Genomic DNA, 245555 nt, shown 5'->3' with positions numbered 1-245555 from the left:
GTCTAACTGTAGAAGGCAGCTTCTTGTGGTTATATTTAATTACACAGGAGGCTCTTGAACATGACTGCTGCTGACACTGATCTGAAAGGGTTGTTTCCAGCCAGCCTTTGATTAATTTCCTCCCATTACTCCTGGTTATTACACTCCTTTTACATCACCTTTCCAAACAATCCCTCCCCATCCTTGATGTTTACTCTCCTCAAGTCCTTCTGCATGAATATCACATCCCTCCTTCCCTGTTTCGCCAAGCGATACATATTAAGTTATTTTAATCTTCCTTCATAAATCACTGTCACCCAGTCCCTTTCTTTGTTTCACACAAGTCTTATGCTCCCTATGAAATTCTCAGTCCGATCAAGTTTTAAGGCTTTCTCTGCTGCTTCAGACTGTGTGTGCGGACAAGCACACTATGAACACTAAATGTTTTTTGATCTGTTGAAGATCTTGGAAAGCATGAGAAGCAGATGTTTTATGGCAGCCCTTGCCAACCTGATGCCCTCCAGATGTTTTGGACATGGTGGCTACAGACCATTTAGGAAAATGTGCTGGAAAGGGGGGCGGTGACACGGGCTTTGATGCAACATCATCTAGCCTCCCCGCAAACAAATCTGAGTGAATCCTCATTAAATAGCCATTGTTGTCTAATCTCTCTGCAAACAAATTAGGATGAATGCTCAACAACAGGTCTCCCTCGTAGGTCTTTGCATTTGCCATCTTTGTTTTGTTCATCCCAAATACTGAGAAGCGCTAGTGTAGGTACAGGGATGAGATTATGTGCCGTTATTCAGTTAATCTCATTAAACTCTTTCTCCCAGAAGGTTAGTGGAAAAGGGGTCCTTCACTGCTCCTGCAATGCCAAAATGCTGAGGACATTGATTTAGAAATAGAGGACAGTTTTATTGGCGCAAAATGCCATTGGAAAACAGTTCTGAGCATGGGTTATTGGGCTTGAGCAAAAATTTCATGCAAAGGTAGGCTTAAGTCTATTTCAAGAGACTTCATCCATGGCCCCTTGACCATCCTTTCCCAAAAACTCTTTTAAGCTCTAGAGAGTATCAGTATTCAAGGCTATCAGCTGTTCGTGTAAATTGAGACACCAGCCCCCTTGTGTTTACCAAGAGACAATTGTTCAAATTCTCTAGTAGCCGGAACCTTAGCAGTTGCCCTAAAAGTAAAAGAAGTGACTTGTTTGAGAGGCAGCCAATTTCTCTCCAAGTCTCCTAACTGCTTCTGCAGGGCCCTTCCTTCCCCAATGGGACCAAAAGTCAAGGACAAGATTACCTCAATGCAGCTGCTTTTTCCTCATATAAAGCGGTCTGATCTCATTAAGGTCAGACTCAGAGGCTCTGTTCAATGATCAGCTAAAGCGGAAATTCAGATGGGCAAGTACAAAAACATAAGGGCCCAGCAGCCCAGAACTTTTAGAAGACACCTGAAGGCAGCCCTGTACCAGGCAGCTTTTATTGTTTGATGTTTTGCTATGTTTTTATATGTGCTGTAAACCACCCAGAGTTGGTGGGGAAACCCAGCCAGATGGGTGGGGTATAAATAATAAAATCATCATCGTCATCATTATCATCATCATCATCATTATTCTCACAGTGGCTGACCAGATATCCCAATGGGAAGCCCACATGCAGGACCTGAGTGCAAGAACCCTCGCCCCACTTGCAATTCTCAGCTACTGCACCATGCACATGGATGTTACAAAATCATCCATGGAAGCACAGGGTGTTGAAATGGTAGGAGGTTAAATGCTTCCTAAAAGATCCTAAGAACATAAGATAGTAACGCAAGGTTAGCTTGGGTCCTGAAAAGACAGGAGTAAGAATGAACCTCCCCAACTTCTCCAAAATTAAAACACTGCTTATTTCTGTTCCTTCGCACCAGCAGTAATACCTGCAGGAATATGCTTTGCTGGAACCAGCACGATGAATCTTTCCCACCTGCCCTGCCCGGGACCCTTATAAGGAGGTGCTGCCCTTTATGAATTAACTCCGGCTTTATCTGACATCTTTCTGGGGGCTGCTCTTTTGCTTTCTGTCCAGAACATGAATGAATTTTAGTATTTTTTAAAGTGTTAGGATTTTGTAAATTTTACACCCACAAACCCACCCCTCATCCTTTGTGAGATGCCTTTGGGGCCTTTCTTGGCCAAAAGGTGGCATGGAAATAATATTAAAGAATAACCATCAGACCTCTGAGCCTTTGTAAGTTACTACTATCCTTGAAAAGTAAACTGATCTTTGTGTGTTGGTTTTCATTTATTGTCAGCCGTCTCAAAGGCCCGTTGCAAGGCAGAAAGCCAGGATATAAATATTGCACATAAATAAACAAAATATCTCATTTCTCTCTCCGTAATGATTAGGGAATTGTGTGCACTTTGGATTACAGGATAAGAGGTGGGGGCAATTCTCTTTATTTTTCTACAGATTACCTTGTCATAGCACACTTCAAAAATCAATCAAAATCAGAAATGAAGAAAACCCTCACAGCTGGAATGACTGTGCAATTCGTGTCAAAAGGAAGCTTTTGATTCCACAAGGAGGATATTTTAATCCACTGTAAAATTACTTTGGGCTAAGCTTATTTCCTTGCTATCAAAACCTCTCAACAGGATGACTCACATTCTCAAAGCTTTACTTACTAACAACTATCCTTCTAGGAAGAAGATTATTTGTCCACCTCCTTATACCCAAGATGAAATTTAAGTCTCTATCTGACAAGTCTTCCTTCCCTCTGAGACTTCAAGAGGTGTAAATTCAAAATGAAAGCTTTGTCTTGCTGCCTGCGTGAAATGCTTTTCTTTTCCCCCTTTTTCATTGGTGACAAAGAAGAAGGAACCCAGAATCTGATGAGAGAACAGAGAAAAATACTTCTAGCGGTAGAGGAATTGAATGATCCACTCTTACAGAGGAGAAAAACTAGCTTTCAGCAACATAGTAAATTGGAAGTGCTAGCACTTAACACACAGGACCAGGCAGGATCTAGGTGTGGAAGGATCTGTCGGTTTTGATCCTGTTTTGATTTTTCCAATCTTAAATTCAGTTCTCCATATTTCCACTGCAATTTGCTTTTTTTAAAAAAAATCCTCATGAAAGTTCTTCAGCATTTTAGAATTTCTTCTAATTCTCTGTATGCATTTTCAACACACATCTTTGCGAGCAATTTCTCCTAACAGATAGCATTTTGTAGGTTATTTTCACTCGCATGGTCACTTTTGTGCATATTTCCCTATAATGCATGCATTTTTATAAACATTTGTTTAGTTAAGAGAACTGCATCATGAAATTCAAATAAGTGTGGGTTTTGAAGGATGGTTGTGTTTTGGTTCTCATGTTGCTTGAATGCGAATTTCTCCCCCATCCTTAGCAGAATCTAACCTCATGTGTAACCTAAAATGAACCATCATGAACTACTATGAAGCATATCAACCATTCCTTGTTTCAAAGGGGACTGCTTTTCCTCAACACTCGTCGGCTGCTTGAAGAAGAGTGTTTCTGAGCTCTGGCAGCGTGTGCTTCCTTTATCACAGAGCTGCCATACCAGCACTTCCTCCTTGGCAGAGTCATAGTGAATTTTTTGAAATACAGTACATATCAAAACAGCATCAATTCATGTCCCCCCGACAGTTAAAAATCATGATTCATTTTACACACACACCTCACACACAAAGAGTGCATGCAGCATATATACTGAGGATCGTGGAAGTAAAAATGTTTATTTTAACCAGAGGTAGAGAATCTGTGGCCCTCCAGATTGCTGTAGGACTCCAATTCCTTGACATCCTCTATGCTAAACTGTCACAAACAACAGTGACACTTGAAAGCTTCATTATCCCAACATTCACTTGCCAGACATTCACTTGCTTGTCCAATATCATCATGCAGATGAAAGAAGTCACAGAACTGCACTCTCCTTCGTTTCCATTCCATTATATCACCGATCCTGGAGTTGAAAGCCAAGGCTTACAGACTGGGCAGTTTACAGTTTCGTTAGGAAACAAGGTTCTCATCATAGAACATGGTTCAGAATGTGGCTAAGAACTGTTTACATTTGCATCCTGCCTGCCTAAAGGATTTGTTGTGATGTGAATGTTTGCATGCTTTTATATGGTTTATTAACATAAATTTATATCCCACAGCTTCAACTTAAATTTATGTTCTCCAGGTGGCAAGCGAAGTTATAAGAAGCAATAAGAGTATGCTTTCTCACTTCATTGTATTTCAATAGTTTGCTGCCGCATTGTTTTTCAAGGTTCTAAAAAGAGCTGGGGACATACATGGCAGGGACTATTTCCATGGTGCTAAAAAGCCGGTGATCGATTTGCATGCCCTGGGTGGTTTTTCTTTGGGTGGGGTGTGTGTTTCCCAGCTGCTCCATGGCCCTTTTCGAAAGCCCTAAGGGTGGGATAGAGGAGCAATAGGACAGCTCCCCCTGTCACTTCGCGGTAGCAGGCCTTTGCAAGGCACTTGAGCAGAGGAGGCAGGGGAAGAGGATGTGTGGTGGGGGGGAGAAAACAAGGAGCTGGGTCCTAATCCTAGTAGGGGTTTAAAGCAGGGCAGAGCCCTATTTGTCCTAGTGGATCACTCTCCACTGAATGTTCCATTTACCTATCCAGGCTAACAAACAGTGACAAACCTCTCCTGATGAACTCCTTGTCCTTTGGCCTAGCAGAAGCCACTTATCAGTTCTTCCCAATCTTGTGGGCATTCAAATGCATGCTAAGATATTCTGCACTCACAGCAGGCAGTTCAATCTGGGTTAATAGACTTGTTCAGAAAGAAAAGAAGAAAAAGTGTCGCCTCTAGTGCTTTGCATTGCAACCAATTTGTTTTTCCCTTTTGCTGGTTTGTCAGCTGTTTATTATTATTATTTAAACACAATGATTTTATGCTGGTCTGTTTTTATGCTGGGTTCCGAATCTTGATGTACTTTGCATTGAGATTGCTTTTTTACTATAATACATTTCTGTATTTTGCAAACTGCACAGGCTCAATGGGTGGTCCAGAAGTTGATACACAAGTAAATTAACAGTCTGCCATCTCTGTCCACACTTACTCAATGGAATGTGCCCAATCTCCTCCCGCCACTCTTACTGCACCAAGTGCCTTCGCAACCTGCTGTTCCAGAGCAGGAGAGGGACATTCTCCTTCCAGCTGCTCAAGTAGAAAATACATTGAGGCTCCTCCAGAGACCTGTTTATTGAGCATATATCCTGATTTGCTTGCACAAAGCTTACACAGTGATTAGAACATGTCCAGGATTTGTTACTGAGGATTTGTTCTGATTTGTTTGCAGGGCAGTTATATGGCAATGAGCAGTAACCTTGATTTGTTTGCATCTCTACATCTTCCTGCTAATCATTTGTTCATCTCACGCTTTTTCAGTGCATTCCCATCACTTTCCCAACTGCAAGAAGTCCGTTTTTAAAGTTGTAAGTAGGACAACATAGCACTTTCACTGTGAGCTTGAATTCCTCCTGTGAAATAAAGAATTTGGAGGCTTCCTTAGAGGATCTACTGAGATCTTCACATGGTTGTCAGTCCCTTCCCTCTTCCTCTTAACCTTCTGTGCCAATACACGAGCAATCCAGTCACACTCCTTATCGGACAGGAATTTTTATTCTATTCCACATCTCTGAGTATTACAGAAATGAAATCCTTACAAGTGCCTTGTAATATTTAAGCTCCAGATGAAAACGAAAACAAAGTGGGGGGGAAACAGAACAAATTTCAAACTTTAGAAAGCAAAAAAAGAATTACACATGATGCAATATTCAGTAAACATTTTAAAGAGCACAGAAAAGAGAGAGGGAGGGAGAGAGAAATGATGCCTGGGATTCAGACTTTTGCAGACATCTTCTGATCATTGATGGCATTGATTCCACTTAGGATGCAAGTCTTTTTAGGGGGGGGCAGGAAGGTGAAAATTAGAAAGATGATAAAAATCAACGGTATCTAAAAAGGAGCATGTGGAAGGGGATGGGAGGGAGACAAGAAGAGTGGCACAAACCAGCGTCTGTTTTATGGCAAACTCCTTTGGCCATGTGAAAACAAAGTCAGTGGATTCCGTAGAAATTCTCCGTAGAAAGGAACGTCCATGGTTTTGTGTGCATTATGGCCCATATTCAACATCCTCATTATCAGGTTTAGTGTAAGTTCCCTCATAGAGGAAAAAAAACCCCACAAAGGTGCTTGTTTCACAGTTTTTTATGCTCCCCGATATAACACTGTCCTGAATTGGACGAATGCCCCCAAAATACCTTTCTGGGAACACGCACATTCCTTTACTGGAAAGGAGAAAGAGGGGTGGGGAAGCAAGTAACCCTCCACATCCCACTGCAGAAGCCGCGAGGGAGCAAGCGCCCCTATTGCACGCTTGTCTTCAGGATAAGGTCTGTGCGGTTCACGGGCAATGGGTGGGCTTCGGTGTTGAACACCCAGTCCTCAAGAGACAGCACATCATCTTCACAGAACAGAAGATAGAGGTACCTGGAGGAAGGAGACAAGTCAAAGGAATGCGTGTGCAGATGGGGTGCTCCTATCAATGGAGAATCAGTGGTTAGTGAGGAAAGCAGATGCCTTCCGGATATTGCTGGACTCCCACTCCCATCAGCCCCAGCTAGGGATGATGGAATTGTAGTCTAGCAACAACTGGAAGGTCCCAGGCCCCTCAAGCCTGCATTAGAGTGCCAGGGAAGCTAAGGGTTTCGTGGAAGCTTATCCAAAGTTGCCCAGCAAAAAGTGCAGTTGACAGCAGACAAGTTTGCTTACACCCCTGACCCAGAGAGCATGTCCAATGCCCTCTGCAGAACGCAGCAATAATGTGGTAACACTGGGGAGCATTGTAGAACCAACTAAAACAGAAGAAATCCATTGCTAATGCACTATTACTGTGTCAAAAACGTGCTGCAGAATACACCTGTAATAAAACACAAGCCTGCAGGGACCCTAAGACGGGTGGTGATTGTGTCACTTCCATCACAGGCATTCAGCTGGGAGGTGTTTCCTTTTCAACAGGCAGTCATGGTAGCAGCAGTAGTGGGAGATGGGACAGGCTGTGAGTAAGCAGGGAAAGAAATCACCCTGCAGCTAGCAGCCTGAGATGGAAAAGGGGCAGCCTCCTCCATTCTCAGGCAACCAGCTATGGGATGCTTCCTCTCCCGAAAGGGGAAAGAGGGGCAACCAACAATGAGGCAGGTGACTAATGGGCATGGGGAGAACATCTACCAGGGCTCAGTTTGCAGGCATGCCACCAAATCAAGTCATCAAGCACAGTGGGGGCGGGGGGTGCACTTTGAACTCTCTTCTTATATTTTGTCCATACTGATTCCAAGTAATGAATATGTACATATGAACCAGGCCTCTGGTGAGTTTCCAAAGACACGCATGGCACTTACAGGTGTCAAGTCCACACACAAAGCTAGTTCCATTCAACAGGGAGAATAGGGAAAACAAGTCAGCAAAGCCTCATCTTAAATATTCCAAAGTACATTCCAAGTCACTCCAACGGATCAGAGGGGAAATGGCCAAGGGCAATTGGCAGATTCCTGCTTTATTTAACATGCAGCCACTGTTGATGACCCCCTCCCCCATGAAAGACATTCTCCACCCTACACAGCTTTCTGTGGAAGAGGCGCTGAAAATGTTCAGGACTTACTTTAACGTCTCTGCTAGGAAAAAGCTCTGCTGCATGTTGTCGTGACTCGGGTTGGTGGTATAAACATCGCGGATCCCGGAGAAACCAGCTTCTACTCTGCAATATTTCTCAAGTGCCTGGTTGCGGGGTGGGAGTGGGAGTGGGGAGAGAGAGAGAGAAACAGTCAATCTCTTCCAGTAATAGCAGCACAGCAAACAAGTAGCTCATTAATCATAATCAGTTGTGTTTTACCCATGCAGGTTTATCAGTTGGATTTGTGTTTTTATAGAGGCTGAGCTCCCATTGAAGAGTTTTTAATGATTCCCCAAGGGTCCAAGAAAATAGGCTTGCCACTGATGGTTAGCACTTTCTGTTACACTCAGTCTCCTGTAAGAGCCCTCAAGTACCGGCTCCTGAAGAAGTCTTTCCTTGAAATATTGTACAATTGACAGAAGGCCACCCGACAAACACAACTGCCAGCACATTAGGAGGGGGTCTTCAAATGTCCCATCCTGTCAGAGGTGGTTCCATGAAAAGGCAAAGGGAAGCGATTGACACAGGCTGCAGACTCTAGGGGGGGCATTAGGGATGGTGGAGTGGGGGACAGCCAGCCCTAAGACTGGAGCAGAGGAGTCACAGGGGTTCCTTGTGCTCCTGCTTGGTTGGAACGAAGAGGCACGCCAAGAAAAAAAGATTGTTGGAAACGTAAAGAAAAAGAGGGGAATTTCTACCACATACAGTAAGGTTAAGGTTCATTGGGATATGATATACAATGAGTTGAAGAAAATGTACAAAAATACCTTTGTTAAAAAACCAGAAGCTTTTTTGTTAGGTATAGCAGGAGAAGAGATTCATAAGATAGATCAAAAATTGTTTATGTACTCGACAATGGCTGAAAGAATTATATTAGCCCCAAAATGGAAGCAACAAGAAATACCAACAACTGAGGAATGGCAGATGAAGATGATGGGAATATGTGGAATTGGCAAGGCTGACCAGGAAAATCCGAAACCAGCGAGATCAAGCTTTCCAAAAAGACTGGAGTAAATTTGTACAATATTTGAAGGACAATTGTAAACATTTACCAACACTAGCAGGGTTGCAGTAAGAAGGCTTGTAATGTTAATTCTTATTACCATCTTACATTTACTTAAAAATATGAGATAAAATATAGGAGGGAAAAGTAAATTGGAAAAGGTACAAATGCGAGGATGTAAATTGGAATTAGGAAAACCATGAGGTGGGGTGGAAGGAAGTCGATAGCTCGTATGAGCAAAAATCTAAGAATTTTATAAGGATGTATTTAATATTACAAAATGGAAAACTTAATAAATATATTATTATTTTTTTAAAAAAGAACCAAGAAATGTGGAGTCCCTGCCAAGCCCTGACACTCCAGCACAGATTAGTGAGTTAGCTGGAGCAACAAGAATACCCAGCAATAAGGAACAAAGGCAAAACTTAATAACTGAAATATGCACCTTAATCTGATTCGCTTCACATTTGGCTCCAAGTATGGAATTTGGAATTCCATCACCTGACCATCCACCCCCCACATAATGCCAAATTAATAATTGTAATCTGGTGAGCCAGAAATGCTCCATTGCTAAAGTGATGTGGAGATCAGACGTGCCAGGCACTTTGTGCTCCTTGGGCTACAGATGCCCCCTCCCTCCCAATTCTAGATGTGTGTAACTGGGGTTGCCCAATGGTGGTGGCAGGGGGACGGGACACTACAGATTCTCAGAGGCAGCTCCTTCTTGAGCCCGGCCTTGGCTGGGTATAAATAAAATGTATTATTATTATTATTATTACATGTCATGCGTGTGGTGGTCAGCCTTGGCACAGATTATAATTTTTTAAGCATCCTGGACTTTAGCCACTTCAAGTTCTCCCCACACTACACCCAAAACAGATGTGTTGAGGAAATAGAACTCATAGCCCAATACTCCACCTCACATGTGCTAGGCATGCTCTGTGCTCAGATATGTGCACCAAATTTGTTTTCAGAAGCACCATAACCCTTTGTGGCAAGAAAATGTGCAGAGTGACTTAAAGGCTACTCAGGTTTAGAATGTCCACACTATAATCAGTGTCTATGAACTGTGAGTTCGCTAAAATTTCAGTTTCCAGAAAGGCCTGGAAGTATCCTAACCATCTGCTGGTGTGGTGAGTCTTCCATGTTTGCAGGAGGGATTGACAAATGCTCCCCACTCCCTTCAGACTTTACTGGTACTATCAGGGCGGCTTGGATTCTGTGTGTAACCAAATGTCAGCTCCCTAGCTACCAATTTAATCAGGTGTACACCTGGAGATCCCTGTTTTAGGAGAGAAATGTAAGAAGAGCCCAGGTTTCAGACTTTTCCAGCAACTAGAATACCAGGGGCCATGCATGTGCTGAACAACGTGGCTCTAAATGAACTGAGGAATTTTTAAAAATACCCCTGTAAAAGAGTGAATCCTCATGTACCTTTATCTCAAAATGCCTGATACTGGGATCACAAAGTTTACCTCCATGTGAGAGGGATGGTTGGTCAAGATGCATCTTTTTCAACAGGCATTTGGACGAGGAGAAACCTGCTTGCTGATGCTCTTAGAAATTGGTTTTGGTGATTGTTTAGCTTTTAATGGCTTGTGTTAGTTTTCTGGATTTTATCAGCTGCTATCTATTTGTTTTTGCTGTAAACTGCCCAGTGGTCTGTGCAAAGGTTGGTACATAAATAATCCAAATAAGTTCAGTGGGAAGCAGAAGCCCACACCTGTGTTTGCAGAATGCAAGCTTACTAGCTGGTTAGAGCAGGCTTTTCCCTCCTGGCAGCTGACCAGGTACAATGAAGCTCCCAGTGTCTCACCTGGATGAGCTGCTCCTGCCAATTCTGCTGCTGGCTATCCCCTATTCCTCTGCTGTCTTGCTTGGGCTGTGTCTTGGAACTGACCTCAGATTGGCTTCACAGAGTAACACACTAGCTCTGGAACTGACGTGATTTGTTCACTCAGTTGTTAGAGGGAGCCAAGACAGTGCTGCTGCCATAAACCTTCTTGTCCTCACATCTTTCTTAAGAGATCTGGCTATGTACTGTTTCCCCCCTCCCCCGCCCTCACAATGGCCAGCGTGGAGTGGCAAAGCACAGCTTGATTCACTTGGTGGAGGACAAGTGGTCAGCAAGAGAGGCTGGCAACACAGACAGTGAAGACCCATCTTCACTAACTGCCAGATTGTCCCTTTATATGCCATGCAGTGTAGTCTCTCGTTTTCTTTCAACAGCACAGGTTGGCATCATTCCCTTATTTTTCTTTTATTTAGCATGCAAGTGCAGTAACATTTTTAAAAACTATTTAAAATGTTTCATTTGCCTTTTGCACTAACTTGATAAGTGAGCACACAAACAAACAAAAAATAAATAAATAGAGCTGTTTGGATCTCTGCCATTATATATCCTGCAGCCTGGCCCCTTCTGCCACTACTGTTAAAAAGCCTACGTGAAATCTGTCAATTTCAGTTTCTCTCTGTTTCTCAATTTTTCAATCTTAAGCTCAGTTCTCCACATTTACACAGCAGTTTCCCTTTTAAGGAAAAAAGTTCCAATGAAAATTAATCAGCACTTTAGTATGAATTTCTGCTAATTTACCCATTTTTGTATGCAATTTTGCAGAGCAATTTTCCTAGTAACAATTATAATTTTATTTATTACCTGCCCTCCCAGGGGTCTCAACATTAAAAGAAAACATTAAAAACAGTTTAAAACAACTTACAATCCCAAAAGTAAGGCGAGTCCTAAGGATGCGTTTTTAAATATCTCTGTTACTAATATATACATCTTTAGGCACACCATACACCAATATAAGCATATATATTTTTGCCCATTACTTGGCTGGGGCACTGCATTGCAAAACTCAGAGAAGCATGAATTCCAAAGAGTAGCCAGAGTTGCAGTTTGCATATTGCTTCGGAAAGTGAGAATTAGGTAACTTCACCTTTAAATGAGAACTGAATTGAATTTCTCCCCATCCCAACACATGTATTTTTACTGCTATGCTAAATAATATTGTGGAAGCATGGTGGCTGAGCTGAGCTGCTTCCAGCATTGAAGGGCCAAGGTACAGAAAGGATCTTCGCACCTGACTCAGCTGTGAAAGAGAGGCCTGCACTTGGCTCTCTCTCTCACCTGGGAAGACAGTGAGAAACTGAACCACAATTTCCACTTCAGATGTATTCTTAAGCCACGGGTGGCTCACCAATTTTCACTAGAGGTCCGCATTTGCCCTTGGCCAAGTTTCCAGGAGGAGAGCACCCAACATCTAACAGACAAACTTGCACACAGATAGTCACCCCTTAACTGATTCGTGCAGAGCAGCAGAAGTAGTAGATCACCTCCTCACTGCTCATCATATAATTAATCTAACGACCAGAGAGGGAGGAATTTGCATGTGCACCAGGCTGCTGGGCTCTACCCACCCCAAGGGTGTCTCTTCTTAAAACACACAAACAAACACACACACACACACACACACACACACACCTCTAACTTTTTGCAGTTGCCAAAACTGGCTGGTCTTTAGGAGCCAGAAACGAAAGCCCTTTTTTCCTTTTTTCAAGCAACCCCTGTCCTAAGGCAAGGGAATGGTGGTTAGCAATGACGGTTTGGGAGGAAATACCTGTACAGCTTCCCAGCCCCACTGCCTGTACTTGGGATTGTGCGTCAGCCTCCACATGTACATGTAACTTTCAACAACTTCAGGGCGCAGAATGTAATAGCGATCGCTGAGTCGGGTGGCCATTGCTTCGGTGCCAAAATCAAAGCGGAATGCTTCTGGGCCCAGCTTGGTTTCTGGCAAAGGATACATTAGACATTCAGAGACGATTAGAACTTTTATGTTTATCACACCCAGGAAGCTGAAGTTGGGAGAAGCTCCTAAAATATACACCTGCAGCGACTAAGAATCAGAAATGTGTTTTTTTTTCAGAGCTGTGAGAAGCCCTGATAGTTAAAAGCTGAACAGGATGGGTGTGCTCTCAGATTCTACGGGATATGGGGTTGATCCCGATCCATAGCCCCAGTGGAACTACAGTATGCAGCTTTTCTTAGCAGATTCTGGACAGTTATAATGGAGAGGTCCCAAATGCACACAGCCCTGCGCCTCCCTGCTGTGTCAGGACCACAAAAAGCTGCCTCATACCGAGTCAGACCATTGCTCCATCTAGCTCACTATTGTCTACTCTGGCTGGCAGCAGCTCTCCAGGGTTTCAGGCAAGAGCTCTTCCCAGCCCTAACTGGAGAGGCTGGGACTGAACCTGGGACGTTCTGCTTGCAAAACAGATGCTCTCTCACTGAGTTATTATTCTTCCACCTTTAACTAGGGGATGGGAGTGGTTGGGGCAGGCTTTGCAGTGAACTTTAGCGCAGGCTCAGCTTCTACCTGAGCGGACGTAAGACTCGTGACAGGTGTTCGTAATTTCTGCAGCTAGGTCCATGTAGTGCTGTTTCTGTTCTTCCCCAGCATGCTCTGCTCCAAGCGCTATCATCCCTCCAGAGAAGCAAGCCAAATGGCCCATTTTGTGGTCCAAGGCGCCACCTCGCCACTCTGCAATGTATGTCAGCCCACCGGCTGATTTCTTCACCAGGTGTTTTTCTATGGCCTAAATTTAACAGCATTAAGAAGAGAAGAAAATAAATGGGTGTTATTCCCAAGGAAACAAAGGGCTGACAAACATGCATCCTCCTGAACAGCCACTATGCTATTTATATACTAAATATATGCGGTTGTATCCAGTGTTAGTCAGAGTAGACACATTTAAATCAATGCACGTGGCTAACTTAGGTCTGCTAATTTTAATGGGTCTGCTCATTAAAGTAGGACTTAGTTGGATACAATCCTATATACAACCCTATTAAACATCAATAATCCTATTAATAAATGTATTAATCACCTTTCAACAACAACCAATATCCAAAGAAACTTGTGGTACAAAATCAGACTACTGGGGTGGGGGGAATCACACTTATTATGTTTACAGCACTTTTGTTTTCTTTTCAGTCCATATATTTCCTCATTATCATTAACCACCTTGTGGGGCAAGTCATATAAAAATTCCATTTGGTAGAGAGGATGAAAACTGTGAATGGAGACAGAGATAAGAATTTAAGGCCAAACACAACCGGTTATTCACCCTACAGTGGAAGTCCAGCATCGCAGCTTGCACTGCAAACGCACATTTCAACAGCCCTTGCACTGAATCAGCTGTACCTTGCTTTAACCTAAGTGTGCTAGTTTTTCTTTTTAAACTGCATGTATTTGTTTCTTTATACATTCATCTTCATATTGTCGAAACAGAACAAAAACAAAAAACAATTTTAAAATAGTTGCAGACCTGCTCCAGGAATGCACTGAGATATGTTGGTGATGTCACTGGTGCTAGCCAAAAGGCAACTTCTGCAGGTGGATTTTCCCTGGTTCAATCTGAACCATTCAGAAAAGATGCAAGATTTTTCTTTTTTAAAATCAGAGCCCACCCTGGGACAGAAGAAGTGATGTCTGAAAGTGCCCTCCACACCCCAAAGTTCCCAAAACATGCCTTGGCTTCATCCAGAGGATGAAAGACAAAATGGCCGGCTGGCCTGAGGCTGCCCGGTGACTCCACAGCAGAGGTGAGATTTGACTCTAAGCATCGCAGTGTTTAAAGTTCTTTGAGGCAGCTTGTGACCTACACATTGCTGCCTTCCAATTTGCTGTGACATTTTCTCAGCTGCAAAAGGAATTGAGCTTACCTCTAGTGCATTGTCATACATGGTTTTGGCTTCGGCATCCTTCTTGTCCGACATCAGCCAAGATTTGATCAGATACTCATAAAAACTGTCCCCAAGGCCGCCGATGGAAACATGATCTGCAGCAGCAAGAAGAATAAAGCATTGCCTTGTGATTAGGGCTGTCATCCAATGGAAGAAAACTTGATTGGTTAATAGATTAACATGAATATGATTGTTTGATTAAATCTGCACAGGGGTGTAAACAGTCACTCTGAAGACAGCATGCTTCCTTGCAGCATATGCTCTTTGGAGACATGCCCTCTATGTGTGTGTAGAATGCCTCTTCCAATGTAAGAATATCAGAGTCCCAATGGATCAGGCCAAAGGCCCACCTCATCCAACATCCTGTTCTCACAGTGGCCAACCAGATGCCTGTGCGAGAAGAAGTAGAACCCGAGCACAACAGCCCTCTGCCCACTTGTGATTCCCAGCAAGTGATATCCAGAGGCATACTGCACCTCCAGCTGCTTTGAGGTTTTTTTTCCTTTAGTATGAAATAAATATACAAACAGTGGAGGTAATACAAAGCTATCATGGCTAGTAGCCACTGGTAGCATTATTCTCCATGAATTTGCCTAATACTCTTTTCAAGACTTCCAAGTTGATGGCCATTGCTGCTTTTGATGGGAGCGAATTCCATAGTGTTCATTTTAAAACAGTGTTTTCCTTTTGCTGGTCCCAGAGGATGATCCGAGCTACAGGAGAGCACCCTTCTTCTCCCATCCTCAACATATGTAGCTCCTGACACCTCCTGAACCTACCCCAGTCACCCACCCTATCAGAGTTCCTTCCTTCTTGCTTCTTTCCTCCTTATTTTCCCAGGCTGTAGTTTCAAAACAACTGGAAGGGGAAGCATTTCATTCAAGAAAAATGCACTGATTTTTATTTTCAAACAGTGGAATTTGCTGCCAAGGAGTGTGGTGGAGTCTCCTTCTTTGGAGGTCTTTAAGCAGAGGCTTGACAACCATATGTCAGGAGTGCTCTGATGGTGTTTCCTGCTTGGCAGGGGGTTGGACTCGATGGCCCTTGTGGTCTCTTCCAACTCTATGATTCTATGATTCCCTGGTTGTATTGGCTTGGGTTATTCTTTAGTTATTGGATTTTCCACATTAGAAGGGAAAACCAGGTTAATAAAAACACAGGGTGGCATTTTGATGCCGACGTGAACATGTTCATGCTGCGAAAAACATGGCTGCATAAGCAGCACCAATTACACACACACACACACCAAATCTCATTTGGAAATACCCAAAGTATTAACTGTCTCATAGCAGGGGAATTACACATGGCGCAAACACCTCCCTCACAATGACCTCTGGAAAATTCTGCAACTTCTCCGGCTCCTTAGAATTTCACTTTCAAACATAAGCCTACAAACCTAAGGACTAGAATCTTGCTTTAAAAATTAAAATCAATAAAAAAAAACCAGATACCCAGGAAGCTGAATTTTGCACCCCATACCACTCTCTCCAAAAGACAGCATATACTCAGCCCTGCCTGTTGCTATGTACTTCCACCAGACATTCTGTTCTCCTTACAGGAGGGGCACAAACCGCAGGGGATGAAGAACATGCCATGGCTGCAAGCATCACAGCAGAAAAGCCCATCAATTGACAGAACAGCAAGTTCAGAACCTCCTGGCAGCTGGCGAGGCCGTCTAGATTTTGTAGTTGTGATTCTCTGCCTGGAGTGACATATTAGAGTCCTGTGGAGGTTTCTATAGCCGTAGCAGATTGACAAAGAGGGGAGGTGGACTGAGCAGAGAACCACGATGCCAGGTGTGGAAATGTGTGCAGAATACTGAATCGCAGAGCTTTTCCAAGGCTACCTGCTCAGACTAAGCAGCTCTGCAACCTGCTAGCCTGAGGGAAATCTGCCTGGAAAACCGTTGGACAGATTTATAACTTTAAAGTACACTAGGGGGGATTTTATTTTTACATCTCAGCGCATAGATTCTTCAGGGCAGCCAAGGGTGTGCAAATCACCCTTTTTTTCAAAGAAAAGAACAGAATTTATTCCCACTGCTATATATATATTCCTAGATGTGAATACATGTATGGCGAGCCTCTCCATCAATGAGTATTCATGGTTTCCACTTGAAATGCAGGTTACTATGTGGTGGCTTCTTGCATGTTTTCAAGCTTACTGGAAATACCAAAATCCAATTCTGAAGATTCTCTACAGTTTTTCATTGGTTTCAAGCACAGTCAAGCCTGGCAACATACTCTGCTCCCTAACCTGGCACCCTCCAGAGGTTTTTGATCACAGCTCCCTTAAGCCCTAGCCTGCACAGCTGACTGCCAGGAACATGGGGGAGGGGACGCAGTGGATGGAGGAATGTTGTTGTAGCAGTAGATGAGGGGGGATGGAGGGCATGGTTAAGGCTGGCCATGGGTGGGATTGAGTGGGCCATTTGCACTGTTATCAGTGTCCTTTCCTTTCTTAAAATAGGTGGGGGGTTTTCTGGTAGCTCAGACAGCAACAGAAGGACTAGTGACACATGTGCTGCTTGTGACCTTCCCTGTTTGACCACAGTGTAAAACACAATGCTGGCCTAGATGAGCCTTTGGTCTGATCCATCAGGGACCTCCTCATACTTTATCCTAAATCTACTGCTTATCAATTTTATTTGATGCCCCAGAGTTATTTTATTATAAGAAAGGGGCAAGGAATTATCCACAGCATATATACTTTATAAACCTCTAACTTGTCCCTCATATTAGTACCCCACTCCCCCGGTCTGGTCCTCCCTGCCCCTTGCAATGTTTTAGCTTAGGAAAGTGCTTTTGGCCTCTGACAATCACAGGGGAGAACAGAGTCCTAGAATCCTGAATCCCTTCAACTCTCTTTATAGCAGGCCTGGGAGAACTGTGGTCCTTGAGGTACTGGTGACCTACAACTCCCATAATCCCCTGACTTCTGGCCATGCCAATAGGATTTGGAGTCCACCATCATGTGGACGGCCAGAGATTTCCCATCCCTGTTTGATAGGAGTCTTTCAGCCTATGCTTGCAACTGCAAGAGAAGAAAGAGAAGAGGAACATCCCAAGGGTTAATACGGTTGGTGCGTTGTGGAGGTCACTTGTCCAAGGCTGCCCACCCCGCCTCTTAGTCTAGTTCGCCTTGTGTGGTCCTGGATGTTAAGAGATACTTGGCAGGGATCAGGGCTCTGGGCGTGAGTGATGACTCTCTTGCATCTGTTCAGGAGAATTGCTTTGACTGAAGCACCCTGCATAATGAGCTCCTTGATTAGCATCAGTGAGGATTTTAATTTGGCGGCTAATGTTTCCTTGGCTTGATGCTCTTGCCCTAGTGAGAGGCCCTAGAAAGTCTGCCACACATCAGCAAGCATTTCCCTGGCTCAGCCGAGGGACTCTTGAAATACTCACGCTGCACCCAGTTCCCGGTTACTGGACTGAGGAAATTAGGGTAAAGTCCCTGTGGTTTCTCAATTCTGTTCAGGACTTTGCGGATGTTCATCACCTATAAGCAAAAAAGAAAGCAGAAGAGATAAGCTCCTTTCTTTTTTCCAATTCACAGGTGGGGTTTTTTAAAACAACAACCCATAAACAAACTACCTAACCAACCAAACTGCCAAGCAGCACCAGTTTCAATCAGTTCTGTGCACACCTTGTTGTCCTTTGGGAAAGCAAACACTGTCCTTCATTTCCAAATCTGTGGTCTTCAAGAGAAGACCTTCCTATAGGAACACGAGGTAAGGAATCAGGGCCTGCTCTGAAAAGTCTGAAGGCATGTCGTGAAGCTTCCTATGTGGGCTGGGGCCTAATCAGTCCTTTGATGGGAGACTGGCCTAGAACTCCACAGGAGTTTCAAGCAGGTGCAGGATATGAATACACTGGGTAGAATTCTAATTTTCAGACATGCATTAACTCTTCCCAGCTGTGACTCACACACTCAACACTAATTAGGCTTGTGGGGAAGCAATGGAAGCTTTCCCTCACCTTTAATTACTGCTGAGGAGGGGAGTCAGTGGGCCAGGCATTGTTCTGTGGGTCTGCTGTTCCACATAGGAAGCTACGTTATATTCAGTCAGACCACTAGTACAGATTGGTACATTTACTAAGGAAGTGATGTGATTTGGTGAGTGTTACGTCAACCTCCCTCCACAAGGGCACTCATGCTTGGGAAAGGGCTCCTCTTCTTGTGTCTCAGGCCTTGAAGTGGGTTACTCCTAAAGAATATAAACCTAGTGTTGCCAGATAAGGTCAAAGTCATCTCCCTAGCTTGCTGCTTCTAACAGTAATCAGCCAAATGCCTCTGGCAGATTCAAGAGTACAAGAACATTCCCTCTTGTCTGTCCCCAGTATCAGGCACTCTGAGGAATACTGCCCGGAAGTACATGTCCTGGGACATGTGGCTACAATTGACACTGCTTGCCAGAAAATCTCACCCATTCACTTTCCTACCATTGCTTCGGATTCACCAGGGGCCAAAGGCACCAGGCTGACAACTGAAGGCCTGTCCCAAGCAAGAAAGAATGAAGAAATAGATGCAGCTTCCTATAAGTTCCTGATAAGGAAAAATCAAATCTGTTGCTGAGCAACTGCAGCCTGTGGCCTAGCAACTACCCATGCATTCCTCCCTGTTTTCCCTTTGCCAACAGACCTTTGGCTGGCTGGGACATCTCTTGTCTCAGGTAGTTGGAAAAGCCAAGCCAATGGCGTCTGGCGGGCCAAACAGCAGCCGGATCTGGCTTGAAGGCTGCCAATAACTGGTTCTATGGTACACAAAGGGCAATGGCCAAGGGTGTTGGCATTTCACCTCAATAAATATTCCTGATAATTCAAAATTTAATAGCTGTTTGGCAGTGAGAAATTCAGGCAGGTGTGTGAGTCCCACTACTTTCAATGTGGATGGTTTTTACAGGAGGCATTTCTGGCCGCCTATGTCTCACATATTTTATAAAATCTAGCTAAAGTGGTCCTATGCAGACACAATACTTAATCATAGTTTCTTTTAATCTTCCATAGTTGTGATAAATCCTATCACTTAACTGTGATGGAAGTTTGGTTTACAAACTAGAAAGTGAAACCAGAGTTTAAAACTGAGTTTGCCAACCATGGGTTGCACTGTCCTCTGTTTTAAAAATTATACCTACACTGAACAAACCATGGTTAAGGCAGCTTCCCCTGCATTCCAGCCCAGGGTTAAGCAACAAACAGGGGTTAGCAATAACTAGGATTGAGTATGAAGTCTGCCCCAGGTGCTTTTAACTAGCCAAAAAAGTTGGTTCTAGCCACATAATCATAACTGTTATCCTGTTAACCACCCTGAGACCTGAGGGTATAGGGCAGAATATACATTTAATAAACAACAACAACATCATCATACTGGTGCAGCCGAAGAACCTGGCACGTTAATGATGTGTCCATAACAAACAAGGACAGGCAGTGCCCTATTAAAGGGCCCAGGCGGCCTTGGCTGTGCGCTAATGAGCTGATCAGCTTTTCAGAAGCCCATTTCCCTCTAGATGGCTGTCTGCAACTGGTTCCTCCTGTGCGCTTTTGTTTTCTCACGCAGCTTTAGCTTTAATCTACTGCATGTTCAGAGCAGGCGAATCCATTAAACAAGCCGGTTCTCACACTTATTGATTGGCTGGGCTTAATAGCACAATGGAGATTCAGTCGGCCTCTTGGAAAAGCATTAAGAACCTCACCCCCTCCCCCAAACCCAGAGCTCTCCCCATACACCATGGGATGTCTTATGAACAAGACATATCTCTAGGTTAATCATAGAATCATAGAATCGGAAGGGACACTGACGATACTCTAGTCCACCCCCTGCAATGCAGGAATATGCAGCTGTACCATACAGGAATCGAACCTGCAACCTCGGCGTTATCAGCACCATACTCTAACCAACTGAGCTACCTAGGTTTAAAGCTGAGTTTGCAAACCATGGGTTGCACTGTCCTGTTTTAAATATTACACCTACACTGAACAAACCATGGCTAAGGCAGTGGCCCTTACTCTCTCACCAGGGTGTTTCTACTCTTCCTTTCCAATTTTGCCTTTCCCACCCTACTAGGTTTCCTTTCTCTGATCTTCTTTTCGGCTTGTGCCCTTTCTCATTCACTCCATCCTTCAGTAAACTTCATCGTTCTTATGCAATGGGCCTTTCTGCTGCCCTGCTCTGTTCAGGCCTTATCTTCTCCATTCCGATGCCGTGGCTTCCCTGTTTCACATTCATCTCCTGCTACTCTTGTGTCTCTTGCTTCTCTGCTGCCCCTGCCCTTTTGCATCTTGCCTTCCTATTATCCATTCTGGGAACGGGCTGATTGTTCACAAGGTGTCTTGCTGAAACAGCAGGGAGAACTTATCAGAGCGGTTTCTCCCAGGGTGGAACTCTGGGCTGATCTATTCCTGCTGGACTCGAGGGGTGGGTTCTGATTCTAATTGGAGCAGTTTGTCTCCTTCAGAGTGAGCTATTCCAAGGATGCTGAGCTGGAAGGAAGCAAGGGAGGAAAGGAAGGTTCCCAGCAGCACATCTAGTTCTTCGTTCTCTCACACACAATGAACAAGAGCACGGAATAAAACCTTGAGGTAAAAAACCAACGCTAATACAATTATTGTCTGAAAGCAGCTCCAGAGGAGCTCCTTGAGCTGCTGAAGGAGGAAATTGCAAAATCACAAAATATAGTGTGCACCTAGAGGGGGGCATAAACCTGTCTTAGTATTAACACATCTCTCTCATCAACAGATACTTTGGCAGGCCTAAGAAGTTGGGGCGGGGGCAGTACTTGGGCTTAAAACACACAACCCTCCTTTGGACATGGCCAACAGCAACACAGCTGCTTTTAGAAAGAACCATAAAAGAATCAGGATTTTTCTTTAAAAAACTCTGCTTTCCCAAACTGGGTCTTCTAAGGGCTTCTCAGACTTTCCATCCACAGTGTCCTCATTACATCGGTCAGGACAGCACATTCAGGAGTGCCTTATTTTACTGACAGACAGTCAAAAAGGTGCCCCAGTACAATTGCTAGAGATAGCCAAGGCGCTTAACCCTGATGACTCCCTGCGTCTTGGCTCTGGGGCTGGAGGGAGAGTGCTGACAGTAACTGCTCCCGGAGTTCCATCCAGCTCATCAGAGACTGACTGACACAGCCTGGTGGGTAGAGCCAGGCAGCTGCAGGCTTGAGCCTGAGTCACCAAAGAGGCAATGGGCAGGTTTGTGTAGCAGCAAGAGGTTCCTGCTCCTCAGGAGCTCCTCAGCCAGATGGGTGGAGTATAAATAAATTATGATCATCACCACCACCACCACCACCATCATCATAAGCTACAATTACATCTAGGGAGGAGGAAGGTACCCGTGAATGTGTAAGGATTGTACTTGCCTTTTCAGTATAAACAGGATTTCCGGACAGCTCCGAGAGGTGCACAAATTCTAAGTGGAGGCTGCCAAATTCTGCTAAAATGCTGCTTCCTGCGGATGCCCATCCCCAGCTCCAGCTCATCCCACTGCAGGGGGCAGAAAAGAAAGCATTAAATTGCTAAGCACAGAAAGCAGACTCCCAGAGCCAGCCCCGCTGCAAAGCTGGTACAGTCTATTCACTGCAAGGTCTAACTGTAGGTCAGTGGCTTTCGAACGGTGTTACTGGTAATGTTGGGATTCCTCAGAGGTTTAACGGGGTCCCTCAAAGAAAAGGGTCAGTGGCCCCCACCACTACCAACCCTCCACTCCTACAGTGCCCCCAGAGTGTGTTCAATGTGTTCTGAAGTGCACTACCCAGAGAACAGCCTTGCCGCACAGCAGAGACGGGGAATCTGCTGCTCTGCTACAATTCCCATCAACCTCAGCTAGCACAGCCCATGCCCAGATATGATGGGAGTTGTAGTCTAGCAACGTCTGGAGGGCCACAGCCCTCCCTTACAGCCTTCACCAGGCCTGAGTCACTGACTGACTGTCCCAGAAGCATCTGCAAGGACTGACAAGTGTGCAGGAGTTTCTCAGCAGACAAATTCACCGAGAAAGGGCCGCAGCTCAACTTAACAGAACATGCTTTGCATGCTAAAGACCCCAAGCTCATCTCCAGTTAAAAAGACCCCCCTGGTAGCAGGTGATGGGGAAACGCCTCTGTCTAAGCTCCTAAGGAACCACTGCCAGAGTAAACAACAAAGGTCTACACGGTCACTGCCAGAAGGAAGCTTCCAATGTACGTGGAACAGATGTGGAAATGACTCCTTGCAGCTGTTCGAAAACCATGGACCTAGACGTAGGGGTGGAATACCTCAGGTCCAGGCACCAAAGGCAGCCCTCCAGGCCCCTCTCTCTGGGCCTCTGCAGTCTCCCAGGCTACACATCCTCTCCAATCACACCTCCCATTGGCCTTGCTTTTCGCCCTCCTCAAAGTGTTTTTGCCTGGCTGGAATGTGTCTTTGTGAACTCAGAAATTGACTCTTGCCTGCCTGGAGGGCAGATAGAGAGGAGTGGGAGAATGTGAAGAAACTAGGCTGCTGTACAGAATGCAATTTGCACATTAGTTACACTTCCCACTTTGCCTTGAATGGCACCCACCAATGGCAAGTGGCCCTCGGCAGGTTGCACAGAAGGGAATGCGGCCCCCAAGACACACCCTGGACATAGACCATGACTTATCAGATGTGGCTGGTAAGATCCATTTTCTTGTTCCATACGAGTAAACTGAAAGCACTGGAGCGTGCCATTCACTGTTTGAGATGGAGCAAATGCAACGATTATTATTTTTTTAAATCAAGTCTTTTCACCTTATCCCAGCAGTTCTGCTTTTCTTAAACAGGCTTTTAAAGACTTTGATCATTTTCCACCTTCAAACAACTATACTATGGCTATCTTTCCCTGATCTTTTTGCTGCTCAATTAAAATTTTTATGTTTGTGGCTTCTTGGTTATTGCCATTAATTTGTATTGTGGATTTTAGTGCTGCCTTTCATCAGATCAAAATGTGGGATATTAAGCCATAACCATAGTATATAAAAATAAAACGCACTCAGCCCACTGGAGAGAAATAATATTGTTGGGCTACAGCCTGCGTTTTTGCAGAAAGCAAAAACAGGAAGTTCTCATAAGAAAACAAGAGCCTGCTGATCTAGTCTAGCATGCTGCTGGGCAATGGCTGGTTTAGATCAGCATACTGCTCTCACAGTGGCCAACCAGATGCCAGGACCTGTGCATAACAGCACTCTCCCTACTTGTGATTCCCAGGAACTGGCATGCAGAAGATCCAGCGGTGGAGGCAAAACATAGCCATCATGGCTACTAGCCATTTTAATCAGTCTAATGCTCTTTTAAAGCCATTCAAGTTGGTGGCCATCACTACTTCGTCTGAGAGCTAATTCCAGAGTTTAACTACAGGCTGCTTGAAGAAGTACTTTCTTTTGGGTTTATCCAGACTTATCCTCTGCGCTTTGCAGAAATGGTCTGAGCACCCTGAATCAGAGCAAATGGCAATCAATCAACAATACAAATAGCCCAAATAGATTCAGTTTTAAAGAGTGGGTTTTTGCAGGAAAATTTATGGAGCAAAAAAGAAGAAGAAGAAGAAGAAGAAGAAGAAGAAGAAGAAGAAGAAGAAGAAGAAGAAGAAGAAGAAAAAGAAGGGTGCTCTGACATGGCATTTTAAAGCACAGACCTTTGCCTGGAAAAAGCAGGGGAAAAGCTAAGTGTGGATAAGCCCTATGTCTGCTCTGAATCTCCCAATCATTAGATGTCCCTAAATTCCACTCTTAAGAGAGAGGGAGAAAACTTGTTCTCCATCCATTTTCCCCACATCATGCTTAATTTTACACACCTCTATCACATGTTCCTCTTACTTGCACATTCTCTAAACTAAAAAGCCCCAAATGTTATAGCCTTTCTTCATAAAGGAGTTTCTCCATTCCTTTGATTATTTTGGCTTTCAAGGCTCAAAGGCAGTCTTTCACAAACTGCTCCCCGCCCCCAATATTTTAGAATACAACCCAGCATTTTGGGAGTTTTGTCCTAAAGATCTGGAAGGCACCAAGTTAGATAAGACTGTACTAGTGAGCGAGTTCTCGGACAAGGTTAGCAAGCTGTATTTGGCCTGAATGTCACAGGCTGTGCAAGCCTGAGAACAGTGTACATTTCCCCACATTCACGCAGAGTGCAAACAACACCATTGGCAGCACCGGTCATAGGTGACTGGGATAATCCAGAGCACAAAACCCAAAGCCTGAAGCAACAAAAGTGCTGCTTCTGGTCTTAAACCAAAAATGACACATGCAGCCCCAGTCCTTGAGAACACTGCAGAGAGCCACTACAGTGTTAAGAACTTGCTCACCAAAGGCAGAAACTTTCTCACTTATCTGCTTCAATCTCATAGCACAACATTCTTGATTACAGTCTTTCTTTTTCTTTTTAATCATCTCTGCCTCTTGCACTGCGACCCATATCTTTCAGGGTTTGATCTGAAAATAGCCTCTGCAGCTGCTGGCTTGGGAGAGTTTCAGTAGTTTTCATTTCAGGAGAGATGCAGACCTGATTTTGCAATCTCTTGAATAGCATGATCATGGGTGGCAGATTGCTGCGCAATGCTCCCTTCTCTTGGTTTTGTTTGTTTTTTTAATTAAAAAAAGGAGGAGTTAATATTGCTCCAACTGGGGGGAGACAGCAGATGGCGCTGAAAGGCTTGTGCAGCAGGCACTAGGATCACTGGTTCAAGGTTTATAGACAAACGCTCTCTTGGCGAGATGTCAACTGCGGACAGATCCACACCATACAATAAAAGCATACGCAACTCACATTTAAAGCACGTAACCTGCCCCCCAATCCTGGGAACTGCAGTTTCACCCTCACCCAGCTACAATCACCAGCACTCTTAACCAACTACAGTTCCCAGGATTCTCTGGGAAAAGTCATGTGCTTTAAATGTGCATTGAGTGTGCTTTAAATGTACAGTGTGGATCTGCCTTGTGTTTAGATAATAGGATGGGTGTGTGGCAGGATATTTTCCACGGGCAGTTACACCGCCAACAGAAGTTGAACCCAAACTACAATCAAAAGGCATTATGAAATTAGACAGATTCACAAAGGATGGGTCTTTCAACAGCTATTAGCTGAAGGAGACGTCTATGTTCAGAGGCAGCTACCTCTGAATACCAGTTGCTGGGAAGATCTGTTGCTTTCATCCTCTGCGCATGGGCTTCTCACTGGCCTGCTTGTGGGCTTCCCATGGAGTCACCTGGTTGGCCACTGTGAGAACAGGATGCTGGACTTAGACAGGCCTTTGGCCTGATCCAGCAGGCTCTTCTTATGTCCTTATGTGTGTGTGTGTAGTCTCATGACTGCAAGCTTGAGGGCAAGGCCTGCATCTTTTAATTTTGCTTTATATACGCTGCCTAGTTACTGTACATACTTGAGAAAAATAAAAATTCATTAAACACACTAACGTTGGGTTCAACATTTTTGTTATTTTTTTAAGCATTTCGGATGGTGGTTGCCTAGCAATTCATCCTCTGTACCGCTGTCACTAAAACAAGATTAATAGGGTCAAGTTATAAGAAATTTGTTGGGTCATAAATCCAGGTCTGTTTGCCTCTAGCAACAGGCATAAGATATGTGCCAGGGGCTGCAATAATGCTAAACTCACTTACCTGGAAATAAGCCCCGCTGAACTCAGTGGGACTTTACTTCTCCACAGACACAAGTTACAGAAAATTGCTTCAAGTTGCAAAAAACTGAAAGGAGGTTTGGAGAGAGGACAGAAAACCTGTATGGCCTTTTACTTCTTCTTGGTTAACGGGGGAGGGTCTGTGCAGATATCTTCCATCCGTCCCAGTCAGAGTCTTTGATAATCGTCACCACCATGCCCTTTTCTCTCACCCCTTTGGGATTATGTTCTCACATATGGTCATTCAGCTCCCCTGCCTCCTCCATACCGTCCCATCGCAGCACACTGCTCTTTCAGAGTTTGTAAAGCCTCAAGAAACCTCCAAACATTTTCATTTGTTCAGTGTTAGCCAAGGTTGCCGGTGAGACGTCTGGAGGATTCTAGACCAGCAGTATCATTTTCTCAAGTGCCACACATGTGGCATTTGGGGCAAAAAGCCTAGCTGGTGGTATTGAGTTTAGTGGAAAGAGACAGAGGGGAAGCGCAGCTCTAGGACTTTCTTCAGAGCAGAAGCATCAATGCCATGTACTGGAGTGACAGGGCAATTGACAGGCCCTCCTTGCTCTAGCAAGGCTTACAAATGTGTTTTTTGACAAATTAGCATGGAGAAAGTTAGAAAATGGGGGAAATAACCAAGCAAAGGCGAGGTAATTCTTTTTCTTTGATGTGGGTTCCTCTTTCACACTAGCAATTTAAATCATAACACTTCATTGCAGGATTGTTTACGTTTCTAATCAAAAGCTAAAGGTTACATTACAGCTGCCTGAATAACTTTTGTGAAAGCCTAGTGTTGAACCTGTGCAGTCGTAAGTAAGCAGCACTGAGTTCAACAAAGTTTACTTCCTGGAATTTATGCATAGGATTGCTGTCATCGCTAATCCTAATATACTGGGCATTCTGTTATGTAGTGCTGTTGTATGTGCTGTATTTGTGCTGGTATACACAGACAAAGAGCAGCACCACATAGCATAAGATCCTATTTATTTATTTGTATTTGTGTGTGTGTGTGTGTGTATGTGTGTGTGATTAGCTATGGGGGCTATCGAGATGAACTTCTGCACTTCAAAATTCACCTCAATGCTGATTCAGCCAGATTAAAAAGAAATAGAAAAAAACAGACAGGACTTTATGAGAACAGCATCCTGAACCAGACTGTAACCCATTGCAGTACAGGCACAATGTGAGGGGAAAAACACAACCACATCCTGTACAGAGTTAGGCCACTGGGTTCATCTGCAACTCCCTCTTGGCTACAACTCTCCAAAGCCTCTGAACCCATCCCAGACCTGACACCTGAGAGCTTTTCAATAGGTTAGACTAGTTTCACAAGGTGAAGAAAATCTTGGCATGCCTAGAGGTGTCTGTGTAGCTGGAGAATTATAGAAAGATCTTACAACTTGAAAGACTGAAGTAAAATTATGATAAAAGTGTGCAAAGGCCTTGATGTAAGATGATGCCTTCTGCCACACAAAAAATAGAGGGGCTGTGGCTAAACACCCCCCCCCGCAAGCAATCCAGGAATATGAGATGGTTTGTACCACTGAATCAGTTATTTCTTCTGATCTGCCTCCCTTCTTATTCCCCTTCTCCTCCCAATCATTAGATCACATTTTCAAAAAGTTGTTTCTGTCTGCCACCATGAGAGACAGAAACTGACTTTGAAAGCGGAGACTCTCAGATTGGGTTGTCCTTAAGCCTCAAGGCACCTTTCACATATACTGTACATATATTTACCGTTAATATTTACGATGTTGCACTTTTTACATATAAAAAATAAAGAGGCAGGGTAACAAACAAAGAAAAATCCAGCTTTTCTTGAAATGTTCCATCAGCAGTCCCAAAATAGCCAATGCCCTTTGGCAGCTGTGCTCAGAGCAGCTGGCCATTGTGATGCAGTTCTTGTGGGGAAGGAGGAGCGGGGCACATGATCCCAGCAGCTGTTGGTCTTTTGACCAGAGGCTGTGCCCTGGCTGTACCCTTGTCCGTGGGGTTCAGGCTCCATTCTTCCAAAAGCCTATGCATCACTATGCATAGGATGTTGCCCACTCTTCGTTTTAGAAGATGCCATCCCCCACACTCAGGCATAGTTCCTCTCCCTGTCTTAGGGTGAAACTCCCAGTCAGCTGCTGTATGTGGGTGCAAGGGAATGAGGAAGCCTCTTTAAGCAAGCCAGACTCTATCTGAGGGTGGGCATGCTGGCCAGGGCAGGGTGGGGGTGGGGAGTGAGCTCTACCTGAAAGCTATTTCATTGGATCATAAGAATCGTGGAGTTGGAAGGGACCCTGAGGGTCATCTAGTCCAACCCCTTGAAATGCAGGAATCTTTCACCCAACATGGGGTTTGAACCCACAACCCTGGGATTAAGAGTCTCGTGCTCTACCAACTGAGCTATCCACCGTGAGGGAGCTGCAGGGATGGCAGCAATGCTTTAAAAGCGAGATCTGGTATTGAGAAAGTGGAGAGGGAGGGTTTTCTTTCCTCTACCCAGCCCCTAACTCTAGGACATTAAAAGATGGAGCTGAGAGGAGGTATGTCTCATGCGTATACAATCAAAGATTTGAAGTAGCAAACGCTTCAGTTTCGGCCAGTTCCAGTTTGCCTAGGGCACGGGTATAGAACTTTTTTCCAGTCTGAGGGTCACATTCCTTTCTGGGCAAACCTTCCAGGGGCCACATGTCAATGGTAGGTGGGGCTAGAGGCAGCAGTGGGCACAGCAAATAATGTAAATATTGCCTTTGTACAGCAGGCTAGTTTCTGCAAACACATTCCTTTCTCTATCCTCCACATAGAAGAGCAAAGACATATTCCAGCCAGACAAAAACACTTGGGGTGCAAAGCAGAGCCAGTGAGGGGTGTGGCCTGGGGAGCAGAGGCATGGCCCAGTTACCATGCCCAGTGATCAAGGACAATGGGAGAAGTAGTCCAAAACATCTGGACAGCAACATGTTGGCACTAGGGGAAGCCTACCACCATCATGCTCTGCTTGTGAGCTTCCCAGAGGTACCTGGCCGCTGGAAACGGGATGCTAGACTTTTAGCCTACCCTCTAGCTGGGCTTGCCTGCTCTCATACCAGATGCAACATCTGCATTTATTGAAGACAACAGATGAACAATATGTGCCTTGCCTGCCCAGGTTTATGACTCCCCGTGGGATGCCCGTAGGTGTGTTAAAGGCTGGCAGAAGTTTCTCTCCAAGTTCTAGGGCTTTGCTTTTGAAGACCTGTTTGAAAGAGAGAGAAAGAGAAGAAAGACATCATGAGAAAGCAGATAAGGAAAATAAGAACTGTGCAGGAATGCAAATTGTGTTGTGTTTCCAAATAGAAATCTCCGTATGTTTAGTTTTTAAGAGGCACTTCACAGAGAGGCAGGCTGGGGTTTCAATCCACACAGACTTTATTTTTTCTGCCAGGATCAAATGCAATGTCTTTGTGTGCATTGGCCACAGGGGCTATCTCTCCCCGCCCCCCCCCCCATGCAAATGTAATGAACTATTTGAACCATCAGCTGGTGCATCAGGTTGGGATGGCAGCTTCACACCAACCCCAAATCCCGCCAAAGCAAACCAGGACGCAAATGAATTCATGATTCGAAACAGCAGCCGCAATGCAAAGGGAGATGAAGTGACTGCACCTGAACCAGTCACCTGTGAATGACTTGAGGAGGTGAGGAAAGATTCACCCTGGAAATTGATCTTCTACAGCTGGAGACAGGCATCATTTTTGGAGAGCATTTAGGATGATAGGAAAGAGGCACTGTTGTCTATAAGGTGCACACTCAGCCCACTACAAACCCCGGTAAGCCTGCAAAGCTCTCTTTGACCAGATGCAATAGAATACAAAAGAAACTGGTATAAACACCACCAGTAAGGATGCCTCTTTCATACCACCTTCAGCAGCCTTTAAACCTGTTGCCGGTCTGCAGCCTAAGCAAGTCAGGAGTTGCCAATTTAGGATACTAAGCAATAACCTATGAAATGATCCACTTTGGACATTTTTAGAAAGAAGGGCTTTGGCCAAGAATGTGTGGTGTACATTCAAATAAACAAGAAGGGGTTGGGAGAGCTGAGAGGACCTCAGCTCGTCTGCAGTCTTGGGACTCAGCACAAGTAATTCATTTGCAATAAGATACCTACTATCAGACTCCGCATTTGCATTCTCCCCATTTCTCCCCCCGCCCACCATCCATGTAATTTACAGGCGAGCCCTGTGTTATCTGAGGAAATGGAAAATGAAGAGGATTACGTGAATGCATCCTTACATCTGGCATGAAAAACGTGGCATCTCCTCGTGTGGCACAGCTCATCTCTCCGCCCCTCCCCACAAGCCACTGCTCCTTTAACCAGCTGAGTAAAGACTAACCAGTAAGTCAAAGGTTTCAGCTTCAAATCCTGCCACCTGATCTACTGCCAACTCACTCGGAGAAGCTGGCTTATGGCTTCTCTCCAGATATTCTTATGCTAATGCCTTGGCAGGCGTGCCTTCACTCTACTTTGAGAAGTGTAATCTTTGGTTTTGTTTTTGTTTTTTTGGCTGGAAGGGTGGGTGGAGCAGGATGGGCATTGCATGTCTGAGATGTTCACGCCAAGGGACAAAAATGATTTCAGGAAACAGAAACCACAAGGGGTCTGAAACTTGAAGCACAACCACAACAGCTCCTAATGTAGTGTAAATATACCCACATCACACAGCCTTTTTGCTCACAGTTCATTACTACACAATGAACATCAGGATCTAGAACTTCAAGTCCACAGTTAATGTCTTCCTCGTTCCTTTTTTTAACAGTTTACTGTCTGTTCTAGTTCATTTCCAGGGTTCTTTTTTTTTTTTAACTTGGCAAATTAAGTTTCCCCCATCTGGGCCTGCCAATTCTTTCGAGGAACAATTACTACCAGTGCTCAATAGATTAGTCATGACAACAGGAAACCTATTAAGTTGCTTAGGGGATCGTGCACAAGCTTTTTCCTTCAAGCCCCCCTAAGTGAGTCCAAGCTGCAGTTGATGGTTCTAAGACAGCAGGAAATCCTCTGGAGGCCATAGCCCACACTGTTTCCTATATATTTGGGGGCCTGGCAAAGATCAGGTCCAGAAAGAGAGAAGAGGTGGAAAGAAAAATGACCTGGATGTACCTAAGCCAGGCATGTCACAGAATTTCAGCAGAAGTGGAAGAGAGAGTGGAAACTGCCACAAATTACATACTTGCAAGAGCTAGGGCAGCCTTTGTCAACCAGGTGTCTAGGGGGGTTGCAGTTGAAAACATTAAGGAGACATCAGGTTGGCAAAGGCTGAGCTACTAAAATAAACAGCTCCACAGCTCAAAACACACTAGGGTTTATTTTTTTTTAAGTAGCAAAATGCTAGAACATTTGCACACAACTCCTTCCATTTTTGGCCCTGGATTTTTTTAAGTAGCAAAATGCTAGAACATTTGCACACAACTCCTTCCATTTTTGGCCCTGGATTGGTTTAACTCTCTTGCTCAGATATGCAAAGCCCCCAGCCAGATCTGTGGACAGGGAGCTTGCCGAATGCTCCAGCCTCTGCCTTGGGCATTTTGCGCAATCCCTCCATGCCCACCGTCAGAAATAGATGATGCGAACAGCCTCTGCTTGTACTTGGGAGCAGCGGGAAAACAAGGAGAAAGCGTACTGCAGTGGAATTTTATCGCTCAGCAAAATTCATTTTGGCAAGGGAGATTAATCTTTGTTGAGACTGGAGGCTGCATCACCTTTGGAAAGCAGATGGCATTCACTCAAAAGGGAAGAAACATCTTTGGAGGGACACACCATCAGCTGCAGGGGTATCACTAAGGCCTTCTCTTCCCCCTGCCCTAGGTTCATACCTTGCCCATTCAAAGCCTGTCAGTTAAAAGCAAACTTCCTCTCCAAACCAGATCTGGGACTTTGGGTCATCAGGGATGGCCCAGTTCCTCAGGGCTTGAATAGGCAGCATGACTCCCTCCAGATCTGTATGCAAATACATACCTTCAAGGTGTGAAGATTAAGCTTTGGGGCAGGGAACCAGGAATGGAGAGGTAGCATCATTCGCTCTGTTTCTGTAGAATAGGGTGAGCTGTAGCTTAGTGGTAGAGCACCAGCCTTGCATGCAGAAGTCCCGGGTTCAATCCCCAGCATCTCCAGGTAGGGATGGGGGAGGACACTGTCTGGAATCCTGGAGAGGTGCTGCCAGTCAGTGTAGACACTGCTGAGCCATATGGACCAGTGGCCCGACTCAGTATAAGGCACCTTCCTATATTCCTGTGCTAGAAATATGGAGGGACACCAAAGCCCTACCTCCTGATCCTTGGAAATCTCACAGACAGAGGAGTCCCCCTCTGGCTTATGCCGCATCACCAGATGTTGCTCACACACTTGCAAGACTACATTTCCAGTCGTACGGGCCAGAACCCCTCTCAAATGAAAGCTGGAATTTTCAAGGTACCAAATCCTGTCCTCAGCAGTGAATTATTGTGCCTTTCCCGTCCTTGCATAGCATCAGTCCAGGGGCGGGGGCGGGGTCTGTGTGCTTTTTGCAAGTACAAGGACTGAAATCCACAAGCAAGCTAGGATTTCTAACCAGCCCTCTCAAATCCAAGGCCACAGCTCCATGTGCTAAGATGCTGGTTTTCAAAAGGGAGAATGAGAAAATCAGTCATGAGGATAAATTGCCTCAAAGACAGCTTATTTATTTTTATGTAGTTTAGCAAATTTATAGCCTGCCTTTCCTGCCAAAGATACCCTGGGCAGCTTCTTTGCCATTGCCACCCTCTCCCTCTTCAGTGCACAGAGGACTAGCATATGGATGGTAGCATCCCTGCATAGGATTCTGTGATGTACGCTAACGCATGACACCGGTTGCATGGAGCAACAAGCTCAAACACACACAGCATGCTGTACGAAGGGAGGTTTCCATCCCCCCCCAAAAAAAATTCTGTTTTTTAAATAGCTTGCTAAGACAGCGAGTGGCTGGCGTTTCCATGCCGGCTGTAGAAGAGGGTGGGTTCTCTTCCACTGCAGCTGGCATAGGAATGCACCCTCTTAGCAGACTAGTCTTTTGTTTTTCTGTAAGTTGGTAACTTTCGTTGGCTTATTATTTACAAGACTGCTCTATCTTCTGACTAAAAGTTCTGAAGGTAAGTATTTACTCATCTGATAAATGAAAACCCTAATGGGACTTTCTGTCTTTGGACTGAGTTTTGGTGGTGGTTACAAAACGTGGGGGTGGGGGCCTTGCAGTTGGCGGGGCTTCCGCAGAATGGTGCAGGATGCCTTGGAAGGCAGAAAACAGAGCTGAAGGCCTTGTCAAGCTGCCTTGACACTCATGGCTGCTTTTGCGGCGATATAGCGGAAAACAGCCGCCACTAAAAATGACACTTACCCCACTGCAGCATTTAACGTGACCCCGAGGGACCTATGAAAGTTCTTCTCTCGAACATCAGGAAATTAACAAGTTCTGAACGCAAGGCCAAGATCACGGCAAACAGCATTTCAGCAGGGACCAATGTACCAAACCAAAGAGCTATTTAGGAAAAATTGTCCACGGGAGAAAATATCTATACAGATGAGCCAGGCAAAGTAATTATGCAAGACTTAATTAACAGCCATCATCAGCATTCCAATATTTATAAAGGAGTCAGATTTTTAGCTTGCTGAGACACAGGGGACTGCTTCGAAGGGTTTGGTGGTTAGGGTTCTCTGGGGCAATTGTGTGTGTTGTGTGGATGTTGGTGGGTGGGTGTACGAATGCAGCTCTCTCAGACGCTCCATGTATGAAACGATGTGGAACAAACCTCTTCTCCAGTTAGGTAATATGCAGCCAGAAGCCCTCCGACGTAGCGGATGTTCACTTCAAACAAGGAAGCTTCGCCATTCTGTGGAAAACAATGTGGGAAGGTTTCAGGTTATATGCTAACCAGATGGTAAGACTGTAAGACTGACCAGTGACACAAAGTAAGCAAAAACACATTCCTCAGGATGGAACTTGAAGCTGATACAGAGCGTGAGGCTGCTGGCCAAAACAGAAGCCCTGAGTTTCCTTGCAACTTCTCCTCCAGTAAATCTCACTGCATGACATCATAGCACTGAGCGTGTCGCTGCCCACTTCCATTAGCTGCTTAAAGGGGTGGGGGGAACATAATGGTGCCTAGCAGTGAGATGCTAGCATGGGGGAAGGGGAGATGGAAATGCAGGGCCTTTGCCAGCAGTGCTATATCTAGCAGTGCTCTTAGAGAAGAAATCACACATGGCTGCAGCACACACTGAAGGGGTGCAGAAGTGAGCCTTGGACTTGCTCACCCTCATCCACATTATGCTTCGAATGAAAACTGGGGCCTGGGCAGGTCGGTTCCCAAGCAGGATCCCACTTACACAATCCATAGGTTGGCAAAATGGGGGTGGAGGGGCTTTCCACGTGAGGGTTTTTTGCAGACAGACCTCTGATCACATTTAAGAGGCTATGTGAAGTGGGAGAGAATATGCACATCCACAGTCTGCCCCTATGCCATAAACCGCTCCTGTGTGTGAAACTGACATGCCAGGGCCATGTGTGAACTGCCACATATCATGTAGCACAGTGGTGGGGAACCTTTGTCCCTCCAGGTGCTGCTGAACTAAAACTCCCATCAACCCAGGCCACTAGCCATGCTTGCTGGGGCTGATGAGAGTTGTAGTTCATCAATATCTGGAGGGCACCATGTTGGCTATCCCCGAGGGGTTCTTAAAAAGATTAAAAATGATGAAGTCACATGAGGAAAGTACAGGTGACTCTCAGTTTACAGTGGGGTTACATTCTGGGGATTGCCAAAGTCTTTTTTCCCAGATGCCCACTCCCTTTTTAATTTATTTTTTTTGCCAAGTGTGTAAAGCTGAATATGTGCATGTTAAAGAACTGCAAGTTATGAACTACCTATATACTAACCCTAGAGTTACCTGCTTACTAGCCCTGCTGTGAACTTTACTCAGCAGAGGAGGCCTTCCCACATGCAAAGGAAAGGGTGGGGCTTCCAAAATGGTGCTCTCCAGATGTTGCCGATGGGCCAATGGCCAGGGATGATGGGAGCTGTTGTTCAGCAACCTCCAGGGGTCAAAGGTTCCCTACATCCAATACAGCCATTTTAAAAAATGAAAGAGCTTTACATGACTTCCCTAACGTATGTAAATTCATAGGTGGGGGACTGGGCCAGCAGTGCCAGCAACCGAGTGTTTGAACGTTACAAGGAGGGTGTTGGCAGGAGAAGGCAGGAAACATGATTGCTGAACACTTCCTGTTCCCTCTGCTTTGTGTCTCGTTTGAAGAACTCGCATATCCATTTCGTTCAAATAATGGAGGGATACGTTATGGATAGGCAGGAGACAATGGGGTATTTCTAAGCAAATACATTTGGGACAGTATGGTGTAGAAGGCAGGCCTGCGTAGCTTTCTTTCTTTCCTGGACATCTGCTGATTTGTAAATGGGAGTCTTTCAGATAACCCTTTACCTGCAGCTAGTTGTGATCTATAATAATCCAGCTTTGGATCAGTGAAATGTCAAAGCAATTGCAGTCAAATTGTTCCTTTCAAAGATTTGCTCCTCAAGCCTGATCCTGCATGACAATTCAGTTTTGCTTTCTGAATAAATATCAGCTTCTTGCAACACACACGCACGCACGCATACACAGCTTCCAGATAGAACATCTACTTCAGGGATAAGTAAAAAGCACCATTAGAAAAAGAGAAATGGAAAGGAAGTGCAAGAAAGCAGCATACATCAGCCTTGAGAAAGGGTCGCAGGTTTCTCTCCTCACATCATATACAGGGAATAACTCTCTCCCCCTCCCTCTCTTTCACACACACTTTACTCCCCACAAGGAGCTCTCAGTGGTACACATGGTTTTCCTCTTATTGCCTTCTCAACAACCTAAGAGGAAGGTTATATGAGGAGTGTGCAACTGGGTCAACAAGTGAGTTTTACAGTGCAACAGGGATCTGAGTCCAGGGCTCTGTACACACTATACATTTAAAGCACACAAGCACACAAGCACACACACACACACACACACACACACACACACACCGCCACCTGACAAAGAATGGTGGGACCTGTAGTTTACCCCCAGAGCTACAATTCCCAGAACCCTTAACAAACTACAATTTCCAGGGTTATTTGAGAGAAGCCATGTATGGTGCATATACAACCACTGTGGCATATTTCAAGTTCTGAACATTTTCAGGTTGGTGTGACTTTAGAGTAATGTGTGGAATGCCACAAGCCTGACATTTCATAGCTAAGTACACACATTAGTAAAACTGGGTCTCAGATGTGCAGGCAGGGCAGGGTGGCTGAATCCAGCTGTTAGATAGGTCAAGCCTACCTGCCCCATGCTAGGCTACCAGTGCCTGGCTGTGTGTGGCCAGGTGGGAGCATCAGATGAACACACATGGGAAATGAGATGGTAAGAGGAAACAGTGGCTGGGGTGCCCTGAAGTGTAGCCCACACACCATCCAGCGGAGGGACAGACAGCCATGAGGTGTGGCATTTTTATTTAAGGATAAGACACTTGCCCAGGACCATCCAGTTCTGACTGGACCAGTTTTGAACCTAGGACTTCCAATTTTAAGTCCAATCCTTTTAGGAAATAGTTAATTCATCTCTGCTCAAAAACAGACAGAGTTACCAGCCTTTGGGAACAATGCACTGTATATTTTATTTTCCAAGTGCATCACCTTCATGTTGGTTGATTCTTGACTGCTGACAGTATCAAATATGTGTGCACGCGCATGCACACACACACACACGGTTTTTAATGCAGACCTGGTCTCACCCACATTTAAATCCTGCGATCCAGCTATTTAAAAGGTTCATTCTTGAATTTGCAGATTGATCTGTGAGGGTGGATGGGGTGGGAGGAAGAGCTTTTGTGAAAACACAGATCAATTATCCCTGTCTATTCCATCTCTTGGCCTATCGATCTGATGCCAAACACAAACCATTCAACCAGAATTTATCAGATACGACTGTCCGTTTGCAAGTTCGTGCTGGTCACCTCTTTCAAAATGACGCTTTTCTAGGAAGGTGAGGCAGCTAAACTAGCTGCTCTTGCTTTAAAGAAAATGTTAGTTATGCTGCAACAACTGCAGCACAGCTCTGAAATTAGAATCTGAACACCATCTTGGTAAACACAGGATCTGAAACCTCAGTAGTTCTTGAACCAGAGACCGAAGGGATGCATGCCAGCCTGTGCATATCACGACCAAGCTCTAACCTTAGGTGAGAGTGGCACAGGGACCGGCAAAGAAGCTGTATCTCAGTGGCTGAGCATCTGCTTTGCATGCAGAAGATCCCAGATTCAATCTGTGCAAACTCTCCAGCTAGGGCTGCTAAGTTCCCTTCCCTGAAGAGTAATGGCCAGTCAGTGTAGGCAATGTTGTTTTAGGTGGGGAACCCCTTTTCAGGCCAAGGACCACATTCCCTTCTAGTGACCATTTACCAGCTGTGGGAGGGGCCAAAGACAAAAGTGGGCGGAGCAACTAATAAAAATGCCATCTCTACACAGTAGGCGAGTTTCTACACACACTCACACAGCCCTCTCTACCCTTCTGCAGGGCAAGTAAGAGGCATTATAAGAGTCCAAGAACACATTCCAGCCAGGCAAAAACAATAAAAGAGGGTGCAAAGTTTATCCAGTGAGGAGTGTGGCTTGGAAGAGGAGGCGTGGCCTGGAGGGTGCAGACCTGAGGGCCAAAGAGAGGCCTGGGGGCAGCATTTGGCCCTAGGCCTGAGGTTCCCAGGCTTCCTATGCTCCTCTGTCTCTTAACAGAAATAGGCCAGAGAAGATCCTGATCCCTATTCCAGCTTCTAGGTCAGCTACTCTCATTGGTCTGAAGAACAGTGGCGATTCTCTCCCAGTATTTAGCCTCTAGGCTTATTACACAGAAGGCTGCACTAGCTCATGCAAAGTTATGTTTAGCTTCATTTTCAAATGGTGATTAACTGAAGCGGAAGATTCAGAAACCCATTTATGATGGCCAAATACCAATATCAGACTTAAATGTTCATAAGAGAGCCCCTGCGACCCAGTGATTTCGGTTCAGGTCTGGGAGGTTTGGGTTCAAGTCCCTCCTCCACCAAGTTGCCCCATTCTGCACCTCCAATAAAAATGTGGTGTTAGACTTAACAAATTGAAAGTGCTAGGCCTTTAACACTTGAGCTTCAAATGCCTGCAGCCATGTTTGACTTCTGAAATGACCAACCTTGCTCAGTGGACAAGGAGGAGGAGGAGGAGGAGGAGGAGGAGGAGGAATTGGAGATAGAAATAAATGTCACTTAAGGGGAAAGCAACAGAGAAATTGACATGATTGGATTTTATCTTCTCTGGTGCTCTTATCCAGTGAGCAAGGGAAATTCCTAAATAATAAGAAGCATCAAGGACACTTTGGGCTCATTCACACTTCCTTTTGTGCTGTGTTTCTAGGCACAGGTCTGGGAATTCCAGGTCTGTATCCCAGTGGGTTTTTTTGCTTTTGTACCAGAGCTTTCACTGGCTAAACCCACATTTTACCACTGAACCGGAGTAAATGGCAATCAGGTTTTCAATGGATTGCTCCATTATTTTGCTTGTTTGTTTGTCCTGGCACTTTCCCTGGGAAAATAGACATGTTACCACTGAATCAAACAAACAAAATAAATAAATAAATAGACAGGCAGATTGGACACGGACTTGGAAAGCCACTGGACCTTTGCCTAGAAAAGTGCGCAGCAAAGGTTAAGTGTGGATGAGCCCTTTCTTGGTACTTGACAGAACTGCACTAATTCCCAATTCTCAGCTTGCTTCTGCTGGGTCTGCATCCCTTTGTTTGTGAGGAGCCCAAAGTCAAAACTCCAGGGTCCCAAACATGCCAGGCGTTTTCTGCAGCTCAGAGAAACATATTCAAAGACTGACTCACCACATTCAAGTCAAAGTTCTTCTCCACCCAATCTTTGGCTTCTTGGAATTCTTCTTGCAGCTCCATGATATACAGAGTATCTAAGGCATCCACCACAGTTGCTCCCCGGAGACCTCCTGCATCAGCAGAAAACAGAACAGTTTGAAATGGATCTTTATTCTACCTCCCATGTGTTTGTGCATGGATGGTTGTAAAAAACAACAACCCCAGAAACACTAATGGTTAAATGGCATTTAGCACTCACGTTATCATTTAGAATTTATACAAGATTCCGGCTGGCATCTGTGCTGCTGTTGTTTTTAGCTACGTAATTGTTTTAACTGCTTTTATATATGTATTGGTTCTTAATTGTTTCTATATATGCTTTTATATGCACATTTATTGCATTGTGAAATTGCGTCAAGATGTTTCATGGGAAGCAATTCATAAATGAAATAATATGGTACTTTTAAAGGGGGCAAATTCCTTCCCCAAGGAGTTTATGCCTGAAATTGTGATTGGGATGTGTATGTGTGCCAAACAGAGAAGCTAGGCAACAGAGAAATGGCTGAGGTGTAAATGGGAGTTACAACACACACACACACACACACACACACACACACACTGCTTGCTTGTCAAATTGGCTTCTAAGTGGTTTCCAAGTATAAAACCAATTACAAAAATATATCCACTCAGAATTAAAATATACAGTTCAACAATTTCATCAAAACATTAAATACATGCTTAAAATGTAGAATAAAACAAGCCCATTAAAGTAACATAACAATGAAAACAGTCAAAACAGCAATTGCATCCGGAGGTTCAGGTGAGGAGTTGAGGGAAATGCTTGTCTAAATAACTGTGTTTTCAAGAGCCAGTGGGATGTCAATACTGATAGGGCCTCTCATATTTCAGCACAGAAAGCATTCCATAACGCTGGTGCTACCAGTTAAAAAACTTGCCTTTGTGCCACAGCTCCATAGCTACATTTGCAGCTAAAAATTCAGCTGTTGCTGAGTGTCAAGGGGTTATTGCTGAAGGCTTTCCAGACACGGCAAGTTCTGGTGAAGGGTGCTGGAGGACTTTGTCATTGAAATTTCAACAAGAGCCCCAGTTTTCAACCCATCTTTAAAAACACAGCTTTAATTTTTATATCCCATGTTGAAACAGTGTGTTCAGCCTGGGTTCACGCCAATTAATCAGTGCAAGCAGCATGATCAAGTCCATCAGCTGGGTGACTGGAGAACGGAAATGGAGCATAGACCAAGAGTTCTCAAAAACAGAGAACAGGCTTTCACAGCAAAGCAAAGGCAATTAGCACCTCTTATTTGCTCCTCTTAACCTCCAGTTTAATGAGCTTCACATGGAATCCCTGCCTTTTTCACAGATGCCACACACTGAGATGACCTCCTCGCAAGTTATCCAGTGCAACCCCGCTAACTCTTTCCTGGTTAGTCACCAACAGTTCAGACTCAGTTGGAGTTCTTCATGGTCTGCCTTGGATTTCATCATCCCAAATAATGTAGCATGATCCCTACACTCACATACCCATTTGCTTCCTCCCCCTTAACCAGTTACCATTTCATCAAAGCCGGGATAGCCAATGCGGGGCCCTCAAGATGTTGTTATTATTTCATAAAATGTATATATCACTTGATTGTATGAAACCTCAAAGCAGTTTACGTGTTGTTGGACTTCAGTTCCCATCAGCCCCAGCCAGGAGGGGCGACGTTCAGGGATACTGGGAGTTGTAGGTCAGAAATATCTGAAGGGTGCCCTGTTGGCTACCCTATCTTGTGACTGCTATGTGTACTTAATAGCCTTTGGGGAAGGATTTTGTCAGAAGGTTTTTACAAGATCCATGTGTACAGTGCCTATCAGTCCAACCGTATCTATCTACCTGTTGACAATCTGAGAGAATTCTGAACGACCGATGAAGTCAGGTCTCCTAAAGCAGAAACCGTAACAATTTGTCCTTTCTCTTTTGTCTCTCTAACAATTTTAATAAAGCCTCTGCTCCTAATCTGTCAATTCATATGAACAAGAGGGAGGTTCACCTATCCTAAGTCCTCCACAGAACAGTCTGCTTCCTCTCCAGAAAAGCAGAATTCTGGAATAACCTCATATGACTTCACGCTCTCACAGGATCTTCGTTCAGGTGTAAAAGAAGGGAGTGTATGCAGTGGTATAACATGGGTTGCCAGTGCCCGGGGTCACACAGAGGGGGTGGGTGGGAAGGAGGGAAGTGGATGGAGTACGCATGCATATTCAACTGCCTAACGGTGTCAGAGATGTCACTTCCTGGTTTGCATGGGAAAGTTGCTTTCAACGGAGCCCAGAGATGGAAGCATGAAGCTGTATTTAGGCAGCACTGGGTGTTGATATTTTGCATCTGAGGCAACTGCCCCTGTGCTACACCACTGGGTATATGGCCTGAAGCATGTTGAGCAGGTTCCACTTCTGCATGTTTTCCCATTCAGCCTTCCCAGATCATGGACTGGAACAAGACCCGGAGCATGTACACAGTGGCTCAATTTGAAGAAGGAAGAAAAGAGGGCAAAGACATCAGTAAAACAATCTCTCCCTCCATTGAGTTTCTGGTGCCTGGATGCAGAGCAGAGAGGAGACAGACCCTGAACTGTCTGGTGTTTAAGGGCAGAAAATCCCTAGGGGTATATTAAGATCCTATAGTATTGAGTTTTTAAAATCTATGAATGACTCAGTGAAAGCAATACTGTCAGGAGACTTAAAACAGAAAAACCCTTTAATTGGTTCACAACTCTTCTGATAACTCGTGGCACTCATCAGCCATGAATTCGAAGCCAAAATGTGTTAAAGCCTGATAAAAAGCGAACGGTGTGCTCCTGGGGAAATCAGCTGCAACAGATGTCTGCGTGAAAATAGTTTGTCAGACCACATTTCCAGATCATTCTGAAGAACTGCTGCTTGGGTCACACCAATATGGTTACGCATGGGATTCCTACCAGAGAAGCAGAGCCCCATTAAAGACCAAACACACTGGCAGGTATCTCCAGAATGGTCTCTGAAGGGATGCTTAATGCAAAAGACAAGTTGCCTTACCACTATGACAGCAATGAAGAAAGTGTTTTTGTTCTGTGTTTCTGGTTGTGGCCTAGGCAGATAAATGCCAGGAATTAAGAGTGAGGCTTATATATGCCGTGAGAGATAACAGAGAGCCCAATCTGAGGTAGATCAGAGCCTGAACAAATGAGACCCAAGACATTTTAGTGCTTGGAGAGTCCAGATTATACACCCGCCATACACCAAGCAACACAGGGTATTCAGAAGAATGCTGCCTTCCGCAGTAGAAGCTGAACATAGCCATTATGGCTCCCTGCCACTGATAGCCTTGTCCTCCATGAAATGTCTCATCCTTTTGGAAAGCCATCCAAGTTGATGGCGACCACTATCTCCTGTTGGATCAAATTCAGTAGTCTATGTGCTGTGTGAAGAAGTCCTTCCTTTTGCCTTCCAATGTTGCCTCCGTTCTAGTGTTATGAGATCCTGACTGACTGCATAGCTCCAGCGAGGCTGGTGTAACATGTACCCTTCGGACCAAGCTCTCAAGCTCTGAGACCAAAAAGTCTCTCCAGGCTCTTTCTGGTTAAAGCACAGTTTTCTCCACAGCTGCCTGGCAAAGGCAGGGAGCCATTCTCTAGCTGCAAGAAATGACATGCAAGATCAGATAGCTCTCTTAACGAAGAACCCTTTGTTCTGTCAGACAATGAATGCACATTTCCAGTGAAAAGTGACTCATGGCTTTCTAGCACCGTTATGAATGCTAAGAGATGACAGCAACTGGCAACAGCAGGTTTCTAAACAAACACTCTGGGTGTCCAAAACAAGCCTTGTCAAAGGAACGGTGCTGCTGGATTAACTAGCAGAGTATAAATTCCCTACTGAGCAGGGATCTAGTGGTTACTGCCATTGTCCTCCAGCAGGGGGCAACAGTGCAAATGCAGACCAAGCACAACTGACTCCAGCCCCACTGTATAAACCACCAGGGGCTTCACAACCTTGTCACACTACCAAGCAGAATGCCTCCAACCCCCTGTTTCTGCTGCCTTGGACTGCAACAGCAGAGGGGTTGTTGAGCACCCACCATGCCAGATTAGGAGGGCCAGAGGGCTGAGTATGGCTTTTATTGCAGGTTTTCAGTTGCAGGCAACCTTCAAACTGAGTTGCTACCCAGCTCTGAAGCTATTAGGTGAGATTCAGCAAATTTAAGCTGCATTAATAAAACTGCAGTTTCCAAGTCACAAAAAATAATGTACATCCGCAGTCACCCCTGAGTGCAATTCGTTAGATGACTTTTCCATGATGACAGCCCTACGCAATGCTTAATTCCCTTCCCTTATAGCTAGTCTTTATGTTGATGCACACCAACCACCCTGATATATTAAGAGAGGGTGGTACTTTCTAGAAATAAAACTAAATGAACAAACTTATTTATGAAATATTTATATACTTCTTGATTATAGCAAGACCTCAAAGCGGTTTACTAAAATAATAAAACAATAAAATCATGAGTAAAAAACAGTTTAAAACAACTATGTAAAACATGAAAAATGACAACCCAACAATAAGCTAAAAACCAGATTGGAACACATGCCAGCAATTCTACATGACTTGATAGGCTTGCCTAAAGAAAATGCTTTAGGCAGACACCGAAAAGAGTCCAGTGAAGGTGCCTGCCTAATGCCAACAGGCAGGCAGTTGCCAAGTATGAGTGCTGCCACACTGAAAGATAATTCCCTGCAAATGCAGAATGAGTGTCATGTGGCACCTGTAAGAGGGCCAGTTGGCTCCCCCACTCGAGGTCATTGAGCAGAAGCTGGGCAGCCAAAAGGTTGTCCTGGGCAGCCAAAAGGTTGCCTACACAAACCCCCTCCAACTCTGTGGATTCTATTACTGTAAACTCCTGATGGGACTAACCATGGAGGCTTGGCTAAGCCATTTTTCTCAGCTCCATCCTCTGTACAAGCCAAGTGATAGTGGCCCACATCACATGCTTAACATGGGCAGTATTGGAAATAGGACAATGGAGGGCTCACAGACCACTTGAAGATTGCTGAGGCTCTTGGAAGACCACTTAATGGTTGTTGTTTTTCTGCCTGTTGTAGCAGATGTAATGTGCTATACTAAATGCTGTATGATTCTTATTGTGTATTTATTGTTTTTATTTCTTATAGATCACATTTTGTTGTGTTGCAATTTGAATTCCATGCGAATAAAATAAAATGCTATGTAAGAAATAAAGGAAGGCATAAGACACCATTGAAAATCAATATGAATATTCAATGTGATGGAGGTGCTGCTTCCCATCTTCAACCACAAATCCACACACGGACCACCTGAATGAAATTTGGGGCCAAACTCCTGCTCTGTGCCAAACTGTACCTGAGGCCTCCATATCTCCCCACTGCTCAGGACTTGGGACATTCAAACACAGACACAAATGTCTTTCACCTGGCCCTATGAATACCTATTTAGTATTTTTATTATTATTATATGATGTTTTTAAGCCTGTGTGCATATGTATAATAATAATATTTTATATGGTTTCTGATTCTGCACATGGCCCTGTGATTCTTGGATGAAGGGAGAGTTAGAATTAAAATACTAATGATAGATAATAATATAATATGGCACAGTACAGAGGCTGGGAAGCAGCCTTACAGTCTCAATAACACAATCATCATTCTCCTGCTGCGTGATAGAAGAGAATATCTATTCATGAGACCAAAGAGATGTGGACCCATCTGGAGGGGAAATCTAGCAGGGAGCATCAAGTAAGCTGCACTGAACTTTTAAAAGCAAATATTAGGTAAGAGCATCATAAATAAGGTTTGGAAAATATTTTAAAATAAATGCAAATAATTATTGGTAAACCATATTTTGAAGAAAAGCTGGCATTTCCTGCAAGGCTTTCATATGGTTGGACCAACCTCACTTTAATGACTTTTTGTTTTAAAGGCTTGCTGGTTCATTCAGTTACTAGATTAACGCTTTTGACAATTTTGAACCAGTCAGCAGATTGCTGACCACAACCAAACACACACACACACACACACACACACACACACACACACACACAGTGTGTATGTTTTTCTGGCAGTTATGAACAATGCATCGAAAACTAGGGGCACCTTTGACCACTGCAGTAGCAGAGAAGAGAATTTGATCATTTATTTTATTTAACACATTAATATATTGCTTAATGATAAAAACAATCCACAGAAAATGAGACTATAAAACAACAACAATTTATCAAAATCACAAGCACAAGACCTGCTTGCTCAAGGTTGTTTCACACATTATGTTTTTAAGGTGCACCTGCAAAGTTTAAGTGTGTGTCAGAGAGAGAACACACACACATTTTCAATGCTTTGTAAAAAGTACCGTATTTTTCGCCCTATAGGACGCACTTTTTCCCCTCCAAAAATGAAGGGGAAATGTGTGTGCGTCCTTTGGGGCGAATGCAGGCTTTCGCTGAAGCCTGGAGAGTGAGAGGGGAGAGCCCCAGCGCCAGCCCCACACGGTCAGGGGGACAGTCTCCCCGCTGTCCCCGGACCTGGTCTGAAGGCGTGCGGTGGGGAGAAGAGCGCTTCTCCCCGCTGCCTGCCCTGCAAGCTCCGGGGACAGCTGGGAGGCGCAGCGCGTCTTCCCGCTGTCCCCGGACCTGGTCTGAAGGCGGGCTGCGGGGAGAAGAGCGCTTCTCCCCGCTGCCGGGACCACAAGCGCCTGGGGGGAAATAAAAAAAAATTCCTTTATTTCCCCTCAAAAAAACTTGATATGTCCTATGGGCTGGTGCGTCCTATGGGGCGAAAAATACGGTATGTGCATGAGGGACCTGGGATTGCTTATGACTCCTTGTGACACATACACTAATGTGTCTGCAACTGCACAATGTGCAAAGGAGGTTTTTAAGCCGTGTTTGGATGGCCCTCTATCACGGATTCTTTAGCTGTGATTCTTGCATTGTGGGGGTTGGACTGGATGACCTTGGGGTCTCTTCCAACTCTATGAAAGCTGCCTGTAAGCAACTGCTTCCATGGGAACCCTCCTGCCCATGTACCACAGCTCCAGTCCTGGTCCCAATCCTGCACTGGTTGCTGTGTACATAGTTGCACAGGACCCAGCGCTCACCCTCCGCATCACAATGCTGAAGATTACTACTGGATCTTCCCTCTTCAATTTAACTCCAAATGTTTGCTGGTAAAATACAAGCCCTGCTCCTGAAGGATCCAGTGGGCCACCCAGCAGTTGAGGAAAAACAAAACAGTGGCATTTTACCACACACACAGCTCTGCAGTCAAACTGAAAGAAAAACACAGAAGACAACAAATTGTGCAGCCCCATGCATGTGCCCACTAGCCCCACGGTTATGTGCAAGGCTTCACTTCATAAACTTTTCACCTAGTTTGGTCCTCAAGGCAAACAATGGAATTGTTTTTAAAAAGATGCAGTGTTTAACTTTCTCTCATCTTGTTGTTGTTGTTGTTTAGTCGTTTAGTCGTGTCCGACTCTTCGTGACCCCATGGACCAGAGCACGCCAGGCACTTCTGTCTTCCACTGCCTACCGCAGTTTAGTCAGACTCAGGTTTGTAGCTTCGAAGACACTATCCAACCATCTCGTCCTCTGTCGTCCCCTTCTCTCTCATCTTGTACTACTGCCATTATTATACAACCTAGCCAGGTTATCTCAGAGAACAAGCATTAGCACCTCATTTGTAGCTCAGGTTTCACATCCACCTGAGTAATAATGGAGGTATCAGGGAAGGCAGCTGAAACCCAGGTTGAGGGGCTGATTCAGTCTCTGTTCCCCTCATCCTTGGTCTGTGTGAACTATCAATTTGTCAACCTCAGGTCTGCTCATGGGCAGAAAGAACTTGGCAAGATAAGCCTGGGCTTCTGCCAGCTAGTGGCAAAATAGCACCAAAGGACGATGACCTAACTAGCAAAATCTGAAAAGAGCACAAGGGAAGAGAAGTCACCCTCCCTACAAAAACAACCCTGTCCCAAGCTCCAAGGCTGTTTCAAAAAAAAGCTGATTCTGTAACATGTTTACAAAATGCAGTGACCATGAAAAATAACATTGCCCGAGCCAGTGCTTTCCTGTCTTTTTATCAGCTCTAATGATTTTGCAATATTAATGATTATATGCTTTTTATGCTGTTTTCTATTAATGGAAGAAATGTACCAGCTCTGAGCAACATGGGACACTGGTGAGAAGACAGGCAAATATGGGGGGAGGGAGGGAGAGAGAAACAAACACCCCCAAAGAGCGCCCGAGGCACAGACTATTACTGTGATATTGCAAAAGTAGCACATTAATGGGCTTGATTTAATTTGACGATATAATCCACAAAAGCCTTTCATAAAAGAGGAGAGAGAGAGAAGAGAGAACTAGATTCCTCCCCCCCCCAACTAAACAGGAACTGCGAGACGAATAATAAAAGCCATGCTTAATTGAAATGAAGAAAAAAGAAGTTTGGATTGGCAAAGGGGCTGCTGTGTAAAATAAATGTCTTTAAATACATGAAATGCACTGAGGGATTAATAACAAGTGCTGCTCTTTTATCCAGCACCATGAATGGTTTCGCTTTCTCTGTTGCAGCGTGTACACAACAGAGGACGGGCTTCAGTGATGCATTGGCCTTTTGTAACAAGACACAAAGCTATTATTTCATCCTGTTCCTAGAATGCTTGATGTCCAAGGAAGCAAGATGTGGAAGGCTTGCATTTGTCTTACAAAGGGACTTAAGAATCGGCTCCTTTCTTCTGCAGCACCTTTGATTAGATCTGCAAATAAAGGGACAGGAGCAAGTAAATGTGTGTGTGTGTGTGTGTGTGTGTGTGTACACACTAAACTTTACAGGGTGAGCAAAGCAAAATATTTCTCCTGGAATAGTGTTCAAACCAATAAAGCTTTGCTGTAAGACAGGGTTGTGGAACCCGTGGTCCTCCAGATGTTGCTCACATCTCCAACCACTGATTGACTGTGCTGGGGGGGGGGCAAACCGGAGTGCAAGAACATCTGGTCTCAAGTTCCCTATCTCTCTTATAGGAAATAAAAATCTATCCAGGTTTTTGCCAATGGCCCCACAATATGTCCTGCTGGATCACGCCGAAGGCCCATTGAGTCTGACACTCTGTTCTCACCACAGCCAACCAGATGCCCCAAAATGAAGCTCACAAGCAGGAGCTTAAGTGCAACAGCACTCTCCCCACTTGCAACTAGAACTGGTCTTTGTGGGCATACTGCCTCCGACAGTGGTGGCAGAACACAGCCATCACTCCTGGCAGTCACTGATAGTCTTGCTGCCCATGAATTTGTCCGTGTCTCTTCCAAAGCCATTCAAGTTGGCTGCCGTCACTAAGCTCTTGTGGAAGCTGAATGTTGGGAAGATTCAGGACAGACCAAAGGAAGCATTTCTTTTAGCACAGAGCTAAAACAAAGGACAGATAGCTTTCTGAAAGTTCAGATCAGTGTAATGTCTCTCTCTTTCTCAGGGATGTGCTTCACATGGAGATGGTTAGCCCATGTCTGGGCTGTACACTTCAGGTGGTTGGTTCCAGCAACTGAACTCTAAGCAAAAAAAAGGGGGGGTGCAGAGGGGAGGGGATCTATGCATTAACTAAACAAAAAAGAGATCTCAGGGAGAAGAGTTCTAGCCCCACCTGCATGTAAGTTTCCTGTGTGCTGAATTGCACTGGCTATTCAGTAGGAGAGCATGCCATCATTTGAGCCTTCCAGTCTAACAGACCAGCCTATTTTTTGTCAAAGAGATGAAATGATGTCAGGCACCACCCAACAGGGTGTTTTTGTGTAAAGTTCCATTGCAGTGAACGGGATCAGCTCTTCCCCTTAGTTTCAGAGGGGACATCCCCCTTTGGACTGTGCCCTTTAATGTTAAAAAAATCCCCTATCTTTTCAGCCTAATGCAGAGGCTACCAGACACGCTCTGAAGTGGCTTCCCCATGGCATTTTTATTTTTTTATCTATCTATGATGAGCTGCTCTCTCACTTAGAACAGGAGTATCTATTTTCATCTGAGCAGCACTGAGGAGAGAGAGCATGTAGAGACAATGAGAATGGAAGTCAAAGGTTCGCTGTTTTACGCTGTCACTAGACCAGAGCGGACAGACGTCTCTGAATGAGCTCTTGCAAGCCTTGTATTATGACTGCCTATTTGAAGAGCAGGAAGAGCAGTGGTTCTGAAAACAGACCTTCCCAGAAATGTGCCTGCATTCAGAATAAAGCCTCTATAATTCAGGACAAAACAAATTCAAACCCAAGCCTATCAGTATTTTACTATATCCATGTCTTCTCCTGAAAAATCACTGTTTCCAACTGCTTTCTACAGTTAGGACTGGAAACCAGAAAACCCCTCTCTCCCACAAGGAACTGTTTAGGTAAAGAAGAAAACTACCTGTTTTCACATCTGAAAGGGGCTAAAACCCTAAACCATCCAAAAGTTCAACCTCATCTACAACCTAAGTTTCAAAACCAACAATCCACATTACTTTCACTTAAACCAGTAGTTTCCAGTTGCTTTAGTCTAGGGAATTCACTTCTTAACTCTTGCCTGCAGTTTGGAACTCTGTTTTAAATAATGGAGATGTCCCTTTTTCTCCTTCTCTTACTCTCTCTGTTTTTCACAGGCTGATCTATACTGCAGGCACACTGGATCAGCAGGCATTCTTTCCCCTCAAGTGACCCCAGCGAAGGACCACAGCTCAGTGGTATAGCACATGCGCTGAACGCAGGCTCAGTCCCCGAAGGCTCCAGCTGCAAGGACAATGTAGCAGCAGGTGATGGAAAGACATTTCCCCCAAATAACTGAGAGCTGCTGCTAGAAAAAGCAGACAATCCTGGGCTAGATGGACAAATAGCCTGAGGTTTCCTATGTTTCCATAAATTTTAGTTCAGGGGAGGGTGGTAAGAGATTGATGGGAAATTCGGGGAATGGTTGTAGCTCAGCAGTACGGCATCATCTGCCTTGCATGCAAAAGATCCCAAGTTCAATCCCCAGCATCTCCAGGTGGGGCTGGGAGTACCCCCTGTCTGAAACCCTGAAAGGCTGCTGCCGGTCAGTGTAGACTATACTAAGCTATATGGAGCAACGATTTGACTCACTGGAAGATGAGCCTGGTTAGAGTGTGGTGCTGATAACACGAGGTTGTAAGTTTGATCCCCCGTATGAGCCAGCTGCCTACTCCTGCATTGCAGGAGGTTGGACTAGATGATCCTCAGGGTCCCTATGCAGTACAAAGCTCCATCCTTAGCCTCTCAGAAGATGGCTATACCCGACATGGGAAGCTGCCATAATACAGTCAGCCCACTGGTGCATCTAGCTCAGTACTGTCAACAATGACTAGCAGTGGCACTCCAGGGTTTGGGGCAAGGCATCTTTCCCAGTCCTACCTGGAGGTGCTGGGGATTGAACCTGGGACCTTCTGCATGCAAGGCAGATGATATACCTTCCCCTATCTTTCTCCCATAAAATGTCATCCACCTGGGCAACCAAGGAAGTTTTAGTGCCATGGCCTGTATACCTGAAGGAGTGGCTCCACCCCCATCGTTCAGTCCAGACACTGAGATCCAGCGCCAAGGGCCTTCTGGCGGTTCCCTCATTGCAAGAAGTGAGGTTACAGGGAACCAGACAGAGGGCCTTCTCGGTAGTGGCACCCACCCTGTGGAACACCCTCCCATCAGATGTGAAGGAAATAAGCAGCTATCCTATCTTTAAAAGACATCTGAAGGCAGCCTTGTTCAGGGAAGTTTTTAATGTTTAATGCTGTACTGTTTTTAACATTTGATTGGGAGCCGCCCAGAGTGGCTGGGGAGACTCAGCCAGACGGGCGGGGTATAAATATTTTTTTTTTAAATGGCCAGGACTGATGCCAGACTAGAAGGAATCCAAGTAATCAGTTTCCTCCGAGCATGTCTGAAACTGGACTGCTGCCACCTTCTCAAGCCCCTTGCCCCAAAAGAATGATAGCATTTTTTAAACATCTCAGGGGGCAGAGAGGTTGCCTTAAGGAGGGGACACACTACTGCAACCCCAAGAACTCCCTCTTTGGTAGTCACAACCAGCAGTCTCAACCTCAATGACTTTAGGAAGCTAGAATATTTTTGTACATAAGTTGAAAAGCTTGTACAACATTATTTATAATTCAGACTAGAGACAGTCCATTAAAAGACCAGCAATTCTGTGTGTACCTCAACATCGGAAGGAGCTGCATTTAGTTGCAAGCAGAAGGCTAGAGGCTGCAACAAGCTATCTTGCCTTGGAAAAAAAAGACTTTGAACTATTCCTCAACTTGGATGATGCTGGAGGATGTTGAATTACCAAAGATATCGTGGCAATTTCATACAAAGGCAAGCAGAGAGCTGGAACAATGCTTCACTTTGTTCAGCATGCTGGCAGGGTGAGATCCCTAGTGGAACAGGGCTGCCCCGGAAAAAGATTAAATGCGTAAAATTCAGTCAGGTGGAAGCAGTGAAGCAACTAGGAAAAGAACCTTTAAAAGCTTTGGTCAGATGCACACCAGAGAAGACACCAGGGAGGTGTAAAGGAGGAAGGCAATTTTGAGATGGCAGGAATGCTGTCTAAGGCCAGCCCAGAATGGCATCCTAGAACTAGTTTATTCCAGTTTCTCAGAATCACTTGTAAGGATTATGATCACCAGCCCAGATCTTAAAGGCTTTGAAGGGGGGGGGGTTGACCGCACACACCCCTTAAGCAACATCAGGAATCCCATTTTTGGGATTAAAGTGTGAAAATGATCACTGGGAGTTTGCTGCTTTCCCTTCCCATGAGTTGGTAATCTTGAGCCAGGAGACTGGCAGAATCACTGCCCATGGCCTATAAAGCAAGGAATTAATCTGAGGTATTAATGTTGGATTGGGGCTATTGCAGAATTTATCCTGATGGAAAATGCATCATTCATTACGGACCGATATGGCCACCTGTTCCAAAATGCTGCGTGTCAGAATGATGGCAACAAAGAGGAAAATGTTGAGTTCCTTAAGCACCAGTTACCTACTCTGCCATAAGAACCAATGAGAGAGGAAGCTGCACCCTCGGAGGACACTGCCCTTCTCCTGACTGCCCTGTATGCTTGGAACTGCCTCCCCAAACACTTGTGTAATGCCTCCTCTTTACTTACTTTAAAATCCCTCCTCAAAATCCACCTTTTCTATGAAGCTGCTGGCACAACCCCTAATTCCCACGCCCCACTGTAATTGAGCCGAAACACGTGCAACCCAACCAATTGCAAATTGCATCTCTGTTTTACCACCCTGTTTTCTCTGCATCAGAATTTAGATTGTAAACTCCTTGTAGTAGGGGCCTATCCTCTTCTACTCTGTATTACATTATGCACCCTGGCGGCACTATAGCAACATCATACCTGTTCTCTCTCTCCCCCCACCCCCGCAAAACCAGGCTAATACCCATGCCATCCTTGTTGCCTTTTCAGAGAAACTGGACAGGGCAGAAAGAGAAATGGGAAAAGCAGAAAACTATTAAAATACAGAAGTTTGACTGGAACTTTAGAACAATCCTGCTGCCTACCTAGAAGAAAGGGCTGGTTTGAGGGCAGAGGGGACTTTCCATTGATCTGTTAGCCATGGTGAAGTCAGAGAATGACCCTGCCTTACCCTGGGAGAAGGTGTTATCTTGGAAGTGAAAGACTGTCACCTATAGAAGAAGCTAAATCCAAAGGAAGCTTTTGCAAAAGGCATGCAAGACAAGCTAACTTTATACAGCAACGTCAGAAAGAGAGAGAAAGTTAAAATACTCTGCCTGCAGAAACGGTCACAAAACTGTGGAAGCCTTGAGGGTGACACAAGGCTTCCATTTGTTCTCTTCGGCCGCAAGAGGAACTGCCCACCATAGAAGCAATTTCAGATAACAGCAGAAGCAATCTTTGCCCACTCCTCATGTCCGAGAACTGGTACCATGCAGTTCTAAGGCCAGTGTTGATTTATTCCATTCGTTCACAGAGAAGAATAGGCACATGGAATGAGTGCAACAAGGCAGCTTTGTTCAGTTTTCAACTCACCCATAAACCTTATCACCCCTCTCTGCTCTATCTCTTCAGCGTGTTGCCTGTGAGAGGTGCTGAATGGACAGCTCTTGAGGCAGAACAATGGCAAAAAAAGCAAAAGCAAAAAGCACAGGAAGACTTAGAATCACAGAATTTGCATAGCTGGAAGGGACCACAAGGGTCATCTAGTCCAACCCCCTGCAACGCAGAAATATTCTCTCCGACATGGGTCTTGAACCCAGGATCTTGAGATTGAGATTCTCATGCTCTACTGACTGAGCTAGCTTGAAGAAAACCAAGTCCATGGGTTGAAAACGACATGGAGCCTGGAAGGCAATTCAACCGCAGGCAGACCTTCAAAAGAACCAGTACCGGTACTTTAACAATGGATTATGTGACCAACGGAGAAATGTCACCCAATGAAACTGATGGGCAAGTAATCCAGGTCAAACAAAATGGAGGCACTTCCTTCACACACAAGCATAATCAGCTTATGGAATTCAGTTGATTATGCTTTTGTGTGAAGGAAGCAGAGATGCTGGTTCTCTTGAAGGAGGTGTCTTTTCTCTGTTAAGAGAGATGCAGAGATGCAGTTGTGGCCACTAGCTGAGAAGTCATGGAGGTGGTTGGATCTATCAATGGTTTGGAGGCATGAGATGAAATGGAATATCCATGCCACAGAGTACCAGCTGCTGAGTAACAAGAATGGGAGAAGTCTATTGCCTACAGCCCTTTGGTTGGGTTTTTGGGAGACATCTGATGGCCACTATGGGAAACAAGATGCTGCACTAGTTGGACCCAGCTTGGTCTGATCCAAGGGCTTTTGGGGTTGTGCCCAATGTAGTGCTAAATTAAAGTCACTTTGTGGCTGGCAAAATGTTCTGTGTCAGTGGGAAATTGTTGGATAAGCAAATGCATAAGGAGGTTGCTGGTACTTTGCTACACAACAGATTGCAAAATATGTTGTGCAATGACTTTCTGTTAGTGCAACTGTTGTGTTGGATTCCTCTGTTATGCAACATTAAATCTCTCCTACCCACTAGCTCAAAAATCATTGCACTAGCAGACAGAGAACGTTGGATACTGATTCTTAACAGCCAGGTAGAGAGTATAACCCTGAAAAGTTTCCTAAAAATAAAATGGTCCCAAGTTAAATGTCCAAACGTCTTCTTCCTTAGTGTCTAATCACACTCTCTAACCATTAACACATCCTGCTTCTCTTTCCCCAATGAAATTCTTCCTGCCATAATACTGGCTCTTGCAAAAATATTCTAAATTCTGCTACACCTTGCATAGGCTAGCCGCATGAATGCATTAAAATTGAGCAAGTTTATTATGAACTGGAAATCCTGCACTGAGTTTTAACCACACATAGAATTTTTAGGCATGCGATTCACAAGCCTTGGATTGCATTCAAATACCTGTCTTGACTGCCCTGCAGGAAACAAATCCTGGACTGGAGCAGCTAATAAGCCGCTTTCACTTCTCATTTGTTTCCTGTGAGCCCGGGCCTCTCTCCTGAGATTGACCTAGAAAGGTATCCGTTAGGGCCAATTGTGGTGATGGTTCAGCGACAAGGAACACATCACCTAAGGCTCATTAGGAAGTACAATGTGTGTTCAGTTGCCTGTTTGGGGAATACTTTGGAAGGCACACGTCAACCCACACAGCCATGGACACTAACAAGTTTAAGTAAGGCTGTCATGTAATCAAGCCACAAAAGCACTAAGTAATCACAGGCGCGGGGAGGGGAGGGGCTCCAAGATCCCACCCTTCAATTCACGTTTGCACTGATTGGTACAGACAATATAATTTGAACATGACAAAGAAAGCACAGGAGGAAGAGGAAAGCTCACAACAGAGTTGGAGATCTGCCTGCGTTCTGGGTGCAAAGGCTGACATGCTAGCAAGGGCAAGTGCTAACCAAGCCCAGACACGCATCCTGCACACCAGGTGAACAGCTGTAACTACCTGTGAGCCACCTGTCCTTCGGAAATGAGTTCAGGATTGTTCCACCCTTACTCAACAATTTTCAGATACCTCCCTTCCAGCATGCAATCCCTTTGCTCCTGGTGCTCAGGAATGCACGATCAAAAAGGCAGGAGGTGTCAAATGAAGACTTGGGAACATTGTAGGCAGTCTTATTCCGGGTCAGACTGTTTACCCATCTAGTGGAGGTGTTTTCTACCCTGATTGGCAGCAGGTTCCCAGGGTCAAAGGCAGCGAGACTTTCCTGTCACCTGCTGCCTGCCCTTTTAACTGGGGATACCGGGGAATGAACCCGGGACCTTATGCACACAAAGCAAGCCTCTGCCACTAAGCTACAGTCCCTCACCTACAAGCTTTTCTCTTCCACCCTCTTTGCAGGTGATCTGAATGGGTGCCTAACAACACTCCCTTCAGTGGCTCCTCGCTAAACAAAATCACAACCAAGAAGAGAGAAGGAGGGGGCAGCCTTCGAGCAAAGTATACACTAATCCATTCTGTCTACGTTCAAAAGTGAACAGCACAAGTCATTAAAAAGCTATCATACTTAATCTTGCATATAACAGGGCGCTTAAACGCTACAGAGTTGAATTTGCAAATAGCTTTTCTTGCTAACTTTAATAATGGAGTTTACAACTGAAAAGAAAGGAGGAGGGGGCAAGAAAGAGAGAGAAGACAAGAATTTAGATGAGAACAATATAAATCCAGATCAAAAATGAAAGGCCTCGACTCCCACTACTCTTATGTCAAATCATATTTGTCAAAACAAAATTAGTGCCAAGATCTTGTTTGGAATAGAAATTAGTATGCTGTTTCTATGAGACCTGGTTTACTTAATACTTTGTGCTTAGTCACAGAAGAATTCAGTCATTCATTCAACTCAGTCATACCTCTTGCAGGTCCTAAGGAGCTGCCAAAAGACAGGTCACAGGACATTAGGCAAAAGCAGTCGCTTCTGCTGTTGTTGGTGCCTGGATAGGGATTCAAATGTGCTCAGCAGCTTTGATTTACACTGCTTCCTCATTAAACTAGAAGTCCAGAAAGGCAGGACCTCACTGTTAAGAGTTTAACAACAGCTATGAAGCTCAGGTGTCAAATTTTGGTACTAGGGTTGTGTTCTTGGGCCTCAGCCAGCATAGCCAATGGTTGGGGATGATGGGACTTGTAATTCAGCAACATCTGGAGGCACCATGCTGGCTACTCCTGGTTCAGACTATTTAGTTAGCAAGAGCCAGTGGTCCAAATTCTGTAACTCCTCAAGGTCCAACAAATATTTATAGGGCAGCATCTTGGGAAATGCTTTTAGAAGGCAGGGAAAAGGCAACTGTTTCAGCAGAGTTGTTTACAAGTGCTCAGGTGCAGGGCCAGGAGCCAGGAAATGCTGAATTCTAATATTGACATATGCTTCACTTTAATTTTAGATTTACTTCAACGCCTGCATTGATTTACTTACAGACTCTAGGCCAGTTGTTCAGTATTTAGGGGAAGGGCTACAGCACATGTGCTTTGCATGCAGAAAACTACAGCTCCAGTCCTTTACCTCCTCATTTATTTATGTCATACTAGGATATTTATATATCATCACCTTTCCATTCCGCAACACGGCTTCCAGAGTTCCAGTGTGGTGTGATTAGAGTGTTTCGACGGCAAACTCTCCACCCAAGCATGAAACTCACTGGGTGACTATGGGCCAGTCTCTCTCTCTCAGTCTAGCCTACGTACAGAATTGCAAAGTTGGAAGAGACCCCCCCCAAGGGTCATCTGGTCCAGCCCCCTACAATGCAGGAATCACTGACAAATGACCATTCAACCTCTAATCAAGAACCTCAAATGAAGGAAAGCCCACCACCATTCCACTGTTGGACAGCTCTTACCACCTGAAAGTTCTTCCTAATATTTAGTCAGAATCTCATTTCTTGCTATTTGAATCCACTGGTTTGGGGCCCACCCTGTGGAGCAGCAGAGAACAAACTTGCTCCATCATCCTTTGCTCAGCCCTTCAGATAACTTCAAATATCAGATGGTTATTTTATCTCTTCTCAGTTTTCGCTTCTTCAGGCTAAATATACCAAAGTTCCTCAACTTTTCCTCATAAGGCTTAGTTTCCAGACCCTTTATCACATTGGTCACCCTTCTCTGCACTTGTTCCAGCTTGTCAATATCCTTCTTAAATTGTGGTGTCCAGAACTGGACACCATCCTCCAGGTGTGGTCTGATCAAGGCAGAATAGAGTGGTATCATTACTTCCCTTGATCTGGACACCAATGTTCCACTGATGGAACCTAGAATTGTATTAGCTTTCTTTGCTGCTGCATCACACTTTTGACTCATAAGCAGCATGATAAGCTTGTGTTCCCCATCTTATATTTTTGTATCTGATTATTCCTGGCTCAAGTGTAGAACCTTACACTTTATCTCTACTGAAATTCATTGTGTAAGTTTTGGCCTAGTTCTCCAAACTGTTAAGGTCATCTTGAAACCTTATTCTATCTTCTGAAGTATTAAGCTCCCCCTCCAAGTATGGTGTCATTCGCAATTTGGATGAGCATCCCCTCTATTCCTTCATCGAAGGCATGTATAAAGATGTTGAACAACACCAGGCCCAAAACAGAACCCTGTAGAACCTCAATTGTCACTTTTCCCCAGGATGGAAAAGAACCATTAATGAGAACTCTTTGGGTTTGGTCAGTCAACCAGCTACAAATCCATGTAACAATAACATCATATAGCTTCTCTGCAAGACTATCCTGAGGGATTTGGTCAAAGGCCTTACTGAAATCAAGATATATCCACAGCATTCCCCTGATCCACCAAGCTTATAACTCTATCAAAGAAGAAGAAGAAGAAGAAGAAGAAGAAGAAGAAGAAGAAGAAGAAGAAGAAGAAAGATTAGTCTGGCATGAACTTGCTTTTGAGAAACCCATGAAGGCTCTTAGTAATCACATCATCCTTTTCTAAGTGCTCACAGACCAACTTTTCAATTATCTGTTCTAGGACCTTTCCTGGTATTGGCATTAAGCTGGCTGGTTGGCAGTTGTCTGCGTCCTCCCACCCACCCCTTTGAAGATTGGGACATTTGCTTGCCTCCAGTCCACAGGTCCATCACCAAGATTTCTCAACGAGACAGAGACTTTGAAACTAGGCCTGAAAGACCCTTTAGTACTGTTGGATGCAGTTCATCAGACCCTGGAGATCTGAATTCATTTAAAGTAGCTAGGTAATGTAGCAGGGATGTTGTGAGGATAAAGTAGGGGAACCATATATGCCACCCTGGGCTCCTGTAGGAGCGGGTGGATAAAAATGCAATAAATAAGGAAAGAACGGTGCCAAAAAACGAGGAAGAACAATGTTTAATCTGCTTTTTCTGGTTTTGGCCAGTTTGGGATGAAAGAAACTTCTTTGTGAGAATGCCAGGGGAATCCAAAGAATTTGCTCCTTACGAAAAGGGTTGTGGCTGACTTGTTCTCCAATCCTCTATCCAGAAAACATCCAGAAATAGTGAACAATTCTACAGGAACTTTTCTTTTCTTTTTTGGTAGACAGGACCAAGCTTGCTTTTCATCTCTTTTAGACCACAGACCAGAAGTTACTAGCCAAAGTATGTCTGGGCATATGGTGAAGTAGCTTATACCGACTTTTTTACAAAGTTGCAATATTGCCAATTAAATTCAGTGACCTGGTGGAGAAGCAGCAAAGGCATGCCTGGAGTACTTAGCCCCTGACACACTGCAAACTTTCAAAGTCATAGCTTGTCCTTTTTCAACCCTTTTTCTTTTATAAAGAAAGCCAGATATTTGCTTTTCTTGAAAGCTGAGGTTCTGCTGGTTTTAGCACCAAAGGGTGGGGGGAAAGGCAAGGGGAGGAAATGCAGAATTGTTGAAAAGAAAAATACTGTACCCTGGAAATGGGCAGTGATTTTCCTCTCACCAGAGCTATTCAATGAGTTTGAATCCCCATCTCCCAAAAGCTAAGCAATTCTGATGTAAATGCAGGTTCTCTCCCCATTCCCAAACACATGTACAAAAAAAGAAAAAGGAAAGGAAAAAAAGAAATTGTTTAGGACAGAAACTCCGTAATTGTCCCCTTGCATCTTACAATTGCAGCATTACATGAACCGACTTCTACCAAACGTTAGTGGTAAATGACAAATGTTCTGGATACCAAAAGGAATTTGCAATCCCCGCCACAGTAGGAGATATTTCATTTTAGCTCTGTTTCTTTTCTATGGCGGTATTGTCTGTGAAATAAAAAAGAAAAAGAAAGAAAGAGAAAATAGAACAAGAATGTAGCTTTTGTTAGCTAGCAAGAATGCAAAGTGAACCAAATGGCCAATGCAGTAGCATCATAAAGGGAAAGAGAAAAGAAAAAACAATTTCTAGGTATAATGATTTCATTTATGATCCTCTTACACACACACACACACACACACACACACAGTTCAGATACAACACCAAACCATTGTTGGGTTCTAAATTAAGAAATCCTGTGCTTGTACTCTCCCTCCTTTGATGCCCTGCAATTCATTACACATTTCCTCTTCAATGCAGACTATAGTCTGTTGTGTTAGCCAAACCAATAAAGTATGGTTTGCACTTGTCCTCCAAACCAGACATCAACACACAACTACATTGTGTACACACAAACTACACTGACATACAAGCAAAAAATAGATTCACATAACACTGCAGCGTAGTTTGGCATTAAATGTGAACTGGCTGACAGTTCCCATATGCTGAGGACTGGTAAAAGACATTTAGGGGGTGATTTCTCCCATATGAGTTTCCTAAATCAGAGCCCTATGGGGCTGCATGAGTGCCTTCCATATTTGTAGAGAGGTTCTCATTTGCAAGCAGCAGGCCCCTTTTTGTAGCGACACAATTATAGTCCTACCAACTCCAGAATTCAGCAACCTCCACAGTCCTCACAGCATAAAATATTCCACAGATAAAGCCTATGGAGTTATTCAGCGGTGGTTGTTCATTTCTGGGACTGGCAGGGCCACCATGTATGGAAGAAGAAGAAGAAGAAGAAGAAGAAGAAGAAGAAGAAGAAGAAGAAGAAGAAGAAGAAGAAGAGCTAGTAGACTCAGTCAGAAAGAAAATTCACAGTTTCAATGAAATGCCAATTTCTGGGAAAGGCAGGGCACTTAATCTACCGTGAAGCCAGTTTTAAGAGGACAACTAGAGAACTTAAGAGTAATTAAGAACTGTGCATTATTTGTACACAGCTTTAGTCAGGCAATATTTCCAGAGCTGCTTCCAGAAACTATCATCAATGAGCATAATGAAATTATATAATAGTACATTTTGTACTAAATGTCTCAAATGATTAGTACACTGAGGTATGCTGCACCAGAGAATGAAATGATTGCCTGATAATCTTATGCATATCAATTCAAATAGTAAGACTCATTAATTTCAACAGAGCTAACTCTCAGGAATGTTATTTTATTATTGCAGGATGCATTGTGGGTCTTTGGGGAATCAACTCCAGATATATGTGCACCCATCTATAAATACAGTAACTAAATTTGACCTGTAAAGCAATCAGTAATTTGTTAAAGAACAGAAAGCAGTGAGTAGTAATAAACAGACAGTTCTCCCACTGGAGGAATGTAACAAGTGGTGTCCCCCAGGGATCTGTGTTGGGACTGTTTTTTGTTTTTAACTAGTTCATAAATAATCTCGAGTTAGGGGTGAGAAGTGAGGTAGCCAAGTTTGCTGATGACACCAAATTGTTCAGGGTGGCGAAACGAATAGGGGCTGTGAGGGGTTTCAAAAGGAGCCTCTGCAAACTGGGTGAGTTAAAAGGCAAGTGTAGTTCAATGTAAGCAACTGTAAAGTAATGCACACTGCAATACCATAGCTACGTGGGCGCCAGCTGGGCTTTTTGCCCCAGGTGAAGCTTCCAGAGGGGCACCATTGAGGCTCCCAACCTGTATGGGAGTACACAAATGTGTGTGGTGTGTGTGCGTGCCAAACAGGGGCTTTGACCTGGGTGAAATAAAGCCTAGTTTCACCCCTGCACACTGAGGCCAAAAAAATTTCCTAACTTCACATATACATGAGTCTGAGCAAACACTGACTCACCAGAAAAGAAATATTTGGGATCATGGTGGAAAGGACAATGAAAAGGCCAACTCAGTGTGCAGGAGCTATGAAAATGGCAAATTCTGCGTTAGAGATCATTAGCACAGTGATTTCAAAAACAAAACTGCCAAAATTATACACATCAGTGGCGCAACCAGACATGGCAAACTGTTGACCCAGCACCTCAAAAAAGAGTATCGAGAAGCTGGAAAAGATGCAGAAAATAGTGGCCAAAATAATCAAGGAATCTGAAATTTTGTGAATGAACGTGCTCAGAAAAAGGGGTTTTTCGGTTCAGGGAAAAGGTATGCAATGTGGGGGAAATGGCTAGTGAGATTTTTTTCTTCCTCTCAAATAATACATAATATAAGAACCTGAGGTCATCCAATGAACCTAAATATCGATAAATTCAGGGCAGACAAAAGGAAGTAGCTTCTTCACACAACTGTGGAATCTGGAGAATAAGGCAATGGCAACTAGCCCCAATGGCTGTATACTACAAGCAATATGTCCCTTAACGTCACAATCGCTAAAGATCGGGGGGGGGGGGGAGAGCTGCTGCACTCATGTGCTGTTTGTGGGCTTCCTACAGGCCTCTGTGAGAGCAGGATGCTGAACTAGCTGGGCCTTTGGCCTGATCCAGAACCGGAGGCTTAATGTCCTAATCTTAAATTCTGGCTTTAGCAGTTGCCATGCAAAGCATTGCCCTATTAAAATCATGGAAGCATACTTATATGAGTTGCTAAATTTATGAGTTCTGGCTGCACACTCAGCAAAAACTGAAGCCATTCACAATAGCTTTAACATATTTTAAAACTGCCTTTAAGGGGGTGAGGTCAGCTTTCAACTTTCAAAAATATCATTTGAAAATTACCTCTTGGGAAAGCCCTCTCTTTCATTACTTGCACTAGATGTGGAGCCATATGCCACAGCCATAAGGAAGGAAGTTTCTTAAAGTGAAGGTAAGAGCAATTTTGAAATTATTAGAGTCTTTGCTTTTATACTTTATGAGCCATGAGATTAAAAACAGATATCACGCCCAAACAGTTCTCTCTCTCTCTGGTTATAAACGAAATTGCAAGGAATATGAAATTTTGCAAATGAATATATGTTCAGAAAAAGAAAACCCTTATGTCTATAGTTGATCGGATCCGCAGAAAGGAGTAGCCATTAAACATACTACTGCTTTTCATCTCATGTCTTAAACTTTTTCAACAGTGTTTGCAACTGTACAGCGCTGAACTCACACCAACCCTCAGTACATAAAAACTGGGTATCAGATTGATGGTGTTTACCCATCCAATTTGGTTGACTGAAGTTTTGTAACATGATATGATTATTATGCATATAATCCTGATTTGCTACAAGGCAGACACCTGATTGGGTGTACAGAACCATCTGATTTGCAGAAGTCATGCCAAAAGCAAGGGTGAGAGACGGGGGGGGGGGGGAGGGCATTTGAGGAAAAACTGTATAATTAGACTACCAGTGTTATAAATAATTCAGCTACCAGAAAAATGCTAAAGGACATTGGAAAGGGAAGAAATATATGACAGAGCTTCATAAAATTATGAATGATGTGCAGATAGAGATTTTTTCCCTAGGTTATAACTCAGGGCTGTCCAACAGAACCGATCGGCAGTATGGTCAGTATAGACAAAACATACTACTTTACACAACCAGCACATTCACATGTGACAGCAAGCCATAAACCATGCCTTACCATGAAAAAGATTTGCTCTCATTTTCTTCCCCCCTTCATTGTTGGAAGCAATGAACCACAAGCGTTGGCTTAGCCTAACATGTGAACCAGCCCTTGGTGTTTGGTTCTTTCCAGATAAACCATGATCAGTAAGCCAAGAACAAAGCTTGGCTTGACCATCATGGTTTGTTTTGAGAAGAAACAAACAACAAGCTATATGTGTATGTTCATTTTGATCACCTGCTGCTGCCTCAACCTTTCTTCTGCTCTAGGACATATATTCTGAATCATAATGAAAGAGTCACTTCCCTCCTACTTCTTGGATAAAGTCACCGTATTGGATTTGGGATTGAAAAAAGCCAACATTGCACGACAGGGTTCGATAGTTTACTGCCAGATTTACTATAGCTGTTAAGATGCTGCAGTGACTCACACTGAGCAATGCAGACAAAATTGTGATTCACAAAGGCTTCAGATGTCAAGCACACACAAGCGTGCCTTTGACGCATACAGTTACCTATGTTTGCATGTACACCTTGTACTTCCCTCTAGCAGTATCAGGACTCAGAGAGAGCTACGGCCAAAGGATGATGAGTCATCCTACCTGGTCACATGAAATCTGGTGCAAAATTCAATATTTTGAAAATCTCAGGTGTCTAGTCTAGCTGCAGATGCTGGTGACTGAACCTACAAAACAGATGTGCTATGTGCAAAGCAGATGCTCTGTCACTGAACAGCAACCACTTCCTGATAGGGCTGGGCAATGTCAGTTTTTCAACATCACAATGAATCACCAGCCCAACATTGCAATATAGTGATATATTGCGATGTTGAAAAGTGGAGGGAGGAACAAGCCACGTTGGCCCCAAATCTTGTTCCTCCCTCCGCGCAGAGAGAGTCACGCACAGGCAAGCGCCCCCCCACCACAATATATCACCAGATGAAGGCCCCACCGCACTCTGGTTCCCAAACCAGTCCTGGGCAATGTACAGATACATCGCCCAGGCCTAGTTCCTGAAATGCAAGATGCCCTCTTCCAGATGCAGAGAAGGAGTCTTACAGCACATTTAAAACTAATACTTATTATAACAAAATTCTGTCATTCCCAGTAGCCCCAAATGCTTGTCTCAAGCTCCTCTTCCCCCTTATTCCGTTCTCCCCCCCCATGCTTCCCTGTACAGTGGTACCTCGGTTTACGAACTTAATCCGTTCTGGAAATCCGTTCTTAAACCAAAACCATTCTTAAACCGAGGAGCGCTTTCCCTAATAAGGCCTCCTGCTGCCGGTGCCCTTCCACTGTTCGGATTCCGTTCTTAGACCAAGGTAAAGTTCTCAAACCAAGACACTATTTCCAGTTTTGCGGAGTTTGTAAACCGAATCGTTCTTAAACCAAGGTACCACTGTACTTCAAACTCCAAGAACAGCCAAACAACAGAGCCAGACCATCACATGAAAATTATCCAGGTAAGACGTCTCAAGTCCTATCACGATAAAAGAAGACCTCTTGGATAAACCCCCTATACTAATACTAATACTTACGGCAGCAGGAGAAGCATTCCTGGTATTGCGCACAGCTATGGAATTCTCATCCCTGCAGAAATGTGGACTAGTAGGACATGTTCCATATTTTAGTCACATTTTAATTAACTCTTTATATATGGGATATTGTAGAATACAGTTAAATAACTGATGAAGAGAGAAAAAAGTATATCCCCCAATTTAATTTCTTTTTTTAAAAAGTTATCAAAGATTTTAAAGATAAAGCTATACACAAGTAGTCAGTATAGACTCCATAAATAATCTGGGGGTCTCAGAAATCTCTGCTGTCTTAGGGAACAATCCAAACTCAATATCCAATTGGATGAGCAGAGTTTGGAATAGGCTACAGATCAGCTAGGGCCAACTGAAGTCCCTCATCCCAGCTCAGCTGGAGATATGCTAGCGTAGATCCCCCATCAAGGCCCAGTTGGACAAGCTGAGGCCAAAGAAACTCTCAGAAAAGTGGTGTGCTGAGATAGACATACTTCGATTCCAAAACTAGTTCAGTCTAGCAACCTAGCAGAAGTTACACTAGCAAAAAGGGTTGTATAAGTCAAACTCTAATTTAAAGGCTTTTCTATCCTCCACCAGTCTCAGGACAGCTCTGCTCTTGAATGGAGTTTGGAACGGGGGTAAATTACAACAGCATAATTTACCCTGGTGCAAATTACGCTGACTTCCAATAGTTTGGGTTGTTCTATCGGTCATTCATATTTCCCCTCTCCCCCCAAAAAAATCTGATGGGTGAGAACAATAACATCAGTCCTGAGAGGGTTAAACCCTCCTGATCTTAAATGCTGCATCAATACAAAGCAGCCATTGTATGATAAGTGAGAAATTTCAATATATTTAAACGCCTCAGCATCACTCTCCTGCCTGATATATTGGGCTATGCAGTTGTGCATTTATATATTTTTTTACAATTCTACTGGCATCTGACCTCAATATCCTTTTAATTTAATCCTGATATTTTGAAAACGTGTTCTGTTGTGGCTGGGGGGCTTAAGAAAACAGGGCAACTGACCCCCCTACTGTAGGAAAATATGCTAGTTAAGAGAAATTTTTATATAAGGAAGAAACACGGGGTGTCTCACATTTTCTTTTACATAATATTCTTGCATGAAGTGTTTTGAAATAGGGAGAAATTCAATTTCTACCTTTGATAAATACATTTCTTATTGTCAATTGAAGGTATTGTGCATGGATAACTGAAAGCTATTTTTGAGTTGGCACATATATTTAAGATCCGTGTGATTTAATAAAGATTTAACAGGATGAAGTCTGTTTTCCAGGTAGAGTGTTTTACATATTTATGTGGTATTTGGAGATAGCTATGAACTTCAGTAGTTGGAGAACTAAAGTACTAAACAGCCGGTCATGCCTTTTTACAGGATACGCCATTTCCCCATCTCAGTTTTCCATTTTTAAATTTATTTCTTTTTATGCTTGCCAACAGACAACATTAAGTGTCTGAGTCAGCAGAACTTTGAAGAAGCTGGTCTGAGACTTTGCTTTTTTTAAAAAAAGAAAAGAAATGCTCCATTTCTCATTTCGCCAGGAGAAAAACATCCTTAAAGAACAGCATTAACAAGATCTGTCCAACAGCTGATTATAAGCCATCTCAATCTGTTTCATCTTGTCAACAACAGCTCATCCCTCTGAATTCACAGGCAGAACTAATTAATCACTGTTCCACCTGTACTGTACAATGAGACCCAGCCTACACACTGCACAACTGCTGTCAGATTTACGACAAATTGTAGACAAGTGCCATGATCAATGCTGGTTTTTGGATTTGCACAGGCATCAATGTTACTCAAAGCCGTCTCCTGGAGACTGACACATCTTTACTGTGTGTACTGTACTATTTCTTTTCGCCAGCAGGCGAAACAATTCAGTTCAAAGAAAACCAAGCCAGGCTCCTATCTCAGTGGTACTGTGTATGCTTCATACTCAGAAGGTCAGAAGTTTGATCTGCAGCATCTCCAGGAAGGACTCGTCTGAAACTCTGAGATCAGGGTATGTTGGCAGTACTGAGCATTTGTCTCACTTAGCATAAGGTGGGCTTTATTCTGGAAGGTTTTAGGGTCTGCTGAAAATATGATGCCTGTGTTTCAGTTTTACAAATTGTGTTTTTATTGTTGTATCTTTAATATATTGTATTTTAACACTGTGATTTTCAGTGACTGAAGGCTGCCCCGAGTATCGTTTTAAGCACTAGAAGAGTGGGACAGAAAAAAATAAAAATAAAGACAGCTTCCTATGCTCCTAAGCCAAGAAAAGAAGAAGAAAGTAGCTGGCGTCACTGGCATGAGACACCTCAAGTCAGGATGCAGCCCACCCGCTGACCAGTGCCTCTAAGTACACATTTCTTCTCCTTCTCCTTCTCCTTCCCCTTCCCCTTCTCCTACAAAGGTGTTTCATTTTCTGGTTTTTTTTAAGTGAATGGTTTCTACTCATTTTAAGGTCATATTCACATCATGGTCTCTCTCCCCCTGCCCCAAATTCTATGAACTGTAGTTTGTTAAGCTTCTCCTGACAAACTACAGTTCCCAGAATTCTTTGAGGGAAGTCACGACTGTTAAAGCGGCACAGGAGTGCATTAAATGTATAGTGTGGATGGGACCTAATAGCAGGGACAGTCAAGGGTGTCTTTGTGGGTTGTAGCCAATGCTAGCCCTACTCAGAGGAGACTTAGTTGAATACAACCCTGAGAGTGCTATTGTGTTGAAGAAAGAACCACAGCAAAAACAGCTCTGGGGAATTGTGACGAGGCAGATTTTGTGCAGATCCAAATGTGCCAATTGAAAGAGAACACCACAAATATGTTATTGGCCAGAGGCCCTCTAGGCTGCTTTATTTTAACGCCTGAAATTAATTGCAAGCTGGTTAAAGGTAACACGATTTGCCTTCTTTGTCATGCGCCTCCCCAAGGAACTGCATAATTCCACACGAGGCCCGTCAAAACGAGCACCCGCATCCCATCTAAAACAATTATCCACAGACTTCAAGCGCCTTAGCTAGTTGCTAATGAGCAGAAGCAGATAATTCCTCTTGGATCCAAGAAGAGAGGAGAGTACTATCTGCATCAGAAAGAAAGAAAGAAAGAAAGAAAGAAAGAAAGAAAGAAAGAAAGAAAGAAAGAAAGGTGCATCCTTCAACTCTGCATGCATTTAAAAGAGCAGCAAGAAATGTGTTGTGATAAGGGAAATGAAACAGCTGCAGCTCCCAACAATATTTCCCCGCAGTGAAAAGTATTCAGAAGGTTTTGGCCAGAGCAATAGCTTGGTGGCACAACCTGCAACTTTCCCCACGAGGCTTCAAAGACTGGGAACAGAACAGAAGGCAATCCAGCTGAGCTGGTAAGAGGTTAAACTCAAATATGGCACCATCAATGATGCCGTGTCCTATACAGGATTGGCGGACCACTTTACACTGACATTAAAAAGGTGAGGATTAATTGTGTTGAAACAAAAGCTACATGGATGGTTGCCTCATTTGCCCCAGGATCTTCTGGGCATTGGAAAGCTGCCAATGTTCCTAGTATGTGAATGAGAACTGGGGTAAAAACAGGTGCTGCTGCTGATACCTTGCAAGATAATACACTTTTTCTAAGTCAGACATTTATATTCATGGTATGAAACTTGTTTGAAGCAATAAGTTTTTGGGAACATAAGTATTATCCTGGAATCCAAGGTCTAAAGGGACCAGCAAATGGGCTGGTGCCCAAAAACGCCTTAATTGTCACAGTGAATGAGGCACACAGCAAAATCTTATGTTTACTCAAGTCCCACACTTAAGTCAACACTGGTACTTGCTTCTAGGTAAGTCTTCAAAGGACTGCAACCTTAGAGAAGGAAAGACTCCCAGTAGATCTCAGATTAAATTTTCTGACTGAACACAAGATTCCTTAACCCAATTTTCTTGAAAAATATCCCAGGAAGAAGACTGAAATGTTTGAGGGCATCTTGTTCCACCACTTTCAGAAGTAACAAGTTGCTTTTAGAATTTACATTTGCTCTACCTTCTCAAAAGTCAAGCAGACTGCTCCCATCCTGGAAAACAAGGTGGACAGCCGTATCTTCTTTCTGATAGCAGACACACAGTTAAAAACATAACACATTGTCCTTTAGTTTTATTTTTTAAGGCTAAACACTGTCATTTCTTTCAGCTTTTCTGACTTTTTTGGAGAGTGAGATAATATGCAAGTGGGCGTGCTCTCCAATGCAACGAAAAACCCCCACACCAAACACCAAAAATCCAAGTATGACACTTGTTGGACTCATTTTGCTACAGTGGTGCCTCGCAAGACGAAATTAATTTGTTCCACGAGTCTTTTCGTCTTGCGATGTTTTTCGTCTTGCGAAGCACGGTCCGTCGCAACTGCGCCTCTTCAAGTGGCTTTAGGAAAAAAGCAAACAAACTCGCAAGACGAAAACGTCTTGCGAAGCAAGCCCATAGGGAAAATCATCTTGCAAAGCGACGCAAAAACCAAAAAACCCTTTCGTCTTGCGCGTTTTTCGTTTTGCGAGGCATTCGTCTTGCGGGGCACCACTGTACTTCCTTATGCTCAGATACACTAATGAGATAGAAACATGCCACAGTAACACTATTTAAACTTATAACCTCTCCATTTGCTAATCTAGTCCTACCTCAAATTAAATTCAACTCCCTTCCCAGTAGATATAGCACATACTATGTAAGGTAAAGGTAAAGGGACCGCTGATCATTAGGTCCAGTCGTGACCGACTCTGGGGTTGCGGCGCTCATCTCGCTTTATTGGCCAAGGGAGCCGGCGTACAGCTTCCGGGTCATGTGGCCAGCATGACTAAGCCACTCCTGGCGAACCAGAGCAGCTCACAGAAATGCCGTTTACCTTCCCGCCGGAGCAGTACCTATTTATCTACTTGCACTTTGACATGCTTTCGAACTGCTAGGTTGGCAGTTAATAATATTAATATTATGTATATTAATACATAATACTATGTACTAAACCTATTAATGAATTACTGAAAAAAGTTTAAACATACACTTTCTTTTTTGCTTTTCTTTTTCTACTAGCAACTCACGACACAGCTGAAAATGGTTTTGTCAAGCCTTTTCGGCTTTGAGGTTGAACAGAAAAGATTTCCTAACTCAAAAGACAGCACTCTGAAAGAGTTGCAAGGCTCTTCGATGCACCTACTATAACTCTACAATACATGAAACTACCCTTGAAATTGGCAACCAACCAGATATGAAAGCTAACGTGCCGTGGGATGGGGGGATGGGGTGAGGAAGAAACTGTATTCAAGGTAATGATCAGGAACTAAAGCTATTACCTGGGGAAAGTACAGGAAAGATGCGTAAGAAACGAGATGTCAATCGGAGATCACAGAGAGGTTAGCAGAGAACTGGCATATTAATACAAATCCTGTTGGGTTTTTTTTAGTGAGTGGGGAGTTGAATTAAGCTGAAGGAAACATTTAGTTGCTTGGTGCCTCACCAACTACGAGGAAAAGAAAAGCTAAGCCCTCACATTGGAAGCTAACATAACATGATTAAGTCTGATGCCTCCTAATCAGGGCTGTATAGCAGAGAATTAAAAGTCAAAGGAAATGGGCTACTCTGGCAGGTAGATATAAATTACGCAAGAAGAAACTCATTGCGGCTTACCTTTAATTTTGCTGCTATACATAGCCCCTTAAAATGATTTAAAACTCACTGTCTTTCCTAAGTAGACAAGGGAAGGAACATTATATGCAGAATTTAAAATTAAAAAGGGAACAGAGCTGCAGGCAGAGAGATGTCTTGCACAGAGGAAGTTCTAACAATCAGAAACAAGGACTCAGTGCGCTTTGCTGTGCTTGCACAGGTGCCCACATTCATTACCAGATGGATGGTGAGGGAAGAATACTCCCGTAAAAGAATACGGACTTGTTGTAATGCAGCCTCCTACAATGAGAAACGTTTTCAAACAGCTTCAACAAAACAGGGTGTTTTGACAGAATAATAATGTAATCTAGGGAAAGTTGCTAACACTCTTTCTTTCAGCCTCCATTCTAACATAACACAGGAACAATAGTGTGCTATCCTGCAGGGTTGCAAGGACAAATGAGACGCTAAAGCAGTCTGCTCTGGGGAATAGTAAGAATAATAATAAAAACAAAACACTGCGGAATCCTACTGATATCTACAAATAAGTCTGAATGGCTTTTGCTCGCATCATCTCCAAGCAGAGGAAAACAAGCCCCTCCCTCACATCAAGGTACAGGGCTTACTCAAAATTTATTCTGCGATCAACACACTTTTGTGCTTGCCATGTTCTATCATGTTCCCAGCTAAGGACTTTAGGGCTCAAAAGCTGGAACCACAGGACCAAGAAGCTGGGAACAAGTATAAGTAAGCTGTAACAGTAAAATACCAGAAGTCCCCTCCATAGTAACTTGGAGCAGGGCTTTCAGAGTGGCTACCTTTGGTTTGTAGAACAGCATCCCTGTTGAGATATGGCAGATGCTCTCTAACTCTACTTTCTGGAAACAGCAGAATACATTTTTTTGCTTCAACAAGCTTTTTCCAGCTGGATGATACTTTCATTAGTTGTGGGGTTATGGGTACCGTTTTTAAAACAGTTTTAATTGCTTTGTGGTATGTTTGTGAATCACCCTGAGATGCACATAAAAGGATATTAATAAATACTAGTACTAATAATCCTGGACTGTGCACTGAGGCCTCATAGCAACCTTTTCAGGCACCAACTGATATAGTGGCATTTATTACCAACCCCGAAAATTGGCAGGCAATATTAAGCCTCTGTTTTGGATGTCCTAAGATAAAAACTAGAAGTCTGGTCTTCTTCCTTATGACCAGGGTATTCCATTGTGCTTGCTGTACTGCAGGCTGCGGGCCCCAACTCAAGCCACTGCCGGCACATAACAAGCCAGAGTTTCTGGTTTGTGGTGGTTTACTGTGCACAAGTGCCTTTCACTCCTGAATCACTCTTAAAATGCTTGGCAAAAATATGTTGGGGTTCAAAACTCCACTCAGCCATGAAACGCTCTAGATGGCCTTGGGCTGGCCACTCTCAGTCCACTCTCCCTCCCAGGGTGGTTGTGAAGATGAAATGGAAAAGGGGAGAACCATGCACACATTTTGATCTCCTTGGAGCAAATGTAGGATATAAATGTAACAAGGTTTTTTTTAATAAAAAAATGAATAGAACTGGGGAGGGGAGAGGGTCCCAAGTTCAGAGGAGTGCCAACATTCATCAATAGAATGTGCACAGAAAGACACAGTACAGGATTCTTGTTAAAGGCTACTGAATTATATAACACAGAACATCTAAGTTCAGCATTCAGCATGACCTTCCATTCCCTGAATTAGATGGGTACAGATGCTTTATAAATGCACAGGCTCTTAGGAGAAGTGAGGAAAAGACTGTGGTCTGCTAATGATCAGATTCAAAGAAACAGAGAAGCAACTTGCGTCCTCACTCTAGTCTAGAACGCGAAAGTGATGCCTGTAGATAACTTTTGGCCAGTTAATGATGTGTCCTGTTTGTCCTTGGCCGAGGCGCGGGGAATGAAAAACGATAGAGGATAAATGTCAGCTCAGATGGGAATCAACTGAGAAATATCCAGCTACTTTGGTGCCTCGATAGAGGAAAACAGGTTTGCTGTGACTGATCACAGAGCAATAACAACAACCCACAAAAAGGCCACAACAAAAAAGTGTGCTGGTTAAAACTAATATTCAGCCAGGCAGCTGTCACTTCAAAAGAAAAAGAATAGTAGGTCATTGCATTCTAGGATATGGTAATAAAAAACACACAACTTTGCTAGAACTGCAGAAGGCAGGGTGGGAGAAGAGATAAACTACATTTTCTCCTGCAAAATGTGCAAAGCAATTCCGAGTAATGCGGCACATGACAGCTAGCTGGGATGGATTTGGAATGCAAATTTAGAGCAACTCTGAAATCGATCATAGAAAAGGACCCCTTTGAGGTTTTGAAATTGTATGAGCCTAAGAAATGAGGCATGGACTCAGAGTCCCCCAACCGTCCTTTCACTCATACAGGGACTTCTTTCATCTGCAATGGTGCCCGTTAATACTTTCATCCAATTACCTTGTCCTGCATTCAACACAAACATACCAGCTCCCATTGCTTTAAATTAATTTGAGCTTGTTTTCCTATAGTCTTTAACCAATGACTTGAAAACAAAAAATTACCCACAGCAGTATGAGATGGCATGGGAAAATGGGTGGTTCAGTGGTAGGCTGGTTGGCTCAAGGGACTGCTAATGAGACGCGCGGCCTCCTATCTAGGTCACCCTTGCATTCGTCTCTCCAATGGCATGGCAGAACTACGCTTGGACAAGCACTGCGTAATGGAACAACAGCACAAGAGGCTTTCGTTCTGATTCATAAAACCAGCCTTTTGTCAAGGTTTGGAGCATGTAAACAAGGTTTTACTCTCCCAGTCATCTACAGAACCACAAGGAAGATGCTAAAAATGAGCGTGAAGATTAGAAAGAAGTCAACCGGCAAGAGGCATAAAATGGAATTTCACGAACTGAAAGGAAACCCAATACATTTTGAGCTCTAACAGACCTGCACAACTTGAGATTCATCAAGTCAAATGCAGCCCCAAAAGCCATAGACTGAGTCCTTCCAGATGTCTTTGAAACTCTGTGTTTTTGTAGTCTCAGGAAGGCAGCCCAACTAGTTTAACTGAGGCCCAAGCAAAGTGCAAGTTGGCCCTGCTGACCTTAAGTTGAACAGCCTTGTGCCTGGGTAGCCCTTCATCAGGAGGCTATTTGAAAAGGAAATATTCTTTAAAATGCAGTGATTTTTTTAAAATGCCCTTTTTTATTCTAGTGATTCCCTCCCCCCCCCCCCGATGCTAGCTGCACCCTAGCAAAATACATTACTAAGAATAATTATGAAGCAGCCAGCAGATTTTGTTTTTTTAAATGATATTTTATCAAATTTCAAAAAAAATTACAAAGATAATAAGAAAATAAAGGAAAAAACAAAAAACAAATACAAAGTAGAAAAAAAAGAAAAAAGAAAAAACAGTAAAAAATAAGTCCATCTTTCAATGTCTTGCCTTTCATTCACTTGTTTCCCTGACCTCCTCACACCTCCCTTTTTTGTATTCCATTTCGAGTAGTTGGTTCAGCAAATCCTTTCCCTCTTTGTTTTTATCTTAGTTCTTTATCTTAACATATTATAACCTTATATTTTCATCTATTAACCAATCATTTTTACATACTCCTTTTTAACATTGTTGCTAAAACCGCTTCATTTCATTCTGACATCATTTTAACATTCATTAATTTTGCAGTGTTTCTGTAAACAGTCCTTAAATTTCTTCCAATCTTCTTCCACCGACTCTTCTCCCTGGTCTCGGATTCTGCCAGTCATTTCCGCCAATTCCATATAGTCCATCACTTTCATCTGCCATTCTTCCAGAGTGGGTAAATCTTGTGTCTTCCAATACTTTGCAATGAGTATTCTTGCTGCTGTTGTAGCGTACATAAAAAGAGTTCTATCCTTCTTTAACACCAATTGGCCGACCATGCCCAGGAGAAAGGCCTCCGGTTTCTTCAAGAAGGTATATTTAAATACCTTTTTCATTTCATTATATATCATCTCCCAGAAAGCCTTAATCCTTGGGCACGTCCACCAAAGATGAAAGAATGTACCCTCATTGTCTTTACATTTCCAACATTTATTATCGGGCAAATGATAGATTTTTGCAAGCTTGACTGGTGTCATGTACCACCTGTATATCATTTTCATAATATTCTCTCTTAAGGCATTACATGCCGTGAATTTCATACCTGTGGTCCACAACTGTTCCCAGTCAGCAAACATAATGTTATGTTCAACATCTTGTGCCCATTTAATCATAGCAGATTTAACCGTTTCATCCTGAGTGTTCCATTTCAACAGCAAGTTATACATTCTTGAAAGTATCTTAGTTTTGGGATCTAGCAGTTCTGTTCCCAATTTTGATTTTTCCACCTGGAAGCCAATTTTTTTATCCAAATTGTAAGCCTCCCTTATTTGATAATAATGAAGCCAATCTCGCACTTTATCTTTTAGTTTCTCAAAACTCTGCAATTTCAGTTTGTCTCCTTCTTGTTCCAGAATTTCCCAATATTTCGGCCATTTGGCCTCCATATTGAGCTTTTTCTGGGCCTTTGCTTCCATCGGTGACAACCACCTTGGGGTTTTATTTTCAAGTAGGTCCTTATATCTTATCCAGACATTAAACAATGCTTTCCTGACAATATGGTTTTTAAATGCTTTGTGTGCTTTAACCTTGTCATACCACAAATATGCATGCCACCCAAAAACGTTATTAAAACCTTCTAAATCCAAAATGTCTGTGTTCTCAAGAAGCAGCCATTCTTTCAACCAGAAGAATGCTGCTGATTCATAATAGAGTTTAAGGTCTGGCAGGGCGAATCCACCTCTTTCCTTTACATCAGTTAATATTTTAAATTTTATTCTGGGCTTCTTGCCCTGCCAGACAAATCTAGAAATGTCTCTCTGCCACTTCTTGAAACAGTCCATTTTGTCCAAAATTTACAGTGATTGAAACAAAAATAACATTCTTGGCAATACATTCATCTTTATAGCTGCAATTCGACCTAACAAGGAAAGCTTCAAATTTGACCATATTTCTAGATCCTTTTTCACTTCTGACCAACATTTCTCATAATTGTCTTTAAATAAATTCAAGTTCTTAGCGGTCATGTTAACCCCCAGGTATTTTACTTTCTTAACCAATGTTAAACCTGTCTCCTTCTGAAACCTCTCTTTCTCAATCGGTGTTAAGTTTTTCTCAAGAACCTTAGTTTTTAACTTGTTCAACTTAAATCCTGCCACATGACCAAATTCTTGAATCAATTCTAATACTCTTTTAGTACTAGATTCTGGCTCCTGTAACGTCAGTACTACGTCATCTGCAAAAGCTTTCAATTTGTACTGTTTAGCTCCGACCTGTATACCTTTAATCAAGCGGTCCCTTCTGATCATATTTAGCAAAACCTCCAGGACCGAAATAAAGAGCAATGGGGAAATTGGGCAGCCTTGTCGTGTCCCTTTCTCTATCTTAAATTCCTCTGTCACCACATTGTTAACAATTAGTTTGGCCTTTTGTTCTGAGTAAATTGCACCTATACCGTTTTCAAAACCTTGACCAACCCCCATCCCCTGAAGATTTTTCTTCATAAAACTCCAAGAAATATTGTCGAAGGCTTTCTCTGCATCTACAAATATTAAGACTGCTTTAGTATTAATATTCACTTGCAATTTTTCCAAAATATTAATTATATTTCTCGTGTTGTCAGACAAGTGTCTACCCGGGAGAAAGCCAGCTTGGTCTTTATGTATCTCCTCCACTAATACTTTTTTTTAGTCTTTTAGCCAAAATGTCTGCAAAAATTTTGTAATCCAAGTTAAGCAGGGATATGGGATGGTAGTTCTTAAGTTGTGTCTTTTCAGACTCAGTTTTCGGTATAAGTGTAATATAAGCTTCCTTCCACGACTCTGGCGCTTTTTTCCCCTCCAAAATTTCATTACAAACCTCCTTTAGTGGTTGAATTATCCAATCTTTCAGAGATCTATAGTATTTTGAGGTTAAGCCATCCGGCCCTGGAGATTTGCCCAACTGCATATTCTGGATGGCACCTTCCACCTCCTGTTCTGTGATTTTATAGTTCAACATTAACTTGTTTTCTTGAGAGATTTTTTGTAGTCCATTTGTTTTTAAGAATTGGTCTATGTCGAACTCTTTCTGTGGCCCTTGTGTATATAACTGTTTAAAGTACCTCTGGAAACATTTTCTAATTTCCACTGGATTCTGAATATTCTTTCCTTCCACTTCCAAGTTAGTAATGGTGTTAAGTTTTTGTCTTTTTTTCATTTGCCAAGCTAACAGTTTTCCACATTTATTGGCCGATTCAAATGTCCTTTGTCTCATCTGTTTAGCAGCCAGCAGATTTTGAACGAAGGGGCATCCTGCTTGGTAGCCCCTTGCCAACTCTGTGTAAAACAGATAGCACACTGATAGGGTGAATGTGGAACACTAACTGAAGCAGTCACTGGGAAGTGCTGCAAGAAATGGGATTTAATATTCCGGAACACAGGAACCAAGGAGGTTGGAGCTTCTCCACTATCCCACAAAAAAGAGCTGTGGTGCCCAACTAGGACATCATAGAGCAATTAATGACATTCTTCAAACTGCACACTGAGCTGTGGAATTCACACCCCAAAGATATAGCAATAGCCACCAACTTAGGCAATTTAAATAAGGAATAGAAGACAAGGCTCTCAACAGCTACTAGTCATGATGGCTATATGCTACCTTTAGGATCAGAACCACCATGCCTCAGAATACAAGTTGTTGGGGAAACACCAGTGGGAGAGGGCTGTTGTTCTTTTGTCCTGCTTGTGAACTTCCCATAGGCATCTGGCTGGCTATTGTGGAAAAGAGGGTGCTGGACAAACTAGGCCTCTGGGTCTGACCTTCTCCTTTCATTTTATACCACTGTTTCTCCAGGGATGTGTCAGGGTGACACACATTGTTCTCTCCTCCTATTGTATCCTCAAAAACAATTCAATGAGGCAGGTTAAGCTACTCCAAAACAATTGTTTTCACTCCCGTGCAAAATTATGCAGACGTGGTTGATTAAAACTCCCATAATTAACTAGCTAAGCCTTCTTTGTATCAGGAAATAATAGTTCTAATGACATTCCCTAATAAAAAGATAGAAAGAAACCGAGGACATTTTGGGAAGCACTTTCACCTTCTTGACAAGGACACAAGCTGGGCCTAAGAAGTCTGTGACTTTCCAAGAACGTTTTATCTTACTATCTTTAGGTCAGCGCAGCACATGGTCCACTGCACACAGTGGAACATTGCTGGAGGGGGGAGAGGGGGAGAAAACAGGCAGCAGATCTCCACACAGAATTCAAGAAACCTCACATCATTAGGCTTCACATGTCAACATTCATGCTGCTGAAGCCCTTCCAATGTGCCAGTTGTCACAGATTCAGTGCAAGAGGAACTTGCCAGGACTGGCAAAGATGTGCAGGTTTGGGAGGCAGCAACAAGCCACAACAGCATTGGCCCAATTTAAGAATGAAACTTAGCCATGAAGACGGCAAACCATGTGTTGTGTATATTTGTGTATTCTGGTTTTTGCATGTGCAGCATTAACACACTGACACAGAGGGCATCTGGATTTTGGATTCCTGCTATGCCAACAATACACACACAGGGGTCAGCAACCCGATTAAAGTGTGATGCCAGAAACATGCCAGTTATCTTTTTCATAATCAGTATCACTTTTAGCTCCTGCTTCTGACAAGCCAATTTTAGATGCTCAATGCAAATTGTAATGAAGTTGGAGCTAGGAAGAGAATTGATCTAGTAAAGAATACAATCTAGCATAAGAAGCAGCTTATTAGACTCTAATATGGAGTTATAAATAGGACTGTAGATTCCATATTATAAAACATTCAAACAATGGGCCAAATTCTGTACCAAGGACAGCAGAGCCCTACCTTATGGCAAATAAAGCAAATGCACACATAGTTCTGTGTCATGTGTTAGAAACATAGGCAGCTGCCTTTTAACAAGTCTGACCATGGGCCCATCTGGCTCAGTATCGTAAACACTGACTGGCAGCAGCCCTCCAGGGTTTCAGGCAGGAGCTTTCCCAGCCCTACCTTGAGACACCAGAGATTGAACCTGGGACCTTCTGTATGCAAGACAATTGCTCTACCACTTAGCTATTGTCCCTCTTCAAATTATTAGGCTGAAACTGCCTGTTAGTATTCCTCAAGCCCTGCCACTTTCAAGAGTATCACTGCAGCCTTAAGGGCTAGCAGATTGCTGTTTCAAAAATAAGCACACATTCCATTTCAAGAGAAATCTCAGGAGGTTGAATTCCTCATCAGACACTCGGTTTTTACACCTGTGTCCTACTGCAGTCTTTGAAACCAGCCAAGGGTTCCTCCTCTTCATGTCAGCTTCCAAGAGGAAACCATATTTGCCATTGGCAACATCTTTGCCCATCATGGAACTCACTCTCAGGAGAGTTAACAAACCCCAAGCCTGAACACATCTTTCTGGATGCACTGTATGAACTACTTATTTAGTTCATTTTGGCTTCCAGTGTGGGAATTAACCTCCGGTTTCAACAGCATCTCAACTAGAAGCGAACTCTATTAATGGAGGGACCACCCACTGAAATTCTTATCCATCTCAAGCTTTCAGTAACATTAAAGCACCAAAGCCAAATTTGTAAGTAAGTAAGCAAGCAAATGGGGGAGGAGGACTGCTGCACCATCTTGGCCAGAAGAGATCCGGCTGTTGCAACCCCACGCCACTCTTAGACATGCCATAGGAGACCTGCTTGATTGGACTGGAGAAGGAAGGTTGGTGCTTTCAGGTTCTGAAGAGAGCTTGTATGGTAAACCTGATGGATTCCTACCCTGGGGGCATTAGGAGAGGTACCCTCCCTCCTGGCATCTAGAAAGAAAGGGATAAAAGCCCACGTGAGAGCTGAGGATTGGATTGTTCAACAAAATGGACCTGCCCATCTTCTTGATAGAATCAGCTCCTTGATAGGTCCACTAGAAATAAAATAGCATGTTTTAGAAAGGTACTACGCCTCTAGGTTTTTATAGCATTTACATCTTGTATTTTTACAACTGTTGCTAGAATTATTATTTTTTTATAGTTATAATATATTATTAATAGATTCTGAGATCTTACCAAAATGAACTATTAGAGTTATTGGAAATTGGGCTTTTTAACTGAGTTGTTAAGAAACTGTGTGACATATTGATACTGATTAGTCTTTTTGGCTGTGTATTCTTGCTTTTATTACCAAAATTTTTATTGCTCTGTTTTGATTTGTTCTGAGCTGCCTTGGGCACAATTCCGGGGAAAGGAGGCATACAAGCAAATTGATTAGTAATCAGCTACACAAAGGTATAGAACAAAAACTGTGCCCTGGGCCTAACACTGTTATGAGAATCTGTTTTTATTTACCATCTGAATTCAAGCACGAATTAAGACAGGGAAACAAGTCACAAGATGGATCCTTTCGGCTACCAACATGGTGCACACAAAGTAATACCAGGACAAGGGGGGAGGGGAGAAAGAAGAGGAAAATCTCTAGCATCTAAAAACAGCACTGGAGTTCAGATTGTGACATATCAGACCTTAACTGATAAATTTTGTTGATGCACCCTTAGAACAGAATTCAGCTCCTTTCCCCATAACTATATAAAATGCTGCCAGGCTAAAGGGATTTAAAACGTTTTGTCAGAATAATAAGTAGATATGACAGACACAGGGAGCAGGCAGAATAATAAGTCTGTTGTATAATGGCAGTCATTGTGGTGACAGGTGCGCTTGAAATGCCTAGCCAGATAATAAATGTCCTTCTCTCTAGCACCTTTGAAGGGAAAAAGGATCACGGTGCACTTTCCAATGTTAATTTGCTCAGGTTACTGCAGAACCAGCAGCAGGATGAAAGAAAGGAGGGGGGCAGTGAACAGGCATTAAGCTGGGCTTACCTTGGCAAGGGGTTGTGTTAAAATGGTACAATGAGGAGAGGTAAGGAAGAGTGCAAAGGTATGCAGATGAGAGAGAGAGGCTATCTGGATTTGTTCTAGGCAACTGCACCTTCAACCTAACCTAACCTGATTCACACCACCACCTGCCAACTCAGAATGAAGCAAGGGTTGGGGCAATGAGAGGCCAATGCTAAAAAAATCAATAGTAGAAGAGCTCCCCTTGTCACTCAGGCTTCAGGGCCAAGCTACAGTTCTGTAGATGGCTAGGTCCAACAAACAACATCATAGGTACATAGGAAGCTAAAAAGTAAAAGTAAAGGACCCCTGACAGTTAAGTCCAGTCGCAGACGACTCTGGGGTTGCGGCGCTCATCTTGCTTTACTGGCCGAGGGAGCCGATGTTTGTCCGTGGACAGTTTTTCCAGGTCATGTGTCCAGCATGACTAAGCCGCTTCTGGCGAAACCAGAGCAGCGCACGGAAACCTTACACCAAAGTCAGACGATCGGTCCATCTGGCTGAGTATTGCCTACTGTGATTGGCAGCAGCTCTCCAATGCTTCAGACAAGGTGCCTTTTCCCAGCCCTGTGTTGAGACACTGGGGATTGAACCTGGGACCATCTGCATGCAGAGCATGTGCTCTACTGCTTTCAGGAGTTTTTGTGTGTGATCTGACTGGCAACTCTAAGAACAAAAGAACAGCCTGCTGGATCAGGTTGATGGCTCATCTAGTCCAGCACCCTGTACTCACAATGGCCAACCAGATGCCCGTGGGAAACCAGCAAGCAGAACATAAGCACAAGAGCACTCTCCCCCTCCTGTGGTTTCCAGCAACTGGTATTTGGAAGCTGCCTCTAACTGTGGAGGTAGGGCATAGCCATCACGGCTAGTAGCCATTGATAGCCACTTTATTTTATCTGTTCTAAATCTTCCAACAATCAGTTATTGGGTGTCTACAGTTCCCTCCTAGAGAAGGCATGTCCAGATTCAACCATTCTTCAGTATCACTGGCAGTGTGGAGATATGCTTGAGGGAGGGGCTGCTCATTCACCCCCTAGTTCCCCCTCAAGTTCACAATCTGGCCAGTGCTGAATAAGGAAAGTATTGCCGTAAGTGAGCATCCTATGCACAACTGAAAAGCACATGTTACACCCTCAAGGAACTTGAAGATTTCGCAGCTGCACACACAGTTGAAAATAGCCTTGGTGTGGTATCCTCCCTCCCACGCAGAAGCAGCTGCAAATAAGGCTTTTGCTCAATTTTGACACCTCCAGGAAGGAAAGTACCGGGGCTGCCTACGCTTCCCATCTGTGACTCAAAATTTTTAAGCCTCTGTATCAAAGGGGAGATTGGGGAGCAGAATCTCCTGAATTCTTAAATGCATTGAGTATTGTTGAGAGTAAAGTTACTCGGCAAGGGGATCCGCTGACTTTGCTCTATGGGGAGCGGAGGATGAGAAGAGCACTAACTAGCACAAGCCCTTCTGCTCCAGGACATTTTCTCAGGAGCTCTCATAAATGCAGTACAAGCCTCTCCTAAGTAGCACCAATAGCTTGAGCATGATAAGCACATTAAAATATTCTCCGACTCTTGTTCCCTTTTTGGTGTCATGTTCCTTTAGGAGTTTGGGTAAAGCTTAGCAGATTGGAAAATAGTTGCAAGATGCAGAAAGGCAAGGCGCACAGATAAAGGAAGCCAGACTCAATCACGGAGCACTTCCAGATGGTGGTTTCCCAAGTATACAACTGTGTACAAGTGCAGCACCCCAGGGGAAAGGAAGGGGCTGCTCCTGCCCCAGTGCTCCCAAGCTGCATGAAGGAAGCCACTGGGGTGGGGCTATCTCACCCCTTATACACCCAACTGATCACTGCAATCTGCAGGTGAGGGCCTCCTGCGAACATTTTATTGGGAGATCCATTCCATGCAATAATTGGAATTTGGCCTTTAGTGTGATGGCAACTACTTCTTGGAACCCCCTTCCAAGCTAAATATTATACAGGTACTTCCTCTCTTATCTTTTCAGTGCCTACAAAACACCTTCCTCTTTCAACAAGCCTTTCATGTAGAGTTCTTTCCCAGTCTGCACCTCTATTCGAATTGCTTTTAGATGCTTTTCAGATTGTTTGTGTGTTTGCTGCTCTCAGATCCTTTGGAAGGATGCAAGGATTCGTCCATTAACTCACAAACTCTGGCAACAGGGAAGAACCCACAGTTAAAAGAGTGGGATTATTAACAGGAGCCTCCCAGCTGAAATAACCAATTCCACACGAAGAGTAACATAGGAGCAGAGACCAAGGCTTTAGATTCTGCGGTGACTTCAGCAAAAGTCCAGAGGCAACTAAGCCATTTTTAGAAGCAGAGTGGTGGGAGGGCAGAGGTTCGTTCCGCTTCTTCTCCCAGAGGCAGCCTTGAGCAGGTGGGTCAATAAAGAGAAATTATCAAGTGCATTGTATATAGCTGCTCTAGTGCAAAGCTCCCCATTTGCATGAAGCTGTAAAAGGGCCAGTCTTCACATGAGTCTTGAGGAGATGTACCAGCAGGACAAGTGTAATGAGGGAGAGGAATGGCAAGTGGCTGTAGAACTGGATCCTGGGGGAGGGCCCAGAAGTTCAGGAGGCACTGCTCTAGATGTTGAGGAGGAGCCATGTGGGCTGTCAAAGAAAAGTCTTGCCTCAAGTCCTGTCAGCAGAGAAGCCACCTGATGCAACTCTGCTGCCCCCTCCCATCATCAAAGCGCTTCCTGTCCCCAGGAAGGCACCTGAGGCTAGATCAGACAGTGAGCTGACCACTCCAACTCTGCCTCTGTCTCCAAGGATGTGGCTGACCTAGCCCACTCACAGGAGTGCCTTTTTGCTTTCTCAGTCCCTAAGCTTGGATCGCCAAAGCAAAGCAAATGATTGTGCCCGCACTGCTATTCAGAAGGAGAGCTCAGGACACGTGTCAAGTGTTGGAATGTCTTAGCTTATGCTTCACCATGTAACTTAGTGCTCAGATATAACAGCTGGTTTGCATCTATGTTTTGGTCATGCAGTGAATTCTGGATTAAAGCCTTTGGCAACTATTGATCAGAGAGTCCAAGTACTGCGCCCTCAAATAGGAGCCAGGACAGGTCTATGTGTTAGTGGTGATGGTGGAGAGGCAACAGCCAGATGTCCTTATCTGATCCTTTACACAAGTGATGGAAAAGGAATGAGAGAGACTAAATGCCAAGAGTGCCCAGACCTGATGGGCTGAAATCCAGGTTACAGATGGTGGCCGTCACAATTCCTAACAACCCTCCTGGCAGCCTCAAGGGTCCTCCATGCTAAAGCAGTCCAAGCAAATGCAGCAAATGTCAGCCGCCCAAACCAGCAGCCTACAGTGTGCCTCAACAATTTTGTTTAAATCAGAACAGCTATAATGCTTTTCCAGCTTTACGTAGAGCTGGCTAGAGATTATTATACTGTATAGAAATTAACATTTTTTAAAAAAAAAAATCAATTTGTCAAATCAAAAGGTGATGGCATTGGGGAGTTGAGTGACAAAGGAGGCAGCTTAGCTTCAGAAAAGCACGAGGGGAGAGGGAAAGAGAAGAAAGAGGCCGACGAAGAGAACACCAGCTGCCTAAGCAGCATAAGCATTTGAGTTACCCAAAACACTATAATCGGCTAAAGAGAAAATTATACAAACCAGTAAGCACACAAAGCAAAGCCTTTAATATTGATTCATGTTTTCAATATTTCATGAGAGGCATCTTTCTCTGAATAGAACTGACGTGAGAGGAAATGCATGGCCAGTTCAGAGAGCCACAGATTCAGACTGAGAGTAAGGCCACAGAAGCTCCACCTCTCCTTCACAGAAGCTTGGAAGCAGGACCCAAGACAGGAAAGGGGCAACCTTTCCGGTTCCACAGGGCAAATCCTTATAAGGATCAGCTTTACAGGTCAAAGTTGACCAGTGGCTTGTCTTGCCCATCAGTCAGAGTGCTTTATGTGGGGTTCCTGCTTGGGACGTTGTTGGCCGCATGTTCCAAGCACAGGTCATTGTTTCTTCCCTCCCTACCACTGATGGCTGCAGTTTGCTGATGTTGTTCGAGAAAGGTATTTGATTCTCCCCTCTCTGCCAGTTGACGGGGATAGAAGAATCAAGGCTGCTTAGTACTGGGTTCAGGTGCATGAAAGAGCTCTCTGGCACACCCAGCCCCAGTGCTAAGCAGAATTGCTGCCTCTTATTGGCTGATGTGAGGGGACAGCAATCCTGCTTGGTCCTGGAGCATCAGAGAGCTCCTTGGTGCACCCGGACAAAGCAGGGTCATTCTCCTTTCGAATCAGCCGAATGATTGAAAGCTGTACAGTTTTTGTCCTAATGTTCTGCTGCTTGTTCTCTGCTCTCAGAAGGAAATCCAGAGGGGCTTTCAGCTCATCCAGGGCCCATGATCTTGACTGTAAAGTAATCTCCCCATTGCTTGGCTCAGTAGGGATCTGCCTGTGTGGCGAGGTCATTAAATGACCATTTTGCAATCACTGCACATTGTGTAATCTTCATTCCACTATGTAAAAAGGGCAGTTAACTTGGTCATAACTCTGGACTGCATCTAAAAGAGTGAATTTACAGGGGGAAACCTGTTCTGACAATTCATGTTGCAGGGGAATGGTTTCATGCAAGCTTTTTCAGAACAGAACTAATTCCAACTGCTTTTACATACCTACCTTTTGCAATTTTAAAAAGCTATGATACTAGCATGTAAGGCCCTAAGGCACATCTCCTTTCAGGAACTTGGTCTGTTTCCCCCCACCCCCACCCCCTTCCAATCTCCCTCTACTCTTCTTCCTCTTCAGACATATATACCTGTTCAGCCTCCAGCACAGATTTATGTCCCTCCACCCTTCCCAAATTCCTTAGGATTCTTAAAACCTTCTCTCCCCAGTTGTCAGGGAGAAGCTTCATGGCTGTTGTATGGGCCAAATAATCAGTATTCTACACAGCCCAGATTCTGCTGGAAACAGAAAGGACTGTTGCTCCCGGCCTTGATTCAGTTTCGAAATGTGTACATCTGTCCTACAAGGGGAAAGTGTGGCTCCACCGTGGGCTCAGTCAGTCCTTAATGTATGTATGTCTGCCTCTAATCTAATTTTCTATTTCCTAAACACTGAACAGTTGAAATTGTTCCAGCAAATTGTTCAGCTCACCAAACATGTTCCCGATGTGCCCATTCTTAGTGAGAGGTCTCAGTTCATTTTTCCCCATTGCATATTGCTTGTAGTTGTCCCAAGCAAACTTCATCATCTGCAAGAAAAAGAGAAAGACATTTAATGGGTATTTGGATATTAGACTGCTGCATCCATAGCCCTTATGAATCGCCACACTGAAAAACAGATTAGAAGGCAGACAGAAAAGGCAAGGTGACTGGTATTGATGTAAGAAGGCAGGAATTTCTGTTCTAATCTATATTGTCATAATCAGTGCCATTTCCATTCAGCTGCAGTTCGGTTTCTGCCACATACTATGTTATACATCTCACTGCCCAGTATTTAATGTAATTTGCGTAACATTAATTTCAAAGTGCTGGCATGCTCTGGTCCATGGGGTCACAAAGAGTCGCACACGACTAAACAACAACAACAATTTCAAAGATAGGGAATCATCTTTTTTTAAAAAAGAAAGTCATTAATTGCATATAGTTTTTAAATCTGCAAACAACACTGTGAATGAATCCTATTCACTTGACTGATTTCTGTTCCTGACCATAGGATTTCTCTAGTATCCCTAATCACATTTGTACAAGGTTGAGGCATAGCCTAAGGAGAGCCCTGCTGAACTGGATCAAAGCTGCATCTTATCAAGCATCATATCTCCCACAGTGGCCAACTAGATGCCTCTGGAAATCTTATAAGCTGGACATGAAGGCTGAGGAACTAGGGCAAATAGTGCTGACATGAGACACAGTTCCAGGCCTTACTGATAAATTTAAAATGAACACGTCCAGATGGCTGGGCTGGCACAAAAGACTTTGCCACCTGAGTTGCTGCTGCCTCTGCCACCCACTTCTTCTGTGTCACTTGCTGCTCTAACCCCTTAATTTTTATAATTTTGCCAGTTGATTAGTAATGGCTATGCTAACTCTCTGCTTCCCTTTCCACACCATCCTTGCCTTGTTCTGAGAAAAGGCCAAAGGGGTACAGTGGTACCTCAGGTTACAAACACCTCGGGTTACAGACTCCACTAACCTGGAAGTAGTACCTCGGGTTAAGAACTTTACCTCAGGATCAGAACAGAAATCACACGGCCGCGGCAGCGGCAGTGGGAGACCCCATTAACTAAAGTGGTACCTCAGGTTAAGAACGGTTTCAGGTTAAGAACGGACCTCTGGAACGACTTAAGTTCGTAACCAGAGGTACCACTGTAATTTCTCAAAGTGAGGCATTGTAGTCAAACTTTGCTATATTGATTGATTTCGCCTTATGCCCAACCCTGAGGGAAATGTGCCATATGCACAGAGGTTTTTCCAAATTTACAAGTCCATAATTTTTTTAAAAAAATGAACTGGGTGATACACAGGGTGAGGCACAGCTCAAACATGTGTTAGTTTGCAATGTCATCATTCTGGAGGTAACTCTGGGGTCACGAAAGGTGTGGGAGCATTGGTTATAGCATGTTCTGAAGCTGTGGTTGGAGATAAGATAGAAATATAGAAAGCTGCTTTACACCAATTCAGACCCTTGGGTCTACCGAGCTCAGTTATTAACTACACTGACTGGTAGCAGCTCTTCAGGGGTTCAGACTGTTGTTCAAAATACCGTATTTTTTGCTCTATAAGACTCACTTTTTCCCTTCTAAAAAGTAAGGGGAAGTGTGTGTGTGCGTCTTATGGAGAGAATGCAGGCTGCGCAGCTATCACAGAAGCCAGAAGAGCAAGAGGGATTGCTGCTTTCACTGCGCAGCGATCCCTCTTGCTGTTCTGGCTTCTGAGATTCAGAATATTTTTTTTCTTGTTTTCCTCCTCCAAAAACTAGGTGCGTCTTGTAGTCTGGTGCGTCTTATAGAGCGAAACATACGGTATATGTACAGGAAGGAGAATTCCCTTGTTGCCAAAATCCAGGTTTGGGGCAAGTTCTTTTTGTTGACAAAGCGTCAGCATTGATGTAAAATCACAAAAATATGCATCAAAGTAAAGTAGAAATATAGACTTGTCGACCTTTAAAATATGCCCTCCAAGTTCCTTCCAAAATTTTCCACTTGCTCTGGCACAGAAAAAGATCACACATTTGTTAAGTTACAAATGGTTTACTTACAAACTCTCCAAAGGTCAGATTCACAAGCTTCAGAAAGTTGCACAGGGAGTAAAACTTGACTTAGTTACAAAGTGGTGAAAGTTCCTAAATTATTGGTATAGGAACTCAAAGAGTGGCTTGGGAGAGCCATGCAGTCTGAGCTAGAGCAACCAGCTCAAGCCTCTTGAGCTTCTCAGAAAGGCTAAGAACAAATGCCCATTTCTTCCCAAGGTGAGGGGAAGTGGACATAAGTAAACCTGGTTGGACAGCTTACTCTATGGTATTAACCCCTTAATGCATTAATTAGACTTAATCATGTTGTTTATATGAGGCTGGCTATGCAACACAGACAAGGGTGTCTCCCAGCCCTACCAGGAGATGCCAGGGATTGAACCTGGGACCATCTGCTTGCAAAGCAGATGCTCTTCCACTGAACTATGGCCCTTCTCCAACAGATGGTTAGAGATGACAACAGATGGTTGGAGTGGAAGATGGTTTGGAAGAACAATGGCTGCCCAGGCTACGTCTACCCAACCTAATTTCTCTTCTGTTGAACAAGATTTTGTATTGTTTCAAAACCCTGTATAACTAGAGGAGACAATAGGGTGGTGTGAAGCAAAACCTCACTCAAAGTCCCTTTCTTAAAAGCTATCGTTTGTCTCTTGCTTATATGTTATGGACCTGATCTATGCTTGGCTAGGAGACCAGAAGAAGCCTTTCACAGAAGCCAGGAGGAGCTGCTAAAGAGGAGTGGAGTGTAGGAATAATTATATATATATATATATATATATATATATATATATATATATATAGTGTAGGAATATATATATATATATATATATATATATATATATATGGAGTGTAGGAATATATATATATATATATATATATATATATATATATATATATATATCCACATCTCAGAAAAAGCTGTGTTTGTCATGCCTTTCTAAAAGATTCCTTATGGCAAAATAAATTCTCCAACTCCAAAGAGCATGGTTTGGGAGAGACTTCCAAGAAATCATCAAACTGGCCTTCCGGGAAAGACTCTGAGGCATGGGGTCATTGACACGTATGTACAAACATAACTTTTTGCTTTCCCTTCGCACGCTTAACTCCAGCTGGCAGGGGAAGTGAAAATGACAAATATCCACCCTTAAGAGACTAGAACTGGTCAGTTGCCAGGCTTTTCCCTAAACAAGGCCTCTCGCTTTTGAAAAATGCAATCCAAGGCTACCTATTTCTCAGAGCTTTCTAAGGTCACAATCCTCAAGCAAGCTTAGTCTGCAGCCAGGGGTACAATTAAAAAATGCATTCACTAGCCCAATTAAAAATTCCATTTTTGCCACAGTTGCCATCAAAAACTCACAACAGCATGTACGGGGTTCTATGCATCTGCAAGAATGTTTGAATGCCCTTCTCATACAAACTTAAGAAAATGCTGCTGCATCTGGCCAATGGCTCATCTAGTCCTGAACCACATTCTCACAGTGGCCAACCAGATGCCTCCTCTGGGAAGCTCTCAAGAAGGACCTCAACACAACAGCACTCTCGCTACTTGTGATTCTCAGCAATTAGTATTCAGAGGCATACTCCAGCAGTGGAGGCAGAACCCAGCCATCCCCCTGACAGCCTTATCCCCCGTGAGTTTGTCTAATCCTCTTTTAAAACCATCCAAATTGGTGGCCATCAAAAAACCTGAAGGACCAATGATTACCTAACCCTGGTGTAACAAGTATCTGTCAAGCAAGTTTACTTCATGCTGAGACAACATAGTGAAACTCATTCAGCCTAGGGAAGCTCTATCAGACCTTGGTGCCTGCTCATGAACCCTAGAGCAGGAGACTAGAGAATCTTCTTTCTTGTGAGAGACTTTGGGGTGACCTGTGAATTTGTTTGTGCCCTGGGTGAGAACCAGGGTGGATGGTTGGGTTCACAACTATTTTTCAAGTCAATGGGGAAAAAAGGGATGGGGAGCCCTGTTCAGGGAAGTTTTTAACGTGTGATATTTTATTGTATTTTTGGTTTTTATGGAAGCCGCCCAGAGTGGCTGGGGAGGCCCAGCCAGATGGGCGGGGTATAAATAATAAATTATTATTATTATTATTATTATTATTATTATTTCTGCCATGAATATACCATTTCAGTCTAAGCCCAAACCGATTTAGCAGCCTTGTAATTTCAGCTGGGTGCCCATTCAGCCAGGACTTAAAATATGAACTGTGGGCCTCCCTAACATGGCATTAAGAGGTTATTCATCATCTTTACACAACCTTGTGAATGAACTCATTGATAAGGATCCTTCCTGTTTTCCTATGCACATTTCCCAGGGCATGGTCAGTCTGAGGAGGAGCCAGGCTTCTCACATCCAAGATTTCTAGAGTTCCCAATTTCTGTGTGTGGGTTGTGCTTCTCTCTCCAGCTGTATAGTTTCCAAAACCCAGCGTTACTAGCATCTGGCAGCACTCACTTTAATTAGCACAGGCATCCAAACACCCAAACACACACACGTGTTACTACGTATAGTGCTTGGTTTAGTGGGGAGGAGAAAAGAAACCCCACACTGAGCTAGCTGATAATATTAAGATGCCACCATCAGAAGGAAGAAATTCTGGATGAATCAAAAAAGAAAGAAAAAAGCTAGTCAGTTTTTGAGATTCAGTGTGGGATGAATCAGTTTTCAGAATTCATTAACTCTCACAGCCTAAATGTGCTCTCTAACAAGAACACAACCTCCTGTAGAAGGCTTTTGAGTATGCATCACTCATATGATGCAGGTATCTCATACCACTTTTTCCTGAGTTGAAATATAATGTTATCCACCAATGGCATTCATCCCAGCTAAGAGGAGGATGGCAAAATTAATGGATTAATTAAGACTTGTGAATATGTACACAGATGTTGTTGGCCCTGGCCTTCTGTCCAAATGAAAGCTATCATAGCATAAAAGAAAATACAGTGGTACCTCGGGTTACATACACTTCAGGTTACATACGCTTCAGGTTACAGACTCCGCTAACCCAGAAATAGTGCTTCAGGTTAAGAACTTTGCTTCAGGATGAGAACAGAAATCGTGCTCCAGCGGTGTGGCGACAGCAGGAGGCCCCATTAGCTAAGGTGGTGCTTCAGGTTAAGAACAGTTTCATGTTAACTACGGACCTCTGGAATGAATTAAGTACTTAACCTGAGGTACCACTGTTAACAGAAACTGATTTTTTTTTACAAAAGTTATGCCTGGTCCCCTCAATGCCATTTTGTATCTGCCACAGGTGACTAATCAATAAGCTATTTTCAAGGCTGGATTAACTGAGAGATCAGACAAAGGTTTAATTTTAAATATTTGCTCCTCAATTAATGGCAGAGCACACATTGAAAAGTGCCTTGCTATCTGACTTTTAGAAGACATCTGAAGGCAGCCCTAAATAGAGATGGTTTTAATGCCTGATGTCTTACTGCGTTTTAATTTGTTGGAAGCCACCCAGAGTGGCTGGGATAACCCAGTCAGATGGGTGACATATAAATAAATAAACCTCCCCTCCTTCTTCTTCTTCTTCTTCTTCTTCTTCTTCTTCTTCTTCTTCTTCTTCTTCTTCTTCTTCTTGTCACTGTCTTCCCCACCTGCTGTACCAAAATTAATGGCAAACACATTGCGCAGTACACAGCTAAATAGCTGCAGAAGCAGAATAACTCCCACTTGCACAGCAGGACTTCCCTCCCTCTCCTCTCCCCTCCCCCCCATTTGCTCCAGGGGGTTGTGGGGACCCCTAAGGCAAATTTGGGGGGGCAGAGGAAGACTGGGGAAGAATTTTCCATTGCGCTAACAGAACCAATGACTTAGTATTATGCTGAATTCTACTAAGAAACACATTTTCCTTCCAGTTCCTATTGAAAGCTGGCAGATATACAGTTAAACTAATATGGCCTCTTTTCTATCACTAAGAACCACTGGTGACAGACGCTATCAAAATTCAGCTGAAAACAGTGCCAAGAAATCTTTTGAATCTTATGGATGTTCTTTTTTTAAAATGAAAGTAATAAAAAATAAATATTTTGAATCAGAGTCTGTCACAAAACTAACCACATTTGTTGTTTTTAGGCCATTTGGCTTCTTGTGTGTTACTCTCATAGGGACTACTCTGTATTCCAGATTCCTCTATACCTAAAAAAAGTAAGTGTGAGCATTCGTTTATTAAAATTGTAAATTAACTCAACAGAAGCGACACCACAACCTTCCTTCAGTAACCTCTAAAAAGGTGCCAGTGTTGAGACTTAGGTAGCAGATTCATACATTTAGTCCAGTCAACTGATTAGACTGAGCCAGCTGATCAACCAACTGGAAGTATTTGATTGGATGGCAGGTTTTATTTCATCTTTTGCTTATTTATACACCACACCTATTAAATGTAAACAAGAAACATCATCAGGCAAGTCATACAGCAGTGGGGGAGGGAGTTACCTTTGCTGCAGACCACCACCCCCCCAACCCTTGAAAAATCCCAAATTCTGGAGGACTGGAATCAATGAGAAAGGTAAGTAATACAGTTTTGTGATTTTCACCTCCATTCATCGAAAATGAAGAAGGCGGGGTCCCCCAAATCTGAGAATAACTACTTCAGAGTAGTACAATCAGTGCAACAGTGCTACTTAATCATGAAAATGAGGTTAATCAGACATTTTGCAATTTTGCATACTGTGAACTTCTGCAGCTGTAACACCCATTTGCTGCCAACGGGTTGGAGAAGCAAATCAGCAAAGTATACTCCCTGCCTTCTCTGGGGTGCGGTTAAGCATTTGGCCAGCACAGAGAGACCTTATCCGTGGTTAATGTTAACCAAGAACTGGAATCACAGTTTTAAGTGGCTAGATCTCAGGGCAAATATTGTTTGTTTGTATGAGAAGCACACCCTCCTACAAATTAAAACCGCCCATCAAAAGGGTGCTTGTGCCCAGTAAGGCAACAGTATGTATTCAGCAGCAATATTTCAGACCAGCAACCTAAAACAGTTTTTGTTCATGTTTGATCTTTTGCCAACCAAATGGGAAATGAGGCCAAATTTCTCATGTTGTTATGAAAAGGCTTAGCATTAAAATAAAATAAAAAGAGAGGAGAGGAGCGACTCACTGGTCGGATGCTCTGACCACAGTGCCTGAAACTCTTACACTTATTCTCCCTTTCTGTGCTTAGATTCACAGGGAGGATGGATTGCTTTCAGCATGTTGCCTAGTGACACCAGAGAGCCAAATGTGTTCTCTGGTGAGCAACAACCATTACATCTACACTTCTTATACTCTTATGATTGCGTGCAGTCTGCATATTTCAACATCTTTTCTTTTCTTTCTTTGTCCCGTGCTCCCCTTTCATCCCTGCTACAAGAATATTGACTGCAAGTGTTTATTAGTGGCAAAAATTATTCAGGCTGTTCCAGATAACCCAGTTTTCATTGATTTATTACAGAGCTTTAGGGGCTGGAAGAGGATGGCTCTTTTAAAAACCACAACTCAGAAGGCCCCTGATCAAATCTTAACATACTCTACTTTGGTAGCTAGTGATTAGAATCCAAGTTGCTGGATACAGTCCAAAGGCAGAATAAGCTTTGTATGGATTCAGTGCTTGGTCAAGAGGCATGACCATGAACACCAAGCAGCCAAATACCACCCTCTCTGCTGCTGTTAATACAGCCCTCTATCCCTTTCACTATTCTTCCAGTAAGGGTAAGCAGGAACTAGGTGGTGGTTTCAAAGATACTGCCTGATATATTTGCACCCAAATAATCCTGGAAATAGTCAGATATCTTGTGGCTGCCTCGGGAAAGGAGTTGCTTGCTTACTCTTCCTGAACCCAAGAGAATGGACTGGGAATGAAGCACAGGGGAAATATGGTAGCGAAGGGGGTAGGATAGGTCCCAGAAAGTAAAGATGAAAGAGATCAGCTGCAAGGAGAGAAGGAGCTCATTTAGTTGGAGCCCAAGAAGGGAGGTGGAGAAGACAAGGAAGAGGCAGAGCAAACAGGTTTCTGGCAGCTCCAAGGAAAGAGGCAAGGAAGGTAGAATAGCCCTAGCAACAGATGGTTTTTTTGGAGGGGGGGGCATCATGGAGGTGGGTCCTGGGATGCTACAAAGGGCCAAATGGGAGGCAAGAAACCTTGACACTGCATGCAGACTACTCATTTCCCACAATACACTTAACTTCACAGGCTGCGTACTATTTTAAATCACTTGACTAGTGCATCAGTTACAATTCCCATTCCTCCAAAATTATAAAGCCTAATGTTTCAAAGCAAGAGCTTTGTGCCGTTCCCACTGTTTTCGAGGGAAATCATGGTTACTTATGATGAGACAACTGAAATGGCTTAAAGTTAACCAGAATTCAAAGCAATTAAATTACCCTGCCCCTGGTGTGAGGAAGGCAAGCCGCTAATGCATAGAAGGGAGGCCCTTGGGGCATGCGATAAAGAAACCGGGTCGGCGCTAAATTCTTTATCAAAGAAACGGCTTACTGTGGAGATGCATCTAAAAGCATATTGTATAAGTCTAATCTGATACATGGAGGAGTTAAACACTGGAATCCTTTGGTTAGACTTATTTGCAACGGCCTAAGCTATCAGCAGGGGTAAAATGTGAGCTTTACCACAAAATCAAAGTGACTAAAGGAGCTTATTCTGGACTGTACTACTTTTGGTTGCTGCATTTTTAGTTGCTTCCACAGTAAGATCTCAGGATGCATTGTATTTTTTAAAACACCACACTATTCAACTGGCTCCAATACTTTGGCCACCTCATGAGAAGAGAAGACTCCCTGGAAAAGACCCTGATGTTGGGAAAGATTGAGGGCACAAGGAGAAGGGGACGACAGAGGACGAGATGGTTGGACAGTGTTCTTGAAGCTATAAACGTGAGTCTGACCAAACTGCGGGAGGCAGTGGAAGACAGGAGTGCCTGGCGTGCTCTGGTCCATGGGTCACGAAGAGTCGGACACGACTAAACGACTAAACAACAACATTCAACTGGCTCCATGACAAAACAAACCAAAACAAAAAATGCTTGGACACAGAGTTTTTAAATGGGACAAGGGGTAAGTGTGGATAAAGCCCTGAGACTTCTCCATGGGTGTGACTCTGTACTCAGCTGTGGAGGCAGCACAAACTTATTGGCAATGGGGTGGGGGTCAGACCCTGGGCTCATCCTCCAGCTGCAGGACAAGAGCCAGTGGGACTGCCTCCCCTTCCCTGGCCTCCTTCTCATTCTGCTCCCTGTTGAGTGTCCTTGTCATCTGACAGCAACTGCAACCCCAGCCCCGAGCTCACAGCACAGTGTTGGAGGCAGCCCACCTCTGAATACAAGTTGCGGGTATCAAAAGGGAGGAGAGTGCTGTTGTGCTCAGGTTCTGAATGTGAGCTTTCCATGCACTTCTGGATGGCCACTGTGAGCACTAGACTAGGTGGGCCTTTGGCCTGAACCATCTGGGCTCTTCTTCTTGCTCTTACTGAATGCAGCTACTGCTTCAGAGGAGAGTCCATGGCTTGGTAATAAAGCACAAACTTTGCATGTACATGACTCCAAGGATCTATCATTGACATTGCCACTGAAAGTGTCTTGGATAGCAGAGCTGTGACCCAAGAAACCTCTGTTACAAAAGAACTTGCATAGCAAAAGCCCTTGATAAAAGCAATCATGTCAAAACACATCAGGCAACTCTGCAATAAAACCTTTCTCAGTTTTGGCATCGCCGAGGTATATTTCTCTCTTGTTCTGTATAATTACGATCTGCCATTTAAAAGAAGAATGCAGTCCCGCCCAAGAGCACAGAGGTTGGTCCTTGCTACTCTAGAGCTCTCTTCTGAATCTTCCCTTGACTAGAGACCCCAAGAAGCCCAGGAGAAAACATGTCCAGAGAGGTGTCTCATGGACAGGCCATGTACTGGTGGACGCATGCAAGCCTTGAAGGCTATTTGGGTTTGCGACACAACTTCCAAGGCTGCCTGTGATCATTATATTAAAAGAAAAAAGAAAAGTGACATTTGACTAAAAGGTTTTGCTCAGCCAGGCAAGCATTAAACCACTGCAGACTTTTACTCCCTCTAATTTAAAAGCTGGAAGCGGGTGGAACAGACCCAACACACCAAAAGAGGTTACTAGGCAACACTACGAAACGGACAGCAACACAGATAATCCATCCTAAAGTAATTACACTTTTTCTAATTAAAGATTACTGTAAATCCAATAGATCCCAACAGGAACTCCAGCAATTTAGACACACATTGGCTAAGTTATCTGTTTTCAAGCAGTCACATTAGCATCTAACCCTTCACAATAAAACACTAGGAAAACAGAGGAGATTTTAATTTAATAGGACTTCAAACAGGCAGCTACTAGCCTTTGCATTACTTAACAGTCCTTAATGCAGATCTTTCACTAATTTGTATAAATTACTCCTGGGATTAGATTCTACAAAAAGGTGCCAGAGTTGAAAACCGATTCGGCTTCCAGTGTCAGGTCTCAGCCTTACAGAGTGTGGAACGACAAGAGGAGAGTGTCCAAATAGGCACAGAATGCCTTCCCTACACACTGCGTAATCGTAGCCAACTCCCATTTATCAGGAATCGGGAGGGCAGAGTTCCTGGGAAGTCTTGATGCCAAATGCATCCTGTTAAAATGAACTCTGCTCACATGGAAGATAGAGCAAGCTTGTTTTCTCTGACTCCAGAGGGTAGGACTCAAACCAATGGCTTCAAGTTACAAGAAGGGAGATTCCTACTAAACATCAGGAAGAACTTTCTGACGGTAAGAGTTGTTCAACAGTGGAACCGACTCCCTCAGGAAGTTGTGGACTCTCCTTCACTGGAGGTTTTTAAACAGAGGTTGGGTGGCCTTCTATCACGGATGCTTTAGTTAAGATTCTTGCATTGCAAGGGGTTGGACTAGATGACCCTTGTGGTCTGTTCCAACTCTACAATTCTATGATTTTAAGACTCCCTGGAAGTCCTTTATTCTGTATTAAATGGGAACTAGATAGGATGATATTATTATAAGTATTTTTAAAATTAAAAAATCAAGCACCTAAAATTGGTTGTTGCACAGTGATATTAAAGAGAGATTTGTGTTTCGCATAATGCTGGAGAACTTGAAAGCTAGTCTGTGACTTTTTGCTGGTTCAACTGTGCATTTTGGAATTTTTATTCTCTTCCTTTGCTTTTGTGGGTGTATTGTAGAATACACCAAATGAAGCAATCCAGGAATAGGACCCTAAAACCATACGAATATTATTTTCTACCACCTGAAGATGGGAATTTACTAACCTTGAGATATAATTTTGCCATTCTAACAACTCTGTGAGGTTAGGCTGGCCCAGGGCCACCCAGTGACCATAATGGCCGAGTGGGGATTTGAATCCTGGTTTCCCAGCCCAGCACAACACTTTAGCTGTTACATAATTTGAGGCACACAGAACAATTCCACTGCCAAAGTGGAAAGGAAAAAATCAGCCAGTGCGCTCTTATCAAAGTAACCTGAACAGCTGCCTGGGGCTGGTTGGGAGTGACAACTGTCTTTCTCAGTAATGAGGACTAAGACCTTGCTAGGGTGTTTGTTTGTTTTAACTGAATGCAGGGTTTGTCACATCCCAAATTCTGTTCCAGACATCAGATCCTGTGCGAATGAAATCATAGAACAGTAATGGCATCCACTTACAGCTACACACACCCAAACACACACACATCAAAAGTTGTGCTGAAATGAGATTTGAAAGCCTACCAAAGCTGGTGCAGAAGTATAAATACATTTATGCTATTTATTTATTCCTAAATAGTAGACAGATACTGACATTTTCTGTTTACTATAAATACTGTTGCTATCAACAAAGCAAATACATTCTTATAATGTTCAAACAACTAGATTGTGGGGGAGGTTTACCTTTTCCAATACAATTTCTAATTATTAATAAATAAATAGGGCTAGTGAGTAAAAAAAGTCAGCTCTGTCTACGACTGTAAGCCTTCAGTGAGGAAAGCATTCAAGTGTTAGAATTAAGAGCACAGCTAACAGTGAATCTCAAAGTGCTAATTTTCTAAATACAAGGTGACTGGTTCTTTTGGGTGTAATTTGAAACAAAAAACAAATTAATGGGAAGCATTTAAACAAGTAACACCCACCCAATGTAAAGTGGTATGGTCCCATTCCCATAGGGATGTACCATTATTCTGAATGGATTCTACCTGAAAAGGCTTGACCAAATTGCATCAATCAGCTAAGGTCCACTATGATCAAAAACAAAAACAAAAAACCCCCAAAACTGTAGACGACCTGCACTGAATTTTAGCAGACAACAGACTTTCCTGCATACAGTGCTTGAATCAGAGCCCCAGAAAGACTCCAGTGGTAATTCACCAATTTTTGTACTGGAGGAATATGCACACTCCTCCACTGAGCTCTGGGAAGGTTGAGATAGTCCAAGAGAAAAAAGAAGTTGTGGTAAAATTGACTGTGATTTCACCACATAGCCAGCTATTCAAACTAGCAAGGTAGGGGGTGGGGAACAGCTTTATAAAAGCCACAGAGAACCAATAGCTATGCAAGAGAATTTTTAGTTGCACCAGTGTTTTGCACAATTCTAAAGATAATTTAGGTCTTCCTCCCAGAGCCTGATTCCCATGCAACGATCTGATTGAACAGCCAGATTCTGAACACAAAGGCTCTACGTTCAGAGCTTCCTCTTTCATTAAGTAAAGATAAAAAGGAATTGTAGCCTTAGATAAGATAAGGGTATCTTCAAGGAAAGTAATAATAGTAGGCTCAGCTGAAATTTAGGGGACGCCCACACTTCTACTTGTCCCTTTTCCTGTGTCTAGAAAACACAGATCCCAGCAGTTTTCCCCTTGCCCCACTCCTTCCCCAGGGAAAAACCTGCTCTTCAGCTCTAAATTGGAACAAAAGTCAATCTGGAAAGAAACCCAAATTGCTGTTTGCTCCAACTGAGCAGCAAAGAGTGGTTTTCCCTGGGGCAATTAGCAGGACAAGAGGAAGTGTGGTTACACTCTGACTGGCAGCAGCTCTCCAAACTTATAGACAAGGATCTCTCCCAGCCCTACCAGCAGATGCCTTGGACTGAACTTGGGAACCTTTTGCCTGCAAGGCAGATGTTCTACCACTGAGCTATGGCCCTTCTCCAATTTGGGTGCCATTTATGCAGTTCTTACTTAACTGCAAGCAAGAAACTCCCACACATACAGTGGTACCTCAGGTTAATTTAATTTGTTCTGGAGGTCCGTTCTTAACCTGAAACTGTTCTTAACCTGAAGCACCACTTTAGCTAATGGGGCCTCCTGCTGCTGCTGAGCATGATTTATGTTCGCATCCTGAAGCAAAGTTCTTAACCCGACGTAATATTTCTGGGTTAATGGAGTCTGTAACCTGAAGTGTATGTAACCCGAGGTACCACTGTACATCATTTTTCATATTTTGTGGGGGGGGGGAGATGCATTGCCCCCATCACTACAATGCTACACAATGGCTTTAGAGAGGCTGTTTCCAAACTAATCCATCTCAATGCTTCCAAGAGTTGCTGGGTTGCCACCTTAAAGGTTGTGAGAATAATATGGCTGAGAGATAAGCAGCAAGCATAGGAACAGGGAAGCCCCTTACTCTTCAAATGTAGTTCTAAAGACTATGGTTTTAAAAAGGAGATGTGCGGTCATTTGTCATTCCACAGGAAACTGCAGATAATATAATTTGTTTTATGAAACTAGGCAATTTAGACAAGTTATTTAATTTATTTAATTAAACAACACAAAAGAGGTAACATTCATTTTAACTGTATCAGGGAGAAGGGAGAGGAAAGGGAGAGGAAGCTCTAATGCCTGCTGATATTTCAAATCTAAGGTGGTCTTTGATAACCGCACATCCATGATAAATTGAGAATGTGCCAGTTGTTAGGGGATTAAAATTCTTAATGTTCTCTTTGGCCTACCTTAGCAGGCCTTCGGCAGAAATTCCCCATCAAGAAATTCTGATTTATCCCAATCATTCAAGAAGGAATAAATGATGTGTTGAGTCAGAGCACTGCAGCTATAGACGATACAGGGTTAGAGTCAGCGTGACATCATCTGCTTGGACCATCACCTTATATTCATTATCTTCTGTCTTAATACTTTACATCACCTCATTAGCCCTGGTTGGAACCATTAGTGTGTGCAAATGCAAGGTCAATGAGAAGGTGAGGCAAAGGGCAGCCCTCATGCATACTTCACTGCAAAGCAAAAGTCTTTAAGACAAATCCAATGGCCATTACACTTAAGCTTGCAAGAAGTATAAAATTTCTTTGAATGCACTTAACCTCTCAGGCAGAAGCAAAATATGATTATTAAAGTATTAAAATGTTTCTCTCTCTGGAGTAAAGGTTAACACCGTTAAAGGAATACTAATGTCTCCTCAGCATCAAGCACCAAGACTTCTACAGCAGGCACGTCCAACAGGTAGATTGTGATCTACCGGTAGATCACTGGATGTCTGTGGTAGATCACTGGCTCCCCCCAAAGAAGCTCAACAAGTTTGGCTCCCCTAAAAAAAAGCTCAACTTGTTTGCCCTGCATGCCAAAAAAGCATGGCTTTCCCCCTCCCTAAAAAAAGGTAGGTAGATCACAGCCAGCTTTTAACTCTGTGAGTAGATCGCGGACTCTTGGGAGTTGGCCACCCCTGTTCTACAGGATCTTCCTTGGTAGGTTTGTGATATCAGCATAGGATCCGTTTAAACTTCAAAGCATATCCAATGGATGTCCAATGCATGACTTCCCCAAAGAATCCTGGGAACTGTAAGTTGGTAAAGGTGCTGAGAATTGTAACTATGTGAGGGGGAAACTAGAGTTCCCAGTCATGTGCATTGCTTTAAATGTATGCTGTGGATCTGCCCAAACCTATCTGCTCAGGATGAAAGGGATCAGGTGGCACATTTTGCAAACTGGAAACTGAAGCAGAATTCAAGATGAACACGTTTCATTTCATTTAGAGTTGGTGCTATCCCAAGATTTTAAGCACTGGCTGATTCTTAGGAAGCTTGATTCCAAGCATGAAGCACTTTGTGCCAAAATCTGGTGCTACAAGATAGGAATGCCAAGAATCTGCCGCATATGCGATCCTGGGTGGTGGAAACAGTATGTCTGGCTTCAAAAGAGCAGATTTCTTCCAAAAGATAGCCTTATAAATATTTGAAAATAATTTGGAATCCTTGTGTTTTTTGACTTCACATTTGTCTGCTGGGATACCTGACATCAGGACTCATATGCCTTTGCAGTTTCTATGAATTCACGTGCAGAATTCCTCGCTTTTAAAAGACATGCTTCCGTAATGTTAATTCTGCTGTTAGAAGAAGAGGCAGAAGGAAACAAATTGCCTGGACATGTGGAAACTGTGAATTAACTTTGGAAATGGTACCTGCAGAGGTCTGGGCCTTGCCCAAACCATGGTTTGTTGTTACAAGAACTACCGCTAGTAAGCCTTGGGCTCATATTGTTCCTTTGCTCTTTATGTAAACCATATTTTTCAATCAAAAAGGATCAAATTATGTCTTGAGATCCTAGTTTGATCACAAAGTACTTTTTTGCCATCTTTGGATAAAAGAAGAAATTATGGTTTTCTGCAAACTGGAACCCAGAGACTTCCAATGTTTGCTACTCACATAGAGAAGGCAAAACATCAACGCCTGAGGATCACTGCAGCTAGTTCACAACCCAGTTTAGATTGCATAATAGTAGAATTAAGCCAATGTGCCTCTTCCTTGGCTCATGGACTAAACACGTCTGTACTTTTATTCTGTCCATTTTAGACTTCTTTTCTTTCTTTTTTTGAGTACAAATCAAGTTTCTAGACCTTGTGGATCTGGAGAAAAGTATCACTGAAGATGAAGAATGAGACTTTGAGAAAAACCCAACCTGCAACTTCCCATCCAAATCATGATGGCAGCTATCACAGCTGATAGCCTCATTGGGGTGAACAATACCAAAGTGTTTCATCAGCCGAGACACTCTTCTACTTGAAAAAGCTTCCACTGAAGAAAGAGGACATTTCTCGCCCTGCCAGGAGGTGTTTCCTGACAGCAAAAGTTCAAAAAGGGACAAAATCACAGATACATGGGTTATGTGAGCAAGTACAATGTGGACATGAAATTCTCATACTATGAAAATGAAAAATATTGGAGGCTGTTTTACTTCTCTTCCTCTTTCCTTTTTTTTTTTTTTGGCTGCAATATTCCCCAAGGATGCTGAATTGCCACATCGATTTTCAGGCCCAACTGCACAAAAGGCATTAGAGGAGAAATGATACCATGCCCAGTTAGCTTTGGTCTGGTTTTCATCAGGCTCAAGCAAATATTAGGCAATGTACAAAATGTGCTAAATACGTTTGGGGGGGAATTCAGGGCAGCCTGCTCAAATCCATTCCAATAACAATTTCCAAGTGTGATGTCCTCTTTCAAGTGAGAAGAAGAAAAATGCCATTCATCAAAAAGGAGATGATCAGGCCAGTCATACTTAGCCAGCCGCTTGCAATATATTTCAAAATTATTATTAGATTAAACCCCAAAACAATTGTGACAAACGCAAATTCTTACTCCCAATTTGCAAACGATGAAAACACTAGCGAGCAAGAGAGCTGAGTTACCCAAGGTCAGATATGCTAACCGAAGCACAAGTAGGAACAGTGCCCTGGAGACCTCCTGACTCACCAAATCCCCCCCCATGAAAACTGAAAAGGAAGAAAAAATCTTTCAAAACACAGTTTAGCTTAACTCCTAATTAAATGCCGAACCCAGCTGTACAGAGCCATGAGAAATATTTTTAAAGCCTTAAAAACAGGGGCTATATTAAGCAATAATCCCAGAGGTACCTAATTTGGGAAACATCACAACAGAACTGGTTGACTTTGCAAGTTGTTGCTTTCTAATGAGGCAGCAGAATGCAAGTGAGTGGAAATGGCTTTGGAGGGTGAAACAGCACAAGGCTAGGGGGCTAACTGTGGAATGGGGGCTGCAATAGGCAGGGAGGAAATGCTATTTTGGGTCCCTTCACCTCTCTTAATTAGATCTTACAGGCAATTCTATTAGTGGCTGAAGGTTTTTGACATCCCTGGGGCTGGAGAAGGAAAAAGAGGCCCCTTGTTTGCCCCAATCCCCTTTATCTAATCCTGCAAATCATATTCTAGAGTGCAAAGCAGAGCGGGGTAAGGTATTTCTGAACAACACAACTCAAGGAACAAAGCAAATAAACTAGCACTTTTTACTTATTTATTCCACTCTGGGTGGTAGTCAGGACATTGGTTTTCGATGAATAGTGCTCCTCAAGGAACAATTTCTGTGTTGACTTGCAAACACCATCCCATCTACCAATGAACTTTGAGAATTAGGGGGCAAGTTGCAGGGCAAAGTCGCTGTGCCCCCTGTAATGTGTAGGTAACCACAGGGAACACTGACACCAAGATTTTGGGAACCTCCATCACCATGGAACTCCAGATAACCTTCTCAAGAACCTCAGGATTCCCCGGAACACTGTGTGGAGGTTCAGATGTAACAACAAACCATAGTCTGAGTGAGCCCTGTATTTTATATACTCCCAAATTCCAGCTTCCAGTCTCACTTGAAATTTGGCTACAAAACCAAAGTTTGTCATTCCATCTAATTTGGCCCCTAGATTAACATTAACATGCAATTTTTTTCCGTGTAAGTAGCAGCTGTTGGGAAGCTCAAGTGGCACTGAGAACTTGGGAGAGGACCTTGGGAGACGGAGTTTGTCTTTCTAGTGGCCATGGTCTCAAACTTCTTCACTTCACCCACAAGGCTATTCAGGCTTCTCTGTGGCTTGATGATGACGATGATGTTGATAAAAAAATATATATTTATATCCCACCCTTCTTCCCATTTACATAACATTTGTTATGTGAATGCGATGCACATTTGTTAACTGCATTCACACTTTCAATAGCCTTACTTATCTGACCCTATGTTTTGCCTGCTAATCAGGATTGCAAACTTTAGTTTTAAGTGTAATTGCAGTCATGCTTCGTGGGCAAAATGGTTTGCCACTAAATCAGAAGGGAGAATGGAAATTATCATGATTGTGAAGATTTTGTCTGCCATTGGTCCAGCAATATCTGAGAGGGCTGGCCACAGGTTCCCCATCTCAGCTAAAGCTAAGTGCACAATAGCAGGACTCCATAAAACTGAAACAAAAACAATATATTCATTATATTGAAAGGAAAATCCAGAAAATAATGAAAACCTGCTAATAAAAAGACTGAGGTGCCACAAAAAGATCCCAACGGAAGCATTTAATTTTAAACTTGAATCAGCTATAACAAAACCAAGGAAAAGAGCAAACAAAACTGTGAGACAATGTCAAAGCTCCAAAACTGTCAGGCAAGATCCAAAAAAAGATCTTTACTTCCCCCTGAAAAGAATTGTGTGTACCAGCCTGACCTCAAAAGCCATCATCCTGATGCTCACACTAAAATATTAAATAGCTTCCTCTAAACAACAGGCAAACAACAACTTGTCACTTATCTTTTTTAAAATAATTTGCTTTGGATTTTTAATCTTGTCCAGCCTGGTGAGACACCTTTGAAGTGAGGTGCGCCCAAGGGACGAAAGGGCGTGTGAGCACAGAGCTTGCTGACATAACACTACATCATAGTTCGCTATTACATCTGAACCAGCCAGGTTTGAAAACCACCCTAGGTCTGGTGCAGACACAAATGGGTTCCAGTCTTTCAACAGTAATCATGGTGTCTACTCCGAAGGTGTGTCAATGCTAACAAGTACTTGGGCACATTCCTTTCAAATTCTGCCATCTCAAACCACTGGTGCAAATGTAATACAGCCCTATGGCTAACGCTGACAAAGGAGGAGAGGGGTAAGGTGGGCACGACCCTGTGGCTCACCTTCAGTCAAGGTTCAGGGATCAGTACTGTTGCGTCTGTACCTCCCAGTCTAGAGGAAGCAATTGTTTTCAACCTGCTAATGTTACACCCTGCCACTCAAGAAGCAATCAGCTCTGCGTCAAAAATTGCAGCTATTTTCCAGGATTAAACGTACCTATACCTTCTGCCATACTTTTCTGACCCCCTCCCCAAAAAGAGAGAAACCAAAAGATTTCCTTGCAGCGAGTACTGAATTGGTGAAAGAATACAGCTTGTGTAATAAATGAGCGTAAGAACTAAATATTATTATAATCAAGGATAAAGTAATCATTAAAGCGATGAGTAGGCAGCTCTCTGGTCAACAATTTTTGTTCTATGGGCTACAGAAGAACCACAATTTAAGTTTTCATGCTATCAAAATCCAGCTATCCATCATGATACTTGTAACTCAGCTGTTTAAAAACTTTAAAAATTATTTCTTATTGCAGAAAATGACCAGAAGGTGGACAGGACATTTGAGGAATGCGATGGTTTCTATCAGATCATTCTTTAGGCTAAATGTGTTTTCAGGACTAAGTTGTAATGTATTTGTTCTTCTCTTTATTAAAAGGCTCAACTGTTTCATTTCAATCTCCTGACCACAGACTGGGAATCTTCCATGTTCCTCCCTCAACTATTGTGTGCACATTTCCCTTCCATGGTTATTTGAAGTAATGATATAGCGTTACAGGTGTATATATCAGCACTAATCATGGACTGCTCTTGCAACCAGAATCTGTAATCTAGATTTGACATGGTTCTGCAAATCTGGTTAAAGAAAATCATAGAAAGAGGGGAGAACCTTGCAATTCAGTACAAATGAAAACAGTTTTAGATTAAGAACCTGTTCTGTACTTCCGTAAAGCACATGAGGTTTAGTAGTGGGACAGAAAGGGAAAAACTGAAATGGAATCCTGGTATATACAAGAACACATACACACACCACACACCTCCTAAAAGGAAGAGAAGGTACTTGTCTCTTTCAGTGTTCTGTTCTAGATCAGCTAATGGGCCTATCCAGTCACTGAGCACTATCGTAGACTGTTTTATCCGCTACTCATCCATTTAGCACTTAATATCTCTTCTCATTTTCTTCCCTTTGACAGCCTCTGAGATGGACTACTATTCTTGTGTTGTTATTCACAGAAGCTGAGGTAGCAACTGCTTAAGGCTGTTAGTAAATACATAACCAAGCTAGGGTTTGAACCCAGGCCAAGCCTGTCACTATCTACCAAACCACCCTGGTTCTCAATGCTTGCATAATTTAAGATAAATAATCCCTTAGGGGAGGGGAATGTATACAGCAGGCGTGCACAGGAAGGGTAATCCAAAGTTAAAGCTCTGCTTAATGTAAACCAAATACACACTGGGAGTTATGAAAATATGGTGCTAAGGTAGCTCAGATTGTGATGAATAACAGCACTGAGATGGATACAGCTTCCTGGAGATCAATGAACGCTGAATTAAGTCCTGTTTTTATTTTTTGAGTCAGTGAAGCCACAAAATGATTAACATTATGATCAGCAGGATAGACGGGGGGACCAAATAGAGAAAGACCATACAGCAGAGGTAGCTAGCATGGTGCCCTCCAGATGTTTTCTGGACTGCTACACCCATCAACCCTAGTCAGCAAGCCCAAAGGCCTGGGATTATAGGAGTTGTAGTTCAGGAACATGGAAAAGTTTCAGAAAAGGACAACCAAAATTGTCAAGGGGATGGAGCAGCTCCCTACTGAGGAAAGGCTACAGCATTTGGAACTGTTTGCTTCTGAGAAATGATCAGTAAGAGGTTACATGATATAAGTTTATAATATAATGCATCGCATACAGAATGTGCCCTGCCTCTTAACACTAGAACTCGTAGACATCCAATGAATCTGAATGTTGGAAGATTCGGGACAGAAGGAAGTACTTCTTCGTGTAGTACATAGTTAAACTATGGAACTCACTCCCACCACAGCCAGTGATGGTCACCAATTTCAATGGCTTTAAAAGAGAATTAGAAAAACTCTTATTTCCTGAACATAAATTCAGTTCTCCACATCATAGTTGCAATTATTATTTAAAGTCCTCAAGAAAATTCATAAACATTTTAGTGCACATTTCTGCAGATAATTTTTCCTGAGAAAAAGCATTTCCTCTAAGACAATGAACTGGAGTATGTATTCACCAGTATATGCATTTATTATAATGTATCCTAGTATATGCATTTTTGTACACAGTACTTGGCTGAAAAGCTACATCAAAATTCAGAAAAGTACAAATTCCATAGGATGGCTGTGTTTTGATTTGTGTATTGTTTCAAAAACTGCAGATTAGGTTCAGTTCTCATTTAATCTAATTTCTCTTTCTTCCCTACTCCTGAATCTCATCCTTTGTCCGTTAGTCATGTTGGAAAAACTGAGTGGGGGAGTAAAACTATTCTCTCCCTTTCTTTTAGTTTCCTGTGTCCTTTTTTAATCCTCTATTCTTGGCATTAATACAAAAATAATCTCCCAATACAGTTCTCTCCTGAGTTTTATGTCTCCAGCAGAAGCTGAACCGGAAATTCCTTTTACCTCTAGATGTCTCGTCCCAAGAAATACCTGGAGGCTGCCTTGAGGGCTCTGACATGGCAGGTCACTCTTTTCAGAGTTTCTGTGAAGCTCCTAATTAGAAAAAAACAGGCAAGTTCTCTCTTGCTGAGAATCTCAGCGTGCCTAGCACAAAATACCGCAGAGACCCTTGTTCCCAACTTGGTGCCAGAGAACAAGAAGTTAGAGAAAGACAGTATATTTTTCCAGCAAGACTTGGTGTCAGAACACACAAGTCACACACAGATCTTCAGACATGCCAAGGGCTAAGAAAAATGCTCTGCAGAAAAATATCCAAAGCACAGGTTTCAAAGCACCGGTACAGCCACGCTAACGGATCAACTCCTCACATATGTGATAATTGGTGAAGGTAAGTAATGGGTGGCTGCAGGTGGGAAGTTTTCTTCCTCTGTTCACCACTCCTCTCTCACGTACTTCCTGTTCCTCTGCATGTTTCCAACATGTGAGGAGGGGACTGAAAAATAGTGGCAGGAGGAAGGTTTAGCCACTCTTCTCCACCTCTGCTTATTGGATGGGCAGAAGTGACTTAGGACATCCAAAAGCAGGCTCTCCCCGTTTGGTTCTCAGAAATGAGCAACGACACAGAAGCTGTTACGATGGATGTCAAGCTGGTATTATTTAACCTCCTCTCCACCCACCTATGCCCATCACACACCAGTACAGCACAGTCAGCAAGAGCCCAACAATCGCCACTGACCACCTTAGAAGGAACATCAAAAATGCACCCAAATCTAGGAGCAGGACTAGGATTGAGAAGGAACACAGCTTTGGTCTTTGCCAAATGTGGGTCATTGCCAAAGACATGTAAAGCACTTCCTACTTTTTGGGTGTTCAGGAGCTAAGCTGCATTTGAAGACTGGAGTCTGCTGTTCTCATGTGCTGCCCTGTGGGAAAGGATGCTTTGCTTAGGGGTGGAAGCAGAGGAGGACTTTCAACTCCTTACAACACCTGCTGCAACGAAAAAGGTCTTTTTCACATGCCTTAAGTTCAGCAAGGAGGGTCCTGTCTAATCTCAGTTGGGAGGGAGTTCCACAGGTTTGGGCCCACAACACAAAATGCAGGCATACAGCTCATGGATTGAAACACACACGTGTCACTTCTGGCAGCCTGTCCAATTTATTATGGTTTCTTTCCAAGCACCTGGCTTCTTCATCTGCACCATTTGTTCAGCACTTTATTTTCTTTAACCACCCACTTTTCCTGGTTCATTTAAGAGTGAAGCCTGCTCCAGTGAGCAGGGGAGGTGCCCTCAAGATTGACACATGATTGCACAAATTCATTTTATCCTGTAAGCTAGAAAAACAGGATGCTCCCACCCCAGGTCTGTTGATCTTTTAGGCACTTTCTTTCACCACATCACAAATCTCCCTATTTGTAAAACTGGCAAAGGTGCTGCTCTTAATTACTCTTCTTTATTATTTCCAAGGGAAACCAAACAGAGAATAAACAGATGCCTGCCCTGCAACAGACTGAAAATGGCATTAACGGCTAATAAATTATTGGACACTTGCACCACCACAAAGATTGTTACATTTTGATGTCCATTTCAGTAAAGTGTAATTGTTCTACTCAGAACTAAGGCCAGGTCTTTAAAGAGAGAAATGACAGAGGACTGTTACAGATCCAGATTGAGAGTACAGTGGTGAACCCTTTTCCCTTACACGCTTAGATACATACACATACACACTTGTATTTGTATCAAATAATGGGGGTTTGGGAGGGTGTAATGGTGTGCTAATCTTAATTTTTGCTATGGTTTGTTTGTTTGTTTGTTTGTTTGTTTGTTTGCATTTATATCGACATAATTCCTGCATAATTCCTGGGACTACAACAAATAAGGGGCTGGCAAACATCTGGTTGGTTGTTTCCTCTCTACATAAGCTGTTTTAAACTATTTTTAATATTGTGTTTTAATGATGTAACCTGCCTTATGGTCTTATGGTGAAGGGCAGGCAATTAATTAATAAATAAAACATTCTCTATTCTTCGTTTATGTTCTGAGCTAGGTAAAATATAAATAAATTAATAAATTCTGCCAAGGACAGTTCTTAACCTTTAGGGGGTCATGCACCCCTTTGAGAATCTGATGAAAGCTCTGGAGACCCTCCCTAGAAAAACGCACATCAACATGTACACCCAACATTTTGCATACAATTTGCACCTGGTTCACAGATCCCTAATACCCAGCCATGGATCCCTTCGTAGACCAGGAGGGATTATGAACCCCTCCTCTAGAAGATCTCTGCCTGGCAAGGAAGGCCTCTAGCTACACCAAATATCCTATATACTAACAGTAAACTCATTATCCAAGTGTGGATCCTCATGTAGCCAAAATGGCACCATCCACATGCAAGAGGGAGGCACCAACAAGCTTGTGAAAATCCAAAGATCTGCAAAAGTATGTTTTTGAAAGAGATTGGGATGGTGGTAAAAAAAAGCAAACAAGCACAGCTCAATAAGGCCTGAGCATGCTCAGTGGACACAGAATGACAGATGAGAGAAAGTGTGGTGGCAGGATGGAGTGGGATGGAGTAGCCTTGAAAAGGGCATGCTGGAACCCTGAACAGAAATATTCCGCATTGCAGCATTTTACTCAAGGACCCTCTTATGGAATCCTTATAAGCTCTCAGTAAATTAGCTTACATTAGCCTAACAGTATGAACCGTAATTGTTTAATTTCCACAGTCCTTCACACATATGCAGTATAGACCACTGTGTAAAACTGGTGAGCTGCATTTAACTTGCTGGGTCATGAGTTGCAAGCACCTTTTCTGAAACTCCAAGACCTTTGGGGACAAGGATCCATCTTTCTTTCAGTTGTACAACTGAATATTCATGAAACTTCCCTCAGGGTAGAGGAGTTGTAAATCTGCATTAATAAATGCTGGCAATTCAAATGGCATTCTCTGCTCTGACGCCAGAAGTTTAATCTATTAGCTGGACTTGCTTAGACAGATGCCACCAGGATGAAGTATGAAGTCTTATAACAACAGTGCTTAGTTACTTTTAACCAGGAAGCTCATCTCATCATTGCAAGCAAAAGCCTTTTAATACAGGCATAATAAAACCACTTTGTTTTTACAGATACTAACACTGAGAAAGAGAGCACCGGGCTCGCAGCCTTCAGAAGAATGAGCATGTTATCAGTAAAACCAGAAAACGTCAACAGGAAATATGATCTAGAAGTGTTAAAAAGCTGAGACCCTCTGCAAAAACATCAAACTCCAGGTGTTTCCATCTGAGGTTAAAGCTATGTTCCAATTCCTAACTTCAGTTTCTCTTCATCACTCCTCCCATTTCTTTCTTCACCTCTTGACTACATGAATACCTAAGAGAGTTACTGTACTACCTACGCCTAATTATCGCCTCTTCCTAGTGAAACTAAGGGCTAATAGTAATACCTCCACTCACTTCAATCCTGTTTGTTGACTTGGAGGAAGTTAAGCACACATACACACACATGCACAGCAGCTCTGGATAATTAGAGGCTGAGGTAATTATTTAATATAAACATACAGTGATCTGAAAGAAAACCAAGATGCTCATGCATGAAGTTGGGGCCAGCATACCCTGGTATTTCTCTGGCCCTAGTTTCACAGACTCAGGTAATCACATTATGGATTGCCTTTTAGGTAGAAAGGTGCTGTAACCAACCATGTACTCTTGATGGTTCACTAGAACAGAGAAGCCAGTGGTTATAGCACTCAACTTCTTCCCTTACTTGGAAGCAAGTGTAAATGTTTCCTCAAACTCTTCTGACTTATTTGTGACCAAAGGAGAACTGGTAACACAAATGCATGTATGCTTCCCCAGTATTTCTGACTGATTGGCAAAAATAAGCAATCAACAGGGATACAAGGCTATGGTGTTTATTCCAGTTGCACAGCCCATCTGTCCTTAATTCTTCAGCATTAGCATAATAAATATGTGTACTTTGCTTTCATATCTCTGTTATTACAGGTGGATTCAATCATGCACAACACAATCATCTAAATATAGTTCTAATGTTCCATTGAGCTCACATGACCAAGAAACAGAAGCCAAAAGGTGGAGCTTTGAAACTGAAAGGACAAGCTAAGCAGGTAGAAGCAGGCTTGGTTCTCAGTGGCTCAGGTTAAGTTCTCTAGCACAAACAAAAAAAAATGGAAGCAATATGGAACACTGCTGAGAACAAATAAACCCAATAAGACACAGTTGTGATGTGCATCATTTTACTTTCTCCCATATAAGCATATGACTGCCATCAGTTCATATGCAGAAAAAATAACCTTAAACATGGGTACAGTAAGGTAACAGCAGTGGTGAAAAAAGAGAAAGTCTCCAAGATGTACACAATGTATTTTGTCCCATATTTCAGATGTGGGAAAACTTTTTTTTACCTAGTCAGCCATATCCTTATCTCTCCAAGATTCCCATGTGCCAACTTTTTATTATTTTTAAATTTATTATTTTTATTCACTCTCAAAACACTTTTACATAACGAAAAGGAGAGCCACTGCATTGCAACAAAAATAAATTAATACATAGCATAAATCCATCCATATGCACATGCCTGCCTCCCAACAAGAAGGGCAAAAGTTAAAGGTTACTGCTGTAGCCCCCAAATTCTGTCTTGATCAGACCACACCTGGAGTGTTGTGCCAGTTCTAGGCACCACAGTTTAAGAAGGATATTGACAAGCTGGAATGTGTGCAGGGGAGGGAAACCAAGATGAAAAAGGGTCTGCAACCAAGTCTTATGAAGAACGGTTGAGGGAATTGGGTACATTTAGCCTGATAAAGAGGAGACTGAGAGGAGGTATGTTAGCCCTCTTAAAATATGTGAACAGTTGTCACATGGAGAATGGAACAAGCTTGTTTTCTCCTGCTCTGGAGCCTAGGACCTGACCCAGTGGATTCAAGTTACAAGAAGGAGACTCTGACTAAACATCAGGAAGAAGTTTCTGGCAGTACGAGCTGCTTGAGGGTGGAACAGACTCCCACAAAAGGCGGTGGACTCTCCTTCCTTGGAGGTTTTAAGCAGAGGTTGAGTGGCCATCCATCGTATATGATCATTGATATTCCTGCATTGCAGGGGCTTGTACTAGATGACTTCTTGGGTCCCTTCCAACCCTACAATTCTATGATTCAACAAACTATGCTAAGTGGTAAAGCTCAGGCACATTGCTCAACTCCAATTCATGCAAATAAATCAGTGTACACAGACTGAATATCAGAGAACTCCTTGTCCTGCTGCCGTGTGTGAAAAGCTACCCACTCATATGCTGCCAAAGTTAACAGATCCTCCAACCACTGTACAGTGTGGAGTAAGAGATACTCTTTCCAGTATTACAGCACCAGTCACTTTGCCACCATCAGCGACCACAACATCCAATTTTGTTGTTCTTCAAGTGAGGTCCCATTACACTGGAATGTAGTTCAACTGTACATTAGCATCCACTAACATCAAAGATTTTGATCTTGTTGGAAGCGCCCAACAAGTAGCCAGACTAACCATATATGATGTCTCTGGTAAAACAGGTATGCATGGCTTGCCCGAATTGGTCTCACAGGTAGAATGGGAAGGCCTGGTGGGTTGAATTAGTCCTGCAGGCTGAAAGTTTCCCAACCCTAGCTTATGTGCTCTGACATGAAGTGCTGACAAAGCCTATTGCACACAGACAAAAAAACATGTAAGCATAGGCCAAACTAGATGTTTACCTGGTAAATGTGTGGTCCCAAACCCGTGTTTGCAAAAATAATGTGGGTGATTATGGAAGGCAACTTACATGAGAGAGACAGCAGAGAGGAGTGATGGCAGGAGTCCTAATCCCTCCCATACCTTCCAATCCTTTCCTGCAAATGCCTCCACCAATACCCTTATTCATACAACAGAGAAACAACAGGCTGGGAATGAAAATTCTCTCTTAAGTGCTAGTTTTGGCCCACACACTGGACTAGGAATTTTTGCTTATCTTGCATATTTGCTTAGTGACATTACACAGGCAACTGCCTGCAGAGCTTCCAAACCATAGACCAACCTTCAACAATCTGATGCCCTCCAGATGGTACCCAGGATGGCCATGCTAGCTAGGGCTGATGGGAGATGTAGTGCAAAACACCTGGGTACCAGGTTAGGGAAAGGCTGCTGCAGATTACAACAGCAACAAGCTTTGTGGACTGGCAACCACCAATGCATCTTAATGTTATACATCAAAGGGACTTTTTCAAGTCTGAAAAGTAAATCTTTCCTAAGCATGCATAATACTAAGAACCAATTTGATTTGAAAAGATAACTATCAGCCTCAACCATGAACGATGTAAGAAGAGCTGAAAAGTCTGATGCAACAGGACAGCTGCTTCCCAGTGCAGTCAAACAGGAAATCCCCATGTAGATGTGGCCTGTACTGTTTTGCAATCCTCCTTCATTCTCCAAAAAATAAAATAAAAAGTTACGGTAAGTCTATGACACATAGCCCTACTGATGGATTAAATAATTTTTGGCTGACAAGTCATCCACCTTTAAAAGTCACTGATCAATCAATCAAGTTGAAATTAAATGTTTATATTAACAAAACCTCAGTGTAAATGCATTTTTGAGACACGGAAGGAAAAGGACAGATAACATTTCAAATTTAATAAATGAAAACTACCACCCAGTTAGTAGGAAAGGCCAACTTTAATATTTGCTTTTTCATTGCATATTCCAGCAATTCACCAGAATCAAAACAGCCTTGAAAAAATGAAAAGGGGTAACCTTAGCTCAGAGCTTGAGAGGAAAGAGACCACCTACTGGTGGCTGATAGCTATGCGTAACATCCATGCTAAGAAGCAAGGCTACCTCTGATTATTAGCTACTAGGGGCAAGCAGGAGAGCAGTAGTACCTTTGTAAGCTCGTGGACTGACTGGCCACTGTTAGGAACAGTACGTTGGACTAGACAGACCTTTGGTCAGATCCAGTAAACAACAATTAAAATTGGTCACCCATGAATAACACCTCGCCTGCACTATGACTTCAAACAATCATGGGCTCCCCCAAAGAATCCTGGGAACTGCAGTCTGTTAAGGATGCTTAAAGTTGTTAGGAGACCCCCATTTCCCTCACAGAGCTACAATTCCCAGAGTGTCTTAACAATCAATCCCTCTTCCCAGAGAACCCTAAGAGCTGTAGCTCTGTGAGGGGTCTCCTTTAACAAGACCCCAGGATTCTTTGGGGGGAAGTCATGACTGTTTATAGAGTGGTATGGCCGTGCCTTAAATGCATAGTGCAGATGGAGCCTAAGTTAACTAAAGATTTATGTACTAGATGAAACACACACGTGTTTATTTTCTTCAAAATATTATTACCTCACCTCTGACCTTTCCATAACTCGAGGGAACTTAGAACAGTTATTTAATAAAACCCCTGAGAGAAGTGGTGAAAGGGCTAGGTTCAGCGGGCTGCTACTACCTAAGTTATTCCACCTTCCCTTCTCTACTTATTTGGGGAAATGCTTTAAGTTCCCAAGTGTTCTTTTTTTAACTAATTAAACAGTTGTGCAGTTCCTCTCTGTTTGGAACAGGCCAAGGGCTCCCCCAGAATCCCACTTAATCATGTCTCTACTTATGGCTGGAAAGAGCCATACCCCCAGTTGCTTGACATTTGAATGGCTTACTACACTGTCCTGCAGAAGCAGTTGATTACAAATCATTTTTAAAAGCTTTAAAAAAGGAAGCATCCTCCACACCCAGTTTTATAGCTGAGAACAAATATTAAAATGAGAAGCAGAATTCCCCGAAAGACTAAAATATCCTTAAACAGGCAATGCTGGTACAGTGGCAGTATCTCATGTGCCTAAGGGGGTTAAAAGGACTTCCTCTGTTTGTGCTCTTTCATCAATAAAGCAAATATGCATACATTTTAGGCAACCAACCATGTCGATGAACAGTAAATACAGTTTTAAACTCCATTACTCATATGCGCCAACTACGTCCCCCCCCAAAAAAAAGAGAATTTGCAATGTTAGACAGGTTAGTGGTAAAACTGTGTTGGCACGAATGCACCGAGATAGACGAAATGCAAAAATCTATCGCAAGCTGGGGGAGTAGAAAGAAAAGAACCAGAGACTTATCTGCAATACAACCTTTTTTCACTCAGCTTGCAGAGAACAGCAGAAGACAGCATGTATTAGATTTCTATAAAATGTATCTGACTTCCAAATATATTAAATACCTTTTCCGACTCTAGAAATGAAAGGTGACATGATCACAGTAGAGCAGGGAGAAATTGTACCTATGGTCTATCATTTCAGTAGTTCACTTCGGCAAAGTTCATTCAAGCAGGTTATAGTCCTAATTTACACTTCTACCAGAGAACTGTCAGCTTGAGCTAGGAACCTCACACCCTGAAGCAGCCTGGGCCCAACTCTAGGGGACCACCTAGGCCAGAATACCCATTGTCCTCAGAGGCTTCCTCACATACCTAACAGGACAGGGCATGCACAAGATCAGTTTCCAAAACTAGCTGGCAATATTTATTTATTTATTTATTTTACTTAAGGCTTCTTAAACACCTTTCACCATAAGATCCCAGGAAAGTTGTTTGTTCACTGTGTGTTTTGAACCTCTCTCTACGTATCATAACCAAAGTTTATATGATGGCTCCTGAGATCAAGGAGGATGCTTTCACCTATGTCTAGATACAAGTGGATGCCATTGTGAATCGATGGTGGACTAAACCTTTCAAAACTGCATTGTGGTTTTTTTCCCCCTCAGCAATTCTGGATATGAGGCTGCTATAACAATTATAAAAACAGATAAAAGTGTTACAGTTAGGAAACATGGGGAAACGTGCCAAATGGAGCAGAACACTATAAATTTAGCAAAAGACATGGCTCCCACAAAACAAAAGACATTAACTGTAAAAGGCTGGGTTAAAAAGTTCATCTTCGGCATATGGCCAAAACCTGTACAATGAATATGTTAAACATACTTCTGTGGAAAGAGAGTTTCACAGTTTATGTATTAAGTATCCCGACTGGCCAGGCCAGGAATAAATAGCCTAGCTTTCTGACTCTGCCTTGGTTAACAGAGAAGTACCTTCTGGTTGCTTTGGCCCCCAGGCCCAGGCCTCTGATTTGCATACAACCTGGCCTCAACAACTTGATCTTCTTACAAGGGCACCAGACCAAAAAAACCTCAGCCATCATAAAAGCCTGATGGTTTAACATTGGCATCCAGCTCCAGTTGCTGCTAACACTATTCACTTGTTGAAAACAAGGGTCAACTCACGCTGCCCATCTTCTATGGGAGAACCACATCTAAAGAGCACTCAGTGTGGATTTCCATGTCTGTAGTTTCCAAGGTATAGTATAACAGCAGCAGCCTACAGTTTTTCAACAATTTAGAGAAGCACCATGGATGCAATCTGGGCAATGTCCCTCTTACACCTCTGATTTAAAGATGAAGTAAACACACATTACTTTAAGGGATAGATCAATTCCCTCCAGGAAACTGTTACTGTTGTGTGGTTCACTTGCACAATGTCACTGAAAGTCTGAACTCTTATATAGACAAATTAAAAGATTATGTGAAGCGTTGGTGACAGTAAGCAGCAGTCTCTACTAGTTGTATGCAATAAGTAGTCGCTGAACACCTAAGGATGGAGAGGGGAGGAAGCTAACAAGCTCTGCACCCTGTTCTACAAGGCAAAGAAAAAGAAACTCAAAGATCTGTTTTAAATTCCAGTCAGCAGGTTAGTACTACAAATCTTCTTCGCAAGAAGATCAAACCTATCCATTCTGAAGGAAATCAGCCCTGAGTGCTCACTGGAAGGACAGATCCTGAAGCTGAGGCTCCAATACTTTGGCCACCTCATGAGAAGACTCCCTGGAAAAGACCCTGATGTTGGGAAAGATTGAGGGCACAAGGAGAAGGGGACGGAAGAGGACGAGATGGTTGGACAGTGTTCTTGAAGCTACCAGCATGAGTTTGACCAAACTGCAGGAGACAGTGGAAGACAGGAGTGGCTGGGGTCACGAAGAGTCGGACACGACTAAACGACTAAACAACAACAATTACAAATCTTACTAGAAGCCAAGTTTAGAGTCCAATCAATGCTGCTCCTTCTACCATGAGGTGCTCAAATATCATATACAGCAGCCACCTTTGACTTCTTTAACATAGTTGGTGAGAAACCACTTAAGGCATCTTATTAAAGTTGTAGGATTAAAGATACGTTTTCCAACCATTTGGCTACTGCATTCCAGTGGAATGCAAAACATATAATCCCAAATCCCACTGGATAGAATGCCTCTCTCCCAATACCAAACTGAGGAGCTGAAGACCATGGAATACATTAATTGTACACCCAGAAAGTGTAAACTGTTTTAGCTGCAACACATTGTTGGGTATACAATCAGTGGAAAACCTGGATTTGACTCTGTGTAATCCGTGAAATCACTCCCTGAAAGATAGCTGAGCTTTCTACTTTTTCTTGGAATAGATAGCAGCTTGGCTTCAAAATTACAGCTTCCCATGTTCAAGGTTAAATGAAAACCTCTAATACAAAAGAGATTTACAATGAGTACAGTAGAGAAAAAGGATTAAAACAAAAAAGAAGAGAAGGCCAAGAGGGCATCAATATACTCCAAGTCGATTTCTTAGAACCAATACTAAGCAACAAACAGTTGATATGTACCAATTCTGTGCAATCTTAAAATGAATGATGTGTAATAGCCCTGAGAAAATGTGGTACTCAAAATATATTTACCATCGCTTCAAAGTTCTACTCAAGCTAGAATGCCATTTAGGTTGAAAATATGACTTACCTTGTCAATTGTCAGCTCTCCAAGTTTCATATATTTGAAGTACATCCAGCTTATAGAGGAAAACATTACTTCAGAGGAAAATGATTTAAGTACATTCACATCTACTGGCTATGCAGGCAGAAAACCAAAGTGCCTGTAGGCCTCTGGCCCTAGCAAAGACTCACGAAACCCTCAACAGGCGAGCCACAATGCAGCTATGTATCCCTATAAGTACCATCTCCATTAAGCTCCTCAGGTCAAAACACAGTCCATTACAATTCGACAAGAATTCACATGTTAAGTGCCACAACCATATTGTCCGAGCCATACAACTGTTACTTTTCTCCCTCAATTTACAGTAAGGAAGTGTTCTTTATCATGGATTTTTCAGCCTCGAGAGAAGTAGTGGAAGCTGCACAGGTAGAATCCCTATGTAAAAAAAAAACCCAGGATAGATGAAGAGCTACATAGGTAGGAGAACAAATAAATGTCTTAAGTAGAAAAGAATGCTCTAAAAGCCTGGATACAGAGATGTCCTAGTAAGAGGAAAGGCCTCTTCAGGTCCAAAAGTGAGTTATGAGGAAACTTTTCTTACAAGGAGTGGATAATATAGACATGGAATTTATTAAGTGTTTTGAGTGTTCAAGCATCCCAAATGTATTACTTCAGAAATCTTTACAATTATCCTGTAAGGTAGGTCAGAATCATTACTCCCATATTGCAAGTGGTTATAGGTTCTTCTACAATTCATTTACAAGCTTAGCACAGCTTCTAACAACTATGTATGCTCTTACCTAGTATTCAGTTGTTATTAGTTCTCGAAACATGTAGTGTAGCCAATTTTAGAAGCTACTACACCTCACCCCATCTGCCAGTCTTAACTACCAGGGCCCAGATGCTGGAAGAGCAGAGGAAATCAGCATGGTCAGACCCATCTGCCTCCCTGATCTTCTCCATCCCCTTCAGCTTGTTTAACACCTTGGTCTCCTGGGTGAAAGGAGAAGGTCAATCTGGCTTCCCACCTCTCCAAAGCTCAGCAAACCTCCTCAACCAAACATAAAAGCTCTGTCTTAAAGGGCAGGTGTCCAACCACAAATTGCCCCCATGTCCTAGATATTCGGGGAGTAGTTGGTCTGAAGACTTTCAGACTGGAATCAGAATCTCTGAAGGCACTCAAAAGCAAAAAGAAGCAGGCCACACTGTTGCAGGAGGTAGGGAGAAACTATGCATACTAGTAGCAAAAAGCTAGGAGGGCTTTCAAAACGTATGTTTACACCAGCAACGCCTCCCCTGCATTGCTTGATTTAATACTGTTATTTATCATAAGCCAAGCTGCATATTTGCAAGAAAAACGCAATTGGGTTTTTTGTTTTTTTAAGCTAAACCAAACTAAATAAAATAAGGAAGCAACAACAAATTGCACAAAAGCAAAAAAAAGTTTGCATTTAGAATGAGAGGAAGTTCAATGAGAGCAATTGGCATGGCAAAGTACAACTGAACTACAGCTAAAGGGAATGCAGGAAGCAACTTTCACATGCACAGCAACTTTCCATCCTGTGCACTCATGGCAAAACAAACCTTCACACCACACTTCATAAGAGACATACTTTTTCCTACAGGGCAACTACCCTTGTGTAGCAAAACCACATGTGATCCAATCTCTTTTAGTAGAGAAAATTCTAATTGGTCTCCAAGGTAGCCTAGAATGTTAAGTGCTCACTTTGAACAGAACTGCATGTTGTAAGATCCACAGAGTTGCTATATAGGCATTTCTAGAGTTAAGTCACTTCTTTTCCAAGAAGTAGAAAACTTGACCCATGTCCCTACATCTTCCATGTTCTTTATTTCCCCATTCCTGCTTTGCACCATTGGCAGTAAATCTTCTTTAACCTGCTTGCTATCTGCCATTTGTTCTTACGTTCCATGTGATGCAGAGGTAAGCAGGCATGGAAAGGTACTAGGCATATGATAAACCTGCTGTTACAATAATCTGGGCAAGCAGGTCACTACTTTTGGAAGAAGTACAGAAAGGGCAGCTTGACCACACCAAGCTTAATGTTAACAGTTCTGTTGCACCCAACTGGCATGATGGAACACATGGAAATGATTCTGGGCACCAAGTCTCCTGCACTATCCAATAAGCAGCTGGGCTCTTTAACACCCCCAACAGTGGAAGGGCCACAACTTGGTGGGAGAGTTTCACATGCAGAAGGTCCCAAGTTCAATCCCCAGCATCTCCAAGTAACACTGGGAGAAACTTCCTGCATGAAACTCTGGAGAGTCGCTGGGTCACTCAGTACAGACTAACCTGAGCTAAATGAACTTCATTGGTCCAGCTTGGTATAATGCAGTTTCTTGCATTCCTATTCTATTCGGTGTGACTCTAAGAGTCACAGAGCAACATTCCCGCCTTCTAGCACTCCTCTGCAATTTCCTGGTTATTCAATAAGCTATCTTATAGCCCCCAGTAAAGGGTTGGGAAGTATGAGCTGTGCAGCACATGAGCAGCCCAGATAGCTCAGGAAAGTAGCCAAGCTGCATGTCAAAGTTTCCTAACCTTTTGAAATGGCCACAGTATGCTCAGAAGCATCTTCCTCATTCTCCATGCCAGGGATGCCCAGGAACAGTTTTATCCCCTCTGCCCGATCTTCCAGGATACTCAAGACAAGTTCATATCGGCTGCATTAATCCAGACCATCATTCTGGGCTCATGCTCATAATCATGAATGGATATTAGCATCAGCTATGCAGTCAAGGACTAGACTGTCTGCAATTGATGGACTTAAGTGAGTCATGTCCATTTATTTCAATGGGTCTACTTTAAGTAGGTCTAGCACTGGGATCAAACCTTTTGCCACACAAACTGCAAATACAAAATGGCTATTAGACACCCCAAGAGAAGATTGCAAGGTAACACTAAGACCATATGGTGTCTTTGAAGCTTTCTCATATCATTTTGGCTCCATGCATCTGCCTGTTAGGAATGAACCAGCAATAAATCACATGGAATAAGTGAAGTTAACTCTTTATTTAAAAATCACCAAGATCTGCACAGGGGTGCCAGGCCTAATGAGCAAAGCAATTCTTCTTTTGTAGGTACTGCCCCTGAAAGGCAGTTGTGGAGACTGACGGTCCCTGCCCTGCCTTCCTATGTCCCCTACACTCCAGGGTTTTCCCCAAGCAATCTGAGACTGCATCTGCATACCTGCCTTTACTCTTCTGCTTCATGCCTCTCCAGGTCCTGGGAGATCAGGGGGAGGGGAGCTTGTCGCAGGAGTGAGACCCATGCTTCTTCACCAGCCTGACTTATCTCTGCTTCTTAGAATCACTCATCCCACTCTCCTGCTTCTGGACTTCTCTTTACCACAGACTCTCCCTTCTCACTAAGCCCTGTTCCCTCTTTAGCTTCTGATACCACCTCCTCCTAGTCTTCTCTCTCAGACCATTCATCGTCATCCCACCACCAATCCCCAGACCCTGAGCCTTCTTCACTTAGGGGTTCCCCAGCTGGTTCCTTCCACCATTCCTCTGTGTCCAACCAGTCCCTGACACTGCCTTGTCTTGCTGCTCTCTGGAGTCAGCTGTTTTGCTAGGCTACCCAAAACAGGTTTCCCCCACCCAAAGAAGCCGCAGAAATGACTCATAAATAGACAAGAATATGATGTATTGTGGCTATCAGTCAAAAGAAGATTCTGAACAGATGACACAGAGCAAAAACAAAAATACTCCTCATTCCCCCCAGTGTCCAATAATTGATTCTCAAACACTAATGCAATCCTTATGACTAGGCCTCAGAAAACTGAAGGAGACCATATCTGTTCTTTTTGCTATTGGTCTCTTTCACCCCTACCCCACCCATCCTGTCAAGCTAACAAGACATCACAAAGGAAGCCTCTTCTGCCTCATCCATTACTAGCAAAACTGTCTGCTCAATTCCAACAGTACAACACTTTATTACTGCTTACAATGACACAAGAGGCAGGAATGAAACTGCTTGCAGATCTCTGGTTGTGTTTTCCAAAGAAGGCAGCCTTAGGGGGGTGGGGCAAGACCGCCAATCATGTTGACTTGCAACTCAAGCGAATTTGATCTGAAAAAATCATTGTGAGAGTAAATACAGAATCCCACTCTGTAATTTTTACGGTCACAAGCAGACAGCAGTTTTTGAACATTAATCACTAGTATTTGGCACTTGTTAAAAATTAGATTTTCTCTGAAACTATGCACTACTGATCAATTATATGACAGCAGCTTCCAGAGACAAATTTAGGAGATGAATTATCCTATATTTGTTTGACGCTTTTTAAAGAAAACAAAGCAGTACTGCAGATACTGCTGAGGTTTTCTTACCTATAAGAAGCATCAAGCAACTGTCAGAAGTAACACACCTCATCTTAGGCAATTCTCTAGATGGGTACTAACCTTCTACAGTAGGGAAATATAGTGAAGATAAATTATTACTTCTCAGGTATAGTGCAAAATGTCTACCAACTTGCAGCTGAGAAACGAAGGTTATTTTTACTCTCTTTGGCAGGGGTGGGTGACTTTTGGTCTGCCAGTTGTTGCTGAACTACAAATCCCATCAGCCCCTGCAAGCATGGTATTTTATGGGAGTTGTAGTTCAGCAACATATGGAGGGCCAAAGATTCCCACACCAGCTGTATAGAAATCTTTCTCAACTTGGTGCCTTTCAGATGTTTTGTATTTCAGCTTCAACCAGCACTACCAATGGTCAGGGATGATGGAGTGCAAAACAGTCTGGGTTAGGGAAGGCTACTCTAGCGGTAAGGAGTAGGACTGAACAGTTATTTGAGTTTGGACCTGCATAGAATGGAATAGTCTTTTTAAACTAAGACCAGCCCAGCGATACAGTTTCATATGGATGAAATCACAGCTTGAAATGGGATGACAGAGAATCAATAACTTCTTGACCCATCTGTCTTTCATCCTGTGAAATGTTACTGTGCACATCACAGGCAGATCATCATTTCTGATGACCAGGGCTCATGTTTCCAAAGAGAAACAGTGACACAAGATAACCAGGAAGAGTGCATAGCTGACACACTGAAATTCTTTGTTTACAACTTTGGAAGCTGGGAAGAGAAAAGCCTTAGGCAAATCACCGCTTCTGGTGCAGAATGAATTCAAAGAGTTGTTGCAAGGGTCAGCTAGATAAATACATAAAAGGCTTCTGAATATTGAAATGCTGTGTAAACCAATGGAAATGAGCATATGAAGTTCTCTTATGCCAATTCAAACTATTGGTCCATGCGGCCTAGTGTCTGGCACCTCTCCAGGTCTGATGGACACAACTTCTGCTCCCTATGATCCTTTACTGGAGTTTCCAGGGATTGAGTATGTGAATTCTTTGTGCGCTCTATGACAAAGTACATCTCCTCTCCTTGATGTTCTGAAATTTCACCAGGTATGGTCCACAGCCTTTCAAACAGAGCTGCATGATTATAAGGGCCAGAAACTTGTTTTAAGAAAGGAAGGAAGGAAGGAAGGAGGGGAAAATACCGAGGCTGAATTCTGTGCCTGATATTGCTGTTTCTACACAACTCTGACTCTCCTACTACGTTAAAATCATGGCTACAATATATTCACTTTTAATAAACATTAACAGCTGTCTGTATTGAACTGCAGCTTGTAGCCCCCTATGGTTTATCATTTGTGCAGCTGTGGACCATTATGTGCAAACCAATGTACAGAAAGTTTCCCCAAAAGCAACTTTCCAAATTAATAAAGTGCAAAGTACCCCCTCCTGTGGCCAAATACAAAGCCCAGGAATTGCATTGGCAAATTGTATTCCAGGGAACTTGGGGGTCCTTGAAAGTTTATCAAAGTTCCTCAGTGATGTTATAACAGTATTCCTCAAAGACTCCTTGCTAGCTCTGCCAATCTTTCTTGGCAATTTGCAGGAGAAGGAGAACATTACTTATGTTCTGTATTGCACACTGATCAGCGGGCCAATAGCAAGGCACAACAGAACTGCCCAGATCCCCGCACAAACAGAGCACAGAGCACATCAGAATCCTGCACAATACAATGGCAGGTGCTCAGGGATTCCTCAACTGGCAAATCAACATAGAAGTGTTTGGCACAGAGCAAGTTCCCCGAAAGCAAAAGCTTCAACAATCACTGCCAATAGCATGCCAGCTGCACAGCCCCTAATAGAACATGCACACAAGAACTCTACAACCTTTGCTGATGGTACACTGTACTCCTCACATCAAAACTAGAAAAAAGTGTATTGAAAAGTGCAAAAGATCTCCAGAACTCGTTAGTGTCCCGGCTGATAGAAGGCCAAGAGTATAGGAGTGGGACCCTACAGGGACAGTCCCCAGAAAGCCACTGCATGAATAAAATTTTTGGGCCATGAGCCATGTTAAAGAAGCTGCCTCTGAGTAACAGCTTTATTCTTTAAAAGAACCAAAGCTCAACAGGCACAATGCTTACAGGATTATTTTTCCTGAGAGAGAGAAAGGCTCTTCGTTCACATACACCTACTCCATATATCAGGTGTGAGATACTTCTGGCCCTCCAGATGTTGCTGAACTACAACTTCCGCCACCCCTGGCCATCAGGTATTCTCACTAGGGCTGATGGGAATTGTGGTTCAGCAACTTCTGGAGATCCAAAGGCTCCACATGCCTGCCATACATGGAAATCAGGTGGACCTACCTGTAAAAGGGCTGCCACTACTGAGAAAGTCCTACATCTTGTAACCATCTGCAAATGTTTCAGGAGGCAGAGAGCACTTTACAGCAGGCCCTCTTCCGGGAATGCTAGAGGGAGGAGACGGTCTGAAACCTGGAGCTAGCCTATCTGGAGCCTATTTCTACAACCATTTTACTCCAAGTTAAATACAACTGCAACTCACCTCATCCTCAGATTGGTTACATTTTCAAGATTGGGGGGGGGGGCTAGTCAATAAACACCAGAAAGTTTAAGGGCTCTCAATTCAACTTACTTTCTTTGGAGATACAAGATTTCATGACAACTCCAATAATTATTTTTGATGAATAAACTGAATGGCCCAACTGTTGTCCCTGGAATTCCTTGAACTTATCAAGCCCCCCCCCCCCCCGATGCAACCATGTTTGCATCCTGATGGTGTTGACAAACCCCTGAACCCTTCCCTAAATCAGTATAGGAATGAGTGGCCCAAGAGCATTAAACAGTGCTGTGGTTGTTTAACCCATTATCCAGCAGCAAACCTAGGCTTAGAACTAAATGTAAACACAGCAAGAAGCAGCAGATAATCCCAAAGACGTAAACTACCTGGGACCCAAATATCTAAAAGATGCTTCCCAATATTATCTCAGGTCCTATTATCAGCAGGGGAGGCCCTGTTAATTGTGCCACTGATCTGAGACAGGGCCTTCTTGGTAGTGGTTCCCTGTTTGTAGAATGCCCTCCCTGGTAAGGTACCTCTGTCTTCATTAATTACTTTCACAAGGAAGTTAAACACATTCCTGTTCACCCAGGCATTTGAGAGTGAAAGAAGCTGTTCCTGTCAACCTTGAAAAGAAGAGTTGTGATGATTTGTGACTGTTTTTACATGTTTTTAGATCTTATTATTGTTTTTGAATGCTTTAAATGGATTTTTATTATATTTTAAATTGTCCTGTTCTACTGCTTGGCAGTTGACCACCCTGAGTTCCTGTGGGAAGAATGGAAGATAGAAATTTTATTTTTAAAAATTAATTAATAAAATAAAATTTCTATATGGTACACATTAGTAAATTCTGACTTGTCAACATGCACACCCAACTTTAAATATACATGTAAACATTTCAGGGGCATAAAAAAAAAAGGTTAAAGGATGTGAAGCATTGCTAACTTGCATTTGAAAATGTTCCTGATTCATTACTACCCTCTCCTTGTTCTGATTCTTAAATTCTATTAAAAGAATTATCTGGAAATTAAAATCACAAACCAATTCATTGCACAAGAACTTCTGGCAAAAGCATTTTCATGTGTCTATTGCCTAAGAATGCCATCCAACCAATCTCAGTGTCTTCTCAGCAACTCCCTAAAATTGCATCACACTAATAAATCAACAGCTGCTATCTATCCTAAAGGTTGACACAGAGCTCTGTCGCCTTCTCTTTCCTGCAAAGATTTTCACTTTTTTCCAATACATTTTTATCTTTACCCCAATGTTCCATTTCCTTCCTCTAGTCCTTACAATTGCTGAAAACTCAACTTTTTATCTTTAACTAGCCTCTTTTCCTGTTTTGCACAGTTACCTCCCTAGTCCAACAGCTGAAAAGATGACAAATGAAGTTATTTAAAAACAACATGCAGGACTTTTACTTAATTATAACGACACAAGTATTTTACGTTGAATTTTACTACTTGATGTATCTGAATATTAGGTAAGTTTTAAGAATTCAAACACAACTCAGCAAAAGCTTTTCTGATTCAGAACGCTTTTCAGGAACAACCAATTGATCTGCTTGTTTTTATATTGAACGTTTGCTGCTGTTTTCGTATTTTCTTGCTTAGAACTGGGATGTGATGTGCTCTAACCTGTTTTACTGGATTTTTTAAATTGTAAGCCACTCAAAGATCTGGTTAAAACCAGAATGATAGAATGCGATATTTGGAGATTATTTAAAATACCACAGTCCTATTAATTAACCCATACATTATTTCAATGTATTCAGAATATAGCATATGTTACACCAAATTCTGTTACTGCAGCAGAGTCATTACAGATGTAACAATCAGGTCAGTTTCCAGGACAGAAGCTGCATCTTTGTCCCCAAAGGATTGTGAGGCAACAGGGGGAGCTATAGCTTCAAATCCTGGGGGGCTATCCAGATGAATTTGCCTGGATCTGGGGCAGGGAAGACATCAACTTTAGACCTGTACTTAGCGAGTCACACCTGTAGGCAACTTCTGTACAACCAAGCTTACTTCTGATCTGTTCCTATGCTACAATAACTTGAATACAATAACTTTTTTCTGGTGGGAAAAAGAGATGCAACACTTTCTACAAGTAGGATTCACATTCTGCACCCATCCACAAAAGAAACCAAGGCTGCCTTTTCCCTTCAAGAAATGGCCACATGCAAACTCCCCAGAAGTATCTCCTGTTTTCAAGTCTGTTTTAAGGCTGTACTGAATATACATCAGCTACAGGTTTTCTGCAACAAAATGTACTAACAAAAGGGAGAAAAGGAATGAAAATGAGCTACTTGGAAAGAACGGGGGTGGGGGTGGGGATCCATTTCTTCATTAACACTGCTTTCAAAGCTACCTCTTAACAGACAGCAATGTAGGCCCTTCAACGTTAGGTGCCAAGTAATCACAGATGCAGAGATGCTAGCTCTTCTGAATCAGGTGAAGCACTTTTGCAGCCTTGCATAGATTACTCTTAATTTATGGAAGAATAATCATGTTGGACATGATTGTACATTAGAGATTGCTAGAGGTGCATGCTTAGGGAAAATTCACACGTAGCCTTGGTTTCATGATTCAAGTGCCACTAACTTAGAGGTGCTTTACTCATTTATTCAACCTGTTTGTATGTGCTGCCTTGTATAAAGCAATGCTACTGTGGTTAAGAGAAACTCTTGTACCAGCATGCTCTAGGCCTCAGAAGCTTGCAATGCAGCAAGAAACAAATGAGAAGCCTTAACTCCCAAGTGTCAAAGAAACCAAGGAGGCAGGGAGGGGGGCAGCAGTCCTCTTTCAATTCCCTGCTGCTAACAACAGTCCAACAGGCAGGCAGAGCTAATCTCAACTATGCCTGGGACTGTAAGGAAAAACGAGCACCCCGGGTGCATTTTGTCTGGTTGCCTGGCAGAGAAATTAGAATTTTATTGTTAGTGCACTGCTTTCTCTGCAAGACTTGATCGAAAAGCTCAGAATCAGAAATAATATTTTATATTGTATATTTTTAAAAAATAAATAAAAAGGTGTGTTGCGACCATGATTTGTCACCCTGGATTTTGTTCTACTACATTTAGACTTTCCTCCCTGTTCAAAGATGTTTGATGGAGGAACTGATCCAGAGAATTAATGCTCGCACCATTTCATCTCTGTGCTTTATGAATTAGCATCTGTTGCCAACCTCAGGTTTGCTCCAAGCCAGCGGAGCCAAAGGATCCCAAGTGCTGCATTGAATCTATAGCTTGTTGGTTAACTAGGTCACCCTTTTGCAAAGCTGCTAGCCAGTCCTTTATGCATGCACTGCTGGCACTGGGCCAAATCTCTGTCCTCAGTTACACGTGTGAAACCCACCGTGACAAGCGAGATTGTTCAGAATCCAACACAGACACATGGTAGAATCTGGTCTATTATTCTCCTTGTGTCTCATCAAATGCTGGGTGCCAACATACTGTACAAAGGGAGAGAGGCCGCACTGGGTCAAACACAAGTGCTTCCCACGAGCTTTTATCTATGTCTGTTCTGTTGCCTATAACACTGGGAATCGAGGATTGCTTTGACCAGAAATGGCATGCACCTTGGTGGGTGGACATGTGCCAAAATGAAATTTCCTTTTGAGAAAATGGGTTTTGCCACAAATACAGGTTCTCACCGATGGTCAAGTTCAGGGCCAGGTGTGTCCCCCGCTCCAGTTCAAAGGAGCTAGCAAGACATTTCTGACTTTTCCTACATGTGCAATACAGCTGTGTGTCCTGCCTTTGGCGGAGGTGCAAACAGTTCATCCCAACCCTCTGCATGCTAGCTGAGGAGTGGAAGTCCATTGATCTCCTACCTAATGTGAGTCATACCAGCAGCATTATTTTTGTTACGAGAAAACAAGAGGAGAAAGGGGTAAAGGTAGAAAGACGTGCCGTCAAAAACAAAATGAAATACAGGAATGGGTCCCATGTGGCAAGCTGCGGTTAATGATGAGTCCAAGGTCTGAAAAGGTTGAAACAGGTCTTAGAGAGGCTGATGTAATCTAATCGTTAGGCAAAAGGTTCACTTTGGACTTGGGATGACCTTCTGGACCTCTTCACCCTATCTATTTCAAACACTTCATCAAGTTTTGGTTTCATGCATCTCAACTGACCAAACTTCCACCATTTCCCAAGAGCCATTTCAATTTCTACAGTGTTTTCCCCCGAAGACCCAACCAGAGAGTCTCTTTACTCAGTTTGATCTTATTGTGTCCTGCTACCAGCTTATTAGAATTCATTCATATCTGCTCTATGGGAAAGCAAAGAGGAGAGGTGAAGGGGACATGTGCTTTCAAAGGGCTGAGTGCTAAGTTAGCTCCAGAAAAGGAATCTCAATTTGGTATTGAAGAGAAGGAAGTAGAATTAGATGGGTGGCAGAAGCAGGGATGGATAAAACCACAGGAAAGGTATTTGAAAAGCCAGAATGATCAGTAGAAAAAATGCAATACAAATAAGAATAATGGGGGAATGTTGGTGAAACACACACAGGGATCCTGGTGAAACATGAACTGAAGGAGAACCAAACCAATATAGCAGACTAGCTATAGCTATATCCAGATAAATTTTCAAAAAGTCTGATAATATATGTACTGGGCAAGTATCTCTATTTTAACCACTTTTGTCATGCTAATTTCTGGTTAAATAGGTTTAGCAGGCTTTTGTTGTGTTTCAAAAGCCTGTTTCACCAGGAACAAATAACAGAGTTAAAAAAGACATATGTGCACCATAAGCTCTACTATATTACCTGAAAAACTGTTATTTGTACACAAGACAGCATAGGATAACAAAGAATTGACAAGTGACACTGTAAGAAAAAATACAAAAATGAGCAGCAACGTTGAAGGGGCTCACTAACTAAAGGTGAGAAGGGATTAGTTCATATTGTGTGTTAATATGGTGCATAAAGTTTTGAAATGAGAGTAGGAGAACAAAAGAAGCAAAATATGAGAGAGTGCATTTTTGTGTACCACGTTCACATATGATACACAATACATTGTGTAACAGATGGGAATTATATTTATTTATTCCTTATATGCCACACTTCTAGTGCTTACACATCACTCAGCTTCAACAGTAGGCTTTAAAAAAAATTATGCCACATCTGCATGCTTTATCACACGTATACAACACAAACAATATGTACACTTCTGTAGTCAATTCCTAGAAACAAAATATATTATTGTACAAAGGTTTGACTTGAGGTTGCAAAAAGGTGATTGTGTGTTTAATATTTTGTATATATAACGTTGTATCATGAAAAAGAATGTATAATGGAAAACACTGGGGTAATGAATGCTGGGAGGGGGGAGATAAGGGGAAGTGAAGAAAGTAATTAAGTCTGTACAGTATCCTAAACACACTTACTGGGGTGTAAGCTTTATTAAATATTGTGGCACTTACTTCTAAATAAGCATGCATAAGGGCTGGTACTGCAGGGCTACACTCTTATACATGGTTACAGGGAGAAAATCCCAGAGTGGTGGGGCTTACTTGTGAGTAAACATGCATAGGATCAGCTAAAAGGGAGCAAGAAGATACAAATTGAGAAGGCATGAAAGAGTAATTGAAAAAGCCATTGAGAGTAAAAATGGAAGGTAAGTCAGAACAGAGAAAGAGTGGTTAAGTGGAAACATGAGGGGGGAGGAATGAAGGGTAGTGTGTGAGAGGAATAAGGCAGTCAAAAAATGCTGAATGCAAGGAAGGAATTGGGAACATGGAAAAGGTGAGTGGACAAAAGGAGTATTAATGGGCAGTTAATAGAAGCCTAAAGAGGCAATGGGGTGAAAGGCATAACCCAAGGAAGGGGATGATGATGATGATGATGAGAAAAGCACAGTACTCAAGATACGATGCTTACTTATCACTCAACATGCCTTTTGCAAGCCACTTCACAATTTTAACAGCTATGCATTACAACCCCATGTTGCACACACTCTCTAGAACCTGTAGTCTTCAACATGTTTTAAATCACGTATATCACAGAAACACACTGCACAGAGCTTCAGAGATCTTCCAGCTTTTCAGCATACATCTTCATGGTTGAAAAACCAATGTGTGTCCCCACTTCAAAGATGATGGCATTAGCAGACCAACAGACATAACACGGGTCTGCAGCGCATTACCTGTTAAAGTCACATCTGAAGTTGTTCCAAGTTATATACTTTACAGCACAATATGCTTTACACACATCCCTCCAAGTTTTAATGGGGCTTACTTACTCCCCAGATAAGTGGATTTAAGACTGCAGTCTCAAGCCGGTCTGTTGTTCCCACCCTTTCAAGACATGCTTATGAGGCAAAGTGAGGAACTGTAATCCATGTTAACACTTGTGAAGACAGAGCAACTTAATACAGTAGTAACAATTCCAGATTAATTCTGAATGAACTCAAAAGATAAGATGGAGGTGTGGGGACAGAGGGGAGCTGTGGAGAGGTAACCAAAGGGGTTAAGGAAGAGGGCACTATACAATACTAAATGAAGGTGGGATGTATTTGAGCCAGGGTTCAGCCCTGCAACCTATTTCCAGTGTGCAAAAGGTGCAGCCCTGATGGAAAACCATACCTCTGAACATAGTCAGAAAGCCATTTCACGTTAATCAGCTATACAGGATTCAAAAGCAGAGCTTCCACACCAAAGGAATTGTTTCATCCCTGTCTATGGCAAGGGTAGCCAACATGGTGCTCTCAAGGTGTGGAGGACTTCGATTCCCATCAGCCTCAGCCAGCATGACCAATGGTCAGGGACGATGGGAGTTGTATCTTGACAGCACCATATTGACTACCCTCATCTATGACACATTTTACAGCACTGGTCTTCAAGTGGTGGGTCACTGCCTGGTCCAAGGGGGGTCGCAAGGGGAGCAGTACCACCATGATAACAGATGGGGAAAGATTAAGAAATGGGTCCTCATGCACATGCTTGGGTGAAAAGTGGGTCCTGGGTCTGAAAAGGTTGAAGATACCTGATTTAGAGCACATAGGCTCTTTGGGGCAGGGACCTGTCATTTCTCAGGCACTCTGCTAAAAGAACCGTTACCATTGATAGCATCTTAATTAATGAAGTAGTGAACAGAAATTTAATTCAGAAGGCGGCAAAACCTGAGGAAAGGCATGGGAGGAAAAGGATGCCAAGAGAAAGAGTGTGTTTGTGTGTGCAGAGGGAGAGATGAAGAAGCGCCTCCTCACTCACCTCCTTGAGCTTCAGGCGCCGGACTCGGTTCTCGGGGTCCTCGGTGCCGCCTTTCCTCCTTCCCAGCACCGGGTGGCGGAGGCTGCGGCGGAAGACCTCGTAGTCGAAGCGGAACGGGGCTCTCGTCTGCCGGAGCGGGGCCGCGCTGCCGGTGCCGCTTCCCGCCGCCTTCTTCTCCCCGGGCGGCCCCTGGCGGTGGAGCGGGCTGAGGCGCTCTCGGCGGGAGGAAGTGGCGGCGGCGGCTTCCATCACCGCCGCCGCCTGCGCGGGGGGGAGTTTGGGGTCCCTGAGGCGACGAGGCGGCGGCGGGGCGGCGGCGTTGGGCGGGCTGGGGGCGGCATGGCGGCGGGCAGGGTCGGCCCCGGGCGGCGGTGGCGGCGGCGACGTGAGGCTGCGGAGCCCGTCCAAGTCCCCGCCCGCGTCACCGGCGCCCCCTCGGCGGGGCAAGAAGAGGCGCTTGAAGCGGGAAGAGTCCGGCAGCAGGAAGAGGGCCCCGAAGCAGAGCGTGAGCAGGCCCGAGAGGAAGAGCAGGAAGAGGAACTTCTGCGGCAGCCGCAGACCCAGCGCCGACGGCGGCCAGCCCGGCATGCCCGGCAGCTTCCGCAGCAGCAGCATGGGCGCTCCGCAAGGCCCGGCACCAGCGGCGGCGAAGCCACCCCGGATCGAAGCTACCGGACCCGGCGCGAGGAGGTTGCGAGGGCGGCGGCAGCAGCAGCAGCAACCCCAGCGGGGCGTCAGACAGGCGACCCGAGCAACCTGCCGGGCGGGATCAAAGGGCGGGTGGTTGGGATCAGCTGTCTCAGAGCAGAGGAGAGAGCTATATGCTTAATAAAAATGCGCGCCCTGCTCCGTTGAGTGGATCCATCCACAGACTTAAAAAATAAAATTAAAAATCCCGGTTGTAAAAATAATAATTATAATAAAGGGTGGTGGTGCAGGAGTGTGAAAATGCGCGCTTCTCCCGAGCTACAGTTAAAAATTGGCGTTCTTCAAGAAAGGACACGTGTATCAGTCTAGACTAGACACCCCAGGAACAGAGACAGAGAGGGACCCACCCGGGCGCGCTTCTTTGCCACCGTCCCACTCTGCTTTGCAGCCCTTGTCCCTGGGAGAAGTTGCAGCAGCTGCTCCGGGTTGCTCTTCCAGCCGGGCAAGAAGTTGAGGAGTTGCTTGACGAGATGCTCAGCGGAGAGACACGCAGGGAGAGATAAGCAGCCTCCTCTTCCTGCCTGCCCTCCTGCCGCCTCTTCGCGCACACGCTTGTAAGAGGAGTTCCCCCTTCTGGCACGAAGGCTACGGCCGAGGCATCGCTGCCTCCTTAGGGGTCCTGAGACAGCAGATGGAGGCAGCCCTGGCCAGACAGAAAGGGAGGGGAGTATCTGGCGGATCTTTCTTTTTCTTTCCCTTTACTTCGTCCACGCCTTGCTCCCTCCTTGCTTACTGCTGCTGCTATTAAGCACCAGGGGTGCTGTTCTCTGTCTGGTTCAGGGGCAGATCCGGATGGGTGATGGGTTCATGATGCAGCATTTCTGCAGGGAAAGGAGCGGGAGCTTGGCGCGCTCTGCACAAGGGAGCTGTTGCGCACGGGGGGCGCGATCGGCTGGTCCCAAGCGCGGCGTTGTCTGCAAACCCCCCTCCGTCCTTCTCTCTCCATCCACTTCAGCCCGGCCTCTCTCGCTCGCTCTTTTCCCGGACGGACTCACCATCAGCTTTCGTCTGTTGCAAGCCGCATCCTCGAGGCTTCGCAGATCGGGTTCTTCTGGCAATAATCGGCCGGCGGTTTAGGGAAAAGCCGAACGTTCATCTCCTCCTCCTCCCTCCAAAAAGAAAAAAAGAAAAGGGGAGGATCTACAAGGCCAGAGGAGGGGTTTGGATGGGGCGGAGGGAATAAAAGAAAAAGGGGAGAATCAAACTACTGTATCGCTAATATCCCTCTTGCTCATCTCTAGGTAAGACTTCGTGGGAATCTCCTTCTTAGCTTGCAAGCAAATGCACCTAATGCAGAGTAATTTCTTTTTTAAAATAAACGTCGTCGGGTAGCTATTTGCTTGCTTTCTTCTCTTTTTATGACCATCTGGCAAACTGCATCCCGACTTTCGTGGCTCCTCCTTCCTTCTCCTCCTCCCCAGAGAAGAAACGATTCACAACTTTTTCTTCCTTGTTCATTGGATGGAAGCAACTGTCTCTTTAAAAAAAAAAGCCTCGAGAGAATACACTAGAGATCCACAGCTCTAATCGGAGATCCACACTTCGGTTTGAGAAAGCTAGAGGTTGGGAGGGAAATTGTGCATTTCATTATTGGGCCGGGCGGACAGTTGGTTGCCTGAGCTCCCAGCCCCAGACTCTCTCTCTCTCTCTCGGTCCTTCAGGCACTGAAGTCTCTGAAATCGCTGCCTCCCTTCTGGTCTTGCTATTGTCTGGGCACAGATGTTGGGAAAGCGGAGAGAAAAGGCTGCTTCTGCCTTTGCTCGCTTCTCGCTGCCAATGGGTCTAAGTGCCCACTAAATAAGGCTGCTGCCAGGCGAGCTCCCCAGAGGCAGCGGGCCTCTCTCGCGCTTCCCATCCAAGAATTACAGGTTCGGTACCTCCCTCCTCCTAACTGCACCAGGCTCATCAAACGCAATTACAGCCCTGCCGAAGCGGCTGCCAGTTCGCATCTTTCCTGGAGATCCAAACAGCGCTGCTGGCCAGCATCGGACTGCACTTACTGCTGCCCCCTCCGCAGCTCGGCTCTTACTGCGACAGCAGCAGCTCCTGCTCCAGCCGGCCCCGCCTCCTCCGGTCCGGCCCCGCCTCCGCGCGTGGGCCCCGCCTGGCTCGCACACCCTCCCCCTCGCAGGCCACGCCCCCTCCCAGCGGTTGATGTTCCCCTCGAGAGGAAGAGCGAACGCGCGCGCCGCCGCCGCTGCCTAGTTTTGGCGCGCGCTTCTCCCCCTCTTCCCGCCTCCCCTCCCACTATTGGACCAGTATGCGTGGCTACTCCCCGACTGATTGGCGCACCAGGACTAAAGCTCCCTCTCGTTATTGTTTACCACGGCGGCCGGCTAGAGCTTCTCCGCCTCGTACGCTATTGGTTGGCAAGCTCTTCCCGTTCTGATTGGCTTGAGATGCTTCAGATCGTTGGAGAGGGCGGCCGAGCGTTACGCGGGGGTGGGAGCGGGTGGATGGCCGTCTTGTGAAGGAGGCAGACACGTGTTGGGGCGTGCCTCTCTTTTTTTCATTTAAGAGCCGCATATCTAATAAACACAGCAGAGTCTGATTTCACCTTAAAGGCTGACACATGTACTATGGGATACGATTTCCAGAACTAGAGTCCATTTCCTCCCAGTCCACAATGGCTAATTATGTCGCAATGCATTTTCTCGGAAACGTGTGTAATAAAATGGTTTGGATTAAAAATCAATTTCTCAATATGCCGCGCTGGCAACGCCAGTTTGAGGCTAGCTGGGGTTGTTGCACTATTTGCAGATCAGTTTTGTGATTCTGTTGAAGCGTTCTCATATTACACATGCTGTTCTTAATGGTAAAAAAATTCCCACATAGAACCAATTGGGTTGTGCATGATTTGGTTTTGGAGGGTCACAGAAAAAGAAGTGAAAACCTGCAGGTGCTGTCGTCAACTGTTTATTAGGGGACTGAATCAGGGATAGCCAATGCTGGGCCCTCCAGATCTTGTGGGTCTACAACTCAGACATCATCTGATCTGCTCCAGCCAGACTGTCCCCTCCCCCCCCCACAGGGTCCACAGACACCATATGCTCTGTGAGGAGGGGGGGAGGCAGCCAGCCACAGACAACATCAGGGTCTGCTCCTGGCTGGACTGCCCCTCCCCTAACTTTAAACGTTATATCATTTCTTTTAGTCCTCTAAAATTGTAAACTGCTTCAGCAGACAGGTGCATAACCTCTGCTTTACATACTTCAAACTGTCTGCTCTTTTTAAGGAAGATGTTCATCCGTATATCTACATGACATTTCTTAGTCTGGAATAGGGTAAACTTTCTTATAGAATTTGGGCAGACATTCCCTCAAATACACTATTATAGGTACAGTGGCACCTCGCAAGACGAATGCCTCGTAAGACGAAAAACTCGCAAGACGAAAGAGTTCTTCGTTTTTTGAGTTGCTTCGCAAGACGAATTTCCCTATGGGCTTGCTTCGCAAGACGAAAACGTCTTGCAAGTTTGTTTCCTTTTTCTTAAAGCCGTTAATACCCAGGGTGCATTGCTTGAAGAGGTGCAGTTCCGTGCTTCGCAAGACGAAAAATTCGCAAGATGAAAAAACTCGCAGAACGAATTAATTTCGTCTTGCGAGGCACCACTGTACAATGCTGCTCCTTCCATTGCATTTTCTCATCCATGTTTGGGGAGGGGATGTCATTCGAAGCTTTGGGTTGCACTGCCATCAATATGTTGATGACATACACAAACATGTGACACCACTTTTGCACCACTTGCCTTGGCTACCAGACCATTTAAAAGTGCTGGTACTAACCTCTCAGACCCTAAACATTTTGGGACAGGACTACCTATAAAACTGTTTGCACCCATATTACCCAGTCCGATGGTCTAAGATCTGCATCTGAGGTCCAGCTTACATGCTCTAAGGTGAAACTGATTAGCTTGGTGAGCCCACAATACAGGGCCTTTTTGGTGGTAGTCACAGGGTTGTAGAACTCATTTCCAGTTAAAATTCATTTGGCTCCTTCAGCTCTGGCATTAAAAAAGGTCTAAAAACTTATCTTTTTTAATATTGCCTTTGCTTAAGAAAATTTTGGTCATCAAATCCACTACAGCGGTACCTCGGGTTACAGAACTTTGTTTCAGGATGAGAACAGAAATCATGCGGCAGCAGTGGAAGCCCCATTAGCTAAAGTGGTACCTCAGGTTAAGAACAGTTTCAGGTTAAGAACGGACCTCCGGAACGAATTAAGTTCTTAACCCGAGGGGCCACTGTATCTGTTATGCATCTATTTGACTAAATCTGCTCAGTGCCTCATAGTGTCCCTGAGCTTCTGCTGTTCTGTTTCTCTCTATGCATCATTTTGTGAGGGACTGGACCTGAAAAGTGACTAATACAGAAATGGGATAAAATAAGCAAACATATGATCTTCAGCTGGTGGATCAGGACCCAGAACTGATCTAAGAAGCTGCAACAGCAGAGGCATCCTCAGTGCATGTTTGATCTAAAGGCTGGTCCCAGATCTGAAAAGGTTGACAACTACTAATTCTAACAATGGAATATTTTATATTTACAGCCTGCTTTTACTCTGAGGAATTCAAACCTCAGAGCAACTTGTAGCTTGACAACCTTGTGAGACAGGGAGAGAAAGAGTTAAGACCAACTGCAGGTTTGAAGGACAACTTTGACAAAGTATTCTCTCCTGGGGTCCCTCCTACATCAATGGGCCCCTCCCAGCAGGCTTATTAGGTGGTGGCAGCAGTATGATCTGCACCAGAAAACCCGGAACTGCCTGTCACTTTAATTTCTTCCTATGCTCTGACTTGTTGCCCAGAGGTATTGTGGAAATTGAAATAGGAGGCAGCTTCCAAATCCAGCTTCCCAACACAAGGAGCCTGAGCCAGCACCAGTGGTGGAAATTGCCAGAGTCCTGGAGCATTTAAGGATGTTGGGTGCTGATGCCAGCTTGGGGAAGAGTTATTTTTCTTTAATACAGTGGTACCTTGGTTTAAGAACAGCTTAGTTTATGAACAACTTAGATCAAGAACGCTTCAAACCTGGAAATAGGTGTTTTGGTTTGTGAACTTTGCCATGGAATAAGAACATGTTTCACTCCCTGTTGAGTGTGTTCCTTTTGTAAACCGAGTCCCCTGCTGCTATGGAAAAGCATGCCTTGGTTTAAGAACGCTTTGGTTTAAGAATGAACTTCCGGAACTGATTAAGTTCATAAACCAAGGTACCACTGTACACCCATTCTCCTGCAGTTCGGACAATCTATTTCTTGAGCATCCATCCTGATTAGATTGCACAAAGCTTATGCAGAGGTAAGATTATACCCTGCCTTTACAAGCATTCGTTCTGATTTGCACATAGGGAGTTTATATTACAATGAGCACTCACCCTACATTTATCCTGATTTGCTTGCAGGGTGTTCATACATTGTGTTATTCAGTCAGTCAGTCATTCCACACTTTCCAATGCATTTCTCCATCACTTTCCTAACTGCAAATAATTTGTTTGTTTGTTTTTTAAGTGGATTGCTTCTGCTAGGGCAACAGAGCACTTTAATCCTCTTTAATCATGCAAACCTAAATTTCCTGGCATGCACTTGAATCCATCCTGCAAAATATTAACATTCAGGAGGTGCCCCCAGTGAACTCTGTGACAGTGGCGTAGCGTGGGGGGTGCAGTGGGGGCCGGCCGCACCGGGCGCAACATCTGGGGGGGCGCGCTCGCACTTGCAGCTCTCTGCCCCTACTAAAATCCACGGGTTAGGGGGCGCAAATTACTTGCCTTGCCCCGGGTGCTGACAACCCACGCTACGCCACTGCTCTGTGACTGAGCTGGAATTAGCAGGATTTTCCCACTGGAACCTGGTATTGCTGGATGGAACCAGATATTTAAGGCAAAAATAAGATAGATGCAAGCTATCTGATTCTCAAGCGAAAACAACCAGATACTGCAGCTTATCATTTGTTTGCAGAGCTGAAGAACAAAACACACTTGAGTCCATGAATGGAAGAGAAGAGACGAAAAACGAAGGGAGATGTACACAAGAGCTGCACCTACAATGAAGACATCTAAAGGATGTAAAAAATAAGATATTCCATTTTTAAGGTAGATCACTGGCCTCAAGGATAAATACGTAATTACATTAAAAGCAAGCAAATTAGAATGGAGAGGTGTAACACAGAAAACCAAGCCTCCCCCTCTATTGTTGTAATTCAATCAAGGCTGGATCTATGAAAAACTGATAAGATAAACTGGAAAGGACAGTTAGAAGGCCCAGGTGTAATTACAGAGAGAGTAGAATCTTGTTGTATTATGAGGTCTATTTTTAGCAGGACCGGAAGAAATAATTTCAAAGAAAGTAGTTTTTATAGCCATAAGAAAAACTGAATTTAATATCTACTGTTATAGGAAAAAGCCAGGAGAGGGAAGAGACATGCAATTGTTATGGACAGAACTGGAGGCAAAAAAAACTTTTGACGGGGTAATTAAGTTTATTTGTAAATCCTCCAGCTTGTCTTGTAAAGGCAGGCCTGGTCCTTCTGGCGAAGACACTTCCATCTCCTCTGCAGTAGCCGTTCAAATCCATGTCATGTGAATATCTGGCATAGCGAGGTAATGAGAAGCATGAAATTGTGCCTTCTGGATGCACACATATGGGACAAAAATGTCTGTAGTCTTTCCAGGCAGTCTTATCCGCTTGGCACATGTGATCATTAGAGGCTGTCCCATGAAATCTGGAAGGATCTGGATGGATTCTATTGGATGTTTCTATTAATGCTTATACGTTTTGTGATAATGTTAGTAATAGGGCATTGTGTTAAGGAGATTGGGAGAGGGGCTTAATAAATTAGTGTAATTTGACACAAAAGTTTTTTGGGTATATAATATGTTTGATCATTTACATAAATTTATGTGTTATTAATGAAGAAAATACAGTTGTCATCTATTTGCTACTGTTCACAATCTTGTATTTTTATGAGAAAAAATAATCAGGTATCCATAGGTTATAGACAATGCTGTTCCTACTCAGAGTAGACCCACTGAAGTAGTATTTATTTATACCTCACCTTTTCCCTATGAATAATAGGCTCATTAATTTCAATGTGTCTACTCTGAGTAGAACTAAGGTGGCTACAACTCCATCCTTGACAACCTAGCCTTTTTATTATAAATTGTTATTTTATTGTCAATCACCTTTTATCAGGGTCTCTAAATAACGAACAGATCCCAGGTTCACAGACAACAATGTATTTTAATAGACATTTAAATAAATTTGTATTCTTGCAAATCAACTTTATTTTAAGCATTTGTTTTGTTGCACAGAACAGCTTGAATTCTAAGTGAAATCTAGGGATCTGTCGCGAGACCTTAGAATTTCAATTTCATTTTCTTCCTATAAAGAGGAGTTCGTACAATCTCTATCACCACCCCCACCCGGCTTCTCTTTCTTCACATATTTATTCGTTCAACAGGCCAAAACCAGATTTGCAGCTGGCTTAAAAAAAACACCCACCTTGTCACTTCTCTTAGCTGGGAGTTCTGCAGAAATTAGACAAAGAGCTTTGCTTTTGTTTTATTTTATTTATTTTGGCGACAAGCTGAAGATGCCTTGAATATGATAAAAGGGTTGAATGGCTCAGCACAGTATCCCTTCTCCCTCTTTCCACAGAAATCAAACACCAACCAGGCAAAAAATGTAGAAGAAGAACTAAGTAGTAGAAGAACTAAGAGGTGTCTTGGGAAAGTTACATCCAGGCAACCAATGAAATAGTTTTTTTCACTCCTTTATAGCTCTGCAATAAAGAGCATTTGGGAAGGAAGCTGAATCAGATGCACCTCAGAAGGCTGGATACCTCAGTTTATCGGTTTCCACTGTGGAAACAATCTAGTCTCCATTTTTCGAGGAGTCCAGGGGCAGCCATTTTGGCACTTGAGGCAAAACGCCCCAGGGCCACCCGTACAATGCAGGGGGGACATGAGGCTCTGAAATGGCCCTCCCTCTTTGAGTCTCCCGCACCCAGCAGTGAGGCTTTTGCAGGGGCTTTTCCTTAAGGATCTAAGACTACGCGCCTTCAAATAAGAACACAAGCTACAGTTCTTAAGAGTGGTTTAACAGTCAATCCCTCTTCCTGGGGAAATCTGGAAATGGTAGTTCTATGAGGGGAATAGGGGTCTCCTAACATCTTCTAGCAACTTTAACAAACAGTTTCCAAGCACCTTTGTGGAGAAGTCATGCCTTTTTAAAGTAGTATGTATATGAGTGCTTGAAATACAGTATACATGCAACCAAATACATGTTTTAATAAACAACACCACAGACATTTTGCAGTTAAAAAACAGACAGGGAAATGCAATGAAAAGTGTGAGATGAATGATTCATTGGGAGATGTGTAAACACCATGCAAACAGATCAAGATGAACACTCGTTGTTTAACCTCCCCACAAACAAATCAGAACAAATGCTCAGTAAAGACTGGACATAGTCAAATCTCTAGGTAAGCTTTGTGCAAGCAAATCAGGAGGAATGCTCAATAAACAGATTGTCCAGAGGGGCCCTTTTTCTTGATCTCCTGTTCTGCTGCCCAGTAGTGAAAAAGCAAGGTGAGCTGTGTTTTAAAATACTATTTTTTTTTATCTCTACAGTCCCTGGGCCTCTCAGCCTGGAAAGGCAGCCTCTGCCACATGAGGCAGCTAAAGCTGTCCTCTTCGGTGGCAACCCATTTTTCCCCTCTCCTCTTTCCCCGCTGGAGTGGTTAAGAGAACATTACATCGCCTTGCAGGGGCCATAATGAAAATTTGAGTCCTGTCACACACTAAATAAAATAGCAAAAACTGACAGCTCACGGTCTGGATCTGAAACGGATCATTGCTTGCAGGGACTAGCATAAACCATAAGCCCTCTGAGGCAAGTAATGAAAACAGAGGAACACTTTTCATCTTTGGCCAAAACGTAAAACACAGTGGAAAGGATTCTGTTTTTGTCTTCTCCCCACCACCCCACCCTGGCCACCCATCTCAAAATGTTAGCAAAAATGGGAACGGAAGCTTTTGTTTCACATGGCTCTGACAGGATAATTCAGAGGTGGGGAACCTTTTTCACCCTGAGGGCCACATTTCTTTCTGAATGAACTTCCAGGGGGCACAGGTGTGTGTTTGGCAAGAGCCAAACGTGGGAGGAGCAACCATTGTGACTTAAACTTTGGACACAAGGCTACAGCCCAGCCACACAAAAGCTGAAGCTCGCTGCACACACCACCCCTTCCCTCCAGGCAAGCAAGAGTCAGTATCACAGTTTTTCAAGGATACATTTCAGCCAGGCGAAAGTACTCAAGGAGAATGTGAAGCAGGCCCAGTGAGTAGCATGGCTTGGGAGGCATCCTGAGGGCCAGATAGAGAGACCCTGGAGGGCCACCTTCAGCCCCTAAGCAGAGGGTTCCCATCCCTGCAATACAGTAAATGATTCAAAGCAGTTTTGATCAGTGTGGGAGGTGTGATCCAGAATCAGTGCACCTCTGGACAGGATGCAGTAGACTTGTGAGGAAAATGACTGGACCACAGAAGTGTGCTCTGCAGACTACAGAGCTGAAGGGAAGCACACTTTTGATGGTGGCAACATCTGGGCAGGGCTTTGGGGCAGATGTCTAGTGCCCCACTCATTACAACAAGGAGTGAAGGGACAGGATACCCAAATCCTGTCTGAAATCACCCCAGGCTTCAATAATCACACCAGGCCTCAAAACTGTCCAGAATTCCTTTTGTCTTCTAAAAATCCAAAACAGCTTTTCTCTGCTCTCCTCTGCTCTATCACAAGATGCTGTGCATAGGCAAAATGTTACTTTTAAAGGCTAATGAATAGGCTCTGTCATTGCCAAGAATACTCAGGCCTGAGAACTGAATCTTACCTCATTCGATTGCAACACCTTTGGACATGTTGAACTGCTTTCATTCCCCTTTTCCTGGGAAGGGTGCCAAGAGTCCAAGAGTCCCAAGACAGCTTTCTGTTCATGCTCAGAGGAACTCATGGGCAGGACTCTGGAAGAAGGAGGAGAAAAGGGGAGGGAACTGGAAAGGGGTATATATACTCTGTGCACATGACTGTCATAAGGCTACAGGAGAGCTGCCCCAAATGTTAGCTTACCACATTTTGAAGTCATGCACATTATCATAAAAAGCAGGTCCCCCCGCAAGACCATACACACCATGCATTTAAAGTGCCCTCTCAAGAATACTGGGAACTGTGGTTTATGTTTTACAGAGCTAAGATTCCCAGCTCCCTTCACAAACCACATTTCCCAGGAGTACTGGGGGAGGGAGAATGTGCTTGTGTAGTGCATATGCAGCCTAAATCCACAGACTAAAATTGCTCAGCTGCAGCACTGCACACTCTGACCTCTGGGGAACAAGGGTCACTGCCTCTCAGGAAGAGCATCCTGGAAAGGAGAAGACAAGCCGCTTGCTTTCCTCTTTCCTCCCCTTCAGATTCCTTTTTCCATTTGCATTGGGTCTATGAGATTATGAGCCAGTCAGCAAGGATTGCCCAATGTTTTCATATCTCTTCAGCATGCAGGAAATGTTAGTTCCTCTCCTGAGTCGCACCACAACCTCTTGAGGAAACTCCTGGGTAGGCTCATTAACTGTTATCGTTAAACTTGTAAGTAATAATAATTATTAATGTGGCTACCCAGTAGCTTCCCCAGGAGGTAGGTCATAAGAACATAAGAGCCCTGCTGGATCAGACCAAACGCTTGTCAAAACCAGCTGCCTGTTCTTACAGTAACCAACCAGATGCCTGTGGGAAGCCCAAAAGCAGGAGACGATGCAGCAGCACTCTCTCTGCTCCTGGTTTATAAAATTATGCGTGGCATGGAGAAGGTGGATAAAAAAAGGTTTTTCTCTCTCTCTCATAACACTAGAACTTGGGGACATCCAGTGAAGCTGAATGTTGGAAAGTTCAGGACAGACAAAAGAAAGAACTGTACTGTACTTCTTCACTTACGGTATATATGGTTAAACTGTGGAACTTGCTCCCACAGTGACAGCCACCAACCAAGATGGCTTTAAAAGAGGACTTTGACAAATTCATGGAGGACAGAGCTATCGGCGGCTACTAGCTATGATGGCTATGTTCTACCTCTCTTGTCAGAGGTAGTATGTCTCTGAATGCCAGCTGCTGGGAATTGCAGGTAGGCAGAGTTGCTGTTGCACTCAGGTCCTGCTTGTGGGCTTCTCACGGGAATCTGGTAAGCCACTGTGAGAACAGGATGCTGGACTAGAGTGGCCATTGGATGGATTCAGCAGGCTCTTATGTTCTTATGCTCTTATCTGAAGGCATGTAGTCTTTGATTCTGGAGGTAATATAAATTACTAGTAGCCATTGATCACTTTATCGTCCCTGAATTTGTCGACTCCCCTTTTCAGCGCAGAGGGGGGCAGACATTGGGCCCCCACTCAGGAGAATAATCAGGAGGGCTCCCTAAACACAGAAGTACTGAACACATACTGAAGTAAGCAAAGCAATAACCTTTATCATCTAAGAGAAGGGGAGGGAAAGACCATTAAGCCCAAATTACCAAACAGCACCACAGTTTATGAGAACAGGCCTTCTGTTCAGGCTTTGCCACGAAGTTGGTGAGTGGGTTTTTGTTTTGTTTTTTAATGCTCCCTTGGTTTTGTGCAAATGCAGCAACCCTATTCCTGATGAGCAGAAAGAAACAGAGGTTGAACCTGCCAGCATGCTATTCTCTATGGAGTTGTTTTCCTTTCCTTTACCTCAAAGGGTGAACCTAGGACAATGATAAAAACTTGAAGCTGCAGCCGAGGGACTCTTGTGAATTGCCTGGCAGACTCAGTTCCTGAGGAACTGATGGCAGAAGTAAAGATGCTGTAGGAACACCAAGAGCAAGTCTCCTAGTTGCTGTGAGGCCAGCAAGCAAACCTGACTCCATAAGCTTTTATGGTGGCCTTGTCCACACTTTGCTTGTCCCTTGCCTGGAAAGCACAAGTCTGAGAAGTTTTCTGGTTGTCCTGAGCTTTCCCTGGAGATACCAGCTCTTTAACACTGAATTGGAACAAACATCCATTCACGGAAAAACGGATTGATGCTTGCTCCTATTCAACAGAAATAGCAGGTTTCCCTGGGGGAAGCAGCGAGGCAAGTGGAAGTCTGAATGAGCCTGGTGATAGAAGAGCCTCACCTCACTTGTTCTGGCCTACAAGTGTGCAGTAATGCTTCCTTGGCTGGTTTGAGACAAACCTGGCCTTAGCAGCTATGGTGACACAGAGCCCAGTACTGTACTCTGCTAGGATTCTCTATGGATGCAGAGCTGGTTGTTGCTTTATCCCTGCAGTGAACATAGTGGAATTTTGAACTGGCCTCATGTTGCATCCAACCACTGGTCCAACTAGCTCAGTATCCTCTCCACTGAATAGAATCATAGAATCATAGAATCATAGAATAGAAGCAGCTCTTCATGGTTTGGGACAGGGGACATTCCCAGCCTTCCCTGGAGATGCCGGGGACTCAACCTGGGACCTCATGCATGCAAGATATGTGCTCTACCGCTGAGTATTTATTTGTTCGTTCATATTTATTTTATTACATTTCTAACCTACCTTTTCTCTAAGGAGCTCAAGGTAACACAGATGGTGCAGCTCCTCCCCGTTTTTCATCTTCAAAACAACCCTGTGAGGTCGGTTAGGCAGAGAGACTGTGACTGGCCCAAGGTCACCAAATCAAATTGACAGCTGAGTGAGGATTTGAATGCCTGCTGTCCCAGTTCTTTAACAACCACACTATGTTTTAATATGTAATATTATTTTATAATTGATATTTCTATGCTGCTGGCTTCATTTTTATTTTTGTGTGTGAACTTGATTTAACATCTGATTGCATTGGTATTTTTAATATATGTTTTATGTACATCTCTTAGAGGTTATGTAAATTAGGTAAAATAAAATAAAAATAAAATAAATCTGAGTGTGTCGAATTGTCAGTAGGGATTGCAATCCGTTGGTCACAGGTCCAAAACTCACAGTGGATTCAGAGCCTGAAAAGAAAACCCTGCTAAGTAAAGATGCAGGTGGAGTCCTCAACTCTATTTTGCAACCAGATTCACATCACATAGTGCAAAAATGAGGGTGGCCCCTAATGAGGGACAAGAGTCCACTCGCAGTATAGAAAATCCCCCAATTGTGCCTAAGTGCAATTGGAAACAATCTTTCAGAGAGGAAAATATATCTCTTTGCCCTCTAAGCAACTAAATTAATTTCCCTTTAACCTTAATAGTTCTTAGCTATGCAAAATAAGGGCCACTTCTGTACTGCAAAAAAGAAATAAGAAAACTTTACATATCCCCACAACTTAGCCAGTGCACAGTCAAGGTGCCCAAAAGATTTCTGAAAAACAATGATGAAATGGTTTGCTCCATGGTTGGAAAACGCCCTGTTGAAGTGCTAAATGCTTGGCTCTTCACATGGGACCACTAAGCCTTGGCTAAACACATTTGTCATCTTTACAGTAATTCCATCTGCAGGGCAGTGCAGGGCAATGGGTATCCTTTGGGCAATTATGTTAAGATGGATATACAGCTTCCAGGCTATTTTGCAGGCACCAGACAGATATCATCACACTCTTTTTCTCCAGTGATCTCGAACTGCCAGAATATCGATTAGGTTAAATGCTTCTGACATTTTGTGTGCCTACTGCATATGTCTGGGCAAGAAATGGAGGGCTCATCAACTCCCAAGACTCCCAGCGCACGCTGAGCGAAAACTGCTTGAATGAAGCCAACATTGCAGCGTCAAGGGGCAGCAAGTAGCAGAGGTTGCAAAGGCAATTTCTGAGTAACTAAGTGTATGTGATTCCTCCAATGGACTCTGGTTGCCCATGTAGAACTCAGAAAGGGGAAGGAGGACAAAACAAGAATTAGTTGGCAATGTCTGCCAATGGCTCTGGCTCCACCTACTGTTGGCCTCCCAGTCGTCCGCCCTACCAGTACTAATGTCCACCAGCTACCACTGTCTATCAGTCTCCTTCACCCCTCATTTGTAAGCAAGTCAGACAGGATTCCTGCCTAGTTGTCTACTCTCCTTCATCTTGTGCATGGTAGTCCTTCAGAATTAACATTGACTTTGACATCCCATGTATTAGGACGACCGGATCAGAGAAGCTAGCTTAAGGCTACCAGACGTCCCCGTTTCCTGGGGACTGTCCCTGGATTTGCAAATCAGTCCCCTGACAAAATCCACTGAAGTTGAAAAGTGTCCCCGGATTCATAGAAAAAAATCTGGTAACCTTTAGCTAGCTGGTCTTTTAAGTTCTAACACTATGACTGGGACATGTGAATAGCTCAGTTGGTTAGAGTGTGTTACTGATGATGCCAGGGTTGCAGGTTTGATCCCTGTGCAGTGCTATTTTTCTAGAAAGAGAGGTGCCAGAACTCACCATGAATGCCTCCCTTGTTCTCTTATAGTGGCAATGGTGCTCACCTGAGAGGTGCCGGAACTGAGTTCCATTGAGTTCTGGGTGGAAAAAAGCCCTGCCGCATAGGACAGCTGTCTATTCCTGCATTGCAGGGGGGTAGGACTAGATGATCCTCAAGGTCCCTTCTAATTCCATGATTCCATGATTCCAAGACATGTGTTGCCTTCTGTCCACAGAACAGATTGGTGCAACACTATCATTCATTCCTGCAGCTACTAGCTATGACTGTTATGTTCTACTTTCCTTGTCAGAGGCAACATGCCTATGAATATCAGTTGCTGATAATTGCAGATAAGAGTGCTGCTGCACTAAGGTCCTGTTTGTGGGCTTCGCACAGGAATCTGGTGGACCACTGTGAGAACAGGATGCTGGGCTATTGGACGGATTCAGCAGGCTCTTATGTTCTTAAGATATAATTGTAAATACCATAGAAGCACAGTCTCACAGTTATTTCTAAATGTGCAGCTATGCATATCAATTAGCACATGCAAATCTGTGGCATCTTTTTTGGTGATCCAGTTGCTTAATTTTATTTTATTTTTGCAATGTGGTATAGACCATCCTCTTCTATACTTAAAACATGCATACAAAGTCTTTTATTTAAATACACACACATACGCTGCCTCCGTTGAGCTAAATCATCATTTATGCATGCTGCACAGCAGTTAGAAAGATTGGGAGTGGAATGTCAGGTGGCTGAAAAGAAAATGGAGCAGAGTGGAGTAAACTTTGGGGAATAGCAAATGCTCATTTTGACCCAAATTGTGGTGGGATGTGGAGAGAGAGATAGCCGCTGCTTCTCACAGGGTCTTTCTCTCAAATACATTATCTGGAGAATTCCAGGCTAGGAAGAAAAGCACCGTGTAGAATTGGATGAATAGAAATTATGTATATTGTTCTACTGCAGGCTGAAAGATGTCTGAAATAGTCAGCCGCAATTACAGATCTTCAGGTACCAGGAATCATCAATATTCCTTTAGGGTATTATGCGTTCTCATATTCAGACATATTCACAAGACAACTGTGGGTCCTGGAGGACAAAATTAAAGGAAGACAAAATGTATCTGGTGGGTACAGAATGAGAAAGTTCGCCTCTGGGACATCCTTAGAAAAATGTTACACTAAAAGGGAATTTGACCTACACCATCAGCTCGTGCTGATATACCAGCCTTGATTTTTGCCTTATGTTTTTTTCCCCATATAATATTTATTGGAATTTTACAAAAACATCAGTTTACAAAATACAAAAAAGAACATATGAAAAGAACAAAATAAAAAAAAGAAAACCTAAAAAAAATACATAAAAAAGAAAAAATACAAATAAAAATACAATATACAAAAAATGAATAGGTAAAAGAGAATTAAAAACAAATCCATTTTTTATAACTTTATGCTCATTAACTTGTTTCCTTGACCTCCTCACACCTCCCCTTTTTGTATTCCCATTTAGATAATCAAATCAGCAAATCCTTACCCTCTTTCATTTATCTTAACTCTATATCTTAACATATTATAACTCTATATTTTCATCCATTATCAATTCATTTTTGCATATTCTTATTAACTTTGTTGCTAATACCCCCTATTCAATCCAATCATCATTTTAACATTCATTAATTTTACAATATTTCTGTAGATAGTCTTTAAATTTCTTCCAATCTTCTTCCACCAACTCTTCTCCCTGGTCTCGGATTCTGCCAGTCATTTCCGCTAGTTCCATATAGTCCATCACCTTCATCTGCCACTCTTCCAGGGTGGGTAAATCTTGTGTCTTCCAATACTTTGCAATCAGTATTCTTGCTGCTGTTGTTGCGTACATAAAGAAAGTTCTGTCCTTCTTTGGCACCAATTGGCTGACTATGCCCAGGAGAAAGGCCTCTGGTTTCTTCAGGAAGGTATATTTAAATACCTTTTTCATTTCATTATAGATCATCTCCCAGAAAGCCTTAATCTTTGGGCACATCCACCAAAGGTGAAAGAATGTACCTTCATTTTCTTTACATTTCCAACATTTGTTATCAGGCAAATGATATATTTTTGCAAGCTTGACTGGTGTCATGTACCACCTATATATCATTTTCATAATATTCTCTCTTAAGGCATTACATGCCGTGAATTTCATACCGGTGGTCCACAACTGTTCCCAGTCAGCAAACATAATGTTATGACCAATATCTTGTGCCCATTTAATCATTGCAGATTTAACCGTTTCATCCTGCGTATTCCATTTTAACAGCAAGCTATACATTCTTGAAAGTATCTTAGTTTTGGGATCTAACAGTTCTGTTTCCAATTTTGATTTTTCCACCTGGAAGCCAATTTTTTTGTCCAAATTATAGGCCTCTCTTATTTGATAATAATGAAGCCAGTCTCGCACTTTATCTTTTAATTTCTCAAATCTCTCAAAATTGATTTTTGCCTTATGAACATCATATATGTGCAGGAGTGAATTAAGCAAAAAGGAAAGGGGTGGGGAACGTTGGAAGTCATTTTTCTGACCCCTTTTAGGAGAACACACAATGTCACCTACTTCGATCTCGGCAAATTGTTGCTTTGCGTCTGCTCCAATTTATCAAATGGTTTCCTCCACCCCCGTCTATCACTTTAAAATAACCCCAGAAGCCACACGATTCCTCAAGGACATAAAATTAGTATACATATCATAGAAAGCAGCTACCTTGACTGCCGCTGCCACCAGTGAATGTATCTGTATTGATACCTAAGAGAGAGAAAGGGAGAGGGAGAGACTCCTAATTAACTGCTCAGTTACCTAAATGTATGTATCCCTGGGAAAGGAGGAATGCTGGCTTTTCCCTGGGGCAATCATAGCCCAGGCTACACAATTTCGGGTCACATTTACTCCCCCCAAAGAATCCCGGGAGCCGTAGTTTGTTAAGGGTGCTGATTTCACAAAGCTACAAATCTCTGCACCCTTAAGGAGCCTCAGTTCTCAAGATTCTTTGAGGGAAGCCATGGCTGTTAATGTGGTATAAGAGCACCATAAACGCATGGTGTAACCCAGGATATTCTCTAAGTATTCTCAGGCTTCATTGGGCTTTTTGGGGGAAGTTTTGCCCCATTGTATTTCCCTTTCCTAAGGATCTGTGTCCTGCACACTTGTTTCCGTCAAACATACTGATGCCTTCCACTTGTGCCTCAGTGGTCCCATTTGGAAAAGAAAGGGGAATGTAGCTTTTTCGGTTATTCTAGACTGTTTTTCATCCGGAAGGATCTCAAGGAAAGGATACAAAATAGGATAAAATAAACAGATGCCCAGTGTTGTGTTGCTTAGGTGATTGAATATATTTTTGAATATATGAATTGAATATTTGAATATATTTTTGTTTAAGAAGGCTTTCCCTGAGGTGTGACACAAACATTTATGGAACAATTGCTTATCTGTATAGGTTAAACCTATGCATTAAAGCCTCCTCTTCGATCACTATGGGACAGATTGAACTCCCCACACCCTGTCTGCTATTCAACAACAAAAGCCCGTGTGCACTTTCTAAATTCATGTTCAACATTCCAACCAGTGAGACCATGAAACAGACTATTCCCAAAGAGTTTTTCTTCGCATCCCACACTGCGCATCTCTCACACACCGTGATGCAGTTAAATAGAGATAGGTGAATTTGTCAATATTGGTTTTCTCAGTTTCTCACTTTTCCACTCTTCAGTTCTCCACATTTCCACATCCATTTGCATTTTAAAAAAAGTACTCATGAAAATTAATCACCATTTTAGTGCAACTTTCTCCTTATACACATATCAGTGTGCAATTTTGCCCTATATATTCAATTTTGCAAAGCCATGTTCCCTAATATAATGCATTTTTATATGTTATTTTCACTATTATATTATTTCTCTGCATATTTTATCCTAGCACGTGCATTTTGGACATATTATTTGGGTGGAGAAATGCATTGCAAAATTAAGAGAAATGCAAATTTTCAAAGATGGCAGTGTTCAGTTTGTGTATTGTTTTGGAATTTGCAAATTAATTGTGAATTGAATGGAATTTCTCCCCTGTCCCTAGAGTTACCGTAATCATAGCTAACATGATAAGCAACAGGCTGATTTCAATGCACTTAATTAAAACTGATCCCACTAAAACCATCCTAGTCTGAGAAACATCCCAGATTACAAATCATTGCATTGTCAAAGCAAGTTCTTTTATCAATGTCTAAGCTCGGTTGGAAGGGAACAATATGATCACTACTTGCAGAAAAACAGACACTGATTCATTTTTTAAATAAAAGAGAATAGCTTAGAGGAGGCCTCAAGCCTGGGTGGAGTTTGTCCAACATTTCTCCGATGAAAATAGGGACGTCCCATTCCATAATGATAATTTTACTATTTATACCCCACACATCTTATTGGGTTTCCCCGGGCACTCTGGGCAGCTTCCAACATATATAAAAACAGAGTAAAACATGAAACATTAAAAAAACTTCGCTATACAGGATTGCCTTCAGATAGCTCGGGGGTCAGATAACCCCATATCCTCCCACATTTCTCCACTGAAAATAGGGACACCCTAAGGAAAAGCGGGACATTCCAGGATCAAATCAGAAACTGGAACAGTTTCTCTAAATCAGGAACATCCCTGGAAAATAGGGACACTTGGAGGGTCTGTAATCCAGTGGTGGTTGGTGTTACTTAGAGGGCAGAAGGCAGGTGCAGCCACAACCAATGAAAGAGCCACCCATGGTCTGGATGTAAGAAAGACAACTGTAGGGAGGTGACGGCTGGCTAAGAGCACACTGTGGTTGGTGGGGCAACCCTAAGAGACTCCAACTCCCATCATACCAAAGCAGTGGGCATGATGGCATGGGCTGATGGGAATTGTAGTCCTGCAACACCTGGAGGGCACCAGGTTGGGGAAAACCAATGTGGGGTCAGGCTCTTATTATTCTGTGGCAACGCAAATACTCTTTGAGTTTAACACATTTCTATACCATCTTTCAATTCAAAATGTCCAAGTTTTGTAACAAAGCAGAAAAGGCAATGCTAAAACAACCATAGCAGAAATAAAAACAGACAAGCTAAGGTTAAGAACCTGGGAATATAAAACAATCGCAGCAGGAATTAAAAGAAACATAACTGAGGCTAGAAAACCTCAGAAAGAAGGCTTTGCCTGGTGCCTAAAAGTCCTTTACTGTACAGCTTTCTTCACATGCTACACTGAACTCAAGTACAAGCGATCTCTGTACATGCAGGTCTATTTCCCCACAAATATGGATATGGATTCATACAGCTGTTATGCACACCATCTTGCAAATGTGGTTTTCGCCTGGAGCAACAGCAGCTTGGTGTGTCATCCTGTCACATCTTACAAGCTAAGAAGCAACAAGACTGGACAATATTTGGACAGGACACTTCAGCAGGGATAATTCACCCCCTTCCCACTTCCTGCTCCTTGTGCCCACAACCCCTGTCCAGAATGCTTCCCAACTGCATGGTATAACTAGGGGTGGAGGAGAAATTAGATTCAATTCACTTTTAAAGGTAGAACTCCTTGGGTGGCTTTAAAAGAGGATCAGACAAATTCATGGAGGAGGAGGAGGCTATCAAGGGCTGCTACTAGCCAGGATGTCTATGATCAGGCAGCAATGTTTCTGAATACTAGTTGCTGGAAACGACAGGAGGGAAGGGTGCTCTTGGCCTGGAAAAATATGCAAACCAAAGCCATCCATCAAAGTTCACAGTTCCCCAAATTTTGCAAGATAGTTCTCAAGCCAAGTACAAAATACAAAAATACTTATACTAGGGTAAATTGTGCATAAAAATGTACATGTTTTTGAAAGCAAAATATGAAAATGTGGCAACTGCTTTGCAAAAGCAGGAAGAACTGCATACTACTAGGCTCATAATGGATGCCACATTCTTGGGTATAATACGGATCAAAAGTGTACATGGCATTTTTCTACCTAACACTAGCGAGACATCTGCCCAATACTCAGATATTTATTCCAGAATAACTGGTAACTTTGATTTTTGTTGGTCCCAGTCTTGACTTTGTTAACAGTCATTCATTATGCTTGTTAGATACTCTGTTAACTTGATCAGCATCCTTTTCTTCTACTACTATTATTATTTAAATTTGTTTCCCACTTTTCCATGTAAATTATGCATGAAGAGGCTGACAGCAGAAGAAAAATGCAAATCACTACATTATTTCAACAACAATCTGATACTAAATAATTTCAAAACACAATCCAACTCCATTTGATTATATGAACATTATAACATTTTAAAGCCATAATAAAACCAACTACCTGTCACTAAAATGTATCAATTAATGGTAAATATAATAAAAATAGCAACATAAAACTCTTGTTCTAAATTATCTTCAGCACATCTACCTGACTTTCTTGTGCATTGACTTGACAGCATCTTTCAAAACAATTATGCTTCCCACAGTTAAAACAGTTTTTCAGATGCATCCCCTGTTTAGGACCCTGCTGCATTCCAAATAATTTGCATGCTTGTTTCTTTTGCCTATTTCCCCTCACAGTTGCTTGTGACAAAGGCAGCTCGATTTCTGAGTCTGGCTTTCTTCTGCATTCTTGCTTCATTCTGCTGAACACCTTCAGCAGAATTCAGATAAGTGGCCTGTGTTTTCACAGCTTCAGATGCCCTGCATATCTGAAGACCTTTGTCCAGGACGGATCTCCCTCATGCAGCAGCCGTTCCCCTGAGGACATTATCTCAGAGTCCACATTTAATTCTTTCCCTTATCAGGGACTCTCTCGAGTCACCCAAACCGCAATTCTTACTCAGCCTCTTTAATTCTATAACATACTGATCCATAGTTTGACCGGCTTTTTGCATGTACATGAAAAACTTCTGTCTTTCAAACATTTCGTTATTTTTAGGCATGCAGGATACTTCAAACTTCTCCGTTATTTCTTTTACTTTCATAGCCTCACCTCCAGCAAGCCTGAAGGCCAGTGCCTCCTGGGTTCACAACATGTAGGGGAAAAAGGTGGTTTGATCATACCACTTTTCTCTTCTGCAACTCTTACTACCAGGTAGAGTTCAAATCTTTGTCTGAACCAGTGGTTTTCAACCAGGGTGCCATGGCACCTTGGGGTGCTTTGAATGATGGTCAAGGGTGCCACAGGCAACACTGGCCTCTGTCCCTCTTCCCTTCCTCCTCTAATGCCCTCTCAAATCTCTGCCTGCCAAAGGCTTGCACAGCTGTTTGTTGCAGCAGCCCTGGCTACAAGCTCCCCAGGCAAATGGTGCCTCTGGGGCTGGCCAGGGGGTGCTTCCCAGGCCCCTGTGGGGCAGTGTGAAGAGGCACTTCTCTTTGGGGCAGGGGTGGCAGCTCAGAGACCAGGGGCGGCTGCCCAGAGGACTCCCAAGGAGAGGGGAGAGGAAATGAGGCTGAAGGAACATTCCACAAGGGAGGGTGTTTGAAAAAGGGTGAGAGGCTGCCAGCTCTGCAGGCAAGTGGTGACATAACTGGACTCCTGAGCCCCAGAGGGGTGCGGAAGGAATAATGTAGTTGGTCAAGGGAGCCGTGGACCCAAAAAAAGGTTGAAAACCTCATCTAAACCTTTTCCGGATACCTGCAATATCCCCTGACAACAGCAGGCTTGATGACGGTTATAAGACATCCACGTTGCTTCCTCCAGGTCTGGTTCCCACAGCTTCTTACCCTTTTCTGTTGCTGTACATTTCAGTGGGCCTTGTTTGAGTAGAACTTAGCTGGATATAAGCCAAAATCTTCAGCCCGGCAATAGCCCCATAACAATACCTCAAATCAGGAGAAAATGGGCCAGAAAGCAGGAATTGGATGACTCACAGTGAGACCCTGCTAGCAATTTTATGCAACAAAACAATCCATGGCCTTTTAAAATGGGGAGGTGTTGGTTTTGTTTGTTACTATGTTATGTATTTTTGTGTTTCTATACTGTAAACTGCCCTCTGATCCTCGGATGGGCAGCTAAGAAATTTAATCAAAGAAATAAATAAAATAAAGCAACCTCCTAGGAAGTGGTCAACAGAGGTGTGGAAAAGGTGGTTCCGTTCTCCATAGTTCTGCCCTGTTGGAAACCTGCTTTAGTTGCCTGGTGCAGCCCTATGGAAGCTGCACAGCCTTTCTCAGGCTGACTACTATGGCCATCCTTTAGCCATTGATTGGGCTACATTGTTGTCCAATTTCTGCAGCCTTTTCGCACTTTAAATATTAACTCGAGTGTTTCGTTTTCAAAAAGCAGCCAGCCAGAAAGGGCCCCAAATCTGGGATTGCGCCATGTGGATAATCTACCTTTGATAGATGTGACAGTTGCTTCAAATGTGCCGTGTGGGTCTACCGTACAGGTTGGCGCAGGCAGTTAATTTCCCAAGCTAGCTGTAGACCTTTAAGCCCATAAATTATACAGCTGTTCGATATGAAAATTGTAAAGTCCCCCAAAGAGTGCTACATAGTAATTATCAGTGGAGGCTGGCCTGGGCTGGATAGCTCAGTTGGTTTGAGCATGTTGCTGATAATGCCAAGGTTGCAGGTTTGATCCCCGTAAGGGACAGCTGCATATTCCTGCATTGCAGGGGGTTGGAATAGATGATATTCAGGGTCCCTTCCAACTCTACGATTATAAGTAATCTTATGACAAGTGTGGCGCTGCCCTCCCTTCTTTCTGCCCATAGCCAGCCTCCACCAGGGGGTGGCATTGTCTGTCAGCTTCCTTCTCCTTAGTCTCAGTTGTCCTTATAGAACTCAGCCAGAAGGAGGATGGGGGCAAAACTAGTGTTAGTTGTCACCATCTGTCATTGCCTCTGGCTCCACCTACAGTTGGCCTTCCTGTCTTCCACCAAACCAGAATCAAAGGGTGTTGGAAGTTTGGATGCAACTCATCTTGCTGAGAAGGGGTTGCATGGGTTAAGACAGATATAGTAAGGGACCTCCAGCTTCCCAGAGTATCCCTGTACCTTTATTGCTATGCTGGCGTCTCTCTATCTCTTTGATGTTTAGACTGGTAAGTCTTAGCTTGGATCCTCTTTACAACTTCCTGCTCTTTCTCTGGACCTCAAGAGAAGGGGTCATCTTCTGGGTCTATTTTCTGAGAACCATAGAAGAACTGGAAGGGACCAGAATGATCATTTAGTCCAACCCCCTGCAATGCAGGAATCTTTCGCCCCACACGGAACTTGAACCCATGACCCTGAGATTAAGAGTCTCATGCTCTACCGACTGAGCTATTCCTTTCCCTGTCATAGGCTCATCACTGATAGGCACCACCTCAAAGACACATGAGAACGGCCTCTGCTGTACATCTAGGTGATACTAGTGGAGACAGTCCTTTGGATAGATTCAACCCAAACAGCTGAAGGCTTTAAAGCAGAGGTGGGGAACCTTTTTGCAGCCAAAGGCTGTGCTCTCTAGTAGGCAACCTTCCAGAGACTAAATGCCAGGGGTGTTTGGCACAACTGATGTAATTCGTATCCCTCTACAGCAGGCTATATAAAAGCTAGAGATAGCTGGGATAACTCAGTTGGTAGAGCTGGGGTGTGGGTGAAATATTCCCACATTGCAGGGGGTTCCAACTCTACAATTCTATGATTCTATGATTGATTCTGCTTGCCATTCAGGCAACCAGGAGGCATTATTGCAGTTCAAGGACATATTCCAGTCAGGCAAAAGCAGTAACAAATTCTTGAGAAGGGTGTGGCACAGGGTCAGTGAGGAGGGTGGCCTGAGGAGGAGGCATGGCTTGTGGAGAGCCCGTTGACCACTGAGAGGCCTGGAAGACCACATTTGACCCTGGGTTTGAGATTTTTTCACCCTACATTTAAAAGTTAAAGCCAGAACTTTTATGGGTTCAGAAATGCACCAGAAGCCAGTGCAGCTGGAACGGTAAATATGAATCTGGCCACCTTGCCTTTGTTAGAACCATGGTGGCTGCATTCTGAAGCAGCTCTGGTTTCCAAACAGTCTTTAAGGGCTGTTCCACACAGAGTGTATTACAGTAGCCAAGCATGACTGTGATCAGGGTACGAATTGGTTTGGCTAGATCAAAGCTCTCCACATAGGGTTGCAGTTGGTGCAACAGCAAAGCTGATAAAATACATTCCTAGCTTGCCATAGTCAACGCCTTCCCCACCTGGTCTGACTGTGCTCCACACCAAGAGGTGCAAAAAGGGATAGGATAGGAATAATCCCCTCAAAACAGTTGGCACGCAGAGCTGTGCAAACGGAGCTGGGGTGGGGAAGCAAACTGCGGGAATCGGCCTCCTTGTCAAATGGCACAAAACAAATCCATCAACTTGCCGATCAAGCATGGAGCTGAAAGCTGCCCTGCTTGAGTTTTGTCGCTGCCTCCTGCACCAGCCCTCCTAATAAAGCCCGTGCACCTGGAATATATAATTTTCTCAGTGATGCACGAGTGAGGAAATAATCCAGCTCATTAGCTTTATGAGCTCTGCAGAGCCAGTGTGGCAAAGGGAGGGAAGGGGCTGAAAAAGCACACGGCGAACCGAGTCAAAAGATACCGAGTCAACAGCACAAACTGATGTAAAGGCAGGCAGCAACACCACGTCAAATAGTCACCTTCTGCGTCGTAATAATACTTCAAGAACAGCAGCTATTGTGTGTATTTTTCTTGTTTTGCAAGGTCCCACTTTCCCGACTCAAAGACTCTTTTCAACAACCACAGGCTCATTTTCTCCAGAGAGAAGGCAGCCGCTCAGCTAATAAATAAAAAAATAAAATAACTCCCAGCCCGCTTGCAAGTATCATTCGCTTGGATTCTTAAAAGTTTCCCTCTGCTGCTCATGTTGAATACGATCAGGCAGGAGGGTGACTGGGGTGTCTTTTGCTTCTTTAGCTGTTCTCTCCCCCCGCGCCCCCCCACCTGCCACAACCCTCTTCTAAACTCAAGAGGCCCTGTCTTTAATCTTGTGACATGCAGCTTGTTCACATATCAAGCAAAGTGTGTAAACAACCTAATACCAAGAAATTTTTTCAAAATCCTCCTCAAGCTTTGCTTTTCAAAATGTGAAGTAAAAGTGTCAACTGCTGTGGGAGACTCAGGTTCCCTCCAAACCAAGCCCCATTTTGTGTGTGTGTGTGTGTGTGTGTGTGTGTGTGTGTGAAAGATGATGGGGGGGGGGATTAGGAATGGGCAAATCTGCCCATTTCAGTTTTTCTCAGTTTCTAATTTTTCGAATCTTAAGATCCGTTATCCACATTTCCGCATCAGTTTTTTCACCAATATTTTGTTGCAGAGATACACTTTATTTTGCAGTCTTCCCTAATATAATTCACTTTTGTTTTATTTTCAGTATACAGTATATGCATTTTAATGCACATTTTTGCAAGTATGTGGTTTTAGTACGCAAAACTTGGCTGGATAATTGCACTGCAAAATTTGAAGATGTGTCAGTTTTGAAGGATGGCTGCATTTTTATTCCTTTATTGTTTTGGAAGTGTGAATTAGTTAATTTCGCCTTTAATGCAAACTGAATCAAATTTCTCCCACATCCCTATTTATTGTGAGGGTAAAATGTGGTGGGTGGGTAAGAGAGAATCATGCCTCAACACCTCCTAAAGTTGTATTCCTTGGAGGAAAGGCAAGATATAATGAATAAAACACTTGGCAGGGCTGCTTAGTACCTTTTACAAACACAAAGGATGCATTTGAGGAGGTTGATGATGATGGAGAAGGTTACCTGTATCCAATGGTTTATTTGCAAGAAGTTTTCTTAAAAATAATTTTCCCCCCGATACTGTGCTGGAGTCTGTATTTAAGCCTCTATTGAAGGAGTGATCAACTTGTAATAATTTAGATGTTCTTGTTGCTATGGCTACATTTACAAAAAGCGAAGTGAACCATTATAATTTAAATTTCCAGTTATCAGGAAGAAAAAGAAATAAAGGCGGAAAGCATTTTTTTTAAAGGGGGGGGGGTTTCCTAGGCATGCAACTGCTTTATTCTTCACTGTCAGTTGTACTCGCAACATGACAATCAGTTGGATTTGATCAAATTGCCTTGTCAGGAGAGATTTAGTGCATTTTATACATTTAAATATATCCGTGATACTTGGGGCTTCTGCATTAAGCTTGACATTCGTTTGCCTGGACTGTTGCTCAGGTCTCACTCAATGAAGAGCGCCTGGCTCATTGGGGCAAATGGGGCACTGCCCCACCACCCTCAGCCAGCTGCCCTGCCTGCCGTCTTACTTAGAGAGGGTGGCTCTGCTCCACCTACAGGGGGTCTCCTGGCCTTCCATAGGGCACCAGCCATCAATGATGTCACTTTAAAGTTTATGCTGCTAAGAAAGAACAAGAGAGAAACCGCATCCAAACCAAAGGCTCCAGCTTAGGCCCAAAATGGGGGGGGGGGCCTCAGCATCGTGTCACACCTGTGAAATCACATGGGCCCAGTGCACCAAGCCTGGTGGTGGAACCACCACTGCGCCCACCACAGCCACGGTTGGCAGCAGCGGCGAGGGAAACAGCAGCGGCAAGAGAGCACTGCAGCAGGGCTGGCCGCTTGCAGACCTGCCTGACTTTTCGTCGCCACAGCTACTTCTGCTGGAAACCTGGTGGCAGTGGGAGGTGGCGGTGAAAGAAAAGAAGTTTGGTTTTGTGTGTGTGTGTGTGTGTGTTGCTCTGCGTATTTGTTATTAGAGATGGTGTATGCTCTGGTTCGCCAGAAGCGGCTTAGTCATGCTGGCCACATGACCCGGAAGCTGTACACCGGCTCCCTTGGCCAATAAAACGAGATGAGCGCCGCAACCCCAGAGTTGGCCACGACTGGACCTCATGGTCAGGGGTCCCTTTACATTTATTAAGCTGAGCAGTTAATGTGCATAACAATAGACCATTATGCACATTCACTACGCTGCATGATCATATATTTAATTTGCATATACTCTAAGCACCTCCAGTTGCCAGGATTCTTGTTTAAAGTGGAATGATATTGCTTTCAATGTAGAGTGTGAATGGGGTGTAATCCACTGTTTCCTCCAATACCTGTGATTGGGCCTTCATTGTAATTCTCAGCGAGGCCTCCTGTCAATTCTGTGGCTGCTTCAAAGTGGAAGAAGCCCGCCCATGCCATCCTCAGCGCTCCACGAGACTACAGAATGCCTTGGGTCCAGCCCTTGATTTAAATATGTCCCAATTATCTTCCCACAAGGGAAGAAAGGAGGAGGGCTGAAATACACAAGCTCAGGAGGACCACAGGAAGCGGTGCCAAAGAATTTGCATAGGTTAGGGCCATAGGAATAGGTCAGCGTCAGAGCACACGACTTGCATACCATCAGTCCCTGCTTCCTAGAAAGACGGCTACAGAATCCGTTGGAAAGTGGCATCCCTGGGCACGCCAACACTCCCTGCAAGCACCAGCCAGCATTTTCATCCTCTTGCTACAGAGAAGCTTTCTTGCAACAGCTCAGACGTTTCCCCCCAAAAGCCTATGTGAAAAACAAGGACCATTGATCTGCGCTTTGTGAAGACGTTAGCCAGGGAGCATTCACTTGCTCATAAGGGGACAGCAGCCATGTATTCATTTCAACAAACAGCCAACCTCATCCCTAAAGCTTTGAGGTTGGTAGTGTTAAAAGATGATTAAAAATAAGTTTCCTGCTTTCGGATTGTGTAGGCACTATATACATTTAAAGCACATTTCCTACCCAAGAATCCTGGGAACTGCAGCCTACCCCCCACAGAACAACAATTCCCAGCACCCTTAACAAACGATGGTTCCTAGGATTCTTTTTTTTGGGGGGGGGTTGGGGTTGAGAACGTGCTTTAAATGTATGGGGCAGCCTCAGTTTAACCCAAACCCCCAGTTCCACGGCTCACTATATGGCCTTCAAAAGATAATCTGTTTCCGGCTTTGTGAAGTCTCTGTGGAAAAGAAGCCCTGTAATTGGGAATGAGGAACCGCCGAGAATTCCCTGGGCTCGGCTATAGATAGTGCAGGTGAGAACTTGTATTATCTTCCGCATTGTATAAATAATTCTCTATGTGCAACACCATCTCTCCTATTGCCTGTATAGCACTTGCCTTGATCTAGCATCAGCAAGCTTAAATAAATGCACCACGGTCTGTAGGTGAGGAAGCCTTTCTGGTGGTAAAAAAGGCTGTTTACTCCACTTGCAGCTATCCCCCGCCCCCCACAATACAATAAACATTGATGTACATGATTTTATACACACACCCCTACCTATGGGTGTGAAGCGAGGAGTCTAACCTGCAATAATGATTGTGACTACTGTATGGGAAAGAGGGTGGGTTATGCAGTATTCTTGGATATACTGCAAGTACTGCACACTTGGCAGCAGATTTATTTTTTTCTTATTTATCATTTAGAGTCATGCTCTCTTGAGCATGTGGAGATCTAACAGAGGTCTGCAGCATGCAGAGGAAAAGAAGAGGCAATGTGTCAATGGACAGGGTGGAGGGAGTTATTCCTTTCTGGTAGCAAAATAACTGGACCAGTGCTGAAATGCTTGTGGTTGGTCCATCTACTTCAGGGGTCAGCAACCTTTTTCAGCCATGGGCCGGTCCACTGTCCCTCAGACCATGTGGTGAGCCGGACTATATTTTGAAAAATAATAATGAATGAATTCCTATGCCCCACAAATAATCCAGAGATGCATTTTAGATAAAAGTACATATTCTTCTCATGTAAAAACATGCTGATTCCCGGACTGTCCACGGGCCGGATTGAGAAGGCAGTTGGGTCGCATCCGGCCCCTGGGCCTTAGGTTGCCTAAGCCTGATCTAGTTCAATAGTGTCTACACTGACTGGCAGCAGCTCTCCAGGGTTTCATGACCTACCAGGGGAGGCTGGGCATTAAACCTGGAGCCTTTTGCCTGCAACACACGTACAGTGGTACCTCAGGTTACATACACTTCAGGTTAAGTACTTTGCTTCAGGATAAGAACAGAAATCTGGCTCTGGCGGTGCAGCGGCAGCAGGAGCCCCATTAGCTAAAGTGGTGCTTCAGGTTAAGAACAGTTTCAGGTTAAGAACGGACCTCCGGAACAAATTAAGTACTTAACCCGAGGTACCACTGTACTCTGTCACTGAGCCACTTCAGGTATTTAAAGGGAGCTCAGCTCCCTTTAACTTTTACCCCAGCCCCCTTCAACCAGTGGTTTCAGAATGCTGCAAAAGAGCGAACGAAAGGCCCAGTGTGAGAGCCAGTGTGGTGTAGTGGTTAAGAGCGGTAGTCTCGTAATCTGGGGAACCGGGTTCGCGTCTCCGCTCCTCCACATGCAGTTGCTGGGTGACCTTGGGCCAGTCACACTTCTTTGAAGTCTCTCAGCCCCACTCACCTCACAGAGTGTTTGTTGTGGGGGAGGAAGGGAAAGAAGATTGTTAGCCGCTTTGAGACTCCTTAAAGGGAGTGAAAGGCGGGATATCAAGTCCAAACTCCTCTTCTTCTTCCCAGCATCTTAGTTCCCCCACAGGACTGGCCCAAGACATTTTGGTACCTGAGGCAGGCCCCGCAATGGTGCCCCTTCCCCATCAGGGAAGAAGGGGTGAGAGAAGAACTAGAGGAGGGGAGATCTGCACTAGGATATGCTGCCCCTGTGGATCATGCCACCTGAAGCAGTCACCTCACCTTGTCTTATAAGTGGGCCGGCCCATATCTCCCAGGTGTCATGTGCCACCAAGCCTGTTCAGCACCGCAGGCAGTGACATCAGCTGGAGGCAACAGGCAGGTGGACAAGAGGGCCAGGGTCTAGGCCAAAGGGCTGTGCCTTTAAGGGGGCTCCATTCTCCAACAAGAAGGCAGAGCCTGGGAGGGATAATCAGGTTTGAGGATTATACAAGTGCTACACTGGACTCAAGCAAGCCAATTTACTGTGCTCTCTGTCACACCCCATAGATTTGGAAAAGGGTACTCACTGTGTGAAGAAGCTTTGTAGTGCATCTGCACTAATCCCAAAAAGCAGGAGGAGTCAAGACCACTTCAATAGTTGTATTTATTAGTGAAGAATGGATTAACCACTCAGAAGACGAGCTAGGACTCACCACACAGCTAAGCTGAAGGTTCCAACTACCTCCCACTTAATTATGGAGGTGCAGAAGCACACCTGAAGCAGGTGGAGTTTCTATTACAAACCAGTTGTGTCTCTTAAAGAGACAGGTCACATACACTACACTCCCCAACAGGGTTTCTGGTTCCCCCCCACCCCACCCCATGGCTATTGAACATGCTCAGCTCTCATTGTACTGTTGTTTTCAAAAAGCGCTTCCCCTTGCAAACCATGGGGTTCCTCTGAGCATGCTGATTCCTCCCTCTTGTTCCTCAGTGGCCCCCTTTCCACCCCCAGTGTGGGCACTCACCACCTGCATCTGCTATTGGAGGAAGTGATGATAATGGGTCAGTTACCACTCATGAGAATAAGCTGTATTTTCCTGGGACCTGTGCAGGGTTCTGAAGAACATGGCAATGGTGAAATACTTCACTGTCTTTTCTGCACTTGCTGAAGACCTTCCTTCTGGATCCAGCTTTCAAAGCGCAGACCTTTATAGTAGTCTGTCTTTTTTTTCTTACATTTTACATACAGAATTATTTTTAATTGATTGCATATATGGAATTGTTTTCCATTGTATTTACATGTGGAATTGTTTTTATTGATGTTTCTGCTGTGAGATATTTTATGGAAAGCAATTCATAAATGGCGTCAATAATAATAATTGCACACAAGACCCTGTCTGTCAGTAACTCTTACTACCTTCCCTGGATCATGGCCAGACCTGATTCCTTCAGACTCATGGTGGTCTCGGCTGGACCAATTCTTCTGCACAATGCTTTTCTACTCACTGCAAATGATTTTGGAGTGAACCGATGATTACTACACAATTTGTTAATGGTGGCATAATCCCTCAAAGATGTATCTACCGTACTTCTTTTTCACTGTACCGATATTTTGTGCTGCTGTAACCTCTACATTCAGCCCTAGTTTAAATCTTGGTTTGAGATGTAAACATTTCAGCAAATGTTGTTTTCAACATGCACGTTAAAAATAGATGAAATCTGTCTTTATAGGTTCTATTTGTCGACTAAGACTGCAGTCCTAAAGTTGGGGAGGAGGGGGATGTGCCAAAGGCAGATCATCTGCCTCATCCAGCCCCCTGTTGGGCTCCCATCAGTGGGGCAGCAGTGAGAGTAGATCAGCTTTTTTTCTCCTAGGGATATAGGACACAACCTTATACAGAGTCAGGCCATTGGCCCATCTAACTTAGTATTGTCTATGCGGACTGAAAGCAGCATTCCAGGCTTTCAAACGGTGATGTTTCCTTCCTAGAGATGCCAGGGATTGAACCTGGGACATTCTGCATGCAAGCAGATACTCTACCACTGAACTCCACTGAACTCCAACCCTTCCCCAACCTTCCTCTGTCCTTGTATTTGCTATTTCCTTCTCCCTTTGGGAACAATGGGAAGGAAATCCACTACGCCACATCCAGGGCTGCTGTAGTTTCCGCCCTGCCTTGGAGGTGTTTTGGAGGACAGTGAAGGCTATTTGCCCTGATCTGTCCAGCTATGCCAAGCATCACCCCCCCCACCGCCGCCCATTTGCTTCCACCAACATCTCAGCTTCAGCAGCAGGGCAAAAGGAACAGAAGATACCAGGGCAGCATGGAAATGGAATGCAACATGGGATCTCCCACAAGGGTTGCCAGGTCAGGAGCATCCCAGACCCTCAGATTTCAGGGTCCAAACCTTTGACCTAGGGGCAAGCATTATCCTGTCTCCAGTTGGGAAACCACCCTAGGGACTGTAGGGTTGCAGGGTTGTTTGTCCTTCAGAATAATGATATCCCCCTTTCTGTTTTTTAAGACTTTTACCCACACGCACATAGAGAGAAACAAACAGGAACAATGAAAGCAGCAACAGAGTAATAAATATAATCCCTTTTAATTTACTGATTTTTGCCTCAGTATCAGCAACTACGTTGTGTTGATGACTTTAATTTCACCTTCACTAATAAATTCTCATTTAATTTTTTTTTAACTTATACAAGTAACTCTTTCCCTGCTTTCTCCAAACAGAAACTGACTGCAACCTAACCCTCCTTACTTGAGAGTGAGCTTCACTGAATTCAATAGGACTTACTTTTGAGTAGACATGGTTACGACTGTGCTGTTCAATGTGTCATATATAGCATCTCTCATACTCTAACCAGCTATTGATCTGCAGACCTTCTGCATTTTCCCATTTACTTGTTACCTCACTTTGCACTTCTGTGATTAATTAACCCACCAATTCTCATTTCTCAGTTGGCATTGCATCCTTAACGTATCTTAGAAGAAATCTTAATGGTCGTAACAGTATAAAGTGAATGGTAATTGTTCTTAGAAACTCAACAATTTCCTACCAATCTATATAGGTTTCTATACATCCCTGTCATATAATAAAGTCAATTTATTTAGTTAAGTAGGGTTGCCATATGTCCCGGACGTTACTGGGATTTCAAAGGCAGAATCGACATCCAGGGGGAATTTCCAAAAGGCAGCGCTTTGTCCTGGATCTTAGGCAAGTCAATTGAAAAACAATTGGGGGTGGGATTTCCTGGCAACCCTAAGTACCCACCCTAGCTAAGATACGGCAGGTAGGAAATAGTTTTGACAGAGGTGGCGAATGTCCAGCCTGGGGGCCAAATTTGGCCTGGCATGGGTGCCAATTCGGCCTGTGAGGCTATTCCCCCCCAAAAAAAACCTTATCCACCTACCCCACACCATATGTGATGTCATGTGTGGGGCAAGTAGATGCACATCTGAATTGGTTGCACAGCAATCCCTGTAGGAAACAGGCTGGGACTCCTCACCTATCAGCTGATGAGTGGTGACTTTGACCCCACAGGATTGGCTGTGTGACCGAGTTCCCCATGAAGAGCTTGATCATCAAGCTGATCCCTTCAGAGCGCAGCTTTGAACTCGCCACCCATCAGTAGATAGGCAGTGACTTCCAGCCTGCTTGATCAACAGCACTTCAAGGAATCACAGAGGGTTATTTTAAAGCCCTGCATGGTGCTTCACATTTCCCAAAAATTTCTTTGACACCAGTTGATTGACAGGTGGGTAACCCCACCTACATGTCAAATCTGGCCTCTGAGAGGTAGGGGAGATAAGGAGTTGGCCCACTGGCCAGGTCAGGTTTCCCATCCCTCCTCTAAGAGACAGAGCTGTCTCAGTGGTGGCCCCTTGTTGATGGAATGTTTACCTCAGAGGCCTGCCTAGCAACTGCATTAATGTCCTTTCAGCACCAGCAGAAAATGTTTTGTTCTCCTAGACATTTTAAAAATATGCTTTTTAAATTACCAGTTTCTGCTGTCTTTTTATGTGTCTTCCACTCCCTGGCATTTTAAAATTATATGTTACTGCTGGGTATGTTTTTTAACTCCTTTTTATAAATGCTTTTGTGTTGCTCATTGTTCTGTTAATTTTATTTTGTTGCAATATTATATAATGCAGCATCTAATAAATTTTGTAAGTGAATAATTAAACGTGACTTACTAGGTTTATAGATGGCCCTGTTCTCACATTTCAAAATACGGTACATATCTGCCTACACATTTTACTCAAGCTCACAACAACCCTGTGAGTTAGTCATATATTAAGCGGTATACAAATTAATAATCAATTATTCTCTTTTGACAGCTGGGGAACTGAGGTGGAGAGTGAATTGCCGAAGGCTGTGCCAATGAAACTGTGTCTGAACTAGGATTTGAAAAACAAAGTCTCCTCCAGGCAGCATGTTATCTACTGAAAATAATTCAAGGTGAAAAAAATATTCTGTGCGAAACAGAAAAGATAAGAAAGAAACTTGCATCAGATTAAGATTGCAGCTATTTGCCCTATTTTTATTTTTAATTTAGTGCTGCAGTTGAGTTTTCAAAGCTCTAATTACCTGGATATACTTTACTGCCTTTTACAAATTCTAATTTTTGCACAACCCAATGGAGCAGCTTCTTCGGGAGGAGGAGGAAGATGACCTATTTACATTTTCCCCCTTCATTGAAATGCAGTCTGAGGGTTTGTTTACCTCATTGCATAGCTTGCTTTAACTTCAGTTCTGTTTACACAATCCAAATACAGTGGTACCTTGGGTTACATACGCTTCAGGTTACATACGCTTCAGGTTACAGACTCCGTTAACCCAGAAATAGTACCTCGGGTTAAGAACTTTGCTTCAGGATGAGAACAGAAATCGTGCAGCGGCAGCGCAGTGGCAGCAGGAGGCCACATTAGCTAAAGTGGTGCTTCAGGTTAAGAACAGTTTCAAGTTAAGAACGGACCTCCGGAACGAATTAAGTACTTAACCCGAGGTAAAGGTAAAGGGACCCCTGACCATTAGGTCCAGTCGTGACCGACTCTGGGGTTGCGGCGCTCATCTCGCTTTATTGGCCAAGGGAGCCGGCGTACAGCTTCCGGGTCATGTGGCCAGCATGACTAAGCCGCTTCTGGCGAACCAGAGCAGCGCACGGAAACGCCGTTTAACTTCCCGCCGGAGCGGTACCTATTTATCTACTTGCACTTTGACGCGCTTTCGAACTGCTAGGTTGGCAGGAGCAGGGACCGAGCAACGGGAGCTCACCCCGTCGCGGGGATTTGAACCGCCGACCTTCTGATCAGCAGGTCCTAGGCTCTGTGGTTTAATCCACAGCCGCGTTGTGGCAACCCGAGGTACCACTGTATAAATTCAGGGGTTCCAAAGAATCTAAAGAGAGGTGGTGGCAGTGGTGGGGACTGTCTTGACAGCAGCAATGTGTTCAGTGGTGCCATTGGGGTAGGACTTTGGGGACAGAAGACCAGGTCCCCACTTAGAAGCAATAGCAGAAGCCACCCCCCCCCAATGGTGGATTGCAATATTTTGAAGTGGACCCGGAGTAAAACCACTAAGTCCAAAGTCTAAAGTAACCTAACTGTAACACTGGATGTGTTTCTGACATGACTCGTTTCTTGTGAGTACAGTAATTAGGTGCAAAAAGGAAGGAAAAAACACATGTTTAACTCCTAGTGATCAGTTTCTAAGAATTGAGATATGGGTTGGGGGTGGTCTTAAGACTGCCTGAAAGTTTAACCTGCAAACTCTACCTTCTACTTAACCCCAGGGGTCTAGGAATTAGGTTGGTCCAATGGATTTATTAGATGGTCCGCTGGGGTGGGGCAGGACATTATTAGTATTATTACATTGTCCTAGGGCAGGCTACAAGTAAAACAACATTAAAATCAAAACACACTATTACACGAGAGAGAGAGAGAGAGAGAGAGAGAGAGAGAGAGAGAGAGAGAGAGTTTTAAACAACATTACAGAAATAAGGTGGATCCTTAAAATATACATCTTGAAAGCTAGGATGAACAGCTGCATCTTCATATTCCATTAAAGCTACAACGAAGGTGCACGTCACACCTCTGTGTGTGTATTGCGGTGGGGGGGGGAGTTCCACAACTTAGGGGCTGCCACAAAGAATGCCCTTTCCTGCCTCCCCTGACCGCCCCCAAATTTCATTAGTTTATTACTCCTTCAGATATTAGGAGTATATATTATTTCTGTATGCTTGCCAGTGACCCTTTGCATTTGGGTTGTGACATTGTTAACTGTGAGTGGTTTACAGAATTGTAGAGATGGAAGGGACCACGAGGGTCATCTAGTACACCCCTGCAATGCAGGAATCTTTTTGCTCAGCGTGGGGCTCAAACCGTTGACCCTGAGATTAAGCGTCTCATGCTCGACCGGCTGAGCTACCTTGTTGAGTGTCTTCATGTATGAGTGGCTGATAGATGTAATGTTTGAGGTAGTGAACGGTTGTAGTGGGGATGTGGAATGGATGGTGAGTGAGATTGGATGAATGATGGTGCGCTATTTGAAATTGTATATTAAATTTCTCTGTAGTGCTCTCCAATTTATTATTATTGTCAGAGCTGCCCGAGGTCCCAGCTCACAAAGGACCAACGCTGCTTCGTTGTTAAGTACAAAAGTCTTTATTGAAGTTCAGTTTCACTTCCAGAGCCGCAGCGTGCAGCTCTACGTCTCAACTTTCAGACCGCTGATGCTCCGTCTGAGTCTCCTCCCCCCAGGCACCAGTTTAAGACTCTAGCCTTACTCCACCTCTTCCTCTGTTCTTTCCGCCTCTGGTTTCGCCTGTCCGTTGGGGTCTCGCCCTTTCTAGACTCTTCTGACGCTGAATCCCCTGAGCCTTCCCCCTCCCTCCGGCGGGCTTTAGGAGCTGGTTCCCCATCCGGGTCTCCTGCTGTCCCCCGCGCCTGTACATTTGAACTTGGCGCGCGCGCCCAGCCAGCAGCTTTCCTCCTGACCGTTTCCCTGCTGCTGTCACTGCTTCCCCCTTCGGGGAGGCTAGCTGCAACTGACCTCCCCTCCGTTGGAGGCGTGGTCAGCCCTGACTCACTTTCTCTCCCCGCTGGAGGAGACGCTGGCCCTGACACATGTGACTCTTCCCCCCCACTACGCTTTGGTGGGGAAACTGGTCCTGATCCCCCGCTGCTGCTTCGGGGTTCCCCGCTGGCTCCTTGTTTCTGGTGCGTCCCCCCGGGACCCCCCTTGCCCTGACCATCGGCGCCCCCTTCTGGGAATCTTCTGATTCGCTGGAGAAGCTCATGGAATCTCTCGGGCCACTGTCATACTCCCCTACGCTGCCCTCGGATTCTTCCCCTTCGCTCTCCATTTCCTCTCTCCCCTGTGCTCCTGCTCCTGAGCCCCTGACAATTATGTTTATGGATATTTCTATGTATTTTGTTAGGTGAACTATTTGATATGGTTTTGTTGTGCTTATTATGTAAACCGCTTAGAGATCCTTTTGAATAGTAAAGTGGTCAATAAATGGAAATAGTGATGATAATAATAAACAAACAGGCAAGCATGTATTTCTAGGTACCTTCCAATGGGGCAAAATCATGCACTTCCTACCCCTGGGGCTCTGTGCCCTCACTAGAGCACCCCCCCTTCAGCCACAAAGACAAAAAGGGCAACAAAAGGGGGGTGTCCCTCTCAGTGCAACCCCAAAGAGTGCTCTGCAGTGGTTGGATTTAAAAACAATTACAGGAAATGTCATCAGCAACCCACTATTTTACCCTGCTCTTCCTGCATCAGGAGAATTGTCAGGCGACAAACAGTTTTAAGCTGATGATTGTGACGTTTGCTCCCAGTTGGACTTACCAAGTTTTCAACAGATTTTTAAATTGGATATTGTTATCTGTATGATTTTTTAAAAAACCAATTTATTACCTACCCAAGCTTTAGGGATGAGGTGGTGGTAGAGATAAATAGATCAATAATGAAAGGGATTTGCGGAGGGCAAGGCAGAAAGAGATTCTGGATTCCCGAGATTCAACCCAGAAGCTTGAAAAAGGTCACATCAAAATTGAAAGATCAATTTGCTCCATGGCACCTTCATCAGTTATTCATGAGGCCGGGTGGCAGACACTTAGTATTCACAATTTGAGACATATCCTTAGACTGGAACAGCCTATTTAAATAGTAAAATTAACTTTTGGGGAATATTCCACACAGGTACAACACAGACGAAATAGCAGGGCATCTTCGTAAACTTCCGCCTGCTCAGTATTCAACACCCATTTCCAGAGAGTGAAGTCTTCACACTTCAAGTTTACGTTCCATTTCTCCTGAGGTAAAGTGGTTAAAAAACAAACAAATAAAAAGCCTCGTCTGTTTGTCAATAGCCAAAAACTAATAATTTCTTGCTTTTCTTCGTTATGTGGCTTAACAATTAAGAGGAAGTGTGGAAGGGAGAATAACGTGCCTCAAAATAAGTTGAGTATTTGAATCGTGCCATTTGTCAGGGCTATATACATACAGATACTTCGATGACCAGGCGTGACGGTGGCTGATATGCTCCTCAGAACAGGAACACAAAGGCATAAAATGCTCTCTGGGTGTGTGAGTGTCTTGAATCTGAGCAGAAAGGGGGGGAACTTTTCAATCCTGAGGGCCACAATCTCTTCTGAGCAGACCTCTGAGGGCCAGCACCAGAGGCAAGAAGAGTAGGTGGAGCATTAGGTGTAAATTTCATCTTTGTAGGGTAGGGTAGTTTCTTCAAACAGCTTCCTCTATTCTCCTTGTAGGCAAGCAGCAAGCGTTTTCCAAGTTCAAGAGCACAATCGAGTCGGGCAAAAACATTCAAGGAGGCTGCAAAATAGGGCTGTTGAGACATGAGGCCTGGGAGGGTGTGTGGTTTGGGGTGAGAACAGAGAGAGGGGGGGGGTCTGGAGGGCTGCATTTGGCTCCAGGGCTTGAGGCTCCTCATACTACCCTCCAGTGCATCCAGCTGTTAACCAGAAGGTTGGTGGTTTGAGCCCACCCAGGGACAGCTGTGGGCAAGATTACTGCATTGCAGGGGGTTGGAACTTCAGGGCCTCTTCCAACTCTGCAATTCTGCGATCCCTGAACTATAGATTCCCATTACCAGGCTTTGGTGCCTAGCCGCCTCCTCTTCAACTGCAAATCTGGCAGGCTGAGTTTTATGCCTCATGCCAGGGATGCAGCCCAATTGCCTTCTCAATCCGGCCCGCAGACAGTCCAGGAATCAGCGTGTTTTTACATGAGTAGAATGTGTCCTTTTATTTAAAATGCATCTCTGGGTTATTTGTGGGGCATAGGAATTCATTCATGTTTTTATTCAAAATATAGTCCAGCCCACCACATGGTCTGAGGGACGGTGGACCAGCCCACGGCTGAAAAAGGTTGCTGACCCCTGCCTCATGCAGTCCACATGCAGTCAGCTGACTCCAAAAGCCAATCACTGCCCACCAGAGCCTATAAAGCCCTCCTTTTTATGACTATTGTCACCAGCTTTGAATACTTTTCAGTAGAAGAGTGTGCAATACAATTATCAAAACCAAATAAAAACGGTCTACTGGAAAAAAAAAGGTAGAATTTTTATTTTCTCAACAGCAAATGTACTTTTTACAGCATATGTTTAACTATATACACAGATGCATTATATTGTTCATGTTACATACACTTTTTTCCTAGAGATTTCCAAAATAGGTATGTTCTCATAAAAATTAAACTTCTTAGACCATTCTTTCAAGACCTTTGCTATAGCAACAACTGCAGCAAACTCCTGTATATGAAGCCTGGGCGACATAGACAAGGGAATGAGGTGGTAGAGATATGAGGTGATAAAACAGAGTGCATCACATTAGACGGTGGGTGTTGGGAGGGATCACCTTTGTGAATTCTCCTCTGCACTAGGGATGGGGAATATCTGGCCCTCCAGATGTTGAACTATCAACTCTCATCAGTCCTAGCCAGCATGTACAATGGTCAGGCATGATGGCAGTTGTAGCCCAGTAATATCAGGAGAGACACCTGCACCCCAATCCTATTCTCCATGAAAGACTCCATGTGAGTAGAAACAAGGAGTGAGTGGGGCAACAACCCCTCTCCCTAACGTGCTAGATATTTACCTTCAGGAATTATTATTTTGCTTTAATATGGACAGCATTCCAAATTTGAACCCTCACCTGTCCCCTGAAGTGAAACATTCTATTCTACCACCTTATTCTGCTCCATGTAGAAGACAAGTTTCTGTTCAATTCTAGTTAGTTTTGTACAGATGAGGATACCGTCTATATAGATGTACATATTTTCAGCAGAGATCTTCAACGGACCTTGCATTGTCAACCCAAATAGAAGAGTTTTTTGTACCTTGTGCTACAAGGCAGGGCATGCTGAGAAGAGATGCCTTTTTGGAGAGATGAAGTAAGTTTCATTAAACACCTTTTCCTCCCAGGGTCAACTTAGTACACAGTTTATAAGAGCCAAGTTTCCAAACTATCTGGTTTCGGAGGTTAATCTATCTGCTGTCTCCTGAATAGTCAGCCTCATTAAAGTTTTACTTTGCCCAGCTGTAGCATTAGCAGAGTTATATATGAAAAAAGATTCTTTGGGAAAAGTGAAATTAGTATTTCAGAAGCCAATTACAAATCTATAAAACAGATTAGTATATTTCCAACAAGGCCACAAACACAGCAAACTGTGCCACAGTGCAGCTATTCAGGATCATTGTTAAACATAATCTCTTAATGACTGTAATCCTGAGTCTCCCATTATTTAGTTTTCTAAATCCAGAGTCTTATGAAATGAGAAATTAGACTGAGAATTTATTTTCTAAGCCTCTGTCAGAGACGCAGGTGGGAAGAAGGAAAGATGTATGACAGAAATGCACTTATAAACAGCCATTTAACATTTATTTTTTTAAAAAAATAGAAAACCGAAAGGAATTATTGTTTTCCTTTAATCCAATTTGGCGGCCTTCGATTTAGCGGCTTAAATGGCTGAGAGGGATGCATAGGGGGACCATGGTGGAACTTACCAAATATTAACAAAAGATGTTTAAGAGTAAATATAATGACCACTGTTGCCTAGTCAACTAGCCAAACCTCAGCATTTGAGTTCTTCCTAGATGGCAAATATACAGAGAAATCTAAGTGAAACTGCTCAGCATCTCCATCAATGTGATGGATGAGTCTTCAAACATTTTGCTGCAGCAAAAGAGCAAAGGTCAGTTTTAGGAAGAATATCCAACAGCTGCTGTGTGTTTTTGGATGAAGTACTTTCAAAAGGCAAAAGAGAAAAAGGTTACAGAGCCATACAAACCTGTTCTGACATTTGAAACCATAATTTTGGTTCAAGTTTTTTTTCCTTTTAAAGTGCAAAGCTATATGTCTTAAGAGAAAGTATGCCTACTCTCTTCTGAAGCTGGCTGAAGAACGAACGAAAGAACCCATTACTGCCCACTGGTAATTCAAAGAGGCGGTTCTTGATCTTTCTCATTTTAACAGCTAACACAATTTCCCTGTTTCCAGTAAGAGCTCAGGAAGAATGCAACGAGACAGACCCTGCTTCTGATGGAGCCACCAAAAAGAAAAGCAAACATTGGTGCTTATTTTCTCTCTCTCTTTGCTAAGACCTATTTGAGTGAGAAAAGGAGTGCAATTATAGCCTGCCCTTTGGAAAGGGTAAAAAAAAGCACATCGGATTCGAATTATTGTTCAGGCATGGTGCAGTTCATCACCAGAAAGGATCAATACCATGCTGCTTTCCAAAGAATATCACCTGTTACAATCTCTCTTTCCCAACCACCTGTGAATCTTCCTTCCCTCACAACCTTTCCCAGTTGTTGGGGAGGGTGCATGCAAAGGCCAGCTCCACACCATACATTTAACAAACATTTATAGCACTTCAGCAGTCATGGAACTTGAAGTCTACCCCTCACAGAACTACAATTCCCAGCATTCTTTGGGGGAAGCGCTTTAAATGTGTAGTGTGGATGTGGCCAAAAACTGTTCCAGGTATGTATGTATGTATGCATGCTAATCTTTATTGACCCAAGTGCCACATTCATCCCTGGTGACCTTCTGGGGGCCACAAACCAGCAGTGAGCGTGGGCAAAAGTTGGTGTGGATGCATCTTTGTCTGTCTGTCTGTCTGTCAGTCACACATACACACTAGCTCTCACACATGCAAACAGGCACTCACTCCTGTTTGAGATGATCCATACAGATCAGGTGAAGGAATGGGTTATCACCCACCCTAGCTCATCAAAACACTGATTGATGTGGACGGGGTGATTTACATCCCCCTCAGGGCACTGGGCTGAGCAGTCTGCTTTATTTTTTTCTTCTTGCCAAAATCAATGGGGTCTGGGATGAGGAAAGGGGGAAGAAAAAATGTGCTTGGGGAGCCACATCAGATTTTAAAACAACCTTGTACATAAGGACAGAAAAGTGACTAGCCTAATGAATTTTCCAGCGGATGAGGTACAGATACTGCATCCTGTCTCTGGTAGCTCAGTTGGTCTCTGTGATTAGCCTCCACGGAATTCATTTTTGCCTGTGGCAATTAGGCAAGTGGTTAAATACAAGGCTGATTAAAAAATGTACAGCCTGCTTTCTTTCCTGCTTAACAACAGGGCTCCAAAGCAGTTTACAATCAATAAAATAAGCAATAAAGTATTATTCTTTTAATAAGGCATTGGCAGTGATCAATTTTCCAAGAACAGAAAGTGGTGGGCACGTGTTTTAACACCTGCTCTCCAAACCACTTCCCAACACATTGAAAAGAAGTCAGGGAAAAGGCAAAATGAGAAGTCTTCTTCCCAACATTAGCTTTCTATATATATGGAGTTTGTTACCCCCACCAAATGGTGAACATCCACTCATGTGATCCATGCATGTGCAGCTTGAAGTGCAGGAACAGAGTTAAGACTTCCACTGCTATTTGGATACATGAAGCTTAAGATTGGGTGGAAACCACACGAGGCTGAAATTGCCCCTCTCCCTGCATGTCTATATGAACATTTTCCAATGGGCTCAACTCATATCAAGCTACAAAGAGGGTCATGAACCATTGGTGCCCCATTCTGACACATGTTTGGACCAGTTCCACAGGAATTTCAGGGTGGTGCAAACAGACTCCTCATGAGACATGTTCAGATGTCAATTTCCTGTATTCCTGGCTCGAAGCACGTGGCTGTCATTTCTCAGGGGGAAAGAATGTTATATTCCACCTCCCAGAATTGTCTACATGGAAAGCCAGCCCTGTGTATCACACTGTGTACACTACTCCAGTCTCACTATGGTGTCCCAACAGGGACAGGAGGTCCTATCCTGCTAAGTCGAGCTACAATGAAACCAGGCTGGTGGCTACCTGGAGGTGGAAGTTGCTATCAGCGGTGTGGCCTCTGCTGTGTGGGAAACAAGAGAAGAGGCAGAGCATGCCTCTCCAAGCATTTACACATGTCCCTGCCCCATGTGGCTCATGACTTCCCTTCTCCACAGCATCTGAAAAGGGCCTGGGCATCAAACAGGTTTGATTTCATGGATCAGTAGGGCAGTTTCAATAGTTCTGGTCCACAGATTAGGCAGCTGCTTCAGCTTGTGTGCCATTAGTACTAAAACAACCCTACTGATGCTTATTAAAAGCATCTAGCTAGGCTCTGTCCACTCAGCTGCTGTGGGTTGGCACCAACATGCCTGTGGGAGGGGCCGGCAGGTCATAGAGAAAAGGGCTAGAGGGCCACAGCGTGCCATTTCCCCACCTAATGCAGCATCACGTAACCCATAGTAACCTTCCCTGCTTGAACCAGCCAGAAAGCCAACTCCGCCTCGCTATATCTACCTCAGAGCAACCTCCTTCCTTGTCGGGCTGCTTCTCTTCTAGAAAAAGTAACTCAGATCACTTTGATGTTGCACCGCCGGCACCCACCTCACAAGACACAGCTGATGCTATCACAGTTTACTATGAGTATTCCAATGGGAAAAGCAGTCTAATACTGTAATGTTAAGTTAGACAATGTCACTTAATTTCCATAATATATGTAAACTGAAGGGGTTCTTGAATAAATATGCTCAGGAGTATCTCATCATTTACATAAAAAGCAAAGAATATTTTTTTAAAAAAAGAAATATATTTATACATATATTTATTTTTATATATAAAGATTATTAAAGTATCTAAAGCTTTGGTCTAAAGAGTTATATGGTGACATTATAGCATCCATCTGGATCAGATGTTTGCCTCACCCACCCTTCTTAAGGAAAACCCTCCGGTTAAAAAAAATCACTCAGAATGCAGTGCATCAAGTTCTCAGTGGTTATGTAACTTGAAAAGCTGGTCAGGAGAAAAGGAGAGAGAGAGAGAAGACGTCAGAACCCAAAGAGGTGGTCGTCTTTCCCCGCCACTGTAGAGGAATCTACTTTGTCCCAGTCAACAGGAGAGAGGATTTCGGCGCTTTGGATATCTTGTGCAGTCAAGCCAATGTCGAGGTCTTGGGGGTTAGTTCGAGATTGTGCCAGTCTGAAAGAGGAAGAAGAAGAAACCCTGTGAAGGGACCTGGAAAGAGTTGTGAATGCAGGACCACCACCAGAAAGAGCACCATGGGAGATGGGGAGTGAGAGAAGTGTCAACAGGTATAGTAAAGGAGGTGGACCACTTCTGACTAAAGTGAGGGTTACTTCTGAATGTCCCTCTCCTCCCCAGGGTAGGGAGTAGGCAACCCTGAAAGCAGAAAGCCAGCTCTTCAGGGACAAAGGTTCTAATGCAGGCATTTGCATGCTGGTCCTCCTGATATCCTATTGACGCGGAGTGCTTCAATACAGAGCAGAATTCCAAAAACATGAGTCCTCCCTCTCCAGTATAAAGTGGTGTAGTCTTTTCTGTCATTTATTGCATTAATATCCTGCCTTTCCTCCAGGGTGCTCAAAGTGGCATGCATGGTTCTGCCCCGTAGTCCCATTTTAGTCTCATTTTATCCTTACAACAGCTCTGTGAGGCAGGTTAGGCTTTGATCGTGCGACAATGATTTATAGCAATTTTATCGAAGCCCTTTTTCCTCCCCCCCCCCAGCTAGTGCATAGAGGGTCACTGTTTCCTACAAAGCTATTATTGTCACTCAAAAGAAACCGAACTATTTCTGCTGGGGTGTACCTGCTTGTTGGTGTGAACAAAGGTTCAGAAAGCGATCTATTTGGTCTCTATGTAAGGGGTTAGAAGGCTAATGGAAAATGAGTGATGTCTTCCACATGAGGTTGATCAGAAATACAAAGTCTGTCTGCATATGGAACCTTGTTGTAGCAACGCATCCAAGAATGAGTGGGCATCACTTGGAAATGCAGTTCAATAAAGGCATTTCTTAAGGAAACTGGTGAGAGTTTGGTCAGATAACTAGCTCTAAAATGCTCTGTTCTCAAGAGTGGATACCAAAGGGAAAATCTGGTGTTGGTTGCAGGTCCCTTCTGGTTTCTATCCAGAAGAACCAACTTACGGACTTCTCTGCCACAAAATGTGGTGATGATGACAGGTAACGGGAACCTCTGTGTTTGGAAGAAACCATGGGGGAAGCCTGCTGCTATCTAAGCTGGTGTGCTTCCCAGACCTGGGTGTAGCCAGGGGGGGCAGCTGCCCCCCCAATCAATAAAAATAAATAAAAATACATAGCTGAGGTTCCCCACCCACACAAAAGGCCTGCCCAGCTAACAAAAGGTCTGCGCACCCCAACAAAAATCCTGGCTACACCCATGTTCCCAGAGGCATCTACCGTATTTTTTGCTCTATAACACGCACCTGACCATAACACGCACGTAGTTTTTAGAGGAGGAAAATCCGTAGGCATGCCACCCGTAGGCATTCCCTCCATAACACGCACAGACATTTCCCCTTACTTTCTAGGAGGAAAAAAGTGAGTGTTATGGTGCAAAAAATACGGTAACTGGCAGTGGTAGAAAACAGGATGGACCTTTTGCAGTATGTCTCTAAATACCAGTTTCTGCCAAGTCCAAGACAGAAGAGGTGCTGTTGCATTTGCAGGCATCCCAGGGCGATCTGGTTGGATGTTTGGATGTTGTTGAATGCAATGAGCCATGTATGTCTCTCTCTGTGTGTATGCACAGTTCCCAAACTCACAAATTACCCTATTTATTTAAAATTCACACGGGGGGTGGGTGTGTTCTTTGAATTCCCAAGCAATGCCAGGTACTCCCTGCTAGGCTATACCCACGCACAGACCACTCACTCTAGCAGGAACTTGACACATCATTAGCTGAGGCCACATCTCACAGGCAAAAGGCCACACTGACCAAAAGCAGCAGCAGCAAATATATATATACGAAGTGCCACATTGGAAAGTCTCAATTTGCCTCCCTGCGGGGCGATTTGTATGGACAGGCCGCCACAACGTCTCTCCAGCACTGTCTGCATTAAATTCCAGTTGCTCATGGCAGCACTCGATGTTTCTGGAGACGAGATCAGGAATCTTAACTCCTCAGGACAGCAGCACAGTGGCAAAGGGATTGGAAATGGCAGCAGCAATCCCAACTGTTCAGCGTCTGCTGGCATCACCAGAAATTTCGGGGCAAGGGAGATTACACACACACACACACACACACACACACACACACACACTGGAAGTTCTACTTGCATATCCATTAGGATTACTTAATTGCAGCACTGTTCTGTTAACCTTCTCATGCAAACACTGAGTATGTGGGAAGTAGAAAGACTGGTTGCAAACTGGGCCAGATAGACTGTTACACTTAGGATGCTGCAGTTTAGGGGTTTCACTTAAAATCGCCCTCCCTTTTGCAGGCTGCTGTTAGCTATGGAGAAGGCAAGAAGAAGGTGTTGCTATTAGCAGGCTTCTGTCATAGAAATGGTACAGGGAAGAGTTATCCCTGGCACTACAACCTGATGGCTGTGGCTGAGGAACCTGTGGCTGCTTTTAAGCCCTTTTCTCCAAAGTGGGGAGTTTCAATCACTGAATGACCCATGTAGGGATGAGCAAATCTGATGATTCAGGCTTTTGGTTCTCATTTTTCCAGGCTTCAGTTCACATTTCCAAATCAGTTTGCCTCCCCCATTCCCTGCCCCCCAAAAAGGCCTCATAAAAATGATCTGCTTATCGGGGCACCTTTCTCCTAATGCACAGATGTTTTGCTATGCGATTTCCCCTAACATACATAGAATTGCAAATACAACTTCCCTAATATAATGCATTTTTGTATGTCATCTTCACCAACCTATTAATTTTGGGACACACTTTACGCTGCAGAACTGCTGCTGGTCAGTGTGGACAATACTGAGGTAGATGCACAGTTGGCTTAGTATAAAGTCTGCTTCGTATGTTCCTGGTTTATGCATTTTCTGTACACATTACTTAGCTGGAGAACAGAATTGCAAAATTTTGAGAAATGGGAATTTTGAAGCACGGCTGTGTTTTGGTTTCTGTATGGTTTCTGAAAGTGCCAAGCAGGCAGGCTTGCCTTTAAATGTGAACTGAATTGAATTTCTACCCCTTGGCTGTTATGAAGATGGAGGTGGGTGGGTAGAGGAGAAGGAGCAGGAGACAGCCAGCTCCCCACAGAGCCATGCATATAAGGAGAGGAAAGAAACACTCCCTGCTCCTAGGGATCAGTATTTCAGGCTACATTCAGGGCAGAAGACAGCACAACTCAGATTCAATAGAAGCCACAGCATATCACCATACACCCTTTACAATTAAATCATTTTTTTAAAAAAATGTCGGAAAATTCTGAGACGTTTTAGCATCTAGTGAATTTCTGTCTGCTCTTTGAGCTGGGAGATTTTTTTTGGGGGGGAGGGGTTTGCTCTCCCACAAGGGTTGGGGAACCTCTTCCAGAGGTTCTGCATTTTTTCACTCAGAGCAACCTTCTAGGCGCTGTAAGCCAGGGGTAAGCACGGGCAGAGGCAAAAAGGAGAAGGAGCAAGAAATGCAACTCTTGCCTTTGTACAGCAGGCTACATTCCAGCCCTGCAAAAGTCAGAGGCTTCTACACACACCCCTCTCCATCCAGACAAAAAGAGGCATTCTCACTCTCCACATCCCCTCCAGACAAAAAGACTTGAAGCTATGTGAGTGAGGGGTATGGACTGAGGAGAGGGAATTTTGTCTAGGGTGGAGGTGTGACTTGGGGAGGCTCCCAAGGGCCAGGTAGAGAGGCCTGGAGGGCCACATTTCCCCCTTCCCACAGGCCAGAGGGTCTCGTCCCTGCTAATAACTTGTTCTGTTTGGATTCATCTTCTGTGCCCCTCTCAAGTTGCACCACAGAGGAGAACCAGCACCATCCGGCAACCAGGGCTGTCTCTTTTTCTGCAGAGAACACTGTACGCTGACAACCTTGCCCAAATGTGTTCGTAAAAATGACAAACATGCACATTTCGTTACTTCTGCATTAGTAAAGCTCCGAGTTCAATGCTTCATCTTAAAAATAATAATAAATACTTTGCGCTGTTTCAGCCTTAATGGTGGTCAGCTGCTTGCAGCGCTGCATTTAAATGAGGCTTTACATTTTAAGGGTTGCATTAATGGTGCATTGTGGTTTTTAATGAACCTGATACCTGAGATTTTGGACCTTAGCTCCTGAGTACAATGAAAAACTTCATGTTTAGGGTTTCGTATCAAGGAGGATAAAGCTGTCAACAGCTCCTACCTCCACTTTCGGACGCAGCAATGCTTCTGAGTACCAGTTGTTGGGGATCAGAAGTGGGGAGAGAACTGTTGTGCTCATGCCCTGCTTGTGTGTTTCCCACAGGCATCTGGCTGGCCTCTCCGAGAATAAGAGCCTTTGGTTTCATCCAGCAGCCAGGCTCTAATTACGTAGTTATTTTTTTTATTATGCACCTAACTTTTAAGGCGCTTGGTTGTTACTGCTGTTGTTTTGCTGAGTGGCACCAGGTTGCCCTGCTTCCCTACGTCAGGAGGAGAATCTCTGCACATCACTCCACATTCAGAAATGACACCCGGGAAGTTCTAACAAGTGCTTTTAACATCACTTGAGAAAACACCCTGCCGATGTGGCCATGCATAGGGAACACAGAGCCAGAGGAAGCTGCCATACACTGAGCCACGTCAGGGACCGCCAAACATTTTAGGCCTGTGGTCATATTTGGAATTTTGAGCAAGTGCTGTGGTCACTTCTCCCTTTGCCACCAGATCACACACACCATGTCTGAGAGACAAAGACAGACAGCGAGAGAGAGAGAGAAAGAGAATGCATGTACACATACAGACACACTCACACACTGTTTTCTCAAGGTATCTGGATAAAAGCTGGATCCAAAAGAATTCATCAGAGTCTTGGACAAGACATAGAGCTGGAAGAGTGTCCCTCTTCCAACTTCTTCCATCAGCTCTATGTACTTTTCAAGGGACAAAAATGTAGCCACCCTCACCACCTCATGACCAAATGAGCAGTGAGAGGGAGGCTCAGAGGTTTGTGGAGAAGACACCAAGGGCGCCATTTTGATAATCCCGCTCCAGACAATTTACAGGAATGATTTTGGAGCAGCCGCTGAGGACCTCTGGAGGGTGGGCAAGGGGCACCAGAAGAAGTGGTCAAGGGGCACCAGAAGAAGAAGCTAGCAGTCCCTGCATCCCATCCTTTAAGAAACCAGCCAGTGGGCCAAATTCCTCCTCCTCCTCCATTTCCGGGGGTGCAAAAATCACCTATCAGACTATGAAGTGTCTGACGTTTATGCATCTGGTGATGCACTGCCGCTATTGCAGTGAAATCAAACATGGAAGAAGCTTCTTGTTCTTCTACTGCAGCACAAAGGCGTGCAATATTTTTCTCCCTTCCTCCTTGCCTCGCCCTCACCCTGGACGTGGGTCACGTAAAGTGTTGTGATTTCTAATGTGGCTACTGTGGTAAAGGGATTCTTTTTTTGATGGGAGGAATTGCTGATAGAGCTCCTTGCCAAGGGTCCAGAGGTACCCCTCTGCCTGAAGGTGGGGATCTGAAATACTGCGCCTTCAATTTGCTACCTCTGCTCATGCATACGGCAAACATCTTCTAGCCAGGGCTACATCATTTAGGGAGTTTAATTCCCCACCTTATGCACAAATTAGCTCCTGCCCTAAGAAGTTATCAAAATATTTGACTTATCCAGGCGGCTGCAAATCCCATCGTTCAATTAGGCAAACAGAGCACCTCTGAAAGGGTCAGAGCACAGCAGACAATTTCGATTAGAAACATTAAAATGATTTTTTTTTAAAGAGCAGTCACTAATCAAGTCTGTTTCCTGGGCAGTCCCCTGGTGGAAAGACACTCGTGAAACAAATTAAGAAAATTACCTTGAAAAAGCTTCATCCAGTCCGTCGTCCATTGCCTTTGTTATAAAGAGAAGGGGGAGGAAAATTAGACCAATCTGAAATGACAGTTACCCAGCTCCCAGCTAGCAGGCAAGCATTACAGGGTGGATTTTGCATTTTATTTGCAATTTCTTAAAAAAGAAGAGGTGTGTGTATAAGGGGGACGACGACGACAATGACTATAAAAAGCAGTAGTTTGGAAAATGTTCTGAGGGACCGGGGGGTGCCTTGGAGACTTAGTCCAGTCTGTTCTATCTGGAATGGTTTCACTTGTTCTTATATCTCTTTATATATCTGTATACTGTTGTAACCCTCCATGGATCATTATGAAGAGTAGGTAAGAAATCTTTTATGAATGAAATAAAATGATCAAAATCAGGTAACCTCAGTGGGAAGTTTTTGTTATTTTTTATTAAATTTGTATACCTCCCTTCGTCTGAAGATCGCAGGGCAGTTCACAACATAAAAATACAAAATGGGAACACAAAATACGTAATAAAAACAAGAGCAAACCAATAACCCCCTCTCCTATAAATACGTTTAAAAGGGCATAGAATGTTAATCAGCTGAAGACCTGGTTATAAAGTAACATTTTCACTTGACGCCTAAAGATATGTAATGAAGGCACCAGGCAAGCCTCCCTAGGGACAGCATTCCACAAACAGGGAACCACTGCAGAAAAGGCCTGTTCTTGTGTTGCCACCCTCTGGACCTCTCATGGGGGAGGCACACGAAGGAGGGTGATCACAGGGTCCAGGTTGGTTCACATGGGGAGAGGCGGTATACCCTTGAGGTATAACAGTCCTGCTGCTCCTATACTTTGGGGGATCAAAATTCCTTGCCCAACCACTGGAAAACATCCAATGCTCTTTCAGCCAATCCCAATGTACCTTCTGCCCACCTCTGGGTCTACAATGCTCTTCCGGCATTGATGCAAAACCAATTAGTGTTGGCCTGCAGCCCCCATGAATAGATCCCGAGGACAATCTCCAGACTCATCGGCAACACTGTCTGCTGAAGGGGTCCTTTGGCAAATAGGCCAAAGTGAAAAGGCTTTCCCTTCAGGGAGAAAGTCTGAAAACCCCAGCTGACAGAGGACGGCTTCATTTTCTGATGTTTAAACAAAACAAGGGAAGACACACACACTATACTTCCCAGGTTCAATCCCTGGGATCACCAGGTGGCCCTAGGAAAGAGCCTCTCCTCCAGGTGCATCTCTGGAGAGCTGCTGCCTATCAGTGTGGACCAGTGATGGGCAAACTTTTTGAAGTTGGGGACCGTGTTCCCTCAAGGAAAAGTGGTCAGGGGTTGCAGTCCCATGGGGGGCAGTGTCACAGTTGGCTATGGGTGGGGCCAAAGCCAGAAGTGCAAAGAAAGACCCCCTTCTCTCCCTCCCATCCCCTTGCCCCCTCTCTCTTCCCTTCTTCATCCATTTATCCTTTATCTCATACACAGACACCACAAGCTTCATCTATACACACATACTTCATTCATCCAGTTCATTCTTTCTTTCATACATGCCATTCATTCTTCCATCCATTCTTCATCTTCTCTTTCTCCACATGCAAACATACACCCTATTTATCCCAGGACTAGTGCACCCTGCCAATGTCCCTTGCTTATCTATCACTCTGTTTCCCCTGCATCTTTGTGTTACATTGCCGCCAGGAGAAAGATAAATGCCACCAGGCAGATGTCATATTAACTATGCTCATTATGAGAATGAGCAGCGGGCTCTCACACTCCTTTCCTCCTCCTGACAAGGAGGAGCCGGGAAGCTTCTGATTAATCATAGCTTGTCAGGTCTTCTGACCCAAGAAACTGTGGCTTAATATGATGTATAGTTTGATGGCTTATGAAATTGCTTGTTTCAACAAACCACAGTTAACATTTACCACAGTTTAGGGCTTTGTCTGAACCTTAAACTGCAGTTAATCTAAACTGCAAGCCAAAGCTTCCTCACTCCTCCTCACAGTAACACTTGAATTCTTCCTCCTGCACATTTTACCAAGATTGTAGTATGAGCGCTCGACACACTTACCCACATGACGTTGTTGTTTTCGGATGAATGTGGCCCAAAGATGCTTCCGTCTGACTGCGTGGAGTTTGCATTGACAGTCAAGGGAGTTTTAGCAACATTCTCTAAGTCTAACAGGTTCCCTGTGGTGACCGCTGCAGGTGGACAGAAATGAAAGGGGGAATTAAAGAAGATGAGGCGTAGGAGAGAAAAGGTTTGTAAGCAGGGTAGGAGAACCTTTGGGCCTCCAGGTGTTGGTGGACTCCAACTCCCACCAGCCCCAGCCAGCATGGCCAATGGTCAGGGATGGTGGAATTTGTAGTCTAGTAAGAATGGGAGGGCCAAAGGTTCTCCACAGCTAATTTAGAGGATTCCTCTCCACCATGTATGGCCTCTAATAGAGACATCCTCTTGGATTCATCGGTCGGTCTTTAGAAAATTTATATACCACTTGATTATGGGGCTATCGGGGAGAGATTGTTTGGAACCATCTAGGGGCAACATGTTCTACCTGCTGCACCCCAGCAGCTTTATAAGGAGGAGCTGCCACCAAGCTGTTTGGGCCCTCTGACATATGAGTGGGGGCTGCCCTTTTAGCACAGACATGTATTTGGTTTTTTAATAGCTTTTGAAATGTTAAGATTTTCTTGTCCCTGAGTGGTTTAACAATTAATCCCTCTTCCTTGGGAACTCAGGGAGTTGAAGTTATGTGAGGGGAACAAGGGTCTCCTAACAACTCTCAGCACCTTAACAAACTACAATTCCCAGGATGCTTTGGGGGAAGCCACGACTGTTAAAGTAGTCTGACAGTGCTTTAAATGTATGGTGTGGAAGTGGCCTGTTTGTGTGTTTTGGAGGGAACAGACTGAGCATGGCTTGTCACTGGAGAGAGATACAGGCACTCTGCAAATGATCAGAGATAACTCTGTTACTACTACTTCACAAGGTCCAGGAAGCAGTATTAAAACCAGGCTCTGAGATGGAGTCCTAATGGCCTGTGGCGTGATATTTATTTCATCCTCTTCAGCCAGAAAATCATCATCCTCCACTCCCACTGCAGAGCAACCACATTGATCCCATTTTATACTCTGCCCCGAGCACAACACAGTACCCCTTTCCAGTCTATCCTGCTTCGATTTAAGATCCTTAAGCTTTTCCGATGAATGAAAATTCCTGCAGGACCTTTTAGGAAAACACATCTTTGCATTCCACTGGCAGTATGTCCTACTTTTCTGTTTTCTCTCTCTTTCAAATAAGCATATATTTGAATTGCAGAAATCCTTTACGATGCACAGGAGTTGGGAGTTTTTGGAGACAGGCTGCGGGGCACCAATTCATCTGCGGGCTCCTCCATGAGGAGTCAAGCTGAGGGGGAGATGTCAGCTGGCAGATTTTGGGTGCCATTAAGGATGGCAGAGTGAGAAAGAGGCAGATGTGTCTCGCCTGTGACGTGACTCACTGGGAAAGTTCCTCTGTGCTAGCTTAATCTCGGTGTGAGGTGCACACAACAGGAACATAAGGAAAGCCTGCTGGGTCAGACCAAAGGCCCATCTAGTCCAGCATCCTGTTTGTTATGGTGACCAACCAGACTCTAATGGGAAGCCCAGAAGCAGGACCTGAGCACAACAGCAACTTGCCCTGCTTGCGAGTCCCTTGCATTAACAGCCATATTGCACCCACCATTGAAGGCAGAACATAGCCATTGATAGGATTCATGCAGGATATGGCTCTTTCAAAGCCATCCAAGTTGATGACCATCACTTGAATTCCATAGTTTATCTATGTGCTGCATGAAGGGCCAAGGGTCTGGGTAAGGAGAAAGGTCTTTGGGCTCATTCACAGTTCCACATTGGAGCAAATGGCAAGGATTTTCCATGGATTGCTCTTGGTTCCGATTTACTGCCAAAGAGTGGGTTTTCCAGGGAGAAAGTAGTGTGGTAAAAGCAAAACTGCTCAGATCTGTGCCTTGAAAGCATGGGCAAGTGGAAAACTGTTTGGACCTGTGTTTTCTAAGCATGTGAAGGGAGGGGCAGCCCTTTGCCTGGCACATAAAAACAAAGTTGGTGCCAGCAGTGCCTCCATGGTGACATCGTTCCACAAGAGGGGGCCACCACTGAAAAGGCCCAATCGTGTGTTGCTGTCCTCCCAACCTCCCATGGAGGGGGCACACGAAGAAGGGCCTCACGGAGAAGCATCACGTCCCAAGTGACTTATCGTGTGGACTACCTGTTAGATTCATACCACCTTAGTCACCAGAATACCTAGAGCCAGTCATGTACAGCAGGGATGCGGAACCTCCCAGGGGCCACATGGCAATGGTGGGCAAGGCCAAAGGCCAAATAAATGTGAGTGTTACCTTTGCACAGAAGGCAAGTTTCTTCACACTGCCACATCCTATCTCTGTCCTCCATGCAGGTATGCCAAGAACATTATCAGTGTTCGAGGACAAATTCCATCCAGGCAAAAACAGTAAAAAACGTTGCAAAGTCAGGCTGGTTTAGGGTGCAGCTTGGGAGGGTGTGTCCCCCAAGGGCCAGACAGAGAGGCACGGGGGGCCGCATTCAGTCCCCAGGCCTGAGGTTCCCCCATCCCTGATCTATTGCCTCCACTGAGTGGCTCTCCAGGGTTTTAGACAGGGAATCTTGCTGGGGATTGCTGCTGGCGTGGTATAGTGGGAGACCAGGGTTCAAATCCCCACTCAGCCATGGCATTCACTGGATGACTTTGGGCCAGCCACAGTCTCTCAGCCTAACCTACCTCACAGGGTTGTTGTGTGGATAAAAATGGAGAGGAAGAGAACCACACACACCACCTCAAGCTCCTTGGAGGAAAGGTGGGGTATAAATTAATGTCAGTGGCATAAATTAATGATAAATTAATAAAATAAGCTGGGGGGGTGGCCTTTGGCATGCAGAGCGAGCGGCAGAGCTACAGCCCTTCCTTCAGAACCTCAGGAGGCACCTGTAACCGAAGCTTCAGCAACATCCGCATCTGTCAAGAGGCAGATTAACTACTTTGAAATCGGCTGAAAGACCCACAAAAAACCCCAAACTTCAGATTCAAAGATATTGGACAAAGCCAAAGCAGAGGTCAGATTCGATATCTTTATCTTTATTGTCATTGTCCCTTGCGGAACAATGAAATTGAAAACTACATAAAACTACATTAAAACTACATAAAACTACCAGAAAACTACATAAAACTACATAAAACTGCTACAAAACTACATAAAACATTCAAAACCCCCTAAAAACTCTAAAACCCAATTTTAAAAAACACTATTTAGATTTAAAGATTCTGGGCACGGAAAGTTTATCCAGCCCTTCAGAGCCAGCCATTTCGTCGACTTATATCTGTGCTACCCTGAGAGGCATTTTTGGAATGGAGTGGATGTTAAAGAGGATTTCTTCCCCATCAAATATACATGCGGATCAATACGACGCAGCCGCTTTGGACGGGAGCCCCTTTTATGGATGACTTCCTCAGTGCCACTTTGCAGCATCTCACCCGCCAGGAGGGGAAGAAGACAGGCTGTCCCCTCTTTGCCCCCCCCTTCCCTGCTGCCCCACTAGTTCATTTGAGGCTATTTGTGCCACGCAAGCTTTAGATGATAGCCTTTGCCACCAGACAATTGCAAGGAGGATATAGCTTAAAAACAATACTCGGAAGGCATGACCCCATTTTTGCAAGCTGCACAATCCAGACCGCTAAGAGTTTTAATGGGTCCCTGGGAGCGGTTTTCAGAAAGCTGCTTGCAGGAGTGTGGAGGGCTCCCTCCCTCCCTCCCCCTTCCTTTCGCCTCCCCGAGGAATAACAGGCACGTAGGATGCATGATGGAGGAGTCGCAGAGGTCAAAAGGACTGCTAAGTCCTTGATGGATTTCAATCAGGGGGTCAGTGACATCTGTATACATGACATGCACCTGAATCCGAGTGTCTCCAGGAGAGGGGGAAGGATTTTCAGTTACTAGAGACCACTGACAACCAGAGATGGAACTGTACCCACCCACACCCTCTCTTTAGTTTCTGCAAGACTTGTATGGTGAACATTTGTGTATGTGTGCAAGAGAGGGCCCTTAAGAAAGGAACAGTTCATAACTGTCTCTATCTTCAGTGTTTGGACTGTGAGTGCCGTTCCTTAAGCAGCTAAAAAGGTGCCACCCAGACATCAGGAGGTTTTAGCAGGCTTGGAGAAATCTCAATGTTTCCAGAATTTAATAATAAATAATAATAATAATTATTTATATCCCGCCCTCCCCAGCTGAAGGCGGGCTCAGAGTGGCTAACAACAATAAAAGTAACACAACATTCTAAAATCAATTCATTTAAAAAAGAAAAAAGGGGGGGAAACCTTTGGGTGTTTGGGGAGGACTGTTGGCAGTGAAGAGCCCAATTTGGACTGATTGACAAAAGGGGAGGGAGCAGAAAACGCTATTAGCAGAATAGGAGGGCTGAAAATAATGTCAATATATTTCAAATCTGGCAACCAATGCGGCCCTTTGGTTTCAAATAGTACATGGGCCGACGAGTCTAAAAAGCCCAGGACACAATTTTTCACAATTTGAGAGCCAGTGTGGTGTAGTGGTTAAGAGCAGTAGTCTCGTAATCTGGGGAACCGGGTTTGCGTCTCCGCTCCTCCACATGCAGCTGCTGGGTGACCTTGGGCCAGTCACACTTCTCTGAAGTCTCTCAGCCCCACTCACCTCACAGAGTGTTTGTTGTGGGGGAGGAAGGGAAAGGAGAATGTTAGCCGCTTTGAGATTCCTGAAGGGGAGTGAAAGGCGGGATATCAAATCCAAACTCTTCTTCTTCTTCTTCTTCTTCTTCTTCTTCTTCTTCTTCTTCTTCTCCTTCTCCTTCTCCTTCTCCTTCTCCTTCTCCTTCTCCTTCTCCTTCATGGCCCTCTAGCAACTATGGTGGCTCATTTACCAGAAGTAATGTATCTAGTGTTAACTCTGGAAGGGTATCCCCCATTCTAACCACACTAAGCCTAGGCCCTTCTGCATGCAGAGCAGATGCCGTATGGGATCTCAGTAGCTGAAGACCCTGGAGGGAGGCTGCAGGTACTGGGCAAGACGGACCAACAGACTGGCATGGTACACAAGACAGGCAATTTCACCCCACATTTCCTTTGAACAGAATCTGTTTCTTTAGCCACTTACATCCTTTTGATGAGGCAGAACTATCCAAACTTGGACTGCTGGTGCTTTCTCCTTCCGAGATGGCCTTTTCCCGCTTTTCTGTGGTGGGGACACAAGACAGACAAATACACTGTTTAGTTTGTGGCTAAGTTTTAAAGGCTGATTTCTCTAACAAGCCACGAAGCTGCTTCCACACCTTGCATGCAATGGGGTGAGGGGCCTCTGGCCTGTAGGCTGAATGCAGCCCCTTTAGGTCTCTTTATCTGCTCACTTTCCCCTCTGGCCCCGTCCACCACTGGGATGGGGCCCTTGGAAAGCTACCCAGCATACCCAGGCTGTAAAAGGTCGTCCCCCCCACCGCCCGCTTTACAACATCCTCTTCAGTTCTAATGTAAGTACAGAGCAAATGAGCGGCAGTATCGGAGGCACAATTTCTAGCACAAGTACACTGACTGGGCTGGCAAGAGGCAGAGTTTGGCTCCAAGGTTTAAGTGGCGTGGCTTTCTCTGTTAGGATTTTTTTTCATTAAAAAACCCTTTATTGCCTTATTTATTCTCTGGAGAGACTCAAAGTTCCTAACAGAGAAATAATAAGAATAGCGGGCTGGATTTAATAATATAGTTATTCAGTAACATAGCTACACCAGTGGAAGCCAGCGCAGGGATTTAAGAATTCCAGTCGCATATGATAAACATTTATCTGAACCAATGCCTCCCCTGGCTCTAGCCCCTGAGGGGAGCTTTCCCTGCAAAAATGGTCCTCTGAACCATGGGTGTAGTCAAGGGGGGGGCAGCTGCCCCCCATCAAATAAAGCAATAGAACTACTTAACTGACCAATCACGTCGGCTCTGCCCCCCCTAACAAAAGTCCCCCCCAACAAAAATCCTGGCTATGCCCATGCTCTGAACACCAACAACTGAAATTTCCCATAGTGCCCCTGCCACAGCTTGACTCCAGGGCATTGTGGGACTGCTATTTTAATTTCCCACAATGCTCCAGAGCATTCCTACCTTGAGGGCATTGGGGGGAAATTAAATGAGCACTAGAAGGGGGGGAAAAGAATGAGCAGTCCAGAGCAGCTGTGAGGAGGTGGCTGCAGCAGATGGTGATCTGAACACAAATGGCACACTTGATCACCTGGCATAAGAAAAAAAAATACATTTCAACTGATACAGAGTACAAGCCCTTTCCTGCATGGAAATGGATCTCTACATGACTGGAATCTACGACCTTATTCATGTTGCTTGACTGTGCTATCTCAAGGCCTCGAGAGCTACAGATGCATTATTTCAATTCATATTTTTATCCTGCCTTTTGGCCAGGGTGGCTGAACAGCACATAAAACACAAATGAGGCCACAGTTAAAATAAATTAAGATTTAATTAAGGGAGATAATGTACACCAGTCCCCAACTCCCAGATGCCAATGGTCTAACCCCAGCCTCCAAAAGCAAACTGAATACCGGAGAGAGCTCTTACAAGGATGAGGCTGTTGTAAATGTCTGGCAGGAGGAGATTTGATTTGCAGAGGTCTGGGCTTCCTGGCGGGCAGACGGGCACTGCTTGTCGTCTACCTTAGGCATGGAAATGTGTGGAGGGCAGCGAAGTGGAGAAAGGGGTTTCCAGGGAACAAAATCTCTCTCCCTGCAACCAAGCTTTTGCCAGTGCCAAATTGCTGAACATGTGCAGGCGACAAGGAGGGCCTTTTCATACTGGCATGACCCCAAGACTTGGGAAGGCCACCCAATCAAGCCTACAGCCTGCCTGGAAAGCTGCCGATCTTGCTTGCAGCTGCGCTAACCAGGCCATCGCTGACAAAAGGACAGATGGTTTCTCTTTATCAACATATCCTCCACTGGCACCACACAGCTGGCCAGGACTAGAAGGCCCAGCATTTCTTCAGAGCCTGTGTGAGATGGCGGTGATGGATGAGAATGGTGGGAAACACTTGGGAGGGGAGGTTGCCTAGCAACCACCCGCCTTGCTCCTTCCAGCACCCTTCAGGTTTTTATGGACTCCCATCCACCTCAGCCAGCATGGCTAATGGTTAGGGACACCAATAGCTGGACAACAGCTGGAGAGCCACATGTCTCCTTATCCTTAGGCCAGGGTGGTTGCTAGGCAACCACCCATGTGCTTCTATTAGAGAGAGAAAAGGGAGTTATTCCCCCATTGAAGCATACTATAATGTGGCTTTGTAGGTGGTGGCTCAGTGGCCCAGCTAGTGTTTGGCATGCAGGAGATCCTGGATTCAAATCCCCATGCTTCCAGTTGAAAGGCTCTCAGGTCACAGGGCTGATAAAAGGAGAGCTAATCCTGGAGAGCTGCTGCCAGTAAGAGCAGACAGCACTGAGCTAGATGACTCATCCTAAGGCAGCTTTCTGTGTTCATATAATACAGTTTATACAGCACTAACAATATACCCGGTGCTTTACAGGCTCCCATAAGCCAGAAACAGTCCTCTGCCCAAACGGCCTTTGCAAACTAGATTTCAGGCGAGGGGAGGAGAGGCAGAGGGGTTGTGTTGCCAACTGTCAGGCTCCTCAGAAGGGCCGGAATAAGAAGGGGAAACAAGGGAAACTTCTGCTGGCAGAGAGATGAAGGAGATGGAAGGAGCAACACTTGGTAAGTTTCTGCAAGTCAGGCGACTATAAGAAACATAGAGGAGAATGGGGAGGGGTGAAAGGTGAATGAGAGTAAATGCAATTACAGGTACCGTACGTAGGCCAGAGATGCATACATTTCAAAAGTTAACTGAAGCTCGGAGCTACTGGCACCTGTTTCAAGGAAAGACTGATGGTGCAGAACACTGATTGGCTGGCCCTTGTGACAATCACAAAGTCACCTTCAAGAGTGAAAGTTAAATAAACAACAACAACAACAACAACAACAATTTATTACTTATACCCCACCCATCTGGCTGGGTTTTCCCAGCCACTCTGGGCGGCTTCCAACAAGAGATTAAAAATACATTAAAACATTGGTCATTAAAACTTCCCTAAACAGGGCTGCCTTCAGATGTCTTCTAAAAGTCAGATCGTTGTGGGAGGGCATTCCACAGGTGGGCGCCACTACCGAGAAGGCCCTCTGCCTGGTTCTCTGTAACTTTGCTTCTCACAGTGAGGGAACCGCCAGAAGACCCTCGGCGCTGGACCTCAGTGTCCGGGCAGAACGATGTGTAAATATTATATATGTACTAATATGTAAAGAATAGGCTTTTCTATTTAAAAAGAGAGAGACACAAATTTCACAGGGCTGGAAGGAATACTTGGGGTTTTCCTTTTTTTGTTTAATATAGTCATGTATATTGCCATTTCTGAGAAACTGATTCATAAACAAAGGGTATCCCAGGGTGCAGCCAAAGGGTGCAGGGTGCAGGGTGTCTCCATTTGGTGGCTATTTGTTACTCATATGACAGGCCAATCAAGGGAATGGCTAGTCCGGGTGAAATATGGCTTTTATCTGGTATTCATAACATTTGTTTTGTCTTCTCTCTGTATCAGGTTAGTTTTTGTTGTAGCATCTAATTTATAGTGTAGTCCCTTGAAAATGTATTTTATTTTACGTGGTAATGTCTGTGAAAGCTGTTTTTGTTTTGTAGAAGTTCTCCCCCACCCTCCATTCTTTTCCTTTCTGTTTTTATTCTAAATCTCTTACCAGGCTATAATTTTAACTTCATAGTAAAGTTTTGAAAATTAAAAAAGAGAGAGAGAGAGAGAGGCACAAATGCTTATTTAAATAGCTAAACATGCTGGGTGCCTGAGAAAAAAAAGCTAAGAAGCTCCGCCAAAAGCCTGCCTGAAGCATCGTGTGCATGAGTGTGTGTATGCATGCAGATCAATGCTGCAAAGACAGACATGCATCTCAGTAGAGAAGTGAAGGAGAAAAGATGTAGCAGGAAAATGTGTGAGTTGTGCCTGACAGGAAAGACATCTGTTTCACGCCTTTCTTTCCATTAGGGATCAAATATTGGGGTTAAGAAAAATACATGGGTGGGGAAAATGGGCTTTGAGGAGGGAAGAGTGAAGTGGCATTGCATCAGTGTTCTGGGAGGCCATTTTAGGCATAAAAGCAAGGAAGGGGATGGTTGCTGGTATAATTTAAGGGAAGAGACCTCTGGATAACAGCAGATGAGTAGGGAGGCATGAGACTTTAAACCCAGGCGCAGGAGATGGTAGCACATGGTGAGATTCCCTGAAAAGTTCCCTCAGGACAGTGCTATGAAGTACTGGGAAGCTAAATGAGATCTGCCACCCTTGACCCAAAATTCCTAGACCAGGAATATCTGTCCTCAAATGTCCTCAGGGGTGCCCAATTGGGAAAACATTTTTATTTAGGCAAGTCTAACCAGATATGTAGAATGCTGTTGTGTAGTTTAATGTGTTTTTTAGCTGATGCTAATTACTTCTGAATGTTTCAAATGGTTGTTTTTAACAGATCTTTACTGATAATTTCATTGTTTTATCCTTTTGTAAATCACTTTTTTTAACAATCAAGCAGGATATACCGTAAAAACTGTGGAACAGCAACTTAATAAATAAACAAGCATGTGCTTAGATGAGCAAAGCAATCTGAAATTTTATTGACTGAGCCTTGGTTGGTGGTTTTTTTGTTTGTTTGATTTTTAAAAGTGGAGGGATAAAAAGACCATTTTGCTCCTAGGGAAAAAGTCAAACAACAACAACAAAAGGCGCGCGTGCGCACACACACACAAAATACACCAGCTACACATTTTCTGGATATATCAGCCTTTTGCAACCTTATGTCCTCCAGATGTTGTCGGACTCCAACTCCCATCAGACCCAGGGAGCATGGCCAACAGTAAGGGATGATGGAAGCAAAACATCTGGAGAGCATCAGGTTAGGGAAGGCTGGGCTGTGCCTAAAAGGTAGCGAGAGGCAGATGTAAGTTCCCACACTCACCTTCCTTGGACGCCTGCCAAAATTCAAATGCTACTTTGAACGCCTGAGCAACTGTGAGGGTGACGGCTTGAGCCTGGGAGAAGAAGAAGATACAACAGCGATTATAACGGTGTATTAATAGACAGTTCTTCATGTAGATTTAAATCATTTGGAGGTTCCGCACAGCTGAGAGATGTTAAACCAGGAACTCGTTCCTCATTCTACAGCTCTACAAGTCCCACGCCACCATTCAAGACTTAATTCAATATTGATGCCAGCAGCGGCGCCCACTGTTATGGAGAGAGGCAGCTGCAGAACTCGGAGAATGAGTTCAGACACTCGTTTGGGGGTGCTTATATTCAATCTGTAATGACTTTTTTCTTGGGGGGTGGGGGGAGAGATGAGGGCTGAGAGCCAGACTGAACAAGCCCATACTAAAGTGGTCCTCTGGATTTCTCAACCACACGTGTGCTTACAGACCAGTTTAGCCATGCCAGTGGGGACTCTGCAATGGCAGGATGCAGCAGGACTTGGGCTAAAATTCTGTGTGTGCGCATGCAGAGAGGGGTGTTACTGACTCACCCTGCACTTGAAACAGAAGGACTGGATTCCTTACACAAAATCTGTCTTTAAAAATACCAAAATCAAAAGGAGCTGTAGCTGCACAAGTGCTCCTCAGTGCTGAAGCTATCTCATTGATTGAAACATGCTATACCAAAACTTCTATACCGCTGAAATCGAGAAAAATATCAGAGCAGAGTGCACCCTAAAATTAACATCTGCTATATATTTTTGGAAACAGCTAAAAATAGTTTAAAGTGCATTACCGAACACAACTAAATACAGATTTTAAACAAAACAAAACAAGCACCAATGGCACCCTGCTGCAAAAGCTTGTCAAAATAAAAATGCATTCAATTGTTTCCGGAAAGCACAGATAGTGGGTGCACGCCACAGTAATAAAACCAACAATAAAGACTTTGGCATTTAATCAACTGAGGCACACGTCATTACTTGAAATTTGTGAGCTGTGGTGTGTGTGTGTGTGTGTGTGTGTGTGTGTGAGAGAGAGAGAGAGAGAGAGAGAGAGAGAGAGAGAGAGAGGATTTGAGGGAAGCCCTGCTATGCAAGCCGAAGGCCAGACATGTTGCAAACATCAGAGGAACGCACTGTCAGTGGAGCTGTTCTGCCAGTGCAGATACAGGGTGGGAACCCTTGGGGTCTCAAATTTCAGCAGCGCCCTGTGCAACCCCAAAATTCGGTGCCCCCTGCCTCTCGTGCTCCTTTCTAAATTATAGTTGCAGTGTCCCTGAGGCTGCACGCCCAGTGTGACCAAACCAGCGACACTCCTCTAAAGCTGCCTCAGGCAATGGGGGTGGGTGAAGCCCATGTGTGTCATATCCTGCACCCTGTCAATCCATAGCCACTTCCTTATCAATACCTCCAGCCCTGGCACAAGAATTTCACTCCACCAACTTAAGTGAGAGGAGACCAATAAGGTAGCCACCCCCATGACAGGGCACAAGATAGAGGATGGTCGTTCAGAGAGACCATCACTCAGATGACAGTGAGCATGGCATGGCGCTGGAAGAGGAAACTGACTCAGTTCACACTTAATGGCACACCTATCTAATTCACACTTTCCTGAAGCAATACACAAGCGTAAACACAGCCATCCTTCAAAATCTCCACTTTTCTGTGTCCTGCAATGTGATGCTCTGCCTAGGTCACGTGTATAAAAATGCACAGACTAGGTAGGGCAAGGCGTGCATAAAAATGCAGATATCTGTGAAACAACAACATACAAAATGCATTTTATTACTTTGCAAAAACATGTGCATTAGGGAAAATTGCATACAAGCATGTAAATAGGAGAAAATTGCAGCAAAACACTGGTAAAAATAGTACCTGCTCATGTGGAAATGGGGAGAATAAAACGAATGATTGGAAAAGTAACCAATTCAGAAAAACTGAAATTGACAGAAAACGCCCATTCCCAGTACAGAGGACTCCAGAGAATCACTCTGCAACTTGCAGAGGGGGGGTGACGATGGGGAGAGGGACCAGCAGAGGGTCTGCGGGCAAGTAGACAGATAAAGGTAAAGGTAAAGGGACCCCTGACCGTTAGGTCCAGTCACAGATAACTCAGGGGTTGCGACGCTCATCTCGCTTTATTGGCCGAGGGAGCCGGCGTACAGCTTCCGGGTCATGTGGCCAGCATGACTAAGCCACTTCTGGCAAACCAGAGCAGCGCACTGAAACGCTGTTTACCTTCCCGCCAGAGCGGTACCTATTTATCTACTTGCACTTTGTGCTTTCGAACTGCTAGGTTGGCAGGAGCAGGGACCGAACAACGGGAGTTCACCTCATTGTGGGGATTTGAACTGCCGACCTTCTGATCAGCAAGCCCTAGGCTCTGTGGTTTAACCCACAGCGCCACCCGCTTGGGACTTAAAAGTCACTGAGGGCTTTAAACACTAATGTGAAGGCCCTGAACTGGACCCAGAAACAAAATGGCAACCAGTATATGCATGTATGTTTGGTCCTGACCCAGGACTCACCAACAGCTTGGAATTACCACCTCCCTTCCCAATTTACAAATCTTACGGCAGGGTGGCCTGCAGGCAAGTTTTACTTGCCACAGGGGAGCAGCAAGTTAGGAGCTTGGACAAAACTTGTATCTGTGCCAAATCTCATTTGAAAGACTGAGCCATTTATATCTTTGGTGGAAGAGGAAAACATTTTTTTCTTCTTCTTATGATGGGTAAAGAAGAACAAACAACAAAAACAAAAACCCGCTCCTTAAATATGGTAATTAAGTATGAAGCTCCTCACAGCTGTTTACAATTTCGGCTGTCACATTCAAATCAAGTTTAATAGACCCAGATACGGGTGAGAATTGCCCAGCCGCTAAAAATATAGACTAATTATATGACAGAGATGGGGAAACTAAGACATACAATCAAGGTCTCTGCACCCTTTCTCCATATTTCTATAATGTCACATATTTTTGTCCATGGGGAGAGAGAGAAGAACTTTGTTGTTCTTTCTGCATCAAAAGTTTACAAGGTCATTTAGAAAATGACACAGAAGACTGAAGTCGTCATTAAGAGGATTTTCTTCATAAGGCAAATGTGATGGTGTGGCAATTTTTTAGGGAAGCATCAGAGACTGGTAGGCACCTGCTTAATCCAGCCTTTGTCAACCAGCTGCCCCCTTGATACTTTGGACTACAACTCCCATCAGCCCCAGCCGGCTCTGCAGATGGGAGTTGTAGTTCAAAGCACCCTTCCACTATCCACCAGTTCTCCTAGGTAAACACTCCCACATGGAGGGTTCATTTTTAATGCTTTTTCTCCACCTAGGCTCTGCAACAGAAATTAAGTGCCATCTGCAAAGAGGGGTGTTGAAAGGTACTATTATTATTTATTGAACTTATTAGTTGCTTTTGTTTACTGATGTAACTTAAAAGCGAGTTACAACAACAAATAACTAATATACCTTAAAGCCAGCATAAAACAAAGCACAGAAGGATCTAAAACACATTTGTATTTTTAAAAGGTGGGATTAAAACGCCCCACCCACTGAAGAAGCCAGTGCGGCACAATGGTTAGGGTGTCAGACTAGGACCTGGGAGACAAGGGTTCAAATCCCCACTCGGCCTCAAAGCTCACTGGTTGACCCCAGGCCTGTCACCTCTCAGCCTACCCTCCCGCACCGGGTTGTTGTGGGGATTAAATGAGATGGGGGGAGAACCATATATGGCACTTTGAGCTCCTTGAGATAAAGGTGGGATATAAATGCAATCAGTAAATAAGTAAGTAAGTAAGTACCGTTCCGTCTATAAGACGACCCCATGTATAAGACACCCCCTATTCTGGGGGACTCCAATTTAAGAAAATGGAGGGAGATGGCCCCTGTGTATAAGGCAGCCCCAAATTTTTGACATTATTTTTAGGGGTGGAACCTAGTCTTATACATGGAAAAATACGGTAAGTAAGTAAACTGAAAGGCTTACTGGGCTCAGGCCCATGATACAAATTTGCGCATACTATTTTTTTTTTATAGACATCTCTGGAAATATTAAGATGCTGGGTGGCCAGGGTCTCACTAGCCCTGTAATTTAAAATGTGCTCAGCCACCTTGTAAGCAATGAGTGTTTTTTCTTTAAGTTTAAAGGAAAGAAAGAAAAGGATGGGAGATCCAGGCCTGAACCCTCCCCCCCCCCCCCTGGCCGCCTGGAGAAGCCACAGATTGAATCTGAGATTGTCTCTATGCAAACATGCATGCAGCTATGGCTGTTCTCCAAATAGAACATAATGAATGCGGAACCAGGTGCAAGGACCACATGCAAGGTTGACTTATTTTCAGCGTTTGTATCCCACCTCTCTAGCAAACATGCAGGGTTTCTATCTGCACCGAGTCTTTTCTTGATGATTCACATATACCTGTCACAGCACACTTGCAGAATTTGACAGCTTTTAGACTTGGGGATGCTGATGATACCAGGAAAAACAACAGAAGGCACCTTCAGTTTTATTTGCTCTAGGTCCAATATCCTTAATATGTTTTTATTGGTTTAGATCAGGGACAGCCTATGTGGTGCTGAACTACAACTCCCACCATACCTCGCTATTTGGTTGTACTGGCTGGGGCTGGGGCTGGTGCGAGTTGGGAGTTCCAGCATCTGGAGAGGATGACATCATCCACCTCTGATTTAGACAGATAGGCAGACATAGGTCAGATTCACATCTGTCAAGGTTATGTCTTCTTCTCCTTATGGGTTCAAGCGCCAATCTACTGCTACAAACCATGCTATTGATTCTGCCAAGTGACCCATCACTAATCTGTCAGTGTGGTTCAAGTGAGCCACTGCGCATTTAAAGCTTATCCACCCCACTGCTGAACTTCACACTCAGGGGTTTTGGATAAGCTTTTGAGGAACCCCAGGATACTCTTAAACATAATCTGAAAGCCCGCTGGTCTTACATTATCTTTGGTGTTCCTTCTGCACCCTTGTCCAAGCTGTGCCCGCAAGAGGTGCTTCCATCACCCCACCCTTGTCACCTCACCGCAAAGAAATGCATGCATTGCTCAACCAGCTATTAAAACACAATACTGACCATTTTCCGTTTGGTGCAGAGGAAAGCGTGGCACTCCAGGTTCTCATTGTGCTGGCTCTGTGCAATATAGGCAAACACCTTGTCATGCACTTTGTCTGCTGTGCAGTAGGATATCCTGTGAACATTGGCAAAACAAGACAATTAAATACACATTATTATTTTTTTAATGGGGGGGGGGAATGCACTCTACACTCAGGCCTCACTTCCTCCAACACTACAAGTTCTAGCTCTGTAAAATTCGGCAAACCACACATGCAAGGGGTCTTACACAAGTGTCTCCAAACTGACTGAGGCTGATGGGAGTTGCAGTACAAGGTATTGGGGGGGCACCAGGTTGGTGAAGGACGGGATAAGGCAGGGGCAGGGGGGACTTCTGGCCCACCAGGGTGTCCAATTTAGCTTGCAAGGCCATTTCCCCTAACACCCCCCCTGCCAATCAGTGAGAGTTTTAAATGTATGGCATAAATGTGGCCTATGTGCTGTGTGAAGAAGTGTCTCTTTTGTCTCTCAGGAATCTTTCAACTTTGGTGGATGGGCCCAAGTTCTTGTATCATGGGAAAGGGAAGAAAACTTTTCTTGTTAGAAACCAAGAGCTAGGCTGCTGAAGAGGAAGAGCCCTAATTCTCTTTTGTGGACTTATGAGCCTGAACATGCCACATTTATAAAGAAACATTTCACAGAAAGCTTTCAGACCTGTCACATGGTAAATACAGACTATCAATTATTTTTATTTGTTTATAAAGCCATCGGTCAAAAAAATCATTAAGTAGTATACATAGAACAATTGAAAGCTATAAGACCAGCAAAATGTAAAAGCTATATATACACGTGTAACTTGTTCATATTTACTGCCTTACTACACTTATATTCCACAATGGATATATTTGCATTTCTGTCTGTCTGTCTATCTACAGCAGGCGTCTTAAAACTGTAGAATGAGTTGCAGCAAACCCCAAGAGACAAGAGTGCTCTTGTACCAAACTAAGTTCTGCTTAAGCAGACTCATTAAAATTAAGGAACCTACAGTAGTCATGTCTATTAATTTAAATGGGTCTCCTCTGAGTACGACTAGCACTGGAGACAACCCTATGGCTTTGCATTGTTTTCCGACGGCATTGATTTTCATGCCTGATTGTGTTTTTACTCTCAAATAAGCTTTGATTGACTGATAAGGAAGGTGAGGTAAAAACACTAAATAATAATTTTATTAAAATTGTTTCTACCTTACCCTCTGTCAAAAAAGTCCCCACAGGAGAAATTAGCAATACTGTTTAATACAGTGTAAAATACACAACAGAGAAATAAAACAATTGGACACACACACACACAGACACACACACAATTAAACAGTGAAACCAACCAAACCAAACTCTCAGTGGCAAAGCACAGCAGTGTGGGCAGCAGTATATATCAATCTGCCGGTGCTTTTCAGAAAAGGTCAAGGGTTTTCACTGCCTGTCAGAACGCAGGCAGCAATTGAGGCAGGTTGATACCTCCCCTTCAGAGAGGGCATTCCAAAACATTGGGTGCACAACCAAAAAGGTCCCAGCTGGCACACCTTAGATGGCAAGGGGCCTTGAAGCAGGCCTTCAAATGTAGAGACGTAAGCGGGAGCAGGGTGTGTGAGATTCTGAAGACATCCTAGCACACATCAAAACTGTTTGTAGGGGCCAGGTGCTCAGAGCACCTTGCTTCTGGGCCCAATTTAAAGAGCTGCTAATAGCCTTTAAAGCCCTACAGCAGGGGAGAGCAATCCTTTTTCTGTCTGGGGTTACATTCCCTCAGAGGTAATCTGTCAGGGGCCACACACCAGCAGGAGGTGGGGCTGAAGACCAAAGAGCCTGGGGCCATCCCCTTTTCTCCCAACTTCTTGTCTCTTTCTTTCACCCACTTTCTCACCATTTCTGCCTCCTTGGCACCACATGAAATCTGGCTAAAGGCCATACCTGCTCTACATGGTTTAGAACTAGGTTCTTTGAAGGAACAGTGTATGAAGTGAGAGAGGGAGAAGCCAGGAACATTAGAAGAGGAGCCCTGCTTCCCAATGGGACTCTTGGATTGTCTTGCCTCCTTACAGGGTTGAAGCCCTGACTGAGCAGCCCCTGGCCAGTGGCACTAACAATAGAGTGCCATGGGTACCTGAGCAACCACAACATTTTTGGGGTTAATCTCTCTCAGCTGTGCCCAATGTTTCCCTGTAGGCAAGAGAAACCCCCGACCTTGAGATTAAGAGTCTTATGCTCCACCAACTGAGCTATCCCAGGCAGATATAAAGCACCCACAATACTGGAAATCCAACTCAGCCTCCCCACAGTAGTTTCTGAGATGATCAGTCCCTGGCCACTTACTTCGCAGCTAATATTTTCACCATAAGGCCTAGAAACTTTAAAAAAAAACAAAAACAGAAGCTGATAGGATGCTGAATTCTAATATAAACCTCTGTGCTTTGCACCAAACAGCACAGCACTTATATTGTGAGGCTTTGCCTTACAAATAAGAGAAACAAATGAAAGTTTCAGGCACACACCATGCACAGATTCATAGAGTTTGCTTATCAGATCAAAGCAGAGAGAATGCAATTTTCCAGGCTGAGATCTTATAACGCTAGGGAAATGCAGAAAAACAAATACCCATCCATCTTCCCAAAAGCTCTGCTTTCTAAGGAGTGCTTCCATTTTTAAAACAGGAGAGTGTGCGGGGGTGGGGAAGAGTACTTTGAGCTCAGGAAATCCTGCCAACTCTTGCTCTTCTGCAATGTGCCCACCCCATTCTGTTAGAGAAGCTGAAGGCCAGCATGGGCATCACGCCAGGAGGGGCCACCCTATCTGCCCACCAATATGGGAGTGAGTGATGCGCATTCCAGGTGCTTGGAGCAGCCAACTACTCCTTAGCAGCTATTGCCCCCACCCACCCATCAATGCCCTGATTATACAAAAGCCTAAAAATTGGCCACTTTGTATTTAAAAATGGCCAGCTATAAATCCCCAGAGCAAGATGTAGGCTTCATTCTCCCTGCCCAAGAAAGGCTACCAGGTCTTCATCAGGCTTCTCAGCACATTTCTACCAATTGCTGTTCTTGCTTGTAGCCAAGGACCACAGACAGTTGGGGAGCAAGGCTGGGGTTGGTAGGAAGGGAAGCTTCAAACACATTTCCAATCCAAGTGGAGAGCTCCCTTCTGAGTTGGGGAAGAGCTGCAGCTCAATGGTAGAAAGACCCCATGTGGAATTCCTGGTATCTCCAGGAAGGGCTGGGAAAGTCCCTTGTCTGAAATCCTGCAGAGCCACTGCTACTAAGGGTAGACCAGCCTCCACCAACCTGGTGCCTTACTGATGTTTTCAACTACAATTCCCATCAGCCCTAAGCTCTTAATTGGGAAGGGCCATAGCTGTAGTGGAGCATCTGCTTTACATACAAAGGTCCCAGGTTCAATCCCTGGAATCTCCAGGTGTGGTTGGGAGAAAACCTTGCCTGAAACCCTGGAAAGCCATTGCTCGTCAACATAGACAATACAGTCGTACCTTGGAAGTCTAACAGAATCTGTTCCGGAAGTCCGTTTGATTTCCAAAACATTCAGAAACCAAAGCGCAGCTTCTGATTGGCTGCGGGAAGCTCCTGCAGCCAATCGGAAGCCACGCCTGACATTTGGCTTCTGAAAAATCGTTCTAAAATCGGAACACTCACTCCTGGGTTTCAATTGTTTGGGAGTCAAGGCATTTTGAGATCCAAGGTACGACTGGACTGAGCTAAATGGCCAAGGGTTTGACTCAGTATAAGGCAGCTTTCTATGTTCTTGAACCTCAGGAGAGGGCTAGAGGAAAAGAGGGCATAGCAATGAGTGTGCCAAAAATGCACAAGGAGGACTCACATCAGGCCTAGTGAGGAATGAGGCTCGGGAGGGTGTGTGACCTGGGGAGAGGCCAGGTTGAAATGCCCGAAGGACCGCAGATGCATTCACCCCAAGTTTTGCAACAGAAGAACATGACTTGAAGCAGAAAACCACTCATCGCTTGCAGGGAGCAGCAGTTCAAAGCAGCATAGTCAGTGCATCTTGAATTATCTTCCCCCCCCCACACACCAAGCCTGATGAAGATCTGATGACCTTTCTCAGGAGGAGAGGATAAATCTTGTCCTGGGGGTATATAGTCTGTCATTTATTTATTCAGCAGCACTGTGTCAGAGCGCACTTAAGTTTCAGGACAACTCAGAAGCGAGCTGTCCACTCGATGAAGAGACAAGTTCAGCTTGCACATCTTGGGACTGCAAATGCGTTTTGACACTTCCTCCAAAGCCCAGCGCTGTCCCCCAATTCTCTGTGGTCCTTGGCTACAAATGATAAAGAGAAACTGATGGAAAGGTGTTGAGAAAACGCTGCCTGCGAAGATCATCCTCAAACTCTCACAGGTTCAAGCATCATTAAAGCAGTATGACGGCAGGCGCTCAGCCCATGAGCTGAGGAACATCCCTTTTGGCAGGATGACGCTCCCTTTGACTGGGTGAAAAACAGCTTTGAACTCTACAAGCCAATAACGGCTGGTGCCTGAGGGATGTCTTTCTAACAGCATTCCCCAATCTGGTGCCCTCCAGATTTTGTTGGACACCAGCACCCAGAAAACCTAGCCACTGGCAGGGGTAATGGCAATGAAGTCCAAAACACCTCTCATAGGCAGGAGGTTGCAGAAGGTTGTCTTACAAAAACAACTGTGGGTATTTCACCTGTTCTTGGAAGGGCATTCATAGATAAGCAGCGTGACAGAGAAACTGGCCTTGCTGACCATTGTGCAGAACGATGTCCATATCAGACAGGTTTGTGAAGAAAAAACCCATGGTTTGGTTTAGTCATCTGTGTAACAACTTGTGGTTTGTTGAAAAACTACGGCTTGGCATTGTGAGCGAACCAGCTTCCTATGTTTTCTTGTATTCTGCAATGCACCATGCATATTGATGGTGCAAGAGTGATAAATTAATCATAAAAATACTAGTGACGTTGGCCCCAAAACTGTAATACCCTCAAATGGCTGTCCCATAGCACAAAGCTGTACCAAGCATCCCTTTGTCATGAGCAAGGGGCTGTTCCTCTTGAGGAAAGCAGTGCCTGATCTACCAGTTGAGTTTTCCAGGGTTTAAAATACATTCAAAATTAATTTACATTGCATTAAGTGTCTTGTTGTGCTCCGGTGTGGCCTACATTTGTCCTACATGGAGCTTCACAGTGCTTTGTTTTTATAAGAGGCACTTATGTTTTCCCTCTTTCCCTGTAATTGGTTTTTTTAAGCTGTTAAATGCTGGTTTTTGTAACAGCAGTAGAGACTCTGAAATCCATTCAGCAAGCAAAAAATTAGTGTGTTTTTGGAAAAACGGGTTCCAGAGGGGCCCTCCTAAGTGACATCTACAAACTTTATTCATCTTTAGGAGTAAAATACCACTCCTGGTAGCCTCTGAAATTAATGATTTTTTCCACACAGTGTACGCAAGAGGCTATGAAGAAGAAGGCCACAGACGTCACCCAGAACTACTTTCAACTAATGACCGAGCTTCCCGGAAACTGCTGAAGGCCTCTGACAGCTCCCACCTGCTTTCTTACTTAAATCCAGTCCCAGGGTGGCCCTGGCTGTCAGCCTCCTCCTCCTTACTCTCCGCGTTGCCATTATAGAACTCAGCAGAGAGGAGGATGCGGAACAAACAAGAATTATTTGGCTCTGACTCTCCTTGGCTTTGGCTCCACCAACTGTTGACCTTTCTGCCTTCTGCCTACCAGCCACCACTGGTTTCAATTCTCCTGCAAAGGGGATTTCAAAAGGAGGCTACAGCATGAAGCTGCAGAATGAGAACTTATCAAGACATTTGATTCTATTCATTTGGGGATGATCACAGCGATGGCTTCCTGTCCCGCTGCAGGCGCTAATTAGCTCAGCAAAGCTAAGATGACTGAGTCATCACCAAATAAGTGCTGTTGGGAACGGCTGCAATGTTTATCAGTGTACGTTTAAGCTTCAATTGAATTATCACAAATTGTAATTTTTGCATTTCATGCTATCTGAACCCACTCTTTGCTTCTTTACCCCCACTACCTTTGCAGCCTAAATAAATAATAAATAAATTTATATGCTGCCCATCTGACTGGGTTGCCCCAGCCACTCTGGGCAGCTTCCAACAAATTAGAAGGATAGCTCAGCTGGTTAAAGCACAGTGCTGATGATGCCAAGGTTGCAGGTTCAATCCCTGTATTGTAGCAGTTGCATATTCCTGTATTGCAGGGGGCTGGACTAGATGATCCTCAGGCTCCCTTCCTATTCTACAATTCTATGATCATTATGTAGAGGCAAAATGATAAAACCACAGTGAAACAACAGACATTAAAAACATCCCTATAAACATACACACACCTTTCAACTGGGGGTAACGCATCTGATGAAGTGAGGCTCTTTTCCACAGCATATGAGTCTTTAAGGTGCTAGGGGACTGTATGGCTGCATTTGCACATAACAATGAGGCTGTGAGGAGGAGGCTGCTGTGCCTGTCTAAGTCTTTGCAGGAAGACCCACCAGCAATAAATCAGGTCAGTCTGGAGGTCATGCCTCTCCTCTCAGCGTGCAGAGATAAAGCAGAAACACTGAGCGGGAAGCATGGGCCTGGTGAGGAATCAGAAAGAGGAAAGCTGAGAGAAGCACAGGAGTGGATAGAAATGAGAAGTCCAAGCGGTGAGCCTATTATAATAGGAGACTGGTGAAGCCTAAGGAAAGTGGGGATAGGGGCAAGTTCAGGGGAATTCAAAAAGGGGGTCTCAACTTGTATAGCAATGGCCCCACTCAGTACACAGTCTAGAGTATCTTTTGGAGGGATGTGTGTATAGTGGTGGATAAACACACTTCACAGAGAACGTATCTATTAACCTGGCAAGGGAATCTGAGAGGTGTGGGGCCACCACTGAGAAAGCCATGCTCCTTGCATCTGCCAGTATCAGTTTTACCACCGTGCCTTAAATACTTACTCTGTGTCTTTAAAAACTACAATTGGAACGTACCTGTATATTGAGATGTTTTCGATTGCCTCGTTTGTTACACTGTCACTGAGGATTATCCCTCTGGGAGACACTTTTAGAGTTACTTTCCGGAGCTTTCTGCCACTTGCTTTTGCCTTGAGAAAGAAAACATTCAACATGTTTCATGGGTCTGGTGGAGATAAATCAACATATCTAAAAGTCACATATTAACTATGTACAGGAATAACAGGCAGATGTTGTTACTTGGAAACAGCTCCCAAACCTGCAAAAAAAATTTGCACCATTTTGTTCCTCTTCAGTAAACCTGGTAAGAAGAGGAACAGAACAGAGTATCGTGCAGGAAGGCACTGAACAGGTACACGCCGCAATGAAACATTTGGCTGCAGGTTCTCATTTCTTCAGCAATATTCTTATTTCTTTCTCTAATATGAAAACACTCTGGTTTACAAACCAGGGGGTTTGGTTTTGCAAACAATGAGCTTTTCTCCTCCTATCCACCAGGAGAATATATGCAAGTCGCAGCACATAGCTGAGCTGCAGGAGCAGGTAACACATGAGAGGTAGCCTTTCATATGGCCTAGAACAGGAGCGTGAGGGGCCTGTGGCCCTCCCAATTTTGTTGGACGTCAACTTCCCAACCACTGACCATGTTTGCTGGGGTTGGTGGGAACTGGAGACCGACAAAAATACCCAGAGAGCCGCAGGTTCATCCGCGGCCTAGAAACCCTTTTGCGAATTTTGAAAACTGCAGAGGTTAAATGAGGTTTCATGATGTCATGATTCATACTAATTCTAATTCAAGGAAAACAAATTGAATGAAGCATACAAAACAATAAAATTCAAATTTATCACGTAGCGGTTTATTTGGCCCCATAAAACACTTCTACACCCCATGGGAGCCCTCCTATGGACTGAGGTCATCAGATGGGCCCCTGCTTAAGATATTCTTCCTCTTCATTTGATGGGGACAAACATCAGGATCTTTGCTAGCTGCCACCCCAATCCACTGCCACAAGAAACCCGCCCAAGGATAACTCTACAGATTTTTAGCAAGATATGCAAAGCCTCCTTTATTCAAGCAAGTTTTTAGTAACTTGCTATAAATCAGGCCACTTTTATGTTGGCTAATTTCCTATAATTGCAAAGCATTTTATGCATTTTATGAACTGCTTTCTGTTTTATGAACTGAATTTTAATGGTTTTTAATGTCACTTGAACGAGTTTCCCTACTGTTCTTGAACATAAGTTTAGAGTGCATGGCTATAGGCCGAATTGAAGTGTTAACATGTACGATCTGTAGCAGAAAGTTGCAGTGTGAAGTGCTGCTGTTCAGACGTCTAGTTACTCCATCCTATTTCCCTCCCGCCTCATTTTTCCACCCCTCCCAACATCTAACCAGAATTCCATGCCCACTGAGCACTTGTTTGGGGTTCCCCCTCTGTACCCCTAGTTCAAAAATTTCCTTAAATTATGTTTTGTACTTCTGTGAATTTGTGGGGTTTTCCAAACCTGCTAACACCCTTCACTTGACCACAGAAACAGAGCCCCCATCTGAGATCCTCCAAAGAATTACAAAAACAAAAGCACAAGTCATCCACATTTCCAGTAAACTTTCAAACCTATCTTAAGTTTGAATGGGAGATAGAGCCAAAAACTCAGCTTTCAAGCGCTGCTCTGGATTCAACAGGACAGAGCTATGGAAGCTGCACATATACTGCTATGGCTGCTACCCTTCTAGCCTAGGCATAACGGAGGACATTTGGGGGTGTGAGGGTATGAAGTAAAGGGAAGCTCACCGTAGCTACAATTCTTTTGACAGCAGCAGCGGAGAGCTCTTCACCTTTGGGTTGCTCGACGAGTGTCATGCCCAGGTACTTCAGGTTGAAGAGCATACCCTCCAATAAGGTTTCTCTGGTGTCGGTCCAGTTTTCCGGGAGCTCTGTGGAATTAAGAAGGTTTATTGTTTAAGGGTACCTGGTACGAAACATTAAATGATTGGATAGAAGGGATATGCCCCAACTGCCCTCCCCCTCAACCTGGGACACTTGACTTGATGTTTCGGGTTTCATAACAACTGGTTGCACTCAGGACAGGTGGGATTAAAAATTTTTTTATAAAAAATAATAATTAAAACTTCTAGTTCTGTGTTGCATTTTTCAAACAAGTGGGGATGCTTTAGCAACCCCTTCTGTTAAAAGGCTTGTGGAGGAAGGAAAAATGACCCCTTAATTGGTTTTGCGCTGCTGGAAATATGGAATAAAAACCCAGAGGTTGCGTATAATTTCTTTTTTGAAGACTGCCCTGTGAGTCATCAATGGTTCATGCAAAGGCTGGGGATGCATTCTGTTAACTCCTGTACTCATAAGGCTCCTCAGTGCCGGCCAAAGTTATAGCATGGGAATGAAAGAGCAACAGACTTCCTCAATATATGCTAGTTGGAACAAATTCCTAAGGATAATATGCATGGCTGGGCCAAGAAATGTGAAGGTGTTATGCTTCATTATAGATTGACCCCCCCTCCCCCGCAAACGAACTAACAGCTGTCTCATTTGTACTAATTAACATGGGGCACAATCGGCAGGTATTTTTTTCTGAGCAAGCTTCCATCAACGCACAAGAGCTGAGCAACAAAATTACTGGAACATCCTGCTGGATTGCACTGGATGGCTCAGCCGGCCAGCCTCCCACTTCACAGCCCATAATGGCTCATCAAGAACAGCGGCTTAAGGCAGGGTGCCTTGAGGAGTGTGGTGGTGAAAGGAGAGAGAGTATAGCTGCATTCAGGCTTCAAGGGTTTACTGTGCTCTGGCAAATGTGATAGGCAACTGGTCTTCCTCCCACCTTTGAAGTTGGCAGGGGTAGGCAGGAATTGTCCCAGAAGATAAAACAACAAGAGCCCTATGAGATCATGCCAATGGCCCCATCTAGTCCAGCATCCTGTTCTCACAGTGGCCAAGCAGATGTCTACAGGAAGCCCATAAGTAGGACATGAGAGAAATGGCACTCTCCCACTCCTGATCTCTCAACAGCTGCTTTTCAGAGGCATACGGCCTCCATCTGCTACTGGAGGTCATATATAACCATCATGACTAGTAACCAGTGATAACTGCCCAGCAGTGAATAAAACTACACAATTCCTCCACCCCTCCCCCCCTACAATTCCCAGAGTGGTTTAACAGCCAATCCCTCTTCCCAGAGAATTATGGGGCTGTGGCTAGGGAGTCTCCTAACAATTCTCAGCACCCTTAGCAAACTACAGTTCCCAGCTCAAGTTGACTTTGTTGCTCCAGCAAACACAGCTGGAAAAGGAAGGCCTTTATACTCCTTCCTGCTCAGGAAAATCCAATGGACAGCTGGGCATAGGACTAGATGACCCTCATGGTCCTTTCCAACTCTACAATCCTGTGACTCAATGGGCAGAGGCTGCTGGGAAGGTTCTCCAATAAGAAAGCTTCCACCTGAAAGTTCAGTGGTTCACCACATGGGGTAGCAACAGTAAAGACACCAGCAAGTATAATTCTGCATCTATCTACTTGCTGCTCAGGCCTCAGACCATATTTTTGCTTTGGCCCACCCATTTGCTGGTATGCAGCCTCCAGAAAGTCACTCAAGAGGAAAAGCCGCCCTGGGCCTGGTGATGGGGTGGGGAAGTTTTCCCAACCCTGCTCTGAAGCTGGTTTAGAGCACAGTCTTCAGAGCCACATACAGGCAACTTTCCATTTGTGCACATTCAAGGCATGCATGACCGCGAACATGTGCATCACCGCAAACCTGGAAGTGGCACAAAAGGAGCAAAAACAGACCCAAAAGAGTGCAAAACAGCAAAAATGGCATGAAAACAGTGTCAAGCAATCCCACGAGCCTTTGCAAGTGCAATCCCAGCACCTCTTGCACCGACCTTTGAGGCCTGTGGAGAGTTGGAGTTTGAGCAAGGAGGTTTGGAGGGAGTGATTGTGGTGTTTGCAGGCTTTTTCAACAATGTTCCGGATATATGCGATTTCCGATGTGCCTCGGAACGTAACCCCCACGTAAATGGGGAGTTGCCTGTACCAACTAGAAAGCAGAAACTATAACCCCAAGCCTGAGCCTACCCAGTCAAGCACGGGATACAAAGCTCAAGAGGAACTCTCACATTTCACAGGAGAGGAACGACCTGCTGCACAGCATGATCTGTGCACTTGCTTCTACCCTCTCCCACACTAACTGAGCAGCCTCAAATCCCCTGCCCACTTCCAAACCAGTTATCAGAAAGACAAACCATCTGTGCACAGGCTTAAGCAGGCTCTCCTCTTCATTAGCTTTTCACAACCTCAAGGCCTGTGTAGTGTCTAGTGATGTCACCCAGCCAGAAGTACTACCCTCTTGGCTAGTTGCCAGGGCTAGAAGGATGCACAGCCAGCAATTTATTTTTTACAAGCTCTTCTTTCTGATCCTGTTTACGTGCTTGCTGTCACCGTGCATAGGTATGCACTACTAAAGCACTGGGCAGGAGGGGGAGTGAGAGAGATTGTTGGCAGGGGAGCCCTCTGCACCATGCATTTAAAGCAGTACAGTATAATATTAAACAGCCATGGCTTCCCCCAAAGAATCCTGGGAAATGTAGTTCTGTTTGCTAGCAGACAACCCTTCCCCTGAGCTACAATTCCTAGAGTTCCCCTGGGAAGAGGATTGATTTTTATATCACTCTGACATTTGCAGCTCTCTGAGGGGAAGAGGAGTCTTCAGCACATGAACAACTGCAGCTCCCAGGATTCTTTGCAGGAAGCCATGACTCTTACTAGAACAAAAAGACCTCTAAGTGGGTTACAGGAGACAGTCTAAAATAATATGTAGAAAAAGAAGAAGGAGTAGCCAAAAAACAAATCAATAAAATAAACACTAATACCAAGCACTGAAAGAGAGTAGAACATAATTCAATAACATAAAATACAAAGCTGAGGAAAACCCTGTACAGCCCCAAATAATGAACGTTTGCAACCATATTTTAAAGGAATTTGGTGATTGTTTGTAAGCTATTTGTCACCAGAGATATCAGGTTGGCAGTCTAAAACAGTAATAAATAATAACTCTGGCCTGAGCTCCATCCCTGTCAAAAAGTAAGGGACAATGGGCGAGACTCAAGTTCACATGAAATTTCCCCCCAAAATTCCTTCGCTTCCCTGCTCAAAAGTACCAGGAAATTCCTCCAAACACATGAACCACCCCCCCCCTCCTGACAGGAAGTCTACACAATACAGATTTATCTCTACTGAGCTCTAGCCCAGCCACAATGAATTGCAGTAAGCAAAGCTCCATTCTAAAAAAACTGCAGGAAGGATATCGCAAAACGAGACCCAAGCAGGAGACAAGAGGCTAAAATTAGGCACCAGTTCAGGCTATCATTTGATGCCAACAAGCAAAAGGGAGAAGAGGTTTTTTTGTTTGCTCAGAAAGGCCTTGGGGACACACTCTCCCTGCAAACCTTCTAGTGGAAACTGAGAAGGTAACTGTATGCGGTTTCTCCTGTTTCCAGCAGCTGCGCCAGGTAGCGCCCCCCTCCCCCACAATAAGAAAAAGGCTGGATCTAAAACAAAACACAAGCAGCTATTGATTTTGAAAAGGAAGGTCCAGATACAAGGAAAGAGGAGGAGAAGGACTAGCAAAATCTGCCCCCCCCCCCATTTCTCAAACATTTTCTTACACTGTGAAAAGTATTTTGTTCTCAGGACACAGAAATTTAGGGTCAGCGTAGGGTTTGGAGCTCATCTTATCATCATCACAAGGTGGTCAAAGATAGTGTTTGTGTTTTCCTTTCCTTCAGAAAGATTTCCCTAGCATTCCTTCAGCCTCCCCAGCTGCTCAGACTTCCTGTGTGAAAAAGCCCTATGGGAGGAGTTACTATTTCATTTAACAAAATTTGTATACTGCCTGTTTGCAAGAAAGCTTCTAAGTGGCTTACAAAAATATGAAATAAAACATTAATATTCTTGGGCGGGGGAGTTAAAAACAAGTATCAAAAAACATTCAAAAGTAGCCAAAAAGAGATAAAGCTCATGTAACTTCTACATGTCTGTCTAGGCTTGCCTAAACAGAACTGTTTTAAGCAGGGGCCGAGAAGAAGATAAGGAAGGTGTGTGCTTGAAATCAATAGGCAGGGAGTTCCAAGGGGAAGGTGTTGCAGCACTAAAACATTCATTTCATTATGTGGCATGTATAACAGTGCCAGTTCTGCAAGTGAACTAGTCCCAAGCCGTAAAGGGCTTCATACACCAGCACCTTGAACCTGAGCAAATGGGCAACCAGAGCAGATCTCCAGGCACAGGTATAATATGCAGAGAGGTCTCACTCTCAAGGGAAGTCCCACATAGAGTGCATTGCAGTAATCCAACCCAATGGAGTTAATCATGGGTTACGTTATGGTACCTTTCTCTTGGGCTTTAACTGAAGTGCAGGAACCCAAAATGGTTGCAGAGTGCAGATGAAAGGCCGAATAAATAATAATAAAGAGATGTTAGGTTGCAATCCTGTACACCAGGTATGTGGGGAACTGGTAGCCCTCCAGATGTGAGATGATTTGCAAAGTGAAGGAAAGGACACTGCCAAAAACCTCAAAAGTCAAGAAAGCCCTGCAGCCCAAGACATGAGATTTTCACCGATATTTTCTCTCCCCTTTGATTTAAAAAAACTATCCATTTCTTTTCTCATTCATTGATAGAGAAAGGCCAGGGAATTTTTTTTTTTAACTGCATAAATTTTCAGCTCAACTCTAGTTAAGACATAGCCTTGCTACTTAAATGTTAATACTTTGGCCATGTTTAAGAATTGCCAACCCGCTGTTTTGGACAGCTTGCTTATTTTCGTTCCTGGGTTGGCAGCGTTTTATGTATTTACTGTATTGTCTTAGCCGGTTGTATAATTTTGGGTATATTATTCCTAAGATTTAATTCTGCTTTGATTGTACTGCTGTTCGATTTCTTTATTTTTAATTATACTGCCCTGGGATCCATGCCATAGCTGTCAACTGTCCCTTATTTGGTGGGAAAGTCCCTTATCCCAGCGCTGTGTCCCGCTGCTGTCCCTTATTGATGATGTCCCTTAAATTTCCCGGGTTTCAAAGGAAGCAGCTCCTCTCCCTCCTTCCCTGCCAGCCAGGGAGGAGGGAGGCGCCAACTGTGTTGCTTGGCTGCGTTGCTCACCCAATAAGGAGTCTGAGAACGACTGGGGGGTGGAGCTTGCATGCCTTGTGCCAGTCAAATCGGCCGCGTTGCCTGGGGACTCGCCTTTGCTCAGCGCTTCCCAGCGGAGAGGTGACGGTGGTTTTCCTTGCTGCATCCCCTTTGCCGGGTTGCTGCGCTGTGGGAACCACCACTTGAGGCTTCGTTTGGCTGCTGGCTGGTTTTTCTGCCTTTGGCTTGGAGGGCATACCTGTGTTCGGAAGTTGAACATACCTGTGTTCGGAAAATCCCTTATTTTGGCTGCTGATCCCTTATTTTTGAGGCTGCTGGTCCCTTATTTTCAAATCTGTAAGTTGACAGCTATGATCTATGCTTTACACAAAAGCGTGCTTTTAGAAAATTTCAGAAATAAAACAAGCCCATTTCTTACAATTTTATCAAGGAACTTCCAGCCCACGCCAGAAACAATTACTTTGGCATCCCAGCAATGCCCAGAACCCTTGACCTTTTGCCATTCCAGCACATATCAATGCGTTTCTACTGAGGAGTTGTGAACAACAATGCTTGACAACTCGGGCAAAAAGAGTGATTTCATAAGAACAGAGAGGAGGACTTAAGAGAGGCAGCTTTGACCAAGATACATTTGTCCAAATTCTCAAGCTTTGAACAACAAGAGCAGCTTCTACGATCGGATTCCATATCAAGGTGTGTGTTTTATTGAAGGAGCAGAATATGCTATGACCAATTCCCACCTGTGAACAATAAGAAGGCGTCTGTTTTAAAGTGAGCAAGCAACAACCAGCCCCTTAAAGCTCAACACACCCTGCAAGGTAATCCTACATGACTCATAATTATGCCACCTAATTGCAAAGCAGAATTAGTCAGGGGGGAAATATGCAGGATGACTCAGGAGGAAGGCACTGCGTGCAATAATGTGGCACACTAAAACTGCAGCGAGGGGTTGGACTTACACTGCACACAAAACAGGAAAGCTTGCCTGATTTTCTCCAGCTGCTTCAAACAAGCAGATCTGCTTTAGGTTTTCAGTAGTTGTCTCCCCATTGGCCTCTATGTAAATGTGCACCAACACTAATCAATGCACTCAGAAGCTGTCATGTGACTTCAACTGGATTTAGGAGGAAAGAGTGTATAGTCGGAGAAGGGAACCTATAGCCCTCCAGATGGGAATTGGGAATCTTATCAACATCAGCCAGAATGGCCAGCAGATAACGGAGTCATAGTCCCGCAACATCTGGAGGGCTACCAGCTCCCCACATACCTGGTGAATAGGATTGCAACCTAATATCTCTCTATTATCATTTATTCAGCCTTTTAAAAAAATTATAATTTATTGAAAGTTTTACAGAAATTGCTGGTGTTCGCTAATTCCCATGCCTGGAACAGAAATTGATCCAGCAAATATGACTTGTATTCACTGTTGCTGCTGCTTTTGGTCCACAAATGATACATAACTGATTGTGTTTCCCCCCACATTAGCATCGCATTTCCTGTGTGTGGAAATGAATGGCATAAAGGTAACATAATGGCAATGCAGTTTGCGTATTTCATTTCATTTCACCACAGCGGACAATGAGATGAATAATGTAGTTTTTGGTTGAAGTTTAACTGCAGCGGAAGAGAAACAATGGTGCATGCAACAAATGCAGGGAGGAATGGAGAAGAATGCCTTCTTACATCCCTCCTGGGAACCTCTGATTTGCTTCTGCATAATGTATAAAAATGGCCAGATTGTGAGCATAATGTGGCACTAAAGGGCAATTAGTTTACCATGCCTCATTTTGAACTAATGTGTGCCCTTAGGAACAACTTCCTCCCATTATACTCTTAGCAACAGCCTCTTGATTACGCTTACAGCTTACAGGTGTTCTACCCGTCTTTTGTGTCTAAATAGAGACAATGGCTTCCTTTCACACTGTAGATGTTAATCAACTCAGGATTGCCAAACTCTTGCATCACCGATCACTGCTGCTGTAAAGACTCACTGTGCTTCTTACATTTCATTTCTTTCTGGCCTCACTGCTTACAACATATGTATCTGTATCTGCAACGGAGGATTAAACTTAATGGATTTGAATTCTTTTGGATTCGAGTCCAGAAAAGCTTATGCCGTAATACAAAATTAGTCCTTCAGGAGTCAAATGTGGACACGGAGAAATGTCCTCAGAAGCAGGGCTGTACACACACTGTCCAGAAAACATATAAAATCCAAGTTCTGTAAAGTTGAATTTTGCAGCCTGTGTGGATTATGCAAAAGCCATGCACATCTGCATACAGCTTAGTGTGCATTATTTATTCTGCTCCTACTACTTATTCGGAAGAACAGAAGCCCACACAGAAATTTCTTTCAGTACTCACTTTAAATTCCATCTTCTGCAGCCATAAGGGCGATAAACTTGCCTTTTAAAAATAAGATTCTCAAGATGGGGAATTCTGCAGCCGATACTGAATTGAGATTTTTCTGCTTGGGGGTTCAAATGCAGTATGCAAAGTCTTGTTTTTATGCCTTTTATAGCTTTCTCCGCCAAAGTGGACAGATCTGGGATGGGGTAGGCTAGAGAAACAGCATGAACCTGGAGTTATTTTAACAGAGTGAACACACATTACATAATGTAATAAACACGACTTTGTGCACTTTCACCAGTAAGCTCTGCCTGCACTACACAATACAGTGAGGTAATGCAGCTGTGTGGGCAAATTGAGCAGATAAACTAAGGCCATAAGTCATAGTGGAACTAGAGTACTGTAGAAAGGTAATGTTGACAACTATTGCTCCACCCACTTTTGCCTCTGGCCCCGCCCACCAATGGCATGTGGCCCCAGAAGGGAGTGTGGCCCTTGGGGTGAAAAAGGATCCCACCTGCTACAGATGGAGGCAGAGCTTTTACCCACAAGGGCAGAGTTTCAATACGTACCAGTACATTCAGTTAAAGCTTAGTGGAGAGAACAGCTGGTATTGACAAAGAGAAGCACATTAACTTCTTGTTGTTTTTTAAGTATCAGTCTGCAAAATTAATGTTCACACTTACTAAATTACATTTCCAGATAGAATGCTTCACAGAGAGGCAGGGTCAGGGGTCACGCGATTGTTGGGTCAAGCAGGAGACACATTTAGATGTCAACACGGCAACGTAACAAACCACTCAGATTAATAGAATCCAACTTACTGCTCAGTTCCACTGAGATTTACCGTATTTCAACCATACAGCCCAGCTCTCTCAACAACCCTGCAAGGCAGGTCAGCCTGATAAACAGTAACAGCTGGTCCCAGCAGGCCACCCGTTGAGCCTCGTGGCCAAGCAGGAATTGATTAGAAATCTATTTTATTACAGTATTGCTACCCACACAAAAAAATCAACAAAAAACATATTGCTTGTATTGCTCAGTTTGAACCAGCAGAAAATTCTCTAAGTTTTTAAAACAGCATTTCCCTTTTTTATTTAATTGTGTAACCCATTCTAGATATAATCTCTACCTTCTTGTTTCATGCTCAGTTACTTACTACCAACTAGAATTGTCCCTTAGTGCTTAAACATGCATTGAAAGGATGAGGGCAAAGGCATCAAACTAATGAATCGTTTTGTCTGCACCCTGCTGCCTCACTGCAGAAGACAGTGCTTTGCTTGCACCGCATCAAGTGATGGTGATCGTTGTCATTTTTCTAATGGGCCAAGAAAGGGGGTACAGATGGTGTGATTAACACCATTTCCATTTTCTCCACAACCAAAGGTGAACCTAGCTGTCTGAATGTTTCAAAGATAAGTGAGTTCCAGCATACTTTTTGGAATGCAGTATTAAAAATCAGTTGACAACTGAATGCTTTTCCTTAACTCTGTTCTTTTTAAGCCACTGCCTCTCCAAACACGACCTGTAGCCAAGGATAGTTTTTGAGTGCAGCTCGTGGTTTGCAAAGAGAGAGGTCAACCACAAGTTAAGGATGGGCTACATGCTAAGCCAAACCTTGCCTTAGTGTGCTGCAGCAGCAAAAAGGACCAGCCAGGACAGGAGCAAAGTGGCTGAGCTAGTAGCCATGATGGCTATGCTTTCCCTCCAATACCAGTTACTGGGAACTGCAGGTGGGCTACATGCCACTAAGCTCAAGCCCAGGTTGTGGGTTCCCCACAGGGATCTAGCTGGCCGCTAGATGGGCTATTGGCCTGATGCAGCTGGCGTGTCTTAAGTGGCAAGCTGTACGAATAAAGAGCATTTGAGCGTGTGACCTTCTACAAGGCTGCAAACAGCTCAGCAACGCCCCCCCCATCCCACCCTGCCAGCTCAAAAAGCACTTTGCAAGCATGCGAGGCTGTGTGGGCTGGACAGGAACGAGCCAGGAGCTGGGAGCCCCTCCTTCCGATCCCTGCTTTGACAGTTTCTACCAGCTTCGCAAAAGCCACTTAACCTTTCCGCCTCGTTCCTCTTCCACTCAACCCTTTGGTGCAAGGACATGAATACAGAAGACCTGGACCTCCGAGGGGTGCAGGGATGATTAGTGTCTAGCGTTTCCAAGTCCCTCAACTGTGAACCCAGCAAGGAAGCCAAGGGCACCCAAAGCAGAGGGAGTCATTGGAATAGGTGGCTAATACCCTCATTATCTCTGGGAGGCAGCCAGCAAGGGCCAGAGGGCGCCAGGTTCAAATACCACCAATGTCACAGACTCAGCTTGAAGCATTTCTCAAGCCCTGACACTCTCCCGATCCCCTATAAAACGGCAATAAGAACAACCTCCTTCACCAGGTTGTTATGGGGCCAAAGCAGTTTTATCAGAATCAGAATCGGCAATAAGCCAAAAAGATATCAAAACTTCAACTAATAACAATAATTTTATTATTTGCACCTCACCCATCTGAGTGAGTTGCCCCAGCCTCTCTGGGTAGCTAATAATAGTAATTTTACATGCCTACGTATGGTCACCTAAAGAAATATGATTTAAGCAGGCATTGGAAATAGTACAGTAAAGTATGTTGTCAATAGGCAATGAGTTCCAAAGTGTAGGTGCTGCCAAGCTAAAAGATTTGTGTGGGATGACCTTAAAACCTATAACTGGGTTACTATAAATCAGAGAATCCAACACAGAACTCTAAAACTGGCCAGCCGAGCTGTACAAAAGGTCAGGCTAGATACAAGTAATTAGTACTCATATTGCACAGGTGAGAAACACTGAGGCTGATATCACAAGGCCAAGGGTTTTTTTTACAATTACCGTAAAAAGATTTTATTTTAATGCTATAGCCACCATACTACAAAGCCCCCAGAAAACCACCAGCAAATCTCATGATTTATCTTTTGGCCATTCCTATATATAAAGCATATAGATATAAAGTCTAAACCACAGAGCCTAGGGCTTGCCGATGAGAAGGTTGGCGGTTCGAATCCCCGCGATAGGGTGAGCTCCCGTTGCTTGGTCCCTGCTCCTGCCAACCTAGCAGTTTGAAAGCACATCAAAGTGCAAGTAGATAAATAGGTACCGCTCCAGCGGGAAGGTAAACGGTGTTTCCATGCGCTGCTCTGGTTCGCCAAAAGCGGCTTAGTCATGCTGGCCACATGACCCGGAAGCTGTACGCCGGCTCCCTCGGCCAATAAAGCGAGATGAGTGCTGCAACCCCAGTAATCTGCGACAGGACCTAAAGGTCAGGGGTCCCTTTACCTTTACCTATGTATAAAGCATAAGGTTCCCTGGTGGCTAAAAATGGAAGAATCTTTCATTGTTAATTTCTCCCATTTCTGGGTAAGTTTGTGATATATATTTTTTTAACTTAATGAAAATGCACCAGCATTTTAGTCCACATTTCTCTTTCTATATTTCTCCCAATATAAATCTCTTAATAAACAATGTTTGCTTAATACATGTATTTGCAACCAATTTCTCCTAACATTTGCATGTTATTTTCACACACATAAACACTTATGCACACTTACCCAAAAGATTCACATTTTTGGCTTGGAGAACTGCAAGATTCTGAGAAATGCAAAATTCGTTTCAATCTGTGCTTTGGGAAAATGAGAATTAGATAGCTTTGCATTAAAATGCAACCCAAACTGAATTTCTCACCCACACCTATGGATTGCATAACAATAGCAAAAACTATAAGTACACTGCCACTGGCAGTATCCAATTCTTGTTACGCAGAAGCCATGGAAGTGCTGTTGATTGAACTTGGACCTTTATACACGCAGAGCATGTGTGCTGCCAATGAGTTTTGGCCTCTGTACTATAATACACAAATAATAAACAGTTTAAAAGCCACACAACTGGCCCACATCTGTTCAGCAAGTGCCTTAAGAGCAAAAGACACTCTGCAACCATTCTTAGTTTACGTTTACAATCAAGAGTAGATTTCAGGGGCTACCCTCCCTATACAACAAGGAATAACCACTTCTGAGCTAACAGCTGGGATAGGGCTCAACTTAAGCCCAGGCACACCAGGAGTCAGCCCCAGCACCTGTCTGCAATTCCAGGGCTCAACTGTGACTATACAAAACAAGCACAGACAAAAGTGCTCCAAAGGAGCTGCAGAGTGCATTATTATCTACCACCGTGTGATTGCAGAAAGTCCTGGGAACAATGGGTGTTTATGGAGACTGCCTGATCAGAGGGTGCCATTCCCAGACAAACGATCACTCCTCTATCTCTTTGTTTCTCAATGTATATAGCTTGACTTCAGGTGTGGGTGGGGCAGGTAAATATGCCAAAGTGGGGTTGCAGGCACCTGGTTGCTGATTGGCTGCTTGTCAATGCTTTGAAGAGGGCAAATAAGGTTTGGAATATTAAGGGAAAGTATTTTGCAATCTTGGTCATGGGGAAATTTTAAAACAAAAGGGCTGGAAGAGTGAAGTCTAGAACAGCATTCCTGAGCCTGATGCCCTCCAGACATCGGGTACTACAACTTGCATCAGTCCCAAAGCTGGTCTAGAAAAATACGGTAAAGCAGGCTCTTTGGAGCTACATTTCCTTAAGCTGCAACATCCAGAAAAAAAGATCAACTGGCTTCCATCTGCATGCTAACTCTCCAGGTGGGACACACTTCACAGACGTGCCTGGATATTGCTAAGCATTCCAAGAAGCAGCTATTCACCAGAAAGTCTTCCTCTTTTTTTCTTTGAAGACGTGCCTCTCAAACGTCTGTTTTGTGTGTGGCAGAAATATTAGCAAGTTCATGCAGTAGGTTAAGTAAGTTCTGTCTTAAGAGTGGAAAATGCTAATGAGACACACATGCTTTGGCAACCTTTCAACTGGGAGAAAGAGCGCCAAGAGAAGGGGGGAGGGGGAGAACCGCACATCCATTCCCCCAACTCAAAAATGTAGGGTTATGTCAGTTATCCTGATGTAGCAAGAACCCAAATTGCTCCAGCCTGCAATTTGTTTGCATGCATAACAAGAGGCTGAAGGAAGTTGAGAGAGAGACAGAGAGAGTCAATGACCGCTGGCAAGATCAGGGGCTCCTGATTCCATCTCCTCTTTAAGTCTTGGTTTAAGTGATCTTTATAAACAAGAGCAGGGTTGTTCTCTGCGGTGGGAAGAATTTTGCAGCCCCAGAGAAACACAATGTCCTGAAATGACTCAAGACAGTTAGTGAGCAAATGGAACCAAAGCACTCTGGCCTCCCCTTCTTTATGTACACCCAAGACATTAACCCAAGATGGCAGCCTTGATCTTAAAGCATAGGTGGGGAACCTCAGGCCCAGGGGCAGAAGGGATCCATCCAGGCCTCTCTGCTTGGTCCCTGGGACTTTCCCAAGGCCATGCCCCCCCCCCGACTCCTTGAGTGCTTTGGCCTGATGTTCCAAAGATCACAGTTTAGGAATCCCAGTCCTAGACCATTCTTACCTCCTGCTTTGGAGCCACAGCTCAGGGCTGTCTTTAGCAGATGTGTCACTGGGGGGGGCAAATATCCACCCAGCACCCCCAAATTACCATGGATAGTGGGGGGGAGGCGAAGCTGTGCACTGCCAGCCATGGGGGATGCAACTCTCCCCCATGCCCCTGCGGAGATTGCTCTCCTCCCACGGAGGCTTGGGAGGCAAGCTTCACACCTGCCAGCCATATGGCTGGCAGGTGTGCAGGGAAAGGGGAGGCCGCCGGCAAAGCCGCGCAGCTCCCCCACTCACTGGGGCGCCCCTGAGAGGCCGGCGCCATGGCGCAACGAACCACTAAGCCCTATGGGAAAGACGGCTCTGCCACAGCTGCCCCCCATCCACATGGAATTGAAGAATATCCTTCCTGCCTGCTTAGTAATAATACCCTAGAGATGCACAGCAGCAAGTGAAGCGTAGAGTGGCCCATGGCTACCAGCCCATTTAAGCTCTGTTGTGCTACCTGGTCCACCTGCGCAAGAGAATACGGTGAGGGAATCCTGAGGTGAAACAGCAGGCTGTGCCATTTCAGAGTGCATGTGGGGAATGATATAACTGCATTCCTTCCCACAAAGAGGGGGGAAAGAACAATTCACGCAAGTGAACAAGCTAGCATATCAGGCAAGGAGGATTCTAGCTCAGCTGCCTCCCTGAGCACTAGTATTCTATAGGCAGAGTGTTTTTAAAAAATCTCACAAAGAGAAGGACTAAAAAAGAAAGCCCACCTAAAGCCACCTTAACACCACACATTTAAAGCTCTATGACACCACTTTGAACTGCCATGACTTTGCCCAAATAATTCTGGGCGCTGCAATTTGCTAAGGGCACCAGAGCTACAATTTCCAGAGTCCCTGTGAAGCGGGGTTTATTATTAAAATGGGATGGTTGTTAAACCACACTGAAAATTGTAGCTCTGGGACAGGAATAGGGGGTCTCCTTGCAACTCTCAGCACCCTTAACAAACTACATCTCCCAGAATTCTTTGGGGGAAGCCATGACTGTTTAAAGTGGTATCATAGTTCTTTAAATGGATGGTATGAATGTGGGCCACATTCTCTCGACTCCTTCATTCTACTGGTTGTCCCCAGTTGGGGAAGGCTGATCTACTGCATATAAAGAGAAGGCCTCAGTCAACAGAGCATGAGACTTTTAATCTCAGGGTTGTGGGTTTGGGCTCCGTGCTAGGAAAAAGATTTCTGCATTGCAGGGGGACCCTTGGCAGTCCCTTCCAACTCATTCTATGAATGTACAGTGGTACCTCGCTTCAGGTTACATACGCTTCAGGTTACAGACTCCGCTAACCCATAAATAGTACCTCGGGTTAAGAACTTTTCTTCAGGATGAGAACAGAAATCATGCTCCAGTGGCGCGGCGGCAGCAGGAGGCCCCATTAGCTAAAGTGATGCTTCAGGTTAAGAACAGTTTCAGGTTAAGAACGGACCTCCGGAACGAATTAAGTACTTAACCCGAGGTACCACTGTACTTGCTTAAAACCACCCCAAGGTAGAAAGTCAAATTGAGGTCCTTTCCCTCTAGCTAACACTGGGCACAATCCACTGGGAGGTTCTCCTGGGTAGAAAAAGCAATTCTGTGAACCATGCTCTTGCACAATGCCCATTTGTCAGTGGGTCTTGTTCAGAACAGTGCTCCAGCACGTTGGGGCACATCTGCTGAGATCAGAGCAGGACCACTGCTCATTGTCCAACTCACTAGTGCTGCCGAAGCTCATTCAAGGCTCACCGAGGTGGGGGGACGGAAGAATGGAAACCACAGGTACCTAAAATGAGACTGGAAACTTTTTAAACAAAACCTGGAGGACTCGAAAGAACAAAAGGTTGCAAGATAAGGAACAGCCTGGCATGTTAAATGAGGAAGATTCCTTATATTGCACCCTTGTCTCCCTGCAAGCTCCCCCCACCCCAAAGTCTCTCCACAGTGAAAGTGAAGATTTAAGGGCTGTAATGGATAAACATTGTTAGGCCTTCCTTTAAAGGTCAGCTTGCAATTACGCAGCAGTATCACACAAGGCCAGTTAAAATTTACCCCACACATCTTTGTTTCTATCAACAGAGCTGTTTTGGTTCAATTATTGTTTGCTCAGCAGTTAGGCCATTTTTCGAGCTTAAGGCCTTAAAATGCCATTTGATAAGCCATAAAGAGTTTCCAACCCTAGGGCACACGTAAACACAGCTCTTGCTTCAGGTTTTGTTTCCATGCCATCTCTGTAAAAGCATATTTTTAAAGAAACGCATACACAAACACCCCAAATCACTTTCAGTAAATTCTGCCCCAAGCTTCAGCCCTCTCGTGCCCGTCCTTTATTCTCAAGCCTATGGGAAAATTATAACATGAACCAAGATTATTGCCCTTATTTTGTGTTCTCAGACGTTGGACGATTCAGTGACAGTTTTCTTCTTGCAGAAGACCAGAATGTTCTAATTATTATTCAGCATGTGAGATTGAACCTGACCCTGAAAGTTTATACAGCCAGGGATCAGCAAACCTGCCTATTTCATTTCTGCTCGGTTTCTCATTTTCCTCAATCTTAAACTCAAGTCTGCCCCATTTCCACATCAGTTTGCAAAGTTGTTTTTTTAAGGGCTGTATGAAAAGCCATACACCTTTTGTGCATTTTTTAAAGGGCTGCATGAAAAGCCATACACTTTTTGTGCATTTCTCCTAACATGCACATTATTGCAAGTCATCTACATTACTACAATGTATTTTTTCTACATTATTTTCATGGATATGTGCTAGTTTTGCTTGCACACTTCCCACAACTGCGTGTGTTTCACCAGAAGAAGTGTGTAGAAAAATTTGAAGCAGTGTGAATTCCAAACGATAGTTGCATCATTCCAATTTCCACATCTCTTCAGGAAGCGCAAACGAGGTAGGTTTGCATTAAAATGGGAACACTGAACATTTTTTTCTCCCTCATCCTTACATACAACTAAACTGAATTCCTACTTTAAAATGAGACCAAGTCTTTTGTTAAATGCTGACACAAGCACACCAGACGCAATCCTGTAATTTCAAAACTCTGTTACAAGAGCCTTAATCCTTTATGAGGCCCAACGTGATCTGCCTCATCCAAGGACTATTGCAGAGTCAAGCCTTTTGATCTTACCTGCCTGCCAAGAATGAGCTCCGGGTAATCTGGGTGGGAATATTTTTTGGCAGGAAAACAGCTGGCAAGCTCACAAAAACTCCTCTTCATAAGAGATTTAAAACCATTCACTGAGAGCTACAGAATGTAGTTTCTCCCACCCCAAAATCTCTCCCCAGCTAATGTTGATAATTTGGACCAGCTACTGTCGTGTAACATTAGAACACTCAATGTTGTCCTCCTTGGGGCTTCTGCTGGAAGAAGCTACAGGTGCAGAACAGCTGGTTAGATGTAGGCCTGTAGCCTAAAGGTGCTGGTGAAAATCACAGCAGCAGAGCCAGAATATAAATTTCAAACAGCCTGATATGCCAAATGTTACAGATTGGCTGTATGAATCTATTACATTCTGCGCTCCCCCAAACCTTATACAGTAGCTGCGTAAGAACTAGTTAACTGAATGCTGAAAATTCAGAGGGAAGTCCTAATCCACAAGAGGCCAGACACAGCCACCCGTAGCTACTGTCATTCCGTGGCCACAGCCCACTTCACACTAGAACTACACCCTTCAACTGGAACCAAGCCGTGGCGCCTCAAAAGACTCTGTAGACCACAGAGGGTGAGGTCAGAAGTTGCCTCACTGCCACATCATCTTCAACTCAGAGCATACATTAAAATGCCACCTTGCTTTAAAGCAAGGTGGGCAGAAAGAGACAAGGGTGTATTCCCCGTATGTAGTAGGTAAATCTTGGTCTGTGCTACTTTCACATTATATATAAAAAATCAAGTCTTTGCTCTCTTTGTAAACAGGACAATGGCAACTTTTTAAATCTGTAAAATCCAGAATAGAGAAACTCTTATGCCTGGCAGGTGAGATATTTATCTCCCCCTCACACACACAAGACAACTTTGACAGGTGAGTGGAACCAGCCACTTGCAATTTATATGACATCCTATTATGTCAGGTGGTTGACAAGTGGATGGTCCCACTCATCTGTCAAAGCTGGTCCACTGGGGCAGAAAGTGACACATTAAATCAGGCATAGGCAAACTCGGCCCTCCAGATGTTTTGGGACTACAACTCCCATCATCCCTGACCACTGGTCTTGCTAGCTAGGGATCATGGGAGCTATAGTCCCAAAACATCTGGAGGGCTGAGTTTGCCTATGACTGCATTAAATGATGCACGTCAGTTTCAAGCCTGCCCTCTGCGGGGATCAGCTGTTTGAGAAGCCAATCCAACTGCGTCTCTATCAGCCCCACATATGATGTCTGGTGTGGGGCAGGCAGTAGTCGTTTTTGAAAAATGGCCTGGTAAGGCCAAATTTGGCTTAAGATTCTGTGAAACTCAGCATGCTCCTTTACCATCAGAAACCAATACAGCAAAGAAGGTATCTCCTCTCTGAGTTGCATGTCTTCTAGAATACACAATGGTAAAAACGGGCAAAACATTCAAAGGAAGTAATAGTACCACTCTATTCTGCCTTGATCAGACCACACTGGAGTCCTGGGTCCAGTTATGGGCACCAAAATTTAAGAAAGATGTTGACAAGTTGGAATGTATGCAGAGGAGGGCGACCAAGATGATCAAGGGTCTGGAAACCAAGCCTCATGAAGAACAGTTGAGGGAGTTCTCAGCCTGGATAAGAGGAGACTGAGGAGGAACTAGGATAGCCATCTTCAAATATCTAAAAGGCTGCTACATGGAAGATGGAGCAAACTTGTTTTCTCCTGCTCTGGAGGGTAGGACCCGAACCAATGGTGGACTCTCTTTCTTTGGACGTTTTACAGAAGAGATTGGATGGCCATCTGTCAGGGATGTTTCAGCTGAGATTCCTGAATTGCAGAGGTTTGGACTAGATTACCCTCTTGGTCCCTTCCAACTCTACAATTTTATAATTCTATTTTTTTATATAATAGATTTTTATTGGTTTTACAACATATATTAAAACACAAAACAACTAACAATTAACAACATAACACATAAACAAACAAACATGTAAACACATATAATTTCTTAACCTCTCTTTCTTGAACCTTGTTTCAACGACTTCCCCATACCTCCCTTTTCTGCATCCCTGTTTTAAATTTTCCCAGCAACCCCTAATTTCAATACTTGTAATTCAATTTCTAATCTTTTTCCTCTTACCCAATTATTTATCACTGCAATTCTGTTTTACATTACCCATGACATTTTAGCACTCATTAATTTTACAACAATTCTTAAGATAAACTTTAAATTTCTTCCAATCTTCTTCCACCGTCTCTTTCCCTTGGTCACGGATTCTGCCAGTCATCTCAGCCAGTCCCATATAATCAATCACTTTCATCTGCCACTCTTCCAGCGTGGGTAGTTCTTGCGTCTTCCAATACTTTGCTAAAAGAACTCTTGCTGCTGTTGTAGCATACATAAAAAACGTCCTATCTTTCCTTGACACCAATTGGCCTACCATGCCCAGGAGGAAGGCCTCTGGTTTCTTATGAAAGGTACACTTAAGTACCTTCTTAATTTCATTGTAGATCATTTCCCAGAAGGCCTTGATCCTTGGGCACGTCCACCAAAGGTGGTAGAAAGTACCTTCAGTTTCCTTACATTTCCAGCATTTATTATTGGGCGTATGGTAAATTTTTGCAAGCTTGACTGGGGTCATGTACCACCTATACATCATTTTCATAATATTCTCTCTTAAGGCATTACATGCCGTAAACTTTATACCGGTGGTCCATAACTGTTCCCAGTGAGCAAACACAATGTCATGACCAATGTCTTGTGCCCTACAATTTTATAATTCTATGACGGAAATCGCTATCTCAGAATGCATAGGAGATGTAGTAATAAGACATAAAGGAATCAAGGCCACTGATACCCCCCACTTCGCCACACTTGGTGACCTTGCACAAGACACTATTATCTCCTGGCCTAATCAAAACCTACCTCACAAGGCTGTTGAGCACATGCAAGCTGAGAACACTGTGTACATCACACTGCACTTCTTGGAAGGTCGACATGAGAACAAATGTGATAAATAACTTGCTTAGAGAACTCCCAAACTTGCTGAGTTCATTAACCCCTCAATAAGCTTATAATAACATTATCATGTTTATTCATGTCACTGCATCCTGCAGGGTAGAACCTGCAATGAGCAGGGTTGGGGGAAGACTGGATGATCTCTGTGCCTCCTTCCAGCTCTTAAAAATTCTATGAAACAGAAGGACAGCCAGTTTCCTGGTTTGTGGCACACCATTTTTTTTAATGTATTTTTATTTTAAAAATTCTTGATTTACAAAAGTATGTGCAATGTCTCTCCCCCCCCCCCCCCGGCCACGTAACATTTTTTACAAATTGGTTTCATTTGTCGAGACATTAGGAAGAAAAGGGGGAAAGAGGTGGGGGGGGAGATGAGTGGGGGTGGGGTCGGGTGGCGATGTTTCTATTTTACTTAATATATGTGGGGTTTTGTGTCAGTGTTGCTTGTGCAGGTTCTCTGCTGTTCACTTGTGTTCCTTTGGTGGTGAGAGAGGTTGGGGTTGGCCTCATTTGTGGTTGGCTGTGGTGGTCTTTATTTTCATGTGTGAGTGGGGTGGGTGGGTGTTTTGGATCAGGTTAGCCATATTGATTTGTATGCTGTTGGTGGATTTTTGTCGTTGTCTTGTGGGGCTGTGTATGTGATAAAGGGGAGCCATACCGAGGTGAAGGCGTCTTCTTCTATTTGTCCCCGTCAGTTTCAGTTTATTGGTTAATTTTTCTAGTGAGGCTGTTTCCCATTAAGATTTGCAAATCACAATGCCACGTCAAGATGTGTGGGAAGACAAAAGACCTTGGGTATAGTACAACTGATGGCCAGATTTTAATCTCAAGAACATCAGACCCACTTTCAGAAGAGATGCAAAGCAAAACACAGGCCTTGTGGTTTTTCATGGGGGGCGGGCAAGGCCATTAGTCAAGGGCTGGCTATGCATCACACACTCCTAAGCCCCAGGCTGGCGGATCTAAGTATGTGTACTTAAATTAACACATCCCATTGCTCTAACACCAAGGGCCAGCTGGGTAATGAGGCCACTCAATAAACAGCCAGCTGAGTAATTTGCACTCCATTCTCACCTTTTAATACAGAGGGGGTGGTTTTTAAAGTTCTTTTTGCCTAAAAGGCATTGCAACGTGGGTGAGGGGGAGAACAGCATGGCCCTTTTTGGGAAACTTAAGAGGTTCCAGTGAAGCAGTGGAATCACACAGCTGAACAATCCAGTGGCTTGGGACAGATGAAGTCACATCTTTGGTGTATCCCAGATCAGATGCAGCAATTCATCCCAGATTTGCAAAGAGGTTTTCTAGGTACTCTGCAAATATGGTGGTGGTGGTGTTTTAAATTAAAAGAGCACAGGACAGATTGTAAGCCTGCTGGCAGAGAAACTAATACACAATGCAAAAAAAAGGGGGTGGGGTGGGAAGAGAGAGAGCAGGAAAAGGAGGAAATTCAGGCAACAATCCTTCATAAACAGTAATTCTCTGTTTGTTTTTACCAGCCCCAAGTGCTATTTTTTTGTTTTTTAGCACAGTGGATTATAAATTATCTTAAATTACATAAAACATTACAGGGTGGCTTTTTTTATTAGAAAGAGGCTTTGAAACAGATGCTTTGGGAGAAAGGTTGATATAAAAACGATTAGGTTTGGGGTTACATTTGAATGTGAAATTATTAGACATATTGGTGAGCTTCAGGCTACCTTAAATTTTGATGTCGTTTATATGAATTGTTAATTTCACAGGAAAACAGAAATTTTGTGGCATGGGTTCTTTTAGGTGTTACATATGTATTTTTATAAGGAATATAAACAGGGCTTTTTTAGCCGGAACTCACTGGAACTCAGTTCCAGCACCTCTCAGGTGGGAGCCGTTGTCACCGTAAGAGAACAAGGGAGGTGTTCATGGTGAGTTCAGGCACCTCTTTTTCTAGAAAACAAGCACTGAATATAAGAACATAATTTGTCTATCACCCAGAATTACTGCATAGATGGCACCCCCTGTGTACTGCTCTGTAAGCTGCTGTATCTAATACTGCTTGCAACTAGATAGAACATGTCAATACTTGTTTATATTGATGCTGTGAGTTGCATACATATGCTAAAGTATTCAGATGTTAAGTGATTAGTTTTCATTAGGTTTCATTCAGTTCTCTAGTACCTAGTAATTGTGTTGCTATAATGAGTAAGCGAAATACTTACCATATTTTTCGCTCTATAGGACGCACTTTTTCCCCTCCAAAAATGAAGGGGAAATGTGTGTGCGTCCTACGGAGCAAATGCAGGCTCCCAGGCTTCAGCGATAGCAAGGCAAAGCATCCGAAGCCTGCGCTCCGGAGGCTTCGCGTTGCTTCGGCTGAAGCCAGGAGAGTCTGCTCTTTGAGGCTGGCGGTGGGAAAAGCAGCGCTTCCCCCATCGCCAGCCCCAGAGGATGGGGGGCAGCGGGGAGGCGCGCGACGCCTTCCCGCTACTCTCCAACCCTCCTGTGGGCTTTTGCGGGAGATGGGGGAATTCCCCCACCTCCCGCAAAAGCAGGCAAAAGCTGCGCGCTCTTTAAAGGGGCTCCGTGGCTTCTGCTGGCTTTTCTAGGAGGTGGGGGAATTCCCCCACCTACTAGAAAAGCCCGCAGGAGCCGCGCACCCTTTAAAGAGCGAGCGGCTCTTGGGGGCTTTTCCCCAAGGAGGGAGAAGGGACTGACTGGCCGAGTCAGTCCCTTCTCCCTCCTGCGGGCTTTTGCGGGAGATGGGGGAATTCCCCCACCTCCCGCAAAAGCCGGCAAAAGCCGTGCGCTCTTTAAAGGGACTGCGCGGCATTGCTGGCTTTTCTAGGAGGTGGGGGAATTCCCCCACCTCACAGAAAAGCCTGCAAGAGCCGCGCAGCCTTTAAAGAGTGCGCAGCTCTTGGGGGCTTTTCCCCAAGGAGGGAGAAGGGACTGACTGGCCGAGTCAGTCCCTTCTCCCTCCTGCGGGCTTTTGCGGGAGATGGGGGAATTCCCCCACCTCCCGCAGAAGCAGGCAAAAGCCGTGCGCTCTTTAAAGGGGCTCCACGGCTTCTCCCTCCTGGTCGAAAAGCCCGCAGGAGTCACGCGGGGCTGCTGTGGGCTTTTGCGGGAGGTGGGGGAATTCCGCCACCTCCCGCAAAAGCAGGGAGAAGGTCTTGGAGTAGCGCACAGGCTGTGTGCAGCCCGTCCGCTGCTCCCAGAGCTGCGGGGGGGGGGGGAATCATATTTTTTCCTTGATTTCCCCCCCTGAAAACTAGGTGCGTCGTATGGTCCGGTGCGTCCAATCGTGCGAAAAATACGGTACTTATGAGGACAATCAAAGTACTTCAAGTTTCTAGAATACCATGGCAGTATATTAATTGATCAGTTTCCACTATGTTTATTAAGAGAATTATCACTTAAAACTCAGAAGCAAAATTTCCTCCCACTTGTGCAATTGGCAAACAAACTTTATTGTAGTATTAAGATAGGAGATGAAGACACATCATGGACCCCACAGAGCCTGGCTAAAAGATGGATCTCACAGAATGGAGTTTGCTGAACATATCATGAGCTTCCAATATGAAGGCCACCAGAATTTTGGGATTTTGCTGTGGATGACACCAAATATGAAAATCCTGCATCTGATGAGGAAGCTCAATGCGGAGAACAATTTGACAACATATTTGAAGGAGCTGGTTCTTCAACAGAACCCCATTTGATAGCTCAAGGTGAGCTGAATGATCTTGTTCATAATCTTAATCTGTCAAAGGCTTTTATCCACAAGATCACAAGGATGAAATCTCCACAAAAAAATCTTATTTCAGAAAATGACGGGACAGAGCCTAGGGCTTGCTGACCAGAAGGTTGGCAGTTCGAATCCCTGCAACGGAGTGAGCTCCCGTTGCTCAGTCCCTGCTCCTGCCAACGTAGCAGTTTGAAAGCATGAAGTGCAAGTAGATAAATAGGTACCGCTCCGGCGGGAAGGTAAACGCTGCTCTGGTTTGCCAGAAGCGGCTTAGTCATGCTGGCCACATAAAGCGAGATGAGCGCCGCAACCCCAGAGTCATCCGTGACTGGACTTAACTGTCCCTTTACCTTTACCTAATGCAAGCATTGGGACAGCAGCATAATCTGGACAACGGGTGTTTGTCCATTTATTCCTCCAAACTCAGTTTGAAAGCAGTGTTGCTCCACTTTGGCAATAGATACCCTCCTGTCTAGCTTATGCCATCCATAAATTGTATGACAACATGTGATTTCTTCCAGAACACATTCATTTTAATAACTACGCTTGGCACATCTGCAATGTTCTGAAAGTTATTGCATTCCTCCTTGGTTTACAAGAGGGATACACAAAATACTGTTTTCTTTCTGAGTGGGACAGCTAAGCTGGAGCACATCATTATGTTTAGAAACACTGGCCACAACGTCAAGCATTAATACCAGATCAAACTAATATTGCCAATGAACCACTGGAAGGGATTACTTTTCCTTTCCCTTCAAGGAAGGGATAATTGTGGGCCCACAAATCAGGGAAATAATGAAAGACGATATATTTGATGATAGGTTCAATGAAGTTGAAGGCAGACTGTGGAAAGCATTTAAATCCATCGTTACAAATTTTCTTGGAATTATTAAGGCCAAAAACTATGAAACAATTACCAGTGACCTTCTAGAAGCTTGTAAAGTTATGGGATGTAATATGACTCAGGAAATTGATTTCTTTGATACACTTCTCCCAGCTTGGGTGCCTTCCACCCAATTGGGGTACTGTTAGCGACAAACAAGGTGAGTGGTTTCACCAATATATTTCTGCCATGGAAAAGAGGTGCCATCACAGGCTTGCGGATTTCTGCTGGTTCAGAAGAAAATATAGACATAAAACAACAACAAAATTCCAGGCATGTTCACAATGTAATAAAGACTCCTATTCACAGGATTTTTGCCTTGCTTAGTTAAAAAAATAAATTCTGTAGCAAAATAATAGGGGTGACAGAGAATTCAAAGTCATTTCAAAGTTGAGCACTCTATTCTGTATAAAACACTATATTTTTGTATTCCACGACTTTTTCTGCTTTTTTTGTCACAGTGTTTAGTGCTGTAATATTATACTTTATTTATTATTATTGTACTCCTGTGCCTAGACTGTGTGTGTTTGTGTTTTTTTGCTGTAAATTGCTTTAAGCACAGACGTATTTGTGGGAAATGTGGTATGTAAATAAACTGACTATGACAAAAAAAAAAGGCCACTCCATAACACAGTGGCTAAGAGACTGAGCTGCAAATGAGAAAATCCCCAATTCAAATCTTGCCTAGATTACAGGCTTTGCCCTTTGGTTCACTGCCTACTGTTCAGTTGCAAAAAATTGGTAATCCCTTCCCGGGATCTACAATGGTTCCCAATTCCTTTTTACCCCCCACCCCCTTCTGCTCCCATCTGAGCATCAAAATCAGAGGGAGTGTGCAAAAGTGGTATCTGAGGCAGCCTCCTCCTTCAGACATTGATGTTTAAAGGAGGAGACAAAGTGCTTCAAAAAGGGCTTTTGTAAAGGGCTTTGAGATAGCACACTTCCTTCAAATATTGGAGCAAGAAGGGCAGGGGAGTCCCCCTATGCCCTATCCACTTGTTTAAAAGAGAGGGGGGTACTGCTTCAAAGGGCGGTTTTGCACCCACATGCGAACAGGTTGACTTAAAGCTGCAAAGTGCTCTTTGAAACAGCCGCTCAACTCCTTTTAGCTTGTAGGTAGCAGCAGAGGTGAATAATTCCCCCCTTCCCCCCAGAAACTGATATAAAGTGCCTGGGAAAGGAGGCAGCGGGGGGTTGATAACTTCATGGCTCCCAGGTTAGGAACCACTGATCTACTCTACTGACCTGGAAGCAATGGAGTGCAGATTTGGCTCCCCAACCCTCTCCACTTCCTTAGGCAGGAGGAAGAAAACGGAAGCATTCAGACCAGAGACTTGTTTGGAAATGGCAAGCCTCTCTCTGCCTCACAATAGATGGCTCACTATTGCTAGGGGTTCAGGAGGAGATTGGTCAGTGGTTGATTGCAAACTGGTGGTTTCCGAGATTTCCGGATAGATTACCTGGTACTCACAAGTCCCTAACCCTATCTAAAAATGAATGCCTACAGAGTTATCCCTTCCCCCAGATCTGGAGTAAGGCTGCTAACTAATATTGCCCTATCTGTTGTAATGATTACAAAGGCTACTGGAAGGTACTGACCTGTAGAGTCAGGGAAATGGAAAACTGGATGGCTAAGAAAATGGAATGGAGTATTGTGCAGAAGGGCATGATTTGCTGACTTGGAACTGTGAACAGGAGCGCTAGGCATGGCAATATTCTGTGGCCTGTCCCTCTGCAAATCAGCTACTGAAGGAGAGAGAAACAACTTCAGGTCCTGCTTGTAAACTTCCCAGGAGCACACAGCTAGCCACTGCTGGAAACGAATTTGCTGGGCTAGATGGATTCAGATCAATCTTGTTAAGAAACTTGGACATTCTAAAGCACTTTTTAAAGATAAGCACACTCTTATTGTTTCAGCAGCGTATGTGAATTCCAAATTGCAAGGGGTCACTCTTTTTTTTTTAAGGAAAAAAAGTGACAAGCATCGAGGAGGGTAGCAGCAAATTGCGATCAATTTGTGAATGACATTGAAGAGCAAAAGAGACAGCTAAGCTGCCAGTGGGCTGCCCCACTTAAGACTGCGGGGCGGGGGGAAGCGCACACAACTGAAAACTCCTCCAAGCACTCACATTTCTTACTTGCAGAAAACCAGCATGTCATGATGAAAGCTAGGACATAACCCTCATCCCTGGACCTAGTTCTTTATCTGCATGGAAGAGATGGGGATGCCTTCCATCACCTGAGTCCCCATCTGCTGTCTCAGATGGTGCAGCCCAGTCACAAACTTACTTTGTATTGTTTGTAAGAATTATGCCTTTGAAGGGAGGAAGGAAGCCCAAGCTGAACCATCAAGTCACACCCAAATTTTATTCTGCAGCGGTCATTTCGTATAAAGGGGAAGGAGGGATCATGCACAATCTTCCACATAGGGACCACCAAAAAATAAGTTAGTCGAGTGACATTTTATCCAGAATGATAAAAAGGTTTGCTGAAAGGTTTTGCTGCTGCTTGTTGCTGCTGATTTTTCAAGGGGCTTACTATGCTATCTTTACCAGTAATGGAAAGACATCCCCTGCACCTAACAGGCAGTGCTGTATATTGCAGGCATTTAAAATATATGCTACAGGTGTCATTATGGGTGTTCTATTCTAGGAAAAATTGTGACAGCAAGGAAAGGAGTGGTTTAAATAGGCTTTCAAAGGCAACACGCCTTATGGACACACAACGGCACAAGCGGAATCAGGCACCACACACAACTAGCATATTTGTTTTTGGAACAGAAAAGAGTAATTACCGGTAATCCTACATAGCGATAGCGAAGTCATTCTCTGCGTATGGTTCATTTTATAGCCAAAACGGCGCCAACGGGCTTAGGGAACTCAAACGTTTGCAGAAGTACCCCACCCCAAAAATGGAGGCAGAAAACCCCCAAATGAAGACTGAGCATTCTTAAGAGTGCGCGGAATTCTGGCAGGTTGTTAGAGGAGGAAATGGAAAAAGGAGGGAGGTGAATGGAGCATCTGAAGACAGGGCATGGCCGGAAGGCTGGCCATCATCCCAAACAGGTGGAGGACCCCATGCCACAACAATTGGCTGTAGAAAAAAGAATTAGCACCCCTGTTAGATGGCTCGGGTCATCATTACTATCACAAAGAAGAAGAGTCAATTTAATTTTAATCTTAATGTTAGGAACATGAGAAGCTACCTTATACTGAATCAGACCATTGGTCTACCTAGTATTGCCTGCACTGACAGTCAACAGCTCAAGAAGGGTTCAGATCTTTCCTAGCCCTGCCTGGAGATCCCGGGGATCAAACCAGGGACTTTCTGCATGCAAAGCAGATGCTCTACCACTGAGCTACAGCCCTTTCCTCATGGCCATTTCATTATCACTTGTCAGGTGGAACAAATGGCAGGGAAGACAGGGATGTTTATGATTTCCACTTTCAACTCACTGGGAAACTGAAGCATGAAAATATTTATATTTCTTCAAATAAAAAAGTTAATTTGGTCAAAGCTTTTCGTAATTGACTGCATAAACATATCCAGTGTCTGTGACTGAGCCCAGAAACGATTAAGGAAATGCAGCTCTGAATCACTACCACTACCATACCTGACCAGCAGATGCAGGCACAACCCAACGTCCCTTGAAATGTTAGGAATATGCCAGTTCCCCAAAAATTGAGCACAGAAGACACATCTCCAAATCACAGTATTTAAGTAGCTCTATTCGGGGATTTTGATCTGTATAGACCAGATATGAGGAACCCCAGGCCATATACAGTGGTATCTCGGGTTACGAACTTAATTCGTTCCAGAGGTCCGTTCTTAAGCCGAAACCGTTTTTAACCTGAGGCGCGCTTTCGCTAATGGGGCCTCCCGCTGCCGCCGCGCAATTTCCATTCTCATCCTGGGGCAAAGTTCTCAATCCGAGGTACTACTTCCGGGTTAGCGGAGTTTGTAACCCAAAGTGTTTGTAACCTGAAGCGTTTTGTAACCCGAGGTACCACTGTATGCCCTCCCTCATGACTGCAAATAAAGCATTCCCTGTCATGACAGTTTGACCTCTAACAAGTATAAAGTTGAAAAACAGCAGCAGCTATTATCATAGCATTTGCCATGCTCTCTACTCAATATTCAAGTGCCGAGATGAAGAAGCAAGTACTCCTCCCTCCGAGCCTGACATTGCTAGACTACAACACCCATCATCCCTGACCATTGGCCATGTTGGCTGTGGCTGTTAGGAGTCAAAGTCCAAGAACATCTAGAGCATCTCCATCCCTGGTATACGAAGTAACATAAGAAGCTGCCTTATACCAAGCCGAACAATTTGTCTATATAGCCCAGTCTTGTCCACCCTGACTGTTTGTTGCTGTTCAGTATCTCTGGGAAACAAGATGATTACAATCGTTTGACAGAAGTGAACCCTCAAATAGGGCTCAAAACATACCACCAGCAGCCCATCCACTAATTAATATTCCATCAGAATTTGGGGGAAAGGGGAAGAGTGAATGTTCTGGGAGCATCTAGTAACTATGACCACATCCACACTATTCGTTTAAAAAAAAATCACACACCATACCTTTAAGCACACTCAAAACACAAATAATTTCCTTCAAATAATTTTGGACATTGTAGTTCACCCCTGAAAGAGTCACAGTTCCCAGCAAGCCTTAACAAATGACAGTGCCCAGAATTCTTTGAGGGAATAACTCAACTCTCAGCACTTTTAACAAACTACATTTCCCATAATTCATTGCTTTAGACAGAAGCAGCTGTGAACTGGCTAAGAAACATGGAAGGGGTAGAATTGGGTGCTCTATATTGCACACTGTTCATTATTATTGCGCATCAGTATGAATTGTACTTTAAGAGTACAACAGCTCTCCCTCCATCCACCACTGACATGTGGTCCCTGACAGATTACCTCTGAGGGAATATGGCCCTTGATAAGGGTAACCCACCCCTGCAGCAGGGCATGAGAATCATATAATATTTTAAAATGCTGCTTCCTTAGCGGAGCAGTGCTTTGTGATTTCTTGATAGTTTCCTCTTTGAAACCAGAAGTGAGCGAGGTGTTATTCTCCAGATGTTGTTGTCCATTGCCACTGGCCATGCTGGCTGAGGCTGATGGGAAATTGAGTCCCAGAACATCCAGAAGGCTACATCTCTGTTCTGAGCAGTTCTCTAATATTTCATCAGAACTTTCAGAGGAATTTGCCTTACAGCCCACTCCTATTCAGAAGCAGAGTAAGTCTGCAGAGTTCAATGAGATTTGCATATAGGATTGTCTCTTTTATTTTGTTTCTCTGACCCTGATCTTTCTCTCTCCAACTTTTCAGTTGGGGAAGGGAAGCAGCTCAGTGGTGGTAGAACATCTATTTTGAATACAGAAAGTCGCCCCAATGGCATCTCCGGGTGGGGCTGGGAAGTGCCCCATCTGAAACCCTGCTGAGCCGCTGTCAGTCAACGTGGACAATCCTGAATTAGAGAGGTCAGTGGTCTGACTCGGTAGGTGGCAGCTTCCGACGTTCCTAGGTCTCTTAGGCTGCTCCTTAGCCTTGCGTAGATGGACTGTGATATTTTTGCAAAGCATCGTGCAGCTTCTATTAAAACTTTAGGCAACTTACAAAAACAAGTAAGACTAGTGCAACCATTTTTAAAAACAGCCGGCTCATTTAAAAAGGGGGGGGGGGAGAGAAGAGAGAGAGTGTTCCAATGGCAGTATGAGTACCTATGTCTCCGTGTATGTGTGTGTGTATTTTGTCCGCCTGTCATCAAAAACTTCTGCCGGACACTGCAGCCGCTCTCCTGGTCACGTACGCTTCTCTTTCCTGCCTCTCCCGTCCCTACACAAAAGGAGCCCCTGCCCCTGAAGTGACCCCGGCTCCTTATAATCCTGCCCCGATGCACCTCGCGCGCTCCAGCCCAGAATCAGGGGACCCCCCGGAGCACCCCCAGACCAGACCAGGGCGATCGGCGCAGGAGCCCAATCTCCCTCTCCGAGAAACCCCTCTCTCTTGGAGAGCTGTGGGCTAAGAGATCCGAAGCGGAGGCGACGGGGGCGCGCGCCCGCTTGCCTTCCCGCGGACTTACTTTTATGCCTGCCGCTGCTCCAGCTCTGCTTGGCGATGCTGGGGCTCCGGATTATGGCCCGTCCGGCGGATTTGAGGGCGTCCATGCGCGCTGGATAAGGTGCCGAGGCCGCCCGGACGACGACGACGACGCGCTCGGGGCTTTGGAACCGCCTCCAGAAACTCTCTGAAAACTTTTCTTTCCCCTTTCCCTCTGCGCGCGCGGCCCGGCTCGCCCCTCCTTCCTGCCCGGCTTGCTCCTCCTTCGCCGGAGGGAGGCGAGGGATGAAGATCGCGGGGGGGGGGCGAGCGAGGGAGGCGGCCCGGATGCCGCCAGAGACCTCTCTCTTTCTCGGGGTTAAGAGGGCATTGCCAGCTGACGCGCAAAGCAGCCGCGCGCCGGTGCCAGGCGGGGAAAGGCATCTCTCGCGCCGGGCCTGCTGCGCCAGCTCGGAGAGGAGGGAGGGGGCGGGAACAGGTCCAACAGGCGATCTTCGCTCTCCGGGGCCTCCTCGCAACCTGTGGCCGCTCCTGTCATCATCCCAGGGCAGATGGCCGCCTTTTCGAAACTTCCGCTGCTCCCGTGCCTTTAATAATAGCGTTGCCAGCAGCTGAGCGAAACGCGCACAGCGAGGGCGCGCGCGGAGTTGGGCCTACTCTGCCCCGCTGGATTCTCGCAGGGCGTCAGCGAGGCGGCGGGTTTCTTTCCCACTTCAGCCGTTAAAGCAGCACCGCAGTGGTGACTAAAAAGCTGGGTCGGTGCGGGCGAGGAGGCTATCCAAATGCCCCGAAAAATATCACAAAGTACCAAAAAATATTACAACATCCCGAGCAAGTTTTGCATTCATGAGAATGCCTCTAATGGTAAAATTGTATTCGGAAAGTTTAATAAAATTCCGACAAAAAGCCTGAAGATAATTTGTACCTTTGCCATAAATTGCATCTGTTGCTATGTACACAATACTTTCCCCCTTAAAAGGTTGTTTCCAGTCCATTTTACCATATTTACTGCATTAATTTGATGCATTAATTGCCCTTAACACTTCATTCTTAGGGACAATATTTGAGCCTTTGGAAATGAGTAAAACATTAATCAAGAATATAAGAGATAATCCCTATATAAAATAACAGTGTTATGAGTTGGGGAGGGCGGGAATAGGCAGTAGGCCGAGAGCCTTTTAATTTCTGGATCCAGCAAGTGTTAAAATCCAAGCAAGGATTCAAATTCCTGGAATAGCCAGGCTAGCTTCCTGGTGAAGTAATGGCCTAAGTATGGGTCATTAAGGTAACAAAGGAAGTAGGTCTGTGGCAGATGTAAAATGGGTGGGTCCCCCTTCCTTCAACTTGCTGGTACTGTAGTTAGAAAAACAAAGGCCAGAGTTGAGAGTTGAGATATGTGAGCTAGAAGCCAGAAGCAGCAGGCTGGGAACTTGGAAGACACAGAGCAATTCTTGATTTCTGCTTGAATCCAAGGTTGTGACTATGGGAGAAGCAAGACCCTTTGGGAATGTTAATGCTGTGAAAACCTTCATTGTTGACTCAAGTTGTAGATATGTGTAAATAAACCATAAAGATACTGCAGTCTCTGCTGTGCCTCATCTTGCACCACTGGGAGATTGGGGTGGTGTGCAACAATATTCAATATCCTATCGTGTATAATTTTTCTAGACTTATGCTACTTCAATCTATATTTCACCTAATAATGTGTGCAGATTAATTGCGGCTTCCACTTTGTTGTTCCAGTACAACAGGAATACACTCCGTTTCAATTTAATCATGTGTAAGCTGTACTCCCAATTCTTCTTATTCAGGTTTCTGTAGGAGGATCTGGTTTTTCCATTCCTGACATAGCCTGGGCTACTGCTAATGGCCCATTTTCTCAATATATTTCTGAAGTTCAACTCCTTTAAGACATTCATACAATATAACTATTATATAGAGATGGAGTGACTCTCCGATGAGGAAAGGCTGCAGCATTTGGCACTCTTTACTTTAGAACAAGGGCGAATAAGAGGCGACAAGATAGAAATTTATAAAATGATGCATCGCACTGAGAAAGTACATAGGGGAATTCCCCCCCCCCTTTCATAACACTAAAACTTTTGGACATCCAAGGAAGTTGAATGTTAAGAGGATTCAGGACAGATAAAGTACATAGTTAAACTGTGGAACTCCCTCCCTCAGGAAGCAGTGATGGTCACCCACTTGGATGGCTTTAAAAGAAGACTGGATAAACTCATGAAGGATAAGGCTATCCATGGCTATTGCCCATGATGGTTATGCTGCTTCCACGTTCAGAGGCAGAGGCGTAGCTAGGGGAGTGGGGCACACTGGGCGCCACACCACAGGGCCGGCAGTGCAGGGCCCGAGCCACACATCTCTCCTGGGAAACGGCAGCTGAGAGGGAGGCAGCAGGCAGACTCCCTGCAAGCAACGCGGGCCTGCAGGGTGCTGGAGTGGCTCGGGCACTGGGATTCCACGCCCCCTGCCCGCCCAAGCCGCTAGCTACACCACTGGAGCCAGTAATGCTTCTGAATGCCAGTTGCTGGAAACCACTGAAGGGAGATGGCTTTTGCGGATTTCCTATAGGTATCTAGTTGGCCGCCATGAGAACAGGATGCTGGATTAGATAGACCACTGGCCTGATCCAGGAAGCTCTTATGTTTTGGTAATCTTTTTTTTTTCCACCAAGACTGAGTCCTAGTATTGTGTGAGCTTTGGGGAGCACATCCTAAAAAAACCCCCAAAAACCCGCACCAGAATTCTCCAGAATAGGTTTGCTCCTTGTATATCTTGCCTTTGTCCCAAGGAGATGAAGCTGCCATACATGACTCTACAGGCCACAGTGACACCATACATTTAAAGCCCTCTTATAATACTTTCAGCTGCCATGGCTTCCCACAAAGAATCACGGGAAGTGTAATTTAAGGGCGCTGGATTTTGTAACTCTGTGAGCAGTGCTTTAAATGTATGGTGTGGATGCAACCCCCACTCGTCTCCTGCCCCCTTTTGTCCTCACAACAACCATTTGAGGCTGGATTTAAAAAAAAATGGGAGAGAGAAGAGGGAAAATATTGACGCCCTCCAGGCTGCAGTTAGCTGGAATGCAGGTGGTGCATCTAGCAGACTTAATTAGATTAGACCCTGCTAGGAGCAAAATGTACCAGGTTGCACACTAAGGGCTGCTTAGGAAGGAGGAAACTAGAATAAATGGTCCTATTTTATATGAAAATGGATGGGGGTATGTGTGTGTGTGTGTGTGTGTGTGTGTGTGTGTGTGTGTGTGTTGTTCAAATCTATCCCCAGCTGTAAGCACAACACACTGTTCCCTCATAAGGTAGTGGCTAAACAAAAATGTTGCACACTAGATTTTGGATAGGTCACTCTGTCCTTATTTGGTCTCAACAAAGAAATGTCACACAAGTCTGCTACTGCCTCTCATATTTTGCAACCTTTTGGCCCTACTATTAAGGGTGTGGTTTGTTATGTACTGAGTTGAATAGGATCCAAACTGCAGCAGTCTGATTGGTCCTAGAACAATAGGATCCAAAAGGCAGCAGTCTGATTGGTCCTAGAACAATAGGATTCAGAATGCAGCAGTCTGATTGGTCCTAGAACAATGCAGCAGTATGATTGGTTGGCAGGAACCACCCAATCATGCTCCAGATAGAAGTGAATCCACAACCTGATTGGCTTACAGTAGAATTCCGGAATTAGCCAATCATGTGCAGCCCATTGTGTAAATAATGTATATAAAGCAGATACCTTGAGGGGACTTTCATTCATTCGTCCTCACCACTATGAGCTGAATAAAGAGCATGAAATCACTTTGCGACTCTGAGTATATTTCACTGGCGACGAAGGTGGGATCCCGCTGAGCTGACTGCCACACACAGCACCGCAGTACCGCCACCTGCCGCACCGCTGCCTCGCACCGTGTATCCAGGCTTCAGCTCCGGGACACAAGGAACTCAGAATGGCAACCGACAGCAGCTTCTCGCCGTTCAACCCAGCATCTGGAGACTGGGAAGCGTACGCCTCCCGTTTCACCTTCCTCCTAGAAGCCAAAGGGGTCACCGATGAAGAAGACGCCAAGAAGAGGGCAATATTCTTCAGCGTCTGCGGAGAGGAGACATTTGAAATCGCCCGGACTCTCCTTGCGCCTGAAGACGTTGCTACTGTTCCATACAAAACAATAATGGAACAGCTGAAGGGGCACTTTTCGCCACAGCCCTCAGTGGTGGCTCGTTGAAATGCCTTCTACGCAAAGCGGCAAGCCCCTGGGGAAACCATAACTGGGTTTGTGACCTCTCTCCACCAAGCTGCCCGGTTCTGCAACTTCTCAGAGCTGGAGAACATGCTTCGTGACCGCCTCGTCGGTAGCCTGAAGGATGAGAAGCTGCAACGACGCCTCTACGCTAAGAAGAACCTAACGTTCCAGGTCGCTCTGGAGGAGGCCCTGGCAATGGAAGCTGCCGAGAGGTCGACGCAAGAGGCACGGCCGAGCCAGCCGTCCCAACCGAGGGTCCACCACGAAGACCTCACCGACGACTCAGGATCCAACAGGGAGGAGGTGCACCGAGTACAGCAGCGCACTCAAGCAGCCCACATACCACAGCTGCCTCAACGAGAAGGAGGGAACTGCGCAAGCTGTGGAGAAAGTCACGAGAGGAGGACCTGCCGTTTCCGCAACGCAGAGTGCAGGCAGTGCAGAAAATTGGGACACATCGCCCGCGTGTGTCGGGCTCGGCCCACCCGACGCCAGGCATCAGATGACCAATCCAAGAGCCCCAGGTCCCGGGGCCCAACGCACCAAGGCAACTCGACGGAGCTCACGGACTTCCAGGTATACCAGTTGCCCCACCCCAACGTAGGGAAAATTTATGTAGAGGTACAGATAGAGGGGGCCCCATGCCGCATGGAGCTTGACACGGGTTCAACTCTATCCATAATCTCGGCAAGGACCTTAAGGAAACTGTGTCCTACTGGGGGTCCCAAACTCAGGCCGGCCCCCATTCACCCTCCGGGACTTCCAGAAACGTAAGGTCCCCACAATGGGGGTGGGGACCTTCAGGGTGCAGTACCGAGGGCGGACGCGGCAACTGGACTTGCTTGTGGTCAAGGGCCCCTACATTAGCTTACTGGGATTGGCATGGTTTGGACCACTGGGGCTAGCCGTCACCGGGGTGAACCACACTACCTTACAAGTGGACGTAGATGCCATATGCAAGGAATTTCCGGGGGTTTTCGATGGGAAATTGGGACAGTATACAGGCCCCCCATTGCTCTACAGCTTGACCCCGCAGTACGACCGGTCAGGCTCAAGGCCCGCCGGGTCCCGTTCGCCCTGAAACCCCGTATAGACGAGGAATTGGACCGACTCGTGGAGCAAGGAGTGCTGGAGCCGGTGCCTAATGCCCCCTGGGAAACACCCGTCAAGCCTAATGGTTCGGTCCGCATCTGCGCAGACTACAAATGTACCATAAACAAGGCCCTCACGGCCCATGCATACCCAGTGCCAGTGGTCAGCCATGTCCTTGCTACCCTGGCTGGGTCGAAAATTTTTGGCAAGCTGGACCTGGCCCAAGCATATCAACAGCTGCCAGTAGATGAGGCCACAGCAGAGGCACAGACGATTGTGACGCACAGAGGAACGTTCAGGGTAAAGCGGCTGCAATTCGGTGTCAGCGTGGCACCAGGCATATTCCAGAATCTAATGGACTCTCTCCTTAAAGGGATTCCTGGTGTCACCCCCTTCTTCGATGATGTGTTGATTGCCGGGCCCACACCCGAGGAGTTTGAGGACCGCCTCCGCACCGTTCTGCACCGTTTCCAGACGGCGGGTCTCAAGGTGAAGCGGGAAAAATGTCTACTAGGAGTGCCTCAGGTGGACTTTCTGGGATTTATGGTGGACGCAGAAGGGGTCCACCCGACTGGGGACAAGGTACGGGCCATTTGTGATGCCCCAGCGCCCAAGAACAAGACTGAACTTCAGGCCTTCTTGGGACTATTGAACTTTTACCATTCCTTCCTTCCCCACAAGGCGGCGGTAGCGGAGCCCCTACACAGACTCCTGGACAAGCGGGCCCCTTGGGTGTGGGGCCAGCGCCAGGAGGCCGCATTCCAGGCAGTCAAGGACTTGCTTGTCTCAAACTCGGTCTTGGCACACTTCGACGAGAGGCTGCCGGTGGTGCTAGCATGCGACGCCTCACCCTATGGCATTGGTGCTGTCCTGGGACACCAACTCCCGGATGGAAGAGAGGTACCGGTGGCATACTTTTCCCAGACACTCAATGCAACCGAGCGGAACTACTCGCAAATCGACAAGGAGGGTCTGGCAATCGTGAAGGGAGTAAAAAAATTCCATTATTTCTTGTACGGGCGGCCCTTCACCGTGGAGACTGACCACAAGCCGTTGCTTGGCTTGTTTGCCCCCGAAAAGCAGACCCCCAAGTGCTGTCTCCTCGCGTCCTCAGGTGGTCAATTTTCCTTGCCAGCTACCAGTATGCACTGATTCACCGCCCTGGGAAGGCGATGGGCCATGCGGACGCCCTCAGCAGGCTACCACTACCGGAAACAGGCCCCGACCCAGCACCTGCACAAGAGGTTATGAGCCTGGAGCTGCTTCCCGAGCGCCCCATTCAGGCACAAGAAGTTGCACACCATTCCAAGAAAGATAGGGTCATCTCCCGGGTCCTGGACTGGGTGTGGAGGGGATGGCCCAGCAGCAACCCCGGGCCAAAATTCGCCGGCTACACAACCCGCAAACATGAATTGTCGGCCCACAAGGGTTGCCTGTTATGGGGAAGCAGGGTCGTTGTTCCCCAGCCCCTCCGCAAAAGGGTCCTCACAGCCCTACACGAGACACACCCAGGGGTAGTAAGAATGAAGGCCCTTGCCAGGAGTTATGTGTGGTGGCCGGGGATCGACGGAGAGATAGAGGCCTGGGTCAAACACTGCCAGGCCTGCCAAGAATCCCGCCCAGATCCCCCAAGGGCCCCAGTCCAGTCCTGGGAGTCCGCCCGAGCACCATGGTCACGCCTGCATGTGGACTTCGCTGGCCCCTTTCAGGGGAAAACATTCTTCATAGTGGTGGACTCCTACACCAAATGGCTGGAAGTCGCACTGGT

General features: G+C 44.3%; 2 protein-coding genes and 3 long non-coding RNA genes across 7 annotated transcripts; 1 reads left to right on the top strand and 4 right to left on the bottom strand.

Moving 5' to 3' along the window:
• Window positions 1–5605: 5605 nt before the first annotated feature.
• Window positions 5606–134425, bottom strand: MAN1C1 (mannosidase alpha class 1C member 1). The gene is made up of 12 exons (XM_083625536.1): window positions 131604–134425; window positions 85118–85214; window positions 38991–39106; window positions 33858–33938; window positions 29198–29292; window positions 21802–21925; window positions 17837–17930; window positions 14409–14524; window positions 13060–13279; window positions 12298–12470; window positions 7663–7778; window positions 5606–6494 (listed from the first exon to the last, which is right to left on the bottom strand). The coding sequence occupies exons 1-12, from the start codon at window positions 132216–132218 to the stop codon at window positions 6371–6373; spliced, it is 1971 nt and encodes a 656-aa protein (XP_083481662.1). The 5' UTR covers window positions 132219–134425; the 3' UTR covers window positions 5606–6370.
• Window positions 65797–73006, bottom strand: LOC310767994. The gene is made up of 2 exons (XR_014551152.1): window positions 68920–73006; window positions 65797–68657 (listed from the first exon to the last, which is right to left on the bottom strand). It is a non-coding gene; the product is annotated as an uncharacterized lncRNA (long non-coding RNA).
• LOC310767997 lies at window positions 108516–121100 on the bottom strand. The gene is made up of 2 exons (XR_014551155.1): window positions 116759–121100; window positions 108516–116445 (listed from the first exon to the last, which is right to left on the bottom strand). It is a non-coding gene; the product is annotated as an uncharacterized lncRNA (long non-coding RNA).
• A 30114-nt stretch (window positions 134426–164539) lies between the features above and the next one.
• LOC310767987 lies at window positions 164540–223102 on the top strand. 3 transcript variants are annotated; one of them, XR_014551142.1, is made up of 3 exons: window positions 164540–166147; window positions 166421–166928; window positions 222981–223102. It is a non-coding gene; the product is annotated as an uncharacterized lncRNA (long non-coding RNA). The 3 variants fall into 3 exon arrangements; XR_014551143.1 differs by lacking the exon at window positions 222981–223102 and adding an exon at window positions 170292–171229 and having other exon boundaries at window positions 166421–166541; XR_014551144.1 differs by lacking the exon at window positions 222981–223102 and adding an exon at window positions 170292–171229 and having other exon boundaries at window positions 166421–166795.
• LDLRAP1 (low density lipoprotein receptor adaptor protein 1) lies at window positions 171655–238684 on the bottom strand. The gene is made up of 9 exons (XM_083625591.1): window positions 238448–238684; window positions 208390–208532; window positions 206615–206727; window positions 199593–199707; window positions 194491–194563; window positions 189590–189667; window positions 184453–184583; window positions 182394–182428; window positions 171655–176603 (listed from the first exon to the last, which is right to left on the bottom strand). Exons 1-9 carry the CDS (start codon window positions 238530–238532, stop codon window positions 176453–176455), a joined length of 924 nt encoding a protein of 307 aa, XP_083481717.1. The 5' UTR covers window positions 238533–238684; the 3' UTR covers window positions 171655–176452.
• Between the last annotated feature and the right edge of the window lie 6871 nt (window positions 238685–245555).

Source organism: Podarcis filfolensis (genome assembly GCF_964270895.1).
Source record: "Podarcis filfolensis genome assembly, chromosome: 8".
In the NCBI taxonomy this organism is placed as follows: domain Eukaryota; kingdom Metazoa; phylum Chordata; class Lepidosauria; order Squamata; family Lacertidae; genus Podarcis; species Podarcis filfolensis.
The sequence above is the reverse complement of the archived record's forward strand: the minus strand, read 5'-3'. Positions and strand labels throughout refer to the sequence as shown.

Coding starts and splice junctions, on each gene's coding strand:
- LDLRAP1 (XM_083625591.1), bottom strand. CDS start 238,532: ATGGACGCCCTCAAATCCGCCGGACGGGCCATAATCCGGAGCCCCAGC. Junction 208,533..238,447: donor GAGCAGCGGCAGGCATAAAA/GTAAGTCCGCGG, acceptor TTAATTCCACAG/AGCTCCCGGAAAACTGGACC. Junction 182,429..184,452: donor AAAACAACAACGTCATGTGG/GTAAGTGTGTCG, acceptor TTTATAACAAAG/GCAATGGACGACGGACTGGA.
- MAN1C1 (XM_083625536.1), bottom strand. CDS start 132,218: ATGCTGCTGCTGCGGAAGCTGCCGGGCATGCCGGGCTGGCCGCCGTCG. Junction 33,939..38,990: donor AGAACTTTGACTTGAATGTG/GTGAGTCAGTCT, acceptor TGTTTTCCACAG/AATGGCGAAGCTTCCTTGTT. Junction 6,495..7,662: donor TTCCTAGCAGAGACGTTAAA/GTAAGTCCTGAA, acceptor TCCTTCCTCCAG/GTACCTCTATCTTCTGTTCT.